We start from the raw sequence: 249,953 nt of genomic DNA on the forward strand, positions 1-249,953 counted from the left end.
ATAAAATTTGCAATTCAAGAACCCAAAATCATCGAAGTCATTGTGAAATTCATTCACTTATATTTTAATGTCTTTTGTTGTAAAAATAATTAATGTTTTTTTAATTTTTAAAATTTTATTGATAATGTATTATTTACCTACCTTACAAAATAAACATGGTGTTCCGTTAAAATTACAGGATTTTCGAAGTGTTCCTTCATTGGAAAAGTTTGTATGAAGACAACCTCTTCAACGTCGACCCTTGATGTTTATACTGACGATAATCTTTTCCAAATTACGATAGACTTCAGAATAATTTTAGGGAAATTTGAAATAAAATAAATTATTATATTTCGAATTTATAAAGAGACGCTTAAAATTATTTTCAATTATAAAATATTTAAAATGTCAGTTAAAAGTTCACATCTTTGGTAGTAGAGATAGGATAGGTATCACAAGAAAATAATAATACCTATGTAGGTACGAGTATAAAGCGTTCAATTTTTAATTCATATGTTTTACAGGTGGACTCACCTTTTTCAAATCGTCCTCCACATATCTACCCAATAAAAATGTAAAACCAGCATCCACTTGAAAGCAACACTTCACTTCAGGTGGTCAAGCGATTGAGCGTCTAATTAAAAAAGCATTTAGAATCGTGGAAATGGTCATTTAGGGTTTTATTTTTGACTCCTGGCATTTTTTAAATGCTGACTTTTAAAGGACGAAGATATAGTATTATTTGGGTGGGTACTTATGAAAATAAAAGTGGTTTTGTGGCCTTGAATTGCATACAGGGAAGGAATGTGAGATCAAATTTCCTCACGAAATATCAAAGTATCAGCATACTTAATAATATATGAGGAGATGTTGGATTCTGGAGTAAACCTGTAAATGAAGAGAGAATTGAAATAAAGATCACTCGAATTAAAAACAATTAATTTTCCTGAATCCTGATCAATGAATAATGAAATCGTTTAAAACAAAAATCATATTTTATTACTAGCCCGCGATTTTATCTGTTTAAAATACGAACAAATATACAGAACGAAGACGTCATAGAATGATTGGATTGGGTAGACAGGTCATTCGTTGCATAGGGGCGACACATTATAAAGGGAGATGAATGAAGAAACTACTATAAATATTACAACTTTTGAGAGCAGTGGCGATTATTCATGTAATAAACGATGCGGTCGCTTCATTAGAAAGAATCAACACCGTAATTTAAAAAAAAATCGAAGTATAAAAATCTTGACAGCATAACTGTTGTTGTATTATGCATTCATGTACCCATACATTGTAATACGTCATAATATTGGATTGGCGGTTTATCGCACAGTCAAAATTTTCAGAACGGTGTTTCCAAACCTGTCAGAGCCACAGACCTTTACGTACTCAGGGCTCGAAATGGACCGGAGCGCACCGGAACGGGGTAAAATTATCGCTCCGTCTCGTGGAAAAAATAATTTGACCGTGTGAGCTAGATAATAGGAAATCTAACACATATTTTGATAAAATGCACATAACATTTGATAACTATGTAAATATCTTCAGAAAATTGTCGAGCGCTCCGGTTCGTAAACTTTTACATTTCGAGCGCTGTAACGTACCTACAACCATTACTGTAGGTTTCGTGAAAATATTTAAAATAAAATTTGTTATAGTGGGTATATCAATTTAAAGATTTTTTGTATCAAGGCACGAAATGGACCAGAGTTCATGAAATCCCCAAAATTATCGTTCTGTCTCGTGAAAAAAATAATTCAATCGTTTGTGCTAGATAAGCCAAATAACAAAAAATCAAACACACTTTTATGGGAAACACAAAATTAGATAACAATGTTAATATTTTCGTAAAGTTATCGAACGCTCCGGTTCGTAAAAATTTCCATTTCGAGCGCTGGATAAAATAGGTAAGTAGGTGGTACCTGTTGAAAACAGTTTGAAATTAAAAATAGAAGGGGATGGCATTTTAAGTCTTCTTAAGGGCGGCACTTTGCTTATGGACGTCACTGAATACAATTATTGGATCTAGGCGCGTGCCTCTCCACCGTACTTCACCTCACTTCACCTTGTCGCCAAAGTGCTATTTGCCCAATTTACATACTCACTAGGAATTGTTGCAAATGCGTTATCGATAATGTTTGGATGTAGGTGCGAACCATTCTTTCCACTCTTCATCGCTGCTAGGGATTGCAAATCGAATGTAAATACTAATGCCGGTATTTTGGTATTTCCTATCGAATACCGGTATTCGTGAAAAAACGGAAGTATCTATAATATATAGATACCTATATATAGATATATATCTATAGTTATAAGTATTATATATTTATTGGTAGGTAAATATAAATATCTCTTTAAAATATTAATGTTTTATAGCACGTGCCATTGCTGGTCTCCAATGGCGTTAAAGGGCTGTAGAAGTAAACCAGATATTGCGTAACCCGATAAAAAATACGGTCTTGTTAAACCTTTTACGTTAATTAATATATTGGTATTATCTGATTTTTAAAACCGGTATTTCGGTATGGACAAATACTGGGATAACGGTTTTGAAATACCGGTGTGGCAATCCCTAATCGCTGCTGACCATTTTAGTTAGTGCGTTATTTTTGAGTTTTTTAAAATTCAGAACCTTTTGGAACATCGAGTTAATACTATATATCTAATAATATTATTCGACTTCAAACCCAAAAGATGCCAGTAACTACTAACACAAAATTGGTACCGGTTTCATAGGTGAAAGTTTCAGAGTGATAGCTGATAGGATAGAAGGTTGTATGGGGATTACGGAGACCTAGCTTAGAACACCAGACAAGGATGAAACTCAAGTAAGTTGATATCAGGCGCGCACACAGAAAAAAATAGATTTCGGGGGAGGGTCCACTTCGAAAATATATCCTTAATATTTATTATTGATTTTTAATGCGGCGGGAGATGGTGGGGGTAACAAAATTCATCAGGAGCCATGGACTTCCACTTTACCCTGCCAACTACTTAGCTTCTCATCGGTTCAACCGCAGAATATAGTAATTTTCCAAATATATTACCCATACCCAGACCCTCCGCACAAACGAAAACATTTAGTCTACAGGTATAACTAAGGGTGTTTATTTACCTGTTATTGCGAGATATCGCATCTATAAGTGGCTATTGAATGCGCATGGCTTAACGGTCATAAATATTAGAATCGTTAGTGCCCATTTGTGTCGTCCACGCTGTCTTGTTTTTTAGAGATGCCGCGTTGGAATATTGTAGCAAACATTGGATACCCCAGATAGTTGCACCAATTTATGAGTGACACGGGTCTTCAAGTAACCACTGGTCTTAAACTGCCGAGGGTACTGGGACCAACGCGTTGAAAAGGCTGTTTGACAGTCAAATAATTAGCGTCGAAGACCTGACAGCGATAGTGGGATGCCTACACCAAGGGGAGACACACATATTTGTTCCTCCCTGGCAATTGGAGATACCTAGTTTGACTCCTGACCATTGCACCAGTTAATTCTTGACTGAGCACGGTGAATTCGCTGCCAAGCTCTTTGAGTCTGGACTTGTCACCCAAAAAATATGTCCATGTGGCGAAAAACTACAGAATGCATACCACATCCTCTGGGAATACCCGTGAATGAGCTCCGAATGGGAAGAGTTGCTCAAGTCGGTTCAACCAGCTGTTGGACTCATCGCGCCGTCCGACATTTCCTAACTATCGACTCGTGTGGCACCAGACGACATGACGTAATTGTGACGTCAGCCAATACACGCTCGAGGCATGCCGCCCAGCGTGCAGTGCTCACCGTAGATATTATTACGATGAAACACCTATATGTGTATGGTGACAATGAATAGCGCCGCTGTCTGAGTAGCGTTATTTTCTCGAATGCTATTATCACTCCGGTAGTACGTCACAATGATGTCATATGACGTCATGTCGACCGAGCAGCTGGCGCTCGCAAGTTCTAACATAGGGCCACTGGTCACCACAAAGGCCAACTATACATAATGCTTTTTTTTTTTAATCGGCGTCCAATTGCAGACGTGAAGATCTCTTCACATAGTTTAGTATATCCGTATTTTTTTTACCGTTGTTTTTACATTGTACATGTAAATTAATTAGAATCATCCGTGCTCCTCTCGCATGGTCACTTTTATTAGTGTATAAGTCTCACAGACAATCATAGTACACGTGAGTGCGTGGTGACCCCAGTCTTGGGCATCTGCTCCTGATACATTCCCTGTCGTAAAAAACTGCTGATGCTTCACACTGAACGTAGGGGCTCGTGATACGCTCGATTAAGACCAAATGTGGTGCGGGGCGGGTTGGTTTCGAGGGAAATATTAGGTAGTCAAATAATTATTCAGGTTACGATCCTCAGTCATGAGGTCCCGATGAAGAAAAGTAGAAATAATATGCCAATTTGTAATTTTTCGTTTCTGGGGGGGGGGGGTCCTGGCCTGTAAACCTTCCCCTAGTAAGCGTAGGTACCAACAATAAAGTTTTTTTTCATCAATACTTATTGGTCAAGTAGTTTTAGTTTATTAGTTACAGGTAGTCGAAATTTATTTTTATGGTTATACCTACGTGTCAAGAATTTGCTTCTCCTTCACTTTGACAACTGACCTTGGTTTATGCACTGACGCCCATTCAATATTGGTGTATTTGAAGATTGCAACACACACAATTGCACATCTATATTGTCTGGTATATTTTCATAGGACACTCACACATTAAAAACCCTGCGTAAAAATTTATTCATATTGGGGTATAGGCTATCGGAATTCTATTTATTAATACTTTGGACGCTGAAGACGCACCTGGCGCGTAATGACCAGGGGGCCGATGGATGTAATTAACGTGCATTTTAAAGGTGGTAATTAAAAAATCATTATCTAGTCAGCAGCGAATGAGTTTGTTCTGTGGTAAACCCAAAAAATATTTAAAAACATATTACTGTAAGAGTGTAAGGATTCGTTTAAAAATAATGAAATTAACAATACGAATTATCTGCAATATTGTTTTATTCAATCAAAAGCTTAATAGAAAGCTTTCGCAAATGACACAGTATCATCGCCGTTTGCTAATAATTAACTAATTTGAAACAATACTATTTTGCATTTACTGCCTTTTGATTGACCTACAAGGCTAGAACGAATCACAACTCGATTGCTTACCTTTGATATAAGCCGACACTCAGGGCCGGTCCCAAAGAGTGCGAGGCTAGATTTGAGGATTTGCACGAATCACGTATATTAAATTCACTTAGAAGACACACTTATTTAACACCGTAGGCAAAAAAAACTTTATCCTCTCGAGAGATAGGTACTCTGAAAAGTTGTGACATTTACATGCTTCAACCATTTGCCGCCCATTGGAATGTGGCGCTCGTAATTGCTGCACAGTATACAAGCTCCCCTCGGTAATACATTTTATGAACTATTCATTCAATCAAATATTAGGCATGTATGAATCTGTCAGCCATTGAAGTTAATGGCTCCACCAAATCACATCCGGTCTTAATCGGGCGTATGACGCGACCTTACGTTTGGATGTGAATAATTTTTTTATGACTGGGGATATCTCAGGAGCAGTTATCTAAGACTGAGGTCACCATGCATATAAAATGTGTTTTTTTTACTGAATTTACATGACTTAAGAGTAGGTACCCATGGTAGAGAAGAGCACGTAGAGGAAAAATTAAACCGGTTGAACCAAGATGAGCAGCTCTACTCTTTTCGTATACATTTTAGCACATTCCCAGAGGATGTGGTTTGTCAGATACAAACATGTTGAAAAAATACCTTGATTGAGTTTAAATGTATGAAGTTGAAGCAAAAAAGCTCATCCTTGGAGTTGCAGGGCACTGGGTCTAATTTAGCTCAATCAGCTCAATTAATTGTCATAAAATCGGGCCTGCCGATGCTAGATGTTCATAAAGCCCATCTAACTGAAAGCTTTTAAATACTTACATAATATAATAATCTTTTGATCTTGGTACGTTGTAAAACATTCTTATCACTATCACCTAGTTCTTACTTGCTTGTCTTTCAGACTAGACTACTACTAGACTATTATTTAAAACCTACTGTCAGTGAGGTCCCTAGGCAAAGTATTGCCCAAGTAAATGTAGAATGCCCCTTTTGTTTTTTTTATGATTTACCCAACATTTATATTCAATTAAAAGTCACTCCTCCTACTGTGGATATCTGATGCACGCTCACCGATGTTGACAACTATACTGTCATCAATAAGCCAGACGAGAAAATACCCATGAAAAACATTAAACAACGAATATCTATATTTAAATATTTTAATTCTGATAAAAAGTAATATTTTCTTAAGTATATTATTATATTTGCTAGTTGCACAGTAAAAAACTTGCATGCAGTACATTTTCGTTTCGTTATAAGTAGATATAATAATATGTAGGTACCTACCTATATTTAAAAAATTGCTTTGCGCGATACTAGGTACCTACATAGTTTTAACCTTTTAAGGCGATATCGATACCTACCAGCGGCACCTAGCGGAAAAATACGAAGCTTGCAATTTGAGACATTTTTTTGATAATTTACAATTTCAACTGTGTTAATTATAAATATGTATGTTAAACCCATTCGCTGTGGACCTTTTAATTTATATTTATTTACCACATTTAAATAACATGCTAATTATATCTAATGGCCACCTGATGGGCAACACCAATAAGATGGGGTCCAATTCAACAAATACACATTTTATTACATTTTTTACAATAATTGTAAGTTTATCTTTGACTTAAAATAAAAAATATTTTTCTTTTTAATGTTTTCAGATACTTACATATTATTTATTAATTAATACCTACAGTTGAAATTGTAAATTACCAAAAAGATGTCTCAAATTGCAAGCTTCGTATTTTTCCGCTAGGTGCCTCTGGTAGGTAAAGACATCGCCTTAATCAATCAAAAAATATATTTTAAAATTTTATATTGCACCAGTTATTTATTTAATCTATGATGGCACCCTTTATGGGAAAATGTTGGTTTAACGGGTTAAAACTGCAGTTTGTACGAGTAAATATAAAATATTTCGTAAACAGGTGTAAATCTTGGATATTGCTTACGCGTCGTATCCGGAAATCATAATGTGAATTCGTTTGATTCAGAGAATCAATTAAAATCTTTTGAATATCCACGGGCAACTGGATTCTATCAGAAACATATTAAAACTCATAATATGAATCATGTGAGTTATTAATTTAAAATCACAAAAAGTAAATCAAAACTGAATGATGTTACTTTGATGTTAAAGCTGATAGCTTATCTAAACACGTGTATTTATTTGAGGTTTTAATAATTACCATGTGAATATTTAAGATTTAATTTCTTAATAAAACGTTCGCTTGTAATTCTGCGGTCTTTATGCCACCCCATCGCAAGACATAATATGTGATATTAATTTATGATTCTGTATATCGCACATGTTCGATGGCATCGGGGGTTGATATTTTTTCATAATTCATTTATTTATTGTGAATGTTAAGTTTATAATTATTTGTATTAATTGAACTTTACTTTCACTGTACCTAACTATTACTTAATTATATTGATTCATATTTATTGATATTAGTAAATATGTATTTTTACCACTTACTTATGGTGGCGCTACGGACCATTCAGCTATCTGCTCAACTGCACTGGGCGCTCTGTCTCTCTAGTTGGTCACACTCAGCCTCTCTGTGTCTATTTTGACGTTCGACGGCCAACTCTCAAGGCATTAACAATATTTTTTGTCAATTACATGTTTTTTTCTTTGCTATTTATAATTTCATACTGTTTACTTTTATTATGTATTATGGCGCATTGGATAATCAATCGCTGTTGTAATTATTATCATGATGCTGTTTTTTTCTGAATACATAAATAAATGCCTAATAAAATAAGCATGGAGCGTTTCCAGTTACCATTATTCCAAATATTTATTATATTATTTAACAAATACATAATGTTACGTAGGTATTACGGTATTCTACCTAGATGAAATAAACTTTATTTACGTTGCAATAAGTGTAATTTCGAACGTCATTGATTGTCAGATGTATTGTGACACTTTAATATTGAAATAATAATAATAATAAAAAATATAAGTATAGACATCTCTATATATTTTTTAACACTACAGCAGGCCATGATGCCAAATGACAGTAGTGTAGTGAAACAATAGTGTAATTAGTAATAGAAGAGAAACAATCAGAAACACACCGGCTTTTGAAAAAATCACATAACTAATATTGTGACCTCAATCGTATCCAGACCCCCCCGAATGAAAAGCCAGAGCCTTATAATATACTAGTCTATAAGGGCCACCATGGAGTGCAAGGTTGTAGGTATCTATAGGTGGAAGTCGTATTGATAGATTATTAGTTTTTACGAGAAATATAATATATTAACCATTAGCTATAATGTCGATACTCTGGGTACAGACACATATTGAACAACATGTCAATTTGACAGACGCGACTCTATAAACCAAGACGTTGCCGCTTGGCCATGGTGGGATTAGATGAGGTAATTAATATATTTCGGTTTAAAAAAAACCGTGAACGAATAATAATATTATGTTGTTTCTAGTCTCACTTAAAAATTACGGGCCTGCTTCGGTTAATTAGCAGATACGTGAGATTTTGCCAAAAAGGTGCTCTCTTCTGTTGTGCCTTTGTTTTCCAAAAATCATTAACACCTTCCAAGACGAGTGTTAAATATTTATTATTTATCTTTTTAATAATTATTTATCATACATAATTTGGAAACATATACTCACTAGAAAACTCCGACGGGACTTGAATCTGTAACTACCAGTGGCGAACGGCATGGCCCCCACAAGGGGGGTCTGACAGGGCTCTAGGCTAGGGGCCCGGCTTGGCGGGTCAATCAAATATGTGAGATAAACACACATCACGAATGTGATCATCACACACTCTAATAGTAAAGAAATCGCCTGCATTGCTATTGCACGAGGGGATTATTAACATTTAAGAAATGAGATTGTAAAATGCAATTTTTGATTATTTTGTACACCACTCGAAAACTCCATAAATCAAGTAGATGTATTAAAACTACAAAAAATCGCCAAAAATAAACTGAAAGCCCTTACTTTTACCTCTAACACAATTTTGAAACCGCTTGTGTTGTGCATCACACATGCTATTAAACTTAGCGACAGGTAGGGGGCACTGCCAATGATCCTGGCCGGGGGCCCGCTTTAGGATGTAGGGGCCATGGCGAAGGGTGAAGGCAGGCTGTTAAAATTCGATATAAATAGTGCACACTAAAATTTGTCAGTCATATTTATTTGTTTTCATTGAACTAATAATACAATTTGCAGATGATGTTGGTTAGTTTTTAAAATTCAATTAAACCTCGTCTAACCATAATGCTGACAAAAATAGTGCACGCTTTTTCAGTCATTTGTTATTGTTGAATTAAGAATACATATTACAGATGGTGTTTGTTATTTTTTTTAAATTCATTATACTCTCCTAACCTAACCAAAATCGATAAAAAAGATTCTTCTGTCTATAAAACATCTAAAATTCTGGCATAATTTTTGATACAATAAACGATTTTTTTATGACTAGTATCTACTATGGTTTGGATTAGGTATGATTTAATTGAATTTTAAAAACTTACAAACACTATCTACACAATGTAGTCTTAGTTCAATGAAAATAAAATACATATGTCTGACAAAGTGTCTACTGTTTATGTCGGATCTTAACAGCCTACCTCCACCCGTTCGCCATTCCGTAACCGCTGTATTCGCGCTAGTATGCTTTTCCAATTATGCTACAGGCATCCTACTTAATTACGAGGATTTTAATTATTAGTTTTTACATGAAATGCTTATCGAATTGTGTTACAATAATATTCAGAATGTTACATTCTCAAATCTTGTGAATTATTCGTTAAATAAAACAAATATTTAGTATAATTTAATTATTTATTTTCATTTACAATAATTTATTGTAACTTTATTTATAGTCATTATCAACAATATCTTCGAGATTGGTCGATGATCTATTATCTACCTTTTCCGGCATTTAGCGAAAACTAATAATATAACTATGACAGTATAATGGTAATTTTTATGTCTAAAGTATTGTCAGTTCTTCCAAAATTGGTATAGGTAATTCAAATTCGCTTTTTTATGATGTTATAGCACTTTGGGCTTAAAATAATAGTGTGATTTTATAAATTAAAATGTACCTAATTTAAATTATTGTGAGATTGTTATCAGTTATCATAATCAATGAACAAATAAATTTTGACCTCACTTTAATTAGGTTTTAAATTCTATTTTTTTTTTACTTAACTCTGTTATGAGTATTTTTAATGTGTTAGATTCGGCAGGCCACAGACGTTGGGTTATGTTCTGGGGCCGTGACGGATCGCTTTGTGCCAAAAACTCGCACTAATGTGTTAAGTATTAATGTGCCGGCACACTGCACAAAAATAGACGGATTTCACGATCATCAATTACCATTCGAATTGATTAAGCCTGAATTTTCACATGGATCTATTTATAAAATGGTATAAACCAGTGGTGTAGTGCCAAATAAAATAGTGCCGGGTCACAGTTTCATCTTAATTTCCCACCCCCACTACCCCTACTTTTACTAATTCACATGTTTTAATATTTTGACGGAAATGTAGCGAAATTTTCGTAACAGCAAAGACAATGATTATTGATCGACAAATAAATCAAATCGATCGGATATTAAAGATAGTAGAAAATACATTTTCCCATAATAATTTAGGAATTGAACTGACCAATCGCTTCTTTCACATTTTTATTGGTTTTAGATTGTTTTCAAGTTAAAAAATAGTCACATAATTTTCTTCATTCACGTGACTCAAAACTATTGCGTGTGGAGTCTCCGTCACGTAACCTTGCCAATTGTAATAGATGTTTTCGAATGAAAACGTGAATAAACCAATCGAGTGCTTGGAATTTACTAATACAATTATACGGCGTACGTGTGTAAACCAATGGAGTGCCCGGCTTTTACTAATACATTTATAAGGTTACATATACACACAAATCCTTGTCACTGTGTACAATGGCAAGGTTACGTGGAGGATAGTCTAGCAAAATATTGAAAAAAAATTTACTGCAGAAGTGCCACACGGCGGGTGGTGCGCTTTGGACCCACACCACCACTTGTATGAATATATTATAATATGAAGACTATTTTTTACAAATGTATTGAGATAGTTAAATAGGTACTGATATTTACCTGATTAATGTATTTTGCAGCAAAATAATAATTTTATAATAAGTAATTTAAAACCATTGATTTACTATATAGCGTAATGAAACATAATGAACAGGCATCATTGTTTAAAATGACTAAGGATTATATATTATTAAAATTCGTTAATTTATTAGAATAAAAATAATCTCATAAATTATTGATACAGAATCTTCAAACTCCTAATATCAAATGGTGCATAAGTATTTACCTACCTATTATTAAAAACAATCAGTATCATAATATGGGCCTCCACAGGGTGGAAGTTGTATGAACAGATTGTTTGTTTTTTTTTTTTTACTAGAAATGGAAGTAAACCATCAGGTCCATACTCTGGTTCCAATTGCACATTGAAAAACAAATTTTCGGACCCGACTTTAGAATCCTGGACCCACGACTTTATAGGTCTGACGCGAAACCGCTCGGCCATAGTGGACTATCTTTAAAATATTCCAAATTAAGTTTATTGTATAATCAAATTTTATTACTTTGTTCTCGACTACTAGTCTGACTTGTTTTCTTTGGTGTTTCTGTTGTGGTAGGGTAGATACTTATAAAAAACAAATGAACAGAAGCATTAAAAAAAGGTTGTGTATCAGCAACAATTCTCATTATGGTTTAATTTAATTAAATATCAACATTTACTGAGAGTAATTAATAATGATTTGTTACAAGTTATAAGCTACTATTATTATAAATCGGTATTAGTCTATTTTGACTAATGGGCTGACATATGGTTTATAAATAATTTTTAAACTTAACACAACTGACAACATGTTGCAGATTAATGTTGATTTGTGTTAAATTTCGATTGTTATGGAAAGGAACAGGGATATCTCGGGAGTAGGTAATAAAAAATATTTTTTAATTGCACATTTTATTTTTCATTATAACTTGTAATATTTTACAAATTAAAATCGAGATATCGTAGATTTAATTCTAATATCGAAAAGTTCTCTAAAAGCAAGTATTTATTTATAATATCTACATGAAATAATTAACAAAATTCTACTAAACATTAATTTGTACATAAATAAATTAATTACTAGGAGATTTTTTATCTTACAGCAATCAATGACACAGTAGGGGAAAACGATTTTCTACTTGCTAATAATAAATACATACCGGTAATAATTAATATACTTAGGTATAGTATACTTTACAAAATTTATAGAATAAAATTATTCATTCTAGACATATTACATACCTACCTACTTACAACAAGATATATAATTCTTAGTGTTGTGTATGTACTATGACATAGGTAAGTAGCTACTTATAAAAGTTGTGTAACATAATATTATTAATATGAAATTTTTCATGACTGAATGTTTTCAAATACCAAGGTTAAGCGCACATAAACGAAATTTCCGATCCGATCGCGATCGGCCGAGTGTGTTATTCCTGAAGATCGCGCATCACCGAGAATTCAGCAGATAGTGTAGTCTGTGAACGAATAAGTCACATTTCGCAAAAAAAAATTATGTAATCATCGCCAAAAAAAAATTGTTCCTTTTAGGAGAAAAATAGTACAGTCATGTAACTTATCAAGGTTGTTAAAAGATATTCTGATGTATTAAAAAATGTAGGTGAGTGATCTTTCTTAAATCTTCCTATGATTTTAGTATTACCCCATTAGTAGTCTAGTTTATATCATTAGGATAAGATACACCCAGTGTCTTCTTTTTCGTTAATCTTGATGTAATTTTAGAAAAATGCATTAGGTTACATGAAATTATTCAAATTCCATATTTTTGCTTTAACCGAGTCGCCGATTCAAAGTCGTTCTATCGTTTGGCTGAATCCTACAGTAAACCTACTTCTGCTTTATAGGCCGAGTACAATTTGCCTATTTCTCAATCGTTCATGCGCGCTTAGCCTTGTTGATAATTTAGTAAAGTAAATTAAATATTATCGTGGGGTTGCTGCCAAAAGTTGGTAAGTCAATAATTTAGGTATTTAGAGTTAACAACGGATTATGTTACTACATTTAAATATGCATGCTAGTAAAATAATCAAGGTCATCCGATATATAACTTGCACATAGAGCACGAAGAAATTATCCAGGGAACTCAGAAACTCTGTGAAATTATCATTATGTCTGATTTTAGATTAGGGTATGTCAAGCTTAAAATTGAAATTATTCCATAACATGACTTCGAGACTTACCAACTTTTGTCAGTAACCCACGATTTGATCGTTGTTAATCGTTAATTATTGATGGAATGCCATTAGATAAACTAAAATAAAATAAATTGTATAGTTAAGTAGACCTACCTACAAAATACATATACATTATTAATAACCACCATTCTTTTGTATGCAGCAAAGGAAACTAGTAGTGATCATGATAAGATTCTGTGGATTAAGTAGCTAACACTGTTAAAAAAAACAAAAAATCAAATATGGCAAACAGTTTACAGAAACAAGTTAGATACAAAAGCTTTAATTTGAAAAAAAATCCTTGAATATAATTACTTATTACTAGTATTTGTCTTGGTAGAAAGCCCACTGAAGGCGGCGTGGCGAGATGTGGAATTTACGTCGGGCTTACGTGGCATTGTTCAACGGAAACAAAAATAGAACTCCCACCGCACTTCATAGTTTAGTGACGAAATGTTAGCCTTTTTAAATACTAAGAAAGTGGAGACTGACAGCATATTTTTTTTACGTTTCTACACGGAAAACGACCAAGAAGTCTTTTCTTCTTGTTCTTAAGAGTTTCTGCAGTACTAATTATACTGGATTTTGGTTGTCATTGCACCGCTCACAAAATTGACGCCCATGTCGTCGCCCCGACATGCTCTGTGGGTTTCGCGCCTCAGTATTTAAATATAATCTCATGAATGATTGACCGAACTAGATAATAAGTAGGTACCATTTTTTTGTCGAGAAAGATAGTATTGGATGGACTAAACTTAACTTATTTCGATTAGTAATACTGATATTAGTTAAGTATATAATTATTACAAGGGTGCCTTTACAACTTTACACGGCACAAGTCTAGAAATTCTTTAAATATGTAATATTACTATACAATTTTATTATTATTGTAGTTATTAATATACATGATACCAGCATATAAATTTTTAATAAAAAATGTGAATTTTTGGGAAATTGTAATTTTATGTTAACCAAGAATAGTTATGCAATATTATATTATTAAAATGTATCTACATATATATTTTTTTCAATGAATTGTAATTATTAAATCACATACCTACAATCTTTGAAAATATAACATTATATTACTGAAAAACAAAATATCTAAACCCATCTAGAAAAAGTTGATAACGAAAAAATTATTTATTAAATTCAGCATAGTTTATTTTACAATAAGTTTTTTTAATGGGCTGTTTCTTTGATAGTTTGTTTGTACATTTTGTTCCTTTTTTTCAACAATTTCCTTAGCAGGCTCCAATTCCACCTTGCTCCCCTAATTGATTTATTCTGAGATGCAATGTACAAGGCGAGTCGGGTTACAATTTGTTGGATGTTGTCAACAGCAGTATGTACAGTCTTTAAGACACATTTTACAATAATATATTATTAAATATATATCTAATAATATATTATAATAAATTTTAATATTTTTTACGTTATCATAAATAAACTTCACACAGAATTGCAAAAGTGATGTGATATAATATATAACAATACTTAAAAAAATTAGGCACCCTTAAAATTACTTTTCTATGGAATATACTTAGATACAAAGTTATAGGAAATGCTTTAGTACCATTAAATTTCGGCAATAGATAACAGTTATAATAAATGTTGGATATTTAAGATAATTTGAAGTCTATAATTCTTTAAAACAAGTTGGCGTAGGTACTTATTACGCATAGCCACTAACAGACGGGAAAGATAAAAATACTTAGGTCTGTAATATTCAATTTTGAAAACTAGGTAGGTAATTAGAGTAGGTACGTACTGAGATTTTCTGTAACATCAGCTATAAATTAATATGGATTGTTGTATAATTTGTTCACGATGTATGAGGTCGTTGAACTGGGATAAATTACCTCAAGTGGGGTAAAAATGAAATTCTTCAGGGATATGGTAAGGGTGAATCAAAATATACATTCAGATAATGATTGACACACCTGCTTGGGGTTTTTTGCGTTTTTTTTAATGATATTTTTAGTTCCATAATGATATTTTTTAAACTATGTATAATAAGAAAAAGGCGATAAGCCTTAGAAAAAAATAAGTTGAATAAGTATGCCAATTGACTCATTATATGTTTTTGCATAAATGAGAAAAGGGATGAGTCGAATAACGTCTCGGAACTATTAAATTCCACACATAAGTATTGTAGGTCCAATACAAAGTAGTAAACAATAATGTACTTTTGACTTTCATGAAAAAATGGTGTTTAGACGATTGTACACAGTTTATCTATTATCTATCATTTTTTGTTTCATGCAGCATATTTTGTGATTTATCGTTTATAATATTTACTATTCATATTCATCACCGATTTATACATTAAATGGTTTCGAGAAAATATGTTTAATTTAAATAACTTTTTTGTTTTATGTAATAATAGGTATCCATTGTTAACAAATAAATCTAGGATTAATAGAAAAAAAATCCTCGATCTGTGTAATACAAGTCAGTTTAGTATAGATAAATATTTTTTATTTAAGAAAAAATGTTATGGGTCCATGTTGTGTTGTAGTCAATTACATTTTCGTTTGCAGAATAAATAATTATTCTATTCTATTCATTTAAGAATTTACTTATTTTTAATATATTACAGTCTTATAATATTTAACATCGACAGTGTTTTTTTCTAAATATATTACGTCTATTATTAGTTACGAAAAAAGGATTATAATATTTACCACAGTCAATTAATCTTAATACTACATTATCACCGTAATATTGAAACTAAATTATTTAGGATTTTGTCTCTAAATACATACACGAAATAAATAAATCATTCATTTAAAATGTCACTGCTTATTTAATAAAGTACGAGTAGTTTTACTTGGTAATATTTACATTAGTAGAGTTTATAATAAATTTTATTTATAAAACTTAAAATAAATGTTTTTCGATGCACGAGGACTGTTTAATAAACTCAGATAAATATAATATCTGAATTTCATTTTCTCACTAAACTTTCACATTTTCCCAAGTCTCATACAATTCATAAATTTTATCAATAATTAACTGAAAATTAATATTGATTTAGTAAAACTAGATAACCTTATTCTTTTGTAAATGTTATTATTTTCAACCATGAATATTTACCAACTAAGGTAGATTTACTTAGGTATAGAATTATAATAACTGTATTATGACGGAATACTGAATTATTGTGGTGACAATACTCTTCTTTTCCCCTAGTTTTTGTTCACTAATATTGTCCACAAATAGAGATAAATAGAGAATACATAGTAAAGTAAAACCATTATATTTGAGAGGTTACCGTCTCACTATGACATTTATTATGATCTGTATGAACTGATTTTTTTTTTAATTTTACCAACGTAGTTATTGACTTTTTTATAAATTGTATGATACTTCTGATATTATTTGGGAAAATATTAAAGATGATTATTTACAAACTTCTAATAAAACAGTCCTCCGTACCCTCATTTTTGCGCAGACACTATCAAGTTAGTCGCTGCCTCTTCACTTGCTCCAAGGCTAACCGCCTTTTTCTTCAAGATACCGAGATCAGTCACATTTTCCAAGAAACTCTTGTGGGCAGACAGAACCTTCGCACTTTCTACGTCTTTTTTGAGTTCCTCCATATCCCTCTTGAGTTTTGCCCGTCTGTTCTGGAACCAGGTGATGACTTGCGCGTTGCTGAGGCCGAGGGATGCAGCAATCTCGTCCCTGTCCGCTGGTGAAAGGTACTTTTGGTAGAGGAATCTTTTCTCCAATTCGAAGATTTGGTGATTGGTGAAGGCGGTTCTGGATTTTCGCTTCTTCTTTGGCTGCGGTCGGTTGTTGAAGAGATTCAGGTGGTTGGCTTGTCCGTCTGGAAAGAAAAGAAAAAAACAACATTAGTTACAATCGATTTAATGCTGTCAATTCTTGGTAGAGAATATTGTATTAATTTAAATAAAATACAATATAGTTACGTACTTATTGGTAATACGTATTCCGTACAACTTAATATAGAAACCAGTCATAATCGTTATTAAATTATGAGGAAGATGTATTATTATTGTGTATTATTTTAGTTAAATAGTAAACAACAATGTCATTTTATACAATTTGGACAATAATTTATTATAGGTAGGTCATATATTATATGTAACAATATTAAACATTGTTTTAAGCTTAAAGCAATTCAAATATAGGTATGAAACTACTTTCTATAGGTTTTTCAGTGGGAAATGGGAAGATTGTTATATCAAAGGTAAATGAATGGCTATGCGGAGAAACAATTCGCAGGTCTGCGATGAATGTGTAATTCAGGAGGACATTCGCCAAAATTTGAGCGACACGAAGTATAACTGCGTCTTGCATATGTCTCTGAAAACATGGATGAACTGAAAAGTGCCCTGGAAATAGGGTGGATAGAAGAGCTCGGTAAAACCGTGAACAATGGATCACCACTTAGAGAGACCGCGAGTAACAGCCAAGTCTCGGCAAAATTATATACCTACCTAGAAAAGGTAAACAATTTAATAAATATGTATTTATACATCAATAGTTTACCATAGCCTGTGTAGGTACATATTGTGTTGCTTGTATTAAAAAAATAATAAAAATATATTTTTAATTGCATTATAGACTAAACCTTATCTAATTCCTTAATTATCATCATCATTCGGTAGGTAACCATTTATGTAAGTAAGCTGATAAAAGCTTTGAAATATTTTAATGAGTATGTACATGATTTTCAAATAATAATTACGAAACTGATATAAAATTTAATGTTCATTTTAATGAATAAATCTAATCCATTTGGTTTATTTATGTAGCTGCTATAAAAGCTTTGCCAACATCCAGTAGCGTCCGTGGTCGGCGTCTAAAGAAAATCCTTCAGTAGGTAGGTGATGTAGGTGTAGAGATTGCAATACCGGTATTCCAAAACCGGTATCCCAGTATTTATCGGTATCAAATAACCGATTTTAAAAATTGAAAATATATCAATTTTCGGTATTAAAAAAAGCAGAAACGAAAATATTATATTGAATTAATGCATATAAAATTATTGAAGGACAACGCGAATTATGGCTTCATTTAATAGTCTTTAGTGACTAGCGTAGTACTTAGGTACACCCAAATGCTTTCACCAATCAGTCGTGGATTTTAGAGCTTGTAAGTCGTAGATAGTTTTTGATTTATCTGAAATAACGGTTAAATGTTTTTACACTTTTATTAGTATCGGTGGTCCTTCGCCTGTACTGGTTGATAGATACTTATGTTCTTTATGTTTTAACAAAAGCCAGTATAGATACAGGTATTCAATGAGAAATACTCAAATACCGATATTGATATTTTCATTCGATATTGCAATTCCTGGGTAGGTGGATGCCTAGGTACCGACCCAGTCTCTGGTAGTAAAACACCTTTGTGGAATACCTACCACTAGCTACATTTACAGCTGACATAATTAATAATAATGATTATGTATCACTGGCCATACATATGTTTTGGTCGCATAAAGGGAACAAGAACAATACTTATGCGTTGTACGATGATCCCCCCTCACCTTATATGTAAAAGTGGGGCGACTCCGTTGGGGAGGACATGTCTCAAGGAGAGACCCAACCCCAACCAATACCCAACCATCAAATCGTCACTGTTCTGGCAGAAGACACTAATTCGAAAAAATGAAATATTGAGTAAGTTATACCAAAATGTTCCTTATTTCAAACTTTACCGTCTGGAAACCTTCTTAATAAATAAACAGTCTTTATTTAAAGTCATCCTTTTTACGATTACTTAATAAACTCACATGATAGACCATTTAAAACATTTTAACAACTTCAAAGTCAAATTACTCAAAACTAGTATTCTCCAGTTAGTGTGTTCTGCCAGAACAGAGACGAAATATAAACCATTTAAATAGACCAGAAAAGGAAAGCAGGTTCAGGATACCTATATTGTGGTAAAAAGCTGTGGAGGAAGCTTACAGCAGACATATATCAGTGGAAAAGTTTCTTGAAGGTAGTCAAAGCCCACGTTGTAGTGTCTTTAATGAATGAAAAAATAACAGACGGTTAAATATTATGTTGTGTACAGTACAATCTACTAAAATGTCGTCATGCATTAGTTAGTATATTGTATATACTTACTTACTTTGATAAACATAAGTTAAGTATATTAATGGTGATAATGATAAAACGTGAAATAATGGAATCAGCGTTTTTCATTACATTATAAATGGAAAAGAGACTTAATATTTATATCAAGTGCATTGTGCAACTACATAATATATGTTATCTATTTGGTCTTCGTTACAAAGAAAATTTTAGCACGTCACTGTGGCAACTGTGCAATTCGTTAAGGCAAATAATGCTTAAGTAAAGTTAAGCGATAATGAGATGCTTAAAATAAATTTTCAAATTGCCTCCATTTTAAAACATTATTACTGTTGGGAAGTTTATGAAATTTTACGATTGCGACAGTATGTAGTATGTACCTACCTACTCACCTACGTAACATTATCGACACGGAACATAGTTGAAAGAGGACTTTACATACTTTCAGAGTTAACGATAGCATTCAAATAATAGGGGCGCACCTTATCGACGTGAATGTCGCTAAAGATAACGATATTGTAAAAGTTATAATACTCGTACTTGTGAGTATTTATTACCTGTTTATACCTATTGTTACCCGCCTAGACTATAAAGTATTCATGATATTGTTAAGTATATTTTGTCAACAAAGACGTAGGCAGAGTAATTTCCCATCTTCCGTATGTATCTTCTTCTTCTTTGCCCATATCCGCCCCTTAACTGGAGCATATGGACACCACGCGGCGCCTCCAAGAATCCCTGTCGCTAGCCAGTCTTCTTGCTTCGTTTCAGGTCAAACCAGCATCCCGTAGCTCCGCCGTATACACTCTGTAGATTGTATTTAGCGGCCTTCCAGGTCGGCTTGAAGAACAGGCAAGCCAGGTTAAAGTTCTCTTCTGGCATCCGCAGCACGTGACCGAGCCAGGTCCAACGTCGCCTCTTCACTTTCAGCGTGATGAGAGGCTGCTTGGTACGTTCTCTTATCTCCTCGTTGCTACTAAAGTTATACCACCACCGTACACCCAGTATTCGTCGCAGACATCTGTTTTCGAAGCTCAGTATACGGTTGCTCCGAGCCTTCGTAAGGTGCCATGATTCGCTACCGTAAAGCAGCACCGTCAGAATGCAAGCGTCGAATAGGCGGCATTTGGTTTTGACTGAGTACAATCGTGAGTCCCAGATATTTCGCATCGAGTTGAATGTTGCTCCGTCGGTATATCCCATTAAAATTGAAACAAGGATTTTCTCAATTTGTAGTTGGTCACATTTAATAACACATAAACATCTCACTTTATATAATACGATACCACGAAGTTTCGAAATTATTATGTTTTATGTGAATAAATTCTCAATTATTACATTTCATCTCGTTTGGTATATGCAAGTGTTGCCCAAAATGTGTTCTGTACGGTAACATTAATGATTCCACGATTTTTTAAAGATATAATTTTGACGAAAGGATTGAAGAAGCCCCAGCATACGAAGTGTGGTAGATAAAACAAAGAATTTTATATGCAATCACCACTAGGCCCTGATTTTACCCAAAAGTCCAGTGATAGAACGAGGTACAGTTCTCATTTGTGTGTTTAAACTGCGGCAAGGTTGTCATATTTTTTGGATCATATATTTAGATTATCACACATTTTTTGGCTATCCGAAATTGCATATTTTGCCGATATATTCACAAATCAACGTGAACAATTATTATGTTAATCACCCCAATGAAAAAAACCTAGATATTTTAAATGTAAAATTATTCCAGTGTCAGAAGTTACAAGTTATGATATAAGCATATTCTGAGGATACAAAATAAGACTCTTTTCCATTACACTTTTTTTCAGAATCCAAGCTCAAGAGTTTGAAGAAGAAATTGAAGAAGAAGAAGAAAAAATGACGTGAATATTCCTACAATAAATGTACCTATATAGATTTCTCAATTGTTTGGTAATTATAAATAATGCGATTTTTTTGGGAGAGTTATTATTTTTGTAAAAAACTGACTGGCATTTTGCATGACCCTATTTACCGCAGTGACGTACTTTTTCCAAGGCCTGCAAGTGAAAATGCAAAATGTGCAAAATTGTAAAAATTAGTGTTTTTTCGCACCTATAAGTGCATTTTTAATGGGCGGACGGTGACCGCGATTGAATAGATCGTAAAAGTTGCACGCGGGCGCAGCGCAGCTCTGCCACGTCTCCGATAACCTCACACCGACCAACCGTTTAGAAGTGGGCAATTAAAAATAACAATTATTATTACCCGCCTCTGTTCAGCACACCCCTTCAAACTATGGTTCCCACACGAAAATTATATGGAAGAATTAAGGTTATAGAAAAACACGGTGAATCACAATTTTATTTCTGCGCATTTGGCGAAGATTAGTTGTCAGAGAAAATAAGAAATGCATGCTGTAAGTCCAGCTGTAAGATTCTTGTCCGCAAATACCATTAGGAACAGAATTTTTCGTTAACTTAATTATGTAAGTGTAGTATTTCTCGTAAAAGTGAGAATGCTTGATGTCAGAAGACATTCCTAGTGAGTGGCTATACTATGAATTGCAGTCCTACCAAGTACAGAATTTTCCATTCCAGTATCAATGAGTTAGAGTTAGACAAAAACAAGCAAAAAGCTGCTCTATGTCTTATGTGTATGCTATTACAATAATATTATAAAAAAATGTATGTAACACAAAAATTATACAAAAAAGTTCACACAAAAAAACTTTTCTTAAGGGAATGGGACAACTGGACGCCAGGACAATTGGACGCCGCACTGTCGTAGACACGTATACATAACGTAGACGAGGAATTTTAATCAGTTTCTTCTACTTCTTAGTAGTTTTAATTTAATAAGTTGAATATAAATAATAATATTAAATATTTTTTTTAAAAGTACCTACCTATATGTACCTAACGTCTATTTACTTTCGAATTGCGTGACGTCCAGTTGTCCCGGCGCCAAATCGTCCTAGACCCCTTTCTTATTGCAACCGTATAGAATAAAATTGTTATATTATAAAATTTTACTATAAAAATATAAACTATTTTTTAAATCTAACACATAGATAATTTTCTATGTGTGCATTTTCCGTTTTTATTTTTATTTTCAAACTACATTTTTCCTTGATTTAAATAAAATATATTAAAGTATGTACCTACTGGCAGCTAATTAAGATGACAACGTTTGGAAACCCAAACTCAAGTAGCGCAGTCGCATATGTGACTATAAAATTGTTGTGAAATCGGTTTTCTTTGTTTTTCATTTTATTGCTAATTTATCACTTTATCTAAGTAGGGGCAACATTACCTATACTGGCAGGTGCGATTTCTTTGCACTTTATATTATTTACTTCATTAGCCTATGCCAGGGTTTGCGAACCTTTTTACGCACGCGTGCCAAAATTTCCCAAATATTATTTTTCAACTGTCTGACGTGTCGAGCAGTTATGGGGAGAAATAGTTTATAAAAAAATTATTTAAAAAAAATGTTATTCTAGATACCACTCACAAAACAAAGCATACATATAGCTTTATCGCTTTTTTAAATTACGCCATACTTTCGGTTCACCAATTTTGAAACTGTCTGCTAGAATTACTACTACTAGATTCACCAAGTTTTAGTTTTTTATTTGATGCAGTCATTTTTCGTGGATAGAAATGAAATTGTTTGTTACTGTATTAATTAGTTTGGTTATTTACACACAAATTGACATCAGAATTACTCCGATGAGATTAAGCATTCTCTCGCTACAGTGGTCGGCAGCATTGTAAATCGATCAAAATTGGAGGTTCACGGCGCAGCATTACACGCCGTCTGATGAGGTTAGTGCGATCATATTATATTCGACGCATGAAGTCTAAGGACCGACCTTTGCAATTATATATTTAAATTAGACGTAATGCTTATTCTTCAAGAGTATTTGTTTGGTATTTTTTATACAATGCGATCTGTCATTTATTATTATTATATGTATTTTTTTCCTCTTCAAGCGCGTGCCATAGGTTCGCCACCACTGGCCTATGCAATAGGTTTATATGAGAAAGGCATGTCGAACTTCAAATTAGGCTCTGACAAAGCCGGCAATGGTTTACCATTAAAATTCTTTTTTTTTGTCTACACACGAATTTTCCAATAATTGATTTTTCTCATGCGCAAAAAAAAATTACATTTTTCCGAAATAATAATATCTCATATTAATTAATAGATAGTTTGGTCATTGAGTAAACGACTTTCAGGAAAGTTGGTTATAACGTCGTATTTTGTGAGAAGTGATATGACAGGACGCAGTGGCGCACCCAGGGGGGGGGGGGGGGGGGCAGGGGGCCCTGGCACCCCCCAAAATAAAAATTATCAGAATGTAATTCACCAGCACCTTTATAGAAAAATTTCTTAGATTTTAATTTCTAACACAAAAATTTCGAAAATGCCGGGTTTTTTTAGAAACCCAATCCCTAATGGAACTGTCAAAAAATTCTCCGTGTCCACCCGAATTCCGGAGTGGTGTAGGTCATAGCTTGGGAGGGCTGACAGAGCTCTAGCCGGGGGGCCCGGCGTGTCGGGTTGACCAGATAAGTGAGATAAACACACATCATAAATTAGCTTTAATAGTAAAAAAAGTCGCCTGCGGCGCTATTATACTTCATGGCCATGAACATTTTCAATTATTTATATAATCGTGCAATATGTTTTTTGATTATTATGTGTCGATACTCGACAGCTCCATTATTAAAGTAGATGTATTAAAAAACGCCAATAATTCACTGTATAAGTAGGTACCCTTAATTTGAACTAAAACACAATTTGGAAAACGTTAATTTAGTGTTTCATACTGCCTTTAATCTTAGCGGTAGGTAGGGGGGTCGCCAAATATCCTAGCCTGAGGGCCCGTTTCAGGATGTGGGGACCATGGTGTACCAAAAGACCGATAAATGAGAAATTAGGCTGTGAAGAAGAAAAAGAGCCTATGGGACTAATTTACATTCTCCTCCTTGGGCCCCCCCCAATATTAAATCCTGGGTGCGCCACTGACAGGACGTCCATTGACGTCCTGTACTGTGGGACGGAATACGACACGACGTTTATAAAAGTCGTATTTTGGATTAAAACAATAGTATGTTCCCTGCTAGTTGTGGCACGGAGCGAACATATTTTCATTAGACAGTGACGTATCTTAAGAATTACCTCATTTCCATATTATATTTAAATTGAAGATTTAAAAAAATTAAATTTTAATACATAATACGTCAATATGTGTCATATCACTAACATGTGTCCGCGAATGTGTTAGACAAAATTAGGAACGGTTGGTTAGTTAATCACCTTCGAAACCTCAGTGAACTGATATTACATTATTATAACTGGATGTAGAAACTTTTTTCATTTACACGAATCAATTCATATACGATCGACAAAAATTCATTTCGAGACCAACCGATCGATCGCGATCCATGCGTTGGGCATGCCTGCACTATAAATTACAATATACCATCCTCGATAACATAGACAGATCCAATGTATGGGGAGGAAATCATTGGGCCATGGTCTATGACCAACCATTTGGACAAATCTATTTATAAATACATATTAAGTAGGTACTTAGATAATATTTTGGAATTAATTAATTACACACAAGAAAATTGTTTTGAAGGGGGTCAATTTATAAAAAAGCACCCATCTTATTATTAAGTAACCCATCTTAGCTTCAAGCGCCAAAAGGGTTGAATACCATTTCTTTGTATTGTAACATTGATAGATAATTTAAAATCTCTTATGTTTGTATATAAGTATAGTTGCTCTACCTTACGATCGACCGTCCCCACCTCGTCGACCACTAGCGTATAGGAATTAGAAATGATGTCTGCTTTGGATTTGCTACTGCGTATCTTTCTAAGTAAAGTGGGGGTAAAGGGGGGGGCGGTTAACTGTCTACTTATGAAATAAATTTTCAAACTTTTCCACCACCATTTTCTGAATCCGTTTGCGCTTTAGAATAAAACTGTTATAAGTCAGTATACTTAATAGGTATACCACTAAACAAGTGATGTATTCAAGTACCAGTACCGTTTTTTTTGTAGTCGTAAAATATTATTCCATTTCAACTGTCCAAGAGATAGAGAGTAGACTAATTAAATTACTACACAAAAGTCTATTGAGTTTAATGACACCGTAGCACAATGGACAAAACGATCTATTGTGAGCAATTCGACAATGTCCAAATGTGTTTTAATGCATGTTGTTTGCGTGAATGTCCATCCATCTGAGGAGGCCGACAAAGAGGCTGGCAAAACCGCAGAAACCAATTTAGATTATGACAAATCGCAGAAAGCGGAATTTTTACGGTGTTACATTATATCATCGCAGCTCCGAATTTCACACAGCCAAGACATACAATGCTATTCAATGTGAAGTAGTGTACAATATAAATTTAATATTACAGACATTTGCATAACTTCAAAATTTTCTCAACCAGTATAATAATATTATCTATTAACTTTACTATAAAAGTATAAAACATACATATCCAAAATGTTTTAACTACTTATACAAACATAGACTGAATCAAATATTTTTTGTACTAGGTACCTACATTTCTGTAGTAAGCTGTGGTCATTGTTTGAATGTCTTTCGAAGTGTAAAATTGCTCTCCTGAACAATTTAGAAAAACGGATATATTATTGTGTTTTGCCATCTTATATAGGTATATTTGCTATTTGGCAACTATCATAAAAAAAATATTATCTTCGTTTGCACCATAAATTGTAAATAAAAAAATGACAGACTGTTTTGAGGAATTACTTTAGTTATGTATTTGCGATTTCATGTGATTTGTACGTGATGCTTCATTGAAATTTTTTAAGAAAATTTCATCATTAGTCTTAGAAACCTTTTGGCAAGTAGGATTTCAAATATGTAGATGCCATCTTAATCTAAAAAATATCATAATCACAGAACAGGTTTAATAAAATACAAATTATATGAAAGCTAGTCCCCATAGATAAGACGAAGAATTTGAAGCCAAATTTGATTTAATGAGGCTATGAAACGCAAACAATACAAAGTCCACCTGAAGTTTCTCAAATATCACCAATTTGAATGATCTTCCTTAACGTTTACGTGACAAACTTTAATCCTATAATGCATTTTGTATAATATACAGACGTAATGATTGTAACATATTATTTAACAAACTATTTAATAACATATTATTTAACAAACATTCCAGTTTATCCCATATTTCTCTAATTCTAATTAGAATTAAAGCTTGTTGCAGGCACATCCAGAAGACAACCCATTTCCTATTATTGTTGTGTTCACTGATCAGAATGCACATAATTTGTACTACATACTTCTTTTATTAAAATGTAAATATTAAAAAAATACATTTCATTAATATAAGTATGGAAAAAAAATATTATAAGATTTAATACGATTATTAATGTTTATTTTATATTTTTTCATACACCTAAAACATTAACTAATACACACACATTGTCAGTTATTATTAACATATCTTCACAGAGGCGCACATAAATTAGGGCAGTTATTGCAAATTATCCGATTTTATTCGCAGAGCGTGCAAAATTGACGACTTTTTATTGTTTTCTTGTTGCAAAAAGCCATGGAACTTAATGAGGCACTGGCTACAGGAATGTCCGAAGTTAATGATCATTTTTCTCGTATTTTATTAATTTAGTTATTGGAGCTAACGGAAGCCAAAATATATTACCATCGCATGCTTTGAAAGTTTTTTTTTGTTGTTTTTGTTTTGGGATAATCTTGCGGATTTTATATTATTTTTGGCCTTTTTTCAATGCAGGAATGTATTAAATTAGATGTCAAAACTATTTGTGTTGTTATTAAGGTACCTTCAAACGTATTTTTGTTTTCGCGTAGGTACTCAGGATACATGCTCACCGAATCACGTAGGAACAATGCATTGAATAGGATACTGCAGTTGTTTTGGGTAGGTAATGATAATATCCAGGGCCGCACCAAGGGTGGCTGTCACCCTATACCCCTAAATAAAACAAATATTTTATTTCGTTTTCATCGAAATAATCATATTATATCAGATGTTAAGACATATTTTACGCACCTATTGAATATAATATATTATAACAATCTAAATTATAACGTGAAGCGACTTGAAACGTTTGATATGTGGTCGATGGATCACGGAAAACCATCCATGAAACAAACTTATGAGACAAGTTGTTTTTTTTTTAAATCTTGTACCCTTATAACTTGGCGCCCTTTATCGTTGAAAGAATTGTGTACCTACTTATATTTTTGTAAAAACGTTATTAAAATGTTATTTATCATGGTATAAAACTTTGAAAGAAATATTTTCGGTATTTTTTATACATCTGTGGTGTATATAATAAGGTAATATTTGCATAATTCGCTCTAAAATAAATCATCCATTTGCTGCCCACCCTTTAGTAAGTGCTGGTCTTCGGCAGTATGCAGCCTATTATATTTTATCATCAAATTTATTGTAATAAATATTATACATGTAATTGAATAATATATATTTTTCAAAAAAATCAATACAATATTTATTAATAACCCCTGGATACTGCCGACCGGGTGCTGCACACCCCTATCACCCCTGCTTGCCGCGTCACTGATAATAGCTATAAAATTTTTGTTTTCATATCTAAGATTTATTTGGATATATTTTAATAATTAATCTTTTTTTTTAATTGTACAATATGTAGGTAGATACCTATACGTATTAAGTGAACATTGTATAATATGTCCAACTAGTAAGTAGGCATCGTTGTTTATTGCAACTTAAATAATAATAATTATGCAACATCATGTAGGTACTTGGGCAATAAGAGTAAATTAAAATCCACTTTGTCGGGAAGTGGAAATGATGCGTGATGGGGAAAATTCCGAATGGTTGGAATTACAATATTTTACTATGCGTAACAAGACACTGAACGAGTTTTGCAATAATCAAGAGCTTATTAACGTTTTATTAATACCTAGTTACTAGGTAGGTATTTACTACAACCAGGCGCGTACACAAGGGAGGGTCTTCGAGTCCGGACCTCTTCAACAATGAATAAAAAACACAAATTATTTAGGTAAGTGAAATATCACGTACTGCGGTGATATTAAGATAAAATGATTATTTTTAAAGTGTCGCAATAGCGAGGCGCAATACACAAAAAAAAAACACTAACGCTTTAAACTCAAAATGATTCAAACTGTTCGGCCACGCACATAAATAGCTACTCGTAACGAGCATCCAAGTGTCCTAGACATGGCCCCTACAAGGGGGGGCTGACAGGGCTCTAGCCTGGGGGCCCGCGTGGCGCGTCTACCTTATAAGTGAGATCACACATCAAAAATTTGGTCTAATGGTAAAAAAGTCGCCTGCGGCGCTATTTTACTTGAAGAATATTAACATTTTAAAATAGGTGTGTGATTGTGTGATGCAAATTTTGATTATTGTATGTTGATATTCGAAAACTTCCTTACTCAAATGAATTTATTGATAAATACAAAAAAATCATTAAAAATACACTGAATACCCTTAATTTTACCTGGAACGCCATTTGGGAGACTTTTTTGTAGAGCGTCTGTTTTTAACCCTAGTGATAGATAGGGGGCTCCGACAAAGATCCTGGTCTAGGTTCAGGATATGGGGGTCATGGTCCTAGATGTTCATCGCTTTAACCTCAAAGTGTGGACTATTTGGGCATGGGGAATGTACATGAGGACAGCGACAAAGACGTAGGTAAAATGGGTATGTTCGGAAGTTAGTAGTATAGGGTAAATCCATAGCACATTACGTAGTACGTGCGGACGTCCCATGCAAATAGTATAGATAAAGCAATCCGAGAAATGTGAATACCAACGATCAGTGTAAAAGGTCAATAATTAATTATGTAATATTCTTTTATGAATCGGACCTCCCCCATACTTGCCATTTTTTGTGTGCGTGCCTGACTTCAATTCACCAGCACGAATAAAATTCTCTATTAAATATTATTAGATTAATATCTACTATTACATTCGTTACAAACGTGATTATCTGTTCCACATTGACAATATTGATGTGATTACTTGAACCAGTAAATGTATTCAAATAACACTGCTTATAAACATCAATACGTCAGGTAAGTCAAGAATTTTTTTTTGAGGTTATACTTATTTTGGCGCGTTTGGGAAATCAGATCAGAGTGTATTTTTGGCGTGTGACATGTAACACATAATTTATTTTTTCACACGAAAAAAAACGCACTCGATTGGATTCGAACCACCGATTTGTTCGGTTATCAGCCGAACGCACTACTCTTACGCCACAGTATGATACTGCAATCGTGACGATTATCAGTATAATATTATAGTTTAGAATTGTTCCGTTGCCTAGGCAGCGAATTTATTATTGTCGGCCATTTGCAATTCCTCGCTAAATGTCAGAGTGACAGTTGGTACTTTAAAAAAAAAAGACAACGAGAAACCATTATATAATTTAGTAATATAAGTTACAGTGTATAGAAATAAACCAACGGAGTTCCAATAAGCGGTCCTTTTTCTTGAGTGTGTAATTTAACAAGATAATTAAGAGCTAGTCAAAGAATCCAGTTTATCACAAGTTTTGTTTTTGTTTTGTTACGCCAAAGCAGTATAACTTCTAACGCGCGTACATAAGTACAAACACCGATTTTTTTTGTTTGACAATCCAATTAAATGTAGTTTTTATTTTACTATCTAAATTCTAAACTATCTTAAATGCAATTATTAATTATTACTCTAAAATTGTCAAAAGGTGTTATTTAAATTAATGGTGTAGGTACCTACCTATTATTTAAATCATAATAATTTATATTTACGTAACTTATTTATTTCTTTAAGTAGGTATATTATAAAGTACTTATACTTATTATTTTTTATTTTAAAACTAAATAAAATTTCCTTAATAATTGAAATATTTAACACCGATTGTCTAAAATCTATATTATAATAATTATTATTATATTGTGTCATCGTGGCATTAGGGAAAAGTTACATTGCTATTTTTACTAGGTAGTTGGTAGTTATAATTTAGGTAAGTAATTATAGTTTTTTATTTTATTTTATCATAGGGAGCCTCAAAATCAATCGATGTAATGGGCATCCAGATTTGTAACCCCACAGCTGTATCTACTACAACTTCATATTATTGTCTTAGTAATATGGATTGTTAAAGTAAAAAAAGTTTATGAAATACTAAGTGAAACAATTTTATTTTTACGGATAATCATAAATAGTTGTAATAAGAATTTATGCATTAAGGCAGGCTTGTTGCAATTTTCCACAGTAAAATCATCTGAAATGCAAAAGCGTTGGATGATATTAATCGCTGATCATTATCCGTTTAATATTACAACCAAAACCGTGTTGCTGTACATGTAGGAAACAGGTGAAGAGGCAAATTAACAAGCGATGCCCGACGGACATAATCACATAATTGACTGCAACATTAACTGCGTAGGTACATATTACGTTACTTTACGTACGTACAAAGTTATTACGGTAATACAAATTGACACCCCGATGACCAGATGGAAATAATATCAACTTGACCTTTTATTAAAGTTCTTATAAACCTGAAAAAAATTTACACTTAAGTAAAAGTATTAGATTTACATCGATGGAATCAATAAAATGTAACAACAAATTTGATGCATCCATTCCAGTAAGCAGGTGGAAGAATACATTATATTGGCCGATCACGTAGAAAATGGAAGGATAATGTTGAACGCAACTTCAAGACACTGGGATTAGAAAACTGAATGAAAGCTTACCAGGATCAGGATTCTTAAGGGCGAATTCTCGAATGTCATATTTTCTAAAACTCTCCACCCTTCGCCCGTAGGGCTTGATGTCATACATAAGTAAGTCTATGATCGTGAAAGACTACTGTTTTGCTTTGTGTATTATAACATTATGTGTAGTGACATATCTACCTAATTTGAGTAGGTAAGTATCTAGAGATGTGCCAATTCATCGATTGTCAAGATCGTTTAGTAACAGCTTCACTAAAATAAATACTCTTACAAAAACGTGTTCTTTAATTTGATATTAAAAAATATCAAAACATAATCATGTAATTTTTATTTTCTTGTTTTTTTTTTAATACGCACGATTACGCCTATTATAATATAAAAGCCGGTATGTTAATAAGGCCACGGGGTCAAATCAATCTGACTTGGTGAGTTATAATAAAGTCATCATTTACTTTTATGGTTATCGATGATAGATTACAAAATATATGAATTTTACATTAGCTATTAGCGACGCGGCTTTAGCTTTGCTAATAATTACTTTATTATTGATTGGTACAAACAAAAATACCGCTGTCACTATTTTGGATTAAAGTAACGCACCAACATGGCGTGCAGAAAGTAATATTATGTTCGCTATACCTACCTATATAGCTGCTGATGAAGCCTAGTCCAGACCAAGATACAAATTATACAACGGTCTTTAAACATGTCTAAACACTCTCAACACACCAGTGGCGAAAGGTGACTTTTGGAAAGGTGTAGATTGTGGAGATCAGAGAATCCCGGTATAAATAGGTACCTACTCACGGGAAATAAGAAGCTACTACGATATTACTACTGATGAATAGGTACACACTAACGACAACGACACAGTAATTCTCACTACTTACGACAATACTTACAATTATTGAGTGATGAGCTTAAATTATGTATTTTCCTAAATATTTATACACATCAAAAATAAAGGTAATTTCTATTTTTAAAAACAATTTATATTTACTTACTTAAGTAGGTACAAGTATGTGATTGAATGCCATAGATTTTTTTTAAATTATGTTGTTAGATATTAATTATTTGACAAAGCTGCAGTTATAGACAATAATAGTATGCGGAAATGTTTTAGGCTTCGCCTTTTGAGCCTACCATGGTCACGTGAGGTGGCCATACAACAAAATCTGACATTCATCGCACAATAATCCGATACATAAAATAGTTGGAGAGAGATTGCGCTGAGCCATATTATATATTTTAGCCTCTGACAGATGGTTCCATGGGTATATATTTATAATAGGTACATTTTTACATAAACGACATACGATTATTTTTGTAGAATATAAAATAATTAAAAAGTTCTCTGTTGTATCAAACGGATTAATAAAACGAATGGGTGTATTAATACATTTAATGTTATAAGGATTCACACAAGGGTTGAAAGCGCACCCGGGCAAACCCAAAACGTAACCTACGTTGTAAGATGTCAGTAATCCAAAGCTCTCTGTAGAGTCTGCGAGGGAATCTTGGGCTGGCCTAGCAAACGATAAATGGGTAGACTTTTGAATGGTATGCACAAGGATGCAGTAAGTTTTGAGGAAGCTCATGATAAAGACGTCTAGAGAAATCAGCTATGAACTTGGACGATCTTAGTCATGAAAATAATATCTCACGCTTTTACAAAATATACTCCTTCTTATAACTGTTGGCTGTGATTATCTATAAAACTATTTAACACTCGACCGTAAAACGATTCCTAATTAGTATTTTTACTGCTTACTAGTTACTAATTTTATTTATTACAAAAATACAATTTACAATAATTAATAAGTCTCCTCCGACAAACGAGAAGTCAACGCGTAAAATGGAATCATTATTGTATTTAGCCATTTATTGTCTTTAAAATAACATAAATTTAATAACCTTCCCATAAGTTATTATTTATTTAATGTTACCTTAAATTCAGTTAAGTATCGATTAAAATGTAGAAAGACTGACATTATCAAGACGGTTTATAGCTAAGCTTAAATAGGTGCCATTATTCTGAGATGGTGCAGTTATATAGGGGCAGCTAGCTAAAGTTTAACTTTAACAGCTTCTGCAATTAAAATTCAATTAATAAGACATATAGGAACACTCACCATAATGGGATTTTTAATTGGGATTAAGGGAAACAAGGTGTAAAACTTTAATTTAACAATCAAAAATTAATGGTTGTTTGAAAATCTATTAACAATTTATAATTAAACGAAATATCATATAAACGTATGTGAATATTTTCTTTAATGTGTACATACACATATGCACAAAATTACCGTTATATTCATACACGGTGATTGTTACCCATTACATTTTTATAAATCGCGATTATATCTTTATTATAACTAAAAAACTTCTCCTGCGGTGCTTTTTCGATACGTTTAACTATTTGTCTAACCCAGTGCTTTTAACCGATGTGCCACGAGTGATCTTCTAGTGTGCTGCCAATTTTTCTTAAGTTTTATATGCAAAATGCTATGTGCAATTAAGTAATCATTACTTGGCAGGTCATCTACATATTTTGTGTACTGACACATGAAAAATGTGTCGGACAAAGTAGGTAGTGATGATTAATTATCAATTTTATTAAAAGCCGCTCGCTAAAATCAATACTTTTAATAGGAAACTTGCAAAAAATGCGGAATATAAATACAAAATAGATACTATTATTTACTTTTCTCGGTGTGAATTATCAATTCTTGGTGAGAAGACATTGTACTTACCTATGAATAAAAATGAAACACAATACGTAGTCCACATATTTAGTTTAATATGAATCAAGACCAGTTTCGTTTACTAATTGGTACATATGCTATTAACTGATACGGATACAATATTATAGCTATTCGTACTAAGAAATTTTAAGATTTTTTTAGATTTTTATTTAACGGCCCACGTGCTCGTCGTAGGTAAAAATTGAGTTTTTATTGTATTTTCAAACCATGATCCTGGACACTCCTTAAACGTTGTAGATAATCTATTTATATAATTTTGAAGCCTTATTATCCTTTATAGTTATTTTAAACATTTGATGACTGCATAAAGTATTTTTGTTACATAAAATAGTATTCTTTTAAACATCTCGCTCTAATGTTTTAGAATATAGTCATATTTCGGTACATAATTGTGCAGTGGTGTTAAGATTTTTTACATTTATTAATTTTTAAACGCATTTATAAAACCATTGGTATAATTTATTACGAGATAATTTTTGTAAAATATTCACGATAAAAAATTATATTGATAATCTCTGTGATCCCAAATTTGACAAGAATTAGGCATTTTATTATTCAAAAAATCGGCAAGATTACATTTGAAGATGATTCTAAAGATACTTATTATAAGCAATGTCTTTGACCATTCAAGTGTGATAAATATATTATGAATAATGATTGTTTTATAATAATTATTGACCTAAGAATAAGGTAGCGTTTTTTTGAAATACGCCATTTCTTTTGTCATTCCCCAGTGGTTAAGCTACAACATACGGCCGTAGCCATAAATTGACAAACTATAATTGAAGTAGGGAGTAAAATGATATTGACGCGCGTGTTTGAACATGTACCTAACCGATTTTTTTTAAAACTGTACACTTTAATACTGTACACTTTATTACGGCCGTATGTTGTAGCTTAACCACTGGGGAATGACAAAAGAAATGGCGTATTTCAAAAAAACACTACCTTATTCTTAGGTCAATAATTATTATAAAGCAATCATTATTCATAAGATGTTTATCACAGTTGAATGGTTAAAGACATAGCTTATAATAAGTATCTTTAGAATCATCTTCAAATGTGTTAATCTTGCCGATTTTTTGAATAATAAAATGCCTAATTCTTGTCAAATTTGGGATCACAGCAGCGCTCGAAATGGAAAATTTTACGAACCAGAGCGCTTGATAATTTTACGAAAATATTAACACTGTAACTTATCTAATTCTATACTTATATGTATTTAAAAAAAATATTTGTTAGATTTTTTTATAATATGACATATCTTGCTCAGACGGTCAAATTAATATGTACACGAGACGGAGCGATAATTTTGGGGATTGTATGAACCGGAACGGCGCTCCGGTGCGTTCCGGTCCATTTCGAGCCCTGGATCACAGAGATTATCAATATAATTTTTTATCGTGAATATTTTACAAAAATTATCTCGTAATAAATTATACTAATGGTTTTATAAATGCGTTTAAAAATTAATAAATGTAAAAAATCTTAACACCACTGCACAGTTATGTACCGAAATATGACTATATTCTAAAACATTAAAGCGAGAGGTTTAAAAGAATACTATTTTATGTAACAAAAATACTTTATGCAGTCATCAAATGTTTAAAATAACCATAAAGGATAATAAGGCTTCAAAATTATATATATAGATTATCTACAACGTTTAAGGAGTGTCCAGGATCATGGTTTGAAAATACAATAAAAACTCAATTTTGACCTTCGACGAGCATGTCCCCCCTTTTGTTGCCCATGTCTTCAATAAATAATTTTGACTTTAAAATTTGTTAGGTAGTTATACATAAATAGCTGTTATACCCATTATATATTTTGTATCATTTGACAATGTCCCATTGAAGTAGGTATGTATATGAAATGAATATTAAACTTACTTATATGTGAAATAAGTACTTACTATCGATATACTACATAATGTGTTTGTATTTTAATTAATTCGATGTTTTGTAAGTTTGAGTGAAGTGTCAAGTAGGTATAACGCTTTTGTAAAATCATAAATGCTTTTGGTTGGATAATAAAAAAATTACATAGGGTAAATTTAAGTTACTATCGTCACCGTTATTATTTTCGACTGCTCTTACGTCATATTTTCTGTCAAAACTATCGAACTTCACGCTTTCGTGGTATGTGTATACCTAGCTACTCTTTGCAAAAGAAAAATCATTTTCAAGCTACAAAAATATTTTGTCAAATCGCACAGCTGATCAAATAAAATCTGACGATCTTCGGTACATCATAAATAATATGCAGCATTGTCATGTGTCATAGTGGTAGGTACTTGTACATGTAATTTTACAAATATAAATAAATAGCTGATTGGATTAGTATGTACCGAAAAATCAACAATAATTGATCTAAAATTATAGTGTGAAGTGGCAATAAATATAGAAAATAAGTATCAAGATCAATATCGCTTTTCTCTGTATTATTATGTAGATCGATTAGCATAGTTATAGAGAATGATTTGAATAAGGCTTATTTTATTGCTTCCGACTCAGTCTTATAATAGGTAGTCCTATAAATTAAAACATCTCACCTGAGTAATTACCTAACAACTTACTATTAAATAATGCGAAGACCAGATACAGGCCTGTCCAAGAATTAATACTTAATATCTCAATCAATGTTGTTTACGTTTACTTGGAGATATACAATGATCAATATAAGATAACAGTATACTTTTTTTGATAATCCTACGTTACTTGAATATTTTATTCTGTAACGTGTCAACAAATATACCTATCTTAAATATTATATAATCAATATATTTTTTTTAAACCATTATATTATCACGTAAATGCCAATTCAATTAATAGATGATAACAATAAGTATACCTAATTGACGACAATAAAATATTACTCACTTACTTCACCATGTTCGATCCTGAGAGGATCATATGGGCCTCCACAGGGTGGAGGTTATATTAACAGATATACGTATTTTACGAGAAATGCATGTTAGCCACTTGCTCAACCTTAAAATTATAATTAGGTATATACTCTGACTTCAAACACAATAAAATACACCTACTAAAAATACTTTGCAGTGGCTTAATTCTAAAAAAATTAATTAGGTCGGTACCTAGCTATACCAGGTTTCATACTAGACCTTAGGACGATTTTATTTTTGTTTTTACCATCAGTTTTAATTACTTGAAGAAAAATAGTCCCGTTATAAATGTATCATATGTAATATTATTTCAATCGGTATTTCATTACTTTTACGGTGAATAAATTATCTAAGATCATCATCGTCATCAGCCGGGATCGATTCTGTGTCTCACCTAGCTTTTTTCACTATTTTCGTATATATTCCACGTATAATATCTGTCAAACTTTATGACTTCGTGATTCAGCAAGTTTTAGGGCATCCCTGTGGTTGTTTATTGTCCCTTGGGTACCATTTTGTATTTGTCCAGTCGTTGTCCACTCGCTGACCGATATGTCTGACCCATTACCATTTCACAAGCTTATGTACCTCTATCACATCGCCTACTCTTGTTTGCAGCCTTATCTATTGGTTTCTTTTGTGGTCTTTCCAAAATTCTGCGTTTTGGATTTTTAAATGCTACGTTGCGCTACTCGTAGTTTTTGGATTTCTCTTACATTAAGGGTACATATTTTACATGCACACGAGAGCACTGGTAGCCCACATTGATAGAACACCTCGCCCACTACCAACGTAAATAAAATGAAGATATTAAAAATCGGTTAAGTTAATTTTATTTTCAAATTCATACGAACGTAGGTTACTACTTTCATTTTACTTATTTTAACAAATAGGCATTTAAAATGTGGAATTTGAAGATCGTTGTAATTATTTTATATTTTAAAATGTTCTGTTGCTTTGATTCACTACATGGGTAGTGATTGAGTAAACCAGTAAATGTTTGACTACACTACATTGTAGCAAATACACATGTGATGGATGACTAAAAAAATAATTTTAATTAAAATGTAGTCAACAGATTGTACAGTAAGTAAAACATTAACCTTCCCTGCCTGTAAGCAAGTAGGTAGTCCAAAGTAATTTTTACCGACAGTAGTTACAATGATAATAATTGTGATTCAGAAGAAGAAAAAAAACATTAAAACATAATAAACCTCTTAATGGAGCTGTTGTTTTAATTCAAACGAATACCTGATGGGCGTAACCAACAACTTTTGGTTAAAGATAAAATTTGCCTTTGTATTCGGATTACATAATGTTATTTCTAATTAGCAATGCTTTAATGTATGAAATTCAATTAACAATAACTGGAAAGATAACTGAAACTTCGGAAAACATACTAATGTTTCTATTACGAATTTAAATATGCTAGAAACAACCATGGCCATTGCACAATTTGTATTTTCAATATCCACCTACTTAACCTATCCATCATAATTATAGCAGGAGTTACGTACTAAATTATTATTAACACAGATAGTTATAAGTGTAGTTTCGAAATTTACTATTTATCTTTAAGGCATTTGTGTCTTCAATTTTGTGATACGTGTTCGTTTACTTTGTAGACGTTATCAAATTAATCATGGTCCAGTAAATAAGAAGAAATCTTAAATACAGAAATATGTAGGTACTTGCTTACTTTACTTGCTTGGGCCTCATAGACGTTTAAATAAATAGTAAGTATTTAATATTATTTACCTTTAATTTTACAGACCAGTCGCTACGTACTTACCTATGTTACATATTGTCCTATTTATAACTTATTTGTATATAACAATTAAATGCCGTTAAAATTACTCAAAATACCTACCAAGTATTTTGTATACGTAGATTCGCCCACGAAGCCAAACTTACCCATTCATAATAATATGTAGTATGAAATCAATGAAAAAATATTTTTTGTTAAATAATAATATTGGCGAAACAATAGACATTAAAATACACCCAGTTATTTATAAACTTAAGGTTGCTGCAAAATGAGTGAAGAAATGAATGAACAATCTTATGATAGATATTATAATATACTAATATAGTACCTATATAATATATAATTACATATAATAACTACGTATCTTCTCTTCGGTACATTTCTTTGATGTTTAATATTCAAAAGAAATATTGTAATTTATTAACGTATTGGACGTTTAATAAAAACCTGCTTATTAAATGAGGCATTGAGAATCCACACCGGATTAAAATTAATACTTTTCTATGACAATTGATTACGATGATTACCAAGTTTTCCGTCTTAATCTGATAGTTAGTTAGTCGTCGACTAGGGTGGTCAATATAGAGACCAGCGATTAGGTTTTTTTTGTAAAATTGCATAATAATATTCCATTGGCCATTACGATTATATTTGAATACGTTGTAAGAAATGTCAATGGCTGTAAGTAATAGTAACAGTCTGGGGTCTAATTTTTTTGCGCCAAAAGTATTTGGACGCCAGTACAACTGGGCGATTGCCGACTCGACGCTGATAGAGGTGAATGAAATGAGCATATCGAATAGTCATTCAAATACGTAGCTAACACTTTTTTTTTAATAAGTCTAAACGTAGGTTTTGTTTTCTAGGTCCTAACTTTCTGTGAATACTTTTAATATTTCTTTTTAAATAAATTATTTAATATTATATTGTATCATAATCGTATAGTACCTAGATGAAAAGTAATATATTATAATGGCTCCCATATCATGGAGCGTGCTCCCATACTCAGCAGTAGTGTTTTCTAAATGATGTTCGAGGTAAAGTTAAGGGATTTCAATGTATTTTAGCATTTTTTTCGTATTTTTTAATTACTTACTTGAATTATAGAGTTATCGACACATACACTCAAAAAAAATTTATCAAAAATTGCATTGCACATATGTAAAAAAAAAACATAAATAAGGGAACTTATTTACTATTAGAGCGAATTTGTGATGTGAGTTGAACTCATTTATCTGGTCGACCCGCCATACCGGCTCTCTTGAGCCCGGGCCCTCAGGCTAGAGCCCTGTCAGCCCCCTCCTAGTGGGCGCCATGCTTAGTAGATATGCTATTATTTTATGTCTGTGTTGTATACCTACATTGAATTCGCACTTTTTCTGAACTTTTTCAACCAACTTAATCTGAAGCTGAACACCACAGATTTGGTTGCAGTGACCGACCCTTTCTTACCCAGCAGTGATGATAAACGCGCTGCAGGGTTAAAATGGCAAGTGACGTGTGATACTGGAACGATGAATGTAGTGCTACTTTGTGTTTGATTGATGCTACAAGGCTGGAGCATGATAGGGTAAACGGTGAAGTAGTTAAGTGAATAGATAGATAACTAAGTTAATTGTAAATATTAGAAATACAAAATACCACATAGGTACTCTCAAAGAAACTCTACACAAGCAAATGCCTATACCTATGCAATCAAACTATCCCAAACAAACTAACATTTTATAATATTGTTATGTAAGGTTTAGAGAGTGGAAAAATAAAATATTTCCTATGTAGGTACTTTATAAAAGTGGCATCGTCTTTTTATTTATTTTATTAACACACTGACAGATTGACCCAGTGCCATTCAGTGGCAAGTAGTGGGTATCTAATTTGATCCTGTAAAATTATATTATCCTGTAAATAAATAATGTACAGAACATGACGTCATCAATTCGATGGCAATTGGCAAGTAAAAGGGTTTTCTGAATGCCATTCATATTATTATTATAGTCTGTTGCTGCTGTAGAAGATACTATTAGTACCTAGCTAATATTTATGTATTTTATAAAACAAGCAATGCAATATGTGTAGTTATTGAAATCCCGGGTAAGTCAAAAATCCTATACGTGTATAATTTTATATTTTTCAAAATGAATCGTGAATGCGCTCGGGTCCGCAGTTCCAATTTAAAAAAACATTATTTTGAAATTGATTACAAGTGAAAGGAACAATACCGTCGCAGTCATTTGCATTAAATACAGGAAAATATTTAGATAGGTAGGTACCTATTAATAATTAAACTATTTATTCGACCATGTCCGATCCTAATAGGATCATATGGGCCTCCACAGAGTAGAAGTGTGTGTCAACAGATTTTGTTTTTTACGAGAAATGGATGTCAGCCACTTGCTCAACCTATTAGGTACATACCCTGACTCACGCACAAATTGAAAAACAATATGTGTACTAGCCAGACCCAGGATTCGAACCTGGGACCCACGGCGTGATAGTCCAACGCTTGCCGCGCGGCCACCGTGGGTCCTATACTATGACCTAACTATACGTCCATATTATGTACGTATTGCAGTGTTACCTTTACAATATCGAACATTTTGCAAAGCAAGACATATTCTATTGAAAGGTTTTAAAAGACATTTTGGCAATTTAGGTTACTTCAATAATTATTAATTTTGAAAATAATACTTTTACTTAGGTACCTACACAAAAAAAATTCTTTGGCAGTGGTTAAAAATGATGATGGGGGTAAGGTACCTACCCACTTTACGCAATATTTTCTGCACGCCAATATAAAATTCCTAATTTCCTATCAAGAATTAATATATTTTATCATATTATATTATATTTGGATAGGCTTTCCACTTAGTACTTAATATATGTTTTTAGATATATTTTGTGCACTTATTCGAACCCACACGGTATTTATTCTCTTTTCTTTTCCCTGATTAAAGAACTCTCAATATTTTGTCAATAAAATAAATAATGTATTCGAGCATCTCTGTGGTCGTATGCTTCACCTGAAAGCGGATATAGCTAAATAGAACATCTTAAAATTTCGTGCAGTTATCTTATACAATAAAGAAGCACTTAGATAAGTAGGTATTATATTATACTTTATAACCGGTATTACATACCAGTATGTGTATTATCCTGAGAGTGATCCTGCGAGTGTATGCGCGCCTTAAGGTGGCGCGGGTTCGGGTCTCAGGTGTGACTAATAAGCGGTGCCTTTGAAGCCTTTGTAGTGTGCCGAAAAGCCGACGCGGGGTGGCGACCACACACCCAGTCCGCGAAACTCGAACGCCGCGAATTAGTCGATGATTAATATTATTTGGAGCTCGCACAAAGGACGGCCCGTGGTTTGCCGATTAGACGAGGTACACGAAATACCCATATAAACACTCGAACATTAAAAGAACAAACGCCTGAACCCTACACTTTGTGTTAATCACTTTCTTTCAATTGCAATAATACCTGCCAATATAAACGCTTTCTTTCATATTGCAAATTTAGTGCATGTCGAATTAAGTATTTTTCTCATGTTACCAAATTTGATAGACTACATCGAAGATAGTCTTAATTGCTGCACTGTGCTTAAAATTATGCTATTGCTTTACATACAATATATGTATTGCACTGAATGGATATTTATTTCTCTTACGATGTACACGTGAAAGAAAAAAATATAAATACATCACTTACATTATTGCAAAATATATCATTTAAATACGACCAAAATGTATGTCGCATCTTTATTTTCATTCTCATTTATGTCATCCATAGTTAGTGTGTTGTGATTCGAGTATTCGACAAGCGTCTAAAATCACGTGTCCGAAAACTTGTACGTATGCATTTTGCCGTATCACCGTGAAATGTTGTGTCGAAAATATTTGGCCGTATATTAAAACCTGTGCAAACTCTTTGGGTCGTATAGTACTGACATAAAATTCATGTCTAAATAAAACACGGTTCTTGTCGGTATACACTTCACAGGAAGCCGCAGCAAACAAATTTAAAAAATAGCCGATATACCTACTGGATTATTAATTGTTAGTTAGGTTAGTTTTCATTCTTGAATTCATGAATTTTGTCAAAATCACTTATGAAAATTGTATTGAAAAATGTTTTGGAAAAATAATAATGAAATTGTTAGTCTAGACTCATAGCTAGATGGAAATAGGTATTTGAACCGGATGCATAACAATAATTAGTCATGAGCATCTTCATCTTAAAATTTCACAAATTAATGACATGTGACATAAATCAATGAATCTCGAATGATTTATGAAACGCATTTCATTTTGTATAATGAATGAACATGTAAAACTTAGTGTAATAACCTATCATATTGGGTATTATTAATAATTTCATGTCTGTATAATAATAATCACCATTATCAAAAATAGGCGTTAACAATTTTTTGAATTATGTTAAAGTTAACAGGATAAAAAACCTAAAGAAATACACGGTTGCGTCACTGTATGTAGGTACATATGTATAAATATAAAAATAAAACCTGCAGTTTTCGTATAATTTAAATATTTTTTAGATATAGGTATACCTACCTACTAAATATTCAGTGTGGGTGTGATTTTAATCCTTTTTTTACGAATTGGTTACAAAACAATAAAATTAGTTCGCTCGATTCGACACATTGTGTGATATGCACCCCTGCATCTTTAACGTCGACCTTTAAAAACAAAAATAATGAATGAATCTGGCCACCTCAACAACATTATAATACAAGATGCAGAAAACACACACCTTTAGTATATTGTATCAAAATTATTATTTTTATTTAATTATAAAATTACTTAATTTGCAAAAATAATCATAAAAAATTGCGTATAAAGCAATAAAATAATTGTAAGTGAGTATATTAAATACAATTTCAGAAGGATTTATTGAATAATGATCGTAAACGAAAATCTAAGTATAACAGATTTTTTATTTAAGATTTAAGTAATTTAAATGGAAGGATTATGAAAAAAATATATTACTTATAATTGGAAACTATTGATCAAGTTAAATAATATCGAGGTAACTAATCTTTACCAGATTAACGTATTAATATAAGTAATATTTTGCTTACGAAGTATGGTTATTTTGCATTGCGTCCATCATGGCCTCCACATCCTGAAGTGGGCCCCCAGGCTAGGATCTTTGGTGCCCCCCCCCCTATCTATCGCTAAGGGTAAAGTCGGTGTGACGCTTTACAGAAGTGTTTTGTAAATGGTGTAGTCGGTACAATTAAGGTGTATTTTTAATACAGCCATTTGAATTATGGAGTTGCCGAGTATCGACCCACAATGAAAAATTGTAATAACCATATATTTTAATATTATAACACTATTGAAGTAAAATAGCAGGCAACTTTTTTCACTATTAAAGCAAATTTGTGATGTGTGTTTATCTCACATATCTGGTCAACTCACCACGCCGGGCCCCCAGACTAGAGCCCTGTCAGCCCCCCCCCTTATGTGGGCCATGGAGTCCATACTCCGGAATCAAGTAGGTACAGATTAAAACTACACCGTGTAAGTTTTATCCAATTGCATGATTAAAATAAATTAGCGATTACCTGGTGAAATTAAAAGCATCCGATCCGTCCATTACTCTGTCAAGATCATTCATTACATTCTTCGATGGTTTGATATATATTTTTTGAACTTAAGTAAAATATAATATTGTACCTATATAATGCGGCTCTCGTGGTGCAGTGGGTAAGGCGCTGGCCTTCCACCCGAGAGTTCTGGGTTCGATTCCCGGTCATGACAAAAGCATTTATGTGTTTTTCTCAAAGCCTGGGTGTTTGTGATTGTTCAAAATTACTAACAACCACCTTGTACGAAAAAGCAAGGACATCAATAATTCTATATAAAAAAAAAATATTGTACCTATACCTACCTAAGTTATATGTAATCTATGATTCTATAGATACCCATGTAGGTTTCATCTAACAGATGAAAAAGGCTGACTACAACTGACCCTGGGGTATATATTTTTGGTCATTTGCCAACATTTAAATTAGCTCTACAATGCATTTTTTTCTCGATCGGCGAGCGGTTTTTTATTCCAGCATGAGCTTGTAATTTTTTTCTTGTTTTGAAATCCAGACATGTTCACAAAAGAGTCGTGTATTTTTTTATTTATTAAAAATTAAAACATTCAAAATCTCCGAAGGCATGGTGTAATAAATAATACTTTCTTGGTTTTTGTGGAATGAATATGTAGGTGGGTATCTACTATAATATGTATTACAATAATAATTATTATACATATTAAGTATGTTTGTTATTATTTATATTGTGTACACCGAATAAAACATATTCAATGTAACAATTCTTTTGTTAATAAAAAACATGGAAAGTTATATTTGTATTTATACAGGTTCCTAGGTACTTAGGGTTGAATATACCTATATATATATACCGAATACGTTGTAATATACCATTAAACAGATAGTTTCCAATAAATAAAAAAAACTACAATATGTTGAAATAACTATCTATGTCTAATTGATCTTAAAAAATATTGCTCTACTGTAAGTATATATTACAAATTAATATGATATAATTGTTTTAGTTACATATCAAAAAGATGACGAGGCGCAGGCGTAGCAGGTCTACGCCATGTAAGCTTTTCCTGTAGCGTTTCATGTAGCACATTGGTAGAACGAAAGCTTTTTATTTATTATGTAATATGTTTAACTATATAGTCAATGTAATGCTTATTAACACTATCTTCCAGTTTTACTACTTTGCTGTTAATAAAATCACGGTTTATTAAAAGAAAATATCATAAACTCTTTAGAATCTGAGTGATTCTCAATCGGGGTTTTACGGAGCCCCGGGGTTACGCGAAACATAGGGGCTCCATGAGAATTCGCAAAAGCTACAACTTGAAATTAATTTGGTATTAGAACAAAAAAGGTTTAACATGATATTTTAAAATTATTTTAATATAACAATGGAGTATGTTTAAGTTTAATGTCAAAATCGAGGAATCCAGTTATTAGTAATGAAGGTCATCGCCCGCTAATATGCGTTATTCATTTTATTTCTGTCAAAGCGTTTAAATTTGTACGATAAAGTTGTACCTAGTTACTACTATACCAGTTATTGTTAGTGTGTGTTTATTGGCAGGCCTAATAGTTTTGGACAAAGGTATGTTACAATAATTATCCAAACAAAACTTTGTAAAAATCTTGTAAAGTTAATAAGAACCAGCGTTTTTTCTGATACTTAAAGGGCTGCTAAGCAAGACATTGTTTCGGTATATCACTGCACACGGTTTTACGTCATGTATATTTTATATTTATCTTATCTGAACCTTAACATGACGTCGCTGTAGGATTGGTTTGTCGAATAGAAGAAATGTTCAGGAGACGAAAAACAAATTTCATTATCCCTAAATACATGAGGAAATTAAAGTGTTGTTTTTACAGCATTTGAACGCTGTATTCATTACAAAGTGATTTTAAAAAAAGGATGGTTCTGGTCCATTTAGATACAAAAAATCATTCTGCATTAAAAGATCGATTTCTACAAAAACGGATATTCGACAAATCAATCCTATAGCGACGATGATGCGTCGGTCAGCTAGGGGTCCACGAGTTTCTAGAAGACGGTTCAAGGGCTCATAGAATATGTTATTGACTTCTTCAGCCAGTAGTGATTGTATTTCAGCTAATAACTTTTTTTTTTTTTAAATAATGAATCTTAACATTTGAAACCAAATTATACTTCTAGTTTATTTAAGTGCATATTGTCATTCATCCACTAAAATCCGATTCTCGTACAAAAGGAATGAGGCTACCCGATTGGTAAACTTAAATAAAGCCAGTTCTGTAATTGCATCATATAAAAACGCAACATAGGTGCTATGAATAATAAATGAGGCATTGTTTTAAATGAAATAGATCATAAATGATAACCAGATAGTTAAATTAAGTAAGTAGGTATGTAGGTACTTAGTTAGATGCATATAAACTTATATCTTGTTAGTTTGATCTGTAACATACTCGCAACTCGCATGTGAGAATTTTTTATTAAACATATCTCATAAAGAGAGATGCTTTTAATACGAGTAGGTAGGTAACACTTAGGTAAGATATTATGATGTATTATTGTAAATGTTATCTAAAAGAGATAATATTTCGAGATATATCTACTAGATACTATTCAAATAGAAACCACTATGTTGAGAATGTTCTAATTTTATTCTAATAGGATGAAACTGATCCTAGTCGATATTTAATAATTATGTGGATTAAATAATTATTATTATCATGTTGTTTATATAACAATATTGTCTCATTGTATGACGTATTGAATATTTTAATTTAGTTAAGTTGTGAATATGTAATAAGACTAATAAGATTATAGACATAATGGTGGATTTTTCTGCTATTAGAAAAGTGATTGTCTATTTATAGTGAGAATGTTTTTGTATTTAATATTTATTACATGAGTATGCATGCGGTGTAAGGACGTAATCATTTAATAATAATAACAAATTAGTTATGGAGTTTAATAGATTTTGATTTAAAAACCATACATGGGAATGGACAGGGCATATAGATTGGAGAAGATACAGCTGGTGGACAAACTAGTCATCGAGCTGTACATGATAAGTCCTTTAGGTTATTGGATCAACAGGATAGTTGAGTTTTGCGGAAGTAGGTACCTACTTGGCGAAATAACGCGCAGAACTGATTAACAATTATATTGGAGAGCTCTTGATTCAACAGTAGATAGTGATAATGAATGATATAACTAAGTAAATTATATTATCGTTTCTGAAGACGATTTTCCATTCATTTTGCTTTTGAACTGCTATATGTCAGACTTTGAAATGACTTAATAAACATTCACAAATTTTTATTAGCGGTAGGTATATACGTATCTACTTATCAACTTAACAAATCCATCAGTCAATTGCTCTAGCAAGTGTCAGTTACTTGACAAGCCGTTAGGTAGACTGACACACCTCTCACAATTCATACACGTGGAAATCCGTACAAAAGGTTTGAATGACTTCAATTCAGCTTTTGACAAAGGTATTCTGAGCTCTTCTCGTCACAGCTGATATAAAGCTTGTTCTATACGTACCCACTGTTGAGCGTATTGAAAAAATAGTTTGTGAAAGTTTTGCTTATTCAAAAAATAATCTTTTATGTGTCGTAGTCAGATTGTGAATATTCAAGTAAGTGGGTACCTAACTACATTAAGGAAAAATATGGTTTACGATACCTAATGCAAGCATTTTGTTAATTTCTATGAAAGTTATATTTTCATATTTTTTGTACCTACCAACTATCATGAACTTTGTTCATACTGAATATTTACCATAAATAAAAATGTAAAAATTACATATTATCATAATATCGTATTTTACAGACCTACAAACTTATATTATGTAGAATGGCCAAAAATGGAACTACGTACTACCATAGGACGCCATTTTGAAAATGTTATTCGAATGTCAGATGTTGTCCAGTTACGAGTCTTGATTGGGTAGTTTTCGACAGTGGCTCCCTCATCCCATTCTTCAGACAAGTTTGTAGATCTGTACTAATTATGTTAAAGTTATGTTGCTTTCTATGTGTCAATATTATGTCAGTAGTAAGCGCATCTATTCCACACACAAGGCGGCTATATAGCAGCTAGTCAGAGGGGTAATACTGAGGTATTACCGTAATTGTTACAGATAAGTTAGCCATCTGTCTAATGAACTTGTCAATACTGTCTACCTCTTGGCCTTGTTAACTTTTAGAGCGAGATAGACAGTATTGACAGTTTAGACAGATGGCTAACTTATTGTAACAATTAGGTATACCTCAGTATACCCTTGATAGCTGCCTATATAGCCGCCTTGTGTATAGAATATATGCGTATGGGCAATTTAGCAATGCGTGCAAATCAAAACGTAAATAGACACAATGTATCAATCTCATTTAGTCTATGTGTTATTTTATTCAAATCTATTATTATTAAATTTACGTGATCTTATAGTACAGTTCACACACCGAGATAACTTGGGTGTGTATTTTAAACACTATTTTTAACTAATATTTACTCTTTATAGATCTCTGTCAAGCTGTATAGAGAACATTATTGTATCGTATAAGTCCGTCAGAGATCACCTGGCAAAAACATCACAGGTAAAATATCCTAAGTGCGTGTATCGAATCGATTGGGCCGCGTCTGGACCACGAAAGGAATTCTGAAAACCACCCACGCCGCTTGTCATTGACCATCCCTGATTACATTAGATGCGCTAAGTCACACTAAAATTTCTAGTCAATTTAAATGTCTTTAGGGTTAATGCTGATTTAATATGTCACCTGTTATTTTTCTAATATGGTTCATATCGAATAGTAGGTAGGTAACTATCGATGATTAATTTATTATTCCAGCTTATGGACATATTTTTGTTATGTAGGTATTAAAATAATAACCAAATCACTATTTTAGCTCCGGACGTAGCATATAATAATAGATATTCGTCGTTGAAACTAGAAAATTGTGTAAGTAACTCCAAAAATGCTACTTTTACAGGAGAGACAAAAAACATTATGGTTTCGTATACAAATATATGGTTATGGAGTTAAATCATCCATGATTTAACAATGTTACATTTTTTTGGAATTACATCATTTGCAAGACGAGTAGATACAGCGACGTCCCGTGGGGGTAGGCAGATTGAGCGTCGCTTGGGGGCGGGAGTTACTCGAAGGGCGGAAAATCGAGGAGAATTATTTGGAATATAAAGAAATAGCTACCTAAACTTAATAATAACGAAAATATCTTTCCATTAAAAAAATCAGCTCACTGGTTTCATCGGGTTCGCGATATCTAGTTTACTTCCGTTCCCTTCGACGTACTTGGTGACCAGAAACGACACATGCAGATTTGCGAATAATTAGTCTGATATTTTATTAGTAATGTATCCATACAACACATTTCTTAGGTATTGGACTCATGAAAGGATGATAAAAATACTGTATAAAAATGAGGCGGTTTTTTGGTGCTGCCTAGGGGTGGCATTTTATCTAGGGACGTCACTGAGTAGATATTAACAACGGCCACTAGATGGCATTCAAAGTCAATTTTCAATTAAAACGGAGTTACGCATTTTCTAGTTTTTACGACGAATATCGTATACCTACTTAAATTATGAGAGATATATACCTACATAAGTATGGGCGCGCATACAAGAGAAGGCCTCTTTCGGTCGGGTCAGAAGCCTCCCCCCCCAGTAACGAAAAAAATACAAAATTATCTAAGTAGATAGATTAATACTCCTTCCATTATTTCGTCAGGACTTTATGAGTGTCGACAGCCTTCTCAAAGGGTCTCCATACTACTCCCAGAATTATACGCCACGCGAGGCACGTGTCAGTGGAATACTCGTGACACTCATAAATTGGCGCAGCCATCAGAGCCATCCAATATTCTGACGTTGCATGTCTAAAAGACGACATAAACAGTTAACAGACACTAGGTGAGTAACCGTAGTTATAACTGCAAACCAGGTGTTCATCGCTGGACTTAAAACGCGGAGTGTCTGGAAAAGTGCGGGGATCCGCGGCGTAATTGCAGGAGTCAGTGGCAACTGTTAGATTTTGTTAATCCTGTCTCCCCACCGCATGAAAAAATCAATAATAAATTATTACTTATAGTAAATATTATTTTTCGTGTGTGCACGTAAATTAAGTAAATAATGATGATGATGATGATTAAACTGGCGCTAAGGTCCATTTAGGTCCATGGCCGACTGCACAACCATCATCTAGGCGTCTCTGTCCAGAGCTTCTCTTTTCCAGTCGGTTACATCCAGCTTCGCTGCATCCCTGCTGACGGCGTCCGACCATTTCTTCCGAGGTCGGCCTAGAGGCCGGATACCCACTGTAGAGAGCTCTGCTTTCTTCGCACCTTACAACGTGACCGGCCCATCTCAGCCTTCTTGCCCTCAGAATATTTCTGATCTTCGGCTTGAAAGACTCGTATTCGGCATTCTTACGAATGCGCCACCCTTGGTCCTCTTTAATCGGTCCAAGTATTCTTCGGAGAATTTTGTTTTCAAATACTTGGATAGCCTTTTCTTGTTTCTCCATAATGCTCCAGGTTTCGCATCCGTAGAGAACTATAGGTTTTATTAAGTAAATAATATATCAATATTATTATAAAACGTAAAAACATGCCACCACAATAATATTTTTTCTATAATTATTAATTTGAACACACCGAAACGTTGTGGAATTGCCATTCATTTGACGGATCTCTAATTAAAGACAAAGCAATTTGATTTTCTCACAATATAACGATAATTATTGGTTGTCGATGATTTATGTAAGTATGTAGGTATGTCTTCATTGCAAATTTAAATATTTAATTTAATAAAACGCATTTTTTTTGTAGTACTTATTCCACTTTTAATCAATAAATCAGGACCGTCCGCCTCAGAAAGAAATTTTCATTCGTTGAAAATGTCCCTCTGAGGCGGATGAAACCGGTCCTAATTTATTGATTAAAAGTGGAATAAGTACTTCAAAAAATGCGTTTTATTAAATTAAACAACAATACAATGCAGTTCTACCATGAATTGACAGTTAACAAAATAAAAGATATTTAATTTTACATTTCTACTTGCTAAGGTACATCAATAAATAAGCTCTAGGAAACTTTTATATGGATCTTTGTATGGCTGCTGATGATGGCTTTATGAATTGATTCAGGTACCTGCACTTTTACGAAAACAATGCATGAATGGCGCTTGTATGTATACAGTTAATAATATATAGTCTCAGTCCAATTATGCATATTAAAAGACAAGTCTTGTACGAACCGTCAATGATACATCTTTTCAACAAAAGAATTACCTGCTTTTAAACAATATCGTCTCCGAAAGGTAACTGCACCGAAGGTAGATATGTATCTACATTCATAAACGCCCGCATACACCTGTAATTTGAGAATATTGTTTTATTTCCTTTGTGTCTAATGATATGTCCAAAAACTACACGAGTTACTCCTTAACACGTCACCGTGAACGGTGCTAACTGACTTAGTTTTAGATATTTTTGGAAATTAAATACGAAATTCAAAAGCAAATAAAAATCTATCGTAACTACTCTCTTATGTATAAAGCTTTTTAAACTATTACATTTAAATACCTACCTAATTAAAATATACATAGTTTAGAACATCTCAAAAACAGACATATGTACTTATTAAATTATTGATGCCAATGTGCTTTACCAATTGAGCAACCTGATTACACTGAAATTAATTAATAACTCTGAGTCTGAGTTTTATCTAATTTCGTAAATATTCTCTACAATATTTTGTGATTTTGAAACAAAGTACCTACCTATTAACAATAAAATTTCTTGATTCATAGACATCGTCAGAATCTATCCAATTTTTAGTTGTAACGCACTTGCACTTAGGTACTAATAATTTTAAATTTAACTATTTTTTATTCATTGGATAACTCACAAATCATTGGATATACCTATATATGTACGAATTCAAATTCATGACCAATAAAACGAGAAGCGAGGATTATAGTTATGTATTTTAAAAATCTAGGATACATAAATCGGATTAAATTAACTAATATCCATACGAAAGTATTTATTAAATTTCTTTTGTGGTTCGAATCATGGTATCAATAAAATATTGCTTCCTAGATGGCATCAAGATTTATCCTAGTCTTAATAATTTACGTCTTGCACTTGCTAATAATTTAAAAGTAAGTACACTAATCTTTTTATTTAACAAAACAATTCGCAAGTTTTATGAATGTAATTTATATTTTTATATAATTTGATATTGGGTATTATTATGAATGTGTTAAAAGGGTTGACGTCACAAAAAATCCCGACAAAGCATTATAATTTGTGCTAACAACCCACCACCCAAAAATTTGTTTTCGTTTTATGACTTCCTTTGTATTTGACTCATACTGTGGTTTTTTAACACTCCTAATAGTCGCAATAATTATCATATTCATATTTGTTTCTTCTAATTTCTGCCATTTTTTATTGTATAATTTGACTTCGCTAATTGAGCGGTGATGCATCTCAAAATTGTCGAAACTTGTTTTTTTCACTCTTCGATTTGTGTAGGTGTGTAACAGTGATGCTGTCCAATACTTATGCATCTATGTATATGATTAATTGTCTATGACTATATGTCATGATTCACAGATAAATAGCCAATAATCTACATATGAATTGCTATAGCATCTACACTCTACAGGTATCGACAGATAGATAGATATGAATATAATATGATTTATAAGAAATTATCAATTAAGTACGTATATTAAATCCATCATTAACATTAATTTATGCGTAGTGATAATTCAGCTAATTAATGGTTTAAAAATTCTATTATGTTTTATAATACCATACACGGAAACTAACAATGTCTTCACAATGGTGCACTTTGATTGCAACTTTTTAACATACATAATAATGTAGGCACAGTGACTTAAAATTCAAATCAATTTGCAATTGTCAATTAATTTATTTACTCAAAATTAATTACAAGATAATGTATATTTAAAAGTATTAGATTGCATCCAATTAAATGCTAACATTATTATTTGAATAAGGTAGTAAAATACCGGAAAATTATAAAGACAGGTTCCTGAAATTATCCACAATAAAACTGTCTAAGGATAACATATAACTTATTGGCCTATTAACTGTGAATATTTATGAAATGAAAATATTGACTTGCGAAATTACAATGTTGTAAATTAATTCATCCTATAACTGGAAGGACATGGTCATTGTTTCAATATATCGAAAATCTATTAAAAAATAGCTGGAAACAGTTAAAATTAATAATGAAATTCCTTAAATGAATGCTATTTTAAACTTTCATAGGTTCCTAGATTTGAAAACTTTTACTAGGAAATTTTGAAAATGAGTAAAAGCCTTAGACAATAGATACAGATAGACACTTCACATTGCCTTGGTACGTGAAGCTGCGTGCCGTGTGTTTGGTTGTGTGAGTGAGTGGACATATGCGTATACAAACGTTCGAGACCATAGGCGTGCGGGAGAAACGGAATATTATTAATATTCATTGATGTTCATTGGTGGATATCTTCAATATAATAAATACAGAAACTTCAAAATGTATTATTATTTAATTATCATAATAATATGGTACCTATATTAAAATTAACAAAGTAAATAACTAAGTAGGTACATGAGTATAATCAATATTAAATTGACAAATTATCATATTAATTTACAAGTATCAATAATTCAAAGGTATGAAATCACATCATCTAAAAATATATACCTACAGAGTATATAAATAGACATGCACAATAGCGAATCGAATACAAAATATGGATCAAAGAAAATCACTTTGAAAAATTCAGATTATTAAAACACAAGTTGAAGGACGTGCAAAAAAAACCTATACAAATTATAATATTTGGATTATATAGAACAGGTCTGGGCAAGCGGCCCGCCAAGTTTTTCTGCGGGACCCGCGAGTTTTAATCGTATTTTTGAAAAAAAATACTTTTTTCTACATTTAACGCTTCGTTAAAAATAAAATTTTATAAATACATAAATTGCACCGTCAAGAAGATATCTGCAAATTTTACAACACTCTTAATTCGGACAAATTAGAACAACTTAAATAAAGATTCTGATCGAAAAATGTTGGTCATTTCTAGATCAACTTATATAATTATGTGAACAAACAATTTCAATTAGGATGATTATCAATACAAACTCTTTACAATCAAACATCACTGATGAACATTTACAAGCAGTTTTAAGAATCTTAAAAATTAACATCTGAAATTAAAAGGATGTTGAAGAATGTAAAACAGTTCTTATTCATTCTTCTCCTTAAATTGTTGGCTATTAAAGAATTATTTATTTTTTTATGTTGAAATTCTTTTTTCATGATAACGAATAACGTGTGTCCAGAAAATAATATTTTACTTGCGGCCCGCCGTTCATTTTATATTCCTAACTTAGCCCTTAATCCAAAAAGTTTGCACATACCTGAAATAGAACAACAAATAACAAAATACATATTATATTATTATCCTAGAACTCTTTCCATTTTGGCAAGCGATACGATAGACCTTCTTTATTATGTCCGATATAATATAATATAATTATAGACATGACAAAAAAGTGTTATTTGAGAGAAGATCTAGTTTCAAAATAATTGTCTAGCAATGCAGAAACTGCAGAACTTTTCAGTGCCTTTAAAATAAATAAAAAATCGGAAAAGACCTTTCAAAAAGTACCAAACAGCCTTACATAAATTTGCATTAAACATTATTTTGTATTCACTGTCGGCCTACAAATATATTCGATGCATATTTGACACGTACGTGCCACACTCCTCTACACTATAGTCCGACAACATAAACGTTAACTTTTTGATGTTCGGTTGGGGTCGGCTGTTTTCGGCCAGCACAGAAGCGACTACGAAGGGAACAGCCCGTATCACACGTAGCAAATCGCCTACCTAACTAAATGGCCATTCGACATCGAAAGATATGGGATGGCAAGAAATACACGAGAAATACACCACCTAGAACTCGGATCATCTTTTAATGAAAACTGCCTAACTACGTAATAACTATTGACCTTTAAATAATACTATTTTATTGTAGAAATTTCTTATTTTTTCAGTCGGTTCATTAAGTTTACTTGTTATGTAGTGTGTTCTTACAGTTAAGTACTTTTGGATTATTAGTTTTATTAGGAATACCACGTGGTTTTCTAGCGGCGATTGATCTGTCATGTGATCTTTTAATTCTTTAAAAATATCTGTGTGTACAAAGTGGCTTAAAACTTCAATCGTCATTTTTTCAAAATATTTCCCAATAGTATTTGCAGAATACAGCTTTACATATTTCTTAAAAACTAGTTCACTATATTTACAAATATAGACAACATCCTGAGAAGGATACCGTAAGCTGCCTACGTCTTTTTTAGCTATTAAGTAAGAATTTAGAGCATTTTTACGATCACTAGCATCCAAAACTTGCAAGCATCTCTCGCATACTATTATTCTGCTAACTTTTCTGACGACAAATCCAGCAATGTATCCAACAATGTCTTCGGAATATTGCGTGAGCGTACTTAAATCAAGCATTGTACTTTCATCAAAAGACGGTTGCTCACAATCATCATCAGGTGGGTCTACTAGCGATCTTTTTGGACAAGAATAATTAATCACATTCTCACTAGAAAGATTCAGACCATTTAAAATATTTATTTGGTCTAATGCGACACAGTTTCCATTACCTAGATGATTTATTTCTGCATGTACTAAGAGTTTCCTATATGCGCTTCGGAATTGTCTAGCGGTTGGATTATTATTAAAACCGCCCTGGGATCGGACAGCACCAAAAAACAATTCAATATGGTCTTGACTGATTTTATACGTGCATATAAATGATATATTCGGGTTAGGAACAATTATCATTTGGTAAAGGTGAATTAACGATTTTATACATATTTTAAACCCCAGAAACCCTGTTTTTTTTGCCGATGCTATCACTTGAGACCCATTCGGCCATCTCAAACCATCTATGTATGTTATTATTTCTGCAAAGTATTTTAAATTCTCATCATAATTTTTGGAATTGAGAGGTTTTTTCCACCCCATTGCATGTAAATTGCGAGAATTAAGAATATCAAATAAATTATTAAAATATCTTATAAAAGTGGAAGTTGACTGGCTATTTTCAAAATCTGGCAACTTCAGTGTATTTCTACAAAAATCAATAGCGTCAGCAACCGAGTTGCTTAATAACTGCGTAGCTAATTTAACTTTCATTTTTTGGCGGAAAAACGATATGTGCGATGCACGTAATTTATTCGCAATGTGTAATCCTTCTTTTTCTTGTAGATCATGGAGCTTTTCGATGTATTTCCAATCTACAATACCCCCGTCTTTATCAATTATAACTTTTTTTTCGCCAAGTGCATTCCTTATCAGTTTTATATTATGGCATGGATCAAAAAATACTGCTATATCTTGTTCCCTATGCCGAAAGGTGGTCTTAAAGTTATTTTCGTCAGAAAAATTACATCCTAAATCTTTAAGCATTGCTGTGTTTGTTGGTGCGCCATCGAAAGTTAATGCTACAATATCTATGTCGCAATCTTTTAGAAGATCAAGGCAATTTCTTACCAACGCACTTTTTTGTAAGCCGGTTATGCCATCAATTAAAAAATACCCTACAGGAATCTTCCATGAGTCATTAAGGCAACTCACTAGAAACGTAAGACATTCCTTTGCCATGGGCACGCAGTCTCCCTCTAAATTATTCCCTACATTTACATGACCATGGTATAATTTTCCATCCCATTCCAGATGCTTCCTAATCGCCATTTCATCAAAAATTAACACTCCTTTCAACCTTTTTTTCGATGCTGACGATTTTAAGCGTATGGCATCAAAAGCTTCTTTTGTAAACCCCGGTTGGCAATCAAGAGCAGTATACCAGCGTGATAATGTTTTTGGATGAGGTAAGCGTGTGGAGAATTGACTTCGAACATACGAATAAGCTCTAGGTGAATAAAAGTGCAGGGTTAATGCAAATTTACGTAACTCGGGACTGTATTGTTTTTTAGACGTATGGCCCGTGCTCGCGATCAAAAAATCTTTATTCCCCTCGAGTGAAGTTAAAAGTTCTAAATTTTCTTCTAAAACCAATTGTTTTAACCTTAACGAATTAATTATTGTTTTAAATGTGACGACTTTTTTTAAAAGTCGTCTTTTAACAGCTTGAATATTTTTTAGTCTACGCAGCCTTGCCGATGCTAATGCTTTTACACGGTTTTCCGACATGTTTTGTCTTTTGATAATCTCCTCCATATTTTTGATGAGCTTTCGCATTTTTTTTTTCCTTGGGGTATTTTCGGATGCTTGTATCGGACGTGGCTTCGAGACCTGAAATTAAATACATATGTAGGTATACTTTATATAATTATATTTTATACCATGTTCGATCCTAAAAGATCACAGAGTGGATGTTATATCAACAGGTTTTTTTATGAGAAATCGATGTTAGCCTCTTGTAACGTATCAGGTCCATACTCATATAACATGGCTTTGTAAATTAAGCCCGTAATTGTTGTCGGAACGAAAACCGAAATAGAGCCGATATATTATATTTTTTTACTTGAACCGGAACGAAAAAATAACTGTTCAAACCCCTGGTACATAACATGTAAAATTTTCCAGACCCTAGAGTCGAATCCGGGAACCTCCACATTAAATGCTTATATAGTAACCGCTCAGCCAATAATAATGGCAATGATATCCTTCTCAGAAATTCACTCAATACCTACCTACTTTCCCTAATTATACAATAGGTTTAAATCATTGTATAGCCCATTATCTAAATTACCATTACTACTATAGTCCAGGTAGAAAAAATCTTAGATATTTTTTCCGCATATTATAAATTTCACTAACTACAAAATATTGTCAATGATATTGATAATAATAATAATAATAATAGAAAATAGAAGAATGAATCATGCCAGTAGGTATGTTTTATCTATTTTTGTATTTTCGTTCAAGCGGTTGCCACATTTAACTGGTATTTTATTGTAATTCGTTTAAATTATATATTATGGAACCTCTTTGTTCAAATTACTTACCCTCAAAAAATGTTTCAATCCTTCAAATTGCGTGGGCAATGCGTCATACGTTAAGCATACCCTTTTTTTCGTTCTTTTAAGATATGCCGCTTCGAAATGTTTGGAACAAATACAACTACTGGAAGTCGGAGCCCAGCTGGAAGGATTGACACGATGTATTTGATTTATCCAATTCTGCCTTTTTGGTTCATATTTTGGGAATCTGTAATCCATTAGGGAGCAACATTACAATAACATTCATAAACCAATTACATTTAGGAAATCACGAAGCAAAAATGTTAACAAACAGGGCACTAAATCGATTATTCCTCGGGAGTTTTTCAACATGTATACTAAATTCCATTTCTTCAAAACAATAAAATGATTGCCTACTATAGGTAATCTTTACTAATATTTTTTTTCAGTTTTTTGTTACTTCAATTTTAACCACATACCCACTTTTTGCGGACGCCTATGAATAATCATTTCGCTAGTGCTCGCCCAAAGTGCTCGCACTAGACGTTCAGCATTAAAATATAATTTTCTATTTTTTTACATTATATAGTATTGTTAAGCGGTGAAAATGCATCCATTAGATAAAGATATGCATAATTAAAGTTATTTCGAAAAAAAAACTAGGTCACTTGATATTAAAATATATAATAATATACAAATAAGTTATCACGAACATGTATCAACTTACCTATGAAACGTAATACCATCTTCTTGCTTATCAGTACGGCTACCACATTTTAACACAACACACAGAACCATCTTTTCTACTTAATTAACTAAAAATATTTACCACTGACTTTATGTTTACCACAAAAAACAGCAATTGTTGCAACACGAGCTCGCGGTTATGGATGCTTTCTGAAGCGTTTCACCACGATTTGCCAGCGACATTGTTGGAAACTAACCAACACACGTGTAGACCTTTTATCTTACTCTAGCGCGTGTCTCAGAGATCGTAAGGGTGCCGAATACTTTCTCGCTCGCACTCATGCATCGTTTTTGTTCAGGCCTTGGTAAAAGCTTTTTATTCTTTCTTGGTAAGAGAACATAATATTTATGTTTTATTTTTTAAATTATTATACTATTATGTGCTATATTGGTATAGGTTGGTTACGTTTAGTTATTAATATAGGTAGATATTTTAAACAATATTAATAAAACATTAAGTTATAAATAAATATTTAACTACATTAATATAATATGATATTAATAGGTACCAATTGTTCTATATTTATTTAGAAGGCGTGCATCATATTTATTTATTTTAACAACATAGCTGTAAAAAGTAATTATGCCAAATTGCGAAATTATTCTAAAATAAAGAAAATGGGCATACAAAATATGTTTATGATATTTTTATCAATAAAATAAATAGATGGTATTATAATACCGTTAAAATTGAAAGTACCTAAATACTAAAATCGGTAAGAATTGTGTGAAATTTAACCTATTCATCTAGAAGTAGGTACCTGCTATGAAAGTTATACACATAATTATAATATGTTTAACTAAAAAAATACTAGTTATAATAATCTATTAAAACTTATTTAGAAATGCATATTAGGTAATTAAGACTTACTGAAAAATATGCAGTTCGTTTTTTGTTATTTAAAAAGTTAAATGTTTTTTTTCAAGATTTGACCTCCCATTAAGACTCATAAAATCGAAATAAAAATAAAATTATTGAAAAATTAATTAAATATGATAATGAGATCTTATTCATTTTGGTCCGCCAAAGCAGGAAGCCGTAAAGTAAAATATATACGACAGGCTTATTAATGAAATAAAAAATGTCATTTGATAATTTGGCCGGTTGATTTTATTGCTATCACAAATTGGGACATATTTATTATACTAGTCTCTATTAGTGAGCCAGAGATAAAACACATTTGGATGCTGCATTTCGTTGTAGGTATTAGATAACTGTTAGAAAGAGGTGTCTGAAAGTGAAGATGAAAATTATGATTTTTTGGAATACGTGATATTTCACCGATAATCAATAGGGACTTCCTTGTAAGTTATTAGACTCGTTTATTAATAGAGGTGAGGTAGGTATATTGCAATAGGTTTTTTAAACAAATGCATGTATAAAGAGAGGCAGCTGATGCCAGATACTTACTTTAAATGTAAAAAAATCATTTGAAATTATCTATATATTATAATATATACCTAATACAGGTTTGCTTAGGTATTCTTAATCTTGGGTTTTATGAAAGGTTAAGTTTGCATATTTCGGATTCGATTTTAATGTGTTTGTTTGATTTTTACTGTTGTGAGAATTTTATTATTTTCATTTTAATTTATCGTATATTGTGATCAAACTGTTAATTCGATATTGGAAAATGTGAATAAAATTATTTTGTTAAGTAAGTACGGTAGGTACCTACCGAAGATTGATGCATATATTATAATATATCAACAGAGAAGTTGGGTAACTAGGTATTTCAGCTAGTAATTAATTAAAACAAACTGACTACATATTATTATGCACTACGAGAATTTCAAAAAATTATATACTAAGATATTTTACAGTTAGGAAAATATTTTTTTATTTAGTTACCTACCTACTTACGTAAATATTTAGTGTTTTTTTTATTTATTTTTAGAGTAGGTGTGTGAATATTATAATAAGTATGTTTTATACATCTTAATTACGAATTTACCAGACCATCAAATTTATTAGTTTTGATTTTATTGACATCTTAAAACCAAATTTATGGTTTCCTCTATAACATGTTTTGCACGGATGCCATACGGATTATTAATTATTTTATTACATCCCCCTATGGATAGTTTTCATAAGTTTTGGTTATGAAAAAATATACGAGTAGATTAAATTCGACAAGTGTGCATAGCGAATTATAAAAACAGGGGGATAGTATTAACGACAACATTAGTTCGACTTTTGCTTCACTTGTGACATTAAATCTGCTGGGATAATGAAGCCCTTGATAATGTAATGTAGTGTGTTTTCAGATTTCCGTCCCCTAAATAATGTTAAATAATAAAGAAGAAGAAAATTATATTGTCTATATTCCAAAAGGGATATTGATAATATGACATCAGCATCTTGAATTCGACCTACTAATCAAGAAATATTAAAATCTAGGTATCCTACTTATATAAAATATAGACGAAACCAGTATTGTGCTACGCTCTAGACTAGTCACCAGAGTAACTATCAGTAGTTTTCAGAAATTATAGGTATCTATAATATGTACGTATAATCTTGCGAAAGATCTTCTGCGACGACGGCATCTACGGCACGAGTTCTACAAGTTCTTAGATGAGCCTAACGTTGTCAGATTTATAAAAATATAACACATACGATCAGCGGACATATTAGAGGAAAGTATGCTATATCGTACCGTTAGATAAATCGTACCACCTCAATATCTCTAAAACTCAATGACATTATTAATGGACGACGCACTCAGTACAGTAGCTAGCAAGTAAATTCGCCCATAGTGACATTCGCACGTGCATAGGTAGACGTCACGCAATATCCATTATGCAATATCACGCATCGGGAATTTATAGCAATATCACATTTATTGTAACGGCGTTAGAACAGTGTTTCTAGTATCAATGTTCGTTTGAGCGAACCTATTTGAACCGAACCATTCGGCAGACCCGACAAAAAGTTTCGGGAATTTATAGCAATATCACCTTTATTGTAATGGAGTTAGAACAGATTATGCCATTCGGCAGACCCGACAAAAAAGTGAGTGCAAGGCCTGAACAAAAACGATGCATGAGTGCGAGTGAGAAAGTATTCGGCACCCTTACAATCTCTGCGACACGCGCTAGAGTAAGATAAAAGGTCTACTAGCTACAAGCCAGTTTCCAATAGTATCGCCATCAAATTGGGGCGAAACGCTTCACATAGCGTCGATAACTTGCGAGCTCGTGTTGCTAAAATTGATATTTTTTGTGTTAAACATAAAGTCAGTGGTAAATATTTTTGGTTAATTAAGTAGAAAAGATGGTTCTGTGTGTTGTCTTAAAATATGGTAGCCGTACTGATAAGCAAGGAGATGGTATTACGTTTCATAAGTAAGTTGATACATGTTCGTGATAATTTATTTGTATTTTATTATATATTTTAATATCAGTGACCTAGTGTTTCTTCAAAATAACTCAAATTATGGATATCTTTATCTAATGGTTGCATTTTGACCGCTTAAAAATACTATATAACGTAAAAAAATAGAAAATTATATTTTAATTCTGAGCGTCTAGTGCGAGCACTTTGGGCGAGCACTAGCAAAATGGTCTATGGTCTCGAACATTTGTAGACGAATGCGTTCGCTCGCTCACAAACCAAACGCAAGGCACGCGGCTTCATTTAGCAATGCAACGGGTGGCGTCTAGATGTATCTATAGTCTAAGAGTGAGTGACATTTTTTTTCCAGATGCTTCGTCCATATTAATGTCATTGCTAAAACTAGCCAACATTTTTTAAGACTAGTAGCATTCGGCGATGCGTAGCCAAGTTCAGAGTTGACCTGTCATGTTTGATTTATGTTTAATGCACGAGTGCGTTTGTTATTGAGTAATTTCGCTTTTTTGCATTCTTCATCTAACTTTTTCGGATCTTGCGTAAGGTAATTTCGTGGGTGAAGGTAGGTCTTTTAATTTTTTCTCAAACAAAGTTTTGCTAACATGTTCATACAGTTTAATATTGAGTCACGGTAAAAATGTGTTAAATATATAGGTTATGTTTTAGTGATATTAATTTTACAAAATTCAGAGTTGAATAAATCGTACCACCCATGATTTGGTAAGTCGTACCGGTACGATTTACCTTACCGCAATAAAACCATTAGTTGTTTTGTGACAAACTGTTTTCATGTTATCATTTCAGATGACATCGACAAGAAAATACACCAATGGTATTTTGCCAATTATGGCCAAAAATATTTTATTTTCCTGTTTGCAAATTTGAAATGTTGAACCTAGGTACGATTTACCGAAGTTGTGGTACAATTTATCCTACCAGTTCGTCAAATCGTACCAAAAGACTTCTTTTTTTAACTTGATATTTTAATATGTTCCAGTTATTAAAAAGTTTTTTTTTATAAAATATTATCTGAAATTTGATAAACTTTCATTTAAATCCTTTTTCACTTCGCTCTTTTCAATCGCTAAATAAAGGGAGTTAAGTACAAAGTGGTACGATGTATGAATGAATGACATCAGTGACTTTATAGCTTTCAGAGAGACTCTTGAGCGCACGGAGTGAGAGAGCAAAGGACCGATCAGAGCGGATAAATTTGTATGAGGTGGCCAAGATTTAGATACTAAGGGTTATAGTGCCAGAGAAGTAGGCACCTACCAACAGAATTTGCATGATTACATTTTATACTCGACCGAAAAACATTGTCGAAGATCCCGACATAATTTAAAATCTATAGCTAATCAATATTACCTAATAAGATTTTAGTGTAACTTTTACTTAATTTGAATTTGAATTGTAATGGATTTAAGTTTTGTACTATTCCATTTGAGTCGTTTTTCGTGACTCGGGTTTCGCCTTTTGGCATCTTCAGGCACTATACACACTCACCAATGGTAACTACACACGCACACTTATTAGCCAACAGTTATTTCAGTTGGTACCTACATCATTAGCTAATACTCTTTAGTGCAAGAACGCAGTGGTCGCGCGGGGGCGCGGCGGCGTCTTTCGCAACTCAAACGTATAACCGTTTGTGAAATGTTCGTAGATAGTGTCTTTTTTGGGGCATAATACACACGGTTATACGTTTGAGTTTTACAAGACGCCGCCGCGCCGCGCACGCCAACTCACTATGGCCGAGCACTTAGTTGCATTCATTATTGTGTTACTAGCTATACTTTAAAAAAATATATTTTTCAATGTTACATAATTAATAGTATTTGGTCAAAATTATATTGAAGAAGTCGACAGTTTAGAAAAAAAAACACATCGATTTAAAATAATCAATATTTTCAAATTCATACACTGGGTAGGTACAAAAATATTTTACAACATTATTTGCAACTTTAGTCGTGATTGAGTAAACTCAAAAATGATTTTTTTAATATTATTTGTAAATTTTATTTCGATAATAAACTCGGCGCTTCGTTTTATTAGGTGCAATAAATGTGGCGGAAAATTGGGGCAATCATCATTTCCAATACGACACCCAGATTTTCAAAATGTTATATTGCGATATCACCTCATGCCATTACATTAACAACGTTATAATTTAAAAATATGTATAGTAAAGAAAGTTATTTTATGTATTAGGTTAAAATATCAAGGAGGTACCTAATTAGTAATTACTATTTATATCATCTTGCCGAGGGTAAACTATTTTCTACAAGGGTCTCAAATTATATACAAATTCTTGAATAAAAATAGTTGTGTCCGATAAATGAAATAGAAAAATCAAAATTATATTGTTATTAGATATTAACGTAGGTATTATAATTATACCAAAAAAAGATAACTGACTATATTTTATAACTTTACACAAATTTAATAGATAATAGATAATATTTATGTAAGTACCTATATTTTTTACAATTTTGTGAGATATTTATTGCATGTTGAGTATCAATTTACTTACTAACAGTTGTAATTGAATACTTTTTGAAGATAATTGAAGACGCGGTAGTATATAAGAAAATCATATACCTACATGTATCAGTCAAACATTATCAAGACCCTGTTTTACATTCAATAATTTATAGACGAAAATAATTTTTCGCAGTAATAGATATCAAAAACGGTCAGAGACATATCGGTTTGTTAATTTTTGATTGAATTACTCAAACACATCGATTAGGTAATGAGTTCCATTATTTAAAACTACATTCTGATATAATATTACTCTCAGAGCATTGGAGCGGACCTTTTTTGAGTTGCTCCGCTCCAGCTCCGCTCCGGGACCTAATACTTGCTCTGGCTCCGCTCTGGGTAAATTTTTTTAATAAATATTATAATGTACCTACCTATACAAATGATAGAAAAATAAAAAAAAAACTAGGTTTAAAATAATAGTAATTTTCATTAATAATTCTATTAAACAAAATTTCCAACGGCAAATCGTCTCTCATTATTTGCCTCTTCTGTCAAAAAAGGAAGGTTATTTTATCACTCGGCAGTGTTGATATTATTTCAAATAATTCCAGTGTTGCAGAGTGTCAAAATATATTATTTTCATTGGATTTTAGGACGAAAATTTAATAACAATAAAAAAAATATATCCGGAGCAGTGGAGTACTACAAATTTTCGGTGCTCCGGCTCCGCTCCTGCTCCGGGTAAAATCCCACTGCTTCAGTGTTCCGTGCTCCTGCTCCGAGGTCCGCCCAACGCTCTGATTACTTTATTTGATAAAATCAGTAGATTTTAGATAAATTAAGTAAAAAAATCAAACATACAAAATTAAAACTTTGCCTGCGTGTCACATAGTGACAAACTCATCATAGGTTTGCGCGTTTGCCATCTCCGTCCTATGTGATACCTGTTGTATTTTCTAGTATGATCAACAACCGATGTTAATATTTGAGTATTATACATATTGAACACACAGGGGGAGAAAATTAGTTTTGAAATCTAAACCGCGTCAAAATTTAAATATTTCTGTGAAAATAGTCCCTATGATGAAATCTATGTCAGGAAAATGTTTGCTTGCGCGACTAGTATTTTCTAAATACCTAATAAAATAAATCATAATACATTATTAACAACCTTGATAAACCAATACTTAATGTCACATTTCAAGTAGAATATTGTAAATAAATAAAAAAAAACATTGATTTCTCAGTAGATTGTTAAGTAAACACGATAATAATTCAAAAATGTGAATTTTATTTTCTGTATTTTGAAAAAAATAAAATAAGTATTGAATAAATATCAATAAACAAACTACTAGGTACTACACGATAATTATTTTACTACTGGGTACCTAAACATTTTTTTGTAAATATATTGAGTATCATAGTGCAGAAAATGGCGTCGAAGTCAAACGACATAGTTTTTTTTTTTAATTAAATAAATCAATGTAGGTACCTACTTACATAATATCATCCAATAATAGGGAACTGGGGGTGATTCTACCATCTATGTACCTAGGTACTTACGTACAACGTTTCAGAAGTAAGCGGAAAACTTGTGGCATGTTTTTCATAATTTCCCCCTGAAATCGACCCCCTCTTTAACAACCGAATAAGCCTTAATAGATTAGCGTCACTGTTGTATACTTTATGACTTTATAATCATACTCTTTTAAATAATGACTGCTTCATCGCATGGGTATGTGGTAGTCAAACCTTATCCTGTGGCGTACGTCTATAAATTTAATTAACAGTCACACATTCATTTTTGTTGAACACCATCTTTAATTCATCATTAATTTATTTAACTTTGTATTTATCAACTTTTTGAACACTGAAGTTAAGGCTTACCAAATCATATCTGCCCAGCACTACGCCCAGGCTTAAACAGGACTTTGATACGTTTGGTGTGATGAACTAATTTTTATGAGTGGGAATGTCTCAGGAGAAGTTACCCAAGACTAAGATCTCTTATATCAAGCTATTCAGCTGCACAGATAGGGAGAAATCCTTGGGGTCAGATCCCAGGAATAAAAAATAATGGAGTATAATTTCTTACCTCGGTTATATTTAAAGATACTTATGCTTGTTTTTAATATTGCCTAACGGCATGTCTAAAATACGGGATAGCGAGGCGTGGATGATACAAATTGACACTAACGGCCAAGAGTAGTCTCAGCCACCTATAGATGCGATAGGTCGCAGAAAAATGTAGATGAGTATGCCATTTGGTGTATCAAAAGATGAAGTGTATCTACGTCTGAATCAACGATTGGATAGCCCAAGTTTCTAGATGCCAAAGAACACAATACATCAAAAATTAAAACGAATTAATTATGTATGGCGGAAATAAAATGCACGATATTGAAAAACTAGGGGATCATTGAAAGATTTAAGGGAGACCTTCATCGAAGTAGTAGGCTAAGGTCAGTTGCGTGTTTGAACATGCTGCTACGCTCCAAATAACGTTTAATAATATTTTATAATTGTAGTATTGTAGTATAATATAATATAATTGTAGTATTTTAGAATTTTTAATGATAATTCGTATACGTACAGCCATAATGCAGTCCTAAATAATGTAGAAATAATTACAAGATAAAAAGATTATTGTATATACCTACAACGTTTTTAAATTTTCTGTTGAATTATTATGCTCAATGTGCTCAAACTTGTACATGATATGAAGTAAATAAAAAACAAACAAACAAATATAGAATACTGAAATGTCATTTTGATTTCCATAGTAACGCACGTATATATTAATAATTTAGTTGCTAGGACCACCCCCTTAGCAACCAATAATAGTCTTTTACTTTTTACGGATTTTTCTGAAATAACTTTCAATAATATAATATACCTATTCAAAAAGTTTTAAATGTCTAGCAAGTCGGAAAGTTAGTTAAACATCGATTGCAAGATTTGTACTAGATAAACAACCACCGGACAAACAAGAATACGAGCTAAGAAAAACGTTGTAAAATACTAAAATTAGAATTAAACCCTTTTTTGGTCTGCTTAATTAGGTATACTCGACGGTCGCTTTTGTGGAATAAAACAGTGCCTACCTAAATAATTGTAAAAAAAAAATATTTAGATTGTTTATGTTAAAAAATATTATTTTCCATTTTGGAGCCCTCTACGCTTCTACGTCAATGATTAGGTAGATATATATATATATATATATATATATATAAGCACGGAAAACGGTTTATGAAGAAATGGATTTTCGATTGTAAAATTGTATTGACCTACTTCAGAAAGTGCTCTGTGCTTGGTTTGCATCATAAAATGCGCTTTATCAAATTATAGGCGCGATGTTTATGAATACCTATGCAATATTATTATATTACTTTGTGGTGCATCCTCGATAATTATGTTTTTTTTTTAGAAAATAAATTATTATTTGTTTCAGTACCAAACAAAAAACCAACCTATTGCGTATAAGTAATAATTATTTTATAAATTAAATAACATTAAATTTAAATAGAATATTATGGCCATGATTTAGTAGTGTACGTAGGTAGGTACATCTAATCAAAAGTAAATTTGTAGTTATTTTCATAACTCGGTTTATTTTTATCGTATTATAAAAAATATTGTTTTTTTAGAAAGTACATACCTAGGTAGATAGGTACATACTCTTGATTTTCTAAAACAGATTCATAGTAGGTAACCTTCGATAAAGTTGCAAGTACAGTTTTCTTAATAATGTTGCCTTAAGAGTGCTTGGGTATAATACCAGAGTGTTGGAGTGGAGCTCGGAGCAGGAGCATGGAGCAATGGGTTTTACCCGGAGCACTAGAAATTTGTAGTGCCCCACTGATCGGGATGTTTTTTTTATTATTAAATTTTCGTCCTAAAATCCGATGAAAACATTATATTTGACAATTTGCAACACTGGAATTATTTGAAATACGGCAAGACTGCCGGAGTGATAAATAACCTATTTTTTTAAATATAGAGGTAGATAATAAAAGGTGATTTGCTGTCGGAAATTTAGTTTAATAGAGTTAATATTGAAAAAGACAAATATTAAACCTTATTTAAAACTACATTTTAAAAAAAAAAATCTTTTTTTACATTTGTTTACATATAATACCTTTAAAACTTTTTACCCGGAGTGGAGCAGACACTGAAACGGAGCTGGAATGGAGCAACTAAAAAAAGGGCCGCTTCAATACTCTGTCTAATACCTACATTATAATACAGTCAGGATCCATAAATTCTATATCTCTACATTAAAGTATAATTGACACGTTGTTTATAATTATGCCAAATACATCTGACGAAGACTGTAATAATCACCTTTTTCAGTGTTCACATTTATGTACCTATATTTTTACAATATGTGTAGCTGTAAATGTGATAGCAGAATAGAACAATTTATTAGACTTTAACGGAGTTTGAAAAATGTTTTTTAGCTCATTTTAGGTAGGTAACTTAATGTTTTCGGAAGAATAAAATTTGTGTAAGCGGACCTAGGCAGACGACAGAAATTTATGGGGCACGGATTACTTTGATCACACACTTAAATATGCGAACGTACATATTGAGGAAATTAATATCAAGGATATCAGAATTCTCAACAAGAAGAAATAATAGTGGTTCTTCTATCGACGAATCGTTGTGAATAATTATTATTGTTTGGAGTTACTTAGATACAACAAACATGTGTCATCGGATGTCAACCGGAAAGTGACAAACGACCTCCTGCCTGAAACAGTGATGGAAAATTGAGATTCACAGGAAAAACAGCTAACTTGTTAATACAACACTTATTATATCGTATTAGACAATTAAACAAACCACAGTAGGTACATATGTGATTATAATTAATGAAATACATTTATAAATAAAATAGGTTATAGGTACTGTCATTACAAACATTATCTAGGTAGGTACGTAGGCTGTCAATTCTTTCCGGTAAGACATATTAATTAAAATAAAACAATTAATTATATACTGAGGGAAGTAGGTACTTTGTATTTTATCCATATACACTTTAATAACACCTAGGACTGGCTTCGTGTGTTTAGAATGTTATTATATTAATACTTTCGACCGAAGGTACTTGATGGAATTTGAATTTAAATTCTAATGGATTCAAGCTCTGTACTATTCCATTTAAGTCGTTTTTTGCGACCCGGGTTTCGCCTTTCGGCATCTTCAGGCGTCGTGTACACTCACCAAAGGCAAACACACACTGACAACGAACACCCTTAACTCTACCTTATATAATAAAACAATACAATAAAGTAGGTAAAAACTCCATTACCTACCTATTTAGTCAGAAATTACAACAAAAAGTACAATAAACAAATTATGAATAGCTGAAGTGTCAGTAAAAAACCCAATTAGTAAAAACCCTATCTTATTAATAACAATACACTGGACAGCATATTATTATAATAAATCGTCAAACCTAATAATAGGTCAAAATTCTTTATAACAATAAAAAAATACTACACTCAAGAGGTGTAAATCGTCAATTCTAAGAAAAATAATTAATCGAGTTAACTAATGAGATGTCTATAATAATACTACTTACAAGGTACCTACTTTTATTTTTATAACATTATTTTTTAACAAAAACAAAATTATACATATAAACTCGCTTAATATAATATAATATATAACTCACCTAATATAATATATATATATATTATACAATTATGCATACCTAAATCCTCATCCCTAGACTCTCATACAAATATATATAATCTCATACAAACATATATAAATTGTGTGTCAATACAATTGACCATAATATAGTCTCATATGTAAAACATCATATTATAGGATATAACAAAGGGCTACTAGGAAAGCTGAGTTGATCGTTCAATATAGGTAAGCTCTGCTATAATTATATAACTATATGTTATAAACAAATTTCAGGCCTGGCAATGGGAAATTGTCTGTCTCCTTTGTTAGCAGAGTTATATATGGACTTTTTAGAATCTATTATATTCGAAAACAAAACTAAAACCAGAGATATCATATATTGGTTTCGGTATGTAGATGATATACTTTGTTTGTTTAATGGTACAGATAGACAACTGACCAAATTCCATAAGTTTTTAAATTCACTAGATGATAATATTAAATTTACATTAGAAGTAGGTGTTAAGAAAATTAATTTTCTAGACCTAAATATTAACATAGAAAAGAACATACATGAGTTCAACATTTATAGAAAACCGACATATTCGGATTGCATTATACATAGTTCCTCGAATCATCCACCTGCATATAAACTAGCCGCATTTCATTCAGATATACATAGACTTGTAACTGTGACCTTAAGTGAAACAAATTTTCAAAACGAACTTTCAACGATTAAACAAATTGCTATTAACAACGGTTATGAGGAGTCTCTTATAGACAAACTTTTAATAAAAAAGAAAATAAAATTAGTATCTAAATTATTATATAAAGGTATAGAACCTACCATACCGGTCATTGCTAATCATTGGTGTAGATTAAGTTATATAGGTAAAACCAGTGAAAAAGTTATAAAACATCTGTCCAAAAATAATGTCAAACCGGCATTTTATTGTAATAACACAGTTGGTAGATTATTAATAAATAATAAAGACTCCATAGAGATTAAAAATAAATCCGGTATTTAAAAATTAGACTGTAACAACTGTCCTAAATTTTACATTGGGAAAACTACGAGGAGCCTAAATATTAGAATTTCAGAACATTTAGCAGCCCAAAGATTGGAGAAGGATACTTCAACGTTTGCTAACCACTTATTAAATGAAAAACACACGTTTGACATTGAAAAGGGTGCAAAACTACTTCACAGTCATACGGGTGATTATAAATTATTCTACCAAGAAATATTAGAAATAAATAGAGCACAGTTGCAGAGCTTACCTATATTGAACGATCAACTCAGCTTTCCTAGTAGCCCTTTGTTATATCCTATAATATGATGTTTTACATATGAGACTATATTATGGTCAATTGTATTGACACACAATTTATATATGTTTGTATGAGATTATATATATTTGTATGAGAGTCTAGGGATGAGGATTTAGGTATGCATAATTGTATAATATATATATATATAATATTAGGTGAGTTATATATTATATTATATTAAGCGAGTTTATATGTATAATTTTGTTTTTGTTAAAAAATAATGTTATAAAAATAAAAGTAGGTACCTTGTAAGTAGTATTATTATAGACATCTCATTAGTTAACTCGATTAATTATTTTTCTTAGAATTGACGATTTACACCTCTTGAGTGTAGTATTTTTTTATTGTTATAAAGAATTTTGACCTATTATTAGGTTTGACGATTTATTATAATAATATGCTGTCCAGTGTATTGTTATTAATAAGATAGGGTTTTTACTAATTGGGTTTTTTACTGACACTTCAGCTATTCATAATTTGTTTATTGTACTTTTTGTTGTAATTTCTGACTAAATAGGTAGGTAATGGAGTTTTTACCTACTTTATTGTATTGTTTTATTATATAAGGTAGAGTTAAGGGTGTTCGTTGTCAGTGTGTGTTTGCCTTTGGTGAGTGTACACGACGCCTGAAGATGCCGAAAGGCGAAACCCGGGTCGCAAAAAACGACTTAAATGGAATAGTACAGAGCTTGAATCCATTAGAATTTAGAATGTTATTGTATATGAATCAATACAAAATATTTTGTTTTAAGTATTTGTATTAATATTATGAACAAATCTCGAAAGTTTTAATCGTATATAGATGGTTAACCTGTGACACAATATTATATGAATCGCTTAAAATCTATAGTAGGGATATGGACGTAAGTATACCAAAATATTATATGAGTAGGCCATTATAAATGCAAATATTTTCAAAATATCAAATAGGCATGGTCCTACATAAATAGAAGAAACATATTGAGAATTTACTCAATACAGTTATATTTAATAACGGAGGGTGGCGGACGAAATCACAAAGGCCAAAATCCCGAATGCTGAAATCCCGAATGGCCGAAATCCCGAAAAATAAAAAAATACAAACATCAATAATTGCGCAATTTTTACAAGAGAGACAAAAAACATTTTTTTGTGGAACGAATGGGTTTTTGTCTCTCCTGCAAAAAATTGCGCAATCTTGGATTGCGCAACATTTACATGAGAGACAAAACCCCATTTTTTGTGGAAAATGAGTTTTTGTGCGCAATTATTGATGTTTGTATTTTTTTTATTTTTCGGGATTTCGGCCATTTGGGATTTCAGCATTCGGGATTTCGGCCTTCGGAATTTTGGCCTTCGGGATTTCGACCCAAACCCAATAACGGTACCTATAATGTTATTTATTCTAAATTTCACATATATTTCAGTTATAATACCTAACATTATCAACTTATTAATTTATTCTGTGATTTGTTGTAAAGTCATTTGATAAATTTAGTATTTGAACTGGATAATTTGATTCATTACCTATTAAAAGTGTTACATGTGACATACACGATAAACATTAATATCTATATGACACTTCAATACTAACATAATAACTTGTTTTCCTACCAGTTACTACATAACATTATTATAAACGCAGATCAAAATATTAGTTATTTGGTTCTTTTTCTGGCTGGACATACCTACCGCAGCAAGGATCTGTTAATATTTCTGTCATCGCATACTGAACAAGTCATTCAACGAGTAGCTATTTTTTTCAAACAGATGTCAGCTTAGTTAATCGTTCAAAAATACATTATAATATTTTAAATGATATTAATTAATTTAATAAGTGTAAGTATGTATACATACTTATGATAAGTAAAATCTATGAATGTTCTTTGAAATGTCGTTCGCGTTACATAGTATAGTAAAGTTTTTTTGTATTGCTTTATCTGCTTATTTTCAACAATCTCATTATAGCCATAATAGATCAAAGATTTAAGTACAAATTATTATAAGAGAATATAATTTTTTCATATTATTGGTAAGTACATTATGTAGCAATGTACCTACCTACCTACTCATATTGAAATGATTTTTATTAAATTTACAATTTACCTCCCTACCACCAATGTGTGTTACATGTAAATTGTACCTACATATGTATTACATTTCGCCATAGCACAGTTCGCCATCCTACCGAAAAGAGATGACCGTATAGGGCACATAATATAAGTATAAGTCTGTTTACTGGAAACTAGGCGGGAACAGTGGATTCAACAATGATAACATAACCTCACAAATAGGCGGCTCTCGTGGTGCAGTGTGTAATGCGCTAGCCTTCCATCCGCGAGCTCTGGGATCGATTCCCCGTGAGGACATAATATATCTATTTATGTGATTTTCTCAAAGTCTGGGTGTTTGTGATTATTCAAAATTACTAACAACCACTTTGGCCAAAAAAAGCAAGGAAACGGTGATTAATAATAGTAATATCTAATAAAAAAAACATAACAAATAATCCAGCCTATCGGCTTTTTTTAAAAAAATTGTTTACCGTTTATATAAACTATAGGAAATGATTGTATTTCTAATTTACTTAGGTGCCTACCCATTTTCTTACATATTTTTAAGTGTTTTATTTAGACAAACATTTCATCTCAATACTATACCGCCATCAGCGTGTGTAAAAATTTCCGCACTTATCTCAATTTATAATACAAATATATTATTATTATTCCAGGTTTAGATTATTAAGTATATACGTAGGAACATATTCCAAAAGGTTAGATAATAATATTTTGATAATATATGAAACTTCTAATTATTATTGGTTTATCTCATCACACCGATTAACATTGTTTTCACACCTAAGATATTTCTTACTAATAAAAGTAACAATATAATTCAGTTAAAAGATGTGGTTTTGTTCTAATGGTGGTACGATAGGCATTCAACCGTCACGCAAACCGCAAATTTTGGTGGGAAACTAGTTTTTTACGCTAATCGAACGCAAACAATCCACGATTCAAAACAGCTCCATTTAAAAACACCATATCTAATCAAAGGAAGTTTTAAGACTTTAATGAGTAACATAACTTCATAATACTCGTATTAACGATATACTCAGTTAGAAAGTATTTTTTTTTACATTGTTTCACTGCGCTCTGACGTGTTGGCCAAAATATAAAAGTCGCATACATGGCTCCTTTTCGGGTGACTTTATTGAACGAACGCGCACCACTTCGTAAGACATAATTATAGGTAGTCACCGTTTACTCTTTCACACAGAAGCGTTACTAAAAGATCGATTTACATGCTGCAATAATAAGATGGCAAAATAAAAAAGCATATTTTACTTGCGAAATCTAAAAATTCAATTCCAATTACTTTTACTTTTACTAATTTATCAGATATTAGATAGGTAGGTAGGTATATTACATAATATTATGTAGGTTTTACTGTTTACTTAAACAGTAAGTAATAGGTACCTGGTAATGTATTTTTTTTAAATATGTTTATTAAGTAGGTACTGTTGATTAGTAATTAATTATTAAATTATGACAGCATTATACCCACGTGTTTTAACTGGGTACTTATATTAAAATACGTGAATTATTGTAGGATAGAAAGTAGGTATAAGTAAATCTATTGTTTTAAAAAAGTGGCAATGGATGATTATTAATTTGAACGGTTCTCAAATAAATATGTCATAATATAATATTGAAACTGTCCAAGAGTTTGGCGGCAAATCAATTTGCGGTCATTATACAAATTTACAAGAATAATTGAAATGAAATTAGGCTGGCGGCAAATTTCACGGCAATTTGATTTAATTTAATAATCATAAAAAACACCGACTGAGGGGGCCAAATGAAATTTCTTATTCAATAGAGTATGAAGGCACAATGCTGCAAATAATACCTAGTGATTTTTTGTTGATTTTGTTGGACTTTGTCAAATTTCATCCGTCTGCGTACTATGCCTACTTGGGGACAATAAATACACACTAAATCGACGAAATTTCAACTCTCTGACGATATAAAATTGAGCGATGAGTTTAAATTAAGTATATATTATCCTAAACATTTATAAACATCAAATTCATTATGTACCTACTTAGATAAAATTTATTTTTATTTTCAAAAATGATTGAATGCTATAAAAAATGATCTTATTAATTATGTTGGAGAAAGCTACAATCATAGACAATAATATTATGCGCAAAGGTTTTACGCTTCGCATTCGATCCTACCGTATTGCATACATTTCGGTAGACGGGGCTAAGGTCACGTGACCTGATGGTCATGCAAAATAAATCTAAACTCCTAACAAAATATTCGTAAAAATACAATAGTTGAAGACAGATGGCACTGTCATATATTTTTTACATCTAAACGAATTTTAAATTCAGTACTTGAAGATTCTTAAGACAGATCGATCTGTTTTTTCTTTAAAATTATAATGTCTTTAGTCTATTTTTCTTAGAAGGTAGGCTTTTTATATAGTCACCTAGTATGAAGTCTTCGCCACTGGTATCTATAGACTTCTTTTTCTCACAAATACTACACGAGTTTCTGCTTATGATTATAAAATTGAATAGAATATTTTAATTTGACGGCTTAATATTTTTTTCTAATATTTATGTAGGCAGTTGATGTCAATAAATTATTGCTTGACAAATCTGATATTCATATATTAAATATTTTTATTGAATATCATAATCACATCCGCAACAAACAAATTGTTTTCACGTTTGTAAATCATTGCTTATTATTATCAGAAGCAGAAGCTCACCTCAAAGGCGCTATCGTCGTAGCATCTGTTATAAACTAAATCATACGGATTTATTTAAAGCGCGGCTTTCTCATCATTGATAACCGATAAAGATAACTTCAAATAAGTGCGGTTAAAACAGAAACTACGTGACGTTATACAACGAGAAGAGAATCTCATGTTCCCGTGAGATAATAAAATAATATAACCAACACGAAATCAATAAGTAGGGCTTGGATCGCTGGACCCAGTGGAGTAAATACGTCATCGTGATCTTCTTAGTGATTCACTGTTGATTGTTTAGTAGCATTGTGGTTGACTCGGTATTTTGTAGACTATGATTGATCTATATTCCACCTAAATAATAGAAACATATTTTTATTACTAGGGCTACTGCATACTGTGGGAAAAGTATTAGGTACCTGGGCATTTTCGCCAAAGTTTGTACATTGCGTTTTTGGCATGTCCCATGACTTTGATTGATTTTTTCATAGTTATTATATTATAAAATATTGGAAAGTTATGTATTTTTAACATGCAAATTTAATAATTTACTCTATTCGATCAGTTAAATACAACTATCTGACCTGTATATATTTTTAATTGATTATTTAGATCGAAAGGTAGTGTGTTTTTACCATGTCCCACCCCTAAATTCAAATAAACAAAGTCTGATTTCGTCATTAATTTTGAGTGTGTAAAATTAAATTCGTAGTGTCTTCAACAGCTTACATTATATATTTTTGGAAAATATATAGTTTTTCCGTAAATTTGTACCAATATTGAAAAAAATCACGTTCAAAGTGTGTCCCAGGATATTTGAAAAAGTGGAACTCCACATTCCGTTACCACGATTTTAGCATGAAGGCGAAACATTTCCACTATAAATATGTTTTTTTTAATGTAGCAACACTTTTGTATAATACTGATCGCCATTTACAATTTAAATTGTTGGTGTGTGTCGGTATCGCTATCGGAACAGGTTGCATTCTGTGTTGGTCATTTAAGAAGTTCCACTACTGTTACCACGATTTATAAGGTAAGAAATCACATATTTCTATTTTACATACTATACATATGGAGCTTATCTTTCATACTACAGATATAATAAAACATATCGCAGGTTTAACAATAAAACTAAGCTAAATTTTGGCTTCAAACACTTCTGAAACAGAATCCGTTACTTCCATTCCGAAACTATATTGGTGGTAACGTATATGTGGAATGTAAAAGTAACGAAATGGAATGCATAAAGTTGGGTTTACAGTGTGTGTTTAGTTCTTCATAGATTATAAAAAGTTTTATTTTGTCTGTTCGTATGAAAAACAAAAATATTTTCATTAAAAAATATAGAAAATAACCTGACTATATAATAAAGATTAAAAAAGTATGTGATATGTCTGAATACGCAAAACTAGCGCAGATAAAAGTATGGAGATAAAAAAAAAAACAACAGAAGGAAAAGAAAAAACACAAGACTGAAATAATTGCGAGACAGGCACTGGCTCTGTCATACTCTTTCTGTTATACGCCACCAAAATTTTAAAACTTCTCCGTACATTTTATGTATGAAAAGGTATTTTTTGTCACGTTTAACAGAAATGTGTACTCTATTAGATTTAATACCTGGAACTGTAGGTATTCGCGAAATGTCAGAAAAGTACGTCTTGATTACAATCAACCTGTATAGCTACATTTTATGTTGATGAATACAAGTAAATTTCAAGACAACATACAGTCGAACTTGGTTATTACGAGGAAGATGGGACCGATTGAATTTTCTTATTATAAGCGTTACTCGTTATATCAGAGAATAGGTATTTTTAAATGAGCATGTCACATTACACAAAAAGTCGAAAATAAAAAATTTGGAAACCATCGTAAAAATCCCCGAAACGAGCATGGCATTCATAAACTACAAAAGAAGTTGTTTATTGTAATTAACGCTGGTAGGTACCTACGGACTTCACAAACCTTGGATTTTTCAACCATATGCGTGGATACTTTTTTATTATTGTCGGCGAAACACCAATAAGGTAGGTACTTAGACACTTTACTAGTGTCATAAACGTAATCCGACCCCGGCGGCATCCAATCGGATTTTATTGCTTAGGGTCGAAATGTTTTAAAACGATCGACACATTAACAGTATTTTAGCTCGGTATATCCGATAAGTTGCTCGTTATAGCAGTGAAAAAATTAAATGTATGGCGAAAATCATAAACCAAATGTCAACAAATGTTTCGTTATTACATCCGAGATCTCGCTATGTCCGAGATCGTAATAACCGAGTTCGACTGTAATTATTTTCGTAAAAGTTATATACTCCGTGCCGCGCTAGGAACTCGCGTCCGAATCCCTTGCTGATTTTTTTTTTCATATATTGTTAATTTGCTTAAAAATATTTTTTATCTGAGTTACAAATAATATAAATGCCAAATAAAAGTTATGGTAATGTATAGTGTGTCAAAATTATTACCTACCTTATTTTACAAGTATTGTGAAATTTATTATAAAATATGTCTATTTTAGTGATTAAGTTTGATTTGTTTTGTTATTTTGACGCACGTTGAATATATATGTCTATCAAAAAATTCAAATAAATTTCATAAAACAAAAATTTGTTTTTATGGTAACATGTAACTTTAGCTTTACAAATTACACTCCGTTACCATTTCGTTCCATTCCGAAAATGTCCCCAAAAAATTTGAACGTTAACTATTTTTCATTTGATTATTAAATAACGAAACTTATTTATTTTTCCAATAAAATTTAGTAAAAGTGATTATTGTCTTTAAAAAAATAGCAGAACGAACATTGATTGGTTTTGTCAAATACTAAAGGAAAAATGCTCTGCCATTATAGACATAGGGTAACGGAGGGGAACGGAATGTGCCCAAGAATTAAAATTCAATAATATTTTTTGACTATTTGTAGTTTTATTTTTAAGTGTATGGTTTATTTAATCTGATAGAGCTCTTTTAAGTGATAAAAAGTGTCTCATTCATGCTTTAAAAGCTTAGTTTCGTAGTCACGGAACGGAAACTTATTATGCCCAATTTCATAATAAAAATGATATAAATATTGTATTAATCAATATTTTGCTGAAAAATTGCTATCACCAATTCAGCAATAGAACAAGGAATCTGCTAGCTATATAAAAATGGTTAATTTGAGTGAAAAAATAATATTACCCAAATTTCAAACATGTACAAACTTTGGCGAAAATGCCCACCTACGTAGTATAAGATCATAAAATGTACCTTGTTCGTTTAGAAGTTTTATTACTAGATATGAATAATAATATTTTTTACTGTGTAACATTGATTACTAATGGATTTATTTAGATTTTTCTTTTTTAAAGCAATTATTATTTATTTACTTTTATTAATAGAGCAGACTATGGTGCCCAATTATAGTAGTGTTATAGTACTGAAACCATAGTACCTACCTATATCTACTTAGTGGTAGCTCAGGAATCCAATCACGAGCCAAAATTCTAATCCCGGGATTACAATTTGACAAACCCGGGATCCCGGGACTGGTCCCGAGATTGGCATTTTTTTTCCATTGTTAATATAAAATTTGTATATTTCCAAATAACATTGATAAAATTGGTCAAAAATAAATCTAGTATAATTTATACTATTTAAGACATGTATTGTTAAAATTGTATACGTTCAATCTTGGAAATAGATAAGATAATGGAGTAAATAATATTGTAATATAAATAATAATGTGAATTTAACATGAGATTGCTGTTTTTGATAGTAAAGACTTAATGAATGGGTTAGCGAGTTTTAAAATAGTAAAGCAAATCATGGTGTACTTATGGCCTTTCCGCTTCATAAATCTAATTAGTCAGCCGAATATGAAACTGCCGTAAAACGTACGAGATCATGGTGGAATTACCTTGTTAATAGTGGGAAGCATTGTTTTTTTTCAATATTTCTGATTTTTATTAATTTATGTGAAAAAAATAAAATGAATCGGCAACTTTCACATGGGTATAAACCAAACTTCATTCAAACTCAGTTTATTTCTAATGTAGTTATTTGTTATTAAAAGTTTTTTTCTGTTATATTTTCGTTTTTATTTTATTTTCCATAAAAATTGATAAAAAAATCAATCCCGAAAGTTTCGAGATTATGTTTATCTATCCCGGGATTCATAGGTATCGAAAATAGCTCGGGATCCCGGGATTGGAATCCCTAGTGGTAGCAGTAATAAAACAGAAACACACAGGTTTTAAGAAAATTACATAAGAATGTACTGTGACCTCACCGGAAATCGAACCCGGAGCCATCGCATGAGAAATCATTGTCTTGCTCATTGGACTACGATTGCCAATAATTATAAGATTGAGTAAGTATATCTACTTATAGGTACCTAAATTGGCCGCAGAAATTTCTTACAATATTGTATTTAACTAGCATTCGTTTCTTCGATAAATCACTTTTTTGTCTTCATACCTATAGCTGTATAAATTTATATTTTGATTTGTCAGTTGTAGTTAAGAATGTCATATGAAGCAGACGAAATTGGTCTTCATAATTGTGTGCGAAGAAGTACCCTCCCACATTGTATTGTGTTTTACTTGAATTAATTTATTATTGGTAGGTAAGTACCTACCTAATGTTATTAATTACCACCAAAAATATATTGTAAATTATTATGGTGTTAGTGTATTATTCGGATACGTAGGTAGCTAAAAGTAAATACAAATGTATTTTAGTATTAGAAAATAATATTGTTTTACTAAGTCTCAAAAATCCTAAAATATTTTACTGTCAACATAATATAATTTCTCAAAATCAAAAACAAGTGTTTCAATAAACTTCACGTTCAATGCTGTTTCAGTATTTTAACGATTTTATTTTTTGCAGCGATCATTGTAGATCTTGAAAAAATGGCTACATTAAGAATGCATTTTCATTGAAAGAGTTCCCAGATACATTTTTTTTTTCAGCGTTTTGTATTAAAAGTCAATCCATCCGTCAAACCACAAAATAATATGAAACACAATAACAAGATGCAATTTTGAACAGTGAAGGTTAGCTGGTTTGTCAGATGAGGATTAATAATATAAAATATACAAATATACTATAAATCTCGTTATTAATTAAAAATAACACGGATATATACAAATTATATGTCATTAAGATATTTAAGTAAATTAAAATTCGATATATCTTCGTAATCACGTTCCGTCAAATATTGTCATGAATTATATACCAATGAATTATTATTGAAATAATTACACTTTAATTATGGTGGAAAGATATTAGTTAAGTACCTATAGGTATAATTTAAAATAAAACACTATATGTAGCATTTAATTTTTCCACGTAATTTTATAGTGATCAAGACCGGTTTCGTCCGTTTCAATGGTACATTCCCTGAATACCGGAACAAAGCGCACGAACCGATCCGGATCATTGTCAATAATTATGCTCCACATAATGTGTTTTATTTATTTCCTTATTAGAATTTCATCGAAGAGTAATAGGTATATATAAATACCGTGAACTAAGCGGAGCAATCCTATGAACCTTCACAGAGTTGATGCTATTTTAATAAGTATATATATATATATATTACGAAGAATGATCGTTAGCGATTTTCTTTGGATCAAAGAGAGATTTAAGAAAATACATACTTATAATTTTTGCCAGGGGGTTCAAATCCGCACCAACACACCAACCAGTTAACCGTGGGGCATTCGACGTATTTGTGCATTTACACGACGTACATCTGTATTGTTTATCGACAGATAAGCGGATAAGTAATACAGATGCACGTGGTTAACAAATTAACTATATCTGCATTTTATATTAAGGGTCATTATTGTATCTTTACTACACTGTTGTCCTAATGAAGTTGAAGAATTACCACAAAAAGTATCTACCTACTTATAGATACTCCAAAGATTCAGCCACACCCAATATTTAATAAATTACACCTCACTCAATATTTTAAATTAAAATCACATTTGTAGAGGCATAAGTATATAAAAGTATCTACGAATACCTATATTAAAAATATCATAATTAGTAACGTAGGTGACTACCCAGTTTTTTTAATATAACGAATCGTATATAAATTGTTACTAAAAAGGCGTGTCGATTTGCAGTTGGTAACAATATTTCCTGTTACTTACCTACTTCAAAGTACTTAATATTATGTAATTATACACTATAATAAAATTATACAATGAAATTACTTTTATTACAAAAGCTTATCACATTCTCACCTGCAAGTTGCAAAATGCAATGTTTCAGTATGCAATTCATATACGAAAATTCACGACAGATGAGTCGTATCCAGTACCTACTCATATTATATATTTACGATTTTTAAGTGAAATCATTTTCACAACGGCAGAGTGAATTCGACTGATGTGTAACCAGGCCGGCTCGAAACACGAACATTTTGATCTGCAGTCGAATATCCTACTACTAGGCTCAAATTAACAAAATATTTCTTGTTTATACATCGTTTTGTATTATTATTAATAATGTTATATATTATTTTGGTATGTCTGATTTGAAGATGTATAAGGCACCTACGTGTTTTTTGAGATAGTCGAAAAGATAGTTTGGTAATTAATTAATTTATACGTCTACATCTACAATATGATGCTAACTAAAATGGAAAATTGTTTTAAAATATATATTCTGTCTGGATATTTTTATTTATTATTGTTAGGTTAGGTTAGGATATTTAATACTTTTATACAAAAATTCCAGTATCTATGTATATAATAGGTATCTCAGATAACTACTAGCTAACACGCATTGAACAAACCAGGGAACTCAAAAATAATGGGAACTGAAATACATAACGAGTAAGGCGATAGCAGGTCACTGACTCGAGTAAGGAAGACTCCAGGTTAAACTTACGGTACGACTCCGGGTCAAGAATACGTTTAACGCATTCGCTGCGAACTATATAATGAGATTTTAATTGCCCCCTTTAAAATGCACGTTAATTACATCGATCGGCCGCCTGGCCATTACGCGAATGCGCGTCTTCAGCGTCCAAAGTATTAACGTCGAATACTGAAAACTGCTCTCGGTTTATGCATTTACGCTCATTTAATGTTGGTGTATTACACACACTATTGCACGTGCATAATGCGTGCTTTATTTTCGTAGGACACTCACACATTCAAAACCCTGCATCAAGATGCGGCGTATTGAATATAGCCTATCGGTATTCTATTTATTATCTGTTCTGTGGAACAAACTCAACGAATCATATTAATCTTTATTCAAAAGTAGGTACGTTCCAGAATGAGAAAATGATTAAAAATGTAATATAAAAGCTTTGAAAACGATAGCAGAAGCTTTCGGATAATAAACATTATTAGTTCAGTTAGAGGTACCTACTCAACTTTTTCGAATCGCGAATCAGTTTTGCGGCTACTGCAGACGTACCTAGTTACAATTAAATGTTTGTCACTTCCTCGGTTTGTTAATTTCACTTCGCGAATAATTTCTTCAGTCGAAAGTGAAGATTTTGTCACAAAACAAATTACTTTTGCCGGCTCATGCTTGTGGTGTATTGGGAAAGTTTTGTCGAGACAATATCCTTTTGAAATCACAAATTACTTATATCAAAATATATTATGTCAAAGTAGGTACTTAAGTTAAATACGATTATGATACTACTGTAATCTAACAAATATTTATATTTGTAAGTATTTCTAAAAATTCAATACGTCGCATCTTGATGCAGGGTTTTGAATGTGTGAGTGTCATACGAAAATGTAGCACGCATTATGCACGTACAATAGTGTGTGTAATACACCAACATTAAATGAGCGTAAATGCATACACCGAGAGCAGTTTTCAGTATTCGACGTAAAACGTATTATTGACACGTGTGTAAGTTTAACCCGGATTCTTCCTTACTCGAGTCGGTTACCTGCCATCGCCTTACCCGTTATGTATTTCAGTTCCCATTATTTCTGAGTTCCCTGCGTCATACAGTCATTTTTTTCTAATAACTTAGCACCCGGAAGGGAGTTGCAATATTGCTTTGATTTACGATATGCCAGTCGAGGCGATTTTCCATGTGTGATCAGTAGTCAAAATTCACCGCAGGTTACCGTTCTGTCTGCTGCAAGCTGTGTAGGTATATGGAAACTTACAATAGTGTGGGCGATGATCCTTAGACAGGATATGAATAAAAAGGAACATTTTTAACGTCACATCAATTAATTTGTAGTTACATTATAGTATAATTTTCGTCGCCAATTGCTGAGCAGGGATAAAATAATATATTACAATCACTCAATGCTTCTCCCGGTCATCCGTCTTCCACGAAATATATTGCTGCTACAAATTGCGGGGTGGTAATAGTAGGGGTGATAATACATGACCCTACTAATGTTTATTAGTGGGACCTCCGAAAACTCTGCAATGTATAGGGTTGCACATAGAAATAAGCCATCAAATTATTTATGAATACAATATAATATTATATTCCTGATAAATTGTTTTTCGTATAAAGATGAAGTGAGATTATGTATCTACCGATGCGTGAGTATGGGTCAATTAAAATGTGAAAAGAGTGATTGCTCTTTAACAACATTTCTTTTTACTTCTTCGTGGGTTCATTTATAATCTGTCTATACTGGCAAATATTAATTTTTATGTTCCCACTAATATCACTCGAAACTCTGCGGTCTCCATGATAACCTGTCGCAAGACGGATGTGATGTATTATGATGCTGTGTATCGTACGTTTAACTTGTTTGATGGCAATGGTGCCATCAAACGAGAGGAAACGTTGATTTTTTTTTAATTATATAATAATTGTTTTTATCATTTTACTTAATATTTACATAAAAACATACTTTCTCTTCTACTTTATTGATATATTGGTTGTTATTTGTAATTAAATCATTTTTATATTTATTACGTATTATGGCGCATTGGCCATTCTCTGTAATGCAATACTACTCTTTTTTTATAAATAAACAAATAATGATAATAGTATTAAGTACTTATATCACACTTAGAGTGCAATTTGGTAAATTGATTGTAGAAAATGATAATTATTTCACATTAAAATATGTACATTTTAATTGATTTGATCGAAATATACAATAGAATTTTTCAAAAAAGTACTACCTTCGTAATTTGCAATTCTGTATTCGGCCTGTCTACCTACAGTCTACTCTACGTCTACAGGATCTACAGGATCTCTCCACACCGCATTGTGTTACCTACTTTTAGATTGTATACTTACCTGTTTTAAATTTAAGGTCCAATTTTCGTATAATATGTGAGTAAGTTTGGTTAAAGAAGAACACATTCGTTAAACACTCGACGCTTTAGTTAGAATATAATATAGTACCTATGTACTTATAAACAATAGTGGTGGGTCAGCCTTGAATATTTTATTCCAACGAGATATTTATTATAACGCTATTTTTATTAGGTATAATAATCTCGATATTAATAATGTGGATAGGTGTGTATCCACTATTTTCGCAAAAGCCGTTGAGTATAAAAAACACAACCCTAGTTTACAATGTATGTTTGCTTGGGGTTGTTTCAACATTCTCAACCAAAATCTAAATAAATCTTACTTTGGGGAAGGGGGAATGCAGAAAGCAAATAAATCCCAGGGGCACTGATTCCTAATAGACTCTAATAGACTAATATTGAGTGTGAAGGGAGAGGGGTTAGCGTTTAGCTGTATATCCCATCTATACGATAATATATTCTTCCGAATGTATGTTGACACTTATGTGTCTCCCCTAAGACCAGAAGTCAGACGCTCTTAAATTAAATGATCTCTGAATGAATTATTAGTACAGTTTTCGACTACCTACATAAATAAGAAAAATAACTGTGAATTTAAATCTTGTCAATCAACCGTTGCCCTTTCTCTCAACTTCATTTTCATTCATAAACATAAACATAAACATAAATGCTATTCATTCGACATACCTATAGATTTATAAAATTTCATAACATCTCTTCAATATTTTACACGTAGGTATATCTAAAGGTTTGTATGTGTTACTGTCAATAATCTTGATGGAAAGCTGTCTGCTAATTATAATTATAAAAAAAATGGTACTGTTCGGTTATACGGAATACAGCGGAAAACGCATTTTGAAAATAGCCGATAAACTGGATTTTTTGTTAGGTTAACCTAACCAAACCTAACCTAACCTAACCCAACCTAACCTAACCTAACCTAAACTAACCCAAACTAACAAATAATCCAGTTTATCGGCTATTTTCAAAATGCGTTTTCCGCTGTATTCCGTATAACCGAACAGTACCAAAAAAATATATGTAGGTACCTATTGTAATTTCATTACTTATTGTTATTAATACTTAATCATCCGGACAGGATTTTAATCTTGATATTAAATAAATTTTAAATAAGATGATACTTCTATCAGAAGTGAGAGCCAGAAACTTTGCATATACATAAGTAAAAGTTTGCAATAGTTCATTATAACATTATCTATTAATTTCATTATAAATGAAAATTAAAACCAAAATCAAAAGGCGGAAGTCGCTAACCTTTTTCAATTAACAGGTCTAATATTTACATTTCTAATAAAATAATCCGACCACATTGCCAAGCGTTTAAAAGTAAGCGAAAATACGCTAAACACCAACAAAAACAACAAATAAATCGCCGACCTTAAACGCAACCCTCTTTGAATTAAATGAAATATTTTACAACATAGACCCAATATTTATGAGGTGTAAAGTAACGTTGATTCACTGTATATCAGTTAAAGTCAACCTTTTCGAATGATGTAGGTACCTACTTATTTAATTAAGATCATAAAAAAAATATTGTATTTAATATTTTTTCTTGTCCCATGAGTAAGGTAAAGTGCTTTTCTATTTTTATATGTGCATCAATCAAACGTAGTTACAAACAAAATAATACCATCGCATAAAAAATGTACCTATAGGTACGTATACTTACATACATAATTTTGAAAACACTTCTGAGAAAATACATTATAACCAATAGAAAAAATCTTTTCGAAAAAAGTAAAACACACCGCAGGAATCGTAGCTGCATCTCTCGGGTATCGCGCTCACGCACATAGACCACTATGCTAAAGCTGCCATACTAATTACGACAAATTTTAACTATTGGGTCTTATACTCTCTAAGTGATACGTATACCATGGTAATATTAATTCCGTTTAAAATATAGGTACAGGGAACTTAGAAATAATGGTAGACCTAACGGATGTGGAGTAACAGGTAATCGATCTCGAGCGTGGACGAATATGGAATAAACTGAAACACTTCGTCCTGATAACTGATCTCGATTTATGCATTGACGCTCATTCAATATTGGTGTATTTAAATGTTGCAACACACACTATTGCACGTCTATAATGTTTGGTTTATTTTCGTAGGACATTCAAAACCCTGCGTCAAAATGTAGTGAATTGAGGTATAGCCTATCGGAATTATATTTACTAATCTGTTATGTGTATATTATGTACGTATATCGCAATCCCAGCTCTATCTAATCGATTTAAAGTCCGTAAAGTACATTTATTATAATATACCTACGGCAGAGTAGAATAATTTCGGTAAAAATCTGATTGATAAAGTATTATAAAGAGATATAAACTACACACATTAAATTTCTGATATCAGGTCGCAAATTCTAAAAATTCAGGTTTCGTTTATAACAAGTTAGAAATCGGTGACCATATATTATTACTTATTATATAATAATTCTATGATAATATATTTTCAATAGCCGACTGCCGTTGCTGCTACTACTAAGCCTGGTTACTACAAGCATTTTTTGATACATCGGTATTCTATTTCTATTATAATACATAAATGAAAAAATCATTTTAATATTTCATCGATATTTTCGACTTGGGAGATAATTAAATTTTATAACTTCTCGAATATTTTTTGGGCAACGTTGGCCGTAACTGTCGTGGAAGACGCATTTTAGCCTTCAATTTCGAAGGGATGAATGAGAAAGGTTTTATTGGTCGTTTTGTGGGAAATATTTAATACGACGTATTCTTTTCTTTAGGGGGGGTCATTTTATTATTTTTTTCCCACACCAACCGTTACGTAGGTGGCAGTGGAATTGTTTCAAGATGAGTGACGTAAGTGCTTATCCCACCTGTTTTTGATACCCCTAGAAAAACATCTTCTTTCATATTTTTTTTAAGTTTTGTATAAAACCTACTGCTATACCTATAAACTTGTCCACTAAAACATTGATATCTATCAATATACCTAATATTTACCTATATAATTAGGTACCTACGTAGAAATTTTGCAACATTTTTTGTATGAAACTATAATACTTACCTACACGTAATAGGTATGCGTACAGATAGATATTAAAAAATTAATATATGTAATACAATATAGGTATAGATACCAAAACAGGCCGTGTGGCCCAGTACTAGTAGTAGGTATAAGAGAAACGATCACATAACACACAGACTATGAGAAAACCAGTGACCTCACAGGGAATTGGGGACAGGCCAGGATCTTGCGCACTGGACCATGAAAGCTATTAACTAATATCTAAGTAGGTACAGGTACCTACAAAGTGATAGTTCATTGTTATTATGGGTAATATGTACATATTGTGACAAGTAGACGAATATTAGTAAAAGGTTACTTTTCAAGAAAGCCTAAAAACTAAATTTAATCAAACCTAAATTCGAAATTATTTAAAATAGTACCGGGTATTGGGTTGCTAAAGATTAGGTAATATAATTTCTCATAATTGAACTGACTAATCGCTTCTCTTGTATTTTTACACTCAATTTACTGGTTCTCAATTATTTTCAATTTAAAAATATCAACATTAATTATTTACGTGATTCAAAACTATTGTGTGTAAATAACATAATATTGACGGAAACTTTCTGGAGAAGAATAGGAGCGCTGCTCACTATCACTCTGTTATCACTGCCTATTACTTTATGCAAACCCTATTTTCGATATGTTGATGCGCTACATCCAGATTCAAGAATCTAGATAATATTATGTTTGAGGTATGTACCTACAGCTATCCATTTTTGTTTGTCAATAATATGTATGGAGACTTCTGACAATGTAGGTACATTGGTAGGTACTTAATCTGTTTTACCACTAAATACATATATTTTTAACGTATTATGCCCATCGAATAAGTGTATGCATGTAAGTAATAATGTACCTACATGTATATGTTTGTATTTTGTGGTTTTCTGTTAGCAGTCAAAACTCAAAATAACAAATAGGTGGCTCATAAAGTCTCCCATGAAAATGTCAGTGTATTTTATTGTAAATTGTCCACAAGACACATTATCCCCTGCCGTTTATCTGCAGTCACGAGGGCGTCGTGAAAAGAATCATCGCGGTAATAAATTCGAATCTCGCCCTTAATCTTTTAAATTGCTCAGCCATTGGTGTGAGAAGTATGTAGAATGCCAAGAAGACTTTGAAACGGGGAGACTTATTTAACGATTTGTATGCTGGAGATTCTGTCTGTCACTTTTGAGACTCTTCTCAAAGAGATAGAAAAATAAAAGTAGAGAATGGCGACATATTGTGTCTTTTATTTGAGAAACTTGTTTATTTATATTAATACGACGAAACATGCGTGAGTGATGTAATATGCATATCCATTATTATGGTTGGATTGGATTGAAATATATGTCATTATATGAGTAGGTATAAGAAAATTTCGGTTCTTGCCTATTTAGTGGAAGCCAGCGGCAAACAAAATTTGAAAATAGCCAATATACTGGATTATTTGTTAGGTTAGGTTATCATTCTTGAATTATTCATGAATTTTGCCCAAATCAGCTATGAAAATTGCCGTTGTTCCCACCTGACTTCCAGTAAACAGACTTGTACCAAAATTTCCAATCCGCTCTCAGAACTGTATAATAAATTTACACCCAAATAAGAATTATTAATTAGGTACTTATATTATTATTATGTGCAAAACCATGTAAGTACATGCCTGTGTATTGCTGTATGTGTATGCGAAAGGTAAAGAGGAATAAGTAAAAAATCCCCATATTGTTTTAGGAAACCCAAAAGAATATTTAATTTTGGACAACTTTGTATGCGACTGTTTCTGTGTGAAAATTACTAATTCAAAGGTTTTCATTCAACTCACGTTTCAATTTTATTACGAATTATTTGTAGCTACCCATTACATTTAAACTTGATTATTGTAGGGTTTGCATAATGCGGAAAAATATAATTATCAGACGTGGGTAGTTAAGTACCAGTGAAAACATATTGAAAATGAAACTAAAATTCATTAACGTAGGTATAAAAGTTGATTATACAATTTTTTATTCAAATATGCTGAAGGAAACCTTCTTCCATTTGCAGAGCTCCAAAATATTTGACTATTGTGTTTTGAACATGATGCGTCTAATAAATATTGGCGGTCACTTTTCCAACAAGCATAAAAATTCTAAAAATATACTTAGATATAGATACACAATTCGAGTGTAAAAATCAACCAAAGCATAACATAATCAATGCAAAATCTCTTAAATGTGACTATTCTATATTATGTGTAATGGTTAATGGCGGTTTATCACATAGATATAATTTTAGCAGGTGTATTTATCCAAACATGTCAGTGCTTTAAGCTTCCACGTACCTACCTAAAATAACCACTGAAAATAAACGAAGGCATTATTTTTATATTTTGGAATGGCAATACGCTTTCCTTGGTTGTTTTGTGTAATTTTTATAATATTATAATTTCAATTAGTTACATTATTGTAAAATGTGATGATGTCACTGCAAAGGAATAGGGGATGCTCGATGCTACGTTATTAAATTTTGTTTATTGAATACAAATTACTTTAATTAAATAACGAACGTATGGCTATATTTATTATGCAAAAGCTTTTATATTTAAGGAATGTTATAAATTAAATAAACAAATATTGTGAGCTTTGCCAATTACGCTGGTCCATATTTAAATACATGAATTATTTAAGTGTGAAAATAACAATTTATTATTACAGTAGATGCCTACTTAGCTTAATATTTTAACATAGCATCTGCTATGGTGTAAGTATTTTAACCATAAAATATTTAATCGTTTGCAGCCCCTCACTTTCTTTTTTCGCGCCGTTAATTGTTATCAAGGGTATGGGGCTGGTTTTATTTGTCGCGCCATTTGCTCCGAGGAACGTCGGCCCATCAACGAAGCGCTGCGAAGCGAATAATGAGACATGTCGCCATGGCAGCGGGCAGGGTCTAATCAAGGAATGAACATGGCCAAAAATAAGTAATTTAATAATGATACGTAAATAGATAATTAAACTAATTCGATATTTATGTACCTACTTAAGTAGGTACCTATAACCAATTTTATTTTAATACCTAAATACTTATTTTTTAATTATTTACTCAATTAAAGATAATAATAGTAATACATACTCAAGTAGGTATTAAAAATTTGTCTTTACTGTTCCTTTTTCGTAAAAAGAAATAATAACTATCAAAAATAAGTCATTTAATTTATTTTTAAAATGTTTAGTGTATTTTCCATGTCTCTCATTTCTATGAAAATATAATTGGTTTCGTATCACGACATTACCAATAATTTATAATGTCGTAATAAGAAACCGGTCTTCATATTTCACGCATGTAGAAAAGCAACAAATAAAAGCTCACCAATAATAATTAATAATGTTGATAGATATAACTTTACTGTTCTGCAAACTTGAACTTTCTACATTTCTTAATTAGTTCATAATTAGATATTTGAAAAAAATCGCTAAATGATTGATAAATTTATAAGTAGGTATCTACTGTTAAGATTTTTGTCGCATGCAGGTGACTCATTTGGATGTTGGTAACGTTACTTTTAAATGACACTTTTACCGTTGCAAAGTGATTTTGTCGTAGCTGTAATACCAAAAGAAATGTGTTAGTGTCATATTATGAAAGTAACGATACCAACACCTCAATGAGTCGCCTCCACTGACACCATTCTACTTAGGTACTAGATAATTTAAAATTATCATGTCATATCAATTTCAATTATGTAATAACTCAACGGTTGAAGTTGAAATCAAAATGATTTTCATAAAAATCTAATAATATAAATACCATAATGAAATAGTTAAAAATACGGCCCTGTAACTTCAAACAGTACAACACTAGCGATTCCCAACCTTTTATTACGGTGTCGCATTATTTTGAGAGGTCGTAAAAGTGAAGTGAAAAGCGACGCCGTACCCACTTCCCAAAGCAAATGATAGCGGGTTTATATTGGCTTTCTAAAGGCGGTAAATGATTACAAAACATGAAAAGAAATCGATTCCTTTTATCGCCAGCCAGATAAATGGACGAAATATAGGGGCCGTACAAAGATAAACAGGGAGGGATCAGGAATTATCTTATCTACCTATTGTTGTAGGTACTTACCTAATGTTCCGCCATAGTAGGTATATAATACCTACCTACTTACATAATAGTAATAGGTATTTATTATGTAGGTAGGTGTATTTTGATTTTTTACCACGTTATTATTAGCTCGTATTCTTGTTTGTCCGGTACAGATTTTTTCTTGTATGTCCAGTACAAGATTTTCTTGTTTGTCCAAGATTTTAACTAACTTTCCGACTAGCTAGACATTTGAAACTTTTAGAATAGGATATCAGAACACGACGACAATGCATACTTTTGGCCATCTTTAAGCATAATTGAATTCATTTTCAGTTAATTCTGTTTTGTATGTTTCGGAAAAAAAATCGTTAAAAGTAATATTTACTACACACTATTATTGGTTGCTAAGCGGTCCTAGCAACTAAATTATTAATAATATATATATACGTGCGTTACTATGGAAATCAATATGAAATGACAAAATGACATTTCAGTATTTTATAATATTTATTCAGTTTTTCCATCAAGTACAAAAAAAGTATTTATTAATACATAGAATTCTATATTCAAATTTATATGATTCAACAGAAAATTAAGAAAGGTATATAAAAAGTTCTTTTTATCTTGTAATTGTAAGTTTGTTTGGTTTAGGCAAGGATTAATTAAATTTTAAAAAAATCAACCAACCCAATTACATCATAAAAACAAATAGGTACTTATGACTGACAAAGTGTGCACCATTTTTGTCGGATCTCCATAGCAGGTAGATATGAGGTATTTATAATTTTTTTCTTAAACAGATGATAGAGATTAATTAAAAATGATAATCTAATTTGATAATTAGAAATATTTTGTCGGCAAGTTGTTTTTATGACAATGATAGTAACGATACCAACACCTTAATGAATCGCCTGCACTGCCAGAAGAGTTTGACACCATTCTACTACGTATACTTTTTCTTAGATACAAACCTTGTTCTACTTCTGACATTATCTGTGCGATTCAGCTACCTACGTAACTAGTATCAACGAAATGTATTATTTGTATTGTAGGTAATTAAGTTATTACCTATAAGTAGAGATGTCACAAAGGTATCAATATTTTTGTTGACTTACTCTGATTAATTTATGTATTGATTATGATTATATTACTATATTGTTCTGTGGGCCGGTGGCCTATAATAAACTAAATATTTTTATACGCAGTTCATATGAAATATGTACATAGTTCTGATAGCGTTTATATGGTTTACTTAAAACATATAGGTAGGTATTTGTTTTACAGGTTGTTTATGAAAAAGAAAAACTTTCAAATCCACGACATTATTAATTGGTCCTTATTTTTAGGAATTATAGTTATATAAAACATGGCATGTATTTTAGGCATCACGCGTAAAAAATGAAAAAGATTTGAATGGAGGAAGATGAATACAAGGGGATGTGACGTTATTAAGTATTAGTGTACCAAACCGCTTAAATGGAAACAGGTCGGACAGATAGCTCATACATAAAATGGCCGCTAGACGAACGCGATAATCCAGTGGACATAAGAACGGTGTTGTACTGTTTTATTGAAAATATTTGTAATAATGTTCTTCGGAATTACGTGGCAGCGAAGAATAAGCAACCGAAAAGAGTGGAGATATCTTGATGAGACCTCTATTCAGCAGTGGATTGAAACAGGCTGATGATTATAGATATTATAAGAAAAATATACATGTTTAAGTCAATTAATACCTATTAGGTATCAAAAAATCTATTAGGTAATGCTTTCTTTAATGTAGGCGTATTTTCATATACACAGATAACCTCAATAATTCTACACAATACACGCAAGCAAGATAGTGTTGTATTTATCGTAAAATGTGCCCATCTTATTTGTCACTCGAGAGGACTTTCGAAGAGGGTCAGGACTTATCAGATCGGAACTCTCGCTTAAAGACACACCGAACACCGAACAACCGTTCCATTCACTCCTTGAATATAAACGTAGACAATATCACAACGCAGTTTTCTCGTTCTTCCATGGCATATTAGAAACGAGATCAAGAGAGATGGATGAATTTCCGTAAGGAATATAGAACGTTGATAATTTTATCGTTATTTTAATTTTGTTCCTTCTGGTTGTGGGGAAGTTTCTGGAGGGTGACAAAGTAGTTATAAGTACTTTATATATAAGTCAGTCTTTAGTGAAAATCATTATCACAGTACGAATACATAGGGGAGATAATTTATATTCCTCTACAAGAGAACGTGCGCATCTAAAATAAACCCACCAATTATAAACATGCATACTTATCGACAAAATTGTCGGTGACAATAATCTGTGGTTTCGGGGTAAAAGTGCTTAAGTCAGTTTAGTTGCAACTGAGATAAACGGTTTTTAAATAAATTCCAGTTTTCAAAATATTCTTGCTTATACTTAAGTTAAATTGGTGTAGGTACTTATAAAAGTATATTTTTTTTAATTTCTTTTACATTATCTATGTACTTATAGTTAAATTTTTGACATCATGTTATATTCAATGTTTTGAATAAGTACTCTTTCTTATAGTTAAAAACGATTTTCTCAATTTAAGCTATTTCTACAAACTAAAATACTTACTTAGGTATCGATTTATTTTGCTGACATGTGACAAACCCAATTAAGAAATGAGTACAGTTAATTCTTCACACACATTGGTTAAAAAAATCTTAATATCGTAAATACGCGACTAAAGAACTTATACCCTGCAACCACAGAATTATTGTTAACATTGTCATATATTATATCAGGCAGACGAACTTTAGCTGAATTCTTATAGTCCTTAAAATTCTTATTTTTTATTGAATCACAATTTAAAAACAATATATTAGATCGGTATAAAAAGGATCAATCATTTAATACTTAAGTTAAATGTATATTTATTCATGGAAGCAAGGTACCTACGTACCTACCTAATATTTATAATACTGAAATAAGGTTGTGCACACATATACCTTTATCGATAAATTAATGCGATATGTATATAAGTAACTAGAAGAAGTAAATAATAAGCGCGTATGTGATAATTTGGCGCCTCAGTTTGAAAGCCATCGACTGGGCGTCGCAATCTAGACGCCGGAAAATACGTGAACATGAGTGTCAAAGAAAATCCCAGGTAGGTACTATTTAGGCGTAATATTCCCGCCGTTTATACCTACTGTTTATAGTGTCAAGTTGTAAAGTCAAGTATTTCTTCACAAAGGTATTTTCCGGCTAAAGTGTCCAGATGGCAGTGCCAAATTTAATCATCCCAGCCCCATAATAAACAATGATCATTTATCTATATTCCAACTTAACCTAATATAGTTATAATTCGTAACTACCTAATTGAAAAAAAAGTGATTAACCTCTTTTTGGGAAAGTTGTCATGTGATCTAAAAAGTTTACATTTACCTAAGTAATAGGTAATTATAAATAAATTTACTGCAGTATTTTATTGATCAGTTTTCATATTGTTAACTTAAAAATCCTACAGTCAAGTAGGATCTACTATCTCTGAAACTCTAGGTAAAAAGAAACCAACTAACTATTCATAGTAAAATATCTGTTAATATAATATTATTATAATTTCTACTCCGTGAAGGTCTAAATACTCCGCTTAGAGCCAAAATAGTAAATTTGATTTAATATTATTCTTGCTCCATGCAAATCTATTGTCACTAGTGTCACTATTACTGGTTGCCAATTTCTCTGTTTCAACGTCATAATTTCCCATTCCAAACGTTCATTAGAACCTCCGCCCATTACGATAGTGATGCTGCAACACGACGCAACGGCTGGTGGGCGAGTATAACCAAGCGCAGTCCACGTAGATTGTGTACTGTTAGGGTATGAAGAGAGAAGAAATTAGGTAAAGCGGCGGACGGGGTATTGCAAGAAATGCGTATAGGTAGAAAATATTATACCTACATAAAGAAATCAATGAAGCGTCACGTCTTGATCATATCTACGGAATAAAAAAAACTAATTCTGGTTCTTCCTTTTTGTTCTCTAATAATATTGTAATGTAGGTATAACTACAAATAATTTTATTCGTACATTTTACCTACATTAGTTAGTAGATAATACTTATATGCTTTAAGTTAGGATACAAATACTAGTTTTCTATCACTTCTGAAACATGTCGCGTTTTATTGGTAAACATTCACTTAACAGTTAAATGTCTGGTAGCAGTGGCGGGGAACGAAATTACAGAGGGGAGATAAAAGTCTCCTCCCATCCTTTGTCTGTGACACGCATCCGTGCACCCTTGTTTTTAATTTACCTAGCTCCCGAAATAGATCGATTAATAAAGAACAATGTAAGTATAGCCTGTAGGTATATTTGTTAAAATATGATTTCTAATGTTACGTCAGTAGATTTCCGAATTGATTGTGAATAATATATAACTAAACACTTTTTCAATGGATTTATTTAGTCACAGAATAGATAGAATAGAATAGAATAGAATTCAGATTTTCTATACCCCAATACACTACATTTTGAAGCAGGGTTTTGAATGTGTGAGTGTCCTACAAAAATGAAACACACATTATAGACGTGCAATATGGTGTGCTACAACCTTCTAATACACCAATATTGAATGGGCGTCAGTGCATAAGTCGAGAGCAGTTGTCAGAACGAAGGACAAGCTTAGAATGACGTATTACTGACACGTGTTTTAGTTTATCCCATATTATTCCACACTCGAGATCAGTTGCCTGTTACTCCACACCCATTGGCCATTAGGTATTTCAGTTCCGATTAATTCTGTGTTCCCTGGTCAGAAGCTTTGCATATAAGTAGGAATGTAAGTAAATGATAATAAGTAAGTATAATAAGTTTCAAATATTTCAGTTCGCATCAATTCTGTATTTCCTGGATCCATGGTAAATAATTCATGATTTATTTTGATACTTATATCGTGAAGTTATCTCTAGGTATAAATGTTTAATACATAGGTATAAAATAGTTTTAATTTTATCAATATGTTTAGATAAGTAAAATCTTAGTAAATAAATAAGTGCCTATCTACCTACCCAATATAAAAAATTTAATAAAATACTTGTATCATTTAAACAAATTAAGAAATATGACAATATGTATTTTGAATTGATTCAATATAATTTGAATTTTTATATTTTTTTCATACTTACTAAAACTAAATACCTCAATAACATATAAGTTTACGCACATATCCATACACGTAATATGATACAATATTAGTTAATGTGTTTTTTTTTTATATAAAAAATAATATAATCAATACATTGTAATCAAAAAATAACATGTAGGTACGTGGTATGGAAAGATGCATGTTGGGCATAGCACGGAAAGACCACAAAAGAAACCAATGGATAAGGAAGCAGACAATGACACACGATAGAGGTCGCTAAGCAGATGAAACGGCAATAGGCTAGACGCCGTTCGGCGAATGGACAACGGTGGTATCCGAAGGCACTAAACGACCACAAGGATGCCCTAAAACCCACTGGACAAATGAACTCATAAAGTTTGGTAGATGTAGGGGTGGCAATGAGAAAAGAAAATAATCGATACCCGGTATCGGTATTGGTCAAAAAGTATTGATAATAATATATATATTGTAGATGTATTTAGCAGTGAAGAACCTATCGAGCAGTGGATCGATACCCGATGATTAAATTATTCACTCGACGTCATTAATGACACTTTGACAAACTCTAGTTTTATATTCCCCCCTTTTACAAAAGAGGCAGAATCAATATCAAATACATTCTATGTAGATTCCCTATAGTGTATGTATAGATACCTATTGTATACTATACTCAATACTGTATACATTACTAGCATGGCGGAGAGAGACGGTTATATGTCGGTCGTTTCCAATTCAATTACGGTAGATACCTACGTTTATATTGACAAATTGATTGGAATTTAAAAGTGACATTAACTCGCTTGTCGATGTGTTTTATGGTCGAATCTTTAATATACTTAGCCACTATCCTATCATTTCTGCTGTTACTTGGGTGGCGTTAAATTATTTTTATATCAACATACTTATTATGTAGGTATATCGATAAACTCTCTTAAAGTATGTAGGTACTTTACATAAGCTCTGGAAGTAATGCTACAACTATCCGATTTGATACTTATTTGTACATTATAATAAATAGAAAGAGCCCAAAAACGATTTAATTAACCTAATTAAATCATATTTCTACTATGGTTACGCACGAATGCAAATTACATAAGTATATATATTCATAAGGTGAGCTTTTTTGTAAAAAGAATAATTTCAAATAATGACAATCGCGACAAATGATCAAAAGGTATACTCATAGGTAATAATAAAACTTACCTACCACCTAATACTTTGTATAAAAGTGAACACACAAAACCTCGAACAGCCAAACGTACCTGAAAAAAAAGAAAAAATATTAAAATTAGTAAGTATAGGTACCATTCAATAACAACTTAAAATTAACATCGTATTTTTATTATAAAAACAATAATAGTGTTGTGGCATCGCTTTTAATCATGTGTAAAGTTATGTTTGTTCGGTTATTGAATAAATTATTACATTTAATATAGATACTTGATAATGATTAAATTTAAGAAAAAATGTTAGATATTAATAATGAAGAATAAGTATAACTATATACTTACCTGGATATTTGAAATGTGTGTTTATATTAATATAAATTCACATTAAAAAAAACATCAAATAAAAAATTCAGATTATTTAGTGACTTAATTGCTACCTATGTGTATTTTATTGTTCTTGATGACAGAATAAAATGACGATTCAGTTTAAATTTCCCTAAATACCGTTGAAATATTTAATACAAGTAATTTATTTAGTAAAAGTAGGTAAATATGTACCTATCTAATACATTCAATTTATTACCAGAAATAAATCCAGTGATATTGCATGTAGGGTAAATGCAATAAAAGTATATTATTTATGATTGGTAGAATTGGTTGATATTATAGTATACAAATATCCTTCCTAGCCAATTTTAAATCAACAGTTCGTTATGCACGTAGGTGACAAGAGGCAAGGTATCTAAAGGGTTCGGCCAGTAAATACAGAAAGATTTATGAAATATGAAACATTTATTGTAATTCAAATATTTTATTAGATAGGCATATGCATAAATAACAATAGAGATTTTCAGTCTTTCTATAGATATTAAGAACTAAATGAGTGATTGCTTGACCACAGGTATGTGGATAATACATATTATTATTAAGTATATAAACAAGAGTAATATACAAAACATTGAACATTGTGACAATTCATCTACCATGAGTGACGGTATCTAAGCGATTATTTATTATAATTAATTTATTGAGTAATATTATAATATTACTATCATATTTTAAGTAGGTAGGTAGGTACCAATTTTTATTGAAAAATATAAAAATGTACCTATCTATGAACGAGTTAAATAGTTTTATATATTGTAGCTGTTGGTATGTGATTCATTTATGTCATCACCCAATTTAAAGATACCGTAACACCATTAGACTATAGAGTATAGATACATGTAACACCGTAAAAAATTGCGCAAATTGTAATATTTTTAATTCAAAAAATTCAACCGGTTTTTTTTAAATTTATTTTATTTAATTTCCTAGAAGACATTAAATCGTACGACTCTAGAAGTCCCAGATTTTCTAAAGATTTCCTATGTAAGCACGCCACGGACATTGAAATAGCTTAAGGATAATATTTTACAGGAAATCGCGATTTTAAGGATCGAGGCACGACGTTGTACGGCAGTCAGAGGCATATAGTATATTCTTAAATATCGATGATAAAAATATTAGAGCAACTATTCTATGTCTACACAAGACTGCACTATCGGCCAAAGAACTCAACTTTCAGATCAGATGATGTTAGGTCTTTGTGCCACCTTATATATTAACTACTTTATTAAAATAATAAGTGTAGATAGATCAATAGGTACCTATATTGTCGCTCTAGCCTGACAATGTGGCGCAATACGTAAGCATAGTGCAGATATCATATTTGCATAATTATTTTCTTATAGTATGTTCATGAAAGTTTCTGTTTTAATTTTCCATATTTTTTTGTAATTTTTTTAATGCGAACAAATTATTGTCTTCTCGGTTCAAAGAGGCGTCGAAAGCTTAAACAGATTGCTGAGATATAATGCAATTAGCGCAAAAGTAAATTACTTCATTCACGACAGTATCAAAATTTCCGCGGTGTTGTTTTAACGCGTCGTAAATCCGCATGTCAACGCATTTTTAACGTAAACACCCGCCGAAAGCTCATAAACGTTTAACTCTTTCAACGCTTTAAACAAATTCCGCGGTTGAGCTATTTTGAATGGTATTTAAGTTAGAAATGCACATTATAAATTATGAATCTCCTAAAGTACCATTTCAAAAGCTAGCTAGCTACTATGAAATTAATTTCTCAAATAAATTTCTACATAATGTGGTAAGTAATAAATTTGACTAAATATAATTAACTAATATCTAGTTAATTTTATGTAACCATTACCTGGCTTAAGAAAATAAATGAAGTCCTTAAGGGCGGACATGCTCAGCGTAGGTCAAAATGGAGCTTTTATTGTATTTTCAAAGCATGATCCTGGACATTCCTTACACATTGTAGATAATCTATTTATATAATTTTGAAGCCTTATTATCTTTTATATTTATTTTAAACATTTGATGATTGCATAAAGTATTTTTATTACATAACATAGTATTCTTTTAAACCTCTCGCTCTAATGTTCTAGAATATAGTCATATTTCAGTACATGCATGTGCAGTGGTGTTAAGATTTTTTTATTAATTTGTTGTATTTGTTTTTATTAATAACTTATGTCGACATTATTATAGTGAAATATTTACGATAAAAAAATATATTGATAATCTCTGTGATCCCAAATTTGACAAGAATTAGGCATTTTATTATTCAAAAAATGGGCAAGATTAACACATTTGAAGATAATTCTAAAGATACTAATTATAAGCTATGTCTTTAACCATTCAAGTGTGATAAACATCCTACGAATAATGATTGCTTTATAATTAATAATTATTGACCTAAGAATAAGGTAGTGTTTTTTTGAAATACGCCATTTCTTTTGGCATTCCCCAGTAGTTAAGCTACAATATACGGCCGTAGCCATAAATTGACAAACTAAAACTGAAGTAGGGAGTATGATCATGATAACGCGCGTGTTTGAACATGTACCGTTTAAGTCAGTATTTGAATTACGAATATCAAAATAATGTGTTATTATTTTTAAGAAAGTCTAAATAAATCGCTATCTGAGAGTGTAGGTATATATTATGTATTATGTACATTACGAATATTCGAGACAACATAATTTAAGAACTTTACACGTAGGCATATGAACTTTTTAGGAATTTCAGGTTTCTTTGATGAATAGACTCAAAAGATGGATTATCGATTCTGAAAAATATACTTTAGGTATGTAGGTACTTAATCTATACTTATATAATTCAAAATCGTACATATGACACGTTTGTCTGACACTATAAGTAGGTACCTACATCACTAGGTCGGGCAGGTATAGGTATTTATATAATAATTATTATTATGTATGTTTTTTTTGTTAGAAAACAATATTAACAAATTCTTTTCTGAGCATACATAATTTTGAAAACACTTCTGAGAAAATATATTATAACCATTGATATACGTAGTATATCAATGATTATAACCATTAGAAAATATCTTTTTCGAACCTGCATCTCTAGTGTATCGCGCCCACGCACATAGACCACTATGCCAAAGGAGCCATTTATTAATACGGGGTATCGTACTTTTTTTCAAAATTATGTATGTTTAATAAATTAAATGTTTCATTCTTAAATCTTGTGAATTAGTCGTTGAATAAAAAAATAGTTTAACATTTTGTGCTAACACCGCGACTGGCGCGTTTGGAGTAGTTGGCCATTAGATATAATTAACATGTTATTAAATAAATGTGGTAATTAAAAGGTCAGCAGTGATGTGTTAATTAAAAAATCTTTTCTATTTGTTTGCACTTATGTTGTGGTACGCATATAGTCATAGCTTGATTAAACACCTGTTTCTAAACCTTCATACCACCCAACTGTTACTTTATAATTTATTGATGATAATGGTATTTAATATTTATATTATTATTCTCTCAGTTCATAGCTATTATAAATACCGCTCGCGTCCCACAGGTTTTAGTTCCATGTTAATAATAAACCACTGACAATGGCTTCGTATCAAAAGTTAGTTTATACAGACAGTGCAAAGTGCTTTTAAGCTCTAAACACCTACTGTCTCGTGTAAATCGTCAAAAGCTCCCGTTCCGAGCTTTATAAAGGCTAGAGGACAATGAAACGATCCTCTCCTATCCGAATGTCCAATTTTACGGACGACAAACAGGAATGTCATCATGCCGGAGCGACGGTAGAGACTCTCCAAAAACAGGGTTGTCAATATTTAAATTTTAAACATTTACTTAAAATAATAATATTTACCATCAATAACGGTAAGTAACATACACAATAAAGTAATTTAATTACACATAGGTAACGCTTCCTTATCTTTTATATTTGTATTTTTCTAATCACTCTTCTATCTTTATGATCCAAGAAATAATTTGATATTGCGGAATTTATAACAATGCCTATGTCAAATTATTTATAGGTGATATAATTTGTTAGTAGTTTTAGTGTATATAATATATTATTATATTATATCTAATTAACTACCAAACTGGCAGAACAGTTTTGGACTAATTTTAGAGAATTACTTCTTCATAAGAACTCAATTTTAGATTGGTGCTCGCTCAATTTAACAATTTTCTTATTGGATTTATAAATTGATTGAATACCGACATTGATCCGGACTCAATGTGGATCTTGGCCGTCTTTAGAAGAGGCTTTTTTAACAGATTTTGTTTCAAGAAGAATTATTGTTCAACCCTCTAATCCAACCAACTACCAATTATTACTCTGGGCCCAAAAAAGCTTGATCGTGCAATTAATTTTATTTTTTAATTTTAATTTGTCTGAAAAAAACTAATTTCCGTAATACCTCACAGTTCAGCCACTTTTTTACAAATGGAATAATTAGGGTCAGCGCCGACTATAGTCAAACCGGGGCACTGAATTGCGAGCCACGATGGTAGTGCTAGTCATTGATTATCTTCGTATGTAATGCGGTAACGTCATGTTCGCAGTAAATGACGATTTTTGATGTAATATTATATGTACAAATTAATTAATGTATCACCATTTTATAAAAATTATAATTTTCTACAGTTTACCATATTGCATTAAAAAAATAAGCAAAAACTGTGATCTGAATATAGTCGGGCTTAACGTGTGGTCCTCAGACGTAGGGGTTGAAATTTGGTTGAAATATAGCCTTCAACGTCTTTATTGACCAAAAAAGTTTCCAGCGATCCAATTGGCTGTTCATGTACTCATTTAGATGTTAACGAAATCTAGCCTGGCTCGGTCTGTAATAACTTTATACCTACTAATACATATTGATACAAAATATAACTGAAATCTTTTTACATCCACAATAGCAGAGAGGCTAACACGTCGGCTTATAATGACGTGTTTATTGTTTTTCAATGTGTGTTTGGACCTGATACGTTGCATCCATTTCTCGTAAAAACAAATATCATTTAATATAAACCTCCACTCATTGGAAGCCCATATGATCTTCTTAGGATTAGACATCGTCAAAAAAATGTATATCTACCTACCGAAGAACTAATTAACATCGTAACGCATGCGAAACATCGTCATAATAATAATTTTATCTGTTGCGGAGAAGCCCTGTTTTTAAATAAATTGTTTCCAATAAATAGATGAATTCGAGTGTCAAAAGACGCTTTATGGAATTTTGATTGAACGCATACCACGCCACTGGTTTTATGATTTTTTTAAACGAAATTTTTCGACACTTTATTTACAATTGATTGCTTTGATGTTTTTATTGATTGAAACGATTCTAGTGTATACCCATAAACTCCACACATGCCCAGCCTATCATTAAAGGTTTTTACGTATCGTAAACAGTTTACATAACTATAATTTTTATCGATTCTTGTAATAAATTTGTACTATTATCAATCTCTAATCAACAACATCAGTATACACTCTTAATGCATTATTAATAATATGATAGTGGAGATAATATACCTACGTACTACGTAGGTAAGTACCTACTAACGTAAAACGGACTGCCAGTAATCAATATATTTTATAATTGACGTAAATAAAATTTTTATAAAAATTGTAGATATTGAGTGCATTTTATTTCCAATTGCGGTGCTTCTCAAAGTGTTGTATGTGTGCCCCCCCCCCCCCCCCGGTGGCAAAATATTTAAAGAGGTAAGCGGTTCAACTTTTTAAATAATATTTGACACACCAGTAATCTGTGCAGTGTTGCCAACCATACTATGGCTGTTGTAAGTAGTTGCACTTGCTATATGTCATAGGTAATATCAACATGTACTTCCATTAAAATCATAATGAGTATTTTCATACTTATATGTTTGTAGGTAGGTACTTATATGTGTATTCAAATCATTTCAAATTCAAAACGCATTCATTATTTTGCTGTCTACTCATTTTAGACAAGATTCAAAAATTCAAACAAACATAGGTATTATCATCCAATGTCATTTGCAAAATTTTACGAACCGGAGCGCTCGATAATTTTTCAAAAAAAAAATAAAGTATGTTCGATATTTTTTATTATGTACCTATCTTTCATGTTTTTCGTATTAAAGTTAAAAAAAAATACATAATGTAGGTACCTATACGAATTTAACATTTTCGTAATAGTTACAAGAATCTGAATGAAATTTATAAATTTTATACGAAACGGAGCGATGATCTCGAGGATTTCACAAACCAGAGCTGCGTTCCAGTCCGCTTCGGTCCATTTCGAGCCCTCTTTACATGATAATTATTTATCCTCTAATGTCATAATCTCATACCACACCATATTTGCTCTCATAAGGAGTAGTTCCGTGCAACTAGTCCAGGTATTATAATTTTATATGTTCATAATAATATTATGTAGTGTGTTAGTAATTAGGTACTATAGTTTTGACAGAAATAATATGTGCATACCTACTTACTATAATTTTGAAAATTGCTAAAATTATTATAAACATACCTATCACATTAGCGTGAATTTTGATAATTTTGACAGAAAACATGACATTGTCGGAGCGGCGTCGAGTGAAAGAAAGCTATTGAATTAATTGGCTTAATTTTAGGTGCAGTCGGGAAATGGCAACCTTAACAATAATCACATTCGTCATTCATCTGCGCATGTTCATGGCTAATTATTAGGTATTAAAACTATGAATTAGTCAAAAATCTCTTAGGTGATGCTTAGAAAACTTAATAAACTAAATTTTAATAATAAATATGACCATAAAATATATATAATAATAGGGTGCGGTTCGATTCAACAAATTCACATTTTTTACAATTGTAAGTTTATCTTTGGCTTAAAATAAAAAATATTTTTCTTTTAATGTTTTCAGATACATATTTATTAATTAATACAGTTGACATTGTAAATTATCAAAAAAAACATCTCAAATTGCAAGCTTCGTATTCTTCCGCTAGGTGCCTCTTTAAAAACGGCTCAATGAACGCTTCACCTTAAATGGATTCTACCAATGCTGACTCATATACTTAATGACTTTCAGCTAATTTAATCATTGACTTTAATGATAGAAAATAAATATTCTATGCGGAAATTCGTCCTGTCGTGGATACTTTCATATGTTGAAATATAATGTGACAATCTCATTAAAATAGATTTAAAATCGTCGCTCTTATTGTGTCCGTCCAATAATAATGCAACAATCTGTGAGTGTCTGCAAGGCAGTCATCCGTAAGATTACAACGCGTTGCCAAAGAAAATAAATCATTGTTACATTTAATTAAATCAGCCGGCCATTTTATTCGATTGGACGCGTCAAAAGGAGCATCCGGCCGGAAAAGGGGCGGGAGAATGATAATAATGAACAATAATACACAGCCGGATTTGATAACTTTACTCGTGCCTGCCGAAGTTCGTAAATTGACACCATTGTTGTCTCTGTCTTGGACAATGTTTGCTCTCTCGGAGAGTACATTATTTTATTGAAAGGACTTACAAAAGGGTGCGAATTACAAATTCATTGCATCCTACTATAACCTACCTAGGTACCTACCCATTTTATGCATACTAACATTGATATAAAAAAATGATGGTGTTTTATTCTATTATATTATTGTATAAGTATTATAATATAGTATAAGTATTATACTTATGTAAGCCTTGAAAAATAATTAAATAAGAAAATTTAATGTACATTAAATAGTTACATCTACTATTTTATTTGCCTATGTAATATGTAGTTTGTAATTCATTAATTAATAATTGGTACATTGCAGGGGCGATTTTCGTTGACGCGGTTGACGCAATTGATTTTTCAGAGGGTTTAAAAAGGGGCCTCGATACAGTTGAAACCGGTCATACAATTAATATTTTAAACCCTAAATACCTATCATCACTGGTATTTTAATATTTAGTTAATATTAATAACTTGTTTTTACCTAAGTATTTTTCGTTTCTTGTCGTTCGTACACGTAATATATGAAGTTTACCATATTAATTATCGGCTGACGATGTACCTACGAAAGTATAGATGTTTTACTTCACAAAGGCTTACCCTCACTCGGGCCTAAATAATAAAAATTCTAGTTGATATTCCTATTTCTCTGCGTGGAGAGTCGGCGAGACGCGGACGTGCCATTGCGAGATATCTAACTATTCGTAGGCACCTAGGTATCGAGCATTAAGAAAAAATCCCATGATGGGTGTTTTATTATTAATTGTAAAAGAAAAATAAAAGACATTATTACCTACCATATTACATAATATTACATTATGTAAAATATACTTAGATCAATGGCAATAATAAATCAATAACCTACTTAGTGCAATGCGAATTGTGAAAACTTATCAGATCTTCAACCCCTGGCTAATGTGTCCAAATCTAGATTTATTTGTCGGTTATTTCAATTTGTTTTTGCCATTCGGTTTGTTTAATTTACCGTCTTAATGCCAAATCCACCCCTCGCGTTTGGTAGCCAAAGCAAATAATCATTGTGTTGCGACAAATCTGTTATTTTTTAATTTATTTTCTTATTTATTTAATACTGACGGATTACTAAGCAATGTTATTTCAAAATAAGGGTTAAATTTGATAGTAGCTATAAACCAAATGAATTCAATGCCACATACATAGAAAAAATGTCTTTATAGTAATTTTTGCCAAAAATGAAATATTTTTAGGTTATTTTCTATAAAGTATAGAAAATTCTGATTATTTAATATGATACATTAAATTTTTTTATTGTAAGGAATTTCGTCTTCTATAGAAAAAGTAGTTAAATGTTGTTAACAATTTAGCCATCTTCAGAATCTAGAGCAGTGGTGCTAAACCTGCCGATAAACGCTAGCTTTTGGGTGATATTATGGGGTCCAGCACATCTAACATAATATTATAATGAGTTCTTTTTTAGATAGTAGTTCAATACTCAATCTAGGTAGGTACACTATATTTAAGAACGTTAGAATCTTATTAATGGAAATACTTACATACTACATATCGTAATATGTTTATACGTCTAGAGCAGTGATCGCCAAACGGTCGCCCGCGAGCTACCGGTAGCTCGCGTAGGATATATTATCATATTTATAAATTTGCCTCTCAAATTTTATTATTGGACTCCGAAATGAAATAATTCTCGAACTGACTCACAGAAGATAGAATCAGACTCACAGATGTAGGTACATCTTGATAATTGCATTCGGATGGGAGTGACAAGGTACCTCTCACCAAGAATTGAAAAAATTGTGGAGGAAAGTGAATGCCCTTTTTCTCACCAATTATTTTTACTTTTACTCACACTTATTTCAAGATATTTTTCAATTATTATTTTGTTTATAAATGTCCGATGTCCTAATTTATTTTAAGTAATATAATAATATTATGTATGGTACGATAAAGGACGATAATCAAAAGTTATAAAGAAGGAATACGTATAAGTAGTTCATCAGACAATTTCAATTTCTGAAAGTAACTCACATCCTTATTGAGTTTGGAGACCACTGGTCTAGAGTATAGCTAGATGGTTTGGTAATATAAGGATAACGGATAAAAAACTCACTAGACAGTGAAAGATGACGTGGAATACAAACTTTTTCAAATGATAAGTAGGTATGTTTACGAGGTTTTCCAAAAATATCAATTTTTATTATAATGATAAACTTAAGTACATTATAATAAAAAAATATTATGATGATAGTACATATCTATTGGTAATTAATAGGAAAAATAAATTTAAACGATGGCCGTGCGGCTTAAGCGTCGACCTATAGCGTCGTGGGTCACATGTTCGAATCCTGGGTCTGGCAAATACACATATTATTGTTTTTCAATTTGTGTATAAATCAGAGTACGAACCTAATAAAAATCCGTTAATACAAACCTTCAATCGTGGAAGCCCATATGATCCTATTAGGGTCTATACCTATACCTATACTTATTTATACACGTTATTTGGCGTCATGAGGCGAGAGAAAATAATATTATAATATGGCTTGACTGAAGTAACAATATGAGTAGTTTAGTAGCTATTCAGTTAAATTAAGAATTCTGCACATCGAGTCATACTATTTATAACCAATGTCTTGGGATCTTGGGATGCCCTCGGTGAAACTTTTCAGGTCACTCCTCGGTTATTACGCCATCATATACCTATGCCCAAAGAGGTGGAGGAAAAGCACATGGTATTTATATGCCCAATAGGTATTTTAAATTAAGCTAAATGAAAGGGTATCTTTACTGTTTTCGAAAGATACTTTGTCATTCTTATTGAATAGCTGGTTGGTAGGTATATACTTACATACTAAATTAGTTTCCCACTTAGCCGTGGAAATTACATTTTATTAAAAATTACAACACTTCACCATGTGAATAAATGATTCTCCTTAATTAATTCTAATGCGCCGCAAGCTTAAAAATATAATAATCTCACATAATAATCTCAATTCATGTTTTTAATGTTAATTATCATTGTTTTTAATTTAGGGTTTGGATGAAAAAATATTTTACATAATTAGCTAATTTTTAAACAAGTCTTTTTTGTTCATTAATTCACTAGTGTTAATTAATCATATTCATGAAAAGGCTTGCGGCTCTGTTACAGTTGCAGGGAGGGACTGAACCCTTTTTAGAAAAGTAAATTAGGCTCTATTTACGATAATTAACAAATTTAGGGCAGTGTTATTTAAAGCATGAAATACAGTATTTTTAAATATTAAAACTCGTAGCATGTTGTGAATAATAAATGCTATATTTTTAGCTACCGATCTGTATCGAAGTAGAGTAGATATTAAAAAATAATTACACATAATATAGATAGCTAGGTAGGTAAATAACCTCTACAGAAATATTATTTATCTTTAGAAATTTGATGTAGTTTTATAAGATATTATTATGCATTCTGAAAATCTTCAGTTTAATAAGGAATTAATTTAAAATAATTATTCAAACTTAAACAAAGCCTAGCCAGACGAGCATCTGTAAGTATAATGTGTAAACTGTAAACACAGAAATACATGGGTATTTGTTTAAGAACATATTAAATGTAATGTTCGTAAACTTACGCAAAAGTTTTGAAACATTATTTTAAAATATTGGTAACATAAAAATAGAGTATTTTCGTAACTTACTGCCTCCTTACCTACCGACTAACTATTATAACATAAGTAGGTACTAGGTACTAATATAAAATATAACTGACAGTTGTACGCATGTTACAAGTTATATTTCCCCTGATTAGTGTGCAGTATAACAACTATGATTATTTTTAAAGTGAATAACGTTAGTCTTTCAACTATAATCCAAGGAGACATAATAGGTACAAATCCTCGATAACGCTCTATTTAGGGAAAAGAGGTTGTCCGATTGCATCTTAGAAGGATGGAGCAAAATGAAAAGTCCTGATTGGGATACAGTAGCTACTAGGGGAATGGGACGACTGGCCTCCGGACAATTGGACGCCGTACTGTCGTAGACACGAGTAGACGAGGTATTTTAATCATTTTCTATCTACTACCTAGTAGTTTGAATTCATTTTACTCTTAACATAATGTATTCTTCATCGCGGATTGAGAATTACCATGCCTAAGGCTTTATATAAAATAAAAAACTCTTTTTTCGTTGGAACTTAAACATATGCATGATTAAATCATTGTTTACGTCTGCATGTTTACATGGTACTGTTCGGTTATACCGGAGGCAGCGGAAAACGCATTTTGAAAATAGCCGATAAACTGGATTATTTGTTAGTTTGGGTTAGTTTAGGTTCGGTTAGGTTGGGTTAGGTTAGGTTCGGTTAGGTTGGGTTAGGTTAGGTTAGGTTAGGTTAGGTTTGGTTAGGTTAACCTAACAAATAATCCAGTTTATCGGCTATTTTCAAAATGCGTTTTCCGCTGCCTCCGGTATAACCGAACAGTACCGTTTACATTCTCACCAACTATTAAATCATAATATAATCATTGAAATATAAATAATAATATTGATTTTTTTTTTAAGTACCTACCTATAAGTACCTAACGTCTATTTATTTTCGAATTCCGTGGCGTCCAGTTGTCCGTTGCCAAATCGTCCTAGACCCGCTACTAGCGAGGGATATAATTAAGCTAGTAGACAATAGCAATCGTGGGCGAAGGCGAAGCCTATCATGCATATAAAATTATTCAGATCCAGTAGCTTAACAATATGCATGAAAGCTGTTTTCGCAATAATGTTGAATTCAACAAATGATAAAAATATCTGCTGGACAACCCACCAATGATTATACGATGGCATTTATAATGCGCCCCCACAAGAACGTCGGGCCATTGCGTTTTTATATAATATCCCTTGCAAATACCCAGGGGCAGACCTAGCCGATCGGCTTCCACATTGCCTACAGCGGAAAGCTCGACAGGCGAACCGTTGTACCTACCTACATGTTTGCGCTCGCGTTTAGTTTCATCGGTATTTTATTATAGGTTTATAAAGCTTCAATTACATTGAGCTTCTTTACGAGCTGTTTGTTGGCGAATTTATAATCTGCCTGTAAAGTCGCCCAGTGTAATCATCGAATATGTTAGCTTGTTCGATGATTACACTGGGCGACTTCACAGGCAGATTATAAATACGCCAACAAACAGCCTGTAAAGAAGCTCAATGTAATTGACGCTTAAATGGTTTGTAACTACTTGTCATAGAACAGATTAATAACATATAAATACGAAAGGCCCAGTGTTTACCAAGACTAAGATTTTGATGGAAGTTTTGGTTTATGGCTTAATGATGGGCAAACCATTAACCGCGAATAATACAGACCCTCTTGAACGTCCTCAACTATTCATCAATATTAAATGCGTGTTGCATTTACGTGACTAACTATAATGCTTATTATGTTACAGACGTAAATATTGAAAATAAAAACGTATATTTTTAAGTGTAACCCATATTTATTTACACTCGAAAATTTAAACTAAAAAGGTAACACACTTCCCAATATTGTCGTGTTTCCTGATAATACCAAAGAGACTGAAGAAAACTATTGAAGCTGACGACCGAATTAGTTTCACATTAGTTCGTCGAAAAGTTTCATTTGTAAAAAGAATACACTTTTCGTCGCTTAAGAAACAACACCGCGGAAGTCAATTAATTAAAATTTTCAGGGGCAAACAAAAATCGTCTCAAAAAATTGAAAATTGATACCTTTTAACTTATTTTTTTTTGTGTTTAGTTAAAGAATGTTAAAAGGTATCAATTTTCAATTTTTTGAGACGGTTTTTGTTTGCCCCTGAAAATTTTAATTAATTGACTTCCGCGGTGTTGTTTCTTAAGCGACGTTTTGTACTTTGATATACTTACATGTTTCTATTAATGTTATATAAACGTATTTTTAATATATTATTTACAATATTTAGATGCACAATTACAGAAACTAATAATAATATACTAATAATAAAACCATCTCAAAACAGTTCGCCATTTTAGGTACATACATAATACTGTTTTTTTCTATGCCAACCAACTTAACCACACTAAAAACTTTCTGGACTTTTTTGTGGTAGTATAAAAAGTTTATAATCAATGAATCTCTTGAGAATCTCTAGATCTTACACGCGTGTAGAGTAAAATTTTTCTTTAGGACCTAATTTATATGTACCTAACAATAAGTTAGCATGCAAAACTGAGTAGCCTTTGTTACGTCATACATCATTGGACGTAATCAATTTCAGTAGCAAGATGCGCGCATTCTCACATGGAGGGTAGCTTGGGCAAACAGCGCATCGCGGCGAGAGACAAAACAACAAATTTAGTCCAACCCAAGTACTGCCGAGTCATCCTTTGCAAGGCAGTACCCTACTATTTTAATTACTTATCCACTAACGCGACCTAAAAAAACTAATATTTTTTATAATGAAAAAAAATCGACGCACACGCCTACCGCAGCACGCATTTATTCGACATACACTTTTGTATTATTTTTATACGCGATATAGGATAATGATTTCATTAATTTATTGTTTGTATTTTAAAAATAATAGCTTTTTTGCTCTCTATATTTGTTTTTCATCAAACCTACCCTACCGTAACTATCTTATTTTCAAGACAGGGATAGGTTTATCAAGCCGTCTTAGGAATATAGAAGTGTAATGATTGTTAAAACAGTATCCACTCACACAACATGTGACCACTTAATGCATTTTTAGTTCAAAGGGAAAATCCAAAAAAAATATTATGAATGACAAATCATAGTAAAATTATTAAATTAAATATCTAAACGCTTCGGTAACGCAACACTGATATTCCCCGATTTACTGTGTAGCTCTAAGCAGGGCCAAAACGTAAGTAAATTACTTATCCCAGTAGGTAGTAGGTACCTATAATACAATACATTGCTTAAGGCTATATCTACTTCAGCTGAGGCATGGTCTAAAAAGATCGTGACTAGGCGATGCGCGGATTGTGCAAATGACACGAGCCGAACGAAATATAATTTGTTATAAAAATTCAACATGCGTCCTTTTAATGTTATGTTTATTATTATATTCGTAATAGTAACAGTATATTCATTGACATGTTTTCTTTTTCAAGTACATGCGGAATGTTTTTTAGTCATCTTTACACGATTTAAGAATATATTCCTCCGACGCCATCACAAAACAAATTGACATGCTCACACCACGACTATCAGTCTCCGATTGGCGACGACTGCGAAATTTCATTCCACCTACTGTTGAAAATTATTTGCCGTTTCACTTATATATGCTCTTAATCTAAAAATGAATAACGTGGTCCAATTCAGGGTGTAAGAAGAGAGAAAATATGAACACTCTCCTGAATGCGATGAGATTATAAAAAAATAAAAATCTAATAATGTTTTTGAATCCATCGCAATTTGAGTGTATGGGCAGCAACTAAATATAAAAAGACTGCACTTTTTAATTGGTGCATTTTCTGTTATAAACTAATCGAGGATTGATGTCGATATTAATTTAAGTAGGTATAAAAATACTCAGGAGTTAGGAATGGAATGGTTTATTTTTATGTCGCCCTTAAGATTGTAGTTGTTTATCATTTCTACGACGGGTGCCTATTGAGTGGTTTTAATGCTACTTGAGGTGTTTTAGGGGTTATTTTATTACCATCAACAAACCGCCTTCGGTGATAATTTTGATGCTTGAGCAATAAACGTACTTCAGACTTTCTGTGATACTAGTGTGACGTTCAATTAATATTTTAATTGATGTAATTTAATTAATGTTCTTGCTGTTTATTATAATAATAAATTGAAATATAAAGCTGGGTACTCATTAGCGAGCCGTAATACTATAACTGTTCCATATACTGTAACCAACTTAAGATACGAAATAATTATTTATTAGGCTCGCGAACATAGACTATAGATACAACGATACAGATAGCTCGCGAACTAATTATTTGGTGTCCATACTGGTTACTGTATCTGCAACGGTCACATTAACGGCTCGCTAATGAGTACATACCCGGCAAATATTCATCAGAATTACCACCGCATTGCGCTACAAAGAATTTTCCAGGGTTTTTGCAAGGCGGTTTCATAGGCCCTGGCCGAATTCAAATTAACAATACCCGATGCGGGTAGAAGAATAGTTTTCAATAAGGCATATTCTCTCAGTCGGCACAATTTTCATTTGACTAGCATCAAGTAGAGTAGTTTGCGTGCCAAAGGCCTTAAAGAAACCTCGATAGTAAATGCGAGATATCCATAAAGGCATCTAGAAAAAAAAATATGTAGTTCAGTCTATCAAATTAGTTTCAATACAAACACCAACAGTTATGAGGTATGTACCTATAGATTTATAGAGAATCAATACATAAATAATAAATATTTATTTACTTGGGTAGGTACCTACCTAGATAATTGAAAATGATTTTATCTTATCTTCAAATGCTACAGTGAAATTATATTGCTAAAAATAGCATAATATTAACTGGTTGGTAAATTTTCGCATGGCACTAATATAGGACAGTAATTATTTCAAGGATGAATATTAATTAGATACAGGTAGGGTGCCTACTCAAGTATGTAGGTTACCTACGTTATACGTGCCTATCCAATGCTGCGACGTGACAGGTTGAAAGAAGAAGAAGAATTTGGTTTATGAATTAGGTAGCAAGTATACCAACATTGAATCTGTTAAAAATACTAATACATAACACTTATAAAAACACTACTTATGTTTATTTAATTAATCCGACAGTGTCAATATTGTATGGTTACCTTAATCTTCTCACAAAAGCAAAGTAGAGTAGTTTTTCAGGAATATATTTTGATTGCTGGTAATTATTTATGATTGTTATCGCCTTGCTTTGACAGTTGACAAAACCAGACTAATTAATTAAGGATGTCTGCCACTTTATAGTTTTACACGTGTCTTCAAAACGTTATGAAGACTCAGTCGAGCACTCAAGAGTCAAAGTTGCAGGTTCTTGTTAATATCAAAGTATTTAAAATAAAATAGACCATATTAGTAGGTATATCCTATCTTGGTAGGTGTGTAACGCATCTGTAGTTACATACCTATAAATAACGGTAAGTCATTGGAATTATTTTAGTATCTATTGTCCGATAGTTGTTAATTTTTTTAAAAATGTCATTAATGCTATGCACCTTAATACCTAACTACTAACTAGATATCTTTCCCTTACAAATATGTATAAATAGAACGTAACGTAACTCATGCATCCCCCATTCTTTTTTATTTAAAATAAAATATTCATATAGGTAAATTGGTATAAATTGGTGTAAAACTAATATTAACTAAACCGTACGTATAATTAGAGAGATTTAAGTTAATGCCCCCCATAAACCAGACCCGGTCTTAATAGAGCGTATCTCGGAACCCTACGTTTGGTGTGGAGTTTATTTTTTATGTAGGTACTTATTAGACACATTGTTTCTGTGTATTCTGATAAATGTAATGCAATAGTAGCATACCCGTTCATGCGATACCTAGGTTCCTACTACCACCCGTTATGTATGTACAGTCATGGATATACACGGCCGTCTTCCATGACGCTATAAACGTGTCTGAAAGAAGTGATTTTAAGTGCTCATTCCGACCCGACTCCCGAGACGGAGCCGCACGGGACTGATGCTGCAGGCATGCACCGTAGTACTTAAAGAAGGAAGTAAAGGATGAAAAAAAATTGGACTGGCTCTGCTGTCCGTTGACGTTAAGCGCCATGTGTATCCGTATACTGAGTGACATGAGTTGAAATGGATGGTCTACAGATGAATCGGTACTATCCCGCTCCCCATACGACGCTGCAAATTTCTCGAATGCCCCAAAGTCCGTTAATGCAATAGTTGGAACTTGCATTACGTTTGCGCATGTGCACGATAGTGGCGAACCTGCCGGGGAAAAAACGAACTGCAGCGCATTTTGACGCTTACCTCTTTTCAAAAATTATTAAATAGCACCATACAATGACAACAACGTTACGCTTAAAGAATGATATTGGCGAGATATTCAGCACTATTGCGTGTAAACAGTTATAATCGTGATAGTTTAGTTTACATACTATTGGTATGCACGCGAACAGGCTCTATCACTAAATGATTATAATATAATACCAATTCTGATGCTGTTCGTCATATCCTTTCGAAATACCGCCGCGCCGTACTACAATATTTTTTACGCGTCGCAAGTACTGCATAATTACGACCGTTCTGTTCAATGGTGAATCGTAAACCAAATGTAATAGATACGGTTATTTACAAAATAGCCCCCCAACAACGAGATACATCGATTAGTATCTTACATAATTTAAACCCAATTTATTTCAAGACATAATCAATCATCGTGACTAAGAAGTTTATAGAATTTAATAGAATCGCTGCAACAGTGATCGACATCTCAACAAACTAGACTAGCAAAGTAAACCTTTCCGTCAACATGTTCAGAAGAAAACCAATAAAACATTTTTTTAGTTTGGCTTCTGTAAGTATTAACTATTAAGTAGCTCTGGGTTACAATTTTTTTTTAATACCTTTTTTGTCTATCTACCGAACCTCGTTTTGTGTACAAATATTTTGACAGAAACCACATCGCGTCCTTCTAAACTAAACGAAGATGCACACAATCACAGAGTTGTAGCAGACGCTAAGTAGAGCGGTCTATTTAACATGCGGGGAACAAGATTTTTCTTTGAAGCGATCGGGCGACCGGTAAACTTGTTAATGGGCCGTAGTGGAGTAACAGGAAGCTTTGGTACTTTTGTGCAATAATAATTTGAAACTTTTCCCCCTAGACATACTTTTATCCAAATACGTATCATCCAATCCTAATACCTACACATCAGTGGCAAAGGGTATCCGTTGAAGGAAGGTAGGCTATGGTAGGTACATAAATGAAATGAGGGTACAGTTCGGTTATGAGGAATACCTACAGTGGAAAACACCTTTTGAAAATCGCTGATATACTGAATTATTTGTTAGATTAACCTAACCAAACCTAACCTAACCTAAACTAACCCAAACTAACAAATAATCCAGTATATCGGGTATTTTCAATATGTGTTTTCCGCTGTATTCCTCATAACCGAACTGTACCGAAATAAGTCCTAGGACAGACATATTTACGGAAGTTAAATTTGAATTTTGTTCATAAAAATTACTGAATGTAAAATAAGTAAGTATTATTTTTTTATAATCCTACCGATATATTTCACTAAAAAATGTGATACTCACGAGAAAATCGAATTTGCACTAGAAATCTTACGGCTTCACCAGTTGGCCTGTTTATACAATACATAGGTACTAATTAATTATATTTTGCGCTAAGACAGGGGTAGTCTTTAAAGGGATGAGTCGTTCCATATATTGCAGACAGCGCTAATATCTCAGTGACAAATAGCATCAATTTACATACAAAAACCTTTAGATTATGTATTAGTAGAAAATTCGATAGACTTGGATATATCTAGAGATATATTATATGTATGTATATGTTTCATAAATTCAATACTTAGACACAGATGGCTCTACTTATATTTTTTTTTACCGTTGAAATATTGTTAGGTTATTAAATTTTATTTTTTAGTATGTATAGCTATAGTGTATGTAGTATTCGCCACTGTCATACAGATACTGAATAAACTGAGAAGATATAAATTAAAAATTCGTTTAATAATTTTATTGTGGATCCGCTGGATGAACTCCCTGGCTAGCTTCCACGCAAATATGGCGTGTGTCTGAACCGAATCCGAGGGCATTCCAGGTGTGCTCAGACGATGCTTTGGGGCTTGAAATGGTCACGATTTGGTGAGTGTGGTGAGATTCAGACCACGGAGCACATCATGGAGCTATGTAACATGTACGTATACCTTTTCCGGAAGAGTATCAGCCATACACCAGACCAAATCGGAACATATTATTTGGATTGTTGCCTTGCTGGTTTTTGTATGATCATATTACTAAGTATGTGATTTCGTTTTCTAATGACATTATCTTTTTGAGCAAAATGTTTTACTTATTTATTTACTGTCGTCATATAAATAAAAATAAATGTAAATTCAAACAGACCATTCATCCATACTACAAGTTTAAAAATATATCACGAATAATAAGTATATATCATTATGTAAGTAACAAATTAGATATCTAAATTGAAAATAACCCAACATTATAGATACTCGTACCTTCGTGACTTATTATATTCGTAGTTGAAATTCTACAGATGATGTACAATCCAATTAATTAGGCCGGGTAGAGTATTTAGGTATGTATTATGTATATGTACGTATTAAGAGTTCATAATATTAAAAACCCTATATGTAATAAAATTAAGTTTATCTCAAGTTTACCCCTTATTACATTGAAATAACTGACGCCAATAAGTAGTCACTATCTTTTATAAGATCCTTACTACAAGGTAAGCAGACTGCAGCAATGTCCAGACTGAAACACGACAAAATCATTAAACCCTAATAAATTCCCGAATCTGAAAAAAAACTTCAACATTTTTCGTACACACAGTTTTTTATCCACGCGTTGGCAATGCAAAGAAGCCGACGTGGGCTGAGCTTGGCACGTTCTCTTAGGTCTAATTGCCCATTATCGTAAAGGCTATTATCAATTATCGGGTAGGTACTAAATAAGACCGATCCCGGCCGGCACCTTTCAAGTGCTCTTTTTAAGGTGTGGTCTAAAATGCAAAGTAGATATTGGTGTATTATTTGTTTATGTAGGGTCAATCAGTGGCGTTACCGCATTACTTTAGCATTCAAAAGTATAGATTTTTAAAGAGTCAACCTAGGTCTAATCTGTAATAGAAGCGATATCATTGTGAATATTGGGGTTTTCATAAATGCATAGTACAAAAATACGTAAGAATACGAAGCATTCAATGTGGGCGAAATTGTTCGAAATTTTCAATATTCCCAAGTATCATAAATACCCAAATAATACTTAAGTAGAGAAATAAGTCTATTATTTACTTGGCATACGTTTGTGAGATTGATAAAATAAATTTATATGTAGAAAATACATATATTATATGAGTCATGATAACGTTACCAATATTTACAGTGTGGTGACCGATGTGATAACAAATATTGTCATCACATGACTGGAACATGTGCTTCGGATGCCGCTAGAGAGTGTTATAGGCCATCCATGGACTGAAACCGTATGCGGTTTCGAATCGTGTGCCATGCTAAGCTTATCTTTTCTGTTCATGGAAATATATTTTCACAAAGTATATTATAGGTATCTGATCGTATCCGTTTACACCATATAGTTACACTTACAAATAATTTAGTGAAAATATATTTTCATGAACAAAAATCATATTTTTAGTATGGCACACGGATCTAAACCGCATACGGTTTCAGTCCATGGATGGCTTCTTACTCTCTGAGCCCTTGTAGCACTGCAGTATGGACTTCGTCGCCGTGGCCAACCCCCGACATGAGAGGTGATCTTAGAGTTAGACTTTCCAGGCTGGACCGAAGAAAATTACGTAACCTTGTACTGTACGTATAATATATGCTTAGATGCTGAACCGTGATAGGGTGAATTAAGTAAGGTTTTAGGTTATTATATCCCTACTCATGATTTTATTTTTTTAATAAAAGAACACGTCACTGCATAATATACCTACGTGCATTTTCTCGAAATAGCGCACCTCAAACATTTAAACAAATTAAGATGGCAATACGAAAATCAAATAAAAAATGTTTGTACGGAAGCACATGAAATTAAAGCTCAAACAACTTTCACTAATAAAGCTTCGCCGTACACTAACTAGCACAGAATTAAAATAGGTCGAAAAAACTTTGCAATAATATAATACTTATGGGCATGTACCTACCTACATAGTACCTAAATTTATTTGTGAATCTTATATTTTTAATTTATAAACCAGAATTGCCCCCACATGTCCAATATATAAGCTATTAGTAATTAATATTGCAACTTATAACCCTTTGTGATGATAATCATAACAATATAAATATTGTAATGCACAGACTATTTCATAATATTAAGGGTTAGTTGGACGTCATAGATAGACATGCCTACAAAAACCAATTAAAAATCAATTTCTGTAGAAGTACTAAACTTTTTTGACAATCCTTACGCCTTTATCACAAAGCTTTCTATATTATAGTAATACGTAAGTATGAAGGTATTGATTTTATTATGTACCTATGCTAAAACCCTTATGCCGCAAATAGGTCGCAGACAAGAGAGCCACTGGATGAATTTAATACTCTAAATTCTGGTGCAAAAGTGGTAGATACCTACCCGAGGGATGTAAGATTACGAAAAGCCCTTCCCAAGTAGCGTTACAAACTCGGTGCTTTACGAAAATATGTCAAATGTGGTTATATAGCTAGATGCAATGACATTAATATGGACGAATCATCTGGAAAAGAAAATGACACTCACTTTATTGTCGGGTCTGCCGAATGGCATAATCTGTTCTAACGCCATTACAATAAAGGTGATATTGCTATAAATTCCTGATGCTTTTTGTTGGGTCTGCCGAATGGTTCTGTTCGAACGGGTTCGCTCAAATGAACATTGACATTAGAAACACTGCTCTTACGCCATTACAATAAAGGTCATATTGCTATAAATTCCCGATGCGCGATATCGCATAATGGAAATTGCGTGACGTCTACCTACGCATGCGAATGCGCGAATTTACTTGCTAGCTACTGTATTGAGTACGTCGTCCATTAATAATGTCATTGGCTAGATTGCAGAAAGAAGTGCTAGATTTCTCAGAATAAAACATGTCAGATTTCTCAGAATAAAACATCCCAGAAATTAATATTTAAAAAAATATGTCATCATTCATAACTATTTCCATAAGACCAAAGATTAAAAAAATGTTTCGGAGCTAACAACAAATTTTCACCAAGTATTTAAAAAAAATCCTTCAGAGTGAAAGTCGACTCGATTTCGAATTGAGGGTCTAAAGTTCTGATAAAGGACAATATAGAAAAGACATCACTGCCTACTTAATTACCTACATGTTACGTCTTTTGTTTTCTTATAAAACTCATTGTAAAGTTTCCGCAGAGTTTCAAGAATTACCGACCTACCTATCTAAACAGTAATATTGTTTATCTCTTATTAATCAAAATATTATTTCTATCTATAATTTTTTATATAAATACAACCATTAAAATTAGGTAGGGTGGGTATGTACCTACTTATACTAGATTTTGTAATACAGTTGAAAATAAAATGCAAGGAAAAACCTCACTCGTTATTTTTTTATAGTCTGAGGTCACCCACAAAGAATTTTTTCACGAATGACGCGACGCATTTTTCGAAATATTTAATATGTATGTAGGTACTAAATTTATGCTAACGTCTTTGTTTACCTGTAATTTTGCCCAATAATTATTTCAACCCAAGGAAAACACCTGAGTAATAATTAGGTACAATAAGTTTTTTTAATCCGTTCCCTATTACCATAAAAATAAACTTAAGTCTCATTTTGTTCAAAATTAATCGTTGAAATTAAATGTGTCGGTGTGCGTTCAAGTAATGGCATGCGTACAAAATATGGCATGACATAGGTAAGTATGATTTTTGCACATGGGATTCCGTGTCTTTAATGTTGACTGTAGGTAGGTATGTAGAGAATGGCCGAGACGATAATATAATAGGTAGATATCTCACCCTTGGAATAAAAAATCTTTGTCATCTGATTTCACCAAATTCATTCTGATCTGCTTGAGACAAATCGATTTTCCATATTGTCAGTTATGATAGAATAATATACTTATACCATAATATTATATTACCTGTCTAACGATGTAAATATACAATTATTTTTGAACTGGGTACATGTTCATGAAAAACGCAACAAACAAAGCTTGCCTTACCATCGTGTCACGGCCTGACTATAGCGGGCCTTGAGCTGGATTAGGATATTGTAGTTAATAGCCCCAACAAACTACACCCGGCTTTAATCAGGAGTATCACCCTACATTTGATGTGAAACATCAGTATTTTTTACGACTGAAAAAGTATCAGGAGCAGTTATCGAGACTGAGATCACCATCCACTTAAATTTAGTGTGCTTTAACCGAATTTACATGACTAAGTCAAGAGTGTCCATGGGAGAGACAAGTGCATAGAAGCAAAGTAAAAGCTATCTAATCCAAAACTGCAGCAAAATATATGTACAAAAAATCTTTACGTTGACAGTATGACCTCGAGAATTTTCTAAAAGCTATCAAATTGGCATTTGTGGCGACCAGATCAGACGGGCCGATGGGCATAACAGCTGGTTGAACCGACTTTTATAATAGTTTCAGGCGACTACATGTTCATATTGTAACTAGTAGGTATTTTCAATATAAAGTGTGAATAGATTTCTTATAGAGCCAGATTTACTGGAGTAAATAATGGTTTATAAATTTTGGAATAGGTAATCTGAAAATGTAGCAAATGCCACAAGCCGGTAAGTTGCCCACATCTGGGTCGAATTAGCATAACTTCGTATTAAATTATATCCCTGTTTGTTTAAAGTTGAATCAATTTTAGACTAATGACATGCAATTGATGCTATTTGATTGAAAAACAAAGTACAAAGTTGAGTAAATATTACTTAAACAGCAATTACAATACAATAACTGCCAACCTCTGTTTTTTCGTGTTCTCATTTCGTTGATTTACACGGGTTTTAAATTACTACTTACAGAGTATCTATAAATATTAAATTGAACGTAGGTAAGTATATATCAATGTCATTTAATGGTTTTTCTAATACGTAGACATGTTTTATAAGAAAAAATAACTTGTTCATAATATTAAATTAATTAGCTACCTTAGTCTTGATAAAAAAACTAGTTTTCTAAAAATGAACCTCATATTATAATATACTCACTTACCTATATAAATGGTACTAAGAAATTAGAAAATGAAAAGATTTTATGATAAGAGAATTATTTGTTAATTAAATCAATAGATATCCGTGTTATTAACGAGTAGGTAAAATCATAAAAAAAAAATCAAAAGTCAGATAGTTAAGCACTTACCTATTGTAAATTTAAAAGTATGCAATCTTTGTACATTGAATCAGTGTTGAATAAAATTAATTCAATTTGAATAAAATTGCTAATGTCAAATTAGTCAACCGCACGATATACGGCAACATGAAACACCACGTTCATCACGTCTTTTCTGCGATAGAATAACGATAAATAGATCCTTACATATACCTACAATAAATACCTAATACACAATGACTTGGTCTTGGAATGACAAAAATAATGTCACTCATCCAGCTACTTAAATAAAATAGAATATTACTTATTACCTAGAGTCATCAAAGTGCAGATGGAGGGTGCACCCTTCTTAATAATTATAAACATTAACATCACAGAATTAATTTCCGCAGCAAATCTTCCCTTATCTTGAAGTTATACCTAGATACCACAGAGCTATCATGATAGGCTTGAAATGAAAATCAGTGCTGAGTATGGCAATGAATAAAGTAAGACAATAGGTACTGGCCTCACTCTATACCTACTCTGAGATAATAGCGCAAAACATTAAATTAATCATGATAATGCGGATTTAGAAATGTTATTAATTAATCGCTACTAAGCTTCTTTGGGGCAGTTAGTTATATGACTAGGAATAGATAGAGGTTCTGTTGTAAGTATCATCTCGTAATAATCTCCCCTAAGTAAGTAGCTGAGTTTAAGAGGGACCAGATTCCCGACGAACCAGTTTATAATTTCTAGCATAGAATAGATTGCCGAACCCTCGAATATAGAGTTACCAATTTGCGATAGCCGTTTAACCCGAACTATAATAGAATTATCTAAATTTTAACATATTATTGAAGAGGGTTATGGAATATCGGTACCAATCTACGCGTATATACTATGTAGGTATACATACCAACCCCTTTAATCAATGGTCGGTAGGTTGAAATGTTCACAGTCATTTACATTGAATTAGGAAATATGTTCCTATGGCCATTCCATTAATTAAGTTAAGTATAATTTGTGATCTATACTTGTTATCATATTGTTTTATATTAATGGGTCCAGTTAAGATGGAAAATAATAGGTAGGTACTTTAGTAAAATTTTGTCATTTCAACGCTTTACCAAATACATTAGGTATGTACCAAATTTGACAAGATGTGATATAAAAAAACATAGGAAGAAAAGTGAATTGTGGCTCTTATCATTTAATTTAGACAGGTACCTATATACCTTAGACTCTACATAGGTAAGGTCTGTAGTTATACATAGGTATCAAAACAGGAGGGTAAGTACCTAGGTATATTATGTTTATAATATAGGGTTCTATTTTGATGGTGTTTGCAAAAAATGAAGAAATTTAACTCTTCAGTTACCAAATCAACAGTACGAAAATTGTTCAAAAAGTCTGTCTTTTTATAGTCTAAACCAGAACAGATTAATTAGATAAAATGTGAAATTATAAAAGCCAGTCATCATCGATATATTACTATTATATTACTTTATCTTGGTAAAATTCAAGAAACACAAGTGTCTTACCAATACTGAATGCTAGTTTCGTTTACGTAACAAACTATAATGCATATTATGATACAAATAACATTTATTATTATTCGTCGTGTTTAAATTTATCTAATATTTCTCCAAATTCGAGATTTAAATTTGTTAAAGGCTCACCCGGAAGACAACGCATTTAAAATTATTTATGTGTTCCCAGGTCGAAACATTTAGGGCACATCTATATTATTGTGTCAAGAAATTATTATTTACTCGTATCTAATCCTCTAATACATTTACGTTTATACAATCAACAACCAAAGTCATATTCAAATAAGCAGTGACTTATTATGTTTGTTTACGAAGAAACAATAATTATTAACATATGAATAATTACCGGCTGAACTTTTGTCGCCAAAGTGTGTCACAAAAGTGACACTAAGCACATTAAACCCCACGCTAATCTTGTCTTTAAACCGAGCCTGCAATTATGTCTAGTGCCAATTATCCAAATCACATTTCCAAATAGACGCTGTAATGTCACGTCATGTGGGAGGACTTAATCGTATCTAGATTTAAAATATACAATTTTCACTTCGTAATAGATTATGGATAGCTACTACTGTACCACGGTGGGCGCAGAGACTATATTGTGCTATGTCATAAAACTTAGGAAAACTATAATGTAGGTAGGCATGTTATGTTACGTACAGGGACCTACCTACTCGTAGGTAGCTGCTTACATTCTGGCGAGCTAAGGACTGCAATGAAACTGTATCAATACCAATAAAGTGGTAGTAGGTATCAATGCCAGATTAGATGTGATGGATTTTTTAAATTACCTCATTCACTGCAGACCTGTTAATTAATTTTTTAATTACCACGTTTAATTAACATGTCCATAGTATATAATGGCCAACTAATTGGCAACGCACCTGCTGCGTTGGACGCACGGAATGAGTATGGATAAAACTACCGATTATTCCAAAGAATCTCTGGGTTAGCTTTAAAAGAACCTGTCAAACTAAAATTAAATGATGGAAATAATTATACAAAAATATTATATTGTAGATAGGTACTTACGTAATAACCTAAAAAGCTTTCAACGAACGCTCATTTTAAATCGACATTTTATCTTTGAGTTAAAATAAATATACATAGGTAGGTACTTAATATTGATAGTTAATAATAATACTTAGTTCATTTGTAGAAATTTTTATTAAATTGTACTTATATTTAATGTTTGTCACTAAATGTTATTAGATGCACAACACTCCCCATTAAAACTGAGATTTGAATTAATTTTAGTAACTTAGTAATTATGTTTAGTAATTAACTTAATTAGGTAATGCCAAAGTTTGATGAAAGTTGGTGCTTCCTACTTCGTGTATGAAAAGTACCTATTTTCAATCTATGCGTTGCAGTTTTATGCTGGTTACTGCGTTTCAGCACAACAATTTAATTCGAAATACGTATATATAAATAATAAAAAATTTAATATTGGTATTATTTTGTATGTACGGTGGAATGTTGTAGTAAGTTATACAGTACAAAAAACTGCATGTCCAATATCCACCAGTTTCGCAAACTAAATAGGTACGACATCGTTAAAATATTATGACTATTTTAACAAAATTTCGATAAACATTTTCCCACAGAGTAGGTAACCTATTAGTGAAATCATAGCAGAATATTTCACCGCTGTTTTAAAAGTCAAACCACCCTATAATAATAATAATGCGAAGGCAGCTATTAGGTACTTTTAACATTTCCGCCGTAGAAAATAATATTATATGTAAGTAAGTAGGAACCTACCCACCCACCCACTTCTTAATTTAACTACTTTCGTATGAAATATTACTTACATATTCATTTTCTAATAGGTACCCATTACACGTAAGAAATATTATACAACCCCTAACTAACCCAATTTTTGCTTCGAACCATTCTTCATGTGGGTAACGATTTACGATTAAGTTACACGAAAGATACGCGTGTATTTGATTTCATAGCATAGGGAATCATTAGGAAATCAAATTTTACTTACATGCTGGTAATGCGATTTGGATTATCGTGTATGACTCGTGTTAACTTTAATAAGTGGGTACATGATACGACTATTAATTTATTGGTAATATTCAGAAATAATTATAAACCCGCACATCAACTGTAAAAATAATATGGGTGGTGCAGTGACGTCCCGTGGGGGTAAGCAAATTGAGCGTCGCTTGGGGGCGGCAGTTACTCGAAGGGCGGCAAATCGAGGAGAACCATTTGGTATATATTGTAGAAATAGCTACCTAAACTGAGTACCTAATTAATAACGAAAATATCTTTCCTTTAAAAAAAATCAGCTCACTGGTTGGAAACAAAATGTATTAATTAACATAAAAGGTTTAACAGGGATGTATATTTTTTGTCGGGTTCGCAATGTCTAGTTTACTCCCGTGGCTTTTTGATGTTCTTGGTGACGAGAAACGACACGAGCACGGGTGATAAAAAATATTGTAAAAAAAATGGGGCGGCATTTTGTCTAGGGACGTTACTGGGGTGGCGTTTTATACTTTTAATTTTATACTAATTTAATATTACTACGTATCTATACAAAATCTTTTAGGTATAGGTAGATAATATTGATGTAAAGAAATCGTATAAAAATTAACCACAAAACATGGTTAAAATGATATTTAGTAAGGATGGCAATGAGATGAGATTAAGTACCTTATAGAATTAAGTAAATATATGAGTAATAACACCGCCATCTTTAGAGTTGAGTTGAGTAGAGTTTGAGTTAATAAAGCCTGAGCATAACTTTCTGCACAAGCAACGAGTGATCCACTTTTCAGCTGTCAAAATCAGATCCCAGATTGCTTGACATATTGATTCGCCCTTTCTCGTTTCAAATTGAATTATAAAAAATTCTCAAATCAAATATATTAACTATCAGTGTTATTAATAAATAATATACATTCCTGTAATTCATCAGCACTGTCAAAGTCAGTCTAGTCCTTCACACAAAACCGGTGGTTATATCGATTTCCAAAAAATATGTAGCATTGATCTATGCATTACATTTGTAGAAGGTGTGCTAATGTTAGTGTATTATTTATCATGTAACTTATCTTATTCAAATCAAACCATTCCCTGTGTGAACACGACAGACGCGTCAGTATGAGCACTCTATAAAACAGTGACAGGCAATGACAGTTCATACATATACAACAACGGGAGGGGCGGAAAAAGTAGGACCACTCATTGTGAATGTATCGGCTTTCTACTTGAGTCGGCAATGGTAATAAAATAAATTCAACGAATAAGACACAAGATTTGAGAATATATTGATTTTTTTTTCTACAAAATGATTTTTCTAGTACCGACCTATGCATGAGATGTTTTCAAATTATGTAGGTATATCTAATTATTAAATAAATAAGTATGAGTAATAATAAAATTTTGTTTTGTTTTTATTATCAAAGCATGTAGGTAAATTATTTGTTTATTAAAAACGTATCACTTATACCGAGCATGTCTTGTATAGTGTATATTATATAAGTAGGTAAGTATATTATTTTATGGGTCGTTCAGTATGAAAAAATAGCCAAAACATTTGAAATAAAAAAAAAAATACTGAAGGGATGGCGAAATAATTGTGAGTGTGATAATTAAATACGTACATATTACAGTCGGCAAACCCTGAAGCTGAGCAATAATAATCGATGGCCAATAAATACACATTAGGGTGACCCTCCTTCAATCGGTTTTCTGTAAATTGAATCCTCTTTTATTGAAATCCGACGTTACTTTAACATTCAGTGGTGGCAGCAAATTTTTTTTCTAATAATGGTAAGTACCTACTTATATTTAAATTTATAAATATGAACGACTACCTACTTATGTAATGAGACTAATAATTATTGATAGTGATTACCTTTAAACATTCCGTTTGAATGAAATAATAAAGTAGGTAAATAACTACTAGTATCGCTCTTAAGGCGTAAACTACACATGCATATATAGAAGAAAATCATGAAGATTGTATTTTGTAGTTATGTAGGTATATGTAGATACCTATTACTTCGAGCTTCAATATTGGGACAATACCTTTATAAGATTTGATACCTACTTATAAATAAAAATGATTTCAAGTTATAGGTAGGTTCTTACACATTTATATTTTTATAAAAATCGATGTTTTTTAAAATAAATATAAAAAAAACTATTAAAACTATGAATTAGCCAAAAAAAATTTCATGACATTATAGAAAACTTTAATAAGAAATGCATATTATTACCATAACATAATAAGTATGTCATAGTAAGATGGGATCCTTTAACAAATTCATATTTTATAAAAAAAATTACTTAAAAAACAAAAAACATTGTTCTTTTTATGTTTTCAGATACTTATATGTACATATTTATAAATTATTAAGTAAGTAATACATTTTAAATTGTAATTTATCAGAAAAATGTCTCAAATTGTTATTATCTAGTCAGCAGCGAATGAGAGAGTAGTAGGTAGATACCTATCATTATTTTATTATTACCCTTTGTGACTATCTATTAGGTTTTAAAGTAGGTACTGTTAATAACTAGGTATTTCAAAAAAATAAGCATTAATGATAAACCTTCTAACTGTCTATTTATCTAACCATAACTCATTCGTAAATAAATCATATTTTTGCCTACGCTACTGTATAATACTAAAACGTTTAATTGTGTATTAGTATTATGTAGGTACTATTTATTTGCTATTACATTGTATCACCCTACTACGGATTACATGAAATCGATATTAATCGACAGCTCAATAATGACATATTACGGGAGGCATTTAAAGTGTTATGTAACTATTTAAAAAGCTTTTGTAATATTATTATTTCATTCAAAGGATGATAGAAAATCAATGATAAAACTACGCCTACCGAAAGAAAACGATATTTTACTTTATAAAAAAATCAAACGAATAAAATATAATTTCAACTCCAAAATTTAATATTCATACCTAGGTGAATAGGTACCTACTTATGTAGCAGTGGCGAAGGGTGACTTTTGGAAAGAAGTAGGCTGTGGAGAAAAGAGAAAAAGAGCATACTTGTCAGGTATACCTTACGATAATACTACTGATGAATAGGTGCACACTAAAATGACAACGACACACTGAATTATTTTACAACTGCCAGTTAAAAACCAATATTTCTCATATAAATTGTTGTGATAATATTATCTAATATAAGTTTTTTTGCTGTGTGCAAATCTAAATGAACCCTTGACCTTCCAGCTTTTATAATATATGATTTTTTAACAAACTTCAAACTCGAGAATGATATTCTTAAAATGTAGTCTGTCGCACAACAATTTTCAAAATCAATCGGAAAACTAGACATTTAATAAATACTTATATATAAATAAAGCACTGACGAATGACTTAGGGTAGAAAATAAGATAATCTATCCACATTCAGAACACAATAAATCACTGAATTTTGTCTTACAAAATAAAACTTTACCACCGTGTTTGGAACAACAATCTGACTGAATTAAAATGATATAAATAATGTTTGTTTATGACTGAACTAATCTAAATAATAATCACGAAATACAATTATCTGTTATTTTTAAAAACAATTAATAATTATATCTGATTGAACCCAATAGACAATATTTTTTTAAACCATCTTATTTTTTTTTATTATTTACTTAAAGCGGTAGGCATAGACAATAAAATTTGCATAAAATGTTGTAAGCGGGTCTCTCGAGCGCTTACCAAACGAGACAAAATTTTTGTTTGATTCTAAACTTGACTAATTTAAACAGTTGCCATTCTAAATTCAAATTCTGGCCATAGATGACTCTCAATATTTTAAATATTCCACATTTAATTTATGTATTTAAATTTGAAATAAATACTTGAAGATATAGTTTTCTTGAAGGTAGGCTTTAAATAATCGCTTAGTATGGAGCCTTCGCCACTGTTATGTAGTAAGCACTAGGGATTCCAATCCCGGGATCCCGGGATACCGAGCTATTTTCGATACCTATGAATCCCGGGATAGATAAACATAATCCCGGGATTTCGGGATTGATTTTTTTATCATTTTTTATGGAAAATAAAATGAGAGCGAAAATATAACAAAAAATACTTTTAATAAAAAAAACTTCCTTTTCTTCTTTCTTTTGACCATGTTCGATCCTAATAGGATCATATTTTATTTTTACGAGATATAGATGTCAGCCACTTGCTTAACCTATTAGGACCATACTCTGACTCATACACAAATTGAAAAACATACAAACAATATGTGAACTTGTCAGACCCAGGATTCGAACCTGGGACCCTCGACACACTATAGACCGGCGCTTAATCCACGCGGCCATCGTCAAAAAATAACTACATTAGAAATAAACTGAGTTTGAATGAAGTTTGATTTATACCCATGTGTAGGTAGCCGATTCATTTTATTTTTTCACATAAATTATTAAAAAAAATGAACCTCAAGAAAACAAAACTATTACTAGTATCAAAAACAGCGACACCAGACACCAACACAAATTTTGTCATTAACAGCAAGTCTCAGGAAATAAAAACTAGAATTGAGATCGCAAGGAGCGCCTAATGAGACGCCTCCTTAGCAATCGAGATCTTAACCTAGGTCTGAGACTGCGTATGGTACGTTGTTATGTGCTCTCAATTCTTTTCTATGGTATGGAAGTATGGACGCTAAACCAAGAGATGTCACGGAGACTTGAAGCTTTCGAGATATGGCTGTATAGACGCATCCTCAAAATTCCTTGGACTGACCGGGTGACAAATGTTGAAGTTCTCAATCGAATGGGGAAGGACCGAGAAGTTCTAAGTAGTATCAAAACCAGGAAACTACAATACCTCGGCCACATTATGAAAGGACAAAAATACAGGATTCCCCAACTTGCCATTCAAGGAAAGATCAATGGGAAGCGTAGCAGAGAACGGTGCCGCATTTCGTGGCTTAAGAACCTCCGTGATTGGTACGAGTGCAGCTCCACCGAACTGTTCCGGGTAGCAGACGACAAATATAAGATCGGCTTCATGGTGGCCGACCTCCGCTAGGGAATGGCACAATAAGAAGAAGAATTAAAAATGAGAAAGATTGGAAAAAAACAATGTTTCGCACTTTTAACAAAGTAATTCCACCATGATATCACACGTTCTACGGCAGTTTCATATTTGGCTGACTAATTAGATTTATGAAGCGGAAAGGCCATAAGTAGGTACGCCATGATTTTTTGCTTTACTATTTTAAATCTCGCTAATCCATTCATTATGTCTTTACTATCAGAAACAGCAATCTCATATTAAATTCACATTATTATTTATATTACAATATTATTTACTCCATTAAACTTGTATATTTCCAAGATTGAACGTATAAAATATAAATGTCTTAAATATAATAAATTATACTAGATTTATTTTTGACCGATTTTATCAATGTTATTTGTAAATATAAAAAAAAATATGTTAACAATGGAAGAAAATGCCAATCCAGGGACCAGTCCTGGGATCCCGGGATTGTCAAATTGTAATCCCGAAATCCCGGGATCAGAATTTTGGCTCGGGATTGGATTCCCTAGTAAGTACCCATAAAAATATACATATAAAAAAAATCTTTTATTTGATAGGCAACATTTTCTGTTAAGATACAAACTGAATATATTTTATAAATTCTACTTTTGGGGTGTTCAGGGTGATTAGATATGAAGCGAATTAAGTCCAACAATTTTTTTTCAGATGTTTTTATTTAAACTTAAAATTGCCTACCACATAATTTAATCATTTGTAGGTATATTGCGGGCTTAAAAAATATTTATGACAAATTATTTCTAGGTCATAAGCATTATGTTTGTACCGTTAAAATCATTTTTAAACACTAACTAAATACCTATTAATCAAAGTTTTGAGGAACTTGTACAGACTCTTATGTATGTACAAAAGTGACATTGAATTGAACCGATCAATTATTTTAATTAATATGTACCTATAACAATTCATGAATCATTTTTATGTATATCTGTTATTTTAAAAATACTTTATTATTATTGTGAATGATCATAGATACATATTATTATTATAATGTATGTGAACGTGATCCATATGGAATATCCGATTATATTATTACATTATTCTACTTTGTAATTGTAGTACCTAATCGATCAATAGTGACTAAATAATGTTGAATTGGAACCTTATAATTCGATGTATATTACGTGTTTCATATTCAACAATTGCCCACACCCCAAACTGCGTATAATTACCCAACAATGCTCCACTTTTGGGCGGTATTATTTCCAAAATGGTCGACGGCTCGTGAGGGGGCGCACTGCGGCGACTTGTCACGCGATTCTCAACTAAATTATTGGCCGTAATTAGACTTTATGGCCGCCACTGGACAAAAGAGTGGGTTGATGGGGGGTAAGTTGGTCTATAAGGTAATATAATATATTAGTTTGTTAATGTGGTCGAATTTTGTGTTTTCGTCAAACACAGTGTGTTTTTAAACTAAAAAATATAATAAGCCAAGATGTTATTTTTATACTCAATACATTGATAGCTATCTGATTTTTATCTCTTATAAATATTGTGGAAAATATATTCTACAAATCGAATAAATTAATAGGTGGTAGGTACATCGATCTGAAATAATTGATAGTGTAAGACGATTAAGAATGTAAGTACCTACCTACACTTAGGTATGTTTTTTCTTCGTCGGGAATCGATGGCTGAAGATCGTAACTGATGATGTTGGGTTAATTGTTGATGTATGATGCTTATAATAGAACTAGGTACATGTTGCAAGAGACACTTCTATCCGCACCAACTCTATTCCAACATTAACGAGATGAGCCCAATTATAAGTACCTAACTGTATGCACACAGTGCCACCTAACTGTAACTACCTAGGTACCTACTCATTATTCTGAAATATATGGTGAGATAATATCGTATTCTTCATTATTTCTACAAGACAATATCTACTATATGTAGATACCTATACTTTATTTTATAGTCTTTATAATATTTAAGATTTTCTCTTTTAACCTCAGAAATTTTAAAATGATATCCGTTCATTTTATTCTATTTTGCATTAGTTGGCTACTTTAATTACCTACTTAATGCATTAGTAATAAATTTATATATGTATACATATGAAACTTTATTATATATACTTATATAAGAGCTACCATTGACTGTCATTTTTAGTGGGTATGGGTAATGAGTAGCAAACTGGAAAGAGGTCACTGTTGACTATGGATAGGGACCGATGAATAAAACATAAGTATAGTTGTTGGAGGAATCCAGGACCCATTCCAAGTAGATGCACAACTGATGATTATGATAATCATATTAAGTATATGAAATAATGTCTATATAGATTAACAGTTATGTAGGTGGGCAGGTATCTATCCAATGCCTAGCAATTTGACTATTTTTTACTATTAATTAATATTGTTCAACAAACTGAAAAAGTTTTTTATACAACTTGTGGGTATATAGAGTAAGTAGCTACTCATTTCCAGTACTACACTTAACACATTAATGACTGAAGGCAGCTACATGGCTCATTAAAGAAAATGTAGTTAGAAACACGTAGCGATTAGCATAACGTGACTGCAGGGTGCAAGCGCTTTGCAACGAAATTGTAAAAAAGTAGATCTTCATAGAACAGTATATGTATAGTACAGTATACGGTATTATACCTATGTTGTTGAAAAATGAACTCAGCTTACATTTTAAGAATATCACTATTATAGTAGGCATTTGTAATGTGGACACACAAACGAATGCTTCTAGGGTTGTGAACCGAGAGAGTCGCAAACTTCAAAATATTAATTAAGTAAAAAGAAAGTATCGCCAATATTAGGTAAGTTCGATAAAATTGGGTATCTTGGACATATGTCTAATTATATCGTAATACTTACATACGAGATGGATACTCGAGTCATACTAAAGGGTATTGAACTAAGGTATAGTTAAAAACAAATATAAAGTGCCTAGATGTTTTCTAGAGCCCCAAGAGCTAAGACCGAGGTGAGTTGTCAAATGGGATCATCAACACCAAGACAATCAGAGAACGCAGATACTTTAAAGTACTAGGTATTACAATGATAGTAGGTAGGTACCTATAACAATATCAAATAGATAAATGTTAAATATAATAATGTAGATACATTGGCATCTACGTAGATATAAACATTATAAACTATGTTTAATATATGTGTCTACCAATCGATTATACTTACAAATATATTTTGCTACGTAATTTTATTTTGACAGCACCTTGCGTGAACGTAAATAGAGCTAGTTACAGAGGCAAACCACGAATACGCATTTAATTCATATACCTAAATATGGGTATGTACGTAACGTAATATACATTTCAAAAGTAGCCAACTCTGACGTGAATAGTCACAAATAGGTAGAATATACATAGGTACATGCATACATATTAGGTAGATTAATCTATGGGGACTGGGAGAGGAGGGCGACTTCAACCACGAAATGAGCTAGGGGGTGTTAGTAGTAATGTGGTGTTTTTTCTCACGAAATTGAGAAGGCAAAAAATGTGTTCTTACTTTATAATAATATTATGTTACGTTTGTGTCAAACAAGGTGTAATTTACTTACATACCTACCTACATAGATTGTTAATAAAACGCTGATTTTCATATAGGATAAATATCACTAAATTATATGTAGGTTTTTAATTTCCAAATTTCAATAGGTAGGTACTTACATAACATTTTTGTTTTAAATTTTGAAATTGATGATTTTAACCGACCATACAAAATCCGGCTTGAAAATCTTGATAGGTAGGTATATGACGACTGGCTTTGCATTTATATCTTATTAATCTGTTCTGTGGTAATCACAGAACAGATTAATTAATATAATTCAGATATGTTATAATATATACACCCCAATACACTACATTTTGAAGCAGGGTTTTGTTTTGAATGTTTTGAGTGTCCTTCGAAAATGAGCCACACTTTATAGACGTGCAATAGTGTGTGTTACAACCTTCAAATACACCAATATTGAATGAGCCTCAGTGCATAAGCCGAAAGCAGTTGTCTGAACGAAGAGAAAGCTTAGAATCACGTATTCTTGACACGTGTTTAAGTTTATCCCATATTCTTCCACACTTGAGATCGGTTGCTTATTACTCCATACCCGTTAGGTATTTCAGTACCTACCCATTAATTCTTTGTTTCTTGGTGGTAATGAAGAATTCCCGTTATAAGTATAAGTACCTAAGTGATGTGAGGCGTTTATTTTATAAAACTTATCTTAAGTCAAAATTTAGCAAAAAATCCTTTATAAATATTCTAAAATACCTACATAATATGTCCGCCAAAATTATACACAAAAAATGTGTAAAAAAATATCGAATTACAAGATCCGATTACATAGTTGGATATCTACTTAAAATGATACAAATAATTAATGCCGAAAGATTTATTACCTAAGAAAACTAGGTAAATTACTCTTTAATTTGGAATTAAGGTATCTACGACGTAAAAAATAAATAATGGTTGAATCCAACCAATTACGTTTGACAAACAAAAACATCGATTACCACAGGTCCACAAAATAATATTGAATCGTGAATTTATGGATATTTGAAAATAGTCGCATCATATAGATATGTATGGTAAAAATGCGATATTGATATTGTCAAAAGGTTTTGAATCTCTGCATTTATTGCCTTCAAAGTAGTAAATTAGGGTTTTCAATGCGGTCAAATAATCTAAAATATAACACATTTTAGAATATGAAGATGTTGTAAATTGCTATGACGGCTTTTAGATCTTTTACTAATTAAATCACTAAACGCCGCGGCAATGATGTTATTAGTCTGGTATTTACAACCTCTGGTCACTCCTGGGACTTGGATCGTAGACCCGCGGCATGCTGAGCTCACGCGGTCGCTATAAACCAGAAGAGGACAACTTGGCTTTCTGGTAATTCTTTTTGTAAGTGCATTTTTACATTATATCTAGGTACCTACAATAGAAAAAATAAACTAAATTTAATAACAAAACATCATTTACCACAGATATTAAATCTTTTTCATGTGCTTTAAAAAAATGTTAGATATATAGTACCTACTTACTTATAATAAATACAATTTCAGTATACCTACATGATTATACATAGGCCCAGTGCCATACTAGACAAATAAAACGTCGCCCAATACAAGTCTTTGGGAACAAAAATATAATGCGAAGTGGGTTGCTTTCTAGGTGAGGTGAGGTGGTGAGGAACAATGTTTAAATCTTTAGTGTGGTAAAATATGGAATAAACCTTAATACGCCGTGTTATAAATACGATATTTTCAAAAGTTACTATAATGTGCATTAAAGTTTGTCATGTGAATGAACTAAACGGGCATTCAATATTGGTAGTATATATTTGAGAACACTCGGTGCGCTTTATGCTTCTTACGTTTTAAGGATTGACCGTCATAAAGTAATTAATCGAATTTGGCTTCAAACCCTCAGTCCATGGCGACCGGATTTCACATGTATAAGTATAAGTACCTACTTATACCGAATACCTATTCGGTATGTATATGTTATGTGATGATAAACGAGGAGATAAGAGAATGCACCAAGCAGCCTCTTATCACGCTGAGAGTGAAGTGGCGACGTTGTTGGACCTCGCTTGGCCACGTGCTGCGGATGTCGGATGAAAATCTCAACCTGATTTGCTTGTTCCGGCGTACTCGAAGGCCGCTAAATACTATCTATAGTATCTATAGACTATAATACAGTGTAAAGTCAGATTTTCTAGTGACAGGGATTCTTGGAGGCGCCGTGTGATATTATGATCCAGCTAAGGGGCCGACCACAGAAAATTCTGAGTTCTCTGGGGCGGATACAGACGAAGAAGCGATAGGTGTCGAAATTTCTTACAAACGTAGTGAGCAATATTCTGCTACCCTATGTACGCGTTATTTTATCGCATCTTTAAAAGAAAAAGGTAAAAACAATATTAGGTACCTATGCTGTTATTTATTTTGATGTGGGTAGAAATGTTTCTTATCTCTGCTTTCAGTAGAGATCCTTGCACGCCACTGGTTTATAATATTATGCAATACGAAAACAATATTGAGGCATAAAATTAATGATCACAATCAAAGTGCAATAAAATTATATGACTTATCAAGTCGGCTTTCTTTGCCACAAATCAATGATTATAAGTTACTCCAAACTTTTTTTATGCACCCATAATAATATCTGGTTACTTACTTATTAGTATTCTGTTTGAATATATTCCTACTCAAGTAGGACGTAACTATAGCATAATAATTATACCATGACAGCGATATTACGTTGACGGCTCAAAAACTTTGTTTAAAAATAAAGGTTTACCTAGGTTTAATCTTTTCTGTTGGTACCTACCAGACCAGTGACACTACTGGGTGGAGATATTGACGGGTAACCGAAAAAAACAGTGGACAATTCTTTGGTAAAAATCGTAATTTGATATTGGCATTTGAGACGGAGACTTGGAGGCCTGAGGCATTAATTGATTTTGAGGCATCATATGATAAAATAAAAACCATGCCTAAATTATAACTACCTAATAAAAATGGCAATGTATCTCTTCACTAATGTCAGGGTGACACAATGTAATAATATCAGTGGCTTATTTTTTGTGTAGGATTTAGAATTACGTACCTTAGATATTATATATTACCTCATTAAAAATCTATGTAGTAAAAATTTGAAAAATTATTTACGAATCACGAACTGACTGTTTTCATTTTGGGTGGTTGAATTTTATACCCCCCTTACAAGCACATACTTTTATTTTCAACAGAGTAGTCTTGTCAAAATTAAACTCAATATTCTGGCTTATTCGTAAATACGTAAGTAGGTAGATACATATTATGGGCAACTAAAAAAATATGTTATATGTATTTATAGTAGATACTTACCTATTATATAAATAATAATGAATTAGGTACCCTACGAAAAAATATTTTCACTTTTATAAATTTGTGTAACCTTTTGGGCGGCTGATGATGATAATATAAAATAAGCTATTTGACGTATCGTTTCCAATGCATATTTCAATGCGTAGGTAGGTACATACGTATATATAAGTAACTACTTAATCGATGTTTTCCCATTAAATTTTATTTTTGGTTCTGCCTAGTCTCAAACCCATGTCTCTATTTAAGTTTTTACATTTAGATGCGTAGTTATTATCATTAGCCTAATAATAATGTAGAATAAAAATATATTATAAAGAACGTTCATAATTAAAATTATCTTACGTATCTCCCATCACTGTACATAATTATTGACAGTAGATATCTATCTATTTGGTTGAAAATTTAAATAGGTGAATAAAATTCAATTCTTTAAAAATATTATTTATTTTGAATAGGTAGGTATTTACAGCTAGAATATAATATAATGGGTCTATCTTTTTAATGTGGTTTCTGGCCGTTTGCGACAGTTACAACCCTGGACTGGCTCATTGTTTGGAGAGTTCATTAGCATTTCAAGGATTACTGAGACTTATTTTACGATTTTTCGCGCTAATTCAAAATTCAAATTAAACTTTAATTTGACATAAAAATACTAAGCCGGTTTTGCGACTTTGGAATTATAAATGAAATATGATTGGTAGTCTTTTTTTCAGTCGCTATATTGGTGCGCCGAGTAGGAGATAGGGTTAAAATGTACTAGATCAGAGATTCCAAAGTTTCTTACGAGTGAATTTAAAATAAAATAACCACAGACTCCTAGCTAGCCTTTTTCTGGATATGGTAAGTAGGTACCTATACTAGGTACTGTATGGGCTTTTATGTGTAGACGACAGTTTGGTAACTCGTGTCTTCTTTATTCTCTAAATATTGTAGTGTTGAACCGCTGTGGCGAATTTCAATGGCGCATATAAAGCAATCGATTTGTCAGAAGATTTATAAGGTGGCCTCGACACAGTTCAAACCAGTTAAACAATAATTGAATTAAACCGAAATTTTAAAAAGATGCGCATTTCTCTGAAATTGAGATTACAATATTACACAAAGCATAAAAACATCCTTGCAATTTACATCAAAAGGGCTTATATAACATAGCCACTCAAACAAGGAAAGAGATACATTGATTTTATTGCTTGGTTCGGTACTTATTTTACATATTTTTATACATAATATTTTTTCATATAGGGGTCTCAAAATCACCCAGTGCGTTGGGCCTCTAAGACCCTAAACCCGCTACTGTTAAACCCCTTATAATTTATGATCAATTTGTAAAAAGTTAACATTGCTGCATTTTTGATGAAATTAAGCGATCGATTAAAAGGTATTTTTTTAATTTAACTACCCGCGTATACACATAGTTATTATATAATATACTCTTAGGTTTCTTTCCTTAGACTTTCTTATTTGTTTATCTATCTAGATATGTAATTTTTGTTCATTCCTACACAATCAATGAAGCTTCCTTGAGATACGTAAACGGTCAATTTTATATAGGTATTTTGCATCACGTTAAGGTATGCAAATGTTCATAGTGTCTATTTTATTGTAAATAGCGTCACGGAATGGAAAACTATGTAACTACTCATATGGAGGACAGTTTTTGCACTTTAACAACTTCGGAGTATAGATCGATTGAAAAACATGTCGTTGGCACTCAGTAGTACAACCATTAAATTTGTACTTTTAGAAAAAAAAAATGAAAAAGTGGGTAGCACAGTGGTTCAGCTTTGTTGATTTTTGGGATTGCCAAAAATTTCCAAATTTTGGTAGTATTTCTGTACTTATAGAAATACTCATGTAAATTAACTAAATATGACATCTGTGTATATAGATGGGTTTGAATTGATTTCAAAACTTATTTTTTATAAAGATCTTTTAATGCCGTCCGCCATCCAATGTTGATAAATACATTAAGTATATCTTTTGAGAAGCGCTCGCATGTCTTGTTCTTTCGGTAATAAACCCGAAAGAGCTACTCGTTCTTATTGCTTATGGCTACCGGCGGCCACTTTAAAGGAAGATCAAAGAGATGGCGCTGCTTTAAAAAAATAATAAATAAAAACCAACTTATCAGTTGAGTTATTATAAATTATAATAGTTAGGTACAGCTCATACGATTTTCGTACAAACTTGATTTTGTGTTAGTCCAGTAATAAATCTCCTGCAATTCCTGTTCAACTTAAGAATTTGGTTTTACGTTTTTTTTAAATAATATATTTAGTAGTATCTATAGTTTTATATCACTCTGTTACAATATGTTTCTAGCTTACACGAATGGACTTCGTAAAGATTTCAATCGTTTGAGTGTGACACGTAATGTGAATCACATACAATATGCCACGTTAGATATCGTCATGTGAGCGGTCGCGCCTTAGACAATAGATGGTCGCGCACTACACAAAATTCTCCGCGCATCGTAATAACATACGAGTATCAACGAATAGGTATACCTGAATTCTAATACATAAATCCTAGGTAGGTACAACATAATATCCTGAAAATAGATGACGCGCGAAGGACTGCAGTGCAAAAAACATGATAGGTAATTAAAAAAGAGAAGTTTTTGTTGAAAATAGTATACAAATGCTTTTTAAAGTAGGTCTGGTGTTGGAGAATAAGAAATTAAATAGTTATCAAATGTATTTCCATTTTATTTACCCTGAACATTCGTACAAACCATTTGGTTTGCAATATAATGAATAAACATACATTGAAAGCGTGTTATTTTCGCCAACATTTTTAGAGCTGGGTGCTCTACCAACTACGCTATTGTGGTACTTATACCTACTTAACTAAATCTTTTTTATTTAAGTATATCAAATTTTATTTTAGGTATGGTCCCAATATTGAAGCTCGATTGGATATAAATAAAAAGGATTCCAAGTTATACACATTTATATTTTTATAAAAATCGATGTTTTTTAAAATAAATATTAAAACGATGAATTAGTCAAAAATCTACACGACGAAAAATTGAAAACTTAATAAACTAAATTTTAATAATAAATATGACCATAAAATATAATGTAATAATAAGATGTGACCCTGGAAAGAATTCACATTTTACTAAGTACATTTTTTTACAATTGTAACTTTATCTTTGAATTAAAAAAAAAATATATTTTTAATGTTTTCAGATAATACCTACACTTAGATTATAGAAAAATCAACCTACAGTTGAAATTGTAAATTATCAAAAAAAAAATTCAAATTGCAAGCTTCGTATTTTTCCGCTAGGTTCTCTGCTGGCAACGTATGTAGAGAAAAAAATTCAACATGGTTTGAAAGTTTAGTTACCTACCACCTACCTAACTTAGAGTTGATCTCCCATCTTCTGAAATCTTCTCGAATCTTTTGACTGTTTGACGTCCTCTTAATTTTTTTTTTAAAGTCATTCATTAACACATGGTTTTGTTCAACTTGAGTGACCTGGGATATATGGTAAATCCGGCCCTGAAGTATACTTATGTCATTCTAATATCTGAAAGATAAGCTCCTTTATCGATTTCCTATATTATAATTTACAATAATTAATAATATTAATGTTGTATAGGTACCTATTTCAAAACCACAGCAGTACATAATTTATTTGCCTTTTGGAAAATATCTATAGGAATGACTCTCAAAATTGAAATGTTTATTTTTTTCACCGCATTTATTGCTTGAAAGGAATAATGTGTAAAAAAGTGATGTTTTGTATCGGAGTGAGTATTAAAAATTATATTAGCAAAACATGAACTCCATACAATGTAGCAATAAAAATACGCTGGAGGTAGTCCTTTTGAAATGCCTCGCGGACAAAAAGGTTTTTGAAATGCGTGCGGTCTCAGACAGATTCTCAATCTTCAGACCTCAACATCTCATCTTATTAAAAATAAAATAATCTAATGCATTAATAAGAGTTGATTCACACAACATATTTTATTGTCTTTCGGCTATGCGTTATTTATAGTAAAAACATCTTACTTGCGTTATATAGGTATAGATAGATACACATTGGACCGAGAAACGATGGTCTTAGTGCGTAGGTAGGTACCTACGTATAGTCGCAAATCTTGGACAATTGAATGTAGATAAAAAGCTATTTAATATATAATTATTGTATTTTAATCTCAGAATATTTTACTAAGTGTTTGTTACTTTTTTGGTTGCTGCATTATTAAGGAATGGACAAATAGTAACACCCAGTGGGGCTAACTGTATAAAAAAAAAACACTGCAAGCCATATTATAGTAGGTACCACGTTACCTATAGGAATGGCTCCATAGTTTGGACAAGCAACTACAGAGAGTTATGACAAGGAGATTCAACAGGCGTGATCTAAACACTCGTTACTTACCAGTTTCACTATACTAAGGTACCTATCTACTGAAGTTATTTGTAGTGAATGAAAGTGGTCAATATCTATCTATACTTACATTTTTATTTTTAAAATGTCATTTTGATTACGACGATTGTTATGGCGTAGATATGGTATAGACATGACGAAGACTAACATTTTATACTACATTAATTCAATAATAATACAACCAACACTCATGCGTTCAAAAGCCGTAATAATCCTTACGGAAATATATCCGAAGTATAGAATATCGAAAGATCTATTCGTCAAATTGTCGTAACAGATCGGAAAATTCCACTAAAATTGAAGTTTCATTGTAAACCTTCAAAAAAATTGCCACTAAATCATATTTAATTTAAGATTATTTAAAAAGTAAAATTTAAATTTTACCGCTTATAGTTTTTTGTTCAGTGTTTAATTAATTTTTAAAAACTAACTAACACTATCTGTTTTCTTAACTTTACGATATTATTCTACGTATGTTTACCAGGGTATCTTTTCTCTGGTCTGTACCTATTCGTCAGTAATAATATAAGTAATATTATTATTATTATCTTCTTAAGTTCTGTATATAGGTACCAAATAATGACTGACAAGTACCTACCTATACACTATGATCACTATAATAGCGCCACAGCCTATCTACATCTGATGTTCGCTCTGTTGTAACATAACTGAGGATTTTTTTTAAACATAGGTAGGTACTTTAAATGAGAAGTAAAAAAGTGTAGGTACCTATTACACACATGCGATTATTGGACGTATTTTACAGGCAACTGTCATTCTGATGATGCAAAATAAATAAAAATTAAAGAGTTATGCTGATAAAGTTTGGTAATCCTTGAATAATATTTTTTCATATTAAAATATGAAGTCCCGATTCTTTTATAAGGATATTTTAGCACCTCGTTGTATAATGCCTTCATAAAAATTTGAAGGAAGCAATATTCTTCAAAAGAAGCCGACTGGGGGTGACCTTTTTGCCTGCAATTAAACGGGACTCGTAAACAACCCCAAAACATTGATAGGGTGACGGTGTGTAAGCACTGATATTTAAAAACATTATGTGAAATTTAAAAATTATCGAACCAAACTAAAGACATAATATAATTCTGTTTAGTATTGATGTTAACATACTTCATTATGTAATTTTTTGAAGGCTTAGGCAGGTGGGTACCAGTCATCTTGATTTGAATTGTAGGTAGGTGGCTATGTATTTGATTTTATTAATAATAAAATAAATAGTTGCATTAAACACGTGAAAAAGATTAAAGCGTATCCAATTACATATACTCGTTATTTTTTTTTGTTTAGGTAGATAATAAAGAGTCGACGTAATGTGTAAGTTTTGGATAACAACTACACAAGCAGTTTAGTACACTGGACGTGACATAAAAGGGTTCTGGCTTAGACTATAGATGCTCTGACCCAAATATAAACTTAAGTACTTATAATATTTAAAACTTTTAATGCATTTTTTTCGCGGAGTCCCTAATTTTACCACATGGAAACCTTATTCAGATATGCTGTGAATGAAAAAATAACATGTGGTTTTTATTTACGAGACATACGATTCAATCCTACTCCACGGCTACAGAGAATGCTTTCTGTCACTACCTGTGGGGCAATAAATTAACATTATAAATAATTAGTATTAAATATCTACTTACTACTTACTAATTGCACCTAAGTGAAATATTTTGGAAAACTTTTGATAAGTAATTATTTTTTTAAAAATAAATGCAGTCACCCTACGTACAATCAACCCTTCACCGCACAAATACATAATATTATTTTAATACCCATTAAAATTACCATTCACAAACCTTGTATGTTGGGCGGTCCAAGATTTTACACATTTTTTGGTTTAGTGATTATACATTTGGTGAGAATTTGTGGTTTTAAAAGGCTATAAATTGCATAATAATTATTGAAATATTGTTGTTTTACTATTATTGCCTAAATGTATTAACTTCAAAGTAGAAACTATTATTTTTTTGAGTGAGATATTATTCTTGAACATGTTATGGTGTCGAATTGATGTTATTTTTATTTATTTTTTTGGTCGTTCAGGCACATATAATTAATCGCATTTGAAGCTGTTTTATTATTATTAAGTTTCCTTACGATATTTAAATTAATATGAAATATTATGTAGATACTTAAGTATAATTAGGTACATGTTGGCCCCCATATCCAGAAGCGGCCCCCCAGGCCAGGATCTATGGCGGCCCCTCTGCCTACCGCTAAGGTTAAGGGCAATGTGATATTCTACAGTAGTGTTCCCCAAGTGGTTTCCACTGAACCACAGGGTTAAGGGTATTCCGTGTATTTTTAGCGAGATTCTTTGTTTTTATTTAGGATTTTTTTTTCGAAATAATCAAAAAAGCAACAGCCTGTAAAAGAATACTGTACCTATTCAGAGAAAAGTCGCCAAGTACCTGCCTACCGATGTATCAACTGACAATACAGTTTTAATAATATATAAGTGTATAAGTACCTATACCTAATATTAATAGAATGCAAATAATATAATATATAATATTATAGGTAGGTATACATACTCACGAAACAAACCACCGTTCTGAATGATATATGAGCAAAACTGACAAACACTAGATCAGTGGTTCCTAAAGTTGACTGGGCTCCGACCCATCTAACAAAAATTTCCAATCTTGGGACCCACCTCTTAGCTGTCTTAGAGAAAAGAGGGCATAAATATTGGTAATGCTCAGATTCCCTAGTGGCGAGTTGTGGAACTACTTAATGCTGTCTTATTTGTTCTAATTGAAATAAAAAAAATATTTTTATAAGTGTTACCAATATGAATGAAAGACTGTAAATCTGAAAATAAGAACTACAACTTTAATAAAAAAAAATATTAATTAAATATCTACACCTGCAAGGTTTTTTTACAAAGTTATTTCAATGGGAAGGATGTATTTGTTTCTTATTTTTCTTCATTACAGTTTTAGCATCAACTTCAACTTTAGTTACTTTTAATCGCAGTGAATTTGATATATCCAATTTATTTCGGTATTTAGTTTTAATGTTAACCATAGCCAAAAATTCGACCTTACATAGATATGAGGTAGTAAATAGGAGGAGGACTTTCATAGCTTCATCAAACAGGCAAGGATAATTACCAGCAACTGAGAGCCAGAATTTCGTTAACTGTTTACGATTGAAACTATTTTTCAGTGACGTATCTTCTGATAAATCAATGAGTTCTTTACTTGGTTTTGTTGACATACTAGTTGGTAAGTCGTCTTGAAATGGGCTACAAATCCAATGCAACGAATCAAACTTTTTCATCTCTTCCCCAAAATAGTCGTCAAAGTTATTTATTAACAGTGATATATGGCTGGAAATTTCAGACACTACGTTCTGCAGACAGACTGCACATGGTTTTCAATAATAAAAATTTCAAGTGTTTCAAAACAATCATACTTGCCATTCTCAATACAACGTTACCACAACATAAGCTTTTTCATGAACGCTCGAATTTTATCGTAAACTGCAAAAATGTCTGATCCGTTTGATCCTTGCAAATACAAATTAAGTTCGTTTAATTCCAAAAAAACAGCTGAATGAAATATCAAATTTATCACTTCCTATTTTTTTAAATTCATGTATACAGTGGCGAGGGCCCACTCAATATTCGCTCGCGACCCACTGGTGGGTCGCGACCCATAGTTTGGGAAACCATGCACTAGATTATTCATTCAATTTTCAAAGTGAATGACCTACTTATACCTATTAAATTAAAGTATTAAAGCAATGTTTCTGCTAATATTAACATTTACTTGAATATCAACAAAATGACAAATCCTGTCACAACAACGTACCTACTATCTTGTGTATATTCATTAGGTAGGTACGTATCCAAAATGATTAAGGGTCTTCCAATAATTAAAAAAATATTTTTAGTTAAAAAATGATATGACAGCTGATGATTAAACAAATGAAAAGAGCTTTACTGTCATTCGCATTACACACTGAAGAAATAGTTATTAATTGAATTAGGTATAAGTATCCTATGTATTGTGGTGGCTGTAAGTAAAGCTTGAAAAGCATTTATTATTTAAGCTTTTAGAAGACATTTTGGCTATTTGGATGACTTCATTAATTATTATTAACTCTTAAAATAATACTTTTATATACGTAAGACAATTTCCTTGTATGATTAGGTAGGTACCTACCAATTTTATAGAGGAACTTTAGAAAATCTTTTTATGTTATTTTACATTAGGCATGTTCCGAAATTATAATACCTAAGTAAGTCCCTACTTATATGCCAGCATAATATTTCTAATATGTAACTATTTATTAATAAATTACATATTATTCGTAGGTAGGTAGTTACTATAATTAGCCTTTCTAAGGCTATCCGTAAATAAAATAAATATCAGCTTGGATTTTTTATTGTAAGTACCTACCTACTTTATTTTTAGGTTCTTGCCTGTATATAGGTAGGTACTGTAAGTGGGTAGCCACCAGGAAACTCCTGTGGTAGCCACCTATTCTCAGTACAGGCACTTCTAATAGAAAAGCTAAATCAACAGATTTCATAGCATACAACCGTAGTATGTATCTAGGTAGGTATCTACATATTTTTTAAGTGATATTCAATGATTGGTGGTGTGATGTGTCCGGATCATTAATTTATTGCGCAAAGAGACATGCCGGTTCTAGTATTACCTCGAACGCAGAAGTAAGATAAGATTGAACAGCAATGGATAGGTAGTATGGGTTCCTATTTAGTGTACGTATAAGAATATTAGTGCATATTTTATGAAAATATCGATAGCTCTTCGTTAGTTTGCCGTTTCATTTAATAATGTAACCTCTCTCTCATTAAGCACTTTGCCTCTTACTTCCCCTCTCCCTCGCGCTGTCGGCTTAAAGATAGCTATCTCATTCGTTCATTGATTCTCTTTTCTTCTTCCGCGTGATACGTAGGGTGACTAGCAAATTTGGCAATTTGGAACATTTGTTAATTGCATTGATTAAAATATGATATTATTTTATGTAATCATGTATGCATATACTTATCGATGAATAGACATGGCTTTTTCTTAAATTTGGATTGAATATATGAATCGGTTAGAAAATTTTGTAACCTACCTATCAGTTTCATAGTTGTTATAACTGGCTTTCTAAAAATAATAAAAATTTAATACCACTATGTCATGGCAACAAGTCTATTTGTGGTAAACAACGTTTTTGTGTTTCATTAGTATGCAGTTAGTTAGAAGGAATGTACCTAAGATTATTTTTACACTGCATTGTGCCTACCTATATAATTTTAAAATAATAAAATTTACTTATTTTTATCTGACAGTAAATCATTTATTGCAATAAATATAAGGACAGGTTATATTGGAGAATTTGTTTGTATCATATTAATACAAATTTCAAAGATTTTTGGTCGTATGCATTTGGCGAATTTTGACATTATATTATAATATATTATTGTGTATATGTAATTACAAATATAACATGAATGCGTTTGTCGTTAGATTTTGACGATATGTAGAATCACTCGGAAATATATGTACACATTATATTCACGTAGGTAAGATATTATAGATCAGGTTACTGTTGCCAACGAGCAACATTTACATATCGTAAGAATCCACCCCTCTAGTTACGTTTTGTTATGTTATTAGGTCTAACTAATAAAGTATAAATTTATCAATTACATAGTGTAATCGTTTGTTCTTTTAATATATACATAACATAATATGTTCACATATGAGTTTATTTTATCATATATCCGAGCAACAACGTAATGACGAAAAGATCCTATTCGATAAAGCTATAATTAAATATACATACCTACTTAATATTAAATAAATAATTGAATACCAGTAAAAAGAGTATATGAGTACCTAAATTCTTGTCCTCGATTCAAAATATAAGAAGGATGATATACGAAAAAATTACAATGATATCTAGCTAATTTTCCTTCAACATTATTTTTAAATTTGAAAATCGTTTGAGAATAGACATTAAAGTATACGAAGTACATACTGACAATAAATGTGAATTAATTAAGTATCAAAATATCAAAAAAGAGGGTAGTAAGATAGCCAACAATTACTGTATACCTAACGTTTATTAAAATATGTTTATTTATACGTAATTTAAAACTATTATAAATTTATAAAAATTATATTTATGTAGGTATATCTACACAATACATACTGATAAAATTAACCCTCGTATTAACACTGCTTAAATTTTTTTTCTAAAAAAATATTCAAGCTAAATGCACTATCCGGGTTTAGTTAATACCCACAAAATGACTTCCTATTTGAGTTGGTCGAGACGTATACGTACAATAATCAGACAATCCCAATTAGCGTCGACCGTATGCGCACCGCACTCAGGTACAGGCAGGTGAGAACCGGCGGTGCCTTTTGAAGTGCGCTGCCCCTCCAATTAGAGCGCGCCGCCCTTTGAAGTCCACCGCCGACACTTTCAGAGACCGCCCACAACTAGCGCCTCAGCACTAATTTATATCCTCAAATCCTTCTCGGTCTCTCTTCATCGTTCGGTCGTCTTTCTCTTTATCATTCTAAGCCGTCTGCTTTCTAGACCCCAAGTTTTAGACCTCGCGGATTACAGATTTGGATTAAAATTCTTTGTTTTTTTTTGTAACATTTTTTGCGATTCATCGCGAGGCTATTCTACATGGGCACTCATTAAAAAAACTACCCGAAAGAATAATGTATCCTGGTATAAATTATTTAAGCTGAAATGCAAGGTACCTATCGTTTTGAAATTGATTGGTAGGTAGGTTACCTGGCATACACGAAAATCAATCGTGTTTTAGAAAATTATTAGCGAGGTCAGTCAAATAGGTACGTAGCTACCCCAGGCATACCAAAAAGTATACAGTTACATTTGTATACATAATAATAGGTACCTAAGTATAACTATTTAATATCTATATTTGTAGTTTCTAATTGTATCATTTTCTTTATGTACATATCTACCTCCCTATGTACCTACATGGATAAATCTAATTGATTAAATTCCTACATAAAATATTATTGCATTATTTGTGTGGAGTAACAGGCATCCGATCTCGAGTATGGAAGAATATGGGATAAACTTAAATACGTGTCAAGAATTCATCATTCTTTTCTTGTCTTAACTTTCCATTCGTTTTGCTTCAAACTGCTCTCGGTTTATGCACTGACGCTCATTCAATATTGGTGTATTTGAAGGTTGCAACACACACTATTGCACGTCTATAATGTGTGGCTCATTTTTGTAGGACACTCACACATTCAAAACAAAATCCTGCTTCAAAATGTAGTGTATTGGGGTATAGCCTATCTGAATTTTATTTATTAATCTGTTTCTTATTTCAGTGGTGCCAGCTAACATTCTCTAGTATCCAGGTTTGTAGATACTACTATAGTAGTTAAGGGTAGTGGTACAACAGCCGCAAATAGCGGTTGTGATATTTTGGTAGGGATCGACTGCTTTATATCGCATCTAAAAGCTTTTTCCTAACAGTAGTACGCATTAAGATTCAATATATTGAGATACATAAATGCATCGCTATGGGAAACATTTCTTGGCAGAAGTGGGGTGCCACAGAGTATGGTCCAAATCAAGATCGAGAGAAATCACTACATTTAAAAATTTACATTGTATAATAAATCGTTTTTATGACAATGCCTTGAGAATTATTGAGAATGTTTAATTTTAATAACAAAATAAAGTACCTAGGTATAGTTAATGGTTCATGGTTGTGTTAAATTGAAAATTGTAGCTACGTACTTAGGTTGAACCTACATAGTAACTACCTACTTACTTAATTTTGGTTTCTATGATGCCAGTATGAAGAGTGGTTAAACAAGAACAAGACGTTAAGAAATTTCGGCAATCATAAATTATTTCCGATTAATTCGGAACACGACTTTTTGTTTTATAGAGTCGTCAACCTTAATCACTTTTATATTATAGAAACCACCAAGGGGTGATCGATGGTTGTATGTATGTGAATTGGGTTATATTAATTCTGTAGTACGATGGCAAAACATGATATGTACGTTTTTTTGGCAAATTGAGTTATGTATCAAATATCAAAATATGGTATTTCTAGGACTTAGGTCTTATAGGTTGGGAGAAATAAACAGTGTCAATATGTGATAGTTTAAAATTGTTCTCCTGAACAATTAAGAAAAAGGCCACACCGTGTTTTGATATCTTAGCACATATATAGATATATTATCATGAACATACCCACATGTACCAAATTAATGTTTGACATAATTAAGTAGGTACCCACAAAAATACCTTGTATTTTCTGGCAAACTTCTTCATAGTGTTTCTGTCACTTCTATGGAGAAACATTATAGGTATCAGTTTAAATCTTAAATGTGAGATTTCTAAAGAATCAGATGGGAACCGAATTGATGGTTTCGAGATGTGGTGCCAGCGGAAGATGTCCCACATTCCATGGACAGCCATGTCCACAAATGTATAGTCAGTACAGGAAGATATTGCCACCAAAAAACGTCCCCAGTCTACCAACAAGAGATAAATCTGAAATTATCTTGAAAGCAAGGATATTATGTGCTTTTAAGATGGAGCGTCGGAGCGATATGATCAAAAAAAACAGAAGAAGAAATAGGATTAGTGTAGTGTACCTACACTGTACAATGACTGTGATATTTGTAATTATTAACATCCTCTGTCATAATGCAAAATATTTCCGTAAAGGGAGTCTAAACCTTTCAGCGTCAAGGGCCTCCGCATACCCAAAACCGCTGCTAGATTTGTGAAAGATTGTCAGCCATGCCTACGTATTATGTATCTATTCACTGATGAAACATGAAGCGCTCACCTTGCGTCAATTGTAATCACTCTTTAATAACATTATTCCGATAATTTCTCAAGGCGCCTCATTCGTAACGGTTAGCCTCAAGGAGGTAACTACCTCTGTAAGTAGGTACTTAGCTGTATACATACATCTTATGTACCTACCTAAATACTTTATTATATTACTTATAACATAATATCTACTTGGTACATATGTACATATCTAGATAAATTATATTAGTAAGCACATAATCAGAGATGGGTCTCCATGATGCGTATAAAGCGGTTGCTTTGCTAGAAAGTACCCATCAACATCTTAACAAAACACATTTTTGTCGCAATATGTATGAGTGTTAAAATTAATAAAAGGATAAAAAAAACCCTACAAATAGCTATTGCCATATCGATTGAAATCTGGAGTGTGGAAAAATATGGGATAAACAAATCGGTACTTAAACAAGTGTCAAACCAATGACATTAATATGGACTGTAGTATATCAATGGGACGAAGCATCTGGAAAAAAATGACACCCACTTTCTTGTCGGGTCTGCCGAATGGCATAATTCATATTTTAATACCAATGTCGCTCGCTCAAATAAACATTGAAACTAGAAACACTGTTCTAACGCCATTACAATACAGGTGATATTGCTATAAATTCCGGATCCGTGATATAGCATAATATAAATTGCGAAATTTTGTCACGTGACGTCTACCTATACATGTGCGAATGTCGCTATGCGAATTTACTTGCTAGCTACTGTACTGAGTGCGTTGTCCATTAATAATGTCATTGTGTCAAAGCATATGATATTTTTTATTTCTGAGTTCCCTGGATATTTTCGTTAGTTACTTATGTATCAAAATATGCATTAAACGCGCATTCAATATAAGTAATATTAGAGGACACTTGTGTTTCTTGCGTTTTATGGTTTGGTCGTCATAAAGTAAAAAAGCGTATTCGATTTCTGTTAAATGGCGATTGGCTTTCATATGTATATTTTATTAATTAATCTGTGCTATGTTCACATTGTATACATGTCACATGAGTAGGTATCTACGTAGGTACGACATAAAACCAGTTTTTTTTTCAAAGATACAATATTGAATGAAACTGCCAAGTGGTCTACGTCTAGATACATACCTAATTAATTACTGTCTAAAAAGAGAGACAAATAAGATGTTATATTTTCATTACTCAGTTCTGAAATATAACACCATTGTTCGAGCTAACCGGAAAACTCTTCTTTTACACAACGCGTGTGCTACGGCGTTACAGCGAGGCTACGCCGCGTAGCATTCTAAACGATGTCACGCAAGCTTTATCGGGGAGTAATTATGTTCGTATCGCAATTTTATAATATGGCTCAAAGTAACTGATAAGTTAAAGATCATGCAGCAGGTAAATAACCTCATTTTACACTGTGTTATGACCAAAGAAATAGTTATCTAATTAAATATTGTCGTTTTATCATTTAAAAGCATTGGAAATCATTATTAGAGTGACGTCCCGTAGGGATAGACAGGTCATACGTTCGTTAGGGGCGGCAATTAAAAGAACGAATAAGATCGTTACAACTTTTAAATCAGTGACGGCGCTCCATATAACGGACACTTCGTTGAAAAGTATCAATATCTTTTTTTAATATGAAGGGTGCCTTCAAATTGTTCAGCGCTTGACACTTCTACGTCGGTTTCATGGTATGTTTCGTATAAATGCTTTAATTCTTTTGATTTTATTTAATATTTTTTTTAGTCTGCTCGTCGGGAATCCACGTTACTACTTGCGACAGTGTTATTATCATTTTACAACGTTTTTCTTATGTCGTATTCTTATCTGTCTGGTTGTTTGTCCGGTACAAATCTTGCAATCGATTTTTAACTAACTTCCCGACTAGCTAGACAATTGAAACTTTTAGAATATATCAGACCACGATGCCAATGAATTTTTTAAATACTTTTAGCCATCTTTAAGTAGAATTAAATTCGTTTTTAGTTAATTCTGTTTTGTATGGAAAGTTATTTCGATACCATTATTTGTTGCTAGGGGGTCCTAGGAACTAAATTATTAAATAATATTATATACGTGCGTTACTATGGAAATCAATATGAAATGACATTTCATTATTCAGTATTTCTATCAAGTACAATTTTTTTTGATCGTTTAAGCTAGTCAAGTCAAGTTTATATAATTCAACAGGAAAACGTTGTATATAAAAAGTTCTTTTTATCTTGTAATTATTATAAAGTAAAATTCTATAAAGAAAATGTGTAATAAATTAATTGCTATTTGATTTATAAATTTTTAGGTCAGCTCAATTTTAGTTGTGTAATTCTTTAAAATATAGTTACTTCCTTTTTCAATAGGATTGCACTGAATTCAATATTATAGGACGGCAAGAGTACCCATTTTACAGCTACGTGAGTTATGTTAGCAGTTGCACTTTTGTATGACACGGTCATTCAATTGAAAATTGCTAATTCTTATTAAACATGATGAACAAGTTCTCTGATGGATTCCACAAACCGCCGCCAGTGCCAATTTAATAAAAACTTGTTTCAAGACTTCGTGCCACAGTAGGTACGTACCTACATATCTTTAGAGAATATACGTATCTCTAAGTACATTACTTACTAGCCTTTAACTGCCTGCTATTAATAGCCAGCAACATCCACAGGTAAATACTAAAAATAACTTGATATGTTTAATTGCAAATAATATTGTTGCCTTCTTCCTCTTTCATCGACGTTTCGGGCATGTTACAAAAACCATCCTCAATAGATAATGTATTGAAGTAACCAGGCCCCAGGAACTTATTACTTACAACAATAATTGTAGTTTATTTAATGAAATATAGCTTTTATTAAATTAAATCAATAATACAATACAGTTCATCCACTGCACATGGATGTACCGTAATATGACTATATTCTAAAACATTAGAGCGAGAGGTTTAAAAGAATACTATTTTATGTAATAAAAATACTTTATGCAGTCATCAAATTTTTAAAATAAATATATAGGATAATAAGGCTTCAACATTATATAGATAGATTATCTACAACGTTTAAGGTATGTCCAGGATCATGCTTTGAAAATACAATAAAAGCTCTATTTTGACCTACGCTGAGCATGTGGGCCGTTAAGGCTTGGATAAAAATGTTCATGTCAATTCAAGAAAGCTCAAAGGCATAATATGGAGTATTCCCATATTGTATAGGTTAGAGCGCAATAGACTACTACCAATGCCGCTACGGTAGATTTGATTATAAATGAGATTTTCTTCTTGTAGGGGTAATAACAATCAAAAAGATCCCACACTGACACCTCTTTAGGTAACCTCTAATCCACACTTTTATAAATAATAAAAAAATGTAATAGGTATTCGTAATAATGGCGGGCTAGCGGTGATTCTTTGAAGGTGCGACTACAAAAAAGCATACCGCGTCTCAATTAGCGCTACGTATGACGTCTACTGACAGAGGTAATAAATAAACTTCACTAGTGGTTCACTATTAGTCTATTTATTTTGTATCTTAACATTCTCAAATGAAGAAATTGGACTGTTTTGTTCTCTTGCCTCTGTAGAAAAAAAAGTTACTATACCTCAGAGTAATCATATAAAGGGAGCGACTATTGTTCGGCAAAATGAAGCCGTGTTTCTCGCGTATAACGCAAGTAGAACCTTAATTTTATTATTATTAACTTAACTATGAAACGTTATACCATCATGTTGCTTCTCAGTACACTACGGCTACCAAATTTAAACATAACATAGTATTTTCTACTAAATTAACTTAAAATAATTACTACTGACTTTATATTTAACACAAAAACGTGCATGCAATTTTTAAATGAATGTTATCATTCAAATCAATATTTATCGGCGACATTTCCAAAAAATATTTAATTCAGCCGTATAAATTCTATCTTACTCTAACGCATATTGCGGAGATAGAAGTGTGCCGAGTGCTTTCTCATTCGCACTTATGGTTCGTTTTTGTTAAGGTTTTGAGACTGTACTTATAAACGGAATTCTTTTTATATTTTGTCGCGTACCGAGATGATTTGTAAGCTAAGTTGTGATTGGTTAATATTATGAATTGAGCGTATCAATTTTTGAATAATGTTGGCAGTGGGATAACGCGGTATCAGGGGAAAGTTGTCCATATTTATGACCTTACTCCATCTGTGTTATGTTTAATCTATACTTAGGTACAGGTATAAGTATAATCGCTACAAATAGTGGAATATAAATTAATAGTTAATTTGTAGGTTTACTGAAATATTTAGATACCTACATAAGCAACTATTTGAAACCAAGCAGGTCAATAAATAGAGTCGGTGCATATCTATAGCAATGGTAGCTATTGTCGAACAAGAACTTCTTGTCTACGTGTTAAAACTGTGAATTAACAAGCCCCTCCTGTTTTTAACCGCACTTCGACTACATCGACTTCCGGTTATCGACGTGTTGTCCACGTGTTAAAACTGTGAACTAACAAGCCCCTCCTATTTAGTTAATCGCACTTCGACTACAGCGACTTACGGTTATCGCCTAGATCTTCTTGTCGGACAGTAGATAGTGGTATGACATTATTTTATCTGATAATATTAATTAAAAAGTATATAATTGGGAATATGAAAACAACAGCACCACGCTGCATAAACATAAAAAAACCATATTTGTACAAAAAATATCCTTATCTCATGACCATTTAGTAGAGATTAGTTTAGTTTTTTTTATTGCTACATAATTAAGTGAATACGTGTATTAATTAAGGCTCTAAGTACCAAAAAGTAGTATTGCCTGTAGATACAAAATACCGAGTCATTGCAGTAAAATTTCATGAAGCAGACCTTTCGAAAAATGTGGTTTTACAGTGTGAAGCAATCACGGCAGCTTCTATAATTTTAAATATTAGGAAGTCGCAAGTGTCAACACATCATCGTCAGCCATTTTATATTGAATGAAGTTGACCACTGTAGTGCTATTTACACCATTATAAATAAAACAGGCCAACGGACTTACAACGTCGACAGGTTTAAATATTTTGCTGTATTTTTTTGACTTGCTTGAGGCACTTAGACCATAGCTGAAGTTATTGGCGTTAGTATGTAGAACACTTTTCTATAAAAATGTCAGTTTTTTTGTTTTTGGTACTTAGAGCCTTAATTAATACACGTATTCAAGTATCTTAATAATATTGAATATTGATAGGAAAAATAATTTATTAAAATATATTTCTATGTATAAGTATATATTATTTTCATGTTAGGACCCCTTTATCTTTACAAGTAGGCTAATTCAAAATCATTGTTATACCTACTCAATACCAATATGAATATATTATTATGGCGACAAGTAAGTACCTATACTTGTATAGTATTTGTTTTAATAGTTAGATATTTTTATACAATAATAATTATTCCTAATAGCCAATGGACTGACCTGACAAACACCTGACAAAATAGGTTGTTAGGTAGATACCTACTTGATATTACTTAGTTGATACCTGCATGGTTACGAGAGCCAGCTAACTGGGCCGAGTCCGAAACCAGCAATCATATCGCGGGTGGCCCGACCAGGTCTCGAACCAGTGTTTAACTTGCTCGAGAAGATGCAGGTAGGTATTTAACATCTCTTCTCACACGCTATGTGACGAACATCACTGTGAGTACGTGAGCATGCGAAGCGCATTATCAATGAATTAACCATGAATGGCGATAGAAATGAAATCTATCGACACTTGGGTGTCAGTGGCGGGTTTAGAGAGTACAAAGCTCTAAGTATTGACTGATTTTGCGGCCATCTACGATAAACAATAAAAAGAATGTTAAATTCCAACTATCAATGTATCTAGGAGAATTAGGAATGTAGGTATCTCTTCCCTATTCAATTATTATCTACTGAAGATTTAAAGATGATAGGTACTAGTGATATTAAATAAACTGTAGGTACAAGTAGGTATGTATCTTTTTGAATGGTTATGTTATAATAATGTAGTCCCTTTTGATGTGAGTTGCAGGGATTTTGTTATGCTTCCGGTAAAAGGTAAAATGTTATACTCAATTTGTGATAAATACGCATTCTTTAAAATTATGGTAAGTAGATACTTATAGGTACCTACTTTATTAATTGTATGACTGATTTGAAGGATTTTGAGGCTCCATTTAAAATCTTCTGCGTTTGCGTCAAAGAAAATCGCCGCTGTGGATAACTTAACCAGGCTATATAATAATAATACTTACTGTACGACAACATCTTCTTGGCTACGTGAAGGAAGGCGCTGTTGTCGACTAAATGGGAGGAGCTTGTTAATTTATAATGGAAGTGCGGTTAAAAATGGGAGGAGTATGTTAGTTCACAGTTTTACCGCGTAACCAAGAAGATGTTGTCATAGAGTACCTAATATCTTAATTTTTGCTTAATTCATTTTATTTTAATGAAAATAGACCCATAGAAGTTAATTTGAAAAATACACATGCCTAGGTAGGTACCCTTTTTTGCAGTTTGTAAAATAATAATTGTTTCTTACTAATTAATTATTCTATTACAATATTATTCAAAACGTAGGTAGTGGTGTTGATTGCTAGCATTGTAGGAAACAATGCCAATACAAATACACGGTGCCACGGTAGAATAATATGTACCTATATCGCTATATCTATTTCCATAATATAAATAAGTCATCGCTCACCCTTAACGAGAAAATAATCCAAATAGCTCACCTTGGTCAGTATCCTTCTCCTAATGACACACCGGTAGTATTTTGAGGTGTTACCTTTTTTAATTTTCTTCTAGTCCTTTTTAACACTCGCGGTTGTAAAAACGAAATCCCCAGGCGCTCGCGCACGGTGCGGTCGATTTTTTTTCGGTCATATTTCAGCCCTTTATTATTTTATTTATTTCAATTTTGATTGCAATCATTCACTCAGTGCTTCAAGGGAAACGGCATGTTCTATAGAGTAGGTAAGGTAGATAATTATTATCTTTTTAAAATTTAATAAAAAAAATATGAAATTTTATCCATAAGATTATACGAAATAAAATTTGTATCTGACTTCATATTATGGAATTATAGATAATATCCGCGTATTTTTTTTTAGATTGAAGTTTTATTATTAAGGCAGGTAAGGTAGGTATATTTATTTATTTATATTGAGTAGAGCTTCGGTATCGCCACACTACCTTATCAGTAAATCATATTAAATTAAATATCACGCATCTTATTCTGTATTATTCTGCCATCGCACTGAATTCCGAATTACGATGGTATATAGTGCTATTTATTCGTTCGAATGCAATGCGGTAACCTTTTCGCGATAAATGAATATTTTTGATTGCATAATACGTTCAAATTAAAACCATGTATTTAAATATCCAACAATCATCAGTTCGATTCGAGGGGCGGCTCTTGTGGTGAAGTGCGTAAGGCGCTTGCCTTCCACCCGAAAGTTTTGGGTTCGATTCCCGGTGAGGACACAACATTTATGTGTTTTTCTCAAAGCCTGGGTGTTTGCGATTGTTGAAAATTACTAACAACCACCTTGTACGAAAAAGCATGGACATGGTTATTAATAATTCAAAAAAAAAAAACAATCATCAGTTTCTACAAACAATTTATAATATTGCATTCGAAATATGAGCAATAATTTTATTAGCATTACCATCGAAGCTTACAATTTCGTATCACGCCCTGACTATAGTGAGCCTTGACTTTACATTAAAATGTATTGTTATTACATAGGAATACCTTGCCAATACTGAACACATAAATCTAGTAATTCTAGTAACATTAATTTAATTAAAAACATAAATTAACATTTTTATGTTGATACTGAGATGATATTGTTTGATTTAGATATGATGAAAAGAATTAAATATAAAATAAATCATTTGCAGCACTGCATTCACCTGTTCACCGCTACCTATGCCTACCTAGTCCTAGATAGACAGCAAAGCCAGTAGATTACTCTGTAATAGCCCAATTTTTTAATAATATCACTTCAGGGTGGCTTATATCTCAATTAGGAATTATTACTGTCGACCAAATGTCGATGTGTTTTTTTAATAAAAAGGTCACACATTTTTTAAAAGAAAATGTTACCTGTCTACCATACCCAGTACCTACCTACGTAAGTATGTGTGTTTCTAATAATTATGTGAGCATTATTATAAGCATTAAGCAATGACATGAGTAAACACATTTTTAAGTATAAACATGAAGATAATGCTTTTTTTTTATCTATTAGGTATCTGTAGAATTCAATAATAATAATTGTATGTAGATGCAATACAAAGACTAATTTTACTTTAAAGTATTGTGTATTTTATGCCACTATATTGAATAATCACTGCGTAACGTGAAGTCTCTACTGGCAGGTTACGATTAAGCCTAATTTTTTACACCCTGAAAACAATCTGGCCACGCAAACGATTATGACGTATTATTTAAGTAACCTTAGATTATTATTTAAGCACAAAAAAAACTTGGAAAATCAAGGTACCTACTTAAGGTAATAAAGAAAAAATCCGTAAAAAGTAATAACACAATCTATTCGTAAGGTATACCTACCCACATTAGGTAGGTATATTATACTTATTAAATGAAATCCGTTATAATAAAAAATAAGTTACAGATAAAAAATAGGACAAACGAATGTGAAAATCCCATAAGTTGGACTTGTTATCGTAGAGATCGAATTGAAGCATTTTGTTCTCTTGCCTCTTTTGGATGATAGTTTTTCTAGGTGTTACCTTTACCTACCTTGTACCTAGATACTAGATATTATTATACTAGTAAATATTTTTACCATATCTGTTCTTTATCCACAACCATTGAATTATTTTTATTCGCAATTTGATATTATTTCTCTAATATTTGGCTATTTGAATATTTTCATTCAATCCATTGAGTAGGTATCTACTTATTAGACTATAACATAGCAGTTACCTACGACTGAATATTAGACTAGTACCTATATAATATATATCTACTATTTAGGTAGGTATCTACTTTAACTATAACAATTTATAATGTATACATAGACATAGGTACTGTTTAATAATTAATTAACTTACCTATTTAAAAAAAAATCGCCCTCATTCCACAATAAACCGCGCAGGTACGTAATATCATAAAGCCGACCAAATATTTAAAATAACTCCTCCGAAATAATAGGATCGGCGCCCTATATCAATTTTCTCCGAGCCCTGTGTTCAAATCCACCGGCCCATCATTATATCTAATCATTATTCTTCCTCTGTTTCAATTTAGTGGATATGCCCTTAGATAGTTAGGTGCTTACATGATGACTTTTTGCTAATATTACACCGGTTTTTATAACTTAGTTTGCCAATAGGTAAGTATCTACATAATAAAAACAGTAGGTAGGTAGGTGTAATTTTTCATTGTAATTAAAATCAAGTAATTTTGATAGACGCAATATAAAAATGCATTTAGTCCAACAATTTTATTACTTTTAAATTTGATTCAAATCAAAACGGGTGAGAAATAATAACGCGATTAAAATCTCCATATAGCTCAACTAAAATATAATTCATACGATAATGATATACAAATTAATAGTCCTCATTATAAAAAAATAGCTAGCATTTGATACGTAGCACTTAATTAAAATAATTATTATCAAGCGATAAGAAATACATGAAAACTTAATTTAAATTCGTGTAAATTTTCTACTAAGTTTAGTGTGGCCTTAAAGATAGCGAGGCAGTTAAATAATAAAATTTATTGAATACAGTGTGGTTACAAAAACACCATTTTATAGTAGAAAAAAATCTTCAGCCACTGTATGTAGGTATACCCACACATAATATAGTGTTAACGAAAAAATATTTTTAAATAACTAATGACTAGGGTATACCTACGAACGATAGAGCCATTCTGATAATCCTAACTCAGTTTTTAATGTGCTATTCAAAACAAAGCATCTACTAATTATTATAAACAGTAAGACGTTGAATCAATTCCAACCGAAAGTTGTAATAAGTAGGTAAAATGTTTTAAAACTAAAACTTGGCAAGATGTCCAAACATTATGGTATTTAATAAATATTTATATTTGGAAGGATGGGGGAACATCAAGAAGCAACAACAACAAGATTAATATTCTTTCAGATATAGTCTTCTGTCTTCTTATCTATAAAATTTGCTGAATGCATCTTCAGTTTGACGTAAGTGCTACATTTGTAAAAAAAAATAACAAAATTAACCGTCAAACCGATTTCGTATTTTACTTAAAATTTATCCTTTTTAAACCTTTTGCGCTCTGGTCATTTTTTTATCAAAAGGTATTAGCACTTTTCTGATCAAAATTCCTGAATTTCTTGCAGAAATTTAAAGTAGAAAACTTGCGATGTGTAAGTATAATATATTAAATATATAATAATTAAATACTGTTCCAGCGAGTGAATTAATATGTCAATAAAATTGGATGCAGTAACTACCAAAGTAGGTACTTGAATATACAAAAAAAAATCTTATTTTCCAAAATACTGTATTTTCATACGTTTCGGTTCTATCTCAATACAAATAAATACATATGTATGTAGGTAGGTATATATCTCAGTGACTTTAATAGGTTTTTTCACATTCCTATCCATATTTTTGATGATCTTAAAAAATGTTTATTTTTTCATTTAAATCGTGTAATTAGGTCAGTGTTGCCATCTTTTTCTATGCTGATTATAGTACAAAGGCGTAAAAATTATAATATTTCTGATAAAAATATAGTACAGGAACATTTTTCGTCTTGAATCCCTTAAAATTAGAGTATTTTGGCATATTTGGCGTAAAAATATAGTATTTTACATTCTTCGCCGTCGCCGAATCAAAATTATAGTATTGTACTATAATTATAGTACGGTTGGCAACACTGAATTAGGTACTCATGTAAAGAAGTGTCTACCTATTCCTTAAATAAAGATTACAAAAATAGTTACCTACTTCTCTTTACGCTGATCTGGGTAGCCTTACTCTACGTCGGGTAGAAAACTGATAATAATTTACCTCCAACAAAATTATACAAATAAGTACCTACCTACATACCAATAAGACAAAATTCGTAGGTAAAATAGTGAATCAGGATTTAGCCTATGGGCTTAACCTATAATGTTACACTTAAATGAAACAGTGATACAGGAAAACTCAATCTAAGAAAACAGGGCAGACAATTTACCAGATTATTGCAAAGTATTTTATGCTTTCAATTAATTTTTAAACAATGTAATTATTTTAGTTTTGATTTAATGAAAGTAGGTATTTTAAAGAAAAAGTGCTAGATATGTAAGCAGGTATGAACATACTATGGACGTACCTATTCTCTTACAGTGTGTAGGTATACGTATTATCATATAAAGAAAATGAATGCTTTAGATTTATATAATATCTATACTGAGCATTCCTATTTATGTGTTTACAGAAGATATCTGTTTTATAATACCGATAGATTTGAAGTGATTCTGTATTCGTGTAGCTGTAGCACGTCAGTGATTCTTTTATGTTTCTCTCAACTAAACACAACACCTTTTTCTCCCAATCACTGATAACATCTTATTTGTGAGGATTCTCCATTTATTAGATTACAGAAACATTTTTTCAAATTAAATTCACATCCATACCATACCATTCACATAGATATATATTTTTTATTTAATATTATTGTATTGTAGATATTATATACGTAGGTAGGTACCTGATATGATAGGTAGATCTACTTATAGACAAGGTGCATACTCAATAAGTCTGAAATCGGAAAACTATTAACGAGATTTCATATGGAATAAGTAACTAATAATTGTTAGGTAATCACTATTTATCAATAAAATTTTGAATTAGTATCTAATAGCAATCCAATCAACGTACATTAGTGGATGGTAAATTTCTAACTGGCAACGTTGAAACTAGTGGACATTTAAGTTAATAAGAAACAGTTGGTGTGACTGCTCCCAAGACCAATAGAAGAAATAGAAAAAACCCAAAGAATTAAGTTTATATTATAAATAAAATTCAATAGCATTTCATGATATTGAACCTAATTTATTTCTCAAATAATTTCACAGTGGGGAAATATTATTCTGAGTTTCCTGGGGGAAATAGTGAAATGCAATAAAATATTGTAAACCAAAACTAGAATTTTCTTCTTCATGGGGTTCAAAAATAATAGCTGTTGCCCCATGCGGCATGCCTCACGTTTTCTCTTAAAGCCCTACATATACGTAGGTATTAGGCATCTGGTAAGTAGTAAGTATAGGTAACTACTTCATATACCTATAGGTATTTGTAATTTTCGAGGATAAAATTTATCTATAAATTGAATATTCATAGATATTACAGAGCCAACGAAAATACTTAAATGTAATTTGGCAATACCTAGATACAGTGACGTCCCGTGGGGGTAGGCAGATTGATCGTCGCTTGGGGGCGGCAGTTACTCGAAGGGCGGCAAATCAAGAAGAATCATTTGGAATATTTAGAAATAGCTACCTTAACTCATTTAGTGCTGACAACGCGACTGGCGCGTTTGCATTAGTTGGCCATTAGTCAGCAGTAAATGTGTTAACTTAGTAATAACGAAAATATCTTTGCATTAACAAATTCAGCTCACTGGTTTTTTCGGGTTCGCAAAATCTAGTTTACTGCCGTTGCCCTTCGACGTCCTTGATGACCAGAAACGACACGGGCAGATTTGCGAATAATTAGTCTGATATTTTGTTAGTAATCGATCCATACAGAACATTTCTTAGATACTGCAGTCATGAAAGGATGATAAAAATACTGTATAAAAATGGGGCGGCATTTTGGCGCTGCCTAGGGGTGGCATTTTATCTAGAGACGTCACTGCCTAGATACTTCTCTAGGGCCAAGGCTTTTATTATTGTTACCTACTTGGAATTATGTAGGTAAGCTTTATAATCTTTTTATTTGAAATTCTTTGTAGAATATGAATTACTTGCGGAATGGCTGTTTTTTCTAGGGCTAGTCTAGGTAGGTAGGTACCTACGTGAATACATGAAATTTTAGTTATCATTTTTTTAAATTAGTATTTACAATTATCTAGCTAGACAAACACAAACGTTTTAAACATTATTAATTTATTATATTAGGTACCTACCTACATCACAATATTTCGTATCTATCTAGGCATGTTTTTCATACTTTTAAAACAAAAAAAATGTAATAAAGGAGATTGATTTTGTTTTAAAAATTACATCCGCAGAAATTTAATGTACCTATGTACTTATCTACATACGAATCCATGCACAAATGTTACTAAACAAGTATTTTATAGATAGGTACCTACATACCTACCTATAAATATAACCATAAGTAGGTATATAGATAGGTAGGTACCCCAAAATAACAGATTCAATTGAAATAATACCAAGGTACCTACATAATAGGTCAAATACCTACCCTAAGTATTTTTTTTAAATTTATTTGCAACATTTATCAATGATTTGCTATAACATGATTTTAATTTAATATTAAAGATTTTGGTCAACTTTGTCTATTTTAGTTTCAAGATTACTAAAATATTATGCACGCCAATGCCAACAGCACTGCAAGTTAATATCCGGCCAATTTTGTACAGGAAATCTATATCTACCTACTTATCCACACCTAGGTATTGAATATTTTAATAATAATTAGGTAAGTATAGTAGGGAATTCTCTATTTTCAATTTGATACATTTAATTGGTGTATTAATTAATCGGAAATACTTACTTAATTGCTGCAATCGACAACAGGTAGGTATCTGGAGAAATCTAGAATATAATTCATTGATAAGGACTAAGTACCTACCTACCAAGATATACGTAGTTAGGTATGTTGTTTTTTTAAATAAGATTGATTAATATGTCATATATTAGGTTAATTAGGTATGTAGGTAAATACTAAGTAGGTGGGTGCCCGAATAATTTTATTTTATAAATAATTTTTACTTTACTTCTACTGCTGACCAAAATCAAAAAATACCTATTGTAAAAATTCGTACTTACCTAAGAACTATTAGGTACATATCTAGGTACCAAAATATTCGGAATACGATTGATGGATCTTAAAATTTTATCTCTAATTATACTCCAACCTAGATATCTTATTATAACGAAATAAATTTAATGGACAGGTAGATAGATACCTAGGCATATAAGTTACTAATTATATAAGTAGATATCTATTTATTTTTTATTTTTCTCAAAACATGTGATGAATCTGGATAAGGAAGAATTATTTTTACTTCTTGGAATACCTGTAGTCACTAAGGAAAAAATATTTAGGTACCTAATTATTATGACTGATTAGTTCAATCTAACTGAATTTTAGATTTAGATGAACATCTATTGGTTAAACGTATCATTTATAAAATAAATGACTAACCTGCTGATGCTTCACTGCTGTTTGCTTCGAAGGTCTTGCTGGTCATTTGAAATAGTGCATCTAAAGGTGTTCCCAAGGGTGGCGCTCGGGGTCTCTGAGGGGTCCTCACGCCGCCAGGTGAGCAGCACTCCGATCCGGAACTGGATCGCGAACTGCCCGTTTCACTGTCTGCAGACCTGCTCAACAACCTCTGGGCCCTCAATTGCTGTAACTCCAGCTGTAATTCAGCTCTCGCTCTCCAAGGTTCACCCAACTCTAATTGTAATTCAGCTCTACTTCTCCACGATTCACCGAGTTCCATATGCTGCTGAATTTGGAGCTGCTGTTCTAATCTTAATTGATGCTGTAGCCTTTGCAACGCGTGCGCTGATTCTCTAGCGTGTAAATCCCAAGGTCTCACTATTTTTTGTGCTTCTCTTGCAGGTCTATGAGATAATATGTCTAGTATTGAAAACGATTTTACACCATCGAAATGTCTATGTGCGGTCGGTGGTTGTAGTCTAGGTTCGGGTGAGGCCGTCCTTCTTGACTCTTCCCTTTCCGGTGGCGCCATTTTGAGTTTTTTCAACGGTCTAAAGTAGTCGTCGGCGTGCTGGGAGTGAGGGCTCGAAGCTGGCGGACTCGGGCATCCGACGCTGATCTCGTCTTCCGTGGAACATCGACTGTCTTCCATGTCATCGTGCATCGTGGCTGATGGGTCCAGTCGCCACCACATAGGAATGGTCCTGAGTGACAGGTTAGAGTCAAGCAAGGAACATCAACTCAAAACGATTCCAGCAGAAGATCACTGTCACACGAGGCAGGATTCAGACTCGTGTTAGACTTTAAAATTAAATGTTACAACACACTTTTAACTGAAAATCATTGTTAATCATTTCTTCAGAGTTTTTTTTCTGTTTATCAAAATGTCATTATTATACCTAATTAATTAAAATATAAAAGTATTCCAAATTAGAAATATTTGTTTAATACCTAGCTTGGATACGGTAGATGTGCACCTAGGTGTAGGAAAATATTATGAGATGAAAACTTTCACAAAAAATGTTTAAAATGCCTAGTAGGTATTATTTAGCTACCTACTTTAAATAGAGGGTGTAATTTAAAACAAACTATAGATATTACTAAATTTGAAATCCAAATACCTATTTGTTATTCGCAAGTATCCATCAATGGGCAGATTTATTTTAATGTAGGTATGTATGATATACCTAAGTAGGTACCTACCTACCTGTCTAAGTCTTTTAAATTCCATATGCCTTAGGTAGATTTAATTGGGTGTTTGACACGTCGAAGCTATAGGTACCTACCTATATCATTTTAATAAGAATCATATTATTATAAACTACCTTTTTAATTTAGTGGTAGGGATGGCTAATGATTAGTAAATAGATAGATACCTATCTACCTAAGAATAAATAGGATTGCTGTTATTTTTAAAGATTTTAGGTAGTAATTATTAACTTTCAATGTACCTAATACTTATGAGTAAGGAAAGTACCTACCTATCTACCAAATTAACTTAGGATTTCAATATCTACTAGGAATACTTATCGTAAAACCTTAATATAGGTACTTACTAATGGGTATAATACTTACTACCTATCATATAAGCATCTAAAAATGTACCTATATGAAATAGGTACCTATGTAGGTTAGATATATTTGAAGTAGGTAGGTACCTACTTAAATATATTTTTATCTGTCTACCAGCTACCTCTACCACAATAAAATATCCTTCAAGAAATTGAAGAAAAACTCACAGTAAACTTTGTAAGGATTTAAGTCTATGAATAGGTGTTTATTTTTGTAGATTTCTGAGATGGTACCATTGTTAGTTATTTGAATTAATTTATTCTTGAAAAAATTCAAACGTCAAAATATCACAAAACACTGTGTTAAATCCGTCTAAAAGTCACAAAACACCGCTTTTCTCAAATGTTATCGGCTGTCGAAAAACTAAAAAACACTACCGGGAACGAAACACATACACATCGAGTTAATTAAAACGTCACTGAGGCTGATTAAACCCGTTTATTTCACTAAAACCCGTTCAAAATGACATAATTGCATCGCGGGCAAGCGGCAAACGCGTGTTCCTAGCGTATAGCGTATTCTCAATCTGCTGGTCGGAGCCTATCAAAGCAGACGTCTGCCAATAGAGTGACGGCTAAATTACTTGGATGGCACCTTCAAACAGGCGGAGCTTAAAGTTGCTTCAACCAATGGCGGGGAATCGGAAGAGATGAAAGGCTTTTGATGAATGTCGTGATTGGTGGAATTGTTCAGAGTAGGAGTGACTTGAAGCCAACCAATCGGAACGGGAAGATAATAAGTGTTTTTAGGTAGGCTTGTTAAGCGGCATCCTTTGAAAGTTTAAGTGGGGCTTTTTAGTGTGTGTGATAAGAGGTTGAGAGCTTTCGCGAGCTTTTTTGTTTTCTGTTTGCTTTATGGAAGATACAATATATGGCTTCGTTTTGCCTTTATTGTTAACATACCTAAGTAAATATTAATAAAGCATACCTATTTGATAATTATGGAGGTGTGTATAGCTAGACTGAAACGTAGCTACATTTATGTTTATTGTACTATTTGTTTATTCACATCTTATATAAGTAAGACAAAATGCCTACCCATACCATGCTACGATCAATAAAATATTAAAACTTTTAATTTAACAGGGATTATCAACAATATGTTTACATACGGATGTTATGTTTAACTTTGTTAGGAACTTATTTGGCTACCTACAGTCTAGACCAGTGGTTCTCATGTGCAGTCACCAGAGGATTTTGTTACACGCTTTGCCACAAGCGCTTTACAGAATAATATTTTATAAATTTATTTTTATGAAATTGTTTAAATGAATAGGTAGGTACACATGACTTGTGACATTGACTTTCTTTCTGCCCTCAAATGATCCATAATGAAATAAATTGGAACAAAATTCATTCATAACCAAAGTTTGCGAGAATCTAGATAAATCAATAAACCAATCCGGAATTATCCAGAGTTGTGAAAACAAATTCCACTTTTTTTATTTTCAAAATTTATCATGAAACCATTAGGTACCTATGTCATAAAAAGTGACAGAAATTTAAATTTGAATTAATTGATAGCGAAACCTTTTCACACAAATCTAACCTACGATAAATATTTACTTTTTACAGGAAGTTGCAACTATTTATCATTTGAATATTATGAAAAATCTATTTGGAACAGTCTATCGGCTATAATTTGACACATTCAGCATCAAAATATGTTGTCTAAAATCCTATGTAATCACATTACTAAGTAGATAGTACACCATGGCTTCCACAAAGGGGGGGCTGATAGGGCTCTAGCCTATGGGCCCGGGCTCAGGAAGGGCCCGGCATGGCGAGTCGACCAGATAAGTGATATAAGCACACATCACAAATTCTCTCGAATAGTAATTTTTTTTTATTTATAGTACCTAATTTATATTAAAAATATCTATCTTCAATAATGTTTTTAGTTTTTTTTAAGTTTTAAAATTTTTAAGTTTTTTTAAATTATGTGGTTGTACGATACAATTTTTAATTGTGTATCGATACTCGACAACTCCATAATTCAAATAGATAAATTAAAATACCTATACAAAGAAACACTAAATACCCATACACATTACTAATTTTACCGCGTACACCATTTGGAAAACGCTACTGTAGAGCGTCACACTGTTTAGCGATAGGTAGGGGGGCCGTCAAAGATCCTAGCCTAGGGGCCCGCTTCAGGATTTGGGGGCCATGTAGTACACTGTACACAGGACTTTAAGAGAATAGGAATCATTTGATATTAGTTTGTTAGCTATTATTCAAACTGATTTTTCTCTATAGCTATTCTCGGTACCTATACCTACGACACATTTCAATTTCTAGGCGAAGTGTAGTGAATCATTTTAAGGACGAAGTACAAAAGATGCAGATTGACGCATCTGTCTGATAATTTATGTTTGTACCCATTAGCGGCTTTAAGCCTGAAAACGGAGTAGGTCAATTTTGAATATATTATTTTAATTTGCCTTTTCGTTGTATACTTAAAAGATGTATTGCAAATTAGCTTTTTATACATTATAGAAGAAGTGCTAGAAATTGTTATAGGTAGGTTACTTACCCTTAAAAAAGTTTCCATTTTTCACGTTGTCAACTCATCGTTAACCGAAATTGCACCCAACACGTTATATTTTTTTGTAAATTAGGTCAAAAACCAAACGTTGTGTGTACATTTATACACCTAATAACTGTTGTACTTAATACTATTTAAGTACATACGATTAAAACAATCAAACATATTTAATAAAAACTCCATTATAATACCTAGTGTTATGGAATGGCGGGATAATTTATATATAAACACTTTTTATATTTCCACTGATCTTATTAGAAGGTAACTTTATGATTAATATAGGTAGCAGATTACATTTTAATCGGTAACTTGTATACAATGGTTTAAATACAGAAAATGCAGTCGATGGGTTTTACTCAAAGGTTGGATTTAAACTGAACTACAATTAATAACATATGAAACTTTCAGACAACAATGGTCAGTTTGAAATAATAAGCGATAACAAATAAGAATAAAAGGTTTACCGCTTAAACGAGACCTTGTACCACAGAACAAAACTCTTGAAATATTTGTTTAGATGTTTTATATCATTCTGTTTCATTTTACATATTGAAAATAGTATAGCCATCTCGTTTTCAGCAATGACCAAAATTTAGTGTATGCAAGCGATAAAACAATATGAAAAAAAGGCGTGTTTTGTGCTTTCTTTCTGTCTCACATATGACAAATGAGAGAGAAAGAAATATTATTAAAAAATATGAATCTCGGCATTCATGAAACTGACCGAGCAGCGAATGACTGCGAGAGTTGAGATACGTGTGTGTTTATGGTGGTTAGATACATGTGCATATACATTAGTGTGCGTCACGTTACAATCGCTCGCCAAAACGGGAAAAGGCGTAAGATAATAATATATAGGAGATAATTGACATTGTATAATGTATATAGATTGTAAGATATTTATTTTTGGGAGGTCATTGACTATTTGACCTCTAAGGCCAGCCGCCACTGTTTGTACCTACAACGCACATTTTATTAAAGTTTTTTTAATTGTACCTAAGCTTAGGTATAGGTAATAGCTATCTACCTACTTACTACCTAGTTAGGTACCTACCTACATAGTTGAATAAAAACATATTTTTCTTTTTTACGTCCTAAGTAGGCGTGTGCCTTGTAGCACCATACTAGGCGATTACTTATTTAAAATTTTAAAGCCTACCTTCTTAAGAAAAATGTTTGTTTATTTCATATTGACATATTAATATTAATGTAGGTACCTCATCACTAGATTATTTTATATTCTATAAAAATAATTTAATTTGCCAACGACAGATGTCGTAATATGAATGATAAATGAAAAATGAAGAATATATCTACAGATTGAAAAGTAATCTGCAAACGTTTAAAAAAATATAGGTAGGTACCACAGCGCGTCATCTGTCTTGACGTAAATAAATGTCGGCTTATTTGTCAAGAAATTGTCGTATTTTTTAGTATGTGCCGTAACGTAACCTCAGTCAGTCTATCAAATTGTAAGAAATATGGTAGGCTCCTATCGCAGAGCCTAAAACCGTCGCGAATAATATTAATTCCAAGTCCAAAATAATTATAATTAGATAATTTAAAAAAGATAATTTCTATGTAGATAGGTATAAGTATATACATTTTTATGTCGTCAGTGAGTTTTTAAAGCTTCATTGGATTAGATTAGTGTGTCGTTGCCATTAATGTGTACCTACCTACCTATTCATTAGTAAATATTAATATCGTATTTTCTTCTTATTTCTCGTAAGTAGGTACCTATACCTGACAAGAGTGCTCTTTTTGTCAGATCTCCATAGCATACCTCTTCCCAAATGTCACCTTCGCCATTGCCGTGTAGGTACCTACCACCTAGGTACCTATCTACGCGTTGATTTATTAAAGCTCTTTAAAATGTAATTTATCACCAAACTGTTTTAAATTGCATCGTTCGTATTCTGTCGAGTCGATAGATATACCCCTAGTAGAATTATACTCCCTGCTAAATCTAAATCTAAAACAATGGGTAGGTACCTACTTAAGTACCTAGGTAAGTACCTATAATGAAAAATAAAATAGTCACAAAATTGACTAAATGAATTGCGTTGATTGATTGATGCATATGATAATATTTCTGGAAGTAGAACAGTGCTCCAAATAGAAACTTTTACGAACCGGAACGCTCAATATGTTTTCAAAAAATATGTGCAATATTCGATATAATAACTGTAATACAAAAAAATCTCAGTTTTACATAATGCACTTTATAAAACATTTTCATCACCACATTCGCCTGAATCAGTTGTTTGTGATATCAAAATATATAATAATATAAGTTTACGAAATCGTTTACAAAATCATAACATTACTATACAAATATAAATATCTAAATGTAGGTATATGAATCTAATTGGAGTAGGAAACATGAAATAATGGACAAACCAATACAATTTCCCATTGGTTTCGTCAGTAGTTTGAATAAATTATAAAAGTATAACTAAGTGTAGATGAAAACATGAGTAAAAATACCTTGTCGTAATTGATTTTTGGGTTTTTACCAAGTGTACTTCTTCCTTCTTCCTTCTTTCCTCGATATGTTATAATATAATTATTATGTTTGATTATGATATTATGATATCTCTTGATAATGGCCTCTACACTGCAACTAGCCCGAAACGTCAAGGAAAGAAGGAAGAAGTCCATGCGGTGAAAACCCAAAAATCAATTACGACGACGAACAACCGTGAAAGTCTCAAACAGCCTTTGAGATCAATGACATATTAAATGGACGACTCACTTCATACCCGGCGCGCACGAGAAATTGTGCATGAAAGTCATTCACAGATGTATAGGTAGATGTCACGTGACCATTGACGTATCCGTTTCCATTATGCGATACAAGCTTCGAGAATTTATAGTAATATAACCTTTATTGTAATGGCGTATTAGTGTCATGACTCATTGCGTTAGAAACAGATTCTCGGTTACTTACGACTTATCGGAGATTAGACGCAAGTGAGCCCAGCGAATCACAGGCGACTGACTGTCCAATGGTTTCTGTCATTCAATTGCGTTGAATAAACATTCATCAATATCTTAAAATGGCATTTTATAAATAATAAATAATACTAACACATGCAAAGTGATATCCCATCTTTCTTGGAGTGTTTAGTAGATTTTTTTACAATTTTTAACTAGGCACATTGGCATTTTGTAACACAATAATAACGGTGGAGTCGAAACCTGACAGTCAGAAATTTTGTATGGGCAGATCCAGCGGTGTTGCCAGACCGCTTGCAAGCAGAATGTTCATTTGAGCGTAGGATACCGATATTAAAATATGAATTTCGCCATCCGGCAGACCCGACACAAAGTGAGTGTCATTTTATTTTCTAGATGCTTCGTCCATATTAATGTCATTGTTTGAGATAAATACAGACAAGACGCATGCTACTTTATTCAAAGTTCTGATTTTTAGTAAATTGGAAATATTTTGATAAAACTATTTTTTAATCAAATCAAAATCCAACATGTACGAAAAAGCAAGAGTATCAAGCATCAAGAACACAGTATGAACATCATAATAAATTAATTTAATAAAATTAGGTACTCAATTAATACACATGTTTTACTAATGTAGCATTCTTTATTAAATATGAATACTTTTAAACAAACTTAGACCTAGATTCTTTGACTAGCTCTGGTGTGGTGATTTAGAATCAGGTTCACAAAATAAATAAAAGTGTTCCTTTGGTTCATCGAACTATCCAAATTAATTGTTTTTCTTATTGGTAGGAAGTTGAAATGGAGTGCCGCTGGTTTAAAATTATCTTGTTGCTTAATTCCGTATTTATTTATATTATTTACTATTACTATTTTAATTATCTTCTTAAATTACACAGTCAGAAAAAGGCCTCTTATTTGAGTGCCGCTGGTTTAAAATTATTTTATTCCGCCTAACACAACGATAAATATTTCAAAGTATTACGCACCCCGAATGCAATATAAATTATAAAAATTATGTGTTACATCGCGGTTGGTAACACGCAAAAAATACACTCTGATCTGTTTTCCTAAACGCGCCAATAGAAGTATAACTTCAAAAAATAGCTTAAAAACAATATAATCACCTGCATAGGTTGTATGAGTATCTAGACATTTTCCAGTGCTTTTATAAGAATGTAGACTAAAGTAAATAGTATCATGACACCTACTTTTGTATTTCATAAACCATCATCTACTACCCACACTCTTCAGGGATTTTATAAGAACCTAATACATTCGCCTAGTATGAAAATATCATTATACATTATTTAAATTTAGTAAGAATGCGAAAATTCTAAAAGAAATTGCCATGGTAACTATTAAACAATAATCAAAAACGAATTGTCTTTAATCGATTATAAAGAAATATACCTACATAAGTTTATGAGTGCCTAATACATTTTTTCCAGTGCATCGATAAGAATGTAGTGAATATTTGAAAAATAGAACAATATGATAATTTTATATTTTTTCACAAACAATCTACCTTATCTATGAGCTTTATATTATGAGAGCCTAATACATTTTTTTTAAATATGGAATATCAATATTATTTTTAGCGTAGTAATAATAGGTGAAAATTGTAGAAGGCATTGTCATTTTTTCATAAGCAATCTACCTGCAGGATCTTATGCGAGCCTAATACATTTTTTTTAAATATGCGATATGAATATTATTTTAAGCTAGGTGAAAATTCTAGAAGACAATGACATTTTTTTAAAACAATCTACCTGCAGGGTTCTATGCGAGCCTGATACATTTTTTTCAAAATATGCGATATGAATATTATTTTAAGCGTAGTAATAAATAGGTGAAAATTGTAGAAGGCATTGTCATTTTTTCATACACAATCTACCTGCAGGATCTTATGCGAGCCTAATAAATTTTTTTAAAATATGCGATTTGAATATTATTTTAAGCTAGGTGAAAATTCTAGAAGACAATGACATTTTTTCAAAAACAATCTACCTGCAGGGTTCTATGAGAGCCTAATACATTTTTTTTAAAATGGGCAAATCAAAAATAGGTGAAAATTGTAGAAGGAATTGTCATTTTTCATACACAATTTACCTGCAGGGTCTTATGACAGCTTAATACATTTTTTTCAAAATATGCGATATGAATATTATTTTAAGCTAAGTGAAAATTCTAGAAGACATTGACATTTTTTCAAAAACAATCTACCTGGAGGGTTCTATGAGAGCCTAATACATTTTATTTTAATTTGCAATATCGATATTATTTTAAGCTTAGTAATAAATAGGTGAAAATTGTAGAAGGCATTGCCATTTTTCATAAACAATCTACCTGCATGGGTCTATGAGAGCCTAATACATTTTTTTTCAAATTATGCAATGTCGACATTATTTTAAGCTTAGTAATAAAAAGGTGAAAATTCTATTTTTAAATATATATGTATGCAATATATTTTAAGCTTAGTATTAAAAACGTGAAAATTTTAGAAGGCAAAGCCATAACCAAAATAATTTTTAAATAATAATAAAAAACTATAACTCAATAATAATTTGATTATAATATAATATACCAATATACACATACCTGCAATGGTTTTATGTGTGCCAAATACATTTTCCATTGTATATATTACTATTATAAAATGACGTGAATATTCGAAAAGTGGATTGATTGCATCATGATTCTTTTTTATTTCACAAACCATCTACCTTACGTCCTTCTATAATCTATACCCATAATACCAGGTACCCTAAATAAATGATGTATTTTGTGATTTTGTCTGCACGCAAAAAACATTGTTGTAATAATATACTATTAGGTATATTATCATATTGTCTTATTAAGAAAACTGAAGAGAGCAATAAATCTAAAGGTGCTTTCTTCAATAAAAACTTATATTTTTTATTATTAAACACATGGGTTGTCTAGAAATGCATTGTTGGGAAAAAATATACCTAGCTCGATGTATTTCCAAAAACAAAATTTTAACTTGGCTAATTGTGGCACCCATTTGTATCGACATATTATGCAGGAACAATAATCAGGGATTTTCAACCAGTAAAATCATTGTTGAAAGATAATTATTTTATTATCTTTCAAAATATTTTGAACCGGAACGCCATATGAAATATTCTGATGAGGCTCGAGAATTTTACGAGACATCTTGCTATCTTCTAGGATTCCACGAGAAGGAACGGTATATTCGAGGATTCCACGAGACGGAACGGTATTCTCGAGGAATTCACGAACCGGAACGGCGCTCCAGGGCGTTCTGCTCCATTCCGAGCGCTGAAGTAGAACGTGTAAACTAGGTACCTACCTACCTAGTTTTTTTTTGTAAATACTTTAACTTGTTCACTCAATATTCAATTTCTTGTAAACGTTAAGTTTGAAATTTTATGAATAGGAATATGAATATACGAAACCGATGAAATAAAGTTAATCAATAGTATGTAACTACTTAGATATGTAGGTGCCTAATATCAAAGGTACCTTCCTAAGGTGAGTTCCAGGTGTATTATTTTCAGTTATTATACCCGTCTTTTATAAAGTCAGTGGAAACTGCTGGATTTTCTTAACCTCGCTCCCGCCTGCCCCCTTAAAAATCAATAAAAAATATATGAATATTTTTTTCAAAATGGACCCCCAATACCATTTTTATGTGCGCGCGCCTGATACTCCAATTATTGCTTTAGGGACAATAATTATGTTGGTTGTCAATAGTTATGTTGAAATCGTACTTAAGTATTACATTTCACCATGGCCCCACATTCTGAAGCGGGCCCCCAGGCTAGGATATTTGGCGGGCCCTCTACCTACCGTTAAAGATAAAGCTAGTGTGACATTTGAATTATGGAGCTGTCGAGTATCGATACAAAATAAAAAAATGTATCGAACAACCACATAATTTTAAATAATAACGTTATTGAAGACTTTTTTTTAACTATTAGAAAGAATTTTTGATGTCTGTTTATATCACTTAACTTGTCAACTCGCCACGCCGGGCCCCCAAGATAGAGCCCTGTCAGCCCCTCCTTTGTGGGGGCCATGCATTTCACCGTAGCACAGGTCACCGTGATCTGTCTTGCCGGAAAAAGATAGCCGTATAGGATTGATATAAAAAAATACGCGTTATTCGTAGAGCGTTGCAGACAAACAGGTGCCTAATGTTCCAATTTTATTAGATTCAATAAGAAAATTAATTTGATATTGATTGGTATCAAATATCTGATAATAACGCTGTCATTATTATCAGTTATTACGATTTGATACTTACGGCCACCTACCATAATTTTAAATTTAAAATTATACCTACTACATAATATATGATTGGTATTTTTAATTTACTTACCTATCTACCTATTTTATTCTGCCTTACATTTGTATTCAGCTGATTTTTATTAGGTACGTAGGGACCTACCAAAGTTGTTTTATTTTAACATGCATTTGATCTGAATACTGGCCATCTATTTTCGACATGCCACAGTCACAGTGAACTGCGATACAGCCAGATGCATTGCCTACGTACAAATTTTCGTACACGAATTAAGTATTTTGTGACGGCCTAACAACATTTTTTTATTAAAATGAAGTAGGTAGAGACGTTACCAACCTTACACTGTTCTGTACCTACATAAGTAGGTACAAACCGATAAGTAAGTACCTACCTACTTTTCTGCATATTTACCAGAAGTTTACCACATTAAATTTCCAATCAGTTGGTTGTTGTCCCTGATTGCCATGGCTGCACCTGCCTCGATTTAAGAATAAAATTACCGACCGAACTAATTCAGTAAAAAACTAAATTAATCAGAGATCTTTGAGATCGGTTTTTGTGGCGTACGTGACGTCACAGAAGACTCAAATGCCGACAGGTAATTTAAATCAATTAGCACACCTTCCAGAGGCGTAAATTGTTCGACAATACAGCGTCCGATCTAATAAAGTAATAGGTAGTTGTATGAATAGGCATATTTTTGTACATAGATTACGATAAATTTGGAAATTCGGAATTAAATGTGTAGATAAAAAACCTAGGTACTTAGTTACCTAACAAGTCTTCTTGATGTTGCGTAGATAGGTTTGGAACAAGAAGCAGGGTTCCATAAATATATTTTTCTCTACAACATACCTAATAATAGGGATTGCAATATTGAATGAAAATACTAATAAGTACCTACCGGTATTTTGGTATTTCCTATTAAATACCGGTATTAATACCGATATTCGTGAAATATATACTTAAGTAGGTACCTATACCTAACTATCTACTAATAAAAAATATAGTATTATAAGTAAGTATATAAAAAGCTCTTTAAAATAGGTACTATTAATATTTTATAGAACGTGGCAAGTGCAACAGAAGTAAACCAGACATCGCGTAACTATACAAAAAATACAGTAATCGTCAACCTTTTATGTTAATTAATACATTTTGTTTCCACTTTCAATACCGAATATACAATATTTAAAACCGGTATTTTGGTAGGTATCGAAAAATACTGGGGTACCCAAAACGATGCGTAAGTGCGAGTGAGAAAGTATTCGGCACTCTTATAATCTCTGCGACACGCGCTAGGGTAAGACAAAAGGTTTACAGATGTGTGAGATGATTTGCTGTGGTGTCGCCGTCGAATCTTAGTTTGTTGCTTAACTAAGCGCCGATAACCTGAAAGCGCGTGTTGCTAAAATTGATATTTTTTGTGTTAAACATAAAGTCAGTGGTAAATATTTTTAGTTAATTAAGTAGAAAAGATGGTTCTGTGTGTTGTATTAAAATGTGGTAGCCGTACTGATAAGCAAGAAGATAGTATTACGTTTCATAGGTAAGTTGATACATGTTCGTGATAATTTATTTTAAATTTAAAATCAGTGACCTAGTGTTTCTTTAAAATAACTTAAATTATGGATATCATTGCCTAATGGTTGCATTTTGACCGCTTAAAAATACTATAGAACGTAAAAAAATAGAAAATATATTTTAATTCTGGGCGTTTAGTGCGAGCACTTTGGGTGAGCACTAGCGAAATGGTCTATGGTCTCAAACATTTGTGTACGAATGCGTTTGCTCGCCCACAATCCAAACGCACGGCACGCAGCTTCACTTAGCAATGTTATGGGTGGCGTCTAGATGTATCTATAGTCTAAGGGGGTACCGGTTTTCAAATAACCGTATGGCAATAGGTACCTAGGTAGTGCGTTGCGAACCTTTTTAGGTGTTAAAAAAAATGTAACAATGAATGACGTGTCAAGGTACCTGCCTATTTTTTATTACAACGTTTTTATTAGCTCGTATTCTTGTTTGTCCGGTGGTTGTTTGTCCAGTACAAATCTTGCAATCGATTTTTAACTAACTTCCCGACTAGCTAGACATTTAAAACTTATAGAATATATCAGAACACGTTGCCAATGCATTATATTAATACTTTTAGCCATCTTTAAGCAGAATTGAATTCATTTTCAGTTAATTCTGTTTTGTATGGAAAGTTATTTCAGAAAAATCCGTAAAAAGTAAAAGACTATTATTGGTTGCTAAAGGGGTGGCCTTAGCAACTAAATTATTAATATGTACGTGCGTTACTATGGAAATCAAAATGAAATGAATGAATTTAGATTGAGAACATCATTTCTTTGACCTAGAGCTTTTTCCAACAAAGAAATTTTTCGCAAAAATCTACGATTACCTACACCATTTTTCATAAAAATGCATAAAAGATGGTTTCCATCTGAAAATTTCCGTGAAAATCTAGGTTGATAGCGTATTTGAAAATTAATATCTGTCTAGAATCCGGGTCTCACTTTTTCCAGGTGCTATCGCATGTTTTATCGTTGATCTTTTATAATCTCGGGACGCTTTGCGTCCCTTCGTTTGGCGTTCGACAATAATTAAGGTTAAGGTGCCAGCAGAATTTCCATTCATGCTAAAAGTGAACCGTGAATTGAAATTCGTACATATTAGGTATACCTGTAGAAAAATGGATACAGCTTAAGTAACTTTGGCAAGTTTTCATTATTTTGTACCGTCTTCATTAATTTGTGCAGTGATTTTGATAGATAGATTATTATTGTGTTGATCGCACTCTTAAATAATATTGCTTCGAAGGTTTAGCTACTAAAGTAGGTACAATCCTGTCCTAATATCTTCGGGATGGTAAAAATTAATGGAATTTTTAACCATTTAAGTACCTAGGTACCTACTTATCATTTCTGGTTAAATAAAATGCTTTTAATAATAAATAAGAATTGGAATAGGCAATGCATTATTTTTTCAGGCGTACGCGCACTACTCTGACATCGCTATCTGTCAAAATGAATAGCGATTGATATCCGGGCGGATATTTAACACTTCTACTTTACACGACCGCTTTAAAAAAAGACATCGCAAAAAGTTGAGCGAAGTCTCGCTCTATTGATCTTTCTCTATTGAGTGGTTCACTTTGGTTCGTTCTAGAGTCGTGACAATTAAACAATCTACAGAAGGGATCGAAATTTATATACTTATCTACCTACAAAAACTGCTTGACTAGATGGACGTTCCTACTTTTGGAGATATTTATAAGATAGGCGAGTAACTATTAATAATAATTAATATTTATATCAATAGGTAGGACCTTATAAATTTAATATATACCCATAAGAAGAAATAATTTTTTTAAGTACCAATGGACAGCGAAGTGGGCAAAAACATCAAATCTAGAACAAATTGTCAGCCCAGTCCTATCTAATAATTGTCAGTGCGATTATAATATCTATATATATAAAACAAAGTCGGGTTAGTTACACCATTTATAACTCGAGAACGGCTGGACCGATTTTTATGATCTTTGATTTGTTGGATTTGCTTCCGCCCCGAATAGCAGAATTAAAACATCGGATAAATTACGGAAAAATGAAGACAATTCATTTTCTCATACATTTTGACATTTTGAACAATGAACCTCGCGCATTCGAAAATAAAATAAAATCACAAAAAAAATAAATCCGTATACAACGCCATCTCTGATACATGACAGAAACAATAAACAAGAAACAAACAAACAAAAGAAAGAATGATAGTCGAAATTTACTGTCAATGGTGTAGTATGCCTAACATTTCGTGCTTTATGTCAACAGCTCAATTTGCTTGAAAACGATACTCATTGGGATATGACAATCGCTGGAGCAATTGTTTTTACATCTCCAAATCAGATACGCACATTATTTGCTATCATTATTTCGACATGCTTCCCATCGAATCCACCTGAACTGTGGAACAAGTACAAGGATGACATGTCAGCAGTGGCGCACCCAGGGGGGGGGGGGGCAAGGGGCCCTGGCATCCCCAAAAATAAAAATTATCAGAATGATTTTAAACATTGAAATTGAAAGCCAATAAACTATACTTTGGGCTTAGACAAATAAAAACACAGCAAAAAATGATTTGTAATTCTCCAGCACCCTTTTTAGAAAAATTTCTTAGATTTTAATTTCTAACACAAAAATTTCGAAACAGGTTTTTTTAGAAACCCAATCCCTAAAGGAACTGTCAAAAAATTCTCGGTGTCCACCTGAATTCCGGAGTGGTGTAGGTCATGGCTTGGGAGGGCTGACAGGGCTCTAGCCTGGGGGCCCGGGCTGTGGGGGGCCCGGCGTGTCGGGTTGACCAGATAAGTGAAATAAACACAAATCATAAATTAGCTTTAATAGTAAAAAAAGTCGCCTGCGGTGCTATTATACTTCATGACCATGAACATTTTCAATTACATAATTGTGCAATATATTTTTTGATAATTATGTGTCGATACTCGACATCTCCATTATTAAAGTAGATGTATTAAAAATCGCCAATAATTCCAGTATGACCCATCGCCAGTACCCTTAATTTGAACTAAAACACAATTTTAAAAACGTTAATGTAGTGTTTCACATTGCCTTTAATCTTAGCGGTAGGTAGGGGGCCCGCCAAATATCCTAGCCTGAGGGCCCGTTTCAGGATGTGGGGACCATGGTGTAGGTATACCGAGTGCAATAGACAAAGGGCTGTTAAACGAGAAATTAGGATGTGAAGAAGAAAAAGAGCCTATGGGACTAATCTACATTCTCCTCCTTGGGCCCCCCCCCAATATTAAATCCTGGGTGCGCCACTGCATGTCAGAAGACATTTTGCATCGAATTCGTGTCAGTTCAGGGAATCCCGATCTCAAGGTGAATGAGGAGATACATAACCAGCTTTGCTTTTAAAGATCGAATACATGTGTTACCTCATGTGCGGCAGTTTGTTAGTCATGTTAGGAATGCCAACGCCACATCGTGGAATGAACGACGCTTTCAATCGAGAATTGGAACGTGAACGTGAATATGATCGAGATGCATTGAACCAATCAGTTCGAACGAATGTACCACTGTTGAACCCCCAACAGAAATAAGTGTACGATACATTAATGAAGGCAATTAATGATGGAAATGGTGGCTTATTTTTCCTCGACGCGCCCGGTGGAACTGGGAAGACATTCCTCATGTCATTGATTTTGGCTACTGTTCGTGCGAGATCCGAAAATGCTGTAGCAGTTGCTTCTTCTGGGATAGTGGCCACGTTGCTAGAAGGATGCCGAATGCCTCATTCAAAGTTGAAATTGCCCTTAAACCTGCAAACGACTGAAAAACCGACATGCAACATTGCAAAACACTCAGTAATGGCTAAAGTTTTGTTAGCAAGTAAAATCATCACCTGGGATGAACGCACAATGGCGCACAAACGCGCATTGAAAGCACTCAATTGAACTATGAAAGATCTGCGTAATGACTCAAGAAGTTTTGGAAGCGTAATGATCTACTATCTCGCGATTTCCGCCAAACACTACCAGTCATTCCGAGATCGGCCGCTGCCGATGAAATAAATATTTGCCTCAAAGCATCGACTCTGTGGCGCTATGTGAAGAAACTTCAGCTGACGACAAACATGCGAGTTGCATTGCTAAACGATTCATCTGCCATCTGTCGAAAATTTATTCAAGCAATTGCTGACTATCGGTAACGGCCGATGAATCGAACGGATTGATTTCGTTTCCGCTGAATTTTCGCAATTTCGTCTCAACTAAGGACAAACTCATCAACAAAGTGTTACCGAACATCATTGGTAACCACAAAAATCACAATTGCTTGAGTGAACGAGCAGTCTTGCGGCAAAGAAGAAAGATGTAGATCACTTAAACTTTACAATTCAAAATCAAATCGTTGGTCCACTGTATTCCTTTAAATCTATCGACTGTGTAACAAACGAAGACGAAGCAACCAACTATCCAACTGAATTTTTGCCTGGCTTGCCACCGCACAATTTACAACTGAAGGTTGGCTCGGTAGTCATTATGCTTTGAAATCTGAACCAACCAAAACTATGTAACGGAACGCGTTTGGTGGTAAGAAAACTCATGGGCAATTTGATTCACGCGACGATAATCAAAGGAATGTTCAAAGGTGAGGAAGTTCTCATTCCGAGAATTTAGATGATCCCAACCGATATGCCATTCAAGTTTAAACGAATTCAATTTCCAATTCATCTTGCATTCGGCATGACGATCAATAAATTACAAGGCCAATCCTTGAGTGTTTGTGGTCTGAATCTATAAAATGAATGTTTCTCTCACGGCCAATTGTACGTAAAATGTTCATGTGTCGGCAAACCATATGCTTTGTTCGTTTTCGCACCTGACAACAAAACGAAAAATTTCGTATATCACAAGGTGTTTCAATGAAGGGAATCGATCTGAGTGCAACCATCCATTTCGTTTTCGCTGGTTTTTTTCAATTTCGTCTTAACTAAGGATGAACTCATCAACAAAGTGTTACCAAACATCATTGCTTACCACAAAAATCACAATTGGTTGAGTGAACGAGCATTCTTGCGGCAAAGAACAAAGATGTGGATCACTTAAACTTCACAATTCAAAATCAAATCGTTGGTCCACTGCATTCCTTCAAATCTATCGACTGTGTAACAAACGAAAACGAAGCAACCAACTATCCAATTGAATTTTTAAACTCATTGGATCTGCCTGGCTTGCCACCGCACAATTTACAACTGAAGGTTATACGTAGCATGGCCATGTGTCGGCAAACCATCTGCTTTATTCGTTTTCGTACCTGACAACAAAACAAAAAATGTCGTATATCACAAGGTGCTTCAATGAAGGGAATCAACCCGAGTGCAACCCATCCAGCAAACAGTTTAACAGAAAGTAGTGCAACAATGCTACGCGAATCATTTCGTTTCGCTTCAATAAAGCAAATGCCTTGCTGCGACCTGAATTACATTCTTTTTTTTCTTTTGACCATGTCCGATCATAGAAACATATGGGCCTCCACAGAGTGGAGGTTTGTATTAACAGATTTTATTTTTACGAGAAATAGATGTCAGCCACTTGCTCAACGTATTAGGACCATACGTTGACTCATGCACAAATTGAAAAACAATATGTGAACTTGCCAGACCCAGGATTTGAACCTTAGACTATCGACACTATAATAGACCGGCGCTTAATCCACGCAGCCATCGTGGGTGTACAGTGTGTACAGTTCAATGTAATTAAAATACTTTTCATTTTAATTTGATTTTTGCACATTTATTGAACTTATTCATTTTGAGTATTCATTTTAACTTAATAAAAAACTGAATTTAATTCAGCTAATAAGTTAACACAAGGTTATTGATTCTGAGGCGGTACAAAGTTCGCCGGGTCAGCTATTTATTATATATATTAGATTATTATATACCTAATAATATAGGTATAAGTTATCGGTTTCGTTTGTAGCTTGTCTGTCTCGACCAACGAATTTGGACTCAAGATATAAGGAGTCTTATACGTATTTCTATTTCTTACTGTTGCTCTTGTTTACGTAACTTATGTACGCATTTCTCAAGGTTTTACGTGATTGCTTATTTACTTTACTTACATAAATTAAAATTGCCAATGTACCTACCTATTGCTTTTGGCTGCCGACGAAGTATCTATTCACAATATGTACCTATTTGTGGCAGTAGAGAAGGCAACACCGGTGACAGACGGAAAATAGGAGAACAGGAAACCATAGTAACCAATCAACAACAAATAGGTATTATACAAGACCGATGGCAACGAACAGGAAATGAATAATTATTATTATCACTGTTATTAGCTACTATTTATTATACAATCATATTATATAAAGACATTGAGCATTAGGTATGTATAACGATTATTCTAAATTTTTATACTTACCACAATTTTATATTCAGTTACCTATCTGTTATCAATATTGGAAATAGGTAGGTAGGTATGTGAGAAGCGTGAAATGTCAAATTGAAACCGAATTAAATATAAATAAACTCTCTAATCGCATACATTTAAGTATTCAAGGAGTATTTTGGTAATAGCTGTATATTGAATCTTGTAAGTAGGTACCTACATAAATAATTAATGGGTGAATCTAAATTATAGTAAAATTTTGAGTCTGATATGCTAAAAAGAACACGAGAGAAAAGGAAACAATGTAACACACATTTTGTTGAAACGTATTTATGGAATTAAATTAATTAAAAATTAACTTTTAGCATATCTATAGTCCTGTCAGTTATCGTAAAGTTACAACAAACATATTGTAGTTACCGATTAAATCATTATTTCATATTGATTTTCTATATTTCTGCAAATTATCTCATTTTTGGCCCATTATTTTCAATATCGTAGACGTGTGAAGTTCCATTAAAATGAATCTGCAATGCAAATCCACTTATAGCCGAATTAATCAGTAGATCGGGTGTCCTTTTTATGTTTCAATTTCATTTAGCCCCCCCCCCATCTCTATAGAATTTGGTACCTACAAATATCTTTGTCTCACCCTTATTGACCTTATTACTAGGTTATAAATAATTTAAAACTTAATAAGATTTTAATAGCTAAGCCAGTCATGTAGTAGGTACCTAGGTACCTACTTACCTACATTATTAATATAATTTATAAACGTTCACAGTTGTAGGTATGATTTGTGTTATATTGCATAACTTAGGTACCTACTAATTCGGATTGCGGTTGGTACCTAACTACCTAACTACTGTTGATAATGACAGGATAAATGAAAAAATACCTAAACATAATCAGAAAACTGGATACGATTATTTGCACATCTAGTACCTACTTACCTATTGGTTATTGCGTACGTTCTATATATTTATCCCCAATCTTGTCAATATTCTATATTACCTAACTATAGCCTAGCTAGGTCATAATTATTGCCTATGCCCTAGTCACTAACCTAGTGTAAAGACAGTCCAAGCGTAATTTTAGGTGGGTGTCTTTTAGTAGGGGTGAGTTAATGTCATTCGCCGGTGAGTAGACATAATCACGTTAACAAATAATAATTAAACCGAAGGCTTTTGTGTCAATCTGTCTTCTGAGAGTGATTCCGTACCTAAACGGCTGGTCAGCAAAATTCAAAAACGGACAGGATGTCGGTAACTTCAACGACTCGAATTCTCGCATCGGCGTCACTCAATTATGAACGCACGTCGCGCGTCCATTCAAAGTGTTAACAAGATTCCCCGCTTTATTGAGAATTCGATTTGATTCCAAGTGGCCGCGGTCAAAAGTGACCAAGCGGCCGCTCACTGGATCAAATGCTCATTCATTCATTCATTATTATTTATTCTGAACTGTTCAACGGTGAATCAGTGAAAAGACTCCGACATTTCGGGTGGATGGAAATTAATTAACGCTCCGGGATTAATTAATTTAATTTTAATTAAAGGTGTGCCGAAATGTGATTGAGCCGTTAAAAACTGCATTGTTGAGGTAAATTGAAGTTGAACGATGATGCGATTTCTGAGGAATTAAATCTAAATAGTTAGATTCGTTTGAAAATCGCAGGTAACAATGAAAATGATCAGCAAGATTCCTTTTTCTGCCAATCAACTGGTGCATGGATATTCGGAACTCAAAAGATGAAATTTTAAAATCCAGTAGGTAGGTACCTAAGTAAGTCGCCATTCTGATCAATAAATTATGATGAAAGAATATCAGAAAGTAGTATTGTGATTACGTGAAATTCTGAACCATTTGACATAAAGTCAAAAGCGGTAGGTATACAATTTATTTCAGTATAATAATCGACATATTGCTTTTTTCCTACACAAACGGTAGTTATTCTAAACAAAAAGACATTATAACGAGTTTCATAAGCAAAAACACAGCATCGATTGAAAATATACTGGTTTTTGCTTATACCATATAATATCAAATGATTCTTCCACATTATTTAAAAAAATATTAAGAAAAGTTGAAAAAACGTTAATGTCTCATTATCTCAAAATGTGACTTTGGCAAATAGCTGCCTTTTTGCTTATGGGGAAAATACGTATCCGTTATTTTTCTTGATCTGAAATAACACAGATATTGCTCGGGTCAATTCTGTTTCTAAAATTCAAGTTAACACGGTATTAACACCCGTTGCCCATGCCCCACTGAACAGATCTCGAATTATGTATGATCATGTCCGATCTTAATAAGATCATATTGGCCTCCACAGAGTCGAGGTATGTTTTAACAGATTTGTTTTTTTACGAGAAATGGATATTCCGATGTTTGTGGCACTTGGCCAACCTATTAGGTCCATAATCTGACTCAAACACGAATTGAAACACAATATGTACCTACTTATATTTACCAGACCCAGGATTCGAGCATGGGATCCACGACCTTTTAAGCTGACGCTTAAGCCGCTCGGCCATCATGAGCGTATCTCGTTTAGTAGATAATACCTACATATTGTTTTTTTTTTATAATATGACGGTTTATGATACGTACCTAAGTAGGTAAGTATATTACTATATTATATATTGCTATATTATAATTCTACATTGTACCTACCTACAAAGATAGTTACATTGTCTTTGCAATTTGTTGAAAACATTTCGCACAATCGATGACATTATTGACAGCTTGCGGACGTGTAATACGACAACTCTGACTTGACATACGGTGCGGCGCCGTTAATATCGTAACGTTAGTATTTTTATTTTCCAAATCGCCGCATCTCAAGATGTAATTGCCATCCTCTTTCTCGCTTTGGCCAGTTAGCGTTATTGACCAGGTCAGTGTGAAAAACCGTTACACCTGATATTTAGAGATAATTTACTCTTGGAATACGACATTGCATTATTTATCACTTTTTTATTGATTTTAGAGTTACGTGTTATATTGGAATATTGGAATATGTAGTCTAGAAAACTTAAGAATAAAAATATCATTCAGGCAATCGCTCGATGATTAGATTATATGAAACTCTCTAATAATATTAGGTAGGTATACCTAGTAGGTATCTATGTCTGTAGAGCGGCGCTAATTGAATTCATATAGTATTTCTAAGCAACGTTACCTGGATAATAATTTCATATATTTGACTTCTTACATTGCAATAGGTACTATTTATAAATGTCTCGTTCGACGTGTTGTTATTTTAATATATCTAGGTATTATACCTACATAATATAAATGTTATTTTAATTAAATTGTTTCTTATTGTTTAAATAAAAGTGAACGTTTACTTAGGTAGGTACCTACATAGGTAGATAGATACCCACAGCAAAACTAAACTAAACTCGTTGTTAGACAATTTGAGTAAATATCTTTTACATAGGTAAGTATAATGATGTTTCTATTCACAGAACAGATAATAAATAGAATACCGATAGGATATATTCAATACGCCGCATATTGATGCAGGGTTTTGAATGTGTGAGTGTCCTACGAAAATGAAGCACGCATTATGCACGTGCAATAGTGTGTGTGATATACCAACATTAAATGAGCGTAAATGCATAAACCGAGAGCAGTTTTCAGTATTCGACGTAAAACGTATTCTTGACACGTGTGTAAGTTTAACCCGGATTCTTTCTTACTCGAGTTGGTTACCTGCTATCGCCTTACCCGTTATGTATTTCAGTTCCCATTATTTTTGAGTTCCCTGTTTCTATTACACGCGTCGTGCGAAACCCCCAGATCCTGCAGTTTAAAAGGAATATTGAATGCCAACGGTTTGTCGTAATAAATTATTCGGTCAATAGATCCCACAAATTAAATTAATTACAACTCCGTTTAAATTGGTGCTGGCTATTAGAGTTGTGCATTAATAACCAACCCGCTCTATTAGTTTATCACAGTGATCATGAACATTTTTACTATCGATAAAAAAACTTTCTGTCAACATCATTAGGTACGAAACAGCTGTGGCCAATCTCATGTTGTTACTGATGAAAGCCCGTTTAATTAATTGTTATCAACACTATAATAATATAAGATGTCTAATTCTCATGATATTAATAAAATAGTACGTACTTAAGTAGGTACCTACCTACTTATGTATGTCTACATATTATGAGCCAAAAGTCCTAAGACAGCCATTTATTGAAGTTGAAATTTGTTTAATCTTCAGTATTTTACTAATACCTACAGTTTAATGAATATAAAATATTATATTATTTCACTAAAAAAGACAACATGCACTCAAATAAATATTTTACATTTTACAACCGCCAATCAAACTTTTGCTAAAAAATTCTACGGCCTCATTAGTCGAGATTATTATCCATACACAGCTAAGACATAATATGCCGCGCGTACAATAACGTATACCTACTTACGAAAACTACATCTCTGTAAAAAAAATATAAAATTTCGATAAAGGTAAAACCGTATTACAAAATTGATATCAACATGCTATGTTTTATCAAGGCAGGCTCGATGTCTGTCGGTGACAAGAGACCCGATGGTATCACGATGATTCCATGGATGGAAGGACAACGTATGGTTTGGGATGCTACTGTGGTGGATACATTCGAGGCACCTCATCGTAATAAGTCAGTTCAATCGTCATGTTCAACAGCTCTTTTGGCTGAGTCTAACAAAACCAAAAAATACGACAATCTGTCATCTAATTATATTGTCTGTCTCCTCGGTTTCTAGACATTTGGACCTCTGAGACCGGGACCGGGATCGGTTGTCGCTTGATTGATAAAACAGGTGAGGGCCGTTTAACCGAGTAGGTACCTGCTACTCCGAATAAACATATATATACAAACCTTGATATATTAGGTAATGCAGTCGATGTTTTAGATTTAGATACTCTTGGGATACCCAGGGGATTGGAGGAGATATTTTATATACATGGGTAAATACTTTTATAATAATTATTTTTTTATTGGTTTATATATTATAATAAATGTACTTATATCGTTTAATTTGATGCTTTTGTTATTTATTTTGTTTAACTTTTTTATTATTGTTTCTCTATAACTATATTTTTATAAATTCGCTTTATAATTCTCAATTTAATATACTTAGGTACCTACTATGTAAATGTTTATTTACAATAATAAAATCAACCATTACCATTAAAAAAACATATGATTTCATACATTTCTTATCATGTATACCTACTGTCCAATATTAATTTATGGTAAAACAATAGGCTAAAATACCCATCGCCTCTGGCCATGCAATAGTTACAATAGTATGACGCTGGTTCTGACGTCGTGTGTATGTGTTTTTTTTACAATACGTATGTAGGTATATGTATATACATCTTCAGAGCTTTATTGACGTCTTATTGGTATTCCATATTCGTCTTTTGATTTTTGTTCTAAATGTAAATTAACATAATGTTATTAAAACAAAATGTGAAAAATTTCTTAGTTTTGCATCACTGAAAAGCTCTTAGAAACAATTACCGAGGCAGTAAGTGTCAGTCGGATCGCTTTTCCTTCCTGCCATATAATTTTCGTCAAAGTTTAATTTGTTTTAAACAATAACTGGGAGAGACGTCATGTGAAGCCTGAAATTGGAATTTGAAAAATAACTTAATTCTTTAGGCACAAATTGTTTTTACGACGGTGTTGTTATACTACGATACAATACGCCAACCTAAAGCAATAACCAATCTATTTTATCAATTTTGTAATTATGGTAGAAAATATTTCTATTCAATCAATAATTCATAGAAATTGTAAGTAGGCAGAATTATACCGACTCACTATATATTTTGAAGTCAATTACAATTCATCATAACAGTTATTATTCTAATGACAGTAAATACTTTCATCGCTAATGGATGTTTCATATTTAAAATAACCTTGATATACCTACCTATAGACTATCCACTATTTATATCAGTGGCGAAGGGTGGAGGTAGGCTGTTAAGATCCGACATAAATAGTGCACATAAACTTTTTCAGTCATACGATACGTATTTGTTTTCATTGGACTAAGCTTACAATTTACAAAAGGTGTTGATTAAATTCAATGGAACACTGAGAAACCAAGCCATAATAGATAATCGTCAAAAAATAATAGTCCATCTAAAAATATCTAAAATTATGTCATTAAATCATACATAATTATGGATATTTTATAGACGGAATAATATTTTTATCTACTATGGTTTGGTTTTGGCAGGGCTTTACGAACTTAACAAAAACTTATTTTTAATTCATCGAAAGCACATAAGAATGAAAAGTGTGCGCTATTTTATCGAATCGCGGGAATCGCCCATGACATACCAAAACTATTATGGTTTGGTTTAGACAAGGTGTAATTGATTTATAAAAACTAACTAACACCATCTGTAAATAATTGTAGTCTTAGTTCAATAAAAACAAATACGAATGACTGAAAAATCTTAATGTGAACTATTTGTGTCGGATCTTAACAGCCTACCTCCGCCCTTCGCCACTGATTTATATAGTGGATAGTGGTAGTTAAGTAGTCAATGTATAAAAATCATTATATATCAGGATAAATTACTCAGGAACAACTCAAGAAACCAGTCATTGTACCTTACTCAGAAAAGAAAACGCACCAATTTTTCTTATTCGTATTATTTACACGTACCTATATATGTGCGTGTTCCGTATATTTAGACTTTAAAGTTTAGTGAAGGCTAAAATATAAATAGGCAAGTCATATTATTCGTAAAAAGGAAAATTTTCGGATAGATCTAACCATCAAGTGGTACCCAAGAGATACAAAATATGGAAAGATAAACCACCTTAACGTAATAGTTATATTCTAGGTATGAACATATAAACGAAATGCACAGGATTCAAAAAAGTATAATACGCTTGGAAAGCCCTCCATCCCCCAGTAAAATTACCCAGATTGATGATGGTACCATGTGTATTTGATATTTCTGTAGAAACCCAAAAGAGGTAATTTGCCATTATCTCTTTCGCTCTTTCATGGGCCTCCATCAATGACATTATTAATGGACGACGCACTCAATACAGTAGCTAGCAAGTAAATTCGCGCATTTGCATGTACGGGTAGACGACACACAATTTCCATTATGCGATATCACGCATCGGGAATTTATAGCAATATGACCTTTATTGTAATGTTGTTAGAGCAGTGCTTCTAATGTCAATGTTCATTTGAGCGAACCCGTTCGAACCGAACCATTCGGCAGACTCAACAAAAAGCATCAGGAATTTATAGCAATATCATCTTTATTGTAATGGCGTTAGAACAGATTATGCCATTCGGCAGACTCGACAATAAAGTGAGTGTCATTTTCTTTTCCAGATGATTCGTCCATATTAATGTCATTGGCCTCCATGAAGTGGATATCATATTGACATACTTTTTACAAGGAATGGTTGATAATCATTCTCTCAACGTATTGGCCCTATAGATCAAAAAAACATTGCAGAAACATTATATATTTTTTGTCAGCCGCGGGATTTGAATCCATACGTACAACTTCAGAGACGAGCGCTCTACCAACTACCCCACAGTGATACTCAAGCTGATAGTAACTAGAGAGAAAAATGTTTTTTTTTGTCGAAAAATAATGTTGTCAATATTTTCATGTTAGCTCCTTTATTTGTACATGACTATTGGTATATATTTATTTCAGTAAAACATGACACTTATATACCTAATAATAGGGTTACTGCCAAAAGTTGATAAGTCTAGAAATCATGTTATGGAGTAGCAATTGCAATTTGAAAGTTTGACATTACCCTATAAAATCAGGCATATTTTTTTTTTTGTGATTCATGTCCATGTTTACTTTTCATTGCTACCTCTTGTTATATTTCAAAAATCTGGTTAGTAGAAAAATCTATATTCTCTAAAAAAATATTGTAAAAGAAAAGAATAAGAATCTAATATATAGGGACAGTTGGCATTAGTACCTACCTAAGTCAATTTCATATTTTCTTATTATAGTTCCCTCCTTTTTATAAACATATAAGTAGATAGGTACCTACCCTTGTGGATATGAGTATTATATTTATCAAATATTATTATTGCAGGTAATGATTTATACAGCGGTTTCCTTTATTGGCTGCCAGGCTAGATATGTAGAGCAACTCATAAATTAAATTCACCCCTAAAACGCAATCATAAAAGTTTATTGTATCAATCGACGCGCATTCGTGGGCCGTTTCTAAAATAATCTATTAAATTCTATTATAATCTATTATAATGATTGCCGATGCGATGGAGCGATTAGGGTGAGTTTTTGAGGAAATGGGGTTGGCTTTAGCTTTTGTCGGTGCCTCAATATCTTACAGGAGCGGTTTGGTGAACAAAGATTTCAGTCTATAATTACGAATAAAAACAATATCAACAACTGCAGTTATTTTGAATTAACGATTCAATAGTATCGGAAATTAACTTTCTTTCTATAGGCACGGGTGGCTCAAGAAACCATGAGAGTTTTATTTTCTGGCCAAGATCCTATTTCTTTGGTGATGACAATGTAGGTTAGTACCTATGTTGGTACTACGTATGTACCGACTCGCTTACTATAGGCAGTGACGTCCCGTGGGGTTAGGGAGATTGAGCGTCGGTTGGGGCGGCAGTTATTCGAAGGGTGGCAAATCGAGGAGAATCATTTGGTATATATAGAAAAAGCTACCTACCTAAACTTAATATTATTGAAATATCTTTCCATTAAAAAATTCAGCTCACTGGTTGGAAATAAAATGTATTAATTGACATAAAAGGTTTAACAAGAAAATTTGTAATTTTTTTGTCGAGTTCGCGATGTCTAGTTTACTTCCGTTGCCCTTCGACGTCGATGGTGACCTGAAATGACACGTGCACGGATGATAAAAAAATACTGTATAAAAAAATGTGGCGGCATTTTGGCGCTGTCCAAGGGCGGCATTTCGTCTAGGGACGTCACTGACAATAGGTAGATATGGTAAACTGTAAACCGGATTGCATTATAAGTAAGAAACGAAAAATCCCGCGAATTAGATAGGTAGATACCAATGGAATGCGGTATTTCGTATTCGGCACCCCGGTTGGTAGGCTGTGCCATACACCGTACAATTTAATTCATTGTCCGATTGCTCAATTTCAATTGTTGCAAAACACTAAGCATATAATTTTCATAGTAAATGGGTACTATCAAATAGTAGGTAGGTATCTAGAATGTATTTTTAAGAATACATATTACTGATAATTAGTAGATTTAAAACTTTATACATGTTTTAATTTTATTTAATGTTGTGTTTTTCACAATCAAACGACCGTCACTGGTAAATATTTCATTCACTTGCTTTTCCCTTCACCACCCGCCACGTCTCTACATCCGTTATGCAGTGCCGTGGCGTAACGAACGATAGGCGCTGTTCAAATTTATGCCGAAAGTGTCCCAGGAGCAACTTCCCAAGACCTTGGTTGGCGTGCACTAGAGTGTGCGTGATCCCTACTTCCATATAATGTATTACGGTCAATTCTCGATGAGAAAAGACCTTCTCGCTTGCCGTATAATGCCGCAAACTTTTTAAAAGCTGAGAAAAAAAAAGTCGCAATGGCCGACCGGTCCAACTGAGGGTCGGACCGACTTGAGAAGCTCTTCCCTCTCAACCGACATATGGGACACTTCCAGAGGATGTGATCGGCATATCGTATTTCGTTCACTCTGTAGTTTCAAATAATATGTTTAATATTATCTACTAATTCACCTCTTGTTTTTGCCATCAAATTACAGTTGGTTGTTTATATTGCCACGTGTAAAGCGTTTATACTCTCAAAAAAGGAGATATCAAACATCCAATTCAGGGTTCGGTCACGTAAGCTCTAGAACTTTTTCTTCAACTAGTTTTGAATTGATTTTCACAGGCGAGTTATTGATGTCATAAGTAAAGTTGTCGTAAGGTAACGTAGGTTAATGCATTCTATAACTAACAGGTAAGTAGGTAAGAGTTTTTTGAGATTTTTTTAGGTATTCTTATGGAAATTTTGATTGAATTGGTTATTAAGTATAAAATAATATTCTACATAACATAGTCGCAGGGAATATATTGCTTTCGCTTTGACAGACCCAGAAAGCACCAACGTATATATTTTTCGATCTGAAAGGACAAAAATATTACTAATAACCCACAGCTCTAGGCTGTTGTTAAATACTATTAGAAAGAGGGTTCCAAACTTGTAAAAAATATGAAAAAATAAATACTTAGGTAGGTAGTCGAACTTGGTTATTACGATCACGGAAATAGCGAGATCTCGGATGTAATGAGGAAACATTCGTTGACATTTTAGTTTATGATTTTCTCCATACATTTACCTACACGAAACAGATACCAACGTACCTACCGACGTAATATGTCAATCTCTTTACGCAGATAAAATAATTAATGCAATAAAAATAATATGTTGGATTAGTGGCGAAGGGTGCCACACTAATCAGACATTCTTACGGGAAATAAGAAAATAATACAATATTCCTACTACCTACTGGTCTACTGACACACTAAATCTATGAATTTTCAATAGCTTACTGACGATATAAAATGATGAGTTTAAATTATGTATTTTATTAAACATTTATACCTACCTACATATCAATAATTAATAAATAAAATTTATTTTTATTTAAAAAAACAATCTATATTAATTGCATGTGATTGAATGCCATAAAAATTATATTTTTTAAATTATTTTACTCTTTATAAATTATTTTGGACAAAGTTGCAGTCATAGACAATATTTTATCCGCAAAGGTTTTAGGCTTCGCCTTTCAAGCCTACCGTATTGCATACATTAAAGTAGACGCGGCTGGGTTTATGTTAAGTAAAGTCTCTACTAGAAAAAATCTGCATTTCTCGCACAATAATCCGATACATACTTACATAGTTGAAGAGAGATGGCGCTATGGCATGATTTTTTTAACCTTTCACATATGGTTCTGTATATATTTGTAATACATTCCTACACATAGGACGGATGTTGTTGGAAAATAAATTGTTTTGTAGAATATAAAATAGAAATCAAGTCAATATTTAAATACGTTAATATGCAATTACAAATATTTTTTCTTAGGAATGTAGGCTTTAAAACTCATTCACTGCGGATCAGTTGATTACTATTTAATTACACATTTAACTATCATGCTAATAGTATCTAATGGTCATCCAATGCTGGCACGGCAGCCGTTTTGTCAGCGCTGTACGAGTTAGCTAGTATGTTACGCCTAGTATGTTTGTTAATTTTTGAAGAACAGGCAAACCTTGCACACCTGGTTGAAATTCTACGTATCTACTAAAACATCTCTCTCACGTGTCGAAGGCAGTTTTAACGTAGTTTGTTCACTCTCAATATTATGGTAGACTGTATGATCCGCACATATGCAGTATCCGCCGCAGGCCGCAAGCATCTCAGGTACTAGGTATCTATCTACCTATATGGTGGCTTTGACTCGCATTCGTAAATAGTACCATCAGAAAGTAAATAAGCGAATTAAACCCGAGTATAATCGCGAGTTTCAGACATTCCGCATCGAGATGAATGTTGTTCCGTATATTTCCATTAGGACAGCGAGCACTTTTTTCGAAGTGCGACTTGCTATTATTAGATTAATTAGATACTTTGAGATATGTACGTAATTATGAACATAGGTATAGAGGACGACATTACCGAATTAATTTTGCAATATAAGTAATAATTCTCTACTAACGTAGTAGGTCAAGCATACCCCCCCCCTTTCTCTTACTAGACGATTTAATTAATCCGTTTAAAAGTTAGACAATTACCATCAAAATATAGTCTCAATGTGTGCTTAATGTCATTTGATTTAGAAAAACACAAAAAACTGAATAAAATATTTATTATCAATCAAAATTACATAGGTAGGTAGGTACATTTTAATTTAGACAGCAGTGAAATAGAACAACGGAGTTTTGGCGCGAAAATATGTAAGTACCTACCTATAATAGTATTGTTAGGTATGGTGTTGTATAATATAGGTACTTATTGCAATTACAGGATGCCTTGTGCTACTTGAATATGCTTATATTTGACCGGGATTATCTTGGTTATTCATTTTGTCCCGGTTTCATTGATAATTTAAGACTAAAAAACCCCACCTATTGTATTAAGAAAAACTAAAGTTGAGTGTAGAGATTATACATATTTTATCCAAGATTAAGTAGTGATACCTATACCTAATATCACATAGTTGTGTACATTTTTGTTATTGTTATGTCATGTAGGTATCGTCATCTAGTATAAAAGTAACGTTATTGATTATTTATTTTGAGATTTTTATCTAGTTTCCGATAATAATACTCTACGCGGTAAAATCATTCACTTTGCTTTAAGTTCAAAACATTAATATCTATCTCTCTTTGAAAATGGTTTGTGGAGTGTGGACAGTTTCAATTTTATGTTTTTTTATTCAATAAATAATTCTTTTTTTTATCATGGTTTGGGAAAAATAATCACGGTAGGTACCTATGCCTATAAATACTTCGGCATTGTGTTAGAATTTAGATAGTCGAAGGTTTATTTTAATCTTATGTAGGTACCTACCTAATTAGGTAAGGTTTCCAAAGGTAATTAGGTAAATGCTAAATAGTCGTAAGAAAAAAGTTTTCACCACTGATAGATAGCTTATAACAATGGTTATAATGTAAAATTATCATCAACCAGGCGATTAGGTAGTTTAGGTACAGGTAACTAACTTACCTACGCGTAGGCGAAATTTCGCATGCATGGGACGTGAGTGCCAAACAATGGGTGTATGATTTACAATTTACATCGACAATCGGATTATACTCTCATCAATGATAGATGTGTTTTCACGGATGATAAATTAATTTTATAGCCGCACCGTGGCGAATGGGCTGGACCCAAAACCAGTTCGAGTAATTACCTACCTATCTATCCGCGCGAGTGGTCGGCAACTTTGTTATAATATGTTTGATCGATTCAGGTACCTAATATTTGCGTATTAAATGAACGAAATGTAGTAGCGAATATAGGGATGTAGAGGTCCGAGTCACTGACGGATTTTCAGGTTACGTTACGCTCCTACGAATCCATTGGAGACAATCAGCACCAATTTGACACTGTAACTGTTGTTAACCAAGCAATCCTGGACAATCGTCAATTTGATGCCACTTGTCCTTTTTACAACGTTTTAATTAGCCCGTATTCTTGTTTGTTCGGTGGTTGTTTGTCCCGTACAAATCTTGCAATCAATTTTTAACTAACTTCCCGAATAGCTAGACATTTGAAACTTTTAGAATATATCAGAACACGGTGCCAATGCATTCTTTTAATACTTTTAGCCATCTTTAAGCAGAATTGAATTCATTTTCAGTTAATTCTGTTTTGTATGGAAACTTATTTCAGAAAAATCCGTAAAAAGTAAAATACTATTATTGGTTGCTAAGGGGGTGGTCCTAGCACTACTTAAATTATTAATATATACGTGCGTTACTATGGAAATCAAAATGAAATGTCAAAATGACATTTCAGTATTCTATATTTGTTTGTTTGTTTTTTATTTACTTCATATTAAGAACAAGTTTGACAAGAAGAGCATATTGAGCATAATAATTCAATAGAAAATTTAAAAACGTAAGTAAGTATATAAAAAGTTCTTTTTATCTTGTAATTATTTACATATATTTTTTAAATTAGACATTAAAAAAAATGAATTGAGTATAAATTAAAATGTTTCAATATGCGTGAAAGTTGAAAAAATATTGAAATAAAAAATAGGTACAATAAAAAAATTGTAGCTGTTTTAGCAAACTTTTGTCAAATTTATTGGAAAATTGAATCTGGCTGTTGTCCATTTTTATCTTCTTTTAAATCTGTCTTCAACCAGCTAAAATAAAATACTAGGTACCTACTAAAATAACCATAAAATCCAACTATCAACGTAGGTCTGTACCTGTTTCTTTCCTCGGATCACACCCCGTTACAAAAAATAATTATTATTGAAGATTGATTGATGACACGAAACAATATTAGTGGTTTATTTTTTGCGTAGGTACAAGCAGTACCTAAGCATCTATTTGATGGGTTATGTTATTTGATATACTTATTTATATACTCGTATTTTGGAATAATTTAATACTATGTAGGTACCTAAGTATAAAGTAAGCATGACTGGTTTTGACTATTTCAAGGCCCCTTTAAATCTCCTGACGAATCGATTGCATCGTATGCGTCAAATAAAATCACTGCTGATACAATCTGTCGTGTGAATAATAAAAGGGCTGACTCAAATAATATTGTGCCATACATAATTGTAGATATTTTGAAGATAAAAGAATATTTTTTTTATTATGGTTTGGTTAGGCAGGGCTTAATAAAAATTGACTTGAATGAAAACAAATAAGTAAATATAATTTTGCACCATTTTGTCAGATTTCCACAGCCTGCCTCCACCCTTCGCCACCACTAGGTATTAATTCAGGTTCCTATGAAGATATACAAATTAATGCATCTTAAGCTAGGTACTCATTAGCGTGTCGTAACTGTAACTGTTCCAGATACTGTAACCAGCTCTAGATGCAAACTAATTATTTGGTGTCCATACTAGTTACTGTATCTGCAACGGTCACAGTTGGGTATGGCTCGCTAATGAGTACCCGGTTTTACAATGTTAAAAGATTGCTCACGCCTGTTGTATTGGTATTAAGCGGACATAAATTGCCCCAAAACATCATAATTAGTTACCTCCATAGGTGGCGGGCAGACACTGGGAGGTGTATATCCCCACACTAGCGTTTCCGGTCGGGGTTGCCAGGTAAAAATAATAAGATAATTTATATCATTTTTTTTAATTTATGGTTGATTTCTTCTTTGTATGAGACATCAAACCGTCGTCGTCGTCGTCATCTTGGTATAAATGATTAGTAGGTGGGTAAGAATAATATCATTGTTTCCAATAATCTCTATATACCTACGTATATAGCATTCATTAGTCATCAGTCACTGCTCATCGACCATAACTATTTTGATACACTCTTGTTAAACAAAACATACTACTAAATACTAACACAAAAGATTGATCTTACAGCGTCGTAGCAGAGCAAGACAATTATGGTCGACCACATCCACCGTGTCCGGCAAGACGTTGTAGATAACGGAAACAGATGGCCGTATAGCATTGAGATCAAATTCATGTCTAAACAAAACATTTAAAACCCACCGAAATACAGAAAAGAATATGTATGGTAAGCAAATTATTTAATACAATCAAATATATAATATATAAGTATATACAATTCTGAATGATTCAAAAGTTAGCATGTAGGTGTATGTGCTCGAAAGTATCAATTTCGCATTTATCAAATATCTAATAATAATGACATCGTTATTATCAAATATTAATAATAATTGGTACCAATCAATAGGTATAAACTTAATGTTCTGATTCAATCTGATATAATTATTGGAACATAGGCTGTATAGAATGCGCCACGAATGGCAACATTTTTTTGTCTTCAATGTTATACGGCCATCTCTTTCTGGTAGGGGAGACCGGGGACAATTGAAACACTTTGGGATTTAGAATTTTTTTCTCCTTACATATTTCAAACTTCAATAATTTTAAGTAAGATATTTCTAGTTTCGGTGTTTATTTTTATATATGGTCTACAACCATATATCAAAGAGATATTACAAAAACAGTGAAGATTGGGAACGTGTTTCAATTGTCCCCGTGTCTGGGACAATTATTGAAACAGTACTTAGATTCTATGGCGTCTTTAGTGCTAATACTAAGAAAACAGCTTTATTTAATTACATTTTATTGTAAATTAAAGTAAACATTGAAAAATTAAAAAAATATTGTAACAACACAATAAGTAATATTAAAGTATGTAGGTAGTTGGTAAGTAATAGTAACGGGACTAAAAAGTAATAGTAAAATATAAGTAGCAGTAAAAATTGATTCTGATAAGCAATTGTGCCTTGTATAGTTAAACTTTTGTTGAGTGCATGCCTCGTGTGACCAACCATGACAATCGATGCACTGGACTAACATTAGAAATATGTTTCTAACGTCCCCACCTTAGATTGTTTCTATTGTCCCCGTACCATTTTTTTTCTTAAAACCATTAATTATTTTGTAAACAACGATCAATTGCAATAATTTAAGCTATTCCACCTAAATATGTTAATATAATTGAAATCATCTGACTAACGTTTTTGTATCTTCAGTCAAACTTTTTTGATAAACTCAAAATATTACTTTAATGGTGGGAATAACGTTTTTGCGAGGTATACAGGTCCGCTCTGGACTACGCTCGACGGACGACTGCTGAGCGGCAGAAGCTCCCAATGACACACAGTTTGGCAAACTCTCATGTGATTCGGACATGTGAATCGGCTGCTATAGCCGCTGTTTCTATCGTCCCTTGTTTCTATTGTCCCCGGTCTCCCTACGACAGTTTACGGTTAACTGTGACACGGTGAAATGTACATAATACGTACCTCCAATTCACATGTAACTCACGACCAGAGAATCTTAGAGAGTTAAGTCATTAAGCGTGTCCTATTCTCAGGCAACGTTATGTAAAACATCCCTTAGTGACATGATAACTGATTGTATACTATGCCACTCAGGTTCATACATACCTGCAAATCAATAAATACAATTAATAATCAATCACTGTTAAACAATTAAATAGGTACAGGTACAAAGTAATCCGACGTGCTATTATGATTTTTAAATGATCGCTTTTAAAATAAATAATAATTGAAAGGTAGGTAAATATAGTTCAATGGCCATAAAAATAAGTTTAAAAATTACGTATGGGGATACTTGTGTCATTTGTGAGGCTTGATATTGAAAACATGATGTAATTTGTTCAACGGAAACTTTGTATTACGTTATCTCAATTAGAAATCTAATTTAGCTTGTAATAAAATTTCATACCGTGTTAGTTTTATCATGTGTTGTAAATCCGATTTCGCGTTCTATTTTCATATTACTAATATTATCAGATACCTAATAATACAAAATATATCTTAAAACATTATTTTCAATTGTTGGCAAGTAGGTACAATTTTACTAAATCGCTTGAATTCTACTAATTAAGTGAAAAGTATACTTTTAAAGTATAAATTTATCATTAACACCTAAGTTTTTGGATAAGTATATTATAACGACCATTTTTATTTACATAGGTAAGTTGTAAGATGTGTGTATTCTAGTCTTCCCACTAAAAAAATATTGTCTTCGATTTTTCGCCCAAAAAAAGCTTTTTCACTTAGATTTCAATTAAATTGTTATCCCTTTTCCTAATAAAAAGCTTTTCTCTCAAAAGCTCTTTCTATTCATTATGGTTCAGTTCTAGATGATTTTCCATGTGCGACCGGACAGAACTTAGATATTTTGATGCATACCTATGTTCCTCATAATATGTTTTCGAATATTACGTATTATAATATTGTACCCACCCTATTGAGCTAAACTTGTTATTAACAATTGACCTAAGCGTAAGGTATGCCGAGAAATATTATCCGCAAAATGTAGGGATTTTTTTAATTTTATTCTTTCTCATACCTCGTTTTGTAGCGATTCGTATATTGAGCACCCATTCTTAATTTATACATTAGCATCACTATCAATTACGATCCAAAATTTATAGAAACAGAACCCGTCATTAAGCCAGACAATAATTTGATAGCATGATCCCCCTTCTGTATCAATTATAGCATTTAATATGGCCCCCGCGTGCCCCCCGAATAACTTAACCGAATTATTATTACTAAATGTGAATAGTCATGACGAATTTTGATTAGCATAATATTTCCAAGACGGTGACGCTAGTCACATGGATACCTACATACATATTTATCTGATTTAAAATAAATTAAATTGTTAGTTATAACATGGATAGGTTGGCACATAGGAATATTATTTTTTGATTGATCGCCATTGTTGGTTGGTTGAAATCGGATTTCGATTATTGTATTCCGTTTTTTGATGACACGCATTCAAACACTATATATATATACAAGGAGGCGGTCCGGATACAATTTTGCTTAAAATCAAATAAAACATTTCTTTGATTGACATTACTATCTCTTTATCTACGTTGTAGGTAGGTAACTAATTACATAATTTAAAGTATTTTCTTTCAAAATAACTGTGAGCATGTATGTAGGTACCGATTTTTTAAGGCTATACCAGCTGGGGCACGGTCTAAATGATCGTGACTACGCGACTAGAAGATTGTACAAACGACGCGTGCAGAACAAAACATAATTTGTCATAAAAAATCAACATGCGTTATGTTTATTGTTCTATTAGTTAATAATAATATATTCATTGACATGTTTTCTTTTTCAACTAAATGGGTAACGTTTTTTAGTCATCTTTACACGATTTAAGAATTAATTCCCCCAACGCCACTACAAAACAAATTGACGTGTTCACAGCATTACTTTCGCTCTCCGATTGGCAGCGAGTCCGATATTTAGTCGCACCTTTTGTTGAAAATTATTTGCCGTTCCACTGAAGTATGCTCTTAACGTTTGGGGCGTAGAGAAACGCCGAACTGTCCATTTCTGAAGTATAAACTTGATAACTGAATGCTGTCTGTGATGTTTTGTAGTAGATACATAAGTACTTTTCTTTTATTTTTAAATCATCAACCTTTTTCGTAATCCTACATAAAAACAAAGACTAACACACATAATTAATATTTCTAGGACTACATATCCTTCATTTGGTGTAACTTCACTTTTTAACATAATTTGAAACCTATATGTACAATATATGTAGATGTGTGTAGGACCTAGGTAGGTACATTTACCGATTTACACAAATCTGCGAACGACCTTATTACCTTCTTCATACATACCTACCTACTTTAAATTGTTCGCTACATAGATTCTAAAGCCATACTAATTTATTGATACTTATGTACCAACTCAATATTAGTAGGTACGATCCGGTCACCGGTGCTTTAAGCTTAAAGTCACTGTGCTTCTTATCGATGTTACGCCGAATGTGCGAAATTGAATATTACATGAAATGGGCAAATTTTTGCCTAAATCATGAAAAATGCAAGCCCGTTGCCTTATTCATGAATTAGACAAAATATCTGGAGAGTGCGTGAATTCGGCAGTAATTTTTCTGCCTAGTTCATGTATTGGACAAATTAGATAGTAGCGCTACGGTGGTATTTTTTGCAACTAAACTAAGTGTATCAAATGCTCATGCATGTGTCAAAATGTACATATATTATCTACGGTCAAAATAGATGATCGCGCTCCGGTGGTGTTTTTTGCAACTAATCAAACTAAACAAATGTGTCAAATGTCATTGATTATAATATAAAAATATACCAATCAATAACTAAAATGACGTTCATATCCATTTACTATGCGCAAAAAAAATCTAGAACTATAATATGATAACGGAAGAATTTTATTGAAAAGTATTTTCGTGATTTGATTCGTGCTTGGGTATCAATCGTGCAATGGTCGATTGAATGTTTGTGATAGTTTGTTGACACTTGATAGCTAACCTCAAAAAGGACATTCAGTTGAATAATTTAATTCAGAATTACAGAACCTAACCTAACCTAACCTAATAATAATAATATTATATTATGTCCAATTATAACTAATAAAACCATCCGTATTAAATTTACTTTTTCTTCTGTCATGTTGACAGTTCAAGAATTCCATACCCTGGCGAATTCATGTACTCAGCAGAAAATTTACCTAATTCATGAATAAGGCAATAGGCTTGACTATTACATGAATTAGCCAAAATTTTGCCCATTTCATTTAATAGTCAATTTCGCACATTCGGTGTAACATTGATACAAAACTTAGTTTAACCAATCATTGGGGACCATGCACCCGCATTGGTCTAGTAGGAAACGTAGCCGTCTTTGTATAAATACGAAGCCATGAGTCACGGGTTCGAGCCCGGGGTTAGTTAAAAATGCATTTTGATTAGTTAATGTGTATTAAATCCAATGGAACCAATGACAAGGACCCAATAAGTTAAGTGAATTGCTAATAATAATTATTCATTGTAAAAAAGCTGTTACATAACACCACCCCCACTATTTGGAGTCTCATATGCTCTGATTGAGATTGAGGTATAGGTACTACCGGCCGCGCGGCTTAAGCGTTGGACTATCACGCCGTGGGTCTCAGGTTCGAATCCTGACAAGTACAAATATTGTTTTTCAATTTGTGTGTGAGTCAGGGTATGTACCTAATATGTTGAGCAAGTGGCTGACATCCATTTCTCGTAAAAAAAACAAAATCTGTTAATACAAACCTCTACTCTGTGGAGACCCATATGATCCTATTAGGATCGGACATGGTCGGAAAAAAATGAGCCACAAGTCATCAATGATGAATGGGTGAATTATTTGTTTTATATTGGTATAATAATAATATATATGTAGGTACTTACCTATTGTTATCGTAACGATTCAAAAAATATGTGAATTTCTCTCTGTTTTGATTTTTTGGTCGTTTTATAAAATTTGTTTCGATTTAATTCTGCCAACACAAATGGACAGTGCGAAGTCTACTATATAGAAGCTGCATAATTGCATGCCAACAGTATTAATGCAAAGTCAGACAGTGTTGGCTGTTTAAATGTTAAATCATTTCGTGCTTGGAGCAAATGAAAGATGGAGAAAATGGAATTTCAGTTTCCGCATGAATAAATAAAACCACGCTTTTCCGCATCAACACATTTTGATTAAAGCACAACTTCTACAACTGTGATAATTAGACACCCCCTTTTAATACATATTCGATCTATAATTTAATGAAAATTCACATGATGTTTTTCAATATGTGTTTTAAGTCGGAGTATGGACTTAATAAGTTAAGCAAACTGTGACCATCCATTTCTCGCAAAAAAATCTGTTAATACAATTTTCACTTAGTGTAGACCCATATAATATACTCTGAAGATCAAACATGGTGACGCAGTGAATGCTTTTTATGCGGCCCATGATAAAAATAAGATAAACACATTAAAACTTGAGTATAAAATATCAATGTTTAATATCTTTCCTATAGTCAAACCCTGTAAACAAAAACATATATTATTATAGATGACAGTGATGAGTTGATGACACATAATAATTATAATGAGTGGTTTATTTTTTGTGTACAAGTACTTATGTACGTATTTTTTGAGTGTTTATATTATACTTAGTAGCGGGTATTTTGAAATGTGTTGAGTAATAATTATATATCACAAATTGAGTAGTTATACTACTCAATTTGTGATATATTTGTATAATTTATAATTATATGACTGGTTTGAACTGCTTCGAGGCCCTATTTTAAATATTCTGACGAATCGATTACATCACATGCATCGCAGAAAATCGCTACTGCGTATTATTACAGCGCTAATAAAAAGGATTAGATACTGGCAAAGAAAACAAAGTAGGTACCTAGGTACACACTTAAGTGGTCCAACTGGTGAAACAACTCAAAATACCTTATTCTAAGATAACGGCGTTTGAAAATTTTGCAGAAATTCTTATATATATGTTAAAGCCTTGATAAGTGAAGTAGGTAAATGTGTTTATTTTTTATTTAGTTCAAATAAACTTAACAATGCACAATGCAATTTTACAGTTTAATAAATGATCAACCCAGACATTCCCGTTTATAATTAAATCAACGATTAATCCCAAAAAGGGTTATTCGATTTTATGACCCGTTGAAGAAATTTTTGATTATTTTTTTATAAATTTATTGTTGGTATTATAAATGAAAAGACCATTTTTTCTAAATCGAATGGCATTATTAATTCAAAACCTTGAAATTTTGAGTTGTTTTCATATATAACTAGGTTATCGAAATGTCGAATATTGAGATTTTGGGATACCTTTGAGAGATTCTTTTGGGATACCTAACCTAACCTAAACAATCTATAAACTTGCTAGGAAATATTTTTTTTTTTTACTTTTAGTTTTTTCATTTTATAAATTATTATTTCATGTTCATGTAAAATACATTAATACCATAAAAAAAAGGTATCACTGTAAACGTCGTCGTTTGATATTGAGAATACGTATAATTATATTTTGGTACATCATATTATTATGTTCGTAGATAAAGAGCGTTTTAAAATTATCATTTGTTTGATGTGTACTATACATTTAATTTAATTAATATATACCTAACACTCAGGATTTAATATTGGGGGGGGGGGGCAGGAGAAGAATGTAAATTAGTCCCATAGGTTCTTTTTCTTCTTCATATAATTATTTTTAGATATTTTCACAATACACGGCGGCATATTTGTACAGTTTCTCCTAGTTTTTATTAAATTTGGGGCATAGTGGCGGTAACCGTTGAGCGTCAGCGACTGGCGGACTGGAAGTTACTAACAGCGCCATGCTGGCCATGTGCGCCTAGTATGCTAAAACATTACTCAAATAATATTTGCCACCAGAGGATTTTGCTGCGGCCACCAACGCTTTACATAATAATATTTCAGAAATGTATTTATGAAATTGGTTGAATACATATGACTTAAATCTATGCCACGCTGAAATGATCCATTATGTGTTTTTGTGATGAGATCATGTGTGAAATAGTCTGTTTCTGAGAATAAAGTCAATTCAAAGAATTGGCAACAATTGCTTTATTAATATTGTCGATTTTACCTACTACTGTATACTGTAAAAGATCATTCAGTGGGATGCATTTCATAAAAAACAAATATCGAAGCCAGTTGACAGATGTGTACTTAGAAGCAGCCATGCGGCTCGCATTGGAAAAAAGGAGTGTTGAGAAATTTCCAATTGCATTATTTTTTAATATGTAGATATTTAGGTGCTAAAACGTTCAAATGTCTTTTATTAAGTGGATAAATTGATCCATTTTTTTTAGTAAATATAAATTAGCTTTAATTTTTTCAATCACAGCAAAAGTGAAATTTGATACGGCCATCAGACGTTTCCATAGAACTGTCAATGTCAACTATGCGGCCACAGTTAAATTTCACGTGAGAACCACTGGTCTAGAGAGTTACAATATTTATTCCGAATTCCACTGAAAAAAATGTTCTTCTGATTTACACCACCACCGACTGTAGTGGGTGTAGAAGTTCTTGTCGCCGAATGTTTATCGTCGATTTTTGGTTTTTTAATATTGAGGTTCCAAAATATTAATTGAAAATTGACAAAAAAAAAGGATTATTGCATTAAACTTATACACAAACCTACTCAACACAACATAGCCTAATCTCTCGTTTATCGGTCTTTTGTCTATTGCACTAGCTGTACCTACACCATGACCCCCATGTCCTGAAACGGGCCGCTAAGATTAAAGGCTGTGTGAAACACTACATTAACGTTTTTCAAATTGTGTTTTCGTTCAAATTAAGGGTACTTATATACTTAGTGAATTATTAGCTATATTTACTTTAATGATGGAGCTGTCGAGTACACACACAATAATCAGAAAATATTTTTTTGCTTTTTTTACTATTACAGCTAATTTATGATGTGTGTTTATCTCACTTATCTGGTCAACCCGACACGCCGGGCCCCCCACAGCCCGAGCCCCTAGGCTAGAGCCCTGTCAGCCCGCCCCAGCCATGACCTACTCTGGAATTCTGGTGGACACCGAGAATTTTTTGACAGTTCCATTAGGGATTGGGTTTCAAAAAAACCCGACATTAGTGTTTCGAAATTTTTGTGTTAGAAATTAAAATCTATGAAATTTTTCTAAAAAGGGTGTGGGGATCATTTTTATAGTTTATTGGTTTTCAAATGTTTGGGGGATGCCAGGACCTTTTGCCCCCCCCCCCCCTGGGTGCGCCCCAATGAAATTATGAAATTAATGAAATATTTTGCGTTAATTATTTGCCACGATATATTTTATCATGATTATTCAATAATATGTACCTACTATTAAGTATCATAGTGAGTTATTAATTATAGGTACAGACAGAACCTTATGAATCCTCTTTAGAAAATATGTTTACGGAGGCTATTTTTACTTGTTTAGAAATAAGGGTTGTGCGAAGTTGTGAAAACTACATTAAAGTTTAAATTTTAATTACTTACATCATTTTAAATCGCATTTTTGATTGGTTTTGACATTTATATGCTTTATAACTAGTTATGAGGTATCATAATCAGTGTATGTCTTGTGTGAGTACAAAAGTGTTACAGCGGTTTTTATGTTTCTATTTACTATAATATCCACCATTGGTATAGAATCTTCTAGTTCTTCTAAAGCATTTCTTTTTACTTTTTCGCGGGTTCATTTACAATCCGTATATACTGGCAAATATTAATTTTCATGTTCCCACCAATATCACTCGTAGCTCCACGGTCTTCAAGATATCTCGTTGCAGGACAGATGTTATGTTTCATGATGCTTTGTATCGTGCAATTAGCTTATTTGATGGCACCATAAAGGTTGATTTCTTTTTTATTTACTATATAATGTTTGTGGACGTATTAAATAGGTTAAATTTATAATTGTATATATTATCATGTTTCTTTAATATTTACATAATATGCTGTCTTTTCTACTTTCTTGTTATATTAGTTGTTATTTGTAATTAAGATATTTGTATTTATTATGTATTATGGCGCATTGGCCAATCGCTGTAATGCCGTAATACTCTTTTTCTAAATAAATAAATAAATAGTAAATTGAAATTTCCTACAAAATATATAACCTGGCTAAATGTTGGGAAGTGCTGTTTCCTAGTAAATGGGATTCGTGAGTTTTGATTTAATGCATCGTATTTAGTGAAATTGGCGGGCATGATATGATACGATAGTGAGAATACTTAACTTTACTCTGTTTTGAATCATAAAACTATTTTGGTTCCGGAAGTGTAAATCATAATTCAGTTCTAAGGGAAATTTTATTGTTTTATTTTTAGAGAAGGGTAGGTACATGCTATGATATATTTTTTAATAATGCAGTACACTAAAAACAAAACAATGATTCGGTTGGTCGTTGGTGTGCATGCGGATGGGGTGCCTAACTAAATACCTGGCAGCAGATGAGCGCGTATTCGTACAAACTGAATCATTGTTTTATTTTTACTGAAAATATTCTATTGAGCTACAAAGTTATTTATATTAGGTACCTATTTGTTGTCAAGAACATTCTGCGTCCACAATAATTCTTTGACAACTTACCATAATATTACTTCAAAACTATCTCCCTGTAAAATTCTTTGACGCATATACTTACCTATTGATTTTTTGTTGTTGTTAATAAGTGTGACTACTAGTGACACCAAGTGACATACGACTGATTACTGATAATTGATTTAATTGATCAATACGTATTTAAACATTAAATAGAAAAAATATATTTTTAAACCAAAGTAAAAATAAGAAGATAAATTTACAAAAACTTAAAAAAATACGATATAAAATGTGCTATCATTGAATGCTCTTCTGTTATTATCAATAGGTAATTTCTGGCATTTTTATCTTTAAAGTTTTGTAAAAAAAAATCATTCGACGATGACAACAGAATTTTTAATAATTCATAGTTTTATGATAATTTTATTATCCTTCGCGATGGTCGACCACGCAGTATCTGCCAAACTGTGTCCCGCGAAAGGTTCCAAGTGTGCCGCGAAGGATGAAGTTTGTGGATTCTTCCCAGGCGTAGACGCTTTCCCAAACAAATTTAAATTTTATCAGAACTACAACCGAAGACGCTATATCTGCATAAGTTTTTTTTTTTTTTTTTTTTAAGTATTTTCAATCACTTGATTATTAAACGTACGAGTGGGTCTCCAATTCTTTCACAAGATACGACGGTACTACAATGGAAGACATTTTTATAGACTTGAATAACGATCCTGTATGTACGACCCTTACAACGTGTGCATCGTCGTATTATTGTTTAAGTGGGGTTCTCAGCGCTTGTGGAAATGAAATAAAAAACGGAAAATATTACAAATGTTTATTTATTTATTTAATTTAGAGCCACGTTTTGACATTTTTTTTTAATCAATTGCGTCCTTCTTACAAAATTAATTATTATCTGTATTACTTTCCTATGAAGATACGTATATTGTATACTTAAGTAGCATATTATAGGTATATGTTATAGTTACCTACAGTCAAACTTGGTTATTAAGAGGAAGATGGGACTGACAGAATTTGCTCGTTATAAGCGTTACTCGTAATATCCAAGAATAGGTATTTTTAAATGAGCGGTCACATAACACAAAAAGTCGCAATTCAAACAAAAATACACAATTAGAATTTTTCCCCGAAACAAGCATGGCATTTATAAACTACGAAAAAAGTTGTTTATTGTAATGAACGCTGGTAGGTAGGTACCTACTGACTTCACAGACCTTCGATTTTTTACATGCAATTTCAACCATATACGTGTATACTTTTTCAATATTGTCGGCGAAAACACCAATAAGGTAGGTACTTAGACAGTTAACTAGTGTCATAAACGTAATCCGATCCCGGCAGCATCCTGGCCGGTCTGATTTTATTGCTTAGGGTCGAAATGTTTTTGAACGATCGACACATTAACAGTTTTAAGAAAAAAATTGACGATATTTTAGCTCGGTATCCGATAAGTAGCTCGTTATAAAAGTGAATAAATGTATGGAGAAAATCATAAACTAAAATGTCAACGAATGTTTCCTCGCTACATCCGAGATCTCGCTATAATATCCGTGATCGTAACGACCGAGATATACCTAATATTATTATACATACATAATTTTTATAAACACTTCTGAGAAAATATATAACCAATACCTAGAAACCAATAGAACTAGTCTCTCGGGTTTTGCGCCCACGCACATTGATCACAATGCTATAGGTATCCTATCTAATTGCGACACATTTTAAGTAATCGCTCTTACAATACTCTCTACAGCGCTTTCCAAATTGGGTTACTATTGGCGATCGGCTTTTGTGTTTTAAATAAATGTAGGTACCTATTTACTTTAATTACTAACCGACGTCACGGATCACTCCAAGATTTTTTTTGTTGTAATTTACTTCAACTTGCTTATAATTTAATTAACTATTTTTATTAAACAAATAATTCACGATTTAAGAATGTAAAATCCTTTTTATTCGACACATAATTTTGTAAGAGCCATTAGTTAAAATTTGTTGAAAGTGTTTTCAAAATTATGTGTGTTCAAAAAAATAATGTTACATTCCTAAATCTCATGATTATTCGTTGAATAAAAAAATAGTTAATATTATTATTGTATTGTTACCAATACACGATTTTATTTTTTTATTCATAATAAAGTAAGAACACTTAATTTTTTAAGAAACTTTATTTTGGTGTGCCACGTAACAAATTCCTCTTCCCTAGTGTGCCGCCAGGTAAAAACTTTGGCAGACACTGCTGAGTCTAACGTGTCCGTTTATAGCTACTTACTTTATAAAGTCGTGGGTCTCGAGTTTGAATCTCGGGGCTGGCAAATTCTTATATTATTTTTCAATGTGTCAACAGTTCATAGAACAGGTATCAATTGCAATGATTAAAATACATCAATTCATATTACAATTATTATGCAAACAGTTAGTAGTCTTCTATTGATTCCTAAATCTAAAAAATATTACTAAGAATATCGTATTTATAAGGGTTGGATTTCATTAAAAAAATTACCTATATTATCCCATGAATATAATGTTGGATTAAGTGTGTCAATTGAGATCTTATCTTGAAAATTAAATAAAATTCCTCTCCAACAATAAATTGTTGTTATTTCCTGTTTCGCTTACCTACCTTACTTATCAAACCGAATAATACACCGAAATAGGGTATACACATTTTATTTCGTTTAATGATTAATACACGACAGTAGTTTATATAATACGTGAACCTACTTGTATAATCTAATATGTACTATTATGTAAGATAGTCTGCTATGTTTGATGCAAAGTATTATCCAAATAGCCATGCAGTCCACCATGCGTTGAACGCCTTTATTGGGTTGTCATCAGGTCTTGCGCCTTTGTCTCCCATTCCAAAAGGCGACTCGCCATTCGTTCTGAAGTAATAAATACCCGAGGTTGTAGAAGGTAAGTCATATCCCATGAAAACCGTAGGAGATGACAAGCAGGCTCCTGATAGGAATGTGACCCAATTAGCGCATTTGACAGCTGGGAAGTTTTTGGGGAAGTTTATGCTTTCGATGTACGTTCTCCATGCTCTTCTGTGACATTCTGGAATAAGTAGGGCGTCTGGCTGATTTCGTCCATTATTGGGATAGAAGTCAACATGTCCTGGAAAATAATATCTATATATATAAGTATATTACATATACACACACACATATTCACCTCACTTCACTTCACAGTGTTTGTAACGCGGTCCTACTAATGTACCCCTAAGATTCGGCGGAGACATTGATTCTCAAAGCTCAAAAGCCACACGTATATGGTTACATTTCACCGTAGCATAGTTCGCCGTGAGCTTTCTATAGCGTATACTATACGCCATACGGTCATCTCTATAATAGCACTGAGATGAAAAAAATATGCGTTGTTAGTGGAGCATTGCAGACAATAATGCTCCAATTTTATTAGATGCAACCGCGCCAATTTCCATAGCCGATTTCGGCTATTTTCAAAAAATGTTTGCCGCTGGCTTCCTGTAAACCGACAAGAACCGTGTTTTATTTAGACATGAATTTTATCTCAGTACTATATGTTGGATACGGCGAACTGTATACGTTCAAATTTCTACACACACACACGTATGTATATAGCGATATATATGTGAATAAACAATGAAAACTTCTACTATCGAGGAAAAAAGCGTATATTTAATGAACTCATTCGGTTAAATAACTAAAGGCGAGTGAAGAAGAACTGAAGGAGATAGCTGGTTATTTTAGTGAAGGTGTGCTATGAAAAATATATGGCCCATCTTTGGTTGACGCATTTGAGTGTAGGTACCGTATTGGGTATTATTATGAATTATTGTATACATTAACCAAGAATGAGAACATGACATTCCATATATTGGATGACTTTTGCGGGTAAGATACGTAGGTACAGCGCATGACTAATGGTGAGCAGTGCAAGAAGGTTTTTTGCGAAAGCGATAAAAGCTGAAGAGTTTTTCGTTTGAGGCTTCTATTGAATGATGGTATTAACACCGCTGACAGGTGCATTGGTATTCAGGATTGGCGCTTGGCGGCGATGGACTATCGTGCGTGGAATCTAAGACTAGGTTGACATTGTGTTGTGTACTGGATGATACCGATGAGTGTGAATGAAAGTTTTAAGCTGTCATCCTAAACCGTGATTTTTGAATAGGGGTCTAAATTTAAGGATATACCTACCTTTTATTTTTTATGTGGCATTAGAAAATGAATTGAAATTCATTAACGATTGGTAGGTATCCATTTATTTTTATGTATTTGTTTGTATTGCCTATTTAAATTTAAATGGTTATGGAAGGTTTTATTTCATGATAGAAAACACACGGAAAATTATAGGTTTTATATTTATGCGTTAACAGAGCTTAGAATTATTATTTTAATGAACAATTTCTTGTAATCGACGAATAACTAAAATTTTGGAGAGATTCGGGCGTCGGTTAGTAATAAGGGCAATTAATGATACCTACCTTAATAATTTAAAACACAAAAACCAATAGTCAAAATTAACGCAATTTGATAAGAATTTCATTTAAAAACTACTAGTTAAATTCATCGCAGTTAAGTAGGATGCCCCTAGCTTAATTGTTTAAAGCACATTGGCGTCGTACTTAAAAAAATATCTAGTAGGTAATATATCTGAGGTGTTTTCAAAATATGCATATTGAATTATTATTTTACATCGTCAGGCAATGATAAAAAGATATTGGGGGTTTTTAGGTCTATTCACCGTGGCTCACAATTATCGACAAATTGTTGGCGGTAGGTAAGTAGGTAGGTACCGTAGAATATTATTTTATTGACGGATCCTGCATGTGTCACTTATTTGGGATTATTATTAACGTTATTGATTGTTATTTTAATCGTTGCTTATCGTTTGTTCCATTAGACGCCATTGCTAGTATAAATGGCCACTGCATGCATCTGAGACCTTGGAGCCGAACTATCGCTCTAGGATGATGATCTAAAAATGATAAACAAAAATAACATACCTAGAGCTTGGTTGATACCCAGGACTCCAGCATCGGAGTGAACTACGTCCACAAATGCAGCATCGGTTGAATATAATTTATGGCTGTTGGGTGTTGAGTAGAAACAAGGACCGGCTGGATCCAAGCCACTGATTCGTGAAATCTTTTTTCCATTTATTAAGCCTTGAAATGTTTTCCCTGCCAATCCTGATATGTGGGCACCAAGACTATGGCCGATTAAATGAATCTTGTCCAATCCTCCTTTAAAAATAATGTTATTCCAAATACAGATTAGAAAGACATAGACATGAGTTTTTTTTTGTTTTTGAATTTTTTATTCATTGTACCTATACAATTATTATAATATCTTCTTAATTTTAATGGTATTATAGATCTTGGCCTACTCTGTAGTTTCCTCTACAACTAATTCGGTTATATACCTAAGTAGGTACTTCTTATTTTTAGGCATAACAATATGTAGGTAACTTGTCAAAATTCAAATTAGTATGTTTGGTGAATTTGAATGATTTATTTAGCAAACTCAGTTGAAGTACAGACCGTACCTACTATTGAAATGAAAGAGGTTTGAATTTTAGTCGCTGAGATGTGGATATGCTTGTACTTGCAAAAATGTTACCAATGTAGTTTCACGTTTGACTCATCTTCACTTTAGTGATATTATCAATAACGAAACGTCATCGGCTGCATATCCAGGTTTTGATCAAGAAATCTTGTCTCGAGAATTATCGAAAAATAATCAACAACGGCCAATCTCGAATCTCGATACATTACTTTTCAGAATTTTACAGAAATCTCATTTCTTCAGAAATCATCGATGGGATTCCCGAGAAAACGAGAAATTGATACTAGGCTAAGCTGCCGACCGCAATTGGATTTAATAAAACGGTAGAAAATCAATTTAAAAAAAGGTTCTCGACTTTGATTTTGAACGAAATTTCTTAAATTTTCAAGTGAAAAAAAAATTGGCCAGAAGAGCCTAAGAAAAACTAATGACTGAAAAGACAAAAATTAAAACAATCTGGTACATAAGTACCATAGGGATTAAACGTATATGGTAGAAGAGAATATTTTATACGCCCCATTGTTGTAATTTTATCTTTGCAATAAACTGCCATTAGGTGTTGAAAATTGAAATATAGAAATAATAAATAATGCACATTTAAAAAAAAAACCATTGACTTCATTTTTGACCCAAATTGAGACGCAAATTTTAAAGATGTTTGTACTTTTTCACAAATCTCATCTGCTTCATGGAATACCTTTATCGTTTAGTTTAGTTTAGTTAGATCGTACGTACCTATATGTTTTGTCCATGCTTATATAATCTACTGAAATTACTTTAGAAATATTAATAGTGATCATTTGATTTATTACTTTTGAAACATTCTGCAAGCCACCATCCGAGTAGTTCGCCGATAAATAAAACATTAGTGGTCGCTCTGAAATACACGCCACTGATAAGAGGTCCTGGATGCAACATAAACACATTGGTTCCACCGCGTTTCAGCAGGGCTGCAGTCATCTCTTTCACAACTGTTGAATTTTGGGTGTTGTAGTAGCCATGAATGAAAATAGTAATGGGTTGGTTTACGTTGAATTTTGGGGAATTTATTAATAGATCCAACGAGTCTGATAATTTGAAATATGTCTGAAAAAATATTGAAATTTATATTAAAAATTAGTAAAAAAATCTTATAAAGTTTTTTAAATCAATATTTTTTACAACGATATTACATAATTTCAGTAAAATTTAGCTGAAAATAATTTATTTAGGTACACCCAATAATATTTTTTTAGCTCGCTTGGTGTAATTTACTCCGGTTCGCTGACCCCTGATCCAGATCGTGAATATTTTTTTTCTATTTGCCCCCTGGTAATCAACTAGTTAGTACCTAATGCAGTATGTGCCATCGTACATTAATTATTCATCGATTTACGCGGTTTTGATTTTAAGTGATATCTACAAATATGTTTAAATGTGCATTGTTTTTAATCATCAGTCTCGACCTCTCTGTAGCATGTGTGAGATAAACAGTCACGGATGTTCATAGAAATATATTGGATAAACCTCGTACCATACCGTTCTCTAAAGCAAGAATGCTCAATCTATGGGACGCGACTCCCAGTAGAGCCACTAGGTGATTTATAGGAGGTCGCTAACTAGGTCCAACTATTAAATTATCATGAAAAGATTTTGTTTACTTTTTAAAAATATTGTCGTATAAATAGTAAAACGTCCGCTTTAAATCCGCCGTAAAACCCATTGATTCCGTATGTCCACAAAAAAAGAAACAGCTTAGGTAATATTTAGGATGGATAAGAATAAATCGAACTAGTGGTAGCCTTCATCAAGTAGTAAATATAAGTCGGATGATGATCATATTACACATTAGACCACAAATTTACCCTAAATAAACGTTGATAGACAATTTAAAATCATACGAGTAGTGTGGCACCCCCGTATGGACCCCATTTGGGGATGTCTTTGTGTATCTGGAGAGGCCCGAATCGGTATCAAACCCAACAAATAGTAAAGCGCTGATTGCGAAAATAAATAATAATAACAGAGCCGAGCCGGCAATGCCGTAGATTATGACCGTTGAAATATTGCAACGTTGCCGTCTTTCGCCAACGGCTCTCGTTGAAAAGCGAAAACACAAGATGGCGCGCAGAACGCTACAAACAGCTAAATTGCGAACACGCCAATTTCGTCCTCCGTAAAATTAAAATTATTAAAAATGTAACTATTATATAATATTAACTTAAATATACTTTGCCGTTTCCAAAACAATTCCGGTGTGTTATTTGTTCACCTCCAAATCCTAAAATCCAGACGAAAAACCATACTTAAAGTGACAGTTTGCTATTCACTTTCGAAAATGGAGGGAAATGATAAGTGGCGTCAACGTGGGACTACGCTTCTTGATTTTGATCGTCTGGAATCAAGAAGCAGGTGGAATTTCTTTCACCCGAACACAGAACCTGAGATGCAAACACCGGAAAAGGAAACGGCGAGGAAGAAACTTCCAGAGGCTTGCCTCTGGTGGCGCTCAACAAACTATAATAATAAGCAGTAGAAATAGGATGCTGCCAATGCCAAGCCAGTCAAGAAAAGAGCAGAAACACCCGGATTGCGAAGTCAGGGCTCCCGATGTACTCCCGACCAACTGCATCTGCCAGCAAACTTGGCCCACGGACGAGTGTATCAGGTAAGACCCTGGCTCCAACGAGGGAAAACGGCATCAAATGCCCTGCATCATCAGCCGCTTGAGCCCTCTTCGTCAACAGCAGCGTGTCTGTGAGCCTTGCAATCAGCCCTGGCCCAGATGCATCATGATGAAGAGAGCTACAAAGCGGCCTTCTTCAGTTGAGCACAGCAGCCTCAATCAGCGGAAAGCAGCCAAGCAGCATCCTCAGCCATTAGCATCATAGATTAGTTAGTTTAAAGTGTTTTGTGTTTGGAAGCGATGTATAATATAGTTATTTCAGTGCTCGAAGAGGAAAATTTTACAACCCGGAGCGGTTGTATGAGGCAGAATGGCGTTCCGGTCCATTTCGGGCCCTGATATATTTTTGACAATAATTTTATAAACTTTAAAGCCATTTTAAGTGTTAAATTAAGTTTTCTGCATGTTATATTAGTATAATATCAGTGCAGTGCGTGTAATTCGATAGCCACGGCAAGGCAAACGAGCAAAAAGGGATCGAGTAATACGCCGGTATTCATTTTCGTGAGGGATCGACTGATTTTCGGACGGTCGCTGTTGGGAAGGCTGGGTGCGACGTCCTCTCTCAGCATCCACCCGTACGGTAGACACGGGGAACCGCGAACCACTACGCCCACGAAGCGGCGTAGTGCTGCATCCGATTTTCTCCGGTCACCGACGGTCCGAGGGTCTTGAGAGGGCTGGGCGCGACGCCCTCCTCTCAGCAGCTTTACGGTAGGCCCGGGAACCGCGAACCACTATGCTACAGTGCTGACATCCGAGTCTCTCCGGCCGCCGACGTACCGGGAGGGCTTCGATCCTTCAACGTCTAGAGACGCAACCACCCCTTATCAAGCCGCCGCACTGTCCAGTTACACGCGCTATCGTAATCAGCCCTTAATTGGCCCGACTCCCATTCGAGCCTTTCCGGAGAGGTGCGTTTGTAGCACCCCCGTATGGACCCCATTTGGGGATGTCTTTGTGTATCTGGAGAGGCCCGAATCGGTATCAAACCCAACAAATAGTAAAGCGCTGATTACGAAAATAAATAATAATAACAGAGCCGAGCCGGCAATGCCGTAGATTATGACCGTTGAAATTTTGCAACGTCGCCGTCTTTCGCCAACGGCTCTCGTTGAAAAGCGAAAACACAAGATGGCGCGCAGAACGCTACAAACAGCTAAATCGCGAACACGCCAATTTCGTCCTCCGTAAAATTAAAATTATTAAAAATGTAACTATTATATAATATTAACTTAAATATACCTTGCCGTTTCCAAAACAATTCCGGTGTGTTATTTGTTCACCTCCAAATCCTAAAATCCAGACGAAAAACCATACTCAAAATAAAAGTGACAGTTTGCTATTCACTTTCGAAAATGGAGGGAAATGATAGTAGGTAAGTATGTTTTCTTTCTCAGCTTATTTATTTTATCTGCTCATATTCTGATGGGTCGAAAGCCTCAAATAGCTGTCAATTTAAATGTAGGTATCAGCATTGTAAAATAATCAGATCAAAACTATTGATAAAATAAATGTATTTTTTTTACATTTTGATGATGTATGAATGGATGATCGCTAATTCACATACAAACATAGACAAGTGGGAGAATATTTAGGATTTAAGATTTTATTTTTGTTTATAATGTCATTTTCACTCTAAAATGGATTTTATGGTAATGGTAGGTAGTGGCATGCGGAATGACAAACACAAAAACTATGTTGTAAGTAGGTTTCCGACAACTTTATGGATACAGACTATAGATTTACTTATATACTACGATACTGTGGTGAAGCGTTTTTTTTCAAATGAGGTTATTGAAATACCCCCTGGGGGGCCTGTTTAACTATTCCAGTGGCGGCTGCTCTAATAACATTCAAGTACAGTGCACTACTCAATCAATACAAATAATAATTGAATCACTGTCAGATGCATTCAAAATTAATTAGTGTTCTTTAAGTTCTTTCTTTTATTTGCATTTGACGTCAAAATTAATGCTGCAATTAAAATCTATAATTTTATTAAATATTTCTTTACCGGTTCAGATTCATCTTTCGTGTAAAGAACTAGTGATACATCGTCAGCGTCTGGTTCTATTTTATCATCCATTTGATAGTACGAGACGCCAAGCCATGTCTGTATACAAGTACCTTAAATTGAAACAATAATTAAAGAGTATTATTTTATTTTTTACTATTCTATAAAACCGATTAACCAGTAGGTTCAGTTTTGTCATATAATATTTAGGTAATGAATGAATGAATAATGCCATTCAAATTATTTATTTTTTATTTTTAATATTATCATTAAGTATTGTAATTCCATAATCCCAAGAAGCGTTACACAACTCAAATCCTGATATTTGAAAGTAGGTACGAATTAAAAAAAAATATAAAAAACCTGCCATAGAAAGGGGGAAATATTAATCTGTTAGCAGATGACAATAATTAATGAAAATTACGATCCTACTTTGAAAGTGTAATTGACGGTATCCAGGCTCGAAATGGACCAGAGCGCACCGGAGGCCGTTCCGGTTCATTAAATAGTTAAAATATCACAAAAAATAATTTGACCTTCTGAGCTAGATAGGCCATATAACAAAAATCGAACACGCTTATTTTTATAAAATACACATAAAATTTGATAAAAATGTTAATTAATATCTTTAGAAAATTGTTGAGCGCTCCGGTTCGTTAACTTTTCCATTTCGAGCACGTCGATATCCATACAATATATCTACCAATATACCTACTAGCTTAATCAAGATTGGTATTGTGGGCTGTAGACATAAAATCGTCAATTATTATTGGCTTATGTACCTATATATACTGAAAGGGTTTGTCATTGTAATTCAGGACATAGTTATCGCAACCAAGAAATATCATAAATAGGTAGGTACATCATTAAAACCATGCGATATATTATAAAAAAAACCAGCGAAATACCTACAAGAGCACAATTTATCACACGTAGTTCGGATGCCCAACGCTAGAGAAAAAATTGCACCAACAATTTTATTAGCCGTGAACGCCAGACCATTGAAAGAAAATACTCCAAAATAAGCTTTAAGTACTATGCTCGGTTCATTATTAGGTACTGATAGAACAACATTGCTTAAATTGACCTTACATTGTAATAGTGGATTAAACCTCAAAAACATCGAGGTCATAGACGTTGCTTGACCGAAAATAATAATAAATAATAGCTGGCATAATTGACAAAATGTGGAACCCCAAAAGGTAACATAATATTGTTAATAATACTGGCGGTTTGTACACAAACGAAATAGCTAGGGGTGCTGAGAATTGCTCACGTCCTGATTTTAAGCGGTTCTCCTGGATCACCGCCATCTTTAGATTAATAAAACCTGATCATAAATTTTTGCACAAGCAACGAGTGGTCCACTTCCATACTATTTATTAATAACGACAGGCAATGACAGGTCATCTATAGAGAACAGGAGGGGCGGAAAGGTAGGACTAGTCGTGAAATGTATCGGCTTTCCTCTTCAGTTGGCAATGCCTGGATACATCATGTAACATCACCCAGAGAGTGAGTAGAGACTCATAGGGCAATATTATGTAGGTACTTGGAAACACCTCGTATTTATTGCGAGAAATTCCACAAATTGTGAGAAAAGAAGATCCAAAATAAAAATAATACTATATAAAATGGGGTTCGTCCCCCATTATAAATTTTTATTAATATCTATTATTATGTGTGCATTACTGACTGATTTTTATTAATATCGTTAATAAGACAAATATTCTATGAAACCTGAACTCACGTAGGGAATTTAGTATCAATTAATCGATCGGAGTTCTGGAGTCAGTGACTACCTTAGGCAAAGTGCGGGCGGAAACTTAGAATGCCGTTATCATTCATTTTACAACGTTTTTATTAGCTCATATTCTTGTTTGTTCGGTGGTTGTTTGTCCAGTACAAATCTTGCAATCGATTTTTAACTAACTTCCCGACCAGCTAGACATTTGAAACTCAGAATATATCAGAACACGGTGCCAATGCATTCTTTTAATACTTTTAGCCATCCTTAAGCAGAATTGAATTCATTTTTAGTTAATTCTGTTTTGTATGGAAAGTTATTTCAGAAAAATCCGTAAAAAGTAAGTAAATCTGTAAAGTGGTTGCTAAGGGGGTGGTCCTAGCAACTAAATTATTAATATATACGCGCGTTACTATGGAATTCGAAATGAAATGTCAAAATGACATTTCAGTATGCTATATTTGTTTGTTTGTTTGTTTTTTATTTACGTCATATCAAGTACAAGTTTGAGCATATTGAGCATAATACCTAATTCAACAGAAAATTTAAAAACGTTGTATATAAAAAGTTCTTTTTATCTTGTAATTATTTAGTTTCAAATTGTCTGCAAATTCTTTTGGTTAGATTAAGTACCCACTTATCTATTTTATTTTATTATTTTTTTCGGCTGTCCTAAACAGACAAAATACACAAAAATCTTTAAATTGACATTGATACGCACCATATAGGTACTGAGAATTAGATTATTTACACGAAATCTACTCTCAAACTGTGGTGGTTTTAGGGACAAGAAAGTCTGTGTCTCTGACAGGCTTAGAGACACCATTGAAAAAATGTTGTTTGTGCGATATGTAGTTATTGCGATACTTATATTGGATTACAATCGGTATTGCAATACAACTATAGTTGTGTTGTCGGCATTATTTATGCTTTGACTATTTATGCCAATTTATGGAGATATCGATACTTTATACTGAAGCAACAGTATCGTCTGCTTCATGAAAACCCGCCACTGCTTTGAAAATTTGTAATAAGTATTTGTATTAATTCCTTCATTAGCCGCCATTTATAATGTGCCGCTTATATGCAACGCATGACTTGCCTACCATTGGCGAAGGGTGGAGGTAGGCTGTTACGATCCGCCATAAATGGTGAACACTAAACTTTGTCAGTCATACGTATCTGTTTTCATTGAAATAAGATTACAATTTACAGATGCTGTTGGTTAGTTTTTCAAATTAATTAAACCCTGCGAAACCAAGCCATAGTAGATAACAGTCAAAAACTAACACGTCTATTTATAAAATATCTAAAATTATGCAATTAAATCATACATAACATTGAATATTTATAGATATAATATTATTTTTTATCTATTATAGTTTGGTTTAGGCAGGGCTTAATGAATTTAAAATAAAATGAACCAACAATATCTGTAATATGTATTATTATTCCAACGAAAGTATGAATGATAAGGAGTGCACAATTTTGTCGTATCGCCCAAAATATAGCAAAACTATTATCGTTTAATTAGGCAGGGTTTAATTAATTTTTAAAAAAACTAGGCAATACATGTAGTCTTAGTTTAATAAAAAGAAATACGTATGACTAACAAAGTGTTCTGTGCGCTATTTATGGCGGATCTTAACAGCTTACCTTCATCCTTCGCTACTGGTACCTACCCCCACGAGACGTCAATGTCTGGAATTATAAGGTATCGTGTTTAAAACGTGGTTCAGATGCAGTAAACCTATTTAAGTAGGTTCATACATTTTTAGTTTTATTTATTGACATAATATTACAATAGGTACCTGCCTAGCGAAATGAAGTCAGCCATATAAAAATAATCTTGTTATTAAGCAAATCGTTTCCGGACATCTCTTTGAACAACCAATATAGATACAATTGCTCGATATATTTCAAGGTAACTACGTCGTATTATTAATTTGTAAATAATTATGTATGTTTCATGCTGTACCTATAGTCTGCTAATAATATTTACGGTTGATAGGTAGATACCAAGTTAATATTAACACAAGCAGAGTTCTCACAATTAGATTTTTGTTGAGCAACTAAAATTGAATCAAATTTTTGTTCACACGTTTCAGCAAATAATATCGAACTGACAAACTGTATTAAAAAGGTACTGAATGTAGAACAATCCTAACACACATTTGAAATATTTTAGAAGGGAGTTCTATGAAACAACCAAGTTACGTAATTTACTTTACTATTTAATTTGAACTGATAAATATGTACATCATATTTTATCAGGACTATTAATGAATATATTGATGCATAGATGTGGCTAAAATAAATAATAAGTAACTTAGCAATATAATATGATGTTTTAAACAAAACTTCTGTAAAATATTTCAAATGTGAGTTAGAATAGTTTTGCATTCAGCTGACGAATTGTTTATCGATACATTTTTTAAATCACGTTTCCAAAGGACAGCAAATAGATACATGAACTACTGGGTCAATCTTTTGTGGGATAATTTTCGTTCGATTTTAGTTGATTGACAAAATTTGAAAATAGGAAAGCGACGTGAGTAGCAAACTTCTAAACGTAAACTGAGTCGTCCGCGCGCCTCTTTCGCCCCGCCACGCTCATTTAGCTTTGCAGTATTAGATGAAATGCGCAAAAAAAAAATCTTATCCTATCACCCTATCCCCTTCTGTAAACTATGAGACTTATTCCTACCGTCCGTCCATTTCTTATTTCTATGTTCCAGATTTCGAGTGCCCACTGCGGTTTTTCTGTTGCGTATGTTGGGAGCTCTTGATCTATCGCATATAATAGTAAATGACCTATTCATCTAATTTTACTCACACTTATTAATGCTATTTGTGTAGGACTTTGTATACCTACTTACACTTTTTTTAATTGAAAATTTTATTTTTAATTAAGAAGCTTCTTAGATTAGGTATTGATTGTTTAAAATGAAAGTTATCAGTAAGGTGTATAAAATTTCAGTTTTTGCTAAATACGATATTCTCCCCTAATAGTTCCCTTCAAACAAATCCGCCCCGCATCACACTCGATCATAGCCGACCATATAACGAGGCCCTACGTTTGGATATGAAGCATCTGCAGTTGTTTACGCCTGGGGATGTTTCAGGAGCAGATGCCCAAGACTGAGATCACCATACACTCAAGTGTGTCAAGGCTTTCTAATGTGCCCATGGGAGAGAAGAGTACGGAGAATTAACACAAATAAAATAAATAAGTCTCCATAATTTACATAATATAATATGTAAAAACACAGCTAAAACAATACAGACATACTAAACTATGTGAAGAGATCTTCACGTTCACAATAAAATGCCGCATTTTTTTAAAGCATTATTAGTTGACCTTTGTGGCGACCAAGTTGAATAGCCCGATGGGCCCAACAGCTGGTTAGACCGACTTGAGCATCTCTTCTTTTTCAGAGCACATTCTCGCACATTCCCAGATGTGTGGTTTGCATCGTGTAGTTCTCCGCCACATGAACATGTTGGTCGGGTGACAAGTCCAAACTCAAAGACCTTGGCAATGAATCCACCATGCCCAGTCAAGAATTGACTAGTATGATGATCAGGAGTCAAACTGGTTATATTCAATTGGACATGGTGTGTAAAACTCCCACCTCCGCACCCGTAATGTATATGCAGCCACGTCATACGCGGCCGCCTAACATAACCCTTACGTGTGCCAGATCAAAGAATTTAAGCCCTCGTTTTGTCCCGAGCAGAGTCGCACGGGACTGGTGATGCAACCTTGCACCGAAGTGCGAATGCATGATGTTAATTTATATGGCAACTATCAAAGTGACTTTAATTTGAAGAGTCACAAGGGGAGTCGAGGGTGTCCCGCTCCCCGTACGCTCTGGCAAATTTAGTAAAGGCCGCAAAATATTCAATTGGACATTAGGAAAGAACACATATGTGCGTCTGTCCTTGGCGGAGGCATCCCACTTTCACTAACAGTGAGTCTATTCTATACTTATCGTCCGCTAAAGTGATAAAGTGATAAATATTATCAAAATTAGGGTAGGCTTGTATCAAAGTATTAGCACTTATCGTAAGAATTACAATAAATGCTAATACTTTGATACAAACCTACCCTAAGTTTGATAATATTTATCACATTAACACTTTAGCGGTCAATAAGTATAGAATATACCCACAGGTCTTCCACACCGCATCCAGCAACATTTGACGCTTGTCCGCTTCCAGTCAGTGTGCAGCATCAAGGTTTGATCTTTTGAATATTTTTTTTTTGATTAAAAGTTATTTTTTCGTGCTTTTTTTAAACAAATTTCAAGTTCTATCGGGCTTTAAAAACATCCACAACTTAACAATAATGATTCATAATAATAATACAAGAAACTAATAAACTATAATTAAAAGTGATAATGCATAACATAGCTGTATATTATATTATTATTTGGATACGTACAGTCATATGATGCCTTGGTGAGAACCATCTGCTCTAACGTTGTGACTATAGATGAAAGCACACCAGCCTTCACTGGGTCGATTGTCATCAAGAGTGCTACTCCAGCAAGAATATTAAATATTTTTTCACTCATAGTAGCAATCGTGTGATGGAGATTTGGTATATTTTTGTGTAGGTATCTAACAAATAAAGAACATAAATATTCGTATAAGTACTAACAACGTATCCAAAACAAAAATTGTACAATATCTACCAGCCAGTATGACTAAAACAAGATAAATTTGATGGTTACAAGTAAATTGTACTTAAAGCCGTCGCCGTGAGCTTTCTATCGGAAAGAGATGACCGGATACTATGGATATTATCTATACTTCTCTGTATGGGTCTCCAATTTTATTAGATTCAATTCAATATGAACATTGATTCAATTTTCATAGCTGATTTTGGCAAAACTCATGATTTCAGGAATGAAAACCTAACCTAACCTAACCTTAATCCGATATATCAGCTATTTTCAAAATTTGTTTGCTGCTTGCTGGCTTCATGTAAACTGTAAAGCCTAGTACCCATGCACGTTCTTGCTCGATCGAGCATGTTGACTTGGAAGCATGCTCGTTGTTACGTCCACACAGTCGAGCAACTCGACACAACAAGACGCTGTGAGGCCACCGTCGCACCGCCAGGACTTCGACCACGAGTGAGAACTCTCTTACTCAAACTGTATCGAGCAAGAATTAAGGACCTTGAATCTTTTTCGGATCGACCAAATTGCTCGATCTCGAACATAAAACCATCGAGCCAGATGGTACACACGTTGAGACATGTTGGAATGAGCGTAAAACCGTCGAGCAAGAACGTGCGTGTGTACTTATATAAAGTGTAAATCGACAAGAACCGTGTTTTATTTAGACATGAATTTTGTGTCAGTACTATACGACCCAAAGAGGTTGGACGGTCTTGAATATACGGCCATATATTTCCGATACAACATTTCACGGTGAAGTGTGATACGGCGAACTGCATAGGTAGGTACAAGTTGCCGGACACGAATTTTGATATTCAGGATATTGAAGATTAGGTACATCCAAGTATATACAATGTACGGCATAGAAGAATAGTACATTTCCGGGTAGCAAAGACAGAACCACAAAAAAAAACACAGAAAATACACACAATATTTAATATGTAATATTGTGATTCATCAATATTAATTCAAAAACAATCCTCTAATTCTTTAATTCCAGCTAAATTAAAATATATACCCAAACAAAAAATAGCTTACCATATTATATGATGATATTAATTTAAGTAAATTGTCACTATTTCTCGATCTGGAGGACATGGGATGTCACTGAGTAGATTTTATTTTAACCGTCGTTTTGTTACGAGAAATGGTTATTAAGCATAACCCATTGGGTTGTTGCACTGGATCAAACACACGTGGAAAAAATAGGATACATTTTTTTGCCCAGGTGTGCGACTGATCCGGTTTGATAGATGGTAACACATTCACATTATATATCTATGTATACTTTAAAAAACAGTGTTGACTGAATTTTAAATATGGATTTACTATGAAAAACGAAATATCCTCTCTATTGCGAATGCAAGTCTTATATTCTACTCCAATGTTTTCTGATATCCTATATTTATCAAGTATTTTTTATAGAACTTACCTAGCCAAAGGTGTGACGCTAACTGTTAAAAAGTAAAAAAATAACGTCTGTTTACTTATATATAGATATAGCTTTTAATTAGCATTTATTAATAGAATAAATTTGCTCAATTGAGCAGCTAATTATAGAAAGAAGTATTTTCATGAATTATCATTTGTTTACTTCGGTTCGGTAGATGACTTTATTTTGTGATATCCCTGAGCAAGAAAGTCAGTGGCAGACGTCAAACACAGGTGTCTGTACCTATTATTTTTACTAAAGATTTCTTTCATAACTTTCCGCGGCACACCGTATGACGTATGGGAATCTCAGCACTAGGTAAGTCATCATGGCCAAAATCTTCTATACAGGGATAAAAACTTCATGTCAATTGTATTTTGTTTAGATCAAGTAGGTAGGCGGATATAAGTTTTCCAAAAATCTACATAAAATTTTACATTAAAATATTTTCCCTTTAATTATTACAGAATATGGGTTCATATCTTCATACCTATCGAAATAGTTTTTATGTTATCTATGAGTTTTTCAATTTTGCAATCCCGAGCACCTTTGTGTTATCCGACATTCTCTACCTGGAACCGTTTAAAACAAAAAAAATAATAAATCTGTAAAGAAAGATTACTGGAATAATTTTGTAGACATATAAAAATCAAAATCAATCATTGTTCATTAACATTTAAGTACTTATAGAATTTATGTAATTTTTAATAATTACTTCACTATTATGTGAATTGGGACCAGCACCGAAATAAGAAGTGTGCAAAAGGGACAGCCACCTCAGGCGCAGTGCAGGATGGGGCTACGTCGAATCTCCAAAAATAAAAGTTTTCAATTTTGAAAGAGTGCTTTTTGGTATTTTTGTATACATAATATGTCATCTATTAGTCGTGACTCAGAGATTTTAAATTCCTAAATCGGATTATTATATATTTTTAATTTTAAATACAATTTTTTTGAATTCTTCGATTTAACACCCTTTTATGAGTGACGCTCTTTGCCGGTACGAATCATAATATGACCTACATATTATGTAGGTAGGTACTTCATAGATTTCAATATAAAATTCAGTTGTAGTAATTCAATGTAATATAATTATGTTTTAATAATATTATTTTCAAAAAAATTCTGGTATTTTGCCGTCGCCTGAAACCTGTCGCATAGGGTGCTGCGCACCCCCAATGACCCTGCTTGGAGCATCCCTGCTGACGGTATCATTAAGATGTATTTTTTTTCAAGATCCCGGGATTTTTTCCACCTCAACTGGAAGGTATGGATCTGACAAAAATATAATTCGTATAAGTCGACTCGGAGCCATTTGCCATACATCCAAAGAGACTATGAATTTACTAATAGAGCTTTCAAAATCACTAGTTCTTAATGAAAAAAACCCTAAAAAAGCGGAATGTTTTACTACCTAAGAATAGGTAGGTCCACAAATTTACATAACTATTGGTGGAAAAAGCTTTAATTCATATAAAAACAAAAGATTTGACCACTTAAACCCCATAAAAATAAACATACCTACTGACGAAAATACATTTAAGTGAGATATTTTTTATTGTACAAATAGAACATGCCATCATTTCAATATACCTTCGTATAATTGCAAGCAATAATTTATTTCATATACAAATTTAATCTTACGTGTGCCAATATCATTTTCACTCATGCCACGCGTGGTATCCGTGTCATAGGTTTGTTACCGCTGAACCAATACGTATGTACACATATTCTGAAAATTTCAAGGCAATAAATTAGTAATAATATCCATAGCCTGTAATAACAATTAACAAATTAACAAAATAAATAATGAATTATTGATATTATTTGTGACACGTTACATTTGCCAAATACACGGTCGATAGGTACCTACATATTGTGCTAATATTAACACAACTTAAAAATTTTAATAAATTTACATGACAATATTTATTTTAAAATTAATAAAAAGTACTATCCACCTAATAAATTAATTGAAATAACTACCTGTTTATGTGGTAGGATCTACACAACGCGCCAGGAAACAAAGTTATTCAGTCTATAATAATTATTGTTAGTTACCTTGACAGTGTTGTTTTGGGATTTAAAATTATTTATCAGAATAATTTATCGCAAAATATATTTAAAATAACAAAATGCTTTTAATTGACAGTTTGACAGATATAAAAATATGACGATTTTTGTTAATTGAATGTGATTAAATACGTTTCGGAAATGATAGTCTCACTTATATCGCTTAACTATTAAATTGTTTTTTTTTGCTTCATTAAACGTAGAAATAATTATTACATTTGGTGCCTTTTCTTATGTACATATTTTAAGTGAAACTTCTTTGTGACTGTAATGAAAAGAGCGACGGAAATAATATCTTTACAAAATACGCACATGCGTGAAGTTACAGTACACGCGATAAAATATATTTCTGTCCCTTTCGTGGTGCCGAGCAATATCATAATAATTTAACCTACATCGTGAAATATTTGTCATTTTATTGAGACATCGATAACCTGCATTTTTCCGACAAGTGTTTTTTTAACAACACTTTATATTTTGTTTATCCTTATTTTCAGTTTAGGTAGGTACTGATGTTATCAGAACAAACAATCACGTTGTTAATCATCAATCAGATGTTTTAAAATGCATGTAATGCGAGACAAAATTTAACGAAATGAAAAGAATTCAAATTCAATTAATTTTTTTTTTACATACTGTGTATACGTTACAAATTACAAATTTAAGACATTCACAACATGACATTGAGGGGAGACTCTTTTCCATGTTATCTTAAAATTTAAATTACTTCACACATGTGTGAAGAGGAATAGATACCAAAAGGATAGAGTTGTAAGTTTAGTGTGCCCAATTTTCGAGAAATGAGACAAACGTAATCGCACAAACCGCCGTGGTATATTATTATGTACATAATCTAATATCTTCTACATAAAAACGTGTTCTGATTACTTAAAAATCATTTCAGAGAAGACCATGTACATAAGAATGTTGGGGAAGAATGGATGGCCAAAAAATATTTTAGTGGAAAATTAGACATTAGATTAAATACATAATAATATCCAGTGGCGCACCCAGGGGAGGGGGCAAGGGGCCTTGCCCCCCCCCCAAAACATTGAAATTGAAAGCCAATAGATTAGACAAATAAAAACACGGCAAAAAATGATTTGAAATTCTCCAGTACCCTCTAGAAATTTTTTTAGATTTTAATTTCTACCACAAAAATTTCGAAACACTAATGTCGGGTTTTTTTAGAAACTCAATCTCTAATGGAAATTTCAAAAAATTCTCGGTGTCCACCCGAATTCCGGAGTGGTGTACACCGAGTGCAATAGACAAAAGTCCGATAAACGAGAAATTAGGCAGTGTTCTGTTGGGTAGGTTTGTGTACATATATCTAAGTTAAATGCAATAATACTTTTTTTTTCCATTTTCAATTAATATTTTGAAACTTCACTATTAAAAAACCCAAAATCGACGATAAAAATTCGGCGAAAAGTACGAGTACACCCACAACCATGGGCTGACAGGGCTACAGCCTGGGGGCCCGGGCCGGTGGTGGTGTAAATTAAAATTTTTTTTTTTTCGATGGAATTCAGCATACATATTGTGGCTCTATACCAGTGGTTCTTAACCGGTGCACCGCTGGCTTGTTGCAAATGCACCGCGAAAATAATGATAAAAGCAGAAAAATCCGCGAAATAGCGAAAACCGAAAAAGTCCTTCGTGAAATTATGAAAGCCGATAAAAGATCTAATGTGATTTCGATGTTGCCGAATCGATCGCACACGTCTACCGTTGGCCTCACAGGTTTTTGTTTCATAAATGAAAACAAAATAGTGGATCAATATCTATGCTGCAAAGAACTCACCGAGCGTACGACATGACAAGATCTTTTTGATTCTATTTCTTCATATTTAGAAAAATCTAAAATATCATGGAGGAATTTGTATGGATGGTGCTCCGTCAATGTTAGGCTCATTTAAAGGATTTGTTACCCTCGCAACGAAACAGAAACAAAGAAACCCTAACATTATATCTACGCACTGTTTTATTTACACAGGGAATCTATAGTTTCAAAAACATTACCGCAGTGCTAAAACCTGTATTAGACCTTTCATAAAATCCAGACCTTTAAAAACAGGCATTTTTTAAAAAAAACTTTGCATTTCTATGGAAGCTAAGTACGAATGTTTGCTTTTTCACACTGAAGTGAGGTGGTTACAGTGGCGCACCCAGGGGGGGGGGGGGGGCAAGGGGCCCTGACACCCCCCTAACATGAAAATTATCAGAATGATTTTAACCATTGAAATTGAAAGCCAATAAACCTTTGGGCTTAGACAAATAAAAACACTGGCAAAAAAATGATTTGTAATTCTCCAGCACCCTTTTTAGAACAATTTCTTAGATTTTAATTTCTAACACAAAAATTTCGAAACACAGGTTTTTTTAGAAACCCAATCCCTAATGGAACTGTCAAAAAATTCTCGGTGTCCACCCAAATTCCGGAGTGGTGTAGGTCATGGCTGGGTAGGGCTGACAGGGCTCTAGCCTGGGGGCCCGGGCTGTGGGGGGCCCGGCGTGTCGGGTTGACCAGATAAGTGAGATAAACACACATCATAAATTAGCTTTAATAGTAAAAAAAGTCGCCCGCGGCGCTATTATACTTCATGGCCATGGCCATGAACATTTTCAATTACTTATATAATTGTGCAATATATTTTTTGATTATTATGTGTCGATACTCGACAGCTCCATTATTAAAGTGGATGTATTGAAAATCGTCAATAATTCACTATATAAGTACCCTTAATTTGAACTAAAACACAATTTGAAAAATTTTAATGTAGTGTTTCACACTGCCTTTATTCCTAGCGGTAGGTAGGGGACCCGCCAAATATCCTAGCCTGAAGGCCCGTTTCAGGATGTGGGGACCATGGTGTAGATACACCGAGTGCAATAGACAACGAGAAATTAGGATGTGAAGAAGAAAAAGAGCTAATAAGACTAATTTACATTCTCCTCCTTGGGCCCCTCCCCAATATTAAATCCTGGGTGCGCCACTGACAATATCTCCCATTTAGGTTAGTCATTAGCAACAAAGGCTTCGCGTCCACTTACAGACAGGTTCCACTGATATATTATATGTATTTAAATTTTATTTGCATGTGGGTATATTTTTATACACAACAATATAATAAATACTTATAAATAAGTTAAAAGCACCATTTTCTAGTTGGTTTCGTCAAATAAATAAATCAAGAAAATAAAATTTTCAATATGTTTTATTTGATGTTAAAAAATCTAAATAATATATTAAAATTAAAAATATAAACCAACCACTATTATATCATAACAATATCTGTCAACCATTGCAGTAATTTATTGTACAAAACATTATAATATATTGTATATAGGGATTGCAATACCGAATGAATATATCAATACTGGTATTTCGGTATTTCTTATTGAATACCGGTATTCATCGCAACAATTTTATTCTAAAAGTATTGAGTTGAGGGATCTTGTTCAGTCAATATGTTTGCGTTTTGGCAGCATAAAACTTATACACGAAATTTAATATACTCGTACAATACAGTAGTATCTAAGTAATGAAAAAATAACATTAAATTCATTGTTGAAAAACATATACGCGTATGGTTTTTTAATACCGAAAATACCGGTATTTCGGATTTTGAAACCGGTATTTCGGTATCGATAAATAATTGAATACCGGTTTTGAAATACCGGTATTGCAATCCCTAATTGTATACTACTCTGTTAACAGTGTTTACACTTATTGTTGTATATACTAGTAAATCTTTAGTTATACACATAAGGGGGCAATTAAATTAATTATTATAATTATAATATAATGCCGGATCCACACTGGCAACATGTCACGCGACAACCTCGTTAAATTTTACGATAAGTATGATAATTATCGTAAAATTTAACGAGGTTGTCGCGCGACATGTTGCCAGTGTGGATCCGGCATTACGCATATTCGATTTTCTATATTATGTTGCCTTTTCTAAAATACTTATATATATATATATATATATATATATATATATATATATACAGTTATTCTTTATAACCTACAATCTTTGGTAAGTAATTTACCTACAGAGTAGTCGAAGAAAATTGATTATAATCTTTGGATACCCCTTTCTCCCAATCCATAACGCGACGCGGTGCGCCATAAGCCGGCTCGCACATCACAACTCGCCTTGTGTGCCTGACGGCTAGGGATTCCAATCCCGGGATCCCGGGATCCCGAGCTATTTTCGATACCTATGAATCCCGGGATTGATAAACATAATCCCGGGATTTCGGGATTGATTTTTTTATCAATTTTTATGGAAAATAAAATAAAAGCGAAAATATAAAAAAAATACTTTTAATAAAAAATAACTACATTAGAAATAAACTGAGTTTGAATGAAGTTTGATTTATACCCATGTGTAGGTTGCCGATTCATTTTATTTTTTCACATGAATTATTAAAAATGGAAAGATTGGAAAAAAACAATACTTCGCACTTTTCACAAAGTAATTCCACCATGATATCATACGTTTTACGACAGTTTAATATTTGTCTGACTAATTAGATTTATGAAGCGGAAAGGCCATAAGTACGCCATGATTATTTTGCTTTACTATTTTAAATCTCGCTATTCCATGCATCAAGTCTTTACTATCAGAAACAGCAATCTCCTATTAAATTCATTATTATTATTATTATATAAATTACAATATTATTTACTCCGTTAAACTTGTGTATTTCCAAGATTGAACATTTACAATATTAACAATAAATGTCTTAACTAGTATAAATTATACTAGATTTATTTTTGACCGATTTTATCAATGTTATTTGTAAATATAAAAATTTTATATTAACAATGGAAAAAATGCCAATCCCGGGACCAGTCCCGGGATCCCGGGATTTGTCAAATTGTAATCCCGAAATCCCGGGATCAGAATTTTGGCTCGGGATTGGATTCCCTACGACGGCCATAAATCAAAACTTCTGAGACCGCCGGCGAATGTTGCATGCTACAAACTCGCACATCTGCCTAGCGGCAAACGTCAAACGCGAAAAAAGACAAAGTCTGTCGTCTTCCATTTTTAATGTGTTGATTGTATGAACAAACGTCAAACGCGGTGACCAGCGATGAGCGAGCAATGACAGTGTAGACAGAGACAGAGACAGAAATGGCCGATGGCCGCAGGCTGTGCGCATGCGCGAAGTCGACATTTTTCGAGATCGACATGCAGGCTTTGGCCAATGCAACTCGAGGCATGTCGCAGGGTCGCAGAGTCGCAGTTGCATCGGCCAATCTGCGAAGCTCCATTTGATAACGTTTGTTTCTTCGTTTACGATGACGTCACATCGACGAATTCGTCGTAAGACGCATGCGGCGAGTTCTGATGTGCGAGCCCACTTAGTCCTCAAGTAATATTCACCACGAGCTGTGGAAACTAAGTCGTATCCCATATTAACTTTTGAATTATTTGAGCAAGCTCCTGTTTGTAAATTGTACCATGTATCGCAGGTGACTGCTGAGAAGTTAGAAGGATAGTAGATGCTCTCCACGAAATATTTACAGGAGCTTTCGTGGTGTTCTGTAATGAACAGAACGCCTGGCTGTTGTTTACCTCCGTTAGGGTAGAATTCAACGTGACCTACAAAACAATTTCGGTTCATATTAATTTGTAACAATCGTGGATGTCGTGTATCAATAGGTTCATTTAAGATATGTACATTCATGATCCCCACACCCTGGCCTCTCAATCTATCGGGCAGTGTAATGTTCTACAGTTGTGTCCCTCAAATGGTATTCCGCGACGTAAAATTAAGCGTATTCAGTCTATTTTATCGATGTTTTTGTATTTCAAGCTAAATCCACTTAAAGCGTTAAATTGCAAAAGGGCTATGGCTCCAGAAGGAAAAAAAATATCATCGATCGACAATTAATGGCAGTGCCCCGTGTTGTACATCATTTTGAATTTAATTTATTATTATTTTTTTCATATACCTACACATATTATTATCATCTTGCTTTAAGTATTGTAACCTATGAAGCGTAATGTCGGAGCTGCATTGTAATTTTACTGACAAAAATGAATAAATGTTTTTGACAAATAAAATGTTTTTTTAAAAATACGCAACTATTCGCCATATTAGATAGATAATCCAGCAAGTAATTATAATAAAAAAAATCTATATGTGAATTCATCGTTTAACAACAAATTGCATCGTGTAGCCACTTTTTAGTAATGTTAATATTCTTTAAGTAAAATAGCGCTTTTTACTATTAGATCAAATTTTTGGTGTATGTTTATCTCACTTATCTGGTTGACCTGCCATGTCGGGCCCCTCATGCGCCCGGGACTCTAGGTACGGAAACTATACTAATCATGGAATTATAATGTAATATTGATACGTATTAACAGCTGAAGTACAACGCGATATAAATAATTATCATCAATGAGCGAAGTATGAACCGGGGTGGCTGTTACGATGAGCGTTACTGCAGCAAAGATGTTGAGCAATAATAATGTTCACCAAATTAAACTAGAATAAAGTTTTAAGCCATGTTTACATATGAGCGTAGCGGTAGCCAAATATAACGAAAAAGCATTGGCATTCATAAAAAATAATGAAACTACTTATTATTTTAGAATTATTTATTCAATGTACACCATTGTTAGTAATAAATCAGAAAGTGTCGAAATGCTATTGGTTGGGATCCCATTCGGTATAAATATTAAAGGAAAAAGTAGCATGTTTCTTATGCATTAAAATATATAGGTATAAGTATTATGTTCATGAATAATTTCAACAACTTTAGAAGTGTCGTGTATTTGCTTATATTATGTAATAAATATAAGACAATTAAAATTTAAATACTAGGTTAGCCACGAATCAAGAATAAATATACACTTTGTAGCTATCGCACGAAATGTCATTTATAATTTGGTTTTTGTTGAAAACATTGATTTTTGGTGCAATAGGTATAGTATAGATATTAGATTCTAAGGCAAAATAATCATCCACATACCTATATTATCTGAACTATCTCACCTATGTCACCAACATAGTAATCATCGTTTCTTGGAACTGAACGAATTAATAGTATAACAATTACAAGATAAAAAGAACTTTTTAAATACAACATTTTTAAATTTTCTGTTCAATTATTATGCTCAATATGCTCTAACTTGTATTTGATATGTGGTAAATAAAAAACAAACAAATATAGAATACTGAAATGTCATTTTGATTTCCATAGTAACGCACGTATTTATTAATAATTTAGTTGCTAAGATCACCGACTTAGCAACCAATAATAGTGGATTGGATTACGGATTTCTTTCGTAATAACTTTTCATACCAAACAGAAATTAACTGAAAATGAATTCAATTAAACTTAAATATGGCTAAAAGTGTTAAAAGAATACATTGGCATCGTGTTCTTATGTATTCTAAAAGTTTCAAATTTAATGTCTAGCTAGTCAGGAAGTTAGTTAAAAATCGATTGCAAAATTTGTACCGGATAAACAACCACCGGACGAATAAGAATACGAGCTAATAAAAACGTTGTAAATATAGAAAGATCCTGGCACATCGGTTTGAAATTCCAAAAAACCGTGTCCAATATTAATTAACGAAACATGAAGAAATCAGAATCATTATGGTATCACATTCACAAAGTTTGTAATTATATGGAGTATATACGAACATACATAAATAAGTATAGGTATAAAAAATGCTTTATAAGTCTATACCAATGTAATTACAATAATTATGTATTAATTAATAATTGTGAATTTATCAAACCATAATTCAATATTTCCATATAATTTTTTAAATTGTTTTGAAGCATTTTCACACTTAGATTTAGATAATAAAATAATATCTAATAAATATATTTCAGGTGAACTTAAACGAATATATTATAATATATAGTAAAAAAAATAAATGAAACATACATGTTATTAAAGTGATATTATAAACATGTTAATTGTAATAAAGTTAGTTTTACTATATTCTCACATAGTTAGATGTGTTACGGCAACTGTGAAACAATGAAAATAAACATTTTTTTAACTTGTATATATAGATATAATAATTCTATATTTACATTGTTATAAGTAATAAATCAATATAAAATATCACAGGAAAACATGTGTTTATAAAACATGATGTTTGGTTGGATGAAACATTTTGCTATTTAAATTACCCTTCGACATGGGCATGTTGAGTGATAATTGTTATAGGATGCGATAGACAGATTTTTTTTACCAAAAATATCGCATCGACGCAATTTGCGGCAGTAAGTTAAGTTACGTGTGTTTTGAGAAAGACAATAAAATAACATCAAAAAATCTAATGTGTTGCAGTCGAGAGGAGTTTGTATTTGCGACAGGACTTAATTGTCATTATCAACGCACATATAATGGAGATTCTCACCCCGTTGCTCAATTTAGCATGGAACTATTGATATGTTTGTCTTCAATGATAATACAAATTAAATTGATAGCATATTTCTATCTGGAAACAGATCATATCGATTCGGTTAGTGAAGATTTCAGACCGATTGGAACAATAGCAAAAGATAGATGGATGGATGAACCTCTAGTGGCGATAAAATGGGCCATACTTATACGTACGAAACAGGCGCGCACAGAGGAAAATGTTTCGGGGGCTCTATTTTGAAAAATTATCAATAATGTATTTTTATTGATTTTTAAGGCGATGGGTTGGAACCAAATCAACAAAAACTAGCTGGTGCCATTGACTTCCACATTTACCCCGCCGACTATCTATAGATTCTCGTCGCTTCAACTTTAGAATAACGTACATTTCCATGTACACTCTTCATACCCAGATACTCTACACATTAAATCTAGCGATAAACACCTGGTATGCATGTATAACTACTGATGTTTGCCTACCTACGTGTTATTGCGATCTGTCGTATCCACAAGTGGCTATCGAATGTGCATGGCTTAAGACTGCTGACCAGATAATTACTAATTAATTAAAACATTTAAATAGCATAAATAGCATAGCCATCTAATCGCATCTTTAGCGCTGAAAGACTTTTAACAATCATAATTGTTAGGTTATTAGGTTAGATAAACTGGATTATTTGTTAGGTTAGGTTAAGCTAGATTTTCATTCTTGAATTCATGAATTTTGCTAAAATCGGCTATGAAAATAATTGAATTAATGTTCATATAGAATCTAGTAAAATTGGAGACCTTATAGTATACGGTCATGTCTTTCCGGTAGAAAGCTCACGGCGAACTGTGCCACGGTGAAATGTTTTACGTACAATTTACATGTAACCAAATATGTGGCGCCTTTATGCATAGCTTTATTTGTGTATCACCACAGAATGTCACTGGTTCTAACTTAAATTTAATATAATATATTTTTTTTATATTTACCTAAGTGTGCTTTAAATTATTTACAATGAAATTATTAGATTATTCAGTCTATATGCAGACGTATAATTTACGAAGACTAATTACATTATTAAATAACTATTATAATAAAGATTCCACAATTATTAAAGTATTATTATATTGTGAAGCATAAAATAGCTTAGATAACCTGATATTAAAAACGTAATTATCCTTTACTTTATCAATATGTCTTAGAAACTTAATCGAATAACATCGATCGGTAGGTAGGTACGTACCTAAAAAAATTAAGGATTTGCCAAGAAAAGGTTTCTTGATCTATAGAAAGGATCTATCTAAAGATCTATAGGTATCCCAAACTTTCGCCGTAACCAACTTTCGCAACTTCGAACACTTCACACAAACCCGGAAATTTTAATGGAACACTTGGTTTATTTTGTAGGCTATTTATTAGCGCAGCTAACCGTTCTGCCAATTTTGGCAACTGTCGTTAAACTGACAAGACATGTAGTCCCGAAATATAACGTAATAACACCCCGAAGCGAGCCCCCAGGCTAGGATTTTTGGCGGGCCCTCTACTTATCGCTAAGTTAAAGGTAATGTGACGATGTACAGTTGCATATTCCAAATGGTGTTCAAGATAAAATAAGTAAAGAATAAGTAAATTTAAGGGTATTTTTAGTCATTTTTTGTATTCTTAATACATCCACTTTTATGTTGATATGTACAATTTATTGTGGACATGTCAAAATATCGACAATAATAAAAAATTGTAAGTATGGCAAAACTACATATTATTAAACATCAGTATTATTTAAGTGAAACAGCGCTGCAGGCGAATTTTTTTTTACTATTAGTGCATGTTTGTGATGTGTGTTTATGTCACTTGGCTGGTCGATCTCTAACGCCGGGCCCCCCGTAAGCCCAGGCCCCCAGGCTAGAGGTCTGTTAGCCCCCCCCCTTGTGGGAGCCATGACCTATCTAGATACTTGACGTCATAAACATCAATGGAGATTGATCATCACTCGTCTTTCAATATGAAGTAGATTCTTTAATTATTTTAGTTTTACTTATTTTACTTCTACTTAGTAGATCTTTAAATGTGTTGCAGTGTATAAAACTTTTCCAAATGGTCGCGGAACACTGGTGTTCCGCGGAACATAGTTTGGAAAACCCTGCTATAGATGACTGTATCCAGTAACATCCTAAGGCAAAGTGGCGCCCTTGGGCCGACTTAGAATGCCGTGCCCTTTCATTTTTAGTCTCAAATTGTATGCGAATTTGTTAGGTAAATACCTACCTTTTTTATTACCCATCTATTTTCGTAAAACAAAAGTCATCAACTAATGAAGATTAGAGCCTATCCACAAAAATTGCTCTCAAACAGCACAGCAGTGGTTTTAGATACCTAGATGTTTGAGGCGCTAACAAGTTTGGAACTCCTCTTATGATTTTTTAAACAACGATGTCGGTACTTTCTAACGAAACGATCGCATAGTCTGCTTTAACAGGGTTTGAAATGGACCGTAGCATACCGGAGCACCGCTCAGGTTCATGAAATCCCCGAAATTATTGCTCTGTCTCGTTGAAAAATTAATTTGACCGCCTGTGCTAGTTATGCCATATAAAAATCTAACATACGATTACTTATATTAAAATATACAAGAATTAGGTAAATATGTTAATATTATCGGGAAGTTATCGAGCGTTCTGAACAAGCATCGCTTGGTTATCTATAAATTGCTTTGCTACGTAGTACCTACCCACTTCAAAAGAACTAAACGATGTCGTCGATCCATCTATCTATAGGTCTACTTTTAGGAAGTATTTCACTTCTTGGATACTACTGGATTACTAGGTTTTAAACACAATCACTGCTGACCTGTTAATTAATTTTTAATTACCATATTTAAATATCATGTTAATTATATATAATGGCCAGGTAACGTAAACGTGCCAGTCGCAGTGTCAGCACTAAATGAGTTATTAACAATTTCTTCGGCCTATGTAAGCATCCTACCCAGATGCGGACCCAGTGAGGGTTTCGGGGTTAAATCTCTGCCAGGAATGAAAAAAATACTAATTATTTAGGTAAATGAAATAGTATAACCTTTCCACCGGATTTGGCTGTCGAACAGCCTTCTCGACGGGTTGACCCGACTCCTCTCGGTATTCTACGATACGCAAGGTTTGTGTAAGCAGAAGATTCGTGGCACTCGTTAGAATTTCTTAACCCCGCCCCCTCTCTACGCATGAAAAAATCAATAATAAATCTAATTTTTCGAAATAAATATACCATTTATCTGTGTACGCACCTGCCGCCCATTTACAATTAACTCTTGTGGAGTACCTAAACTCCATTACATAGAATACTTACCCTTGTTTGTTCTCTTATCCAATTATTTCTGTTCCACACCGCATTCTGAATTCTGAAAATTTCGAAGCTTTTGAATCTTTCTTATAAGGTTTAAATTAACTATTAACGTTGTGTGTCAATTTTGTCAACAGGATTTTTATTGATATGTTTTGTATTTAAGATCACATGGAATCTTTTTTTAGACATTTCCGACGCGATTTCTTCTGCGTATAATATAAATATATTCAATATTGCAATCCCTGTCTACCCAAAGAAATGACTGTTTTGTTAAAAGTTAAAGCATTTTTTTTCACTTCTTCGTAGGTTCATTTTCAATCCGTCTATTATTTATATATATGTTACGCCGAATGTGCGAAATTTACTATTACATGAAATGTGCAAATTTTTTGCTAATTCATGTAATAGTCAAGCCCGTTGCCTTATTCATGAATTAGGTAAATTATCTGCCGAGTACGTGAATTCGCCAGGGTATGGAATTCTTAAACTGTCAACATGACAGTAGAAAAAGTAAATTTAATACGGATGGTTTTATTAGTTATAATTGGACATAATATAATATTATTATTATTAGGTTAGGTTGGGTTAGGTTAGATTACTTTAGGTTAGGTTAGGTTAGGTTAGGTTTTTAATTCTGAATTCAACTGAATGTCCATTTTGAGGTTAGCTAACAAGTATCAACAAACTATCACAAACATACAATCGACCATTGCACGATTGATACCCAAGCACGAATCAAATCGCGAAAATACCTTTTAATAAAATTCTTCCGTTATCATATTATAGTTCTAGTTTTTTTTGCGCATTGTAAATGGATATGAAAGTCATTGTAGCTATTGAATGGTATATTTTTATATTATAATCAATGACATTTGACACATTTGGTTAGTTTGATTAGTTGCAAAAAACACCACCGTAGCGCTACTATCTAATTATTGTCCAATGCATGAACTAGGCTGAAAAATTACTGCCGAATTTACGCACTTGGCAGATATTTTGTTTAATTCATGAATAAGGCAACGGGCTTGCATTTTTCATGATTTGGGCAAAATTTTTCGCCTTTCATGTAATAATCAATTTCGCACATTCGGCGTAACATATACATACTGACCAGGTTTAATTTTCTTGTTCCTACCAATATCACTTGTAACTCTGCATTCGTCATACTACCCCATCGCAGGACGGAATTGATGTTTCATGACGCTGTGTGTCGTGCGATTAACTTATTTTATGGCACAATACAAAATGATTTATTTTTCTTGAATTTCATATTTAATTTTTGTGTAGGTATGTATTAAATTGGTTAAATTAATAATTATTTTTAATAATATAATTTTTTATTATAAGTACAAGAACTTTTTTCTCACCCCTACCTTTTCTTTTAACTGAGATCTTGTGAGGTCTGACAGGCAGACATCGGTTTTCGCGGATTATAATATTTCTAGGGTTGGGTCTTGTAAGTACATTAATGCCTCTTCCTATATGTAATCTAGCTAAGTATTGAGCTGTTGAATCTACATTTACCTTCGCTTTTCAAACAAGTCTTTTGAGGGAAAACAGTTAAGAAAAACTTTCTTCCGAATATTGTCGTCATGGGTCCAACAAACAAAAAGTATATCCTTTAGCCGCTTTAGCGGGGTGTTCAGCTTGAAGTTATGATCTGGTTTGGATCATTTGATAACATCACGAATATTCGCCCAGTTTCCTACTACCTCATAGGAACTGGGTGAACACTTTTTATTTACCCATGCATTTCTTTTTCATGTTTCTTTTTTATAATTATATACTTTGTATTTCACTATTAATTATTAAAGGACATTGTCCAATAACTGTAATGCCATACTATATACTGTTTTTTTTTCTAAATAAATAAATAAATATAAAAAAAATAATTATAGACACCTCCGACGTGACCAATACCATTTTAATAAGACATCTAAGATCGTCATCACATCGGACCATAGCCCCCACAAGGGAGGGGGGGCTGACAGGGCTCTAGCCTAGAGGCCCGGGCTCAGGGGGGCCCGGCGTGAAGGGTCGACCAGATAAATGAGATAAATACACATCTTAAATTTGCTTTAATAGCAAAAAAAGTTTTTATTTCAGAGTTATTACCATTTTAAAATATATTGTTGTTGGGATGTGTTGAGTAATACTCGACAACTCCATAATCCGATGTGTTAAAAAATCCCTAAATTAAACTGAATTTTATTTGACCTCGAACACCATTTGAAAAACAATACTGAAGAGCGTCAGACTGCCTTTAACCATAGCGATATGTAGGGGGGCCCGCCCAAGATCCCTGGCCTGGGGGCCCGCTTCAAGATGTGGGGGCCATGCATCGGACCTATTATAAATACTTGATAATAACGACCTCCCTAGTAAATGTTATTAATATAAATCAATTTACCTATTCAGAGTTATTAAATCAAAGTCTACTATAATTTTTGTGCCTGTAAAGCAGGTTTTTGTGAATTCTATAGAATTAAAATTTGGATACAGAAGGTAAGTATAAAATTTGAATGGGTCAACAATGAGACAGAGTTTTACACATACTGTAAGGTAAATATTACTCACATAGTCAATTATAGGACTCATGATCGCCCATCCAGAACAAAACAACCATATCTGCAAATTCATAGTTTTGAGTAAATCGCATTTGAAGTTTTTCAACCACTTAAAATACCCTTTTCATATCAATTATCTCAGGTATGAAGATATTTTTTTTTGTTTCCACAGTAAATTAATGTGTTTCAAACTACTTTCAGCAAAAAAATCTGAAAATATATTTTTAAAGCCTTATTTTAGCACTTGTGGTCTTTTTACACTAGATATTTTGGTAATGACCCACAATTTTATGCATTTGTTTGCAATGAAATATATTTACAATGAAAGGTTGTGTTTATTTTTATAAAAAAATATACATTGGAATTATTTAAATGCTAATACAAAAAATATGTTAATTTATGTAATATTTTTTTTATATTATTAATGTAAATAACCAATTAACATTACAAAAAAAGAATGTCTTGCATACCTTTATCATGTTACCGTCCCATGTCAATTGGTATGACAAATTTGGTTTTCGGTTGGGCACACCTTCCTTTATGCGTCTATATTTTGACTTAAGACTTCAGAAGTATGGGTCACGATAAAATTACGTTGCTTAACATGTTCTCCCATTTCCCAAAATTTTGTGTTGATAACAACTTGACATTGATGTGATAACTTAGTTTTACACTTTAGTTTACAATTATTATAGCATACAATTACAAGCTCTACCATATATCGTCCTCTGGACATCATTTTTCTCTGATAATTACGATGATATTGCAATATAAATGTAAATGAATTATACAGTTCCGTGTGCTAACCAACTAACAATTCAGATATTGTGCGCGATTTTTCGCGCGTAACAGTTACTTCGTAGATCAAAAACAACGCAACTGCACTTCTGGTTCATTTGCACTCAACATTACCCATTGACTTGAGTGAAAAAAGAACATATCGCGACATGTGTTGTTTTTTTATTGTAAATATTTCAAATTTGTTAAATATATCAAGCATCAAAATTGAATAGGAGTGACTTGCAGTAGTGATGTTTTTACACTACAATTTTGTGAATCCGACGGAAATTTTTGCATTTAAAACAGGAAAACACAATTTTAGCACTTATGGTTGTTTTGTTCTGGATGGGCGAATTGTGTAACTTTGATCTGAATACAATATCACATTCAATATAAATAGGTAAAATAACCTATTTATATCACAAAATATTTAAGATAATTTTTGAAAACAATTTAAACAAATTATTCATACAATTTGTTATTTTTATAATAATGAACCAAAATAAATAGGTACCTAACACCCACAATAATAAATTCTTATTGAAATACTTCTGTGTTATGTAATAGGCATAATATGTGGTTTGAAATATTGGTTGGTATGTAGGTACTGTCACTAAAAATAAAGGTAATGTCACCGCTGAACAGAAAAAACTATAGTATTTGTAGTTTGTAGTACTGAACTTGTTTGTTTTTTTACCAGGAGACACTCGGACATATTTCACAATATAGGTACGCTAAAAACGTAAGAATGATGCGGTTCGTCGATTGTATATGTACGTATACGTACGAATACGCGGTCATCGGCTGTCAGTGAATTATTAAGACTTCCCATACGCACGCACACTAACGACCGACCGCATTATTGTTTCGGTTTTACTGTGCATAGTTGTTGTGACCGATCCGGGTAATTATTACAATATTTATTTACTTACTTCACCATGTTCGCTCCTGAGAAAACCATATGAGCCTCCACAAGGTGGAGTTTGTATTAACATTTTTTTTTTATGAAAAATGGATGTTTTTTAGAATTATTAATAACCATGTCCTTGCTTTTTCGTACAAGGTGGTTGTTAGTAATTTTGAACAATCACAAACACCCAGGCTTTGAGAAAAACACATGAATATCGTGTCCTCGCCGGGAATCGAACCCAGAACTCTCAAGTGGAAGGCCAGCGCCTTACGCACTGCACCACGAGAGCCATCCACTTACTCAACACATTAGGTCCATACTCTGACTCTAAACACAAAATGAAAAATAATATGTGCATTTGTCAGACCCAGGATTCGAACCTAGAACCCACGACATTATAAGTCGACGCTTAAGCCGCCCGGCTATATAAAACATTTAGTCTTATAGGTCTTGATAGGTATATCGATAAATGTAAGTATGTCGAGCGTTCACTTTATATTATCAATACGTGTTTTGCAATAATTCATCAATAGCATCGTATAACCTTTGCACTTTGAAGGGTGCCGAGGGCGGGAAATCAGTAGGTACCTACTTACTGTAATATTATGACTTTCGGTTACCTTCCACTATATAGGCAACGATGAGGGATGAAAGTATGAGGGTGGGTTAAAACACTAAAGCTATCGCATGGTAAATAATTTATTTGTACTGGGAATTATATTTACTTAGTTGATTATAATACGTTGACACCATAGCGTTTCTCATACAACTGAATGAAGCAGGCCAACAATAGCCGACAGCTTACGAGAAATAGCGACGCGATCAATAAAATAATCACGGAGGATTTACTTTGGTCATTATAACGTACCCATCTAATATAATGTTAACGTGGAAATTTTGCCGCAAATTGATTACCAGCCTGCCTCACCATACTAGCCTGCTTCACCATACTTTCATATAACCTGCCGCCCCTAGGTTGACACAGATAAGAGATAAAAGATCTAGGATTGTTCTATCTATTCCAGATAATTAGTATTAAGATAATTACTGGTACGTATAAGTAAGTACCGCGTGTTCTTTCTCATACTTTCAACAAAGTTTCGGGCTTGTAGCAGTGAAGAATGTTGAGTGTATAGTGTATATATCCAAACGCTGCCCTATGTGTGTTAATTCACTCGCATATACTTAACAGTTGACTTCAGTACTGAGCTTCGGGATGCTGGAATGACATGAGAAGACGCAAGGAGATTGGCATTTGGCTGGGATTCTTGGAGGCTTTACTTACTTACTTTACTTTTGATATTCCTCGGTTTCGGGGCACCCGAGCTAATCCCACATCCCCTTCATCTGAATTAGTTATCTGTATTATAGGATTGTATGATTTTACGTGTGCGATTTTATTTTTTAATTTCAATAGCAAGTTCCTGAAACTTGAGGAGTTCCGGGAGGGGTTTTATACCTTTAATACTAGGGTGTTGTTTTGTAAAATTTGATTTTAGAAGCTAGTAATTTAATTAGATTAATTATAAGACTCTCATGGTCCCGAGCCACCGCCCCGGTCCGCACCGCACCCACCGTCTCATCGTCCTTGCCCTCCATGCGTCGATCAGCCTGCCGCCCGACCGGGATCCTTTTGGTACATCTGGGTCCATTGGTTTCGACATCGGGTTGAGAGGGTTGCGAAGGCAGCGAGTTTCAGAGTAAGGCGTGCACCAGTCACCAGCTCGAGCGAAGTCGACGAAAATGAGAAGAGAAAGGGATATACTTTATCAGGCCACCAGGTAAAGCCTGTTCGTTCATCAAAAAGTGAACCGCGATGGGGTAAAAAACTCCGAGAGTGGTTTGTGCAATACTCTCGGCCAAAAACCCCACCGCTGTGATATTTTC

The 249,953-nt window shown here is 32.7% G+C and overlaps 2 protein-coding genes across 4 annotated transcripts; both read right to left on the bottom strand.

Moving 5' to 3' along the window:
* Nucleotides 1-16,504: 16,504 nt before the first annotated feature.
* Nucleotides 16,505-169,463, bottom strand: LOC147067077 (uncharacterized). Of its 3 annotated transcripts, none has more exons than XM_085953676.1 (3): nucleotides 169,169-169,463; nucleotides 167,343-168,262; nucleotides 16,505-17,274 (listed from the first exon to the last, which is right to left on the bottom strand). In XM_085953676.1, exons 2-3 carry the CDS (start codon nucleotides 168,055-168,057, stop codon nucleotides 16,883-16,885), a joined length of 1,107 nt encoding a protein of 368 aa, XP_085809802.1. In that variant the 5' UTR covers nucleotides 168,058-168,262; nucleotides 169,169-169,463; the 3' UTR covers nucleotides 16,505-16,882. The 3 variants fall into 3 exon arrangements, with proteins under 3 accessions (XP_085809802.1, XP_085809801.1, XP_085809803.1); XM_085953675.1 differs by having other exon boundaries at nucleotides 16,522-17,274; nucleotides 169,103-169,463; XM_085953677.1 differs by having other exon boundaries at nucleotides 16,772-17,274; nucleotides 169,313-169,463.
* A 45,066-nt stretch (nucleotides 169,464-214,529) lies between these two features.
* On the bottom strand, nucleotides 214,530-230,019 carry LOC147067078 (pancreatic lipase-related protein 2-like). The gene is made up of 6 exons (XM_085954465.1): nucleotides 229,986-230,019; nucleotides 228,310-228,488; nucleotides 222,116-222,228; nucleotides 218,246-218,519; nucleotides 216,872-217,111; nucleotides 214,530-214,998 (listed from the first exon to the last, which is right to left on the bottom strand). The coding sequence occupies exons 2-6, from the start codon at nucleotides 228,440-228,442 to the stop codon at nucleotides 214,658-214,660; spliced, it is 1,101 nt and encodes a 366-aa protein (XP_085810591.1). The 5' UTR covers nucleotides 228,443-228,488; nucleotides 229,986-230,019; the 3' UTR covers nucleotides 214,530-214,657.
* Nucleotides 230,020-249,953: the final 19,934 nt, after the last annotated feature.

This window comes from Rhyacophila brunnea, unplaced genomic scaffold, assembly GCF_057557595.1.
Source record: "Rhyacophila brunnea isolate RB1 unplaced genomic scaffold, BYU_Rbru_1.0 scaffold_4, whole genome shotgun sequence".
NCBI lineage: Eukaryota > Metazoa > Arthropoda > Insecta > Trichoptera > Rhyacophilidae > Rhyacophila > Rhyacophila brunnea.

Coding starts and splice junctions, on each gene's coding strand:
- LOC147067078 (XM_085954465.1), bottom strand. CDS start 228,442: ATGAGTGAAAAAATATTTAATATTCTTGCTGGAGTAGCACTCTTGATG. Junction 217,112..218,245: donor GCTTGCAGAATGTTTCAAAA/GTAATAAATCAA, acceptor TTATTTTTAAAG/GAGGATTGGACAAGATTCAT. Junction 214,999..216,871: donor GGGTATCAACCAAGCTCTAG/GTATGTTATTTT, acceptor ATTATTTTCCAG/GACATGTTGACTTCTATCCC.
- LOC147067077 (XM_085953676.1), bottom strand. CDS start 168,057: ATGTGGTGGCGACTGGACCCATCAGCCACGATGCACGATGACATGGAA. Junction 17,275..167,342: donor CAGCAGTGAAGCATCAGCAG/GTTAGTCATTTA, acceptor TTTTCTTTCCAG/ACGGACAAGCCAACCACCTG.